The following is a 243793-nucleotide window of genomic DNA, read 5'->3' as shown; positions in this document are numbered from 1 at the left end:
AAATAGATCCAGGAAAATACAGACCTATCAGCCTGACCTCAATACTTGGGAAGATTCTGGAAAATATAATCAAACAACAAATCAGGGAACACCTTGATGCAAACAAAGTCATCACTAAAAGCCAATGTGGGTTTGTCAAAAACAGATCATGCCAGACAAATCTTATTACATTCTTTGACCAAGTGACAAATTAGTGGACCAGAGGAATGCTGTGGATATAATTTACTTGGACTTCAGTAAGGCATTTGATAAAGTTGATCACAACCTACTACTTGATAAGATAGGAAAATGTGGGTTAGACAGCATCACCACCAGATGGATTCATAGCTGGCTGACATGCCGTACTCAGTGTGTGGTCCTCAATGGAACTGCATCTACATGCAAGGAAGTGTGTAGTGGGGTGCCCCAGGGCTCTGTTCTGGGCCCAGTGCTCTTCAACATCTTCATCAACGATTTGGATGAGGGGATAGATGGGGAACTTATCAAATTTGCAGATGACACCAAGCTGGCAAGAATAGCCAATACTCCAGAAGATAGGATTAAGATACAGGAGGATCTGGACAGACTTGAACACTGGGTGCTATCTAACAAAATGAAATTCAATGGTGAAAAAAGTAAGCTTCTACATTTAGGCAGGAAAAACCAAATGCACAGGTATGGTATAGGTGGTACCTTGCTCAAAACTGTGAGAGGGATCTCAGAGTCCTAGTGGACAATCACTTAAATATGAGCCAGCAGGGTGCTGCAGCTGCCAAAAAAGCCAACACAGTTCTAGGCTGCATTAACAGAGGGATAGAATCAAGATCACTTGAAGTACTAATACCACTTTACAATGCCTTGGTAAGGCCACACCTGGAATACTGCATCCAGTTTTGGTCACCACGATGTAAAAAAAGATGTTGAAACTCTAGAAAGAGTACAGAGAAGAGCAACAATGATGATTAGGGGACTGGAGGCAAAAACCTATAGGGAACGGTTGCTGGAATTGGGTATGTGTAGTTTAACGAAGAAAAGGGTGAGGCGTGACATGATAGCAGTGTTCCAATATCTCAGGGGCTGCCACAAAGAAGAGGGAGTCAAGCTATTCTCCAGAGCACCTGAGGGCAAGACAAGAAGCAATGGATGGAAACTAGTCAAGGAGAGAAGCAACCTAGAACTGAGGAGAAACTTCCTGACAATTAGAACAACCAGTGGAACAACCTGCCTCCAGAAGTAGTGAATGCTCCAACACTGGAGGTTTTTAAGAAGAGACTGGACAGCCATTTGTCTTAAATTGTATAGGGTTTTTCTGTCTGAGCAGGGGGTGGAACTAGATGACCTCCAAGGTCCCTTCCAAATTATTATTATTATTATTATTATTATTATTATTATTATTATTATTATTATTATTTTAATATATTTGAACTACATCTCAACATAAATGCAATCAGGTCATTTCTAAAATATTAATTCTTGTTAAAAGATGTAATCTAAAGATATATTAAAAATTTGGAGATTTCTTTAGCCCCCCTTTTTAATTGATTAAATAAAATGTACAAGCAAATATATATAGTCCATACACACACAAAGGATTTTGAGGAAAAAATTTAAAAGGCAGAACAAAACAAATCTTTAAAAAGGGGATTTTAGTAATTCTCATCTCCCTCTTTCTCCCCAACACCTTTTTTTCCTAGCCACTAATTGCTACTTAGAGATTTATATTTTTTTTAGTTTGGATATTATTACTCATTTCTGTCTGGATCATTTTTGTTGTGTAGTGAGTTCTTTGGAGGCAGTAAGCGAGACGAGAGGTTGCAAACAGGATCATTGCTTTATTGAGGCAAACAGGAACAGAACTGAATCAGAGGCTTCTGCACAGCTACTTATATGGTTGGCCACTAGGCGGTGGCCAATAGGTTTAAAGGAACCCATTCCCGCCCTAAATCATCCAATGATCTTCTTGGAGACAAGGAGTCTGGCTTCGTCAGTGACCGTTACACAGACACACCAATTGAGCAACCTTAAGCAGCATTCAAACAGACATGTGAAACAGCTCAAGTAAAATCCCAATACATTACAATTTTCATTTTCATTATTATTAAAACAATTTTTTTCTCCTCAAAAATATATTCTAAGTATCTTGACTAGCCCTGCTATGTGATGAGTTTTATATATAAGGGAACCAAAACAGTCCGTTTTCAAAAGTAAGATAAATCCAGAATTCATTCATTTTGGAAAACAAAAATAAAATACCCTGAAAAGACAATGGTGCAGTTTTTCAATAAGTTATATAAGAATAATTACATATAATTTATATGTAATAAATACCCAATCAAGAACATAAAAACATATGAAATTTCTTTATACTAAATGAGAACATTGGTCTATCATGGGTCCAAAATTATTGTGGTTAATTTAACCATGCTTATCCAAGTTTAAATTAACTGTGTTTTATTTGATTTGATTTTCTGGATTTGCACAATAAGCTGAACTATAAACTTTCACATTGGCTAGATATGCATGATACCTGATACTAAAATGTACTTGGCTAGTTGGTTTGTGATTTTGTATCCTCTGTGAATATAGAAACTGGCTGGCAATGCTTGTCCTGAGTTTGAGGCCTGACCTAACCTGAGACCTTTCGTAACAAAAAGCATATGCCTTCCCTATACCTCATGCAATCAGTTTTTCACAATGCTTTCTAAATATCTTACACATTTTCCACCCAGCTTGAACTCATAACCATCAACAGCAAAACACGCAGTTGTATCAGGCCTACAAGCTAGCGATACATTTCACTGAACTGAACCACAAATCTCATCATTCTCAGCAGTTGTCATTAAGTCAGCCAGAGGATTTTGCACTGGAGAGGCTGGGTTATCAATCTGGGACTGTTTTAGCAGGGCTTCATTTTGCCTTGAATAAGTGGTGATTTTGCTATTTGTGCTGCACTAATTGCCTCCTAGGTTACCAGTACTTTGGTAAAGATAAGCATTAGATTACACATCAGTTCATAAACAATTATCTGGGAAATGTTAATAGGGCCCAGTGTGGTAGAAGTGATTAAACAGAGCAAGTATTAGATGGTATTTTGTGTGAAAACAACTACCTCTGGTGCTTATAGTAGGAACTGCAAAAAAAACTGTAATGGCATAATAGCTGTTTCACCACAAAGGAGAAATTGATTATGGTTTTTGCTGTCTAGGAAGAAGACACAGTCTTCAGTGGATTAATTTCTAATAGATATCATGTGGTTTCAGATTAGATCTAAGGCTACTGGTGTTAAATGAAGCAGAAGAATTCTACAAATGTCACTGAATTTATAATAAATAGCTAAACAAAGCTGTACTAACAAATCAGATATAAAATGTGACATTTATAAAATTTACATCAATTCCATGCTCAATTAAAAAAGCCCAAAATCAAGATCTTTGTTGTGTAGCTTCTGCTTGATGCATCTGTAATTGATTCCACAATCAAATTGCTCTTATTGTTGGATTTTTTTAGTTGTTTTAGTAACAGACTGATTGTCAATGCTGCTAACATCGGATATTTTTGCATTGACAACAGATGGAAATGTAGCCATTTTTCCCTTTCGCTTTTAGAGTTAGATGATGCTGGGAGGGAGGGATGCAAATGAGAGTCCAGCTAGACATAACAACACTAAACTTAGCGTGAGAATCAAGGTTACTGAACTCAGAGCTGATAAAGAATTGGTGGGATGGAGAGCTGGAGAGGAAGCCCGCACTTCAAGTTAATTGGGGAATGTGATTTATGACTGTTAATTTGAGGAGGGAATTGTGCTTTGATAGTATGTGCGCCGGGGAGGGGGATTCATTTTTTGGCTTTGATTATGTAAGTGCCGATATTATGCTACTCGAATAAAAGATCCTTTAAAGTAAACAATGCCTCAAAGTTCTTTTGAAGAGTTTCATCTGTTGGAACCATGACACTGATCTGGTATCAGGCTGTTTGCTTATGACTACCTGAGAACTGGCCCTGAAACCATCTCCCCATGCAAATGCCTCATGGAAGAGTACTTCGTTTTCACCATCCCTCAAAAAGCTGCTGATGCCTGCAATAATCTGTGAAAGTAGTCCTGGTACAGTCCTTGGTTAAGTTTTTGATCTGATCATACATAGCGAGTCATAGCATAGAAAACTGTAAAAAAATAATAACTTCCTACAAATTGATGTGAATGTTTGGGAACATCAAGCTCTCACAGTTGAATGTTACAGAGTTACTGCATTGAGGCAAACTGCAGGCAGAGTCTGCGACAAAAGAGCCTGATTAATTTTCTGCTAGAAATTACCATCTGTGTATCTAGTGTTGTTTCCAAAATAGATCTTTCAAATTCCTCATCCTTGATCTGCCAAGAAAATAATTTATTGGCCTTTTCACCTCGTTCATATACAAGCGCACTTGAGTGTAGCAAATGCTTACAGATCTGATTCTCAGACAATTTGTTACATTCCACCCAGAAACCATTTTATAAATTATCAGATATTAGAGAAGATTTTACACTAGGGCAAATAAGTTAAGTGTTTCACTCTTAGCAAAATGTTATCAATTCCTGGGCTGTCTCTTTTCTATTCCCATTTCCTCTTCATTACTAGCCAGCAGTACATTTCTCCAGTTTACTGCAGAGAGCCATAGCGGCTGCTCTAAATTCACAATGGAGCATTGTGATTGTATGTTTCAGATAGTTGATGAGATTAATTTTACCACACAGGCACATCTGGTGATCAGCCAACTTCCCTTGAGGATGACATTATTCCACAGATTGTTGATGAGTGACATCACCTAGCAGTCATAATGTTTATACTCCATTAATTATAATATTTAGGTTATTATTGCTTGCAGTTGTTATCACCTCCCAAATGCGCTGAACATTTTTTTAGACCTCATTGCTCTTAGTTCATCAAATTTGCTTGTGAATAAAGTGATATTCCTCACATTAAACCACAAGTTCATCTGAGCTTGCATCTTTCTTTTCAAATCATGCCCAGAACATTGCTTCTGAAAAGTTGATGGAAAATATGGTAGTTGATTAAATGGTTATAAGTTGTAAATGGACTCCTTTGTTATTTATGATGCTGCACATTTTTTACCCATTCGGTTACCATCAGCAGAACAGCTCTTTTAGGGGAACATTCTGAGGTTCTTACATTTCAGAGGAATAGTTTGCGAGAATGCTTATAAAATCTTATGGCTTACTTCTATGGATATTTATTGAGTACAGAAGTGATCTGTGATAATCTCATTCTCTATCAACATATTTAGAAGTATGGTTGACTTTGATGATATTTACTTCCAAATGTCAGTGGAAGAGTGTGACTCTAGATTTGGGAAAATATCTTTTTGTTTGTCCTCAATAGGGGAGGAAGGGTTGAAGAGAAAATTTAACATCCAATGGATTTGCCTCTATAGTTTGATACTCATACATCTCCTTCCATTGTTTTTAAAATTATCTTTTATTAAGCATTTCTGAACTATCATAATCATGCAGTACACTGCTTTATGAAATAAAGATAAAAAGGGAGTAAGAATCAACATTAAATAAAATTTAGCATCATGAAGGAGCACATCTTCCTGAGTGTTAGGAGACTGAGCAGAAACACGAATGTCTAAGTTCCTACAAATGTTGCTGAGAGAAAATCAACTTTTAATATAAACATCTTTCAGTATTATATGACAGAGTACATGAAACAAAGGTGTACTTTGTCATTTGTAATTAATAAGTTGTTAACAGAGTGAACATGACTGCAGACTTGTTTTCTTGGTACACCTATATTATAAAGGCTACATTTAGCTTCTCACTATGGTGGGAAGTGAGATGGCAGAGCTCAAAATAATATTTTAACAAATACACTTTAAATGGGCTTCGTTTTTATGGCCGCATTTCTAACTGTGATTCAGATGAAGCTATCTCTTCCTTCTAATTGTGACAATAAGATGATGCCTTTTATTTTTGGTTATGTAATTTGACATAGTATATCCCAGGATTCACTCCTCTGACCCCTACCTGTTTAATATCTATATAAGCCTTTTGGTAGAAATTGTCTGGCAGTTTGAGGTGAGATATCATTGACAAGCCGATGATGTTGTATAGCTCCTTCTTAGGCCAAAAGTGACAAGTGGCAGAAATCCTGAATTATCTGTCTGTGGTTGGATGGGAGAAAGAGGCTCAGATTCCACCCAAGTGAGACTAGCTATTTATTCAGACACCTATTCATTCATTCATATTCATTTATTTGTTCATTCATTCATTTGACTTATATAGCCACAACTAAGCATGGCTCACAAGATAATAAAACAGCAAAAACAAATAAACTGCAAACAAACAAAATAAAAACTCAGGCAACCTTTCTCCATGTATCAATATACTATTTTACTAGGTTATGGTCTCAATGCATCCCAATGTTTGTGGGGGAAAAAATAAACTCTTTGGGGTCTTCCAGAATTCAAGAAATATGGGGGTCTGGGATTTCTGGGGGAAGGGTGTTCACAGGACAGGGGCAGCTACAGATAAGGTACACTTCCTAAGTCCTGTTAGATGACAGCTGGTGATGACCTATAAAGCCCTAAATGGCATGGGCCCGGATTATCTGAGGGAGCACCTGCTGCCAGCGTCAATTTCCCATCGTCCTGTGCGCTCCCACAGGGAGGTCCTCCTCAGGGTACCGCCAGTCAAGGATTGCCGGCGGGTGATCCCCAGGGGGAGGGCGTTCTCTGTGGGCGTGCCTACCCTATGGAATCAACTGCCAACGGAACTTCGGACTGCCCCCGACCTTCGTTTGTTTTGCCGGGACCTAAAAACCTGGCTCTTTGAGCTATCTGGCCTGGACTGAGGGGTTTTAATGATTTTAAATTATGATGTTGACTTTTTGGGGATATACTTAATTTAATTTTATTTTAATTTTATATTGTATTGTTTTTAAATTCTGCCCTGTAAACCGCCCTGAGTCCTTCGGGAATAGGGCGGTATATAAACCGAATTAATAATAATAATGAGAAGGGATCTGAAGTGCACTCACCCTTGAAGGACCTTGAAGAATAGGCAGGTAGATAACCTAAGGAAGAGGTGCTCCTGTACGTTACCTGGTCCTGTGCCATTTAGGGTTTCAGAGAGAATAACCAACACCTTGACTCCCCCGCCCGCAAAAAACCCCTAAAAAACAAAAACTGTTTTCAAAAGATACCTCTGCTTTTGCTGCTGTTGTAAAGATAGTTTTCTTTTCTTTTTTCTTGTCCACTCCCATCCTTGTAGGTAGAAACAGATTAGAAACTAATTTTTGTTTTATATTTAGAGCTGGGTGAGAGGAACCACCATTTTAACTGTGAATTTTAAGTAAAACCTGCCCATTATTGACAAATGTCTTCAGTATATAAACATCATTATGAAACAGTTTTTGAACAACAGATATCCTGATTGTCACATTTTACCTAATTTTTAAATTGTCTTCACACTCCATTATAAACAGTTCTAGAGAACGTAAAAACTTGTAAACTGTTTAATAACATTTGTGCTATCTTACTAAAGGTATCATCGGATAGTTAAGTTTTTTGCCTTTCTAATGTAATTTTGTAGTTCATAACATCAACCACAAGAGGACACCAAACAAGTATGCAGTAAGTGGAACTAATACTATACAATACATTGTCCTCTTAATACAGTAAAAATAAGAAATCCAGGAAAGATTAAAATAAATAAGATTTGCAAGTTGTGACTTCAGCAGCTCACATACAGTACAATTTCATAAAAATTTTTTTAAAAAAAATCCATGTAAAAATAATAATGTAAAATCAGCTAAAACTTAGTTTACAAGTTCCTGCTTCATTTGGGAATCCTCTCTCCAAGTGCATTGCTTGGCTTCAGTTGCTCTGTTCCATGCTACATGTACAGCACCTCCAGGCTATAAACACACAACACAAACACAGCCACTCTGTGCCTGACAAATCTGCCAGGCACATTTATCCAAGAGCCTTTTTTAAAAAAAATCCATTTATATCCCGCCCTTCTCCGAAGACTCAGGGCGGCTTACAAGCTTAGCAGTAGCAGTAGCCTTCATTCTATGTATATGCCTGCTTATTAGGGCTTTCACACACACCCCCAAGCGGCATTATTACAAAGTCAGCTTAATTGCCCCCAACAATCTGGGTCCTCATTTTACCTACCTCGGAAGGATGGAAGGCTGAGTCAACCTTGAGCCTGGTGGGATGCAAACCTGCACTAATTGATATCTATGTGATGTGCAGTTGCAAACAGTGAAATGTTAACCACACAGCACAGTTGCAATCATAGGAGCTTATCCTACCATACAACCACCACCTTATTTTTCAGTGAGTTCCAAAAAGAATATTGAGCATTTCCCAGAGAAAAAGCGGGCTGTTTTTGCTCTCTGCTGAGGACTGTTTTGGGATGATAAAATTCACAATTATGCACGTACAAAGCGATCACTGGGAAAGAGGCTTATCCCTCTCCTAGGTATTCTGTACCATAAGTTCCTAATCTAGCAGCAAGAAAAAGAAAAAAAGAAACAGCTTTATATCTCTTCCTTTCAGTGATCCTATTCTAATTTGCTGGATCTTGACTGCGAATGGTTGCAGAAACCGATCTTAAAGTAGGTTCTTGGAAAGGGGAAATCTCATCCCCCTGACACTACATTAACTATGCATTCAGTTGAGTACAATTATTACTGTAATGAATTAGACATACTCTTTGCTGAAGCTGCTCTCTATAATTACTTAAATTATTATTTTTTTTAAAAAGCACGACAATTGCTGCTTCTGGCTAAAAAGATACCCGACTGTTACTCTTCTGGAAATGTTTCCTTTTGCTGTATATGGTTTTGAAAAATAAAAGGAGATATGATTGACAGCACCAGCCATTTTCACACCCATTTATTCATGGAAGATGGGAAGCAAGCTGTCCATATTAGACATTCACTCCTGGTCAAACTATTTGGATTTCCATTTTCACGTCCCTGGGAAAAATGTCGCATGAAATAAAAGTAGTGTTCTCTTATCATTGAATTGGGGACCACACAGTGCAAGCCTTCTGAAGAGTCTATATGTATCTTGCAACATCACATAGAATGAATTATGTTTAGGAAACAAACAAAAGTTATCTTCTTTATTTACTATCTACTAATTCAATATAATATTTACTAATTCATATAATAATTATATGACTCTCCATCTTGCAATAATGACTTTGGTGGCTAGCAAATTACAAACTAAAAAGCATAAAAAAACCCAACTGAGGATATTGATCAACAATAAATTAACACTTTGCGGGTTCAATTAAGCTCTCGAATTTCCATGCTGGGGAAAATATTGAGTGTTTTAAAGCTTTTAAAAAACCAGCAAGATCATATCCAAGCTAATCTTGGGAGAACATGAGGTTCCAGAGGATCAGTGCTATGGACAGAAAAGGCCTACTTCTTGGATCCTGCCAGGTGACACTCTTGGGTACAGAAGATAGAGAGCATGTCCTTCCAGTTGGACCTAATGGGACAGACCGAGGCTTAGCTCGTCACGTCCAGAGGGGACATGAGTTGGGTTCCATATGCAGGTCCTAAATAATGATCTGCTCCTATAGCAAAGGAAATAAATATCTCTTTTTTACTTTAGTTTCCACACTTTGACAAGGTCAGCTCTGGACAATGTGAAGGGAAAAGATTAGTACAGAAACAGGGCCAGGCAGATAAATAGAAAGGAATGGCCTGCCTGAAACTCCTCATTTTCTTGCTATTGGCTTGGAGGATCTAAACATAACATGGCATTTTCACTAGCTTGATTTTCAATGGGAAATCTCCAAGATGCCTAGTCAAATCTAGGTTTGTTATAAACTTCCTTGGGCCCATGCACTCAGTTTAACAATGCCCTCACACCTCTAGGTCACTCAGAGTACTTTGATGCTTGCTAGAAGGATAATTTGTGTGTCATAGGAGGCTGAGTTACAACAACAGCTGGGGAGTTTACCTTTGCTATTGAATCATACATTTGGGGGTTGCAACCATTTGGGTCAAACAAAATGCTAAACTATAATGTAGTTTTGCCAAGAATACTATAAGCATTTATCCTTTGTGATTTGTAAACTATGGTTAACAGATCAACCTGTTTTTATGTGAATCCAGCCAATTTGTTAACAAAGATTAAACAAGCTTATAAAGACTATCTATAACATGTGAAATAGATGTCCCATACCCAGCTATAAAAATAAAAAACTATTTTTAACATTTGATTTTAAAGTCTTTAACTTAACACATATTCAAGAGAATATGGATGAAGATCAGGAAAAATCCTTTCTATGTTGAAATCAATACACGAAACCATTCTTTCAGCTTGTGACAAAATAAGATGCAACGTAAAGGAACAAGATGCCAGCTTAGATATACAAGCCCAGAACTTGACTACAACCAAAGAACTAACAATGCAGAAAATAACAGGAGAAGTGGAACAACTAAATACTAAGAGGATCCAACTGACCAACAGATCCAGCCAATGGAAAAATCAGAAAAGGGAGTGACAACATTGAAACTGGAAAAGACTTTTTACATAAATCAGAAGAAATTTGAGGAAAAGGAAGAAGAACAGACTGAATGGAAGATAAGCCTATCAGGACAATTGTGGAAATTAAAGTAATAGGGAGGCAATCTAATGAATGCAAATGGGCTAGTTCTTCCAAAAAAACTCTAACCAAATGGTCTTTCTTATTTCAAATATAATAATAGAGGGAGAATTCTTTGAGGATTCAAAAGTATTGACATGGAAGGTTAGTTGGCAAAGGAAGAAAGCCAGAATAAGGCTGAAAGAAATAATAATAATAATAATAATAATAATAATAATAATAATAATAATAAGAAGAAGAAGAAGTTGGAGGGGACCTTGGAGGTCATCTAGTCCAACCCCCTGCTAAGGCAGGAAACCCTATTTATTAGATTTATTAGAGGGGATTTCATATTACTGATTAGAGGGTTGAATATAGTGGAAAATAGATAATTTTTAGAAAATTTAGATAATTTTTAGAAAATAAAGTAACACTATAAATGAATAGGTAAGATGTGTAATAAGACTAATAGACTTTTGGTTTAATATGGTGGAAAATAGATAACTTTTAGAAAATAAAATAAGATTATATGCAAATAGATGTATATTTAGATTAGATTTTGTTATGAAAAGGGAAAAAGGTAGAAGTTGAGACAAGGGAAACTTTGGTCACCTAAAGCTTGGAAATTATAAATACCAAATGTTAATTTGAATTTTGGTGGGAAACTAAAGCTTGGGAAAAAAGCAGTAATAGGACATTGACTGTATATAAGCATTGAATGTAAACACAATTAAGATATGTATAAGGTAAAAATTATTGATAAATGTAACAAAGATGGTTTTATTTAGTTGATAATAAAAACTATATTAGCCTAATATGAGATAGTAGATATTAAGGGAAAAAGATATTTCTTATCTGATGTTGTAACTTGAGATTTGTGCTAAAGATTTATGTACGTTTTTGAATTATTGATTACCCAGTCACCACATTGCTTTTTAAATGTTTAATTGTAAAATTAGAAAACTAATACAATATTATAAAAAAAAATTGGGGCACTTTAAAATGGCATATATTTATGATGGTTGTAGTGTTCCAAGGTCACATGATCACCAGTTGTGACCTCCCAGTCTGTTTCCAATAAGCAAAGTCAACTAGAAAAATTGGACCACTTGATTCATTTAACTGCAGTGATTCAGTTAACAATCACTGCAAAAAAGTCATAAAATCTGGCACGACTCACTTATTCCACTTAGCAATGGAAATCATTTCTTATTTTTCTCCATCACTTGCTTGCCTTCCCATCTGTGCCCCCAAGCATTAAATGACAAGTGATATATTTTTGTTGGGAAGTCAGGAATTCCATATGTGAATTACTCAAAGATTCTTAGGTGGCTATTAATTACGTCCCATCTTAGTACAGAGATATTGCTTTTCTATTGCTAGCGTTGTATTTGCAGTGCATACTCATGATCATGGTCACCAAGTGAAACTTTTGCTTTGGCACAACATACTAAACCAGAGGTCTTCAAACTTGGCCCTTTTATGACTTGTGGACTTCAACTCCCAGAATTCCTCAGCCAGCCATGCTGGCTGAGGAATTCTGGGAGTTGAAGTCCACAAGTCATAAAAGGGCCAAGTTTGAAGACCTCTGTACTAAACTATCAATTAACCACACGGTCTGAATTGGAATAGGAAGCTAAAATGTAATTGGTCAGTTGTTTGGCTGCGTCGTGCAAAAATTGCTTAACTTGTCACGCCCTCATTAAGTTCAAAGACTGACCGAACTCTGAAGGTGGGAATCGGAGCACATTCCTCCATACCTAGCAACCTCTAAAAGACTAGCGTAGCTCTCTTTTGTATACGTGGCAAGCGAGTATCTGAAAGCCAGCGAGCGTCTCGTGACCGGGACAAGGCGGAGGAGAGGCTCCACGGCGGAGATGTCCTCGTGACGAGGGGCGTGTCTTCCGGGAAGCGCGGAGACCGGGAGAAGCTTTGTGTTCCCTTGGCAACGACGGCGCTAGGCCGCTCTCCCCCCAAAAGTCTGTCGGGCCACCGGTCCCCGCCCCTCTCGGCGATCACGTGACACGGCTCTGGCTGCCGTTGGCCGACAGCTTCCGGGAAGAGCCGGATCGCCAAGGAGCTGCGGGAGGGCGGGCTAAACGGGCTCCAGGTGGGCGCTTTTCAAGCCGTCGCGGTGGGGAAAAGGTACGGTGGGGGATGATGTTGACCAACAACGTCGGTTACAACGAGCAGGCCGGGGATGCTCAAGCTGAAGCGGCCCAGGAGGCGGCGCCCACCACAGCCTCCACCGCTTCTCCGGCGGCCTTCGGGCTCTTCAGCAGCGATGGCAAGAAGTAAGTATAAAGGGCGGCCGCGGCGGCGGAGGTGAGGAGTCTTGGTAGCGGTCTAGAGGCTGGGGCGGGCTGTCCTCCTCGCAGCCTTCTCCGCCGCTGGCGACGGGGAGTGCAGGCGCCGCGTTCTCTGAAAAGAGGAGAAGCGGAATAAGCGCTGCTCGCTCTTCCCTCTTCGCCACTTTTCAGCGGGCTGATGAGCTTTCTGCCAGACCAGGGGTCGGCAACCTCGGCTCTTTTATGACTCGTGGACTTCAACTCCCAGAATTCCTGAGCCAGCATAGCTGGCTCAGGAATTCTGGGAGTTGAAGTCCACGAGTCATAAAAGAGCCGAGGTTGCCGACCCCTGGTATAGTCACATCAACCTAAAACATTTAATCTTATTATATTCTTTTTTTTTTCCTAAAGTAACTACATGAATCAGTAAATACAACAAAGTACCTCTTCCTTTTTCTTCAGTGTTGCTTCTAATTCTTGTATTGTCTGATTTAATTCTGTTTTATGAGTTTGGACCGCATTTGCCTGACTACTCACACACTCCAGCTCAGTCACCTGTAAAAATAATACATATAACAATAATTCAGTCATTAGAAGACTATATGAAAAAAAATTCTTCCTTCTGAAATATCTAGATCAAAGCATCAATGCCTACTGGATAAAGAGAGGAGGGAAATTACTGAGCATAGGCTGGCTCAGGAATTCTGGGAGTTGAAGTCCACGAGTCATAAAAGAGCCGAGGTTGCCTACCCCTGGTCTAGTCACATCAACCTAAAACATTTAATCTTATTATATTCTTATTTTTTTCCCTAAAGTAACTACATGAATCAGTAAATACAACAAAGTACCTCTTCCTTTTTCTTCAGTGTTGCTTCTAATTCTTGTATTGTCTGATTTAATTCTGTTTTATGAGTTTGGACCGCATTTGCCTGACTACTCACACACTCCAGCTCAGTCACCTGTAAAAATAATACATATAACAATAATTCAGTCATTAGAAGACTATATGAAAAAAAATTCTTCCTTCTGAAATATCTAGATCAAAGCATCAATGCCTACTGGATAAAGAGAGGAGGGAAATTACTGAGCATAGGCTGGCTCAGGAATTCTGGGAGTTGAAGTCCACGAGTCATAAAAGAGCCGAGGTTGCCGACCCCTGGTATAGTCACATCAACCTAAAACATTTAATCTTATTATATTCTTATTTTTTCCCTAAAGTAACTACATGAATCAGTAAATACAACAAAGTACCTCTTCCTTTTTCTTCAGTGTTGCTTCTAATTCTTGTATTGTCTGATTTAATTCTGTTTTATGAGTTTGGACCGCATTTGCCTGACTACTCACACACTCCAGCTCAGTCACCTGTAAAAATAATACATATAACAATAATTCAGTAATTAGAAGACTATATGAAAAAAATTCTTCCTTCTGAAATATCTAGATCAAAGCATCAATGCCTACTGGATAAAGAGAGGAGGGAAATTACTGAGCATAGCTGGCTCAGGAATTCTGGGAGTTGAAGTCCACGAGTCATAAAAGAGCCGAGGTTGCCGACCCCTGTGCCAGACGGTCTTCTGCGCGCTTCCACTTTCTCCAAAATGGAAGTTTCTCTGTGACTCCCATCTGATAGGTCGCTAAGCGGAAAAGTGCCAGACGTTGGGTGACACTTCACTTGAATTTAGTAATAGTTTTCTCTCGTGTTTTGTGCTTCGTTAACCCAACACACCTCTACCGGTGATTATTTTTTTTTTTTAACTTGTCTTGAATGTTTGAATAGGAGGAAAAGTTGATTATGAATGATCTTGCCCTGCTAACAGGGAAATAGTTTTTTTTTTCAGTAAATGCGGCTCGATCGTCCACATGATCCTGAATTGAATGAGCTGTCCACGTGCTTCTTTATTTTTCTGCCCCATTTAAAAGGAGGCTTTTTAAAAAAGTTCAGAGAGAAATAGACTAAGCTAGTTGCTTAACGTCACTTTTCATTGATTTGATAGTCATAAAGTTAGTAAGATTTTCTTTAAAAATGCATGTGCATTTTGGAGAATTTGAAAGATTTACAATCAGAAAAATGGACTTTTTGAACTTTTTATTACAGTACTGATCCTCCCGTCTGGCATATGCTAATATGTTTTATTTTTAGCATTTCAGTTTTGACACAGGCATATAGTGTTCTCTTGTTTTTTACTTATTTAAAGGGGTGAAATTCTTTTCTTACAAATAATCATCGTATGAAGATTTCATTGTTGTTGTTGTTAGTTGCAAAGTCATGTCCGACCCATCGCAACCCTATGGACAACGTTCCTCCAGGCCTTCCTGTCCTCTACCATCTTCTGGAGTCCATTTAAGCTCACGCCTACTGCTTCAGTGACTCCATCCAGCCACCTCATTCTCTGTCGTCCCCTTCTTCTCTTAACCCTCAACCTTTCCCATCATTAGGCTCTTCTCCAGTGAGTCCTTACTTCTCATTAGGTGGCCAAAGTATTTGAGTTTCAAGAAGATTTCATTATATTCTCTCTATTATATAGTTCTCATCCTCTCTTCTAAAGACTATAGTTTATTAAAATCTGATCTCTGGTAATTCTGCTCTTAACTTTGCAGAGTTGTAGAGTAGTTTCCCAAAGTAACCCTAAAATGGATTTTGTTGTGTTGATTACCTTACATACAGTTTTAATATTGCTTACATACATATGTTTGGGTAATTTGTAATCTCAATTTATTGAAAAATTTATTTAATTATTTTTAGTATAAAGGTTTTAGTTGTGACAGTGAATTAAACCATAACATTTAGTTCATAATCTGGTATATATCAGATATTTTCATAATTAATGTAAAATATACTACTTTAAGATAGGGTGTATTTCATAGCCTTCCCTATAAATGGACTTGTTTTTTTATGATCAACTCAGTGGTTTCCAGTTTGATTCTATGCATGATTCTTAGGGTTAAAAAAAGCCTTTTTATTATAATAAGGTATTTATCAGCATGCACAGTTAAATGTTGAAAATTACCAACTTTTAGCTCTAATATTTGTTTAATATGCTATTCTTTGCCCAAATTTATTCTATTATTCAATGAAACATCTTTTGTAATAATCTATTATATCAGTTTATGGAAAGAATTTTATATGTACACAAACTGTGTATGTGTACAGTATTAAAATCTATAAATAATATATTCTGTACTACTTCATCTTCTATATCCCTCTTCTATCCAAAGCAGAGGTATGTTGTGGTATAGCGTAGAAGCATGGATGTTATATATTTTCTACTGAATATGAAGAGTACTACTTATGTGATATATTGGTTTTTTTCCTCAGACCAACGTTGGTTAGTTACTTTGGCAGAACTAGGAGGAATGGAATGGAGAAGTGAATAGAATAAATTAGAAGAGAAGAATAGAGCTGGAACTGACCTTGGAGGTCTTCCAGTCCAGCCCCCTGTTCAAGCAGGAGAACCTATACCATCTCAGACAAGTAACTGTCTGGCCTATTTTTAAAAATCTCCAGTGATGGAGCAAGCTATTCCGCTGGTTAATTGTCCTCACTGTCAGGAGGTTTCTCCTTAATTCCAGGTTGCTTCTCTCTTTGATCAGTTTCCAACCATTGTTTCTTCTCCATCATCTGGTGTGCTTCTTAATGATTTTTGTTTCTTTTATTTTAAATTACTTTAAATTGTAGCCATGGGAGATTGGTTTGAAAATGACATAAAAATGATTTTAACCATTTCCTTCTTCATATCTTGATGAAGATCACTTTTCACAAGCAGATGTTTTTATCATTAGAAAAGCTCTCATGCAATACCAAACTAACATCTGATTTTATATTTAATTTGACAGTCTAAATGTTTTTTTACTTTCTTCGATAAGATGAGAAGATGAGAAGAATTATAAGTAAATTGATGGCTCGGTGAATGAAGTAGAGTTGGAGGATTATCAGCTACAAGTGCCAAAATGACAGTTTTGACTGGCAAATCTCTCAGGAAGCATTTCCATGCAGAGTTAGAATTAATTCAATGTATAATTTATATTGACAGTTTTATTTAAGTTGCTTTTAACTATCAAATAGAACTTTATAGCATTCTTTAAATTGTGCTATTAATATGCAGTTGTGTTCTTTTATTCCCTTCTTAATATCAAGCATAATTTATTATTACAATTTGGTGTGTTCTAGAAAGTACAGTTATATAAAAGCATCTGCTTTGTAGTTTTTGAGTTTATAGAATCAACATGAAACATCAGTGCATGCCAGTGACTTTTAATTATAATGAATTCAGAATAATGTATTTTTTGCTGATTGAGACTATGCATTAGAAAATTGAGGTAGAAAATATTACATAAATAAATAATTTTGAATGATGAAGATTCAATCTTATATTTATTTATTGGTGGTGCAAATTGATAAATTACTGAGGATTATTATCAACTTTCGTGTAACAAAAGCTGAAGTAGAAAGATGAGTGTTCAGTTCTAATAAGAGGCTGCTGCAGGTATAAAATTACCTTCGACTCATTTATTTCCTACTGCAAATCATAAGATTTCAAAGAATTCCCCAAAAATGATACACTATATAGCATGCATTTTATTTATATTGCTATTTATATTATTGTAAGATTATACCACATTCATCCGTATATCAATCATTCAGTGTTTTTTTGTTGTTTTTTTAATAAAAAATACAGTATTATCTATAGTTCTCTAGGTGTCTAAGAGAAACTAGATTTTTCTGAAGGTCTCATTCTCAAGGTTTTCCATCTAAAGGTTACAATTATGTTGTATCAAAAAAATTTTGACAGTTATTTCACTATTATAATAAATGCTGTATACTGAGTTTTCTAGTTGGATCTTGATTGTACATTTTTCATATTTTTTGATAAATTGAACTATTTTTACATAATATGAGTCTTATAGCCTTTTCAAGACATTGCCTATTCTAGCTTGTTAATTTCTTTGTTAATTTGGGTTTCAGCTGAATATTATTCAGATCAATTTTAGATTATAGTATAATGTTAAGTCAGTCAAAAACTTGTAATACTGTAGTAGTATTCTAAAATGTGACTCTTATTTTGGGTAATTGAAACATACCTTCCACTGAAGACCTGTACATTACATGGTCAGAAAGAGGGCTGAGAAAATACGTATAGACCCCTCACATCCTGGACATAAACAGTTTCAACTCCTCCCCTTGTGATGCTGCTACAGGGCACTGCATGCCAAAACAGTTAGACACTGTTTTTTCCCTTGTGCCATCACTCTGCTGAACACCTAATTCTCATAGTACATTTACCAATATGGTATGGCTGTATTATTACAGTATTATCCCTCTCATCTTTTCTATTACCTTCTTTTATTGGTATCATTATGATTATTATTACTCTGTTGTTTTGCATGTAAACTGGCAACTTCTTCACCGAAGACAAATTCCTTGTCTATGTAATCACACTTCATCAAATAAAGTGACCTGTCTTTCCCTACCCTACCCTAGCCTACTCCACTCCACTCCACTCCACTCCACTCTAGTCTGTTCTCCACTCCACTCCACTCCTTAATTCTTTTACTTCCCTGAAGACTAAAATGTATTGAGCATCCTTTGATGAAACTATTAGTCTACAGAGTTGTGTTTGTTGCATTGCAGTGTTCTTTAGATAACACAAGATTCAAACTATATGCACCTGAAGTCAAATCTAGAAATTCCAGTAATATATTCAAAAGGTGAGAAATCAAGGTCATTGTTCACTTGTCATAATAATGTTGATAATTTGGAGTTTCTGAAAATATTTGAACTAAAGGAAAATTTTGTGCAGGTTAGGGTGACAGTCTAGGAAGTTTTTGTTTTTGTGCTGATTAGTGACAAATATATATTTTTTACATAATTGCTAAGGATGGCCATCTGAATAATATTAAACTTGCCTAATATACTAATTACCCAAATGGAAGGTTTCCCCCCCACCCCGAATAATAATTATAAATTGAGACGGGATCTTGTTACATTAAGAAAATGTGATCATAGAAGCAGGTGTTGAAAGTGTGGAGGTTGATTTTTATTATAAGTAATAAAAATCAGTGGCTACAAGGAGATAGGAAAGGAAGAGGAGCAACAATTATTGCATTACTGAGAATTTCAGACAATGGTGAAGATTCTTAAAATTCAGGATGTTCAGTTCACTTCTGAGGACAGAGGAGGCCCTAGCACAGGGACCATCTCTACAAGTGAAAGACAGCAAGAGTGGGATAGATATAGCATGCTCATTCCTACTCCCCTTTGAATGCAAGTAGACAGGCCTAGAATTCCTGAACATACAGTATTTACCTGGGATTAAGAGTCACTGAACTCAGTACAACTAATTACAGAGTAAGTAAGCATGGGTTATGTTTCTCTGCCTACTATAAACTCTTGCTGAGCTGTCATCACTGTCTTTCTCCTTTTGTCTTCTAATATCCTTTCTTCCTTCTGGTTTTTCTTTTCCTTTTATCCCTTCTGAAAGAAAGGAGGGAGTGATGGTGTAAGAATGTGTGTGTGTGTGTGTGTGTGTGTGTGTGTGAGAGAGAGAGAGAGAGAGAGACAGACAGACAGACAGAGAATGGTTTCTGTGAGTGAATGCAGACAATCCATTTTAGAAATCGATGCCTTATTTTACAGATAATTAATTTTAATCAGTTTTTCAGTTAATAATGCTTTGGCTTGGCCACGCCCTTTTATTGAAAGTTGTTTTGGCCAATGTATTTATACACACATATACTTTCCTTTTTACAACCCTGTAAATCCCTTAATTTGGAGTAGACTAAGAGCAACTGAATGGACCTGAGCCTTTACTAGCCAGTGCCCTTCCTGACAGCATGTGGAGTTCGAGCAGGTATTTTTTTCTTTCTGCCCTGGGAGAGAAAAATCTGTCACTACCTAGGATTGAACTTTCAACCTTCTGAATGGGAAGCAAGCATGCTGCTATAAATGTATACAAAATGTCCTGGGCTAGCTTCTTCTGAATTTCACTACTTAAGTGGAAAAACTGAAGAACTTGGCAATGCACAAAATTTCAGTTTGTTTATATTTTTTCTGATTTTTAAAATTATTTTTGGAAGATTTGTGTGGAATTCAGGGTATCTGTCTTTTGCATAAATAATGGTGTTTCTGAATTTCTTTCCAGCTGAGTTCATATCTTCATTTCCATGACTTCATGGATTGGCTTATGAAGTTTAGGATGTTCATCTACCTTCTCAGTCTAGTCTATATCTCTAGAGTTCCCTGCTACTCTTCCATTGTGGTTTAATCCTACAAAACTCTTCTTCCAAGCCCTGATAAGGAGAGGCAAGTACTGCTGTCTACTGAGATGTTGGATAAATGTAGCATTGGATTTGTGACTGACATCCATTCATTATTAATGAATTTATGAGACATAATATTTCCTTGGAGAAATTAATTGTCTATCTGAGGAAATTTTTGTGGATTTTTTTTACCTCACATGACTGAATATTTGATTCATACAATCTATTAGTTTTTTAAAAACTTATAATGCTTGTACACTGTAACGCATGTTTAAAAGAGGAATTGAGAGTTTTGTGTAGTTGTTAAGGTGCTGGCCTAGAAAGCAGTGACTGTGAGTTCTAAGTCTCTCTTATAAAGGCTATAGTTATTATTTTGTTAATATATTGCAATATACATATCATGCACCAGTAAATTCAGAGCAGCAACAAACTTAGTTAAAATAGTTTTTGACATTTTAGGGCTTCAGAGCCCCCTCTTGTACTAGAAATAGAATACTGATTTTGAAGGAGATCAGTCTGGGATAAAAATATTCTACTTTCCAATCATCTGTTTTATTGAGATGAAGACATTTTATTTTGATCAGAGTTTAAAGTAAACAATTTACTTAGATTTATGTTGGACTTCTAACAAGTATTTTAATTGACGGAATCTACCCAGCCATGTCAAGAACACAATTACCGTAGTTTTATTAATAAATAATAAGGCTTGTTCATTTGGCAGAATTGTATGATAAGAGTGCTTCAGAACTATATGCTCAGAAATAAAAGTTGAGATGTCTTGCTGTAATGAGAAGTTTTTTCCAGTAGCTTTGGTGATTCCCTAAATCTGATAAAATGAGAGAGCCAGGTCAGTCTAAGTGTAGGGGTCAGCAACTTTAAACACTCAAAGAGCCATTTAGACCAGTTTCCCACAGAAAAGAAAACACTGGGAGCCACAAAACTCTGCTCATTCCCCCCCTTGCATGGAGCGCCCTGCTGCTTCTGCCTCCCCTGATGCGTTCCCCTGCTGCTTCCTCCCTGCATGGAGCACCCCACCGCCACTGCTTCCACCCACCCACCCTGATGGAGTGCTCCACCACTGCTGCTGCTTCCCCTTCTGCACGGAGCACTCCACTGCTTTCCCCAGTGATGGAGTTTGGGAAAGGGTGGAAGGGTGTAGCCCAGGTGTGGCCCAGCAGCAGCAGCAAAGCTCATCCTCCCCACTCAAGAGGCCACCTGTGACTCCTCAGCTCCGTCCAAGTTGAAGAAAGCGGAGGCGCAGCAGTGGGATTGTTCTCAATAAGGCAGATGCACACGAGCAAGCAGTGCACCTGCAGCTGGTGTCAACTTCCCTCCGTCCAGTGCGCTCCCACAGAGAGGGCCTCCTCAGGGTGCCGCTGATGAAAGAATGCCGATTGGTGACCCCCAGGGGGAGAGTGTTCTCTGTGGGCGCGCCAGACCTTTGGAACCGTTTACCGGTTGAGCTCCGGATGGCCCCCGACCTTCGCTCCTTCCGGCGCGATCTCAAAACATTCTTTTTTGAACAAGCTGGCCTGGTCTGACGGGATGGGGTTGGGTTTTTAAAACTAGTTTTAACTTTAATATGTATTGATTTTATGGGCATGATGTTTAATGGCTTTTTAATTTTTGTATTCGATTTTTATTGTGTATTGCCCTGTTCACCGCCCTGAGTCCTTCGGGAGAAGGGCGGTATAGAAATCAAATTATTAAATTATTAAATTAAATTATTGTTTGAGAGCAATCCCGCTGCTGCATCTATTGCCCGATCTACTTCTCACCTGGCCGGCTGGCTGGCTGGCAGGCACAAAGCCTCACCGCTCTTGTCGCCCTCCCCACTCAAGCGGCCACCAGCAGCTTGGGTGCCTCTGCTCCATCCGAGTTGAAGAAAACGGAGGCACAGCAGCGGGATTGCTCTCAAGGCAGGCACACACGAGCCAGCAGCGCACCTGGCTCTTATGGTTTGAGGACCTATGATGATTTCAAATTAGAGGAAAGTTAATATGGGAAAAGATAATCTTTACAGTGGGAACTACCAAGTGTGACAAGGAAGAATTGAAAACTATTGTAATACATCCAGGATTTGTGTTTATCTGGGCTATTTTTCAACAACTAGATAGTAGTTTTGACACTGCATTCTTCAGTAGCTGATTTTATGTACTGTTTTGAAGTGCAGCCCCATATAGAGTGTATCACGCTTATCTGTTCAGTAAACTATTAATATAGTATTTAGTCAAATGTCAAAATTTGGAGACAGGAGAAGATACAAGATAAAATTTCCTTTGAGATGAACTGACTCATGGTGACTTCATGGGAACGTCTTTGCTGTTTTTTGATATGATACAGAAGTGGTTTGTTATTGCCTTTTTCTGCTACATTTTTGCTTAAGTGTAAGCTATCATGATGATGTTTTCTAATTATCTCCCACCCAAGTTTTAACCAGAACTCACCTTGTTTTAACCAGAACTCACCTTGTTTAGTTTCTTGAGCTAAACCAGGCTAGTGCTTACTTACATATATAAGCACAGTATGTTCCATTTAGCAAAAGAATAATAAAATTCAGCCATATGCATCTTTAGAATAGATTCTTCCTAAGCACAGTATGTTTACAAATTTGCAGGGTTATTTTTAGCTGAGAAATGTAGTTGGTATTGATCTTTCTTTGGTTTTACAAAGGACTTCTTCATGGAAAATTCATTGAATATATATTGATTTTATATAATGTTCTTGATTTTTCTGTATAGAAGAATATAGCCAATTAACTGTTTATATAAAGCATTTATTTAATTCTGGAATGATTTAATGTTGAATCAGCACATTCCATTCAAAAGGCTTCAAAAGATTGGAATTAAATGGGTGAAAGCAGAAAACTCCAGCTTTATTTAATATTTAGATTTCATGCATATATTGCTTCATTGGCATGCCTACAGTCTAGGCCCATCTGTTAGAGTGGCACTGTGCCTGCTGCTACAGAGTTATGCCAGTTTCATTAAATATTTGAGCCAGGAAAGATGAATGATTTGGATGAAGTATTCTATAAAATAAGTCCAAAATGAGTTTTGAGTTATTAAATCCACATAGTGTTATCTGATGCTCTGTCTGTAACATAATAATAAGTATCATAAAATCAGCAAAAAAATTCTTGGTTGTGATCTAACAGGTGGCATGAGAATGAAGTATGTGGCTGAGACAAGCTTGTAGTAGAATAAAATAGAATAAAGCCTAGGGCAAGAGTAACAGATCCGTGGTAGTCTAAATGTTGCTGAATTTCCCAGTTTCTATTACTTCTAAATGTCAGACAATTAAGGTTGTCAAAAGTCTTGAATGCTACAAGCAGTGCTTTTTTTGTAAAAGAAAAAGGTGCCGGAACTCACACATGTCATACAACCTGCCTTGCCTACCGTACAAGGTTCCATCCAAAAAAGGTGCCGGAACTCCATGCTGAGCGTTCTATGAGAAAAAAAGTCCTGGCTACAAGTTATATATTTTTGTCTTGTAAGAATTTATATACTCTTTATTACCTCCACTGTTCTTTCAATATTCAATATAACATGTACACAGATGTTATACACAGTTTATGTTGTAGAAACTCAACCTACATCTAAAATTGATTTGTATATTGCCCTGTATAAATGCAGCCAATGTATGAAAGCTTAGACAGAGAGCTAGCATAGGCTAATAGTTAGGATGTAGCAGATAATTTTGATTTGATTCTAACATTATTCATAACTGTTATAAAAGTGTAAGAGCATATGACAAAGCCTTGGTAGATTGTGCCAGGGCCCATCTTAACCCAGAATAATATCACTTAGATTATCCTACTAGTTATTTCTCTAGTATTCACAAAATAGAGATGTAATGTCTTTCCACAGCAGATATTTTTGAGGCACATTTTCTCTTAAAGTGCAAGTAACTGTGTCTCAAGAATAATAGTGCTAGGTTGACCTGTCTTCCATGAATTAATCCAACTCCCCTTTAAGACACCCATTTGAGTCTTAGGGTAGTGAATTCTACAAATTATGTGTTTGTAGGGAGAAGTACTTTTTTGGGGGGTTGGGGGGGAAATGTCTGTTTTAAATTTTCTTCCAGCAGCTTCATTGGCCAAACTGTGTCCTAATGTTTGAGTCAAGAGAAGAATATCTACTTTTTTATGTCTGATTTTGTATACTTTCTCTAAATTGCCTTTTTCCTAAGACTTTAGGCTTTAAGCCCTAAGGTTCTTGCTTTTTTCATAGAGGACATTTTGAGCTTCCTTATCAGTTTGTCTGCACTTTTTCCCCAGTTCAATTGTATCTATTTCAAATGTTGTGAATTTCATCTTGAGAGTACCAGTTTCAAACTGTACATGATTTTCCAGATACTAATGTACCATAGATTTCTAGAGTTACGGAGCCACATCTACATTTCATTTACTGATTCTTGAGAATAAGTGATATACCGTACTAATAAAAAGCCTATTAGCCTATTAGCACATAAAAGCAGTATGTATAGAAATAATTTTTAAGAGATTACTTTTACTTGAGACATCATCCAATATAAGTTTCCCCTTTATTTGTGTTAGGTTTTAAAAAACAGTATTTCTAGATTAGATAAATATTTGCAAAGCTATTAGAATGAAAAATGGGCAGTTTGCCATTAACAACTTGGTGGCAATGAACCATTTATATGGCTCTGTTATGAATATCAAGCATAGCCTTATTATACTGTATTCCAAAATTAAACCTGTACAAAATCTTAGTGAAATATTTGTTGATTGTATTAATTTCATTCAGTATTATTTAAACCGTTCTATAGTTCTACTAATACACTTAGCTACATTTTTGTAGTATTTTAAAAAATCCTTAGCTTTTAGAATTTATTGAATAATTTGAACATTTGAAAATTAAGTTATTAGTAACATGTTTATGTTAAGTCCAAATGTTTCTTTTAAATCATACAAGTATTGGAATAGGAGATACCATTGTGCTTCAAAAATCAGGTGCTTCATCTCTCATACCCATCATTATACTTAGAAATGGATGAAAAACAGAGAAATTCTGCCATTGGAATATTGTCTGAATTCCAGAAATACATTATAGAAGTACAGTTTCAAGCACACCTCCAATGCGATCTCTAAATAGACTGGAATTTTTTTTCAACTATTAAAAAAATCTTTACAAACTTTGGACCTATTTTTTCCTTTCAAGCACTAATGATCATAAGAAAAAATAACAAAGTAGGTTTGTATATTAACTTGTATTTCTAATCTAAATGTCATTGGTTACTTATGATTAACTCTCAATTTGTTAACTGGCTGAGTGATTGTTAATAAGGTATTATAATAATATTTGCTGGAGAAGACTCCTGCGAGTTCCTTGGACTGCAAGGCGATCAAACCGGTCAGTCCTAGAGGAGATCAACCCTGACTGCTCTTTAGAAGGCCAGATCCTGAAGCTAAAACTCAAATACTTTGGCCACCTAATGAGAAGGAAGGACTCACTTGAGAAGAGCCTAATGCTGGGAAAGATTGAGGGCAATAGAAGAAGGGGACGACAGAGAATGAGGTGGCTGGATGGAGTCACTGAAGCTGTAGGCGTGAGCCTAGATGGACTCCAGAAGATGGTAGAGGACAGGAAGGCCTGGAGGAACATTGTCCATAGGGTCGCGATGGGTCGGACACGACTTCGCAACTAACAACAACAACAAATAATATTTCCTCTGAATGGCATAGTAACTGTATCATATCATTTTGGGGAATTTTACACTGAACTTTGCAGTTAAGTGGGTGGAGTTTAAAGTTTTATGGCAGGACTTCCAGGTCCTTGCTTCTTTGTTCTACATCTCTTCACGAAAGCATGCAAGGATGCTTCTTCGCTCCGAAACAACATGGGGTTGTCAGGATGGAAAGATGTGCCATGGTTGGATGTTCTTATCAGCAAAAGTAAGTCTGCCCAGGATGCCTGACCAATAAAAGTCTGTTTAACACCATTCTGCAGAGTTTATGCTATTTGGATCATTAATTATAAAGCATTTTGATTTGCGTTCCATGATAGCGCGCTCTAGTGCTTACAAGCAAGTCCCAAAATTACGAATGTTGCAGCACCACGGCAGTCGTTCGCCCTTACGAGTGACCACAGAGGCTCTGCAACATTCACCCTGGTTATTCCCTCCCCACCCCCACCCTGGATCTCCCTAGGCACCAGGCCTTCAATACTCACCCTGTGAAGATCAAAATCCTTCACTTTCTTGGCTGCTGTAGGCCTTCGGTGCATCTGCAGAGAATGGAGGCCTAAAGTACCGTAACTCAAGATTATGTTGGATCAATGAGGTGAGATCTCACACTATTGATCTCATGTGATCTCATGGTTCTTTAGGCCTCTGTTCTCTGCAACAGAGAATGGAACAGAAGCCGGGGATGCTTCCATGTGACTCCGGAGGATGGATCAGCCATGAAAGCATGCCCCTAGCCTCAGATCCGGGTGGCAGCAGCCTGGAGAAGGCCTCCGGTGCTCAGATCAGGCTGCCGGAGGGCTGCAGAAGCATCCCTCAGCCTCAGATCCTGGCGGGAGCAGCCTGGAGGCCTCTGGCACCCAGATCAGGCTTCCAGAAGGCAGTGGAAGTATCCCCCGGCCTCAGATCTGGGCAACAGCAGGAACTGCGGCAGAGAGGAGATGGATCTTTTCAAGGTGAGTCCGGCATGGCAGGAAGGCAGGGGGAAGCATGAGGTATCTTAGTGGGTCAGGGAGGCCTTGGCCTGTTACATCACTAGGCCCTCCATGGCCTTCCCCACCCTGAGATACCTCATGTTCACTTAATGAGCCACATGCGTCTTAACGAGCAAGGGAGTGTTCTCGTTTGAGGTACGAGATTCACTCCCATAAGTTTTTGAGTTACGAGTGGAATGGGCAGGCTCCATTGCACTTGTGACTCAAGGACTACCTGTATAACCTTTGTGAAAGGTGACCATCATTCTGTTTAAAACCTAGAAAAACTCAAAAAAATGTCCACTTCGCATGGCAGCCTATTCCCCTGGCTTGACAGTTCATGCAGTTAGGAATTTCATGTCTAGCCTAAACCTACTTTCTTGCAATTTTAACTACATTGACCTTTTCTAGTCCTCTGAGGCAACACATCTTCTTGTGTGCAAAAAGTTTTTTGATATTCAAATTATTATCATATCTTCCTGTAATTGTCTTTTTTGTAGAATCAAGGATCTCCAGGTCCTTTAACAATTCCTTATAGGACTTGAATTCCAGATCCCTCACCATGTTCATAGGTGTCCTTTGTCACCGTCCTGTTTGAACTGTGATATATAGAACTGGAAATAGTATTCTAAGTAATTTCTGACCAGAAGAGAATAGAATGGGACAATTGTTTCTTATATTTGATTCTATGCTTTTGCTGTTGTATCCCAAGGTAGCACTTGCATCAAACTGCTGGCTCATGTTTAATGGAACTTGTTTCAAGATGTCCACTTTTAATGTTTGTCTTTTACAAGATACTAATTTATCTTTTGTATCTTCCCATGATTGTATTTGGGCTGCTGTCAATTGTCTCATAGCAACAGCTTTATTATTCTTATTTATTTACTTTATTTAATTTTTTTGTAGACACCCACTCCCATTAACTTTGAGTGTTTTATAAATAATTATAGTTGTAGTCCTACAAATTATTAGGCCTATAATTAATATGTGGCAAATAGATATTCAATAGATCCAACTTTTATATTACTTTTATTTATCTAATGAATATACATTTTCATTCATTTGCGAATAAAACTGTATTCATACAAAAAAAAAGATAAGAACCAGGAAAATCAGGAGATTCATGCAGTTTAAATGAGTAGAAAGATTTATTGCAAGCTTAAGCTTTCTATAAAAATCTGACCTACTAACAGTCAAGGGAACTGAGTGGGAATAAGATGCACTGGATTTAGATCTCTTGTGGGTGCACAGGGACTTATGACTTATGATGCATTTGACCCCTTCCTCAGTCTCAGCCTATAATAAGGCACTTAAAACCAGATATTTTATTCATTTATTGTATCAAATTTATATGGCTATCTATCTCACAGATATGATTCTGAGTATACAGTAAAAACAAAACAAAAACATCTTAAAATAACCATAAGAAGCCAAGAAACATGCCTATATCAGCGGAGAATTTAAAAACGCATGCATAATAAAGCCATCTTGTGGGCTCTCTGTTCCAAAGTGTTCCTCAGGGCTAATCTTGAGTTGGAGGGGAAATAATGCACTAAAAGGCAAGAGATGCAGCAGAAATTTCTGGTTTCTGTCAGATGTTGCTTCTTAGCAGATAGAACCCATAATATGGCAATCTTGCCTGCCATGATGGGATGGGTATGTAATGTATTTGGGAAGAAGCAGTCCTGAAAATTTCTTGGCTGCAAGACATGTAGTGCTTTAAAGATCAAAACCAGTATCTTGAATTAAACCTGGAAACAAACTGGCAACTAAAGCAGTTTGCAGAGCAGAGGTGTAAGATGTGCCACTTTATGGGCACCTGTCACTGTGCTATTTTACACCAGTTGAAGCTTCTGAATACTCTTCAAGGAGAACCCCATGTAGAGCAGATTTAGTTAATGCAGATTTTTTCAAATGTAATGTGGCAAAAGTGAAGAAAACTTTTACCAATAAGTGGTACCGTTCAGACGTTTTGACAACTTTAAATGCCCTTTATCTGGCATAGCTGTATTTTTCTTGTTTCACTTAAATGGCATGTTCTTGACTTGGATTAGTCAAAGCTTAGCTGATAACTGATAGTATTTTTCCCCAGCTTTGTTTTACATGTTTTTCCCCAGAAATCCCAATTTCAGTTTCCCTAATTAATGTTCTACAGTAATTTATTTATTTATTTATTTGTTTGTTTTTATAAACCGCCCTTCTCCCGAGGGACTCGGGGCGGTGTACAGAGGAAGGAAGGTATACAGATTGAACAATAAAAAAACAATAAAAAAACAATAGTAAAAACAAACTGAGACCCCAATTAAAGCTATCATGCCAGGCCGGACTGCTGGAACAGGAAAGTTTTTAAGTCGCGTCGGAAGGTGCGGAGGTCGGGGGCCATCCGGATTTCGGTTGGTAAGCTGTTCCAGAGGGCTGGCGCACCCACTGAGAATGCCCTCCCCCTGGGGGCCACCAGCCGACATTCCTTGAGCGGTGGCACCCTGAGGAGGCCCTCTCTGTGGGAGCGCACAGGACGGTGGGGTGCTGACATTGGCAGAAGGTGCTCCCGTAGGTAGTCCGGACCCATGCCATGTAGGGCTTTGTATGTCATTGTTAGCACCTTGAACTTCACACGGAAGGCAACCGGAAGTCAGTGCAGCGCACGGAGGAGAGGTGTGATATGGGAGTATCGGGAGGCTCCCAAGAGTGTCCGTGCCGCTGCACTTTGCAATGTAAGTAATGTAAGTTGGGCAACTCTGAGACGTTATAATGAGCCCCTTGACTTGTGTTCCACCTTTCCTTCAAAAACTCAAGATAGCTTACATAGCAAGCTCTTTTAATTTTGTCCGAAGTGCAACAAGTTTGTGAAATAGTCTGAGCTAAGAAGGAATGTCTGAGTCAAAACCATATAGTGCTTTTCCATGACTGAAGGTAGAGTAGGCTCCAGGTTTCCTCATTCTTAGTACAACAACTTAATCCTTGTGCATGGCCTTGGGGACTGGAGGGGGGGAGCAGAATAATGAAACAAGTATCACAAATCCATCCCTTCTGTATATGCATCTTGAAGTCACATTCATGTATGTGAGGGGTAATATTTCATTTTGATCAAACTGTTGGATTCTGGGGATATCTCCTCTTCATTGCTTATGAATGAACTTTGTAGAAAATTAAACCAGAAGTATATTTCAGAATGTATTTATATTTATATTACACAGATTGTACACATGTATGTCTTCCCTGGAAAATGTTAACTTTAATGAATAAAAGAGTTTTGGCAAAGCTATTTGGGCAAATGTAGCACCTTCTCTGGTAAGGCTTTCAGAAGAATCTGGCTGATATCAGAGGAATATTTTATTTACCGATAGATATCAAGTACATCCATTTCAAATTTTAGCTCATATTTTTTCCAGCCATGTTGGAGTGTACAGTGTACATTGGTCTTATCTGCTCGAGTTTGTTTTACTATAGATAATATGTATTTTAGATCAGGGGTCCCCAACCCTTGGTCTGTGGTACCGGGCCGTGGCATGTCAGCAAGTTGGCTGCAGAAACAAGCAAAACCCCATCCGTGGGATGCAGGCAGCACACAAACCATACACTCTCCGGTCTGTGGAAAAAGCTTTCTCCACAGAACCAGTCCCTGGTGCCCAAAAAGTTGGGGACCTCTGTTTTAGATTGTTCTCTCATTGGAACAATGTTAGCTGACTCAGAATTTAGCAGCCAAGACTGACCGGAATCAGGAAAGTAAATCATGCTATTTGCAGTTCATGTCTTCAACAATATTTATCAAGCTCAATTACAGATTCTTTTCTGATTACAGTATGTAAATGTTTTAGGCCCCTTAATAATTTAAGAAAGTTAATATGAATCTGCCTAGAAAAGGAGCTCTGTTTCCTTGAAGGCCTTTCTTCAGAGATCTCTGTTGCTTAATATACCAGGTAAATTCTGGAATGAGTCCTTTGTAGTGTGGTATCCAAAGTTTATGAAAACTGCCATAGAAGGATATGTCAGTGTAAGTGCTTTATTTTTGTAAATTTTTGAGGTGGGGGCATGCTGCTTTTCACTGTTGATTGTTGTTTTATTGATATATACACCTTTGTAAATTTCTACATTATTGGATTGTTAGGTAGAGATTTCCTAAATAATGTGAAATGAATTTGCTAATGTAATTAATGTTTGATATAGCAATACCAAATTACACCACAAGATGTCACTCAAATAGCTATAGTATAGTATGATAGCAGAAAATTAAATTTGAGTCTTGTAATTATATAGCTTCTGAATAGGTTTTGCACATGCTCATATTGCATCATATTTTGAAGCAAAGTTCATTTAGAATGATAAAAACTGGTTCATTTACTGTAGGAAGCATTGCTATAACTAATAAATTATTTTTACAGAAAAATATAATTTTACTACATTAATAGAGTTCCCTGTACAGTATGTGTACACATGAATTCTTTTATGTTGAGGGCCATGATTTATTAGCTTTTCTGAATTATTGTGAAGGAATATAGACCTGGCCTTAGAATAAGCGAACTGTTAAAAGGAGATTTTTTGGAAAAGGTTGCTCAGTCCTGAGAAAAAGAAAATTAGGAGAAATTCCAAATAGCCTTCCTGTGATTTTGTTTAGTATAAGAAGGGCAAAGTGAAGCTCTTATGGGCTTTAAGATTCTGTCCTTGCACTGTACAATAATTCAGAGCATCCCTGCTATGCCTGTTCCTTGCCTCCATTGAAAGGCTGACAATCACATAGTTGATATCATAGCAACTACCATTGAGAGATCCATTAGAAAGGGCTGATAGCATCTCTTATCTCACTAATTTGAAGTGCAACTTTCTCTTTGTTACATTCCCTATGGCTTTTAAAATATGAGTTTTGCTTATAGAGTACCTTAAATTTCAGGTCACCAGTAAGGTCTTTGACCTCATTTCTGTCTTTTTAATAATGTATATACTGTACATATCTGCCCCCACCAGGTAAACCAGACCAGAAAATCATCTCCACAAGAAGGGTAACACTATTTTTTTGAGAATGGTTATAATAACAGAATCTTTCAAGCGTGATTGTGCTACATCAGGGGTTCCCAACCATGGGTGCTCGCATGTATCTCTGTCAAGGTTATCTTCCTTACTTTCTATAATAAGCAAAGTTTTTGAAATTAATTTGATGCAAAGATAAAGGCAATCCTTTAGATAACAAGATGTCAATCATCTAGCGATACAAAGATCAATTGAATTAAAATCTGAATCACATTTCTCAGCAATAAACATATGTCATATTAATGATGTGTACTCCCAGACGTTTTGCCCCATCCAAATTGTATTTTTTTGATTAATGATAGAAGTTTATCTGTGTAAAATATGTTACAATAGTCTGTCAAGATTGTTGCTAAATATAGGTAGAAAAACTAGGACATTGTTTCTAGGTAAGTCTGTTGCAATGCTGAGCTGAAAAGTAGTTCTAACTATTGGAATTTATGCTTCCACTGATAATGATAGTCCAGGAGGGTGCCAAACTATAAAAATAAACTTTTAGGAGGAATGAACTTTCTTCTAGCATCAATTACAAAACTTTATTCAGACTGAATGGTTCCCAATCTATAGTGTCTCCATCTTTCTGGATTACGTTTCATCTTTATCCATCCAAAAATAACTTCCAGGCCCTAATCCAAGAGTTCCACAATCTTTGTTATTTGAAAGTTAAAAATGAGCAGGGGAGAATGGAGAATTATTTGTAGATTCATTATTTTCTGTTCCATTCTTCCTGCATTAACAAAGGGCAATATGTCTGCATAAACAATCATTTTATTTGGTAATTTACTTTGTATCTAAATGCTATCTATAGGGAGTAACTTTAATAATGTTAAACAATTGTGCAGCTTGGGTGAAGGAGGAAAGAAAAAATATCTTGTTAATTATCTAATTCTCTGTTTTATTAATTGTATAGAATGGATTGGAATAGGATAATTAACTGAAGCTATTTCACTAAAAGTCTTAGTTGATGAAGCCTATTCGTTTCATACTATTAAAGTGCCCTGGTTCTGGTTTCTGAATTCTTTAGCTTTGTATTTTACTACTTCATGTCAGTACCACCTTTTAATTAACATTTCTCTAGAATACAAAATACATTATATTCCTATTAATTTCATATTAAGGTAACTTTTAACTTTCTTTGGGATGTATGCTTCATGTTCCCAAATGATTTTTATTGAAAAATTAGAATAAGGTAACAATAGAATAAGAATGATTTTCATGTTTTGCTGTGTCATGCTGTTTGTTGAAGTTGGCAAGTAAGATATGTTTCTGTGAGGAAATGATCGTTGATAGAGTATGCATTTCCTTAAAGTGAAGGGAGTTGGTATCCTGTTATTTCATAATCATGCTACAGTCTTGATCAGTAGCTTTCACTACAAGTATGCTTCTTTCTTTTTGCTAAATTTGGAGGCCTGGAACAAGTACTCTTTGTTAGATAAATTCAGTGGGGTTGCTTGCAGGATTACATTTATTCTTGAAAAGGCAGAGATGCTCAACGTTACTCTAAAATCGGAGCCTACTGAGGAAGAAAATAGTATTACTAGCTTTTCTGTTGAATCATATGAAGAAAATCTTTCTTTGTAAGTATTTCATTAAGTTAACTTCATTTTTTCCTTTGTTTTGATGACTTTTATTTCACTTCAGATTCTAACTGAATGCAGTACGGTAGCATTCCTGATGCAGGCTGCAAAGAGCAATGGAGTGTGACTCAGATTCACTGCTATTTCTGCTGTGCTTTAACAAAATCTCATTCTTGCCAAGTATTTGAACATGAACATTGACTGCACTTATTGTGGTTGAATACATTTGCTGCACCTTGGGGTGGGAGGAAGATGAGAGAAATAGTTGTTTTATCTTACGGCAGCACATTTATGGAGGAAATCTGTTGCACTGGTGACATGTAGGTGGGTTGGGCTCACAAAACATTTTAAGTTGTTCTTAAAAGGAAAAAAAAGAAAAAAAATACTATCTTAGTGCAGACTAGGCAGACAATTTGTCCTATGAAAAACTTTTTATACTGGAAGGCTGTGGCATAATTTTCTATTTCCCCTTTTACAAACTGAAAGACCTCATGGCCAAGTATCTCCTTCTAAGGGATTCCTAGTAATTATTATAGATGACCACCAATCAAACTGGTAATCTCCAGTTCAGGGTTTTTCAAAGTGATCTGTATCAACCTCCAAGTACCAATGGGACTATCCAAAGTTATTATGTTATTATTTGTAATACTGTTAGCTAAAATAGTATTTATTGCATTATTTTTCATATAATAAATAATAAATTTAAATTGGAAATAAAAGCACAACTTTTCTTTCTACTTATAGTCTCAGAAAATATCAGTGAGAAACATCATATTTTATTTATTTATTCAATTTCTGTAACAGCCCATTTCAGTCAATGACTGGGCAGCTTATAATTAAAAAAAATTACAGTTGAAAAATTTTAAAACAATAAACAACAATAAAAATCCAAAATAAATATACATAGTATTTAATGGGATATATGTAAGAAGAATAAACTTTGTTCGACATTGGAAGTAAGGCCCAATTCCAACAATACCTGATTGGAAACTTAAACTTGGAAAATACATAGCAATGACAACACTAACAGTATATCTACATAATAAAAGTTTAAAAGAAATTGAAACTTAAGAAAGAATGGTTCCCATACATACAACATCACTTAGTAATGTAAACATAATCACTTAGAGTCTGGTTTCATAGGGGGCCTAAATGCCTGTAGATATTGCAAATTAGCAGATGTATTGCTGGGATTTTCTCTGTATACGAGGCTTAGTATCCTCCCCATGCGTGACTGTGGGATCCCATGTCAAACTGTAGATCACACTATGATCAGCTGTAAGCTGAGGGCGTATATCAGTCCAGTATCTGATTTTTTTTAATATAACCGATGCTGTGCTTCAGTGGTTAGATAGCCTAGACATTGGATTTGAATGTATTTTTAACATTTACTGTATTAATATGTGTGTGCTTTACTAAAAATGTTAATACGTGTTGCTAGTCTATGCATGATATGCTATATGCTAAATACATAAATAAGCAAGCAAACAAGCAGATATATAAAATGGAGAGGTCACAAACCCAATAATTATTTTTATCTTCTTGTTTCTTTGTACTTTTTGGTATTTTAATTCTTGCTAAATTTGTCTGTAAAATTCAGAGAGGCCCGGTCATATAACACCCCAGATTTAACAATTGAGAAAAAAGTCTGGATGGTGGACATTGCAATATATGGATACAGCAGAATAAATAAGAAATAACTGAGAAAAAATAATAAGACAGAAATAAAAATAGAAATAGAATGGCTGTGGCAAAAGAAAGCAAAGATAGTACCAATAGTATCGTAATAAGGCATCTTGGGTGCAATCCCAAAACAACTGGAACACCCCTTGAACACTTTTGGCATTGACAAAATTACCATCAGTTATTTGCAAAGGCAACTTTACTCAGAACAGCTTGCATCCTGCAACAATATGTTTAATATTATTAAACAACAGTGTCTGCCTATCTCAGATCCTTGGGAAAGACTTGATAGACAAAAATATAAATTCCAGTCTAAACATCTGTATGACTGAGACCAATCATAATAATACTACTTTCCCACAATATGCTCTTGGTTTTAGCACAGTAGATTGCAGAGATGATTTGTACTTCCTGTTTCATTATAGGAAGACTACTTTTTCTTGTTTCTCTAACCACTTTGGTTGTATAGTACAGAGGTCCCCAACCTTTGAGGTACCAGGTAGCAGTTCTGTGGAGACAGGTTTTTCCCGTGGACCAGAGGGTGCGTGGTTTTGTGTACTGCCTCCATCTTGCAGATGGGGCTTTGCTTGTTTGTGCCGATCCACGGTCCGGGGGTTGGGGACCCCGGTATAGAACGTGTACTGGTAAATATCTTCTAAGCATCCGATAAATCCCATGCTGTGAATTCTGAAATATCCTTTTCCATATAATACCAGTATACAAAGGTACAGTTTGTGAAACCTAGACATCAAAGCCTGTTAGCTTAGAAGGATTTAGCCCTTAGATAATACTTAATTTGCTACCTAGACATAGGGTATCATAGAGAATAGAATAGAGTAGAGTAGACTAGAATAATAACTTTATTGTCACTTTGAATGTTGTGATTCAGGGTCAGCCTGTGGGTTCGGCAGTTGGGTTGGATGATTCAGAGGAGGAGGAGGGGGGTGTTGGAGAGGTTGCTGAGGGTGTTGGAGAGCTTGCTGATGAGAGCCCTCAGCCAGGCCTCTCCCATCTGATTACAACGCAGACCCAGCTGTGTGAGCCTGACAGCGTGGATGAAGATGACCCACAGCTGGCTCTGTTCAAGGACGCCCGACGCAGGAGGCATCAGGAGTAAACAGAGGAAGGCAATGGGGCACCTCGGAAGGAGGCAGAGAGAAGCCACACCCTGAACTGTTTAAAAGGGGAATGCGTGGGAGGGCTGGTTTGCTGAAGGCAACCGTTTGAATAGCTCCTGTTTCATGGTTCATGTTTGCTCTCTTTGCTCTCTTTGCTCTGTTTTATGTTAATAAATTTGGCAGGTTTAGTTCCAGCCTCTTGCCTTCTTGTAAAGGGGTTGTCCCTGCCTTTTCTGCAGGGCCGGTAGCAGGCTGGCACAGAACAAATGTACACTAATCAGCATACATTAAAATGAAATTTTGTTGCATTCGGCTCTCAAAGGGTCACCACCTCTGATATATATGACATAAATATGACAAATAAATAAATAATGGAAATAAAAGAAGGAGCATTATCCTTAACTGAGCAAAGCAGCTTCCTTTTCTCCATCTTTCTGAGATGTAGCTCCTCTAGTCTTAAACTCTTCCACTTGTACACATTCAAAAATAACTATTAATTTAATAAGCATATTCCTGGAAGACTTAGATTTGTATTAGATGCAATGCCCTTAAGTATCTATCACTGTTCTGAATTCCATGCAGAAAAGTATTTTTAAGAATAGAAAACTACTTTTTATCTTCTATATTATTGAGGAAATTTTCTTGTTTGTATGTTCTGGATTTTATGGATGTCAGAAAGTACAAATTAAGTTCAAATGCAGATTTAAAGGAAATTGGCCTTTTGACAAAATATTTGCTACTCTAAATCAGGGTTGTGGCCTATTTGGGACCGGGCCGTGCAACCTGTGGGCTGGAGTGCATGCAGCTTAACTTGAGTGAGTGGCAGGCACGCAGCTCCACTTGTTCAAGATGAGCTGCACATGCATGCATGTGTGTGTTGGCCCATGGCTCATGCAGGTCAAGCTGCATGCACGCCAGCCTGCTGCTCATATGCAGCCCAGTTTTCCTTTCCCCCAGGGGGCCACCAAGCCACAAAGGTTGGGGACCACTGCTTTAAATGTAATAGTAAATATGAACTAATTTGAGCTAGTCCTTTAGAATGCTGCATCTCCCTAAATATCCAGAAGCCTAAAAGGAAGCTATTTTTTGTAACATAAACTTTATTTAAAATGGATTTTTTCCAGTTTGTGATGGGAATTATTTGCCAAAATGGGAAAATATAAAATCTTTGTTTCTAACATGTTCCAAGTTTTTTTGATGTGTTTTTTTTAAACTCTCATTTTTAGATAGAAATTATTTTAGCCAGTCTCATAGTTGACATACTCACTAATGAATGGGTTGTGGGAAGAGAGTGTAGTGTGACCATGTTCATTACAGATGAACAGACCTGTCCAGTTTGATTTTGTTCAGTTCCTTACTTCTCCAAGTTAAATTAATTCAGTCTTATATTTATATATATATATATATATATATATATATATATATATATATATATATATATATATATATATATATATATATTTGTGATTAAAAATGTAGGAAAAGTTTGATCTTGTGCAGTGGCTCTCAATCATTTCTTCACCATGGACCCCCTTTAAATTCCTTTTGTCCCCAAGACTTAACTGAAGATTTAAATCCTAACATTTCTTCAAGCCTTCACGGACCCACTGTGTCTTTGGTATTGAATTTATATTTCCATATTTTGTAAACAAAAAATACAAAATAATAGTATATTTATAGCAGAGGTCTTCAAACTTGGCCCTTTTATGACTGGCTGAGGAATTATGGGAGTTGAAGTCCACAAATCATAAAAGGGCCAAGTTTGAAGACCCCTGATTTATAGTATTCTGTGTTTGGCTTTATTAGTCTGATAAGATAGCTGAACATATAAGCTTTTCCCTCATATACTATTATATTCATCCTTCAAAATTCATTTTGATATATATATTGTGCTTTATATATTTGATTTGTTCTAATAGGGAGATGCTTAATATCTCCCCCAAATGGAATTTGCAACAGGTTTTCTTTAGGTAAGTTTCTGCATTGCTGAATCTTGACATTGTGTTGCATGTCAAATCCCTTTTTTGTTTTTATAATTAATAACTTCACAGTCAGGTTGTGATGCTAATAATCTTACATATTCATTTTCTCTTTTATAGAAATGAAGATCTTAAGCAGATGTTGGAAAGCAGCAAAGATTCTGCTAAATTGGAGGCTATGAAAAGGATTGTTGGAGTATGTTCAGCTTTTATTATGTGTATAATGCAGTTTGCATCTTTTTGAATTTGAACATCCATACAAATAATTTAATAAATTTACATGTCCCTTGATTCCCAGGAACTCTGGGTGATTTACAAATGGTTTAAAACAGGGTTGTCAAACTTGCCGGCCCGTGGGCCAGATGCATCATGCAGAAGCCGTGCCCACCCCATTGCCAGCAATGGCAAAATCGTCCCAAGACATCACATTTTTATATTTTATTTTATTAATATTTCTATACCGCCCTTCTCCCGAAGGACTCAGGGCGGTTCACAGGGCAAGAATAAAATACAAAGTTACAAATATTAAAAGGAGATTAAATAGTTGCCCGTTAAAACAATTAATATACTACATTTATAAAAACCCCAAAAATACAGGAATAAAAATACAAGAATAAAAACCCCACCAATCCCCCATCAGGCCAGGCCGGCTTGTGCAAACAAAAACGTCTTCAGGTCGCGGCGAAAGGAGCGAAGATCGGGCGCCATCTGGAGCTCTACCGGTAACTGATTCCATAGTTCCGGAGCGCCCACAGAGAAGGATCTCCCCCTGGGGGCCACCAATCGACATTCTCTGATCGGTGGCACCCTGAGGAGACCCTCTCTGTGGGAACGCACAGGGCGCAGGGAGGTTGATGACGTTGCAAGTTTGACATGTCTGGTTTAAAACATAAAAACGAAAACAAGAGACCAAAAATAAAGAGTAAGATGGCAAAACCAAAGAGAACAAAGGAAAACAACTCACCCGGGTCAATGACTGAGTGAAGAACCAGGTCTTCAGAGGCCATTTGAAATAACAGCAAGATGGGTTCTGTTGGAATTTTTTTTGGGGGGGTACCTCATTATAGAGGACAGCGGTTGCTATAGAGAACGCTTGCTTCCAAGATCCCAATAGATAGTGTAGTTTAATTGACGGCACTCAGGAGCATGCCAATTTTACAGCACCAGATCAGCTTGGTATTTTTTTATCAGTTTTCCCTACTTTATTGTTTTGAAGAACTTTCTAAGAGAGTGTCAAGAGAATTGAAAATGAGTTCAGTCAATGTGATTCTAAACTAATCTAAATGAAAAGAGCTTTTCTGTTCACAGGAGTCCATATATGGATCCAAACTGGACTGTTGTATATTTTGTTAAATGTGATCTGAAGGATCATAAATATATAGGTTACTTTTCCTCTGTCTTGGCATTCTCCTCTAGATGCTGGTTAGGAAATTGTGGCAAGTGGTTTGTTTTTTTTTGCATCCTTATTTTTCCATTCAGACTTCCTATGGTTTACAGTGTCTGAAGTTCAAGTCCACATGTTGTTTATGCCAACATTTGGAAAAGCTGATGTATATTTTGAGTAAAAATACATGACCAGAGCTCAGAAACAAATAAACAGATTTACACACAGTTTGCAAAACCTGAGTGCTAAGATGGATTAAAAATGTTTTTTTAAAAAAATTATAATATACATAAGTCGGTACATGTTGATTATACAACATTGTGCAAAACACAGAAAAGAAACAATTAGCTGAAGAAAATAAGTCATGAGATAAGAAAATAAAAAAGGACATACTTAAAATCTAATTAATGCCAACATTATTCTCAAGTCATTTTGATACCCTTTTATCCTTGAAAACCATCCTTATTTCCACCATATCTGTACACCAATTCATGCATTCCCTTTGTCCTTTAAAATTCTTACCTCTTTCTAACATTCTCCTTAATCCTTCCAACCACAATTTTTTAAATACTTTCCATTTCTTTAGACCTGTTAGTTGTATTTCGTGTATTAGTTCTGTGAGTCAGTCCTTATTTCATTCTCTCTCTATGACCAAGCTTAATGATCATTCACCTCTATATTCAGTTTATGTTTATTCAGCATCCAACTCTTTTTTTTAATATAAAGGAGAACATTCTAGTGAGGTTAAGGATTTTTTTTAAAAATATTCAATTTTTATTGAAATTACAGTGATCATGATTTTTATTTATTTTTCAAGTTCATCTCACATGAACTGATTCTGGGCAACATTATGAGACCAAATAGATTTTAAAAAGATTCCAAATATATTCTTTTATAGTATGCTATAGTTATTGCTATTTAAATAATGTATTACTTTAAAAAGTAATATTAAATATTGCCATTTTATTATACTATAAGTATTACTGAGATATTTGTGGAGTCTGGTAACAGTTTGGCTTTTCTTAAATCAGAATTTCCAGCAAAATTGGTATTCTAGATTATTTTGAACTGACCCTTGAACAAATTAAAGTAACTTACCTATTTACCTGTTTTAAATTAATTGAAATTTCTTTGAAAAATTGTGTAATTCATTATTTCTTTTAAGACATTATGTTATCAAAAGAGAAACTTCAGAGTTGAAGGAACGGTTGAAAATTGAAATATACTGTTAGTATATATGTATTAAATTATTGTCTGTATTTTAAAGTAGCATGTTATATTAAAGGATTTTTTTTCTTTTTCTTTTAAGATGATTGCCAGAGGAAAAAATGCATCTGAGTTGTTTCCTGCGGTAGTGAAGAATGTAGCAAATAAAAGTATTGAGGTGCGGTAACAAAACACTTGTTCTTTTACTTCCAAGAGCATCTTTTAAAATTTCTAAGTCTTTTTAATCAGAGGTAATTACAGATAGTCCTCGACTTACGACCACAATTGAGCCCAAAATTTTGGTTGCTAAGCAAGACACTTGTTAAATGAATTTTCCCCATTTTATGACCTTTCTTGCCACAGTTGTTAAGTGAATCACTGCAGTTGTTAAGTTAGTGACACGGTTATTAAGTGAATCTGGCTTCCCCATTGACTTTGCTTGTCAGAAGGTCACAAAGGGGATCACATGACCCTGTGACACAGCAATTGTCATAAATGTGAGTCAGTTGCCAAGTGTCCAAATTTTTATCGTGTGACTATGGGGATGCTGCAATTGTTATAAAGTGTGAAGAACGATCATAAGTCACTTTTTTCAGTGCCACTGTAACTTCAAACAGTCACTAAGCAAATTGTAAGTCAAGGACTACCTGTACAGTAATTATTATAATGTTCCAGTGAAATAGGTGTAGAAAAAGTAATGAATCTTCTATGATATGAGCATGTGATATTCTTAAATCATGGTAAGGCCTTTTTTATAGGTCATAATAGGTCTAGTTATTCCTGTCTGTTGACCTTGTTCAGTGTATTTACTGGGGATGACTTTACTTTTAATAGTAATTCCTGTCATTTGTTGCCTTTGCTAAACTGTAAATGTTAAGGGTAGCTCTGTCCTTATTAATATTTGGCATGATTCTGTACATATTTATTGTTTGGCAAAGCATCTGTCCCTATTAATATACTTTGGTACAAATATTTCTGCCCCCAACAGGTTACCTCTGACTAGGTTAGTTCTGACCATCACTGATGAAATAATGATAAGTTAATTCTTGAACCAGAAGCCTGAGTCCTTCCATGAGGATTGGGGCAAATGCAGTGCAGCAATTTGTGTATGTGCATGCCTACGCACACCTTTTTTTTAGTGTTGACTCTTGGCAACTGCCTGTACAAGTCCCTGAGGTTTTCTTGGCAAAATTACAAAGTGGTTTGCTTTACCTCCTTCTTAAGGCTGAGAGAGAATGACTGGCCAAACTGGCCCAACTGGTTTCATGTCTAACATTGAGACTAGGACATTTGGTCTCCCAGTTTCTAGTCTGATGCCTTAACCACCACACTAAACTGGCTCTCATAATACCGTAATTACTTATACGTATATTTGTCACAATAGAAGCAGAAGGCTTAAACTGAATGCATAAATTAATGATTTATATGTTTTTATGCTTTATCTGGTATCTGTTTTTCTCATATTTTGTTAGTTTGCATTTTTTTTCTCATATTCTACAGTAATTGAAACATTTCAAATAAAAGCTCTGAAATATGTTGATACATTTCCCAATGTAGTAACAAGAGCAACAGCAGCAGCAACCACAATAATAAAGTTGGAAGGGACCTTGGAGGTCATCTAGTCCAACCCCTTGCTCAGGCAGGAAACCCTATACCATTTCAGACAAATGGCTGTCCAGTCTCTTATTAAAAACTTCCAGTGTTGGAGCATTCACAGCTTCTGGAGGCAGGTTGTTCCACTGGTTAATTGTTCTAACTGTCAGGAAGTTTCTCCTTAGCTCTAGGTTGCTTCTCTTTTTGGTTAGTTTCCATCCGTTGCTTCTTGTCCTGCCCTCAGGTGCTCTGGAGAATAGCTTGACTCCCTCTTCTTTGTGGCAGCCCCTGAGATATTGGAACACTGCTATCATGTCAACCCTCGTCCTTCTCTTCATTAAACTAGACATACCCAATTCCAGCAACCGCTCCTTATATGTTTTAGCCTCCAGTCCCCTGATCATCTTTATTCCTCTTCTCTGTACTCTGTACTCTTTCTAGAGTCTCAACATATTTTTTACATTGTGATGACCAAAACTGGATGAGTATTCCAAGTGTGGCCTTACCAAGGCATTGTAAAGTGGTATTAACACTTCAGGTGATCTTGATTCTATCCCTCTGTTAATGCAGCCTAGAACTGTGTTGGCTTTTTTGGCAGCTGCAGCACCCTGCTGGCTCATATTTAAGTGATTGCCCACTAGGACTCCAAGATCCCTTTCATAGTTGCTACTATTGAGCAAGATACCACCTATACTATATCTGTGCATTTGGGTTTTCTTGCCTAAATGTAGAACCTTACTTTTTTCACCATTGAATTTCATTTTGTTAGATAGTGCCCAATTTCAAGTCTGTCAAGATCCTTCTGTATCTTAAGCCTATCTTCTGGAGTGTTGACTATTCCTGCCAGCTTGGTGTCATCTGCAAATTTGATGAGTTCCCCATCTATCCCCTCATCCAAATAGTTGTTGAAGTGCAGTGGGCCCAGAACAGAGCCCTGGGGCACCCTACTACACACTTCCCTCCATGTAGATGCAGTTCCATTGAGGACCACACATTGAGTGTGGTCGGTCAGCCAGCTACGAATCCATCTGGTGGTGATGCTGTCTAACCCACATTTTTCTATCTTATCAAGGAATACGTTGTGGTCTACTTTATCAAATGTCTTACTGAGTCCAAGTAAATTATATCCACAGCATTCCTCTGGTCCACTAATTTTGTCACCTGGTCAAAGAAAGCAATAAGATTTGTCTGGCATGATCTGTTTTTGACAAACCCATGTTGGCTTTTATAAATGACTTTGTTTACCTCTAGGTGTTTGCTGATTCATTGTTTGATTATCTTTTCCAGAATCTTCCCAGGTATCGAGGTCAGGCTGATAGGTCTGTAGTTTCCTAGATCCATTTTTTCCCCTTTTTTGAAGATGGGAACTACATCAGCTCTTTTCCACTCCTCTGGTAATTCCCCAGTGCTCCAGGATCTTTGAAAGATATCATTCAGTGGTTCTGAGATCACATCTGCCAGTTCCTTCAGAACCTTGGGATAGTCCATCTGATCTTGGTGATTTGAACTCATCTAGGGTGGACAAGTGCTCACTTACCATTTTCTTGCCTGTCTTAACTTGTGTTTCTACTCTGTTTTTATGATATTGTTTTTGATAGGTTGGACTATATTTCTTTTGTATTCTCAAACTTTTTTTTAATAAAAATGCTTGTTGCTGTATCAGACTTAAAAGCAGGTTCATGGAGAAACTATATCTATTACTCTTAATAGCACACTTGGATTTTCTTTACTGTCAAGGTAGAGGATAAAGGGAACAGTCATAATTGGAGGAAAATATAGAGACTAGATTATGTCTATGAAGCATTAAGTAAAAGCATTATCCTGAGAGGTGAATTGATTTGTCATTGCTATTTTAGGCAGAATTACTTATTCCAAGGGCTCTGAATATAGATTATTAAGACCTCTGCGTTTGCTTAGATTGTATAATAATATCCTTTCTCTAATTACTTTTTTCTTTCAGCTGCTTTTATAGCAAGGCATTACAATACGTTAGGAGGATACAACTTTTTTTTGGAAACCAAGGATGTTTGCTGTTATGAATAGGTTATTAATTGTTATGCTTGATTTAATGTACAATGTTTAAATGTAAAGGGATGATCTCATTAAATAGGGCTAGTAAAATCATTCATATATATATTTTAAAAAATATTTTTCTGCACATCAGTGGGAACTTTTGTGCAAACTGTTTAGACTTCATGGGAGTTCTACACTAAACTATAACTTGTACATTTTGTTTTACTTGGTACTCTATCTAAACCATTTCTTTCTCCACCATTCTTTTTTCTCTAATTTGGATTCTTCATAGAATTACAGAATTGGACAGAGCCATTGAGGCTGCTCCAAGGAGGAATCCAAATTTTAGATCACATCCAGTGAAAGGAAGCCCATCAGTTCTCTTAGTAATTGGTTTTTGAACTATTACTTTTCAGAAACTTTTCCTAACATTCAACTGTAATCTAATGTTATGTAAAATTAAATCTATTACTCCATGTCATGCCTTAAAGCAGGGGTCCCCAACCCCCAGGCCGTGGACCAGTACTGGTCTGCGGCATGCCAGCAACCAGTCCACACAAACAAGCAAAGCCCCATTCGCAAGATGCAGGCAGCACAAAAAACCATACACTCTCCGGTCCGTGGAAAAACCTCTCTCCATGGAACCGGTCCCTGGTGCCCAAAAGGGTGGGGACCTCTGTTTTAATGGATGATATAAAGATATCTTGTCCTTCTCTTATTGCTGCACAGTATTTGGATTTTTGAAGATTATCATATCCTCACTTAGCTCAGTTTATTCATTCTTCATAGTACATAATGTTTGCATGTATCCTTCTTAAATTAATTAATTATATCTAATAATTAAAATGAAGTCTGTTGTATGAGGGCGATCATTTCTCATCACTAAAATAATATCTCCCATCACCTTGAACTCCTTTTCTTATTAACATCTCAGCCAGATAGTTCTCCTTATCTTTGTTCTGAATTTATTCATGTTTACTTTATTGAACTCCAAGATACTGTATGCTTCCAAGCCGCTATTAGCTGCTCTAAACTCCAGTGATCAAGTTATCAGATCTTTAACACTTTTCTAACGGGATTTGGAGCCTGATTAGTTGGACGATCTCTTTTGGATCCAGACACAGTGATTGATCTGTATTGACCTTCTCCTTTGGATCCACAGACTTTGGTAGTTGATCTCTGTCCAATCCTTCCTTAATATATCAAGAGAGTATTCATGTTATAATGCTTTTATGGTTACTACTCTTAAATGTGTTCTTATAATGTAGGAATGGGTATTTTCTGACCAGGGGCTATATAATCACATTTGTTTTTCTTAGTATCCTTTGCCTCAAGTCATCCTGAGTTTACTTTCCCAATTACCTTTTCTACAATTCTGGAAAATTTCTGTAGTTTTCCTTGGTGATATATGCCTCTTTCCAAAAAATTTACAGGTATATTTTTTTCTATTCAGATCTTTACTAAGAATTTTGTGTCATCATGTTTGCTTCTTCTGCAATCCTTGCTATTCGTCTGCACTGTGTATACTTCAACATGTCCTTTTCAGGAACTCCACTGATAATGAATTCCTTTTCCCATTGCATTCTCCTGTGGAATTCCATTTATCATTTCTAACTCTGATTTCATGATACATGCTCAACTATGTTCCTGAATGAAGGTGAATATACGTGTCCCAGGATAATATTGCAGGATCCCAACTGGGACCAGAGGTTTTGTCTTCTGAGCTTTCGGACTCATTCTCAGGGAACTTCTCTCTAGCTAGATGGTCCCAGTGACCAACCCAGATTGGATCCTGCAACTACATTCAGCTTTAGTTTTCTGGAAGAATCATGCATTGTAGAGTTTGTGTTCCAACAGATGTCAGATTAATTAAAGTCATGCAGGCAAGTAAAGTGGAGTGCTTTGGGCATGGTGGGGGGTTAGTTCACTACAGTTTCCTAAAGCTCACATGCCTTCATGGTTTTATTTTCCATGAAAAATCAATGGAAGCACTTTCAGTGGGATGATTTGATAGGAGGTGCAGAAAAGTAGTTCAGGGCCCACAGGTGGCCAGTGGGTTATGGATTTATGATCCCTAGCTTAAATCAACCTTACAATATGAGCTACTTTAAAACCAATGGGAAATACTGCATGGAGCTACTTGCAGCTAGCTCTCTCTTTCTCTCTCTCTCTCTCTCTCTATCTTCATTAAGAGGAATGTAGTCTGTTGTACTTTATTGTATATCATATTATTGACAATGTACTAGGTATTATGAGATTGGCTTCTAGTAATAGGACTAGGAATTTATGAGGTAAGAGATGTAGCGGGTTTTTTATACAGACTGCATATCCAAAGATAATCCTTCATAATCTTTATAACATGATATCAAATTTACCTGAAAGGTGTCATTATAGGTTTTTATTAGAACAATTCTTTAGAATTGTTAATGTTTAGAAACTCAAGCATTGAATGAAGTAGCTCTTTTTAAGAATATGGGATTATGAACAACAAATTATTTCAGACAAATATTATAGATATATTTTAATAAACCATTTAATGTTATTAGTAACATCTAAATTGAATAATGAAAAAACAATAATTCACTAAGGTGAGAATATTTCATGTTAAAATAACCATATGGTTCGAAAGCATGTAAAAATGCAAGTAGAAAAATAGGGACCACTCCGGTGGGAAGGTAACAGCGTTCCGTGCGCCTTTGGCATCTAGTCATGCCGGCCACATGACCACGGAGACGTCCTCAGACAAGCGCTGGCTCTTCGGCTTTGAAACGAAGATGAGCACCGGCCCCTAGAGTCGGAAACGACTAGCACGCATGTGCGGGGGAACCTTTACCTTTACCTTTTATGGTTCTTCCTAAGAGACAATTATTTCCTCTTTGACTGCCAACCAGCTTCCTTTATATCTGTACTGGGAAATTTGAGCCAGCCAACATGTAAGCTTAATATCCCAAATAAAAGTCCTCCAATATATTCATATTTCATTTTAGGGAGGAGTTAATGTACCCTCACATCAGCATTAGTTAAACTAATTCTGATCCAGCGCAGAAATGTTTGCCTATGTTTTGAAAGATACTAAAGCAAAGTTTTATTGCCTGCTACAAACCCTGTATCACATCTTGCTTATAATAATTAATGGAATATGTTAATGTGTTAGCATGGTATTAACATGATTTGTGAAACTACATATTATGTACTAAGCACAACATACTGTACAACTGTGTTGTGAACACAGAGCTAGCAATAATCTCTTTATATATATAGATATTTTATTGGTTTTTAACTATAATAATCTCCAGTGCCTGGTGTAGAGCGTGTTGTTTTGGTTTATATTTTAACAAGAAAAAAAAGATAGTAATAATTAACAGTCAATAATGATTAAATTTGATAATTTCATAATTAATATATGCTAATAATACATTTCTTTGATCTTCCCTTCTTCCATTTGTATTTTCCTTCTTCAACATTAGCCAAAATATAATTCTTAATATTTTCAATATATAAATGTTTAGGTATAGGCATTTTTTATATTTATACAAATAATAATAATTATATATATAAAACATTTTTTCAGCTTATATTATTCTCATAACCATCATCTCATTAGTTCAGCATACATCCTATTTTTATAATTTTTGTTCGCTTAGATTCCCTTATATTCAATCCAATTCTTATCAGTCATAATTTCTTCATATTAGTCATCTCAATGTCTAAATTTTCCCATTTAGGTACATCATCCTAATATTTTATGTCATGCTTTATAAAAATACTTTTTATCTGTCTTACAGTATCTAGATATAACATCCTTTTTAATCAGTTTATATTTTACTTATATATTAATAAAAGTTACATCAACCTAATATTTTAACATTTAATATATTATAAAACATACTATATTACTTAAATCCCATTATCCTTCTTGTTATACAGCCCCTGTATGTTCGAAATTCTCTGTTCTTTTAGCCATATTCAAACAAACGTTTATTCATGTAATAGTCTAACTGGTAGGGCGAGTCAAATCTCTTGTATCTGTCTCTGATCTTCTTTTGCCAAGTAATTTTCCAAGTAATCCGCTTACCCAACAGTTCCTGTATTTTTACAAATGTTGGGAATACAAAAGATGAAGTAAGTAAGATAAATTCTTTCTGTCCCCCAAACTTTAATAGTTCTCCTAATAATTCCATTTTTCTTGTTGTATCAGAACATTGTAGATTTTTTCCTGTTTGTGTCAAATTGTAATTCTTTTTCTTTGTTATTTCATCAATTTCCTCATTCTCTTCTAGTTTGTAATCTGCTGTCTGATTTGTTTGTTCCTTTGTTGTTATTTCCTGGGTATTTTTTAATTGTAGATTTAGATTGGAAATATGCTTATTTAAACCCTCAAAGTTGTTTCGAATTTTGTCGTGGTTTGAATCTATTGTCATTTATATTTGTCCTAACATTACATACATTTGCTCCGGGAAACTATTTATCTTGCCTTGAAGTATTGCTTCTGGAGGCCCTTGATTTTCTAGGCTAAGTCCTTCAGGAGAAAATATTGAATGTGTCATCCTGTAATTTTTTGATACGTATGTGATATCCATGTTGTCTCCCCCATTCAAATAATCTTTCATCAATGTTTTAATTCAAAACTCGATTTATCAGTCAGTCAAAATTACAAATTCAGTATATTAAGCCACTTTAAATCCTTCCTGCAAATTCTCTACAACAACAACAAAAACCCCAAGGTTTTCCCCCCTCCATAAACAGTTCTTAAGTTTAAGCAACAGACAAGGTGTTTTTGTTTTGTTTTGTTTCAAACACATTTAATGTTATAGCTGGCTCTTCCTTTGTTCCCAGCTGTCTTCAAGGTTATTTGCAATTCAAAGGAACAACTTTTTCTTTGTTTCTGGGCATTCTGCCAATTTCGGAGTCCTTATTGTTAGTGTTCTATTCTCTGATTCTCCACTAGATGCCAGCAGTTATTTCTTTTTTCAGTTTTTCTTTCAATCAAAAAGTTATTTTTGTTATATCTTTTTATAATTCCATCAGAAATTTTTTAGGATGTAATCTTGACAGTTTTTTAATTCCTAGATTTGTCCAGACTGAAATATTTTAAATCAAATTTTAGTATATCTCTTTTCACTTTTTATGTTAATTAGCCACTTCTGTCTAAGGGAATGGGGATATAGTCCCCTCCCTTCACTTCTGGAGGTTTTCTTGCTTTGGAGATCTTTTCAAGGATTTAAATAATAGATAGAAAAAGAAGATCAGTACTCTCACCAATTCCAAGCATGCTGTTCACTGATGTTTAGGTTCGTGCTGTGGGATTTTGGCTGCAAGCATCTTGGGCTAGACGTTGATCTCACTCTAGCCCTTCTCCTCTTGGGTTCGGAGGGCTTTCCCTGGATCAAACGAAGCAATTTCTGTTGCTTTGTGATTGACGGGGCACCCCTCCTTCACGGTCACCTCTCCGGGGCAACTTCGGACCCATCTAGGGTCTCCCAAGCAGGAAGAAACTAGCCGTGGGGAGCGGAGGACCACTCTTGCACGGCCATGCACTTCAGAGGCAAAAACTGGAAGCCACTGAGCCAGCAATAATCTCTTTCATGCTGGGTTATAGAAGTTAATGCTAAGATCACTTCCGTCTGAAGTTAGACTACAAAAATACATTTTTATTTATTTATTTAGTAGACTTATTTGCCACCCATCTCACCTCTCAGCAACTCTGGACAGCTTAAAATATTTAGTTTAAGCAAACAATATAACTTTGTGAAAGAAACCAGGTTGTATTATGAACAATTTCAGATACACATTGCTGGACTGTATACATTCCAACAACATATGAATGGAATATTGAGATATGTTTCCTCTTCTGCATGTTACTTTTGAATTCTCAGGGTAGTTTGGTTTTCTGTAGATTTTAATAGGCATTAAGGTACATAAATAAGAGATCTAATCCTGCAGTAGTGCTTGAAACCTATGAGGTAAGTGTATTGTAACAGTTAAAATTAACATCCCATATCTGTCATACATTTACAATTATTTGTTGTAAGAATACTTTAAAATTTATTTCTACCTAGCTGTTCTTCTTATGTTTAATCCTTTATGTTATTTTATCATTCTCTGGATTTCTGGAAATTAAAAGTTTGCTAGTATTGATGTAGGCTTCTTTATTCATTTCATGCTATTTAGTCAACTTTTAAATAAGAGTCAGGATTTTTGTTATTTACTTTTATATATAATTTTAAATAAAAATATTGGGAAATATTTCATAATTCCTTTTTCAGTTTTTTTAAAAAACCTGAAAGGTAAAGAAAAGTACTTGAAAAGGGAGAAAAGGAGAAAATGTGTTTTTGTCATTGGGTTTTCTCCCCCCCCCCAACCATCACATTTCTAGAAAAAGATCCAGTTACAGACCATGTGGTGGGACAAGGATTTCAAAGCTAGTCAAGGACATTTAGTTTAATCAAATTAATTTTTACAAACTGCGAATTGCCCTGCACTTAATTTTAGGCTTCACATTAAAAGATGCAGAAAGTGACCTCGAAATATAATTGGTGATTTAGAGCAGAAATAACAAAAGGTTTAGTCAATAACTCATGAAGTTTGATATACTTGTATTGATAAACTAATTAAACAGATCTGCCTGTGTTGCTCAACGCTAATGTGGCTCTGTTATTATTAGTTTTAAAGGGAGGAGTGCTGTAACATTGAATGAAAGTAAATGATGAAAGAACGGTGCAGTCACGAAACTGAAGTTCTCCTGCCTCTGATCTCCAAGTGGTTTCAAGGAACGGAGGCTTTCTCTGCACACCTGCAGTCATTCACTATACAGGCCTCTTGTTGTCAGTGTTGATTGCTGCTTGTTCATAGTAGAACAACAAATAATTTAAAGCCTTGTAACCTTCTGTGATTTAATATGTTGCTTTTTGGCAGAACAGGCAGAAAAATATTTCTTCAGGTAGTGACAATAATTATAGCACAACTGTACTTAGAAGTTTTTTTTACAGTTTTTTTTTTACAACTCCTTATGGTCTATTTAAAATTGAAAATATTTTTTTGTTCATTTAAACCTATATGGGCTTTGTTTAGAAGTTAACTAAACTGTAAAGTTTGTAAACAGTAGAATTTCAGTGATTTACCTGTTTAGAAACCCTGATTATAAAATGGAAGCGTATCATGATGCAGGGAATCTAGAATGTCCATAATGCAACAATCTTAATCATATGATGGTACTAAATTTTAATATGTCCAAATGAACTGTTTTTGTTTTTCAGATTAAAAAACTTGTATATGTCTATTTGTTGCGTTATGCAGAAGAGCAGCAGGATCTGGCACTCCTGTCAATTAGCACCTTTCAGCGTGCTCTGAAAGTGAGTAAAATTAAATTAAAAGTAATTTTTTTTAATAAAGTGTACTATTTTTATTTCTGAGTTAATCTGCTTTATTGCTTATATAAAGTGCCATTTCAAAAGTTGAAAGTGGTTAAATCCAATTTTACAGGTGTTTTCTATTTATATAACTGAAGTTTACTTCTCTTTCAGCCTCTTGCAGGCATCTCAGATCTGCTCGGTAGCATTTTCTCATTCCTCTAGAGAAAGTTACAGACTTGTACTTAGGGTTAACAGGGAAGAAAAATTCGTTCAATGGTTTTTTAATGGCAGTCACCATGGTTGGCTCCAATCTGATTGGATGTAATAGATTGTCCTCCACAGATATCAAGCCTGGTGTTTCTCTAATTGAGTTAAAAACTTGAAGGTTTGGGAATACAATATTTATAGAAAACTGGAATGAAGTAACGTTGTTTTAACCAAATTCCTGGTAACAACTTTAGAGTGTTGGAGCCTTATACTCTCTTTGATGTTAACTACTGAAATAAATTGTAGTAGTACACATGTTATATGTTATATAACTGCTCCTGCTTAAACACTATTCTATTTGGACTGTGTCAGACATGTGTGGAATTCTAAAAGGAATGTAAAGACGTTGATAGAGGAATAAAATGCAATGACATTTTTCAGACATTTTATATATAGCAGGTGTGTGAAAGGCAGTTGCACAGTCTTGGGGAAAGGTACTGCTGTTTATAGGAATTGCAGATTTAAAAATAGCTGTAGAAATCTGTCAGGTTATTTTTAATTGTTATGGTGTATTTTCTGGACTTAATAGCCTGTATATTCATCTGTAATGCAGATTGTGGCGACATCTCACAGAATTATTTTATTTATTTATCAGCTATCTGTGCCTGTCCATACTTAAAAGGTGGATTATAGGCTTTCTGACAGATAAAAAGCAGCGGGTGAAGCTAGGTAAAGTCACATTGAATACCCAAACGATTAGCATAACTGCCACCCCTCTGGGCTGTGTGCTCTTTCCATTATTCTTTTCTCTCAGTACCAATGAGTGCATCTATAAGGATCCATCTGTTAAAGTACTGAAGTTTGCAGATGATGCAACAGTCATTGGTCTCATTCAAGACAGTGATGAGTCTGCATATAGTATATTCGGGAGGCTGAACAACTGACCCTGTAGTGGAGCCGGAACAATCTGGAGCTGAATACGCTTAAAACTGTAGAAATAAGGGTGGTTTTTAGAAGGAGCCATCCTATTCTACCATTTCTTACTGTAACAACAGTAGAGTCCTTCAGGTTTTTGGGTTCCAGGATTTGAAATAGATATCTAACATTAGAACCAACATTAAAAAGGCACAACAAAGAATGTTGTTTCTGCATCAACTCAGAAAGTTTGGACTGCCCCTGGAGATGTTGCTACAGTTCTACAGAGGAATTGAGTCTGTTGTATCCACCTTAGTATTAATTGTTTAATGGAGAATTTAAAAGTTCAAACAAGTTTTGATAGTTTCGTAACTAATAAATATAGTGGCTGGACTAGATTATTCTTTTGTAGAACTGTGTCAAAAAAAATAAGGATAAAAAAGTTGGAAAAAACAAAAATAAATATGCCTTTAATATGTGGCATTTATTTGAAGATTATTTGTATTTTATTTTTATTTTAGGATCATAATCAGTTGATCCGTGCAAGTGCTTTGCGAGTGCTATCAAGTATCAGAGTGCCAATTATTGTTCCAATTATGATGCTTGCTATCAAAGAAGCATCAGCTGATTTATCACCTTATGTGAGAAAAAATGCTGCCCATGCAATTCAGAAACTTTACAGGTAAGTTTTCTCTAACCATTAATGTAAGAAATGTTTTTAATATACATATAGCATAATGAAGTTTAATAAAATTTATAAGAACCATCTGCTAATGGAGATAAAAATCAACAAAATTATTTTGATTGTTGTCTGTTTCAACATAGATGGAAAACAGGATATGATTTGTATATGACAAGTTCAATTTTACTGAGCAGCTGATAAGGTTCTGATAAAATTTCTTTAATTTTTTCTTTTTCATTGTCCAATAGACATACAGTATATCCATATTATAACTCAGAATGAAATCCATCACACTTGTTTCTTTTTGTCCACTTAGAATATACATTTAGCCCAAACCGGATCAATATTTGCTGACATTTTTTATCTTAAATTTCTAGTCTTGATCCAGAACAAAAAGAAATGTTAATCGAAGTAATAGAGAAGCTTTTGAAAGACAAAAGCACAGTAAGTAATAAAAATTAGCAACTTTATAATGGAATTAGAATTGTGATATTTTTATCTATGTTAAGCAATTTTAAACATAAATCTCATCAGGATGTACATTTAAATGTAGCCACTGATGCAGTAATAAAGGTGGGACAAAATTCTAATAAAATAAAAAAAATTAATGCTACAGTGAACTTTATTGTGAAAAAGATTGACATTGTGAGCAGATATGCTGGTTGCTGGTATCTCAATAATTTATTCTCATTTCCCACTGTGTTCTAGAAAGTCTGAAGCAAAGAAATGAAACTTAAAAATTAAATGTATGCAATATGAATTAGTGAATATCTAAATCCCTTCCCCAATACCACTTCAGTTATTATTTATTTATTTATGTATGTATGTGTGTTTATATTTATTTACATCCTGCCTTTGAATACACACAGAATCCTATTGACTTACAATATCTTTATAAAAGCCATAAAGCTAACAAAATAAAATAACCATACTGTTATAAACCCTGTCTGAATGACTGAATCCTAAACACATTACAGACTGAAGGCTCTGAAGAAGAGATCTGTCCAAAATTGCTTAGAGGTCATTTTTAACCTATCTTTTTTAGATTATAGTGGATATTATCAGTTATGTAATTCCTTTATTAAGGCTTTATAGATTATATTCAGCAGCATGGTTTCAGGAAGTAGCTAGGATAGATCAGTCGTTAATAGCCTTCAATGATACCCTCTTCCTTGGAAAATTCTCATAATTATACTTTAATTATGAAGGCATGATTATCACTGGCAGATATCATCAGAATAAAAATTATTTAGTTCTTTTTTAACTAAGGTTAAAGTAATACTGGCTTTTAGATGTATATTGCATTCCATTACAAATTGATTAGTTGTTATTTTATCCGTTTTAAACCATTTTGTATCTCTTAGATGTCCTGAGACAGTATATAGGAAAAAATCATAAAGAGCATTCTAGGCATACCGTATTTACTTTTGGAATCCTATACATTTTGTAGGAAGAATATTTAATCTTTAGAAACAAAAATGGAAGTGAGTATAGAAACATAGTCTCATAATTTACAGTACAGGTAGTCCTGGACTTACAACCATTCATTTAATGACTATTCAAAGTTACAGTGGTGCTGAAAAAAGTGACTTATGAGTAGTTCTCACATTTGTGACTATTACTGCATCCCCACAGTCACATGATCAGACTTTGGGTGCTTGGCTACCAGCATGTATTTACAATGGTTGCAGACTCCTGGGGTTCTGGTATTGCCATTTGTAAGCTTCCTAGGGAACATCTGACAAGCAAAGTCAATGCAGGAAGCCAGATTCACTTAAAGACTGCATGATTCACTTAACTGTAGTGATTTGCTTAACAGCTGTGGCAAAAAAGTTTGTAAAATGAGGCATAGCTCCTTAACTGGATTAGCAAAAGAAATTTTGGGCACAATTGTGGTTGTGTGTAGAGGTCTACCTGTATGTCATAGTGGATATAGCCTCCAATAGAAGAAACAATATGTTGTTCAGGGTTGAACTGTGGAGTCCTTGGTGCTTTTAGAGTTTGGCTCCTTTCTTGCAGATATTTTGTTACCTAGTTAGCTAACATCATCAGTGCTCTGACAATGTGATGATATTACCTAGTCAGGTAAGAAAACTTCTGCAAACAATCAAGCTCAGACAGCCACAGATACAGCTTCCTTGATGCTTATTGGCCTTTATGGGTCTGCAGCTGTGGATTTAAATATATATTTAGTTTAAAATAAAGTGTCTATCCATGTACCCTCTGAAGACTAAATAGGATTATCTGTAGCAGCTTACTCCTGGGAAGTCTAATAATTTTCAGGTCAAACATGTTTACTTTATTACTATTACTGTTAATAGTTTTTTTTTTAATTAAAATTACTGATGTATTCTAAGGTACACTATAGTTTTTGGGAAAATAGAGCAAAGTCTGATGTATTCCTTAACATTTTTAACAAATATGCAAGAGATAATGTGTAAAATGTAATGCTTTGATTACAGATATATGAATAATCTAGTGTCTTCTAAAGATACTGATTCAATATTTGTAAAAGATTTACGTGGATGGCGGAATGTAATACCTGAATTTCTGCAGATACTATATTATGATAGATCTATTATCCAGCTATTAGAAGATAAATGACTGATCTTTACCAGCCTCCATGCTTTCAGAAAATTGAAATAAGAAGAGGAATATAATTTGAGCTATATGATTAGGGTAGGTGGAATGGCCATTAATTTAAAAGAAGGAAATGTTGGCAGTGTAGGCCAACTTGCCCCATAGTATCAATCAAGCCTTGATATACTTCTTGTGATGACCCAGCACTCTCAGGTTTTTGCAGCATTAATTAGAATTCATGACAAAATAGATGCAAGGAAACATTTTGTACCCTTCATAATTTTATAGAAAATTTATTGTTATTAGAGAACCATTTGCTTAGTGTGATTTTTTTCATTACCAGCTTGTCAACTAGCATAGATAATCTGGAGAAAATATGAACTCCATAGATTGGGTGTCACTTTTGTTGATGGTTCATGTAGTTTACCTTGGAGCGCAGATAATGGCTGAAGTTCATAGCAACAGCACAGAAAAACATGGCAACCAGTGAAAGACAAATGAACCATGTATATTGCTTTAATATATAAAAAGCCCTTAATGGGAAACTGTATTTGAATTTGATGAGCTCATTGCTAGTTTCGTAGGAATGATTTATATTTTCCCATTTAGTAAAGCTAATTTTTAATTTTACTCTTGCTTGTCAATGATATCTTTATAAACTTTTTTATTAATATTTTAAGAGGATAATTTCAAATTAAATATTATTTTTATGGCATACTGAGCAATCTCCTGTACAAATTTGTAGAAATCTGTCCAGAATGATGTCCCATTGTGTTCATCTTTGTAGGTTTATTTAATAGCTTCCTTGAAAATACTATACTTTATATTTTAATTATGAATTTAAAAGTTTATGTTTAATACAGTAAACATCTTGTCAATTTCTTGAGCAATTTTATAGAATTTATATTTTCAACAAAGAAATAAGTGCTTAAGAAGTGTCACTTATAAGGAATAAGATTTAAAAAGTATTGATTATCTTTGATACTGTGTGTGAAAACAATGAAAGAATGCAATCCTTTGTATTTAAGATTTGTTATTTTATGTAAAATGTTTAATTTATCTTTATATCTGGTACTATTCCTAATAGTAGCATTACTGATAAAGCCAGTCAAGATAAGAAATATTAAGAACATTTGGGAAAGAAACAAAAAAGGTAGAATAAATTTTAAAAAATGAAATCTCCCCTTTACAAATGATGTGATAGAAAATAAATGTAAGTATACTGCATTTTCTTTAGTTCTTTACAAATAATCAACTCTGTTTTTCATGGAATCAGTTCTATACATGCTGGGACTAGCAGGTTCCAGTATAGAGCAAGGCTGAAGACAATAAATGCAACGTCACGTTTACAGTTATTGGTAATTTATACAATCCTCACAGGATTTGGAACTTGTTTAGCATAATAGCAGAACTATATTCTGAGCTGTTTTCTTTCAGTTGTAATAATAGGTGCATATTAATAAAGCTGATGTCAATGAAAAATAGGGAAAACCTGTAACATGAATATCATTGTATTTAATATTTTTTCTGAAAGTACCATTTCAGTAAATTGTATTTCTATTTAATTGCTTATTTTAAATCATTGGGGAAATTTTAGAGGTTGAAATGCGGATTCCTAGTTCTCTGCTACAATGTGACATTAATTTGCAGCTAGAAACCTTCACATGCATGCTTAACTGCATATATATCAGTTGTTTCATATAGAAGCCTTGTCAGGTTATCTATTTTGCATAACATGTTGTTTGAAACAAAACAAAATTCAATTACAGCAGTTAAGGAAAAGATAATAGGTAATGCACAGTGACAAGTCATTATGTTATATTCTAACTAACAGTTAATAGAGGCAGGACATGGTATTTGCAATTGTTTTTGATTTTTAAATATTATGGAACATTGAAAGGTTCCTTGCAAATAATTAGTACAGCAAAAAATAAAAAATAAATAAAAGAACAAATGAGTGGTTTACATAGCACAAAGTGGGTATGCTGCAAATTATTTGGGAAGGTGCTCTCTAGGCTCAGCTTTACATTTATTGATTGTCCTGATAAACTACTGTATAGATAAAAAAAATTCAAATAGGTGCAAGCTAGACTGAGAAGGAAACAGCAACTTTGATTCCTCTTCTGTGACTTCTGTGTGCTTCTGAACTGGCCAGGGAAAAGGGGCTTTTTCAGAACTACCCTAGTAGTAAGACTAGCTTATAACAAAGGGATTAGTCTTGTTTATAAGTTGGATGTGAAAGGGTCTAACACTTAAACAAATACTTGCATCTTAGCGTAGTAGGGGATTTTGTTTTAGTGACTGATCTAGTATTTTTACTTCGCAATTATTTTATGTTGGTTATTGACTGAAATGAAGAAGTGTTCATTCTGGTGACTAATGTGTATGGTTGCTCCAACCTTTACCTTATGCCTTTGATTTTTCCTTTCCTAGCAAAAATATTTCACATTTTTTCCCCAAAATTTTATTTTGCTAATTTCTGCCCATTTTTCTAGATTGTCAAAGTCCTCTTGATTGATTGATATGCCCTTTAAGTGTTTGCTATTCCCTCATCTTTATGCAGAGTGCAAATGTGATAGTGATATGTGATGGTCATATTTCCTGACCTATAGTTTTGACTACATTAGACAGCTCTAGAATAGAACCCTGTGGTTCACCATTTGAAACTTTCTTTTATCTTAGCATAGAACCATTAACATTTCATACAATTGTTTAATCAGCTCTCTAGCCATCTAAGGGTGACATAATGTACCTCACTTTTTGTTGTCTTCCCTACTAAAATATCATCAGAAACGTCATTGAATGAAGTACCACATTTTCTATGCCAATTAAATGGGTCACCCTATTAAAAAAGAATTAGGTTGACTTGCTATAATTTAGATTTGATAAATCTCTACTGGTCAAGTTTGAGAGTTTTGTAATGTTAGCAACTCTTCATTGAAAAACAAAAGCTTCAGCAGATAAGATACTTGAAGTTATAAGTAACTATAGTAATAAAAAGCAGGTTTTTAAAAAGTTACGATTTGCGTCTCAAAATTTTGTTATTTGAATTTGAAACCTAGCAAAAATTAAGGCAGACTTCTACATGCCAACAGTTATTTGGAAGAACTATAGAAACTGATAAATGTTGGAATCATGTAATACGATGATGATGATGATGATGATGATGATGTTGGAAGGGACCTTGGAGGTCTTCTAGTCCAACCCTCCCCCTACATTACTTTCTACTGTAATCTGTGTAGAGGTGAAGAATCTAGCTTTAGCACCTTTTTGGTCTTGACGGTTTCCAAAGCCTCTGGTTTTGTTGCACTTTCTGGAAAAAAATCCAATTTTTAAGCATGGGTAATACCAAAGGTACAAAATGTAATTCTGCAATTATATGTGAGCTGAGAGCTAGTCTAACCTCTTCAGTATCATTTTCTCTCCTGCTTCTTGATAATTCACTTATCCCTTACTGCCTGTCATGTTTAAATTTAGAATAAGGTTCTTAGTCAAAGTTACTGACCCTTTATGTGTTTAAATTATTTTTCTCTAGCTTGTGGCAGGGAGTGTTGTGATGGCATTTGAAGAAGTATGTCCTGACAGAATAGATCTGATTCACAAGAACTACCGAAAGCTCTGTAATCTACTAATTGATGTAGAAGAATGGGGACAGGTTGTTATTATTCACATGCTGACTCGGTATGCACGAACACAGTTTGTGAGCCCTTGCAAAGAGGTAAGTCATTTAAAAACTTTCTTGAATAGCTCTGTGTTGTTAAAAGCAGGATTTCAAATATATTTTCAGTTCTGGGCACTAATAATTTATATCAAAGTAGTAATGTGTATACACACACACGTACAGAGTGTGTGTATATTTGTGTGTGTGCGTATAGATTATACACACATATACTACACACACACACACACACACACGTGATAAAAGAACGGTCAGAGTCTTTGCAAACATGTTGCATCCTTTGCCTGCAGGAATGGGACAACTTGCCACAGCCAGCTTGCTGCAGCTAACTTGCCATGGCCAACTCACCGCAGTCAACTCACCATGGCCAGCTCGCCATGGGACAACTCGCCACAGGACAACTCACTGCAGACAATTTAACAATCCTATTTAATTATTTAAAATAAATAAAATATTTTAATTTTTGTCATTCACATTTCATTCTGTCCCTCCTTTTGCACCCTTTCTTTAATGATTCTATTCTAACATTTCTTTAATATTAATGTAACTTTTGCCCTGTGGCCAACTGGCTGTGGCAAGTTAACCTTGGTGAATTGTCCTATAGACCCTTTATTGCATGTTGCTTTGCTTGTGGTCCCAGTGGAAGTGCTGTTTGCAATTCCAAAGCTAAATATCTCTGTATAGCAACAGTACATGAATTTTTGCTTTCAGTAACTGGTATGCCCCCTTTGGGCAACAATAATTGCATCTAGTAGTAGTCCTTATTTAGCCTCAGGCAGTGTTAGCTTTCAGTTACAACTATGATGAAAAAATAATCTTACAATCAATGCCTGTGTATATACTTTCTCAGAGATCAATGTCTACAATCTTCTCAGTGGCTCTCTCTCAGTCATGTTTGCCATTACAGTCAGTATTTATGTCTTGTACCTCTACATTTCTTCCCTTCCACAAGACCCTAAACAAGCATTCTCTTTGGGAAATGCTTTCCTCCCCAATGCAGTGTATCTGTAAAGGTTTTCAGCTCTGTGACCTTAATTACTTGATTAGAACACTTGGCTGACTGAAATTGATAAGACCTAATCAATTTCACAATAAAGTCTTGTGCCTCCTAGGTACTCTAGGTAAACAGCTGGCTCTAGCACATTCCTTTCTCTGTGTATTCTCCATTGTGTATCTGTTTATTCTCTTGTAATCCCTTCCTCCCCAATGTATGTAAATACAAACATTAATTTCCTCTTTAGTAATTATCCCAGGGCTGAGGTAAACATTCCAAGGATGAGGTGTGCCTGCCATTTGGATTCACACGAGATTCTCAGTCATCCAGGTCATGGTTGTCCCCAAATGTGCTTTTTCAAGTGCCAACTGGACTTTTTTGTTTTTGTTTGAAGACATTTTGCTTCTCATCCAAGTAGCTTCTTCAGGTCTGACTGGATGGGGGGGAATGGAAGGATTTATATTCGTTACAGACAGCTGGTCATTTGCATTCTTTTAGAGAGTCATTGAGGTCACTTGAAGATTTATCTGTGTCCTCAATGTCACCTGAGTAGTGCAAATGTGTGTGGAGCCTTCTTGGAACTGCTGAAAGGACTGTGTTATAGACTGAAGATAGATGATGTTGTATCCCTCCCCCTCTGTTGAGAGAAGGCTGTTTGCTTTTGACATTGATGGCCTCTTTGACCACTCTTTCAAACCAGTGGTCCTCTCTGTCCAAAATGTGGACTTTGCTGTCTTCAAAAGAGTGGCCTTTGTTTTTTAAATGCAGATGGGCTGCTGAATCTTGTCCTGATGGGTTTGTTCTCCTATGTTGTGCCATGTGTTTAAACAACCCATCAAAACAAGATTCAGCAGTCCATCTGTGTTTAAAAGACAAAGGCCACTCTTTTTGTTAATGTACTCTTGCTGGGTTCACACCCATTCTATACTTCTCCCTTTTAGTTTTTATCCTGATGCAGAACTTGTCATGCCTCCCTATTAAAATTCCATCCTGTTCATTACTACTCAGGCCTGTCTCTGGCTTTTAAACTCTTCTCTCTCTGCTGTAACTTATTAGCCACCCCTCCTAGCTTTGTGTCATATTCTGACTTGATAAGTGACCCTCAACTTACTCATGCAAGTCATTGATTAAAATGCTGAGCAGCACAAGGCCCTGAACAAAGCTTTCTGGCACTCCACTTAAAACTTCCATTTAGGAAATTGAAATGGAGCCATTAACAAGCCCCCTTTGATGTGGTTATTCAGCTAGTTCTGAGTTTATTTAACAATGATATTGCCTGGCCCATAGTTCATTTTTATATCTTTTCATAAAGCATATTATAATGAGAGAGTTTGTCTAAAACTTTGTTGATGTCCAGTTGTTGTTGTTAGCTGCGAAGTCGTGTCCGACCCATCGCGACCCTATGGACAATGTTCCTCCAGGCCTTCCTGTCCTCTACCATCTTCTGGAGTCCATTTAAGCTCACGCCTACAGCTTCAGTGACTCCATCCAGCCACCTCATTCTCTGTCGTCCCCTTCTTCTATTGCCCTCGATCTTTCCCAGCATTAGGCTCTTCTCCAGTGAGTCCTTCCTTCTCATTAGGTGGCCAAAGTATTTGAGTTTTAGCTTCAGGATCTGGCCTTCTAAAGAGCAGTCAGGGTTTATCTCCTCTAGGACTGACCGGTTTGATCGCCTTGCAGTCCAAGGGACTCGCAGGAGTCTTCTCCAGCACCATAGTTCAAAGGCCTCAATTCTTTGGCGCTCAGCCTTTCTTATGGTCCAACTTTCACTGCCATACATTGCAACTGGGAAGACCATAGCCTTGACTATACGCACTTTTGTTGACAGGGTGATGTCTCTGCTTTTTAGTGTGCTGTCTAGATTTGCCATGGCTTTCCTCCCCAGGAGCAAGCGTCTTTTAATTTCTTGGCTACAGTCCCCATCTGCAGTGATCTTGGAGCCCAGGAAAATAAAATCTGTCACTACCTGTCAGTACTATATAATTAAATCACTCTCCTGATCTATCAAACTAATAACTGTATATCTGCAGTGAGCCATGCAACTCCTACTGTCATCTGTATATCCAGATGTTTAAAGCATACAGTTTAATAATCTGAGGACCTTGCCTATTATAAATGTCAAACAGATAAATCTATAGTTTGTTCTCTTTTTTGTAGATGGAGATAATATTTGTTATTCTCCAGTTTTCATGGATTTTTCCCATGCATTTGACAAGGTAGACCACAACCTACTCCTTGGTAAGCTAGGAAAAGGTGGAATAGACAACATCACCACCAGATGGATCTGTAGCTGGCTAACAAACCGTACTCAACAAGTAGTCCTCAATGGCATTACATCCACATGGAGAGAAGTAGGCAGTGGGGTACCACAAGGTTCCATCTTAGGCCCAGTACTCTTCAGTATCTTCATAAATGACTTAGGTGAGGGAATTGAAGGGAAATTCATCAAATTTGCAGGTGACACCAAACTGACAGATGTATCCACCACCCCAGAAGACAAACTCAGGATCCAAAAAGATCTTGACAACCTTGAACAATGGGCCCTATCAAACAAAATGAGTTTCAGTGTGGAGAAAAACAGTGTCTTACATTTAGGCAGGAAAAACCAAAGGTCATATACAGATTGGGTGAGGCCTGGCTTAAAAACAGTAACTGTGAGAGAGACCTTGGAGTCCTAGTGGACAATCACTTGACTATGAGCCAGCAGCGTGCAGCAGCAACCAAAAAAGCTAATACAATCCTGGGTTGTATAAAACAGAGGCATAGAATTAAGATCATGCGAAGTATTATTATCGCTTTATAAAACCCTAGTAAGACCACACTTGGAATACTGCAACCAATTTTTGGTCACCATATCACAAAAAAGATGTTGAGAGTGGAAAAAATTCATAGAAGAGCTACTAAGATGATCAAAGTCCTGGAGACTAAAACATACGAAGAACAGCTACGGGACTTGGGTTTGGCGAGTCTAAAGAAAAGAAGAAATAAGGGAGACATGATAACAGTGTTCCACAAGGCAGAGGGGTCAGGTTGTTCACCAGAGGGAAGGACAAGAAACAATGGTTGGAAACTGATCAAGGAGAGAAGCAATCTGGAATTTCAGGCGAAACTTCCTGGCAGTGAGGACAATCAGCCAGTGGAACACCTTGCCTCCAGAAATCATGGGCGTTCTGTCACTGGAGATTTTCAAGAGGAGACTGGACATTCACCTGTCTGAGATGGTATAGGTTCTCCTGCTTGAGCAGGGGGCTGGACTAGAAGACCTTCAAGGTCCCTTCCAGCTCTATTCTATTCTATTCTAAATTCTAGTCAAGGATTACAATCACATTTTATAATTGCTTCAGACCGGTATCCAGATTTGTTTTTTCTCAGTTCTTCCTCCTTTGTATATCACAAATTCAAAGATAACAGAATCACTTTCCCCAAGGTACCAGTCTCCTTCATTTTTTTAAGCTATTCTCCTTGATCTTTTTTCCATCTTCTGATAAATGAAGTTATCAGTAAGAGAGGACAAGAATTTGTTGGACCTCTGGCTCTTGGCTGAGTTAGATTCCCAATAGATGTCAGGATAATTGAGATCTCCTATTGCAGGCCTCTTTGAAAGTCTGGCCATCTGATGCAGAAAATCTTCATTCATGTCTTTTGTGTGCCAACGCAGTTTATTAAAAAAATGTAATAGTATCACTTTTGTTTTCTCTCTTCTTTTATTCTTACACAGGTACTTTCAAATTTCCATGTTCTAATTCTTGAATTTATGCTCAAGTATATAGCTTTTATATACACAGTTGCAATCTTTTCTTTTAGATTTTCTAACTTTTTAAAATTTGTAATTTTCTAGTGCATCTAGATCATCCTAGTAATTTCAATAGTGTTTCTCATATTTGTCTTCATTAGTTAGAATTTCTAGTTCTCTTCTAATTCTAATCCTGTTGATATGAGCCAGTATTAGATTTTAATGACTATTGGAAACTAAACTTTTTTAATTTCCATAATTTTTAAGGGTACAGGTACATTTGAATTTTTGCTTCCACATTTATGGAAAGATATTTCAGGTTTTTAAATATGAAATATCAGTAGCTGGTCATTCATAGATGTATTATCAGAGCATCACTCAATTTGTAGTCTTTTAGCTAAACTATTGTTTGCCTCAGTTGGGACCAGCTAGTACAGACCTAATGCAATATACTGTGTCTTAGAATGACAAGAAAAAGTCATTATAAATAAATGATTTCCTATTCTTGTAAATACAGTGAGGGAAAAATTATTTGATCGCCTGCTGATTTTGTATGTTTGCCCACTGACAAAGAAATGATCAGTCTATAATTTTAATGATAAGTTTATTTTAACAGTGAGAGACAGAATAACAACAAACAAATCCAGAAACACATTTCAAAAAAGTTATAAATTGATTTGGATTTTAATGAGTGAAATAAGCATTTGATCCCTTATCAATCAGCAAGATTTCTGGCTCCCAGGTTTCTTTTATATAGGTAATGAGCTGAGATTAGGAGCACTCGCTTAAAGGGAGTGCTCCTAATTTCAGCTTGTTACCTGTATAAAAGACACCTGTCTACAGAAACAATCGGATTCCAAATGCTCCACCATGACCAAGACCAAAGAGCTGTCCCGAGGATGTCAGGGACATGATTGTAGACCTACACAAAGCTGAAATGGGCTACAAGACTATCGCTAAGCAGCTTGTTGAGAAGGTGAAAATAGTTGGTGTAATTATTCACAAATGGAAGAAACACAAGATAACTGTCAATCTCCCTCGGTCTGGGGTTCCATGCAAGATCTCACCTCGTGAAGTTTCAATGATCATGAGAATGGTGAATCAGCCCAGAACTACACGGGAGGATCTTGTCAGTGATCTCAAGGCAGCTGGGACCATAGTCACCAAGAAAACAATTGGTAACACACTACTCTGTGAAGGACTGAAATCCTGCAGTGCCCTCAAGGTCTCCTTGCTCAAGAAGCCACATGTTCAGGCCTGTCTGAAGTTTGCCAATGAACATCTGAATGATTCAGAGGAGAACTGGGTGAAAGCGTTGTGAACAGATGAGACCAAAATTGAGCTCTTTGAAATCAACTCAACTCACCATGTTTGGAGGAAGAGGAATGCTGCCTATGACCCCAAGAACACCATCCCCACCATCAAACATGGAGGTGGAAACATTATGTTTTGGAGGTGTTTTTCTGCTAAGGAGACAGGACAACTTCACTGCATCAAAGGAACAATGGATGGGACAATGTACCATTAAATCTTGGGTGAGAACCTCCTTCCCTCAGCCAGGGCATTGAAAATGGGTCGTGGATGGGTATTCTAGCATGGCAATGACCCAAAACACATGGGCAAGCCAACAAAGAGTGGCTCAAAAAGAAGCACATTAAGCTTGGGAAGGATTCCATGGATGAGAGTCCTAAAGGGGAAAACAACTCAAGAAGCTTGGGAAATTTTGAAAAGTGAGATTATAAAAGCCCAGTCTAGCACAATACCAACAAAGAAGAAATATGACAGCTCTCAAAAGAAACCAGCATAGCTGTATAAAGAACTCTCTGATAAATTGAAAGACAAAAAGGACAAGTATAAAAAGTGGAAAGAAAGGCACATTACTAAGGCAGAATATCAGCTAATAGCCCAAGCCTGCAAAGATGAAGTGAGGAAAGCTAAGGCTCAAAATGAACTAAGGCTTGCAACAAAAGTAAAAAATAACAAAAAAAGCTTCTCAACATGTAAAAAACAAGAAAAAGGTTAAGGAAATGATTGGTCCATTAGTGGGAGAAAGTGGCAAGAATGACAAGCAATGGGGAGAAAGCAGAACTATTCAATTCATTTTTTTGTATCAGTCCTTACACAAAGGGGAAAAAACAGTCCAACCTATCAAAAACAGTACCGTAAAAAGCAGATTAGAAACATAAGTTAAGATAGGCAAGAAAATGGTAAGTGAGCACCTGTCTACCTAGATGAGTTCAAATCACCAGGACCAGATGAACTACACCCCAAGGTTCTGAAGAAACTGGCAAATGTGATCTCAGAACCACTGAAGTATATCTTTCAAAGATCCTGGAACACTGGGAAACTACCAGAAGACTGGAAAAGAGCTGATGTAGTTGCCATCTTCAAAAAAAGGGGGAAAAATGGATCCAGGAAACTACAGACCTATCAGCCTGACCTCAATACCTGGGAAGTTTCTGGAAAAGATAATCAAGCAATGAATCAGCGAACACCTAGAGGCAAACAAAGTCATTACCAAAAGCCAACATGGGTTTGTCAAAAACAGATCATGCCAGACAAATCTTATTGCATTCTTTGATCAGGTGACAAAATTAGTTGACCAGAGGAATGCTGTGGATATAATTGGAAAGTAACCAAAGAGAGAAGCAACCTAGAATTAAGGAGAAATTTTCTGACAGAACAGTTAATCACTGGAACAACCTACCTCCAGAAGCTGTGAACGCTCCAACACTGGAAGTTTTTAAGAAGAGACTGGACAGCTGTTTGTCTGAAATGGTATAGGATTTCCTGCCTGAGCAGGGGGTTGGACTAGATGACCTCCAAGATCCCTTCCAACATTATTATTATTATTATTATTATTATTATTATTATTATTATTATTATTATTATTATTATTATATCCTGGAGTGCCTTAGCCAGTCTCCAGACCTTAATCCCATAGAAAATCTGTGGAGGGAGATGAAGGTTTGAGCTGCCAAACATCAGCCTCGAAACCTTAATGACTTGGAGAGGATCCTGAGATGTGTGCATACCTGGTGGCCAACAAGAAACATCTGACCTCTGTGATTTCCAACAAGGATTTTGCCACCAAGCACTAAGTCATGTTTTATGAAGGGGTCAAATACTTATGTTACTCATTAAAATGCAAATCAATTTATAACTTTTTTGAAATGCATTTTTCTGCATTTGTTTGTTGTTATTTTATCTCCCACTATTAAAATAAACCTACCATTAAAATTATAGACTGATCATTTCTTTGTCAGTGAGGAAACGTACAAAGTCAGCAGGGGATCAAATAATTTTTTCCTTCACTGTATATATAAAAAATAATATTCACTGCTTGACTCTATACTGACTCTTGATGACCCGCAATAAAACCAAACCTGTAGAAAGTAAGAGATAAATAGGATTATAAAGAAAAATAAAGAACAAGATGGTAAGACTGACCAACAACACCCATACATACAAACATATCTGATAGGGGTCCCAACCAAGTCTTTAAGGCTTTTTAGAATGGCACTGGGAAAGGGGGAAAAGAAGCTATCCACCCATGTGGATACTGCTGCCTAAATCAAATAAATAAGCAGATTTCTCATTTAGTTGCTAAAATAGCAAAAGGAAATCTCTGAAACCTAACAATCAGCAGGTCCCCATTTTTTTCTTCTAGTGCTTTTTTGAGTAAGCATATAACAAGCTTCTTATGTAGTAAAACAGATTTTTAATTTAGCTTATCTGCATTATTATAGATCAGTATTTAGTCTGTTTCTATGTAAATGTATTATTTGAGGAACAATTAAATGTTGACAAAATATATTGCAGTCATATCAATTGTACTGCATTTTCCATAATTTTTCTAACTGACATCTTTGATAAATAGTGGTTGCCAAGTCAAAATCGATTATACAGTGCACTAGGAATTCATGGTGCTGTCAGGGAGAAGACCGATTGACTTTAAATTTACATATTAATGAGAAGATTTGTTAAGGGGGTACTTGACTATAGAAAATAACAGCATATTTATAGGGCATGACATTTTATAAAAAAAGCTGATGCAGGAAAATGGAAATTAAACCTTTCAGATTAATACATTCAAGAATGTTAAAATGCATATTTGCATATTTATTTCCTGAATTTACCTTCCTTTTCAACAGATTTCCTCATCTTCTTTCCCAAGTTAAATGTGTATCTCCCTGTATATTAATAATTTTGAACTACTTTGCTTGAACTGCTAAAGAGATCTAACAAATAAGGGGGGAAAAATCCAATGCGTTTCTTAATTTTGTTAAATGTCCTTTAATTTTTACTGTGACAAGATAATGAATATTATTTTGACATTAGAATCTTTGATGGTATAGAAATTTTCTTAAAAATAATAAATGGGTGCCTTTTTGTCCTCTAAAATGAAAATTGTTTAATATAAGTAAATTTGTTGATACAGCTTTTTATTCAACATTAAAGAATAAATATACTGTAAAGATTACTTACAAGATTGTTTGCTGAAATGAAATTAAATTTGTAGGCAGACTGCTTACTCTGTTTTGAGGCTAAATCCTTGCCTCTGAAATAGCTTGTAACTTTCTTATAAGCTACCATATCACCATGCAGAAATACTTCCAAGATTCATGGAAAAAGGTGGTTACTGTGGAAATAAAAATAAGAGGTAATGTTTTCTTAAAGCTCATCTGTAAGCTCTCTTAATATTCCCTCTGGCTACAGTAACCTCACAGTCTTCCAGGTTATATTGACTTAGTCTAGATCAAGGAAATGTTTGAGATATATTTCCTCAGATGCATGAGTTGTACTCTAGATTTTCCTATTTCATTTGGTTTCACCCCAAAGTGGAACACATTCCACTTGGAACTGCTGTACAGATTTGTTAAGATCTTCTGATCTTGTCTAGCACCTTCAAATGAGTAATGAAAAATTGTGAAAATAACTAAAGCAAGATGAGCAGCCTTAATTCATAACATCTTCAGTGTCCCTCAGAGGTTTGATTGCAATTGAGGAGATTTCCGATTGACAACCCACTAACCAGAAAAAGGACCTTGGGATCATTCAAGATAGGTCAGTGAGGATATTGACTCAGCATGTGGCAGCTATAAAGCAAATTTCATGATCATGATCATTAGGAAAGGATTGAAAATTAGAATATGATATGTCCACATCTGAAATAATTGTTTATAGTTGTGATCACAGATTACAGATGGAAATGATGAAAGACTTAATTAACTGGGATACACAAGCCTACAGAGATTGGTAGATAAATATGCAAGTTTATTTTTTGTAATGCCATATAGCTACAAATAAACAGAACATTTTTTTTTCTTATTTAAGAAATTTTCATCTTGAAACATGTTCTAATTATAATGTTTAAAAGAACAAATTGACATAGATGGTATGTGATAAAAGTTCATATTTACTATATTACTTAATTGGTATACTATATTATTTAATTGGTATTTTCATGCTATATCTCCTAATTAGAGTTCTGTGCTTTGATTTGGGGACATAATACGCATTTATAGATATACCAAGTATTCGATATTTTTCCGATTAAATGTCAAAGATCCAATGAACAAATTGATCCTTTTTTCTTTTAAATAGAAAAAATACCTTGATATATTTAAACTGTGACTTGAAATCACTATGTTGGAAAATTTAGAAGGTATACCATATTTATAATTTGGATGTTGCTTAAACATAAAAAGTAAAATAATGAGTGTTATTTCCCTTTATAGGATGGTGCTCTGGAAGAATACAGTGAAAAGAATTTCTATGAATCCGATGAGCAGCAGGATAAAGATCCAAAAGTGAACAAGCTCTATACTATGGATCCAGACCACAGATTATTGATAAGAAATACAAAGCCTTTATTACAAAGCCGGAATGCTGCTGTATGGCTATTTTAATTCATTGAATATTTTTTTTCATTTAACCAAATGGTTGGATTTAGAGTTAAGCATGTGTATCAGGGTTGGTAGAAGTTGTCTTCGCTTTGCTTTTTTCTCAGTGGCTCTCTTGAACTTCTAACAATGCCGTGTCTGCTGTAACTTTTCCTTGAATAAGAGGTTTTTTCTTTAAAATCCATTTGGATTGAGATTTTATTTTAAATGATAAATATGGTACATTTCTTTTCATGTTTCTTGGATTGGCATTGAATGTCCATCTAGTGCAGCAATAGTGGTCGTCATATACTTCCTTTTGAGGAATTGACATCTTTCAAGTGTATTAGGAGCTATAAAATATTGCATCATCGTTAGCTGTACAAACATTTTTGTTAGAGTGAAACAATAGTTTATTGCTTAAAGTCTTTTTTTAGAAAGGAAATGTTATAGATATTTAAACCACATAATCTTCGGATTTATCTCATCCATATAATGGCAACTAATTTGTTTACTGGAACATGAAGATTCTTATTTTAAATTTCAGTATGTAGTATCCAAAGAGAGAATATCTCAAAGATCTTATTTGTGTATCATTGGCCCTCAACGTATGACCACAGTTGGATCTTGGTTGTTCAGTGAAACGGTTGTTAAACAAGACATCATGTGATTGCCCATTCGATTCCTTCACTCAACAACCACAATCCAGCCACTCCCGGTTCTTGTTGTTAAGTGATTAGGTGGATCTTAAATGGATGGAGTCCCAAGTAAGGAACACCGGGTGTTTCAGAGGTAGGGGAGATCCTGGGAAGCTCCGCTTGGGAGCTTAAAATCCAAAATCCAAGCAGGATTTTCATCCACTGAGTAAAAAGATACTTGTGCGCAGCCTGCTCCAGGTCTCCTATACACTTACCTACCCACCTGAGGCACCCCATGCTCCTTACCTTACCATGCTGCCTGATTGCTGTTTGCTTGGATTTCATCTTCCTCTCCCTCAGGGGGCTGGCTAAAGAGCTGTTTGCTGAAGTAATTAAGCTCCTCTCCACGCACAGAAGAAAACTTCTTTGGCATGGTGCAGAAACGGACCTGAAATCCTTCAGCTTCCCTTGGGAGGCAGCTCTTTCAGCCAAACCCCTGAGACGAGAGGCAATTCTTTCCTGCTGGCTTCCCCATTGACTTTTCGGGAAGTCAACATTGTTGTTATTAGATACAAAGTCATGTCTGACCCATCACGACCCTATGGACAACGTTCCTCCAGGCCTTCCTGTCCTCTACCATCTTCTGGAGTCCATTTAAACTCACGCCTACAGCTTCAGTGACTCCATCCAGCCACCTCATTCTCTGTCGTCCCCTTCTTCTATTGCCCTCAATCTTTCACAGCATTAGGCTCTTCTCCAGTGAGTCCTTCCTTCTCATTAGGTGGCCAAAGTATTTGAGTTTCCGCTTCAGGATCTGGCCTTCTAAAGAGCAGTCAGGGTTGATAGCCTTGCAGTCCAAGGGACTCGCAGGAATCTTCTCCAGCACCATAGTTCAAAGGCCTCAATTCTTTGGTGTTCAGCCTTTTTTATGGTCCAGCTTTCACTGTCATACATTGCAACTGGGAAGACCATAGCCTTGACTATACGCACTTTTGTTGACAGGGTGATGTCTCTGCTTTTTAGTGTGCTGTCTAGATTTGCCATGGCTTTCCTTCCCAGGAGCAAGCGTCTTTTAATTTCTTGGCTACAGTCCCCATCTGCAGTGATCTTGGAGCCCAGGAACATAAAATCTGTCACTACCTCCATTTCTTCCCCATCTATTTGCCAGGAATTGAGAGGGCCGGATGCCATGATCTTGGTTTTCTTAATGCTAAGTTTCAACCCAACTTTTGCACTCTCCTTCTTCACCCGCAACAAGAGGCTCTTTAGTTCTTCTTCACTTTCTGCCATTAGATGCTATCATCTGCATATCTTAGGTTGTTGATATTTCTTCCGGCAATCTTAATTCCAACTTTTGATTCATCTAGCCCTGCCTTTCTCATGATGTGCTCTGCATATAAGTTAAATAGGCAAGGTGACAGTATACAGCCTTGCCGGACTCCTTTCCCAATTTTGAACCAATCAGTGGTTCCGTGTCCAGTTCTCACTGTTGCTTCTTGGCCCGCATATAGGTTTCTCAAGAGACAAATAAGATGGTCTGGTACGCCCATCTCTTTAAGAACTTGCCAGAGTTTGTTATGATCCACACAATCAAAGGCTTTAGCATAGTCAATGAAGCAGAAGTAGATGTTTTTCTGCAACCTCTCTAGCTTTCTCCATGATCCAGCGTATGTTGGCAATTTGATCTCTAGTTCCCTGCCTCTTCGAAATCTTGCCTGTACTTCTGGTAGTTCTCGATCCACATACTGCTGGAGTCTAGCTTGTAGGATTTTAAGCATAACTTTACTAGCATGTGAAATGAGTGCAATGGTGCGATAGTTTGAACATTCTTTGGCACTGCCTTTCTTTGGAATTGGAATGTAAACTGATCTTTTCCAATCCTGTGGCCACTGTTGAGTTTTCCAAATTTGCTGGCAAATTGAGTGTAGCACTTTTACTGCATCGTCTTTTAAGATTTTGAATAGCTCAGCTGGAATACTGTCACCTCCACTAGCTTTGTTGTTGCTCAGCTTTTCTAAGGCCCACTTCACTTCACATTCTAGGATGTCTGGCTCGAGGTCAGTGACCACCTCATTGTGATTATCAGGGACATTAAGCTCATTCTTGTATAGTTCTTCTGTGTAATTTTGCCACCTCTTCTTAATCTCTTCTGCCTCTGTTAGGTCCCTGCCATTTTGGTCCTTTATCATTCCCATTTTTGCATTAAACGTTCCCTTCATCTCTCCAATTTTCTTGAAAAGATCTCTGGTCCTCCCTATTCTATTGTTTTCTTCTATTTCTTTGCACTGTTCATTTAAGAAGGCATTCTTATCTCTTCTAGCTATTCTCTGGAATTCTGCATTCAGTTGGGTCTATCTTTTTCTCCCTTGCCTTTTGCTTCCCTCCTTTCCTCAGCTATTTGCAAAGCTTTGCTTTCTTGCATTTCTTTTTCTTTGGGATGGTTTTGGTTGCTACCTGTTGTACAATGTTGCGAACCTCTGTCCATAGTTCTTCAGGCACTCTGTCTATCAGATCTAATTCCTTAAATCTGTCACCTCTACTGTATATTCAACAGGGATATGATTTAATTGATACCTGAGTGGCCTAGTGCTTTTCCCTACTTTCTTCAGTTTAAGCCTAAAGTTTGCAATGAGAAGCTCATGGTCTGAGCCACAGTCAGCTCCTGGTCTTGTTTTTACTGACTGTATAGAGCTTCTCCATCTTTGGCTGCAGAGCATATAGTCAATCTGATTTCTGTGTTGACCATCTGGTGATGTCCATGTGTAGAGCCGTCTCTTGGGTTGTTGGAAAAGTGTGTTTGCTATGACCATCGTATTCTCTTGACAAAATTGTATCAGCCTGTGCCCTGCTTCATTTTGTACTCTTAAGGCCAAACTTACCTGTTATTGCAGTTATCTTTTGGCTTCCTACTTTAGCATTCCAATCCCCCATGATGATAAGGACATCATTTTTTGGTGTTAGTTCTATAAGGTGCTATAGGGCTTCATAGAACCGGTCAATTTCATCCTCTTCAGCACTGGTGGTTGGGGCATAGACTTGGACTACTGTGATATTGAATGGTTTGCCTTGGATTCGAACTGAGATCATTCTGTCATTTTGAGGATTGTATCCCAGTATTGCTTTTCCTATTCTTTTATTTACTATGAAGGCTACTCCATTTCTTCTGAGGGATTCTTGCCCACAGTAGTATACCTGATGGTCATCTGAATTAAATTCATCCATTCCTGTCCATTTTAGTTCGCTGATACCTAAGATGTCAATGTTCAGTCTTGTCATCTCTTTTTTGACCACATCCAGCTTTCCTTGATTCATGGATCTTACATTCCAGGTTCCTATGGGGAAAACATCTTTACAGCATTGGACTTTCCTTACACCACCAGACACATCCACAGCTGAGCGTCCTTTCGGCTTTGGCCCAGTCGCTTCATTCTTTTTGGCGCTACTAGTACTAGCCCTCTGCTCTTCCCCAAAGCATATTGGACGCCTTCCGACCTGAGGGGCTCATCTTCCAGCGTCATATCGTTTTGCCTTTTGGTACTGTCCATAGGGTTTTCATGGCAAAGATACTGGAGTGGGTTGCCATTTCCTTCTCCAGTGGATCACATTTTGTCAGAACTCTCTGCTATGACTTTTCCGTTTTGGGTGGCCCTGCACGGCATAGGTCATAGCTTCATTGAATTACGCAAGCCACTTCACCACGACAAGGCAGTAATCCATGAAGGGGAAGTCAACATAGCAAATTGCAAATGATGATCATATGTACATAGGGCACTTGGAAACCGATTGTAAATGCAAACAGATTGCCGCACACTGAGATCAGTGAACATGAGGGTGGTTGTGCAATGTTTGCGAAGACCAGAAGTGCTTTGTGGGCTGTAAAGCACCCTTGCGAACACATAATTCCAGAGCGTCAGATATTAAGGATACTCATTTCCCCGTGGGCTTTCATTAACTGATGTGTTGCAAACTTTGCTTTGAAAATGCAAGTAGTCCCTGAGGAAAGATTATTTCTCCTGCAAAATACTGGAATTATGTAAATAAAATAAGCATTTGGAGATAATTTTTCTTATCAGAAAATATAATCTGAATAATTCAAGTGCTAGTTATTATCTGTAAAGTCTTTAATAGTACCTGAGACTGGTTATTTTCAGGATTTCCTTCTGGATGTTTTTGCACATCCAACATGGTCCAACAACTTGGGCGTGCTTCAGGTCTCTGTGAAACAATGCCATTTGATGGTACCCAGGAGGTATCTGTTGTAATTTAATTTATTAATTTTAATTTATTAATATTTCTATACCGCCCTTCTCCCGAGGGACTCAGGGCGGTGTACAGGGCAAGAATAAAACATGAAGTTACAAAAATTAAAAAGTTATTAAATATATGCCCATAGAAAAGCAATAAATACATTAATAAAACCCCCGATAAAATAGTAATAAAAACCCCAGCAATCCCACCCTCAGGCCAGGCCGGCTTGTTCGAACAGGTATGTTTTCAGATCGCGGCGAAAGGAGCGAAGATCCGGCGCCGTCCGGAGCTCAACCGGTAGCTGGTTCCATAGCTCCGGGGCGCCCACAGAGAAAGATCTCCCCCTGGGGGCCACCAATCTACATTCTCTGACCGGTGGCACCCTGAGGAGTCCCTCTCTGTGGGAACGAACAGGGCGAAGGGAAGTTGACGCCGGCAGCAGGTGTTCCCTAAGGTACTCCGGCCCCCTGCCATGTAGGGCTTTAAATACCATAACTAGTACCTTGAATCTCACCCGGAAGACAACTGGCAGCCAATGCAGCTCACGGAGCAGAGGTGTGACATGGGAGTATCGGGAAACTCCCAACACAACTCTTGCGGCTGCATTCTGCGCCAGTTGGAGCTTCCGGGTGGTCCTCAAGGGCAGCCCCATGTAGAGAGCGTTGCAGTAGTCTAGTCGTGAGGTCACGAGCGCGTGAGTGACCGTGCATAGATCATCCCGGCTTAGATAGGGCCGCAACTGGCGCACCAGGCGAACCTGGGCGAAAGCCCCCCTAGTCACAGCTCCTATATGGTCTTCCAGGGTGAGCCGTGAATCTAGGAGGACTCCCAAGTAATGCCTATAGAACAGCATATCCCCCAAGACTCAGTCCCAATCCTGTTGGTCCTGAAATCTCTTCCCCCAGGCATTGGGTCTCAGTGTTGGATGAGCCCATTTCTGTAACAATTGAGGTTACGATTGTGACCAGCCTCAGCTGTGGTTTTTTTTAGTTCTCTTGTTATTTTCTGTATTTTTGTTTCAATCTTATGTAAGCCAGGCACAGTTGTAGTTGGAGAGTTAGATGCCAAAGATTAATTAATCTAACAAATACAGCATAGTTTTAAAAGAAAAATAATAAATGTTCTTTTAAGTTACCAAGGGAATTAACATATTCTATAGATGAATCTGATCACTAGCAAATAATGGCTATTTTTTACAGGTGGTAATGGCAGTTGCACAGCTTTATTGGCATGTGGCCCCCTACTCTGAAGCTGGTATAGTTGCTAAGTCCCTAGTACGTTTACTACGGAGTAACAGGTAAATCAAATTTATTTATTTTTATTAGCTGGCATTGATCATCCCAGCTGTGGAGTATATATAATTTTGAAATGTTAGACCAGATTTGCAGTAGCTATCAGTTATAAGGAGATAAGTAAACATACATTTGAGTACTAATATTTTCTGAATAAACAATTTAACTAAACTTAGAGGAACTAATATAGATAATAATATAATAGCATCATATTAATTATAAATTTTCTTGAGTCCCACCAATTGTTGTAACTATATATCTAAGTCACATGAAACAAAACTTAGCTATACTATTTTTGGCTTAGCATGATCTAGAAAGGTATTCATTAGAATTATATGCAGTAGTTTCTTTAGTGGGATTCATTTATACATTCTACCAGAGGAGTCTCCAATCCCCGGGCTGCGACCCCTACCAGGCCTTGAACCTTTCGGAACCGTGCCATGGAATTAGCGGGCAAGCAAGGACGTGTGCTCCATTTGCATAAGCAGGGTGCATATGTCTGCCACTCGCAAAATGGAACTGTGCATGCACATTTTCCTGATGCTTACGCAGAACCATCCCTCCTTCCCACCCCCTGTTGGTCTGCAAAGCCAAAAATGTTGGGGAACTCTGTTCTACCATACCAAAAAAAAACACCCCAATATTGCAATTTCCTTATGTGGAATAAAATATAATAATGGGCCACAAGATTTCTCTAAATTCTTCAACTACTACTAAATGTTATTTCTTGTCAACCCTTATATTTTCCACATAACTGGTGCATATTAAAATGAAGTCAAATAAGATAATCTCCTTTAAATTTAATTTCAGAATCTAGGTTTAATCAGGGATTTCACATACAAGTTCAGTAGTCTCTTGTAATATTTGCAGTAATATTGAATAGAATTACTCTTCTATCAATGGAATAAGATTTTAGACATTTCAGTATGGCTTTCATTTTCTAATAAAATTACTGTTAATTGTGGATATAGCTAAGCCCCTGCATGTCTACGTACACTTCTGATGATGTTCATAAGTTACTATGTAAATTATATTTGTCAAATTCAGTTGTATAAAATATATATGTAAGTAACTTACTAATCTTTCTATGTAAAAGCATAGTCATGTCATTTTATATTCAGTTTATTTTTAATTACATAGTTCTCATGGAGAAATAATTAAGCAAGACACTAATCATGTTCCATTCACTTTTAGGGAAGTACAGTATATTGTTCTCCAGAATATAGCAACAATGTCGATCCAGCGCAAGGTTTGACATATTGGCTTTATACATTCAAAATACTTCATTTTGATCTTCATATTTGTTGACATTGATTTCTTATTCTATTTTATTTTCCCATCCAGGGGCTATTTGAGCCTTACTTGAAGAGTTTCTATGTTAGGTCAACTGATCCAACTATGATCAAGACATTAAAGGTATGCTTGTTTTAAGTATAATTCATGTCTTTGATGTACTGCTTTGCTTTGCTAATATTGAGACAAAAAGACACAAATTGTCAAGATTTATTCTTTCCAAAACAATGGCACTGAATGAGAATATGAAAGTGATACTGCTCAAATTTTGTTTCAGAATAGATCTTGTTTATTTATTGAAGCACTTCATTTGAGCAAAGCATATTTAAGTTGAGAACCTTTATTGTAGTACTGTTTATAGATAATAAAATGACTTTAATTGAGCTATTATATTTAATGCATTTAAACACTGTACTGAATAGGAAGTTAAGAATGATGGTATGACAGGAGGAGAAGGAAAGTACATTCTGTCTAGGTCTTGGAAGTAAATACTGGATAAAAACAAGAATGTACATGTGTTACTAATTCATTGTACATTTCCATATCAAAAACAAAACAAAAACAAACAACTCAGCACATAATGGAAATGTTGAGAAACTCCTCTCTAAATTATACATAAAATATTTTTGAGCTTTCAGATTGTAAATATAAAAATTGATCAATTTTGACTCCTATTTATTGGCTAATCAAAAGTATGGTCATCAGAGTGTTCTTCCCAGAGAGATAAGGCCTTGTTTTTAATGTATACAGCATCTCTATCCAAAAACGTAAAAGTTGAAGTTGGAACAGAGTATTTGTCAGTGCAGAAAAATGGTTAAATAGGATTGGATTCTGACCAAGGCCTAAACTGTGATAAAAATAGGAAACAGTCCGGATTGGTGAAATGGATGAGGAAATTTTGAATTCTAGTTCCCCGGTGGTAGTGATATGAGAATTAACTGAGATGATCAGACTCTAAATATAAGATTGAAAAGTTCTGCTAAAATGCTGAAGTGGAGATTACTGAAATATACTTGTTATGGCTGAGTTTTTGTGGCTTGTACATTTCTGTACCCATCCCCACTATTAGCAAAAGTAACATAAATAATTTTAAATGTGTGTTAATTGCCTGCTGATGATCTCTTCCAAGTGGGTTCTGGCTGACATCAGTCTATTTATGCAAATCTTTCTTAGTACCAAGTGCTTGGAGGTATGGGTAGTTTATCTAGCTCTTTAAATATTTCCCAGCCAAGTCTCAGGGCAGCATATACTTATTCAAGTGACAAATATCACAAGGTCAATAACTAAGAGTTTACTTGATCAAAAGATGGAAGAGGTATCCTACTTCTAATAACCTGATGACCAGAATGGGTGGATGAAACAGATGAGTCACTAGGAAGTATTAAACAGTATTAAACTTCATCACTTGAAGTTTTCCCCTCAAGATAGTGGAGAAACGGGAGAGTTGAATAGAGATCTATTTGTACTCAAGATCAATTTGTAAGATCTTCACAAATGAAAGGTTTCTAAATTATGTAAATCTAGAAGGAAAGAGACACCGTAATTTTGTTGCTTTGATGCTACTAAATCCAGTTTTCTCAAAGGTGTTTTTTCACGAGGCAACTGGACTTTTTATTTGAAGACGTTTTGCTTCTCATCCAAAAAGCTTCTTCAGTTCTGTTAACTCAGCTTAACATTTGTTTACATTTTTTTCAGTAGGTAGATACATGGTCAAAGCACTGGGTCTCAGCCACCTTTTATTTTATTGAATGTTGATAATAATTCTGAAAGACCCAGAAATATTTTTATAAATAAATTTTATTGTAACTATGATTTATGATTTATGACCTATTACTTGCTGTTTATATATTACACTGTGAACTTATGCACTGGAGACAAATTCCTTGTGTGACCAATCATACTTGGCCAATAAAGAATTCTATTCTATTCTAAATTAGGAAGCTTCCATGACTGAAATAAAAGCTTCAGTGATTATCACCTAGCATGAGTTCAGCACGATGTCATGGTTCTGACAGATGAAACTCTTCAAAGAACTTCAAGGCATTGTTTACCTTAAAGAATATTTGAGTACCATAGCATCGGATGTTTTTGCTTTGACATAGGAGTTCCTTGCATAGATAGAAATTATATTGTTTTGTGGAAAAAATATTTTATTAACAGGTTACAAAGCTGGAGCTTATATCTTCCCATTTTTAATTTGACAAAACTAACTTATATTTACAGTTTTCAGTGGTTTATTAAAAATATAAAGTAATTGTGTATCTGTATTCCCTTAATATTTTACCTTGTTTTCTAGCTTGAAATTTTAACTAATCTAGCAAATGAAGCCAATATATCAACTCTTCTCAGAGAATTTCAGGTTTGTGCATTATTTATATTTTTATTCATGCTATTATATCTGATGTTCAGTTTTAAATTAATTTCATATCCTTCTGCCCTTGCAAATTTACTTAATACTCCCATGTTGTAGGTAAGGAAGATTGTGATATGTTAAAGCATTTGGAGTACCAATGGTAGTTGTTAGCGGCCATATATGGAAAGGCACCTGTAATTTGTGTGCCTTCAAAGTATTTTTTTAAAATCTGGCTTTCCTTAGGCTATGCTAATTTAATAGATTGAAATGTTTCTGAAACAACATATGAACCAAGCTATTTTTCTGCTCAGATTAATACTTGTTACTGAGTTTCTCTGTATTATTATTGTTCATGAAAATAAACTGATTCCTTTTGATATAGTTTGGATAACTACAGCTAGCACATCCTCTATCCCCACAACTGTTACTACGCACCAAAGCTAGTTTCCGAGCTATGGCTTTCTTAAACTGATGAGATAATGAAATTCTTGTTTTCTTCAGACCTATGTGAAAAGCCAAGATAAGCAATTTGCTGCAGCTACAATCCAGGCAATAGGCAGATGTGCAACCAACATCTCAGAAGTGACTGATACGTGCCTAAATGGCTTGGTGTGTTTGCTGTCCAATAGGGATGGTAAGTTATTCTATTTTGTCTTCTGAATGAATGAAAACTTTTATTTTCTAGTAACATTCTATAGTAGAACCTTATTAGAGGACTACATAGAAATGTCATTTCCCTTAAACAACTGAGTGTAGGACAAATAGCAGCACTGCATCTATTTGAGGATCTTCAAAACGATTTTTTTTTTGCAAAGATGTATTAATATCAAAAAGGCTATACTCCAGTCTTTCATATAGAATATAAATTCATTTTTCTCCATTGCATTAAAGTAGGGTGCTATAAGCAATGTGTTTTTTTGGTGTGTTATTAAAGAAGCATATCAAACTGTTTAAACTAGCCATTAATAAATATGCACAGTTCAATTTTTTTTCTTTTTTAATACATAGATCAGAAAAAAATAGAGATATGTAATATATTTATAGTTTCATTGGGTGTCCAATGATGGTTTTCTATGGAATTATACCACGTTGACCGTTAGAATATAATCTGTTCTGTTGCCGAGGTACTTTATTTTGCTATTCCCTATATTACAAACATAAGTGTGTGTTTCAAAATATAATTTCATATTTGCATTATTTTATAGTTATATAAGTTACAGATTCTAACAATGTCTTATGAATAGCAATCTTTGCTGAGTCAAAAAGTCTCAGGAAGGGGGAGATTTGTAGAGTAAAATTAATAGACAGAAATAATTATGTCATCTGCTGCTCTCTTCCTAAAATTCCATTGCATAAATGTACTTAGAGTCCAGGATGAATCTTTCCCATGTGGGAATGTTGTTATAGAAGAAAAATGAAGGGTGTGCTTAAGTATCTTTCCCATCTCTTCACATTATTTAATGTATTTGTTTACTTATATACCAACCTACTTACATGATTTTTGCTCTGTACTGGTCTCACAATTTTATTATTTATTTAATTTTTGCATACCTTCCTCCAATTGATTTTGGTATAAAGTACAAATAAAGAAAAAAAGCATATAACCTAGTCCAATCCATGCCATTTCACTTCATTCCATGAAAGAGGTGCATTGATGACTTGACAGGAAGAGCAGAGTCACTTTGGCTAATGTGTTCCTTAATGTAATACCTTGTCTTAAAGGACTTTATTGGTAAATATCTGGCAATTTGAATTTGGGTCAAAGCCAACTGACAACCAACTAAATAATTAAAAAATCAATGTTATTCTGTGGTAGTTAGGTCCATTTACCAGCAGCCTAGCTTCTGCAGTTATGCCAGTTGTAGCTGTAGTAGTTACCCTAATTCAGCCATGTGACAAGAGCAGGAGTTTCTGTTTCCTGGACTAGATTGTCCAAGAACTAACATACCAATGATGTTGGGCAAATACCTCCCTGGCCAGAGCTTTCAGCTACTGTTGAGGTAGGAGCTTTAACTTGAAGAGGACCCACAAGTTCCAGACTATTCCATCGATGGACTACGACCCATCAACAGCAACAACTGGGATATTCCTTTTAGTTATTCAAACGTCAGCTGGTTTCTTTTGTGTGTCTAGTGCAATATCTTTTTCTGTGTCCTTCTTGTAGCCTGTTTAAATCCATATTCAAACCAAACATATCCAATTCCTCAGGATCATAATCTCAAAACTATCCAGGCTGATATTGCTCCACTCATCTTGCCTTATTTTGTGGAACTAGAATCCAGTCTTGTCTAAAAGCAAAAAGCTTTATTTATAACGATATGACTGATCATTGTAATAGACTTATTGTTCTGTAGAAGTGCAGGATGTCCACTACTAAGCTGAATATTAGAGGATATTCTATTTTGTCACAACATATTTTGGAAATAAACATCAATTTTCTAATTATTTGACTGTGATGCATACCTTTTAAAAACTTATTTTATTCTTTTATTTTACCAGAAATAGTAGTAGCTGAAAGTATAGTAGTAATTAAGAAACTGCTGCAAACACAACCAGCACACCATGGTGAAATAATTAAACGCATGGCCAGGCTCCTTGACAGTATAACTGTAAGTACTGAGTCTTTATATGATTATACCATTGATGTTTAGAATTTTGTAACCAAAATTTCTCTGAATTTCATTTGTTCAAGATAATTATCCAACAAATTATTATTTGTTGAATTCATCTGTGTATTCCATGTACCTTCTATATTAAATGGAAAAATCGGTATATATATATATTAACATATACGCAAGCACACACATACACACATTCAATATATGGAAGATCAAGATCTTATACTGTATTTTTCAAACTACATTTCTTAATAATTTGAAATACAAAAAATATACATAGGGATTGTATTATTTATTTATTTATTTATTTATTTATTAGTTTTTATAAACCGCCCTTCTCCCGAGGGACTCGGGGCGGTGTACAGAGGAAGGTATACAGATGAACAATAAAAAGTAATAAAAACAATAGTGAAAACAAACTGGGACCCCAATTAACGCTATCATGCCAGGCCGGACTGCTGGAACAGGAAAGTTTTTAAGTCGCGACGGAAGGTACGGAGGTCGGGGGCCATCCGGATTTCGGTTGGTAAACTGTTCCAGAGGGCCGGCGCACCCACTGAGAATGCCCTCCCCCTGGGGGCCACCAGCCGACATTCCTTGAGCGGTGGCACCCTGAGGAGGCCCTCTCTGTGGGAGCGCACAGGACGGTGGGGTGCTGACATCGGCAGAAGGTGCTCCCGTAGGTAGTCCGGACCCATGCCATGTAGGGCTTTGTATGTCATTGTTAGCACCTTGAACTTCACTCGGAAGGCAACCGGAAGCCAGTGCAGCGCACGGAGGAGAGGTGTGATATGGGAGTATCGGGAGGCTCCCAAGAGTGTCCGTGCCGCCGCACTTTGCACCAGCTGAAGCTTCCGAGTGGATCTCAAGGGCAGCCCCATGTAGAGAGCGTTACAATAGTCTAGGCGAGAGGTCACAAGGGCATGGGTGACTGTACGTAAGGAATCCAGGTCTAGATAAGGCCGTAGTTGGCGAACTAGTCGAACCCGGGAGAAGGCCCCCTTGGTCACAGCTCCTATGTGGTCTTCTAGGGAGAGCTGCGAGTCTAGGAGGACACCCAGGTTGCGGGCCCTATCAACAGGGGGTAGTAACATGTCCCCGATGTTAAGCAATGGGACATTCTGAATATCCTGGTTTGCCGGAACGTACAGCCATTCAGTCTTGTCCAGGTTCAGTTGAAGCCTGTTCCTCCCCATCCATTCCCGGACCGCTTTCAGGCAGCGGGACATCACGTCTAGGGCATCACTGATATTGTTTGGAGTTGAGATAAAAAGCTGGGTGTCATCAGCATACTGATGGAACCCTACTCCAAAACTGCGAATGATCTCACCCAGCGGTTTCATGTAGATGTTGAACAGGAGAGGCGAGAGGACCGACCCCTGAGGGACTCCGCAAGCGAGAGGCCTCGGGGTCGACCTCTGTCCCCCTGTCAGCACCGACTGCGAGCGACCCTGGAGAAAGGAGGAGAACCAACGCAGAACCGTGCCTCCCACTCCCAGTCCCCTGAGGCGTCGCAGCAAGATACCATGGTCGATGGTATCGAAAGCCGCCGAGAGGTCTAATAAGACTAGGACAGAGGAATAGCCCCTGTCCCGGGCTCTCCAGAGATCATTCATCAGAGCGACCAATGCCGTCTCCGTGCTGTAGCCCGGCCTGAAACCCGATTGGTACGGGTCTAGATATTAATATTTTTCTAAACAAAACATATGTTTTAATATTTATGATGCCATCCATCTGTAAATTTATGAATGGTTCAAAAGTTTTAACCTGCAAATTAAGTGTTATTAATATTGCACAATATCTGTATTAATATTTATTTCCTAGTGCTTCAAATTTGGTTTGGAAAAAGTGCTTGGAATACAACTAACACTATCTGCATCTCATTTCAGCCACATGTATGTTTCTAGGATCAGATACAGAAACCATATCATCCTAAAGGTTATTTATTTATTTATTTATTTATTTAGTTACATTTATATACCGCCCTTTCCCTGAGGACTCAGGGCGGTTTACAGGGAATTAAAATCCAACATACAAAAGTTAAAACCGAATTAAAAAATATTAAATTGACCCTGTACACAATTAAAACCCCAATTAAAAATTTCTCCTCAGCCTGGGCCCGAGAGCTCAAAGAGCCAGGTCTTCAGGCCCCTGCGGAATGATCGGAGGTCGGGGGCAGTTCTCAGCTCCACCGGCAGCTGGTTCCAGAGGGCAGGCGCTCCCACTGAGAAGGCCCTATCCCTGGGCGTCACCCGCCGGCAATCTCTCACCGGCGGAACCCTGAGCAGACCCTCCCTGTGGGAGCGCACTGGGCGAAGGGCATTTGATGCCGGCAGCAGGTGTTCCCTCAAATAACCCGGACCCAGGCCATGTAGGGCTTTATAGGTAATAACCAGCACCTTGAATTTCACCCGGAGGGCAACCGGAAGCCAATGCAGCTCGCGGAGTAGAGGTGTTACATGGGAGTATCGGGAGACCCCCATTACAACTCGCGCGGCCGCATTCTGCACCAGTTGAAGCCTCCGTGTGGTCTTCAAGGGCAGCCCCATGTAGAGAGCGTTACAGTAGTCCAAGCGGGAGGTCACAAGCGCATGAGTAACTGTGCGTAGGGCGTCTCGGTCCAGATAGGGACGCAACTGGCGCACCAGGCGAACCTGTGCAAAAGCCCCCCTGGTCACGGCTCCTATATGGTCTTCAAAATTGAGCCGTGCATCCAGGAGGACGCCCAGGTTGCGAGCCCTATCAACGGGGGGTAACACCTCACCCCCCATCATTAAAGGTGGAATAACTTGGTTAACCCGAGATGCCGATATGCACAGCCACTCAATCTTGGCGGGATTGAGACGAAGCCTGTTTCTCCCCATCCAGACCTGAACCGCCTCCAGGCACCGGGACATCACGGAGAGGGCATCACTGGGTTGGTTTGGGGTGGAAAGAAAAAGTTGGGTATCATCAGCGTACTGGTGATACCCCACCCCAAAACCACGAATGATCTCGCCCAGCGGCTTCATATAGATGTTGAACAGGAGGGGCGAGTGAACCGACCCCTGAGGAACTCCACAAATGAGAGACCTCGGGGCGGATCTCTGCCCTCCTGTCAACACCGACTGCGAGCGGCCCTGGAGGTAGGAGGAGAACCACCGTAAAACGGTGCCTCCCACTCCCAGCCCCCTGAGACGCCGCAGCAAGATACCATGGTCGATGGTATCGAACGGCGCTGAGAGATCTAACAGGACCAGGACAGAGGAGCAACCCCTGTCCCTGGCTCTCCAGAGATCATTCACCAGCGCGACCAATGCCGTCTCCGTGCTGTGTCCGGGCCTGAAGCCCGATTGGTACGGGTCCAGATAATCAGTTTCTTCCAGGAACAGAGGGAGCTGGTGCGCCACCACACTCTCAACAACCTTCGCCAGAAAGCGAAGGTTGGAGACTGGACGATAGTTGTTTAAAACAGCCGGGTCCAAAGCAGGCTTCTTGAGAAGGGGCCTCACCACCGCCTCCTTCAAGGCGGCAGGAAAGACACCCTCCTTCAAAGAAGCAGTTATTACTGCATGGAACCAGCCTCGTGTTCCCTCCCAAGCCGCATAAGCTAGCCAGGAGGGGCACGGATCCAACAAACAGGTGGTAGTGCTCAGTCTCCCCATGATCCTGTCCACATCATCAGGGGAAACAGGGTCGAACTCAGTCCAGATAACGTGCTCAAGACCGCCTGATTCCTCCACATTAGACTCTGCCCAGTCAGAGTCCAAGCCGGTCCGGATCCAAGCGATTTTGTCCGCCAGATGATGACTAAACTCCTCGGCTCGTCCCTGCAAGGGATCCTCTCTCACCTCCTGGTTAAGGAGGGAGCGAGTCACCCTAAACAGGGCGGCCGGGCGATTATCTGCGGACGCGATAAGGGCGGCAAAGTAGTTAGACTTCGCCGTCCTTATCGCCGCAAGATAAGACCTTATAAAGGTTCTTAACTGCAATCGGTCGGATTCGGATCGGCTGGATCTCCAACCGCTCTCTAGACCTCGTCTCCGCCGCTTCATCTCCCGGAGCTCCACAGAGAACCATGGGGCCCAACGGGATCTGCGTCGGGTCAGAGGTCGCATGGGTACAACACAGTCGAGTGCCCTGGTGGCTGCCGTTTCCCAGGCCTCCACCAGGGCATCGACTGGGCTGTGGGTAAGGGTGATAGGTATAGGCCCAAGCGCCCTCTGGAACCGATCTGGGTCCATTAGGCGCCTGGGGCGGAACCACCTGGTCGGCTCCGCCGCCCAGTGGCGGGGGATGGCATGACGGAAAACTAGCCTCAGGAGGTAATGGTCTGACCATGACAGAGGGGTGATGACTGGAGAACCCCCTCCCAGATCATCCAGCCACTGTCCAGACAGAAACACCAGGTCAAGAGTGTGAACCCCCTCATGAGTCGGGGGAGCACCTGCAGCCGGCGTCAACTTCCCTCCGCCCAGTACGCTCCCACAGAGAGGGCCTCCTCAGGGTGCCACCGGTCAAAGAATGCCGACTGGTGGCCCCCAGGGGGAGAGCGTTCTCTGTGGGTGCACCGGACTTATGGAACCATCTTCCGGTAGAGCTCCGGATGGCGCCCGACCTCCGCTCCTTCCGGCGCGACCTTAAAACCCATCTCTTTAAGGAAGCGGGCCTGGCCTGATGGGATGGGGTGGGTTTGTTATTATGACTTTAATTTTAAATTTGTACTATTTGTACTATGGGCATTGTTTAATCATGTTTTAATAATTTTAACTTTTGTATTTGTCTTTTACGTATTGCCCTGTTAACCGCCCTGAGTCTCTTGAGAGAAGGGCGGTATATAAATTAATTAAATAAATAAATAAATAACCTGGGTCAGGCCCATGGCTGTCATGGAAACCATGAACTCCCGAGCTAACTCCGACGACCCTCCCAGTGATGGCAGGTTGAAGTCACCCAGGACTACGAGCCTGGGGAACTCCACCGCCAACCCTGAGAGGGTGTCGAGCAGCTCGGGCAGGGCTGTTGCCACACAGCTGGGCGCCAGGTATGTAAGCAACAAGCCCAACTGAACCCGAGGACCACACCTCAAGAGGAGGGTCTCACTCCCGGCCATCTGGACAATGGTGGCCTCCCGGGGACACAATGTCTCCCGAATAACCACTGCCACCCCACCACCCCTGCCCTGAGCCCGTGGCTGGTGCAGCACCCGGAAACCCGGCGGGCATAACTCGGTGAGAGGCACCCCTCCCTCCGAGCCCAGCCAAGTTTCCGTGATGCACGCTAGATCCGCACATTCCTCCTCGATCCGATCACGGATGAGGGGAGCTTTATTAACTACGGATCTAGCGTTAAAATAGACCAGCCTGAGCTCAGGGGCCTGATCACCCTCATCCCCGGGTAAGAGGGTGCTAACCGGAGGGTCGGAGCGCGCCACCGCTCGAAGATAGCGGGGGCGCGATCCCAGATGTTGATATGACCCTCCTCGCAAACACCTGCTGCCATACCCTATCGCCGTGGGGATTCGATACCCCACCCCCACATTCCCAGCGCCAGCAGCCACCTCCCCCAACCCCGTCCCACCAGGACCTCTAACAGGACCAGACTGAGTGCCGGTTACAAGTTCCCTCCCCATCTCCCCCTCCCTCCCCCTCCCTAACCTCCTAAAATAACCGGCTAAAAATCTGATCAGGGGCCTCTTAGCGCGTCTTAACTCGAGGCCCCTATCCAAGCCCAACCACCTCTCGGAGTCCCAAAGCTTGGGCCCGTCATTAAGGGGAGTATGAAAACAGGCGACAGGTCGCGCCCATGAGGCAGGAACCGCCCTAAGGTTCATCCAGTATGATTTTTTTCCCCATGTCAGGAAATACTTATAGAAGAAAAATTGTGGGTGTACTTAAATATTCTTGATGACATGACAGGAAGAGCATCACTTTGGCTAATGGATTCCTAATGTAATACCATGATGCAGTTGCTTTAATAAATTGCTTATAAGTGTTGTATTTGTATGCTTGCATATTCTGTAGCCCTTTTTCCACATCAAATTCAAAACATTGCACATTTTTTAAATCTATCTTTTATCTTACCTACATAAATAACAACACTAAATTTCCTGTATTAGCGTGTATGGTCTTAACTTCTACCACATTTTGCCCTTTGGGTTATTACTGTTTTGAAGTAGAATTGCAAACATCTTCTTGGTCTGTTTCCCTTAGCTCATCTGAAATGATTTGTTAACAACAAGGGACAAGCAAGGCTCAGTATGTTCTATATCTGATCAGTTTATTCCTTACATTACTGGTTTAGTAGTGCATGGAGATTAAATGAATAGTAATGCTTTCATTTGCATAACTTTAGTTTACATAGATATACTTTAATAAACAAAACAGGAAAATAATCCTTGAAACCAGTTCTTTTGTTATCCATATCAACATAATCACCAACATTCACTATACACTTTTGCCAGAAATGGACGAACTTCTTACAGCTGTCACAAAAGAATCCCACGTATTTCTTCTTCCATAAAGGCATTTCCATTTCTTCATCAAAGATTCAATTCAAGGAAAAGGTGCAAGCCACATGATACCAAGACTGGACCTTCTAGTGTATCAGTACTGAAATTTGTTGGCAATTTATAACATTAAAGTCATTACTTTTCATTCAACTCTTACATATGTATATATGTATGTGCAGTATTTTTAATACACAAATAATGATAGTATATTGTATGTAGTCCTTAATATATGTTATGTCTGAACTATATTATATATGTATATACAAACATATGGTAATTCTTTTCTGAGGAATTTGTATATTCTTTTCTGAAGAATTTAGATTTGAAAAGAAATCACTAGTTGATGGGACAAAATATGCTTTGATTTAATTTAATTTAATTTAATAATTTAATTTGTATACCGCCCTTCTCCCGAAGGACTCAGGGCGGTGAACAGGGCAATACATAATAAAAAACAGGATACAAAAATTAAAAAGTGATTAAACAAGTATGCCCGTAGTAATTAATACATATTAAAAGTTAAAACTAATTATAAAAAAACCCAACCCCATCCCATCAGACCAGGCCAGCTTGTTCAAAAAAGAAGGTTTTGAGATCGCGCCGGAAGGAGCGAAGGTCGGGGGCCATCCGGAGCTCAACCGGTAAGTGGTTCCATAGGTCTGGCGCGCCCACAGAGAACGCTCTCTCCCTGGGGGCCACCAATCGGCATTCTTTGATCGGAGGCACCCTGAGGAGGCCCTCTCTGTGGGAGCGCACTGGACGGAGGGAAGTTGACGCCGGCCGCAGGTGTTGCCGTAGGTAATCCGGACCCATGCCATGTAGGGCTTTGTAAGTCATCACTAACACCTTGAACCTCACCCGGAGAGCAACTGGTAGCCAATGCAGCTCGCGGAGCAAAGGTGTAACATGGGAGTATCGGGGAAACCCCCAAGACAACTCGCGTGGCTGCATTCTGCACCAGTTGAAGTCTCCGGGTGGACCTCAAGGGCAGCCCCATGTAGAGAGCATTATAGTAGTCTAGATGAGAAATCACGAGCGCATGAGTGACTGTACGCAAGGCATCCCAGTCTAGATAGGGCCGCAACTGGTGCACCAGGCGAACCTGGGCAAAGGCCCCCCTAGTCACAGCTCCAATATGCTCTTCCAAAGAGAGCTGTGAATCTAGAAGGACCCCCAAGTTGCGAGCCCTATCTACGGGGGGTAATAGCTCACCCCCCATGGCCAGAGATGGAATAATCGGAATTTCCCGGGATGCCGGCACGAACAGCCACTCAGTCTTGTCAGGGTTGAGTCGAAGCCTGTTCCTCCCCATCCAGACCCGGACCGCCTCCAGGCAGCAGGACATCACGTCGAGGGCATCACTGGGGTGGTTTGGGGTCGAAATAAAAAGCTGGGTATCATCAGCATATTGATGATACCCATCTCCAAAACCACAAATGATCTCACCCAGCGGCTTCATGTAGATGTTGAACAGGAGAGGCGAGAGAACCGATCCCTGAGGAACTCCACAAATGAGAGGTCTCAGGGTCGATCTCTGCCCCTATATTTCTCCCATGAGATACAATTTTATCACACTAAGGTTTAAGTGGATAGGTTTATTTTAGTATAAACTTAACTCATAGTTACACCTGTCCATAAAAGTTTTGCTTCAGGCAAATTAGCATTTGCTTTGTATTGATTACATTAGTAATTTATTGTAGCACAGTTGTATTCAGATTTATCTTGAAAAATCTTATCAAAGCAAACAAGATGACTAAATATCATGCTTTATAAGTATAAGAATTGTTCTTAAAACTCTCAGGTTGTAATATGAAGGATAGCAAAATTCTAATATACTCCCCTACTCAAACGTAGCTGTTTTTATTTGAAAGTCTGTGTCATCACCATAATTTCTCATAAATTATGTGAAGGGGAGTATATTAGAATTTTTAGATGCTTTATGTGATAAATATTTTATCTTTTTTATTCCTGGTTTAGAACGTAATTTCCTTCATTGGTAAAGCCATTGTATACAATCCACAGGATTGAAAAATACCCGTAACTATTTGCCTATGCAGTTTACTATATAAAATAACAGACAGTATATTTTATAATCTTGCTTGATCTAAAGAATAATACAAAACGGAAATGTGTACTGAATGTATTATTTTCTCTATTCTTACATATTCAGGGTCATTACATATAATTCAAGAAATGCCAGGCAATGGATCAGTTAACTTTGTACCTTTATAACTCTGTGTAAATTATTTAAGGATAATAGTCAAGGGAAGCAATATTGCATCCTAACCCTTAAGATTAGATGGATAGATTAATTCTATTTGAGCGTTGCAGAGGAGAGTTCTGGCCAAAGGATGCTTCTGCTCACAGATACGAGCAACAGATTTCTTCTTCTTTTTTCTTCTTGATATTCTTACTGTTTTCTCCTCCTCTCCCCCCGCCCCCAGTTTTATTGTTCCCATTGGGGCTATTTAGCCAACATTTAATGAAAATTATACATACAATAGAACATATTTTCATACAATAGAACATATTCATTGTTGTATATTCATATAAATGTAATATACACAGGGAGCCTTTATGTCTTTTAACAGCTGGAGCTGTTTAATAATAATATGAGCTATTTCTTCTAACATTTAAATCGTTGTGCAAATGTAGTTCTTGAACTAATCTGTCTTAATATTTATATTATTCCTGCATTCTTATGTAGAAGTAAATTTGGCTCTGCAGGTGACTATTCCTTTTATACTTTAAAAATTAATGTACCATTCAATTACTATTTAGCCAAACTTAAATGATACTTTGGGAGTAAGGTCTTAATGCAATGTAACCTTTGGAACATTAGAAATAATCCCATTCTCACTGTGTACTAATGACATCAGTCTTGCCATATTTAATTTGGTAAATGGACTCAAGCATTTAAAACTTCCCTTGTCTAACAATTCCACAGTCCATCTTTTTAGTCTGTCACTTTCTGTATCTTTAGTTTTATTTATGGATGTTTTATCCATATGACAATAAAATACAAATATAAAAGAAATGTATACAGCTACAGAGTTATGATGACAAATGACAGTGGCAGCTTTCTAGAAAGACAAACTATGGTATTCCTGATCAAATAAGAGAATTTTCCTGACAGAGCTTTTGAGCACAAAGTAGCAGAGATTTAATGACTATGAACATAAGTGTTATTATGATGACTTTCAAGATGGGTGGGACAGAATTCAATTTCCAGACCTTCTTGGGACACATGGCTTACACATTTCTGGCACATTTTGCTTCACACCCAAAATTCAAAAGCATGGTCTCAAATTGAATACACCAAAAGAGATTCTCATTTCTACTTCTTTAGATAGGTGTTTTAAAAAGGGTGCCATACTAATATTACATCAAAATCTACCACATTTGAACTTTTTAAAAGAAAAGAAAAATTTAAAAGAAAAATAATATTCTATAGCACTATCATAAAATTTATGATAGTGACCCATCACAAAACCCACTGACTATATGAAGCCCTTATAAACAGAAGAACACTGATATCCCCTAAACTCTGCCGACGATGTTACCTAGTCTGGTAACAAAATGTTCAGAAACCAACCCACAAGCTCGGAGAACAAACCTTCACTCATAAAATTTATCTTTTACAACCCATTTTCTTATAGTAAAGTTGTGTATTGCCAAATAATCTTGCTTGTAACAGCTATTTCTCGTCATATGGACAGTAAAAAAAGGAACTTGGTAACCATTTTAGTTCTTTCGGGGTCCATATCTGTGGTTACACAAGTTATGTGCCATAATTTCCTAATCACCAGCAACATGGGGACAGATACTACTAAAAGATTGCTGCTTTGAAAATCTGTTTTCCAGGATGGATGAGGGAAACACATTTAAATAAGCTTTGGTGAAAGAAATTATAAGTTTGGCAAAAGTAAGTGAATATAGATAATGGATCTTTATTATTCAAGGGAAAATAAATGTCAATTTTGAAGGGAGAGCAGATTCTTTGAGCCTGAGATCATAGATTCTGGAGCTTAATGTCAAAGAGACATCAGAAAAGGTTTACTGTGTGTAACTTACTGGATTACAGGTATTAGCCTAATACTTAAAAGGTTACTAAGTACTGTTATACTGCTATTAAAATGATAGCCCATCATTTTTATATAATCAAAATGGCTGTATTCAGCTAATTTTATATAAGTATGACACTTCAGCTATACGATATGTTGCTTTTTGTTGATTGGCCAAGGGCTAAAATAAATATTCACTTGTATGCTCCCTATATCTACTTATTATGAAGGTTAGGATTATTGCAGGGGTTGGCAGTGTCAAAGTAGATGTAGTTACTTGAAAATAACAGTGTCTTGTATTTCTCAAATAGTTACAGGGCTTTTTCCTTTTGCACATATTCAATATAAGCGGATTGCAACATCCTGTTTAATAACAGAGCTCCCCATTGCTCACAAGCTCTAATTCTTACATTTAGCTGTGAATTACCTAAAAATCTTTGGCTTGTATTTTGGCAAATCTTTCACAGTAAAATATAACTGCTTCAATACCTGTATTCTTAAAAGGACTATTTAATCTAGTAAAACCTATGACATGTTCTACAATGTCCAGTAATGTCAAATTAGACAATATACCTAACAGTATTATGTATGTATATGGTAGTGGTGAATCAAGGGAATTCATAAAAGTAAGCTTGATTCTTGTTACGTAACTAGTTTTCTGCTCCATAACTTTTTACTAGTGAAAGTTATTGAATCACTTTGCTTGAGAATAGCATGTTAGCTTTGATTTAAAGTGGCATTTGCTGACCACAGTTAAACAAATTTTACCCATTCTTTTTTTTTTTTTTGGTAAATCATATTAGGAATATTTTCAGAGTTGGTATCCCTGTGGATAGGGCAGGATATTGAGAAAAATGAGATTAGTGAACCGGAACAGGAGATGAGTTATGGCTTCTTTTTGTTTTTGCTATACATTTGAATGTATTAATGAGTAACAGCCAGGATTCAAAGACTACAAGAAAATTATTATTTTCTTTGTTTGTTCAAGAAATGTTATCCTCATGGCAAGGGAGGAGTTTATATAGAAAATTTAAAAAGAAACCTTTTCCTGATATATATTTCAAGTATTTTTCATGGCTGAAGTTAATAAGTCACATCATGCATATGAACAAGGCTGCAAGGATTGTATTTTCATGTGTATATGATCATAACAATTATCACTTGCCCTTCGATATTGGAAATTTGGCACTTAAGTTTTTGGGGCTACAAGTAGTATTCATTGAATTAAATTCTGAGGCCTGTTCTAGCTTGACTGGTCATTTTTTCATCATTTATTTATGGCAGTGTAAAAACCATCAACATTCATAGCTAGAACAACGAAGGAGGCAAAAAGATGATAAACTGCATGATTAAACAAGCTGTCAAGTAAATAAGCATCTGAATGCTTTTGTGAATTTTCAAGCAAAAGTAGAAGCCCCCTGTGCGTGCCCCCCTCCCCCCCCTTCAGCATGGTTGTCAGGAAGATTTCATGGGACACCTTATTTGCATTGACTTTGCTTTTGTGAATTCAGGGAGATAGAAACTCTTGCCCATATCCTCATAAAGTGTCCTTTTTATGATGCCTCAAGACATGGTTTTGATCTCCACAGTAGATAAAGGCAGAATATACAAGAAATTGAACGGATTCTACTTTATTGTAAGGTTGCATTAACAGAATCTTGCCAACTGGAATCACAGATGTCCTGCCTCCACTTTTACTTATTTGATCCATTGGGGAGGGCCTTTCCTAAGGTTCTTTATCTGTTTCTTGTCTGATTGTTTCCTAGGCAGCATGTTCTCCTTTCTTTCCCCAAGGTCATTCATACATTCCATTACACAATATGACAAACTTTGCCTAGAACGGGTCAGCCCATTCTGGAGCTCTGGAGATTTTTGAAAAGTAAAGTAAGGAGGAACCTGCCCCACTTTACATCGAGGAGGACTGTGTGGAGAGAGTTTCCTCCTTTAAATTTCTGGGAGTCTACCTCTGTGAAGATCTGACCTGGAAAGTTAACACAACCTAGGTGGCTAGAAAGGCCAAACAGAGGCTTCACTTTCTTAGGGTCTTGCGGAAGAACAGGGTAGAACAATGGCTAATGACCCTCTTTTACCGGTCTACTATAGAGAGCGTCCTCTCGTATGGTATTGTGGTTTGGTATGCTGGTCTGACAGCCGCGGAAAGGAAAGTATTACAGAGGGTAGTGAGCACAGCACAAGACATTGTGGGCTGTTCCCTGACACCACTGGATGACATCGCCAGGGCTCGTTGCCTTGGAAGAGTGAGGAAGATTCTCAGGGATGACTCACACCCTGGACGGTATCTCTTTACTCTCCTACCATCCGGTAGGAGATATAGGAATATAGCCAGCTGTACCAACAGGCTGAAAAATAGCTTTTATCCGTGGGCTGTTAGGCTTTTAAATGGGACATAATCTCTGTGAATTTATGCAGAATTGACTTGGGAGGCCGGTGTATGGTGTAGTTGGTTCACATGGTGTGGTAGGATGGAGGTTTTGTTGTCACTGTGTATTAGCTACCACCACGGCCTTCATGGCCCAATCCCTGAAGCTGCTTATTTAAACCAGCCAGTCAGCTTTAAGCAGGAGGCTGATCTGGCGCTGCCCAGGCTGGGCCCAAGTGAAGCCTGCAGGGATGCTGGTTTCATGACAGAAAAGCTGAAGTCTTTTATTCAGATGCTGGTGAAGCTATTTTCCTTAGGTCTCATGTTCTTACTTCTTCATTAGCATCTGAGTAAAAGACCTCAACTTTTCTGCCATGTGGGTCAGCCCTGGGTCAGCCCGTTCTGGAGCTCTGGAGATTTTTGAAAAGTAAATAAACAATGGGAAATGGGGTGGGGAGGGCAAGTGGAATCCGGGAGGCTAGCAAAGCAGGCCCAGCGCCTGTGGAGACCTGGCAGGGCAGGATGGAGGGGGGGAATAGGGGGCATGTTGCATTGTCTCTACGGTTGGTCGTAAGGGCGAATGACTGCTGTGGTGCTGCAACGTACGTAACCTTGGGACCAGTTCCTAAATATTTTCGGGCTGGGGTTTATAATATTGAACAGTCGCTAACTGAACTTTCGTAACTCTAGGAATACCTGTACTAAGACATCAGTGTCTCAAGAGTTGGAATATAGAGATCTGTATTAGCCCATAGCATCTTCAGGGTTCTCAGATGTTTTATAAATCCATACTTAAGGTTTTAGTTGAAACCAAGGACAAAAAAGAAAGCTGTCCCATTTTCTGGATAAGTAGCCCAATATGGCTAAAAGACTTGATACTGCTAGGTAAGTTGTTTTATTGCCAACAAAAAAAAGCCATACATCAGCATATAGAAAATCACATAGCTGACATTGGAGAAGGAATATGGCAGTTAACAAAACATAAATTAAGCTAGGAAAGGAAGAAAGTATTACAAAGAAACTTAAAGTGACTCTGCTTAACTGCCTTAACTGTTTCTCATAAGAGGTGATTTTATAACTCTTTGGTCTGACCAGCACTAGTCCTTATCTTAACACCTTCATCCCTTACACAAAGTGTCTTTCATCTTTCTTCATCCAGAGTCTAGAACTAGAGATACAAGTCCCCAACCTTTTGGGCATCAGGAACTGGTTTCATGGTGAGAGGTTTTTCCATGGACTGGAGGGGGCATGGTTTCGTGTGCTGCCTGCATCCCACAGATAGGGCTTTGCTTGTTTGCACAGTCCAGTTTCTGACATGCCATGGACTGATGCTGGTGCATGGATCGGGGATTGGGGACTTCGATATAAGCCATCTATATTTTGGCTTAGCTTAGCCTAATACGTCATCTGTTATTGAGAAGGTTGTATTGATAGCAAAAGACTTGCTATAAGGTTCCTTTATTTTGGTTTATAGTCCCCAAAATCATTATGGTTGAGAGGGTTCCTGTGATTTCTCTCAAATATAAGGAAAAATCTAGAGGGATTTTTTTTTCAGGGGGCTGAACTATCAGCTAAGCTACAGCAAGTACAACAGCAACTCTTTTTCATCTACAAAAGAAAACCTAAATAATAGGCTTCATCAAAATGGAACAAGGTTCACTTATTTGCTGTGCTGGCTGCGGCCGGCGTCAACTTCCCTCCGTCCAGTGCGCTCCCACAGAGAGGGCCTCCTCAGGGTGCCTTCGATCAAAGAATGTCGATTGGTGGCCCCCAGGGGGAGAGCGTTCTCTGTGGGCGCGCCAGACCTATGGAACCGCTTGCCGGTTGAGCTCCGGACGGCCCCCGACCTTCGCTCCTTCTGGCGCGATCTAAAAACGTATTTATTTGAGCAGTCTGACCTGGTCTGATGGGTTAGGGTTGAGATTTTAATACATCTTAACTATTGTTTTAACCTTGGGCATTTATTTAATTCGCTTTTAACTTTTGTATCCTGTTTTTGTATTTATTGCCCTGTACACCGCCCTGAGTCCTTCAGGAGAAGGGCGGTATAAAAATTTAATTAATAAATAAATACATAAATAAATACATAAATAAATAAATAAATAAATAAATATTGACAAATAATAGATTTTTTTTCAAAGTAGGAAAACAAAGTATTCTCTATCTTGCCCTCTTTCTCTTACAAACAGTTAGATAGGTATCAGAACCAAAATTGGACAACTCACCCTAGCCAACTCACCATGGGTCAAATCCCCATGGGATAGTTCAATGCAGGATAACTCAAGAGAGGGCAAGCAAATTGCAGTGGACCTTGTCTTGCTTTAGATTTGAACCTTCTCAAGTTAGACATCTTCAAGGCTGGAGTCCCAGCAGCCTGTTGATCAATTGGCACTGAATTGTCCTGTGGCGAGTTGAAAGCAGCATGGTCCTCAGTGTTCCTTTTCATGGGGTATTATAAGCTTAATTTACAAGCATCTACTGTGGCTTTCCTGGAACAAGTCCAAAACATACAAAGGGCATTAAGATTGGGTTATGTGCAGATGGCAGTATTTAAATGAGTATACTATTTAAATTGACTTGATCCAAATGGTTAAGAATACAATGAAAATAGGGAGTTCTTTGCTTAACTTTGCTCCTTTTTAAAATTAATTTTTCCCCACTCCCATCACTTTAAGAAACACTGGAAATGTACATTGCCAGAAGCCAATGAAATTATCGCAAAACATTTTCTGATCCATCATTTAAAGAAAGTTGTTTTAATGTGGGTATCGGAACTATTTTCTTCTAAAGTGGTATAGAAGCCTGCTTTAAGATAAATGACTAATCTCACCAGCAATTTCAATTACTTAATCTCTAACTGCTTGGAAAGCTCCTTAGGAAAAAGAATCACAGCTGGCTGTAAATAATCATTTGGTAAACTCAAAAGGTTAAAATATGTAGACAGTGTCTGTTAAGTTATCTTAAGTTGTTACTAGTGTATGATTAGAGAAGCAATTTCAAAAAGGCATTTAATAAGGTTATAAATTGTTATTTTAATTGATTTATTGCCTAAGGTTCCTGTTGCAAGAGCCAGCATTCTTTGGCTTACCGGAGAATACTGTGAACGAGTTCCAAAAATAGCCCCTGATGTTCTAAGAAAAATGGCCAAGAGCTTCACTGTGGAAGATGATCTTGTAAAACTGCAAATTTTAAATCTTGGCGCAAAATTGTATTTAACCAACTCAAAACAGGTAAGATTAAAATACCATTGATGTTTGAAATCACAAACATAACTACTGTATGTAAATAGTTCATTAAATTTGACTGAATAGAACATTGAATGAATGGAACAGCCATTCATAAAAGTAGAATGTTATGTTTTTCTTTTGGACTTTGGAAATCAAAAAATTAAAGTCCACAGTCACCACTTTAATATTCAGAAGCATATAACCAAAAGCAAAAATCTTGCTTTGTATTTAGCCCTATCTTGATAAGTGTATTTCAAAACTGAAATCCATGAGTTTAAAACTGAATCTTTCCTGAGACAAATTTCTGCAAATGTCTCAAAGCATTGGATAAATTTCTATTTAAGTGCCAAATAACCAAAATCCTTTCAGGTGTGGGTTTTGATGATGGTTCACATCTAATACTGTGGTTTAGAAGGTTGGAATGAACAATAGTCAGAGGACCCAGTATATCCTCAAGGTCTTAAGAGGGAACAAACAACAGTCAAGAGGATCCAGCACATCCTCAATGACTCAAGAGGGAACAATTTTTTTTTACTTCTTTTGGACAGGTTTTCAGAAAGGAAGACATCAGTAAAAAGAGTAATTTGCACTGGTTTTTGGCATGTTCTGACAGAGTTTCATGTATGCATATACAGTGAGGATATTGACAAAGTTCGAACCCTGGTTAGGCAGGGAGCCATACATATTGCCAATTTATACCTTAGTGGAAGAATGCATGATACTTAGTGCAGAAGTGCTTGGCACCACCTCTGTTTTTCTGGATATTCCATTGCTGACACATAATTATAGGAGAAGCCTCTCACAAATTTTTCTAAGGGCACTTTTCAAATAAAAAAAAATCACACAATTTCTGTTGAAGCACAGATTATTTATGACAGTACCAGAGATAGCTAAAAGACCGTTCCTGTATCTAGATGTATGCAAACTAGTATATACAGTTGGTAGAATATAATTGGATATAATAGTATTTTATGTGATATTAAGGTCAGATACAACTTCTCTGAGGTGATGGGAGTGGAGTTACAAAAACAGTGGTCCATTGAATGAACAAATAAGGCATTCTATGACTGACTCTTCAACTGTTCTTGGTTCCCAAAATCTTTGCTTAGTTCGTAATATCTTCTCCCAGCTTTATCAGCATTCCTTAGCCTTCTAAACGTTTTTATGACTGAACTGACAGAAATTATTATTTCTCAAGCCCTTTGGAAGGTAATTAGACAGGGGGATGTTTCTTCTTTATTTCATTTGTCCTAACTAGCACCATATTTTCCCTTGTGCAGGATAGGGACATTTACAGGGAGATAATTTCTTAATTATTTCCAAGATCTTTCTATTTCCTCTGTTTGGTTGGGCGGCCTATAGCATACACCTATGGCAATATCATTTTTCCTCCCTTTTATATTGACCCAAATGCATTCAAGACTGTTTTCATCATTGTTGTGCTCTATTTAGAGCACAACAGAAATTGTGCTATTCAGAAATTTAAAAATGGCTCCCAGTTCAGTCTGACATCAGTGGAACTGGCAGTCAGAGCAGACGTCGTAGACTTGATTGTTGGTATTCCAGTACTAAGAAGCATTGAAATTACAAATAATATGAATGTTAAATATTAGGATTCCTTAACAGCTAACAGCTAAAGAATATCCCCATTGGTCTCTTTTTATATTATTTGGTTGTTAAAACCAATCACTTAACTGGGGAAATTATTATCTATTATATTTGTTTAAGTGTACTGCTTAAAATGTAACATTTCAGGAATAATTACAGAGTACCAAAACAATAAATAAATACATTATATGAAAGTTATCCATTCATATAAATGTGCTTTCCTAATTTCTTTTTTGAGAAATAATACATTTATTCATCAGAATATAATTCTGTGTCATGCAGAGGTGTGACTGTTGAAAAGATGTACAGATCAGGTAATGTACATAGCTTATCACAAGCAGAATAAATATAATACTTTCTATATTTTGTGTTTAAATGATGTAGTATTTTTATATTGTTATATTGTATTTTGTAGATATCTGCCAAACCAAAAATACAATTTATGCAAACTATTTGTGCATTTCCAATTGTTTTATTATGCAAAAATTAAAGAGTATTCATTGAATAATTTTAGTAATTAATATTTCTACATGAAATTAAAGAATCTGGTTGTGCTGTAAAAAGTTGAAGTAATATAATTTGCTTTTACGTATATAAATGACCAATATTACACGAGGCTTTAAGCTGTGAGAGGAAAAATGGAAGAAGTCTTTTATCCTGGTTTTTAGAGGGCATCAGCAGCTTGCTTTTATGAAAAAGTAACAGCTAAATGCACTGCAAATAATTTGCAGTAATCCAGTTCAGTGATTCATGTGTCTGCTTTAATGGGTCATAATTCAGAGTAAAGTAACTGAGTGCAGTCAGAGTGCAGAGATGGCTTGTGCCAGGGACAGTATCTCTTCATAAAACACACCTCAGCAGAAGCAGTTTGCCAGCCTCCTAATACCCTCTGATGTTTTGATGTCCTGCATATTTTTCCGATTAAGTTTTGAGTGCCATGTTTTTAGTTGTATTTCCACATTCATTATTCTCACGTAGGCCCTTCAGCGGGTTTGCCATATATGATTATTTTTTTAATGATGCCTTTCTTTCCACTTCAGCAGTTTAATAATCTAGCACATGGCTGCTTCTCAGTACTCAGCATTCACCTCCCCTACGCAGAAGAGGACATGTGCTTTGGCTTCAAAATTCCATTTACTGCTTTTGAAATGCATATTCCCTACGGAACAACATTTGTTTGACATAACCATTCATTTTTATTACCTTTTTAAATATGTTTATCCAGAGTTATCAATAATCATAAATAACTTGTATTTTCTTCTTGTCCTGTTTTTCACAGACAAAATTGCTTACCCAGTACATATTAAACCTCGGCAAGTATGATCAAAGCTACGACATCAGAGACCGAACAAGATTTATTAGGCAGCTTATTGTTCCAAATGACAAGAGTGGAGCTTTAAACAAATATGCCAAAAAAATATTCCTGGTACAAAAGCCTGCCCCACTACTTGAGTCACCTTTTAAAGGTATGCCAGCTACATTTTCTATCTAATGTTAGATAGAGACATGCATCTGTTTTATCTATTTCTATATATTTAAATAACCAAGTGGTGAGCTTAAAAAATAGCATATAAACAATATAATTTCAGCTTTCAGTATTTAAGAAAGCTGTCAGAATTGTACATTGTTTGCTAGTGTGAAATGTAACTAAAAAACAGAAATCAGATATGATTTATATGTTTGTTTTCATATATGGTATACGTTTCTGGAAAAAAAATCATAATTGTGTTAAGTGCAATCTGTTTAGAAAATATTTTTAGTAGCTTAAGATATCTAACTTCACTTTGGAGAGTATTCATTATACTTCTGATTGAGCAACATGAAACTAGAGTCCCATATTCATTTTTTTGGTGTATTAGGATTACTGATGTTATTCTTTTAAATTGTTGCATAGAGAAGGACGCCATGTGGTACTTTCTCCATTGCTATCTAACTAATCCTAAAAATCAGATTTGTAATTAGTAATTTTGTTATGTTCATTATCTGCTTTCTACATTTTCACATACTTTGCTATATTAATCCTACTTTAAGTCCTGAAAGCAGCACTCCTTCTGAAAAACACTTAACATTCTGGATGTGTTTGTGCCAAGACATGTATATGGTTTATTTAACTGTGCTGTCATTCTTAATATTCACAGTAAAGTAATTTTTAGAGAAGCTACATTTCAGATCAACACCTTTAAATACACTGACTGATTAGCTTTTTTATTGACCATTATGGGGGAGATTATTGTAATCTATGGACTGGAATCAGTTTTTTGACCTATGAAGAGCTTCTTGTTTATATTTATTCCATGACATTTGAAGTAATGTAATACCAATTACCTTTAGTCCTGATTAAGATTGCTCTTTATGATACAGAGCTTATCTGTATATTTTTCATCTTTCCTTCCCCACCCTCAAATAGATAGGGAGCACTTCCAACTTGGTACTTTGTCTTATAGTCTGAACATGAAAGCCTCTGGCTATATGGAATTGTCTAATTGGCCAGAAATTGCACCTGACCCGTCAGTGAGAAATGTAGAAGAAGTTGGATTGGTATGTTGACTTTTCAAAATGACATTTTATACTTTTGGAAACAAGGAACTTTAAATCTATCTATATTTTTTTCAGCTTTCAAGTGTATTTTAATAAACATAATTATTTGGAACAGAAGCCTTATTTTGTAATTATTTTGAAATTCTTTGCATTATTCTGCTGATGTTCAGTATGTTCTGTTTCATATCTTACATTTTTTTTCAACTTCACTTGCTCATGGTTAATTACTCCAACCAATTCAGCTTTCTCAATTTGATTGGTAAAGTGGTTTCAGATTAATAAACCATAATGGCTATTCCTAGATAATTGCAACTGTTTCTGATAAATGTCATTCACTGTACATCCTAAAAAGTTGTGTTTGGTGTCTTCCCTCAGTTCATCAAAACAAAACAAAACAAAACTGATTCTGGGAGTAGGAATGTAGAAAAGAATATATTATCATTACTGCCATTGTTATTGTTGTTTTAATATTATCAAATCCAAAATAGTATTTTGTTCACTTCTCTCTCTCTCTCTCTCTCTCTCTCTCTCTCTCTCTCTCTCTCTCTCTCTCTCTCTCTCTGTGTGTGTGTGTGTGTGTGTGTGTGTGTGTGTATGTATGTATGTATGTATGTACATGTACCAGGATCAAAAAGAGAGTTGTAAAATGTGGATAAGTAAATATTTCTACTTCAGTTGTATAAACCTGTCCATTTATATAAACAGTCAAAAGAACAGACTTATCTACAAGGAAAGGCAATAAAAGAAACCACTGAAAAATTTTATCCTGAGTCTGACGAAGAAGAGGAGGAAGAGGACACTAATGAGGAAAGTGACGATTCTTCTAGCAGTAGTGAGAGTGGTATGTTCTCCTGCAGGCTCTGCCTCAGTCTACTCCCAGATTTTGTCCTACTCATTTCTTCTCTCCAAGGGCACTTTCTTTCTCCTCCTTTCCAATTTCTTCTTCTGCATACAATTCATTTTCTCATTACTTTACTAGATACTGATGCCATTTCTTTCTTACCTTTGCCATTGTATAGAGCTTCATAGAAGCCTTCTAGTAGATGAAGCTGCCAATTAAAGCAGCAGCTTAAATCTTTTAAAAAACAAAAATGTGCCATTGCAGCTATATATTGTGGGGGAACAGAACAAGGGAAGGAAAGGGCCTTTTTAAGAAAAAGAAGGGGGTAGGCTTGGTGATGTTGAGCTTTGAACCTACACCCAGTACTCTAACATTAGCAATACCACTGCATATCATCCAGTTATATTACAGGGGAATGATTCAGTTTATAGGTAATAGTAGTAGTTGTATCAACTGGTATAATAGGCAGTAAGACTCCTTTAAAACAGAAAAAGAAAAACTAACCAAAGCCAATAGCAATTATGAAATCAAAGCTCTGAATTTTGAAGATTAATCTCTGAATCTGTAGCCTGATATACATAGACAGTAAAAAAGGATAAGTTGTCAGGGTACATATTTATTTCAATATTTCTTACTTTCAGAATACTATTTACATAATAAGATATGTTTTAGATACTAATTATTGCTAATGTGCTATGTCTACTTGCCTCAATAATAAAATATTTGTTATTTCAATTTGTATTGCCAGTCAGAGTCATGAATTTAAGACAGAGATAAATTGAAATAATGGTTTGTTACTAATATGTCCAAATGCTTTCATTTTCTTTTTCTCACATCTTCATTCCAATTATATCTACAATGTTATATCTGCACTGGGTCCTCCCATCTAATATTTTCATTTAATGGAATTATTGAAATACAAGTGTGTAAATATAGGCACACATGTATAAATATAGAAAGGACACATTTTTCAAATCCTGTGGGGCTAGTCCTCTGAACACTGGGAAACAAGAGAAAAATTGCCAAAGATTATTAAGGATAATGACTAGAAAAGCAGTGGACTGAAACTGGAAAGCGTACCTTCAAGTTAAATATTAGAAACACTTTCCAGCCGATTAGAAACTGAATAACTTGTTTAAATTTCTGATTAAATTGTCATCACTGGATATGTATGCAAGAATAGATTAAATACTTAAGTTCTGAAGATGACATTAGAGCAGGAAAGTAAGGATAGAGGACATGTAGGTCATGTCTGATTTCATTCCTTTCCCGCCATCCTGCAAACATGGCCAAAAACTAAGCATAGATTTTAAAAATACAGTGTTTAAAAGCTATGAAAGCAACATTTTGATGTCATTGTTTGTGATAAGATTGCATAAGAATGCTTAAACATAATTGGAAGGCAGTATTGGAAGCTACTCACCTGAATTGTTCATGCATCCAACTAGAAAATGAATCTGGTTCTGAGGAAGGAAAGGAAGAAGAGCAAGGAGATACCAGCATGGAAAGTAGCTCAAGTTCTTCTACTGAAGATAAGAATGATAGGAAACCAAAGGCTGAAAGAGGAATTACAAGGAAAAGAACAACAGTTTCAGAAAGGTATCTGTGTACTAGTTTATAATACTAAATCACAATGTTGAAATTAACCCAGCTTTTTATATTTCGCTACCCTGATAGTGACATTCACTTTGGAAAAAAAATATTACCCATTTCTGCAATTTCAGATGATATAGTTACATGTAAGTTGAGCAAATCTTTTTTTTTAAAAAAATCTTTTGTTGTATATTTAGATGAGCAGTCTATATTAACATAACCTTGGGAGGCTGTACAGTTAGCCTGTCACTTTGTGAAACACCTAGTTACCTTATATAGTAATTTTGTGAAGGATAAAATTAAACTGTTCTATATCTTGCCATTAGGTAACTAAGGCAATTGATTTTTCCCTAAATAATGTTATATTAAAAGGATTATGGTTCAGATATTGGAGGCAAGGGCTGTGAAGGGAAACGGTCAGAAGCTGCTTAAGGGAAAGGTCTTTTAAAGATTGCCTGTTACTAATAGAGTTAATGTGTATTAAAATGCCATTAAGAATTTAAGTAATTGGGGCTAATACCTTGGATTGTCTGAATCTGTTTCTTCCACTTCTGTCAGCAAGTGGCCTCGGTGGACATGATGGCCCTTTTACTCTGTAGCCTGCCGCCAATGCATTGATGAGTTTGCAGCTCAACTCAGTCGTGGCTGACAGAGCTGATTGTGGCTCAGTATGCACTGTGCTCCTTTTATTACAGACAGTAATTAAAGCAGCTCGCCCTGCCACTTCCATAACAAACACAGCATAATGCCCTAATTATGACTTTATTAATTTAAGTCAGGATTTAATGATTTTAAAAGTGATTTATATTGTTTTTCCTGTTCAGAACAAATGAAATCTGTAGGTTAAATTAATACAGGCTTTTCATCATTGCAAAGTTAAAAAGCTAGTTACCAGTAAAAAATTTTCATTAGATTAACACGTGAAACTCTTAAACGGTAAGATAAATAAAGATTTGCCTGTAAAAAAAACTACGGTAAGTAATAAAATAAGATTGTCCTGAAAAATCATAGCTTCAAATTAGAAATTGGATTTTTGTTAAAAGTATTTCATTTCACTAAATGAATACTGAGGTTTTGATGAATCATATTTGGAATTAAAACTATCTCATGAAGGCAGAGGTAGAGAACAGAAAGGTATGGAAATATTGCTCAAATAGAATATTGATAGATAGAATATTGCGGTTTTATTTTTTTGAAAAATTTACTGGTTGCATGTTAATATTTTCATAAGTGGATATTATAATGTAATAGTGTATAATTAGTATTGCCATCATTCTTTCTTGTGCTGTTTTTTGTGTTTTTGTATTGATTTTTCTTCTTGAATGCTTTTATCAAGATTAAACCTTTTTACATTAATGGTTATGATCAGGGACACCCATTGTCATTGGGTGATGGGCTACATACAAATGTAATATTTAAAATGTATTAATAATATACATATTTTATGTAAATTTATTGGAGATACAATAAATAAAATTAAAAATATCAAGTTAAAAGTGTAACTTTAATAACTTATGGTTTATTATTATGGTTCATCATATAATATTATATATTTTCTCCAAAATCTTATCTGAAATACATATATATTTATGATTATGACCATATTTAGCTTTTGTCTAGTAATCAAATATATTGTATGATACAATTAATGTACTGAAATGTAGTAAGCATTACGTATGTGATTTAGATCCATTTATTTCAAATATACAGTATATATTTTTTATTAAATTCATTGCCACTCATCTCATTGTTATAGCAATTCTGGGCAGCTTGTAGAATAATAAACATTTAAAAAGATAACAGAAATATATAATATATACATCCAAATTATATACAATTTATATATTTTGATTGTATATATGATTTGGACCCATGTATTTTATTTAATTTCTGAAATGCCTTATGAGTGTCTTGTGTGCCAGAATTATTTCTCCATACCAAATCTATGATACTCATAGTTTGTGAGGATGTTTGAATTAGGCAAATTGTGATTACTCCTAGTTTCAGCTTGCATGAAAATTGGAACAGGATGCTCACTTTATGTAGTTTTTGCAAATTATAAGTGCAGTATGCCAGAATACAAAAAGAATATAGAGATATGTGGTACTTGGGCAAACACATGAGGCAAGAATACCTCCTTATACCTGAGTTGTGTTTTGAGCATGCTGTTTGTAGCAAGCGATGCTTATTATAAATATTTATAATTGTAATATTATGGATATTATAATTGGTACTATCAATTGTTAACAATTAATTGAGCATAATATTAATTATTATATAATATTTTACATTATGTGTACACTAATATACAATTTCTGGGAAATGCTGCTGAAAATAATTTCTGTCAAGGCTACATAATGTTTTACATATAATTGTTTTAATTCTGTATTTTATATTAGAGATTCTAAAAGTACCGAAAAAAATAAAATGAATTCTCAGAAAGAGTGGTGTTCTCCCAAATCAGAATCTGGCTCAGCTGAGGAAAGTTCTTCAGATTATACCTCAGAAAGTGATTCTGAGAATAATTTAGATCCTCTGCCTCCTAAGGTATGTCTTGAATATATTGTTTAGATACATATCTTGGAATTATATTGTCAATTGTTTCTGTAAGTGTATGTAAGATGTCTTAAAAATGTGTGTCATCTCTTTTGTCTGGATTGGAACTCCTTTGCAAAAGCATTATTTTAAAGTTAATGAAAATAAACAGATGATTTTTTTTTAAGGCGGCTGTTGGTTGCTAATAACCAACCATTGTAGAATGATCTAATGGGACGTGTCTATTTTATTATGTATGTTGTATATACATATCATGTATGTTATAAAGCACAAAAATATAAACACAATTAAGATTGAAAGATTTTTTTTACATTTGTATTATTGGTTATGATCAGTCAGGTTGCTATTGATGCACATTATTCTAAGGGACTTAGTTTGTCATACATCATTTATAAATTTCAAAAATAAATAAAATAAAACTGAAAATTCAGTTGAAAGGTACACTATAAATTGCCCCTGCATCATAGTTTTAAACACTTAATTACTATTGCTTACTCTCATCAGTATGAATATGCTCTGGGCAGTCTATTAAAGTCACTTTATGTTCATAGCAATATGTTAAATAATAGCATTAGTTATATAGGATATAGTATGCTTGCATACTACCCTGAGAAGCTCATTTTCAACCCATGAATACTTTTGACTGAAAACATTAAGGTTAAAGGTATGAAAATTCCAGAGTATCTGCAAATTTTGTTGCACATTTTCTGATTTTTTTCCATAAAACAATCTGGGTATTTAATTTCAAACATATGGAACCTGCAAGAATCTCTTGCTGATTTCAATGCCATCAAACCTTAGTATGGGTTGACTCCTCAGTTTGTCTTCTCATCTTACTGGAGAATACATAGAAAAAGGCAATCAGGGTAATCATTGCCTTCAGAAGCAAGACAAAATGTGCAGATATCTGCTGAATATAAATATATAGAAGAAAAGTACAGACTACAGTTAAAGTTTATTACTTTATAATATACTGAAGTGTATGGTACATGCATATATCAGTGGACCAAAAAATCATAGTTGTTGTCTTAGAAGGTTGTGGCAGCCTTAATTGCTGTCAAATGACAAGCGCTGCAATCATGCTTATAAAAGCTCATCTGTGGCTGACTCTGAAATACTGAAGGTTGTATTTTATGACCAGTTAAAAATAAGACATCTGCCGTCATGGTTGGCAAGAACAAATATTATAAAGGCACCTTGCAGTCTGACTCAAAAGTTTTATTTCTGTACTACAGAATGTTATCAAACATTTTTTCCCCAAATTACTGATTCTACAGTGAGAGATAATCAGTATAAACGATATGGCAATCCACCGATAATTATATCTAATAGGTAATCATACAGAACTGCCAAACTGTTGCTTGATCAAACAAGTATTGACTGCTGTGGCTGGCCATAGCTTTCCAAAGTGTCTGATCAGTAGCTGTCCCAATCTTGCATTCTGAGGTATTCTAAAATCTCATGATAATGAGATTTCATGTTTCATGAAAAAAGGTATATTCCATTTTGCAACAGTTTCACGCTTTTGTTCCTTGATGTGAAAGTGAGAGTTATCACTATAAATAGATGAAGAAATATATTTTCTCTTCAGTTAGACATTAGCTTGTCCATTTACTGTATAAAGAACAGGTAGGAGTAAAGCAAATTGCACATACTGTATAGGTTTGTATGGCACCTGAAAAGCTATGCTGTATACTAGTGGTGAGGAATCTGTGCTTGCCTAAGGAGAAATACAGAGGTGTGAAGGTACACGAAGGCCATCAGCAAAACATGAATTTGATCCAGGAAAACAAGGAAGCATGAGAAAGAATAAAGTAAAATTGCTCTGCCCTGACTCTTTGGTATAACAGGGAGTGAAGGAGAAATGCTATTCAGCTTCCAAGAATCTGTTATTATATACTATATCAATTATTAGAATGCTTGTATTTATGGAGTCTTGTTCCCTTACCTGCTCTACTTTGAAGGGCTGATCTTATACCCTTTCCAATTTAGTCTTCATTGGCTAGGTTTTTTTTCAAGGAGCAGTTCATCAGTATTGCAAATAAATAGTCTGAATAGCAAATCTCAAACACTGTATATTAATTTTGTATTAAATTTACTGCTACATCTTCCTCTTTTATTTCTCTTTTTTTCTCTTGATTCTTCTTATCCTTTCATGTAATAGTTTGTTATGCCTTCCTTTTTCTATTTTCCTATAGCTGTAGCTGCCCTTCATGTTCTCCCCCTTATTGAGAAATGAATCTAAAAAACAAGCACATTTAATTTCTAATTTCACTATACCTTATTGATTTTTTCCCTTCCCTTCATGAAAGTGAAAACTGCTGGAGAGGTCTAAATTCTAGTATATATTTGATTGGATATTCAGGTCTCCACTATAAAAAAAAATGCCACAGAAGGCAGTAAATAAACGGGTCTGTCTTTATAACTAAGGACTTAGTGGTGGAGAAAGAATGAGATAGTAAAATATAGGTTTTGGAGCATAGGTTCACATATATCAAAGACAAACATCATTTTTGAAACTGGGAGCACTGAGGAACATCAGAGGCAACATCGTAAAGAGACTTCCTTAGGGCATAATCATTCACAGCTTTGACTTTTCACCTTTACAATTGATTTCCATCATATCCAATTTTTTTCTTATGCCCAAAGAGCTATATAATAGAACTGGAGAAGAGAATGGCATGGCCGATTTGGCAGTAGAGGCAACAACAGAGAGGAGTTGGAACATCTTGTAGAGAAGACTTGAGCATATTGTTTGTTCTACATTTTATGTCCTTGTTACTATTGTAATATGCCATGATTAGCAAGCTGATAAAAAGATGGGGTAAAAAGCCAATAAAGAAATTAGTTATAGTGATGGTTTTATATTAAGGAAAGCAATAATTACAGCAGTAATGCTCTTTACTTTTACCTGTTCTTTATAAATGGACAAGCTAATGCCTAACTGAAGAGAAAATATATCACTTCATCTATTTATAGTGATTATCACTTTCACATCAAGGGACATTTTTAAAAAGTTCCTTAAGGTGAACTGGAAAAGCTTGATTTATATAATTCAATGAAACACTTTGCTTATTTATGTTTCTCCCTTTTTTCCCCCTCATTCATTCCTTAAGCTCCTCTAAATGACAAGTAAAGAGTACATAAGAAACCCATAACTGAACCCTGTTCAGGGCTTCAGTAAACATGGTTACATTACAAACTTATATCTTATCCCACTGTGTCTGAATGAAAGAGGCTTAACTACTTCCTGGTAGTTCATTTTTCTGTGGTCCTTTGCTTCGCCTGATCTTGGTCAGCTCATCTGCATATTTTGAAGATATTTGGGCTACTTCTAATATGGTTCCTCCTTTCCAGGCAATTCATCCTGATAATCTGGTTGCTATCAGGCTTCCCAAATCCTACAGGTGATGTCAGCAATGGGAAAGCTTTAATTGGCTCATTGGTGATCACTAGTATTAGCACATGTGGAGGAAAAATATATGTTGCTTCTTTTAGTTTCTATTTTCTCACACCACCCTAATTCAGGGTTTCTATGTGGAAAATACTCCCTGCATGAGGAAAAAGTACCCTATGGACTAATCATAAAACTGCTTGCAAAAAATATTTCAAAAGTTGTTGCTTGTTTAAACCCAAAATACATTCAGTATTGGTTTACTGAATGTTTGGTCTGTGCAAACAGACTGGCTGAAATCTGCAGTGGCATTAGCATGCATTCCCATATGCTTTTTTTTTCCTGAGAGTGATTCACAACTTAATATGACTTAATGTAAATAATATTGAGATTTTAGAAACTTGCGAATGTTGGAATCTATATCAAAATATCTATACCAAATGTGCTTTTTATCATGTGAATATGAAAATTATTTTCTGGAAATAAAAAAATAGAATTCCTTGTTATAAATGCAGTTTGGAACACCATCTACTTAGAGAGAATAGTGATTGCAAGGAAACTGTGGACTAAAGCTCTTATTTTTTAAAAAAATCATGATTGTTAACTCCCAGTGTTCATCTTTTTTATAAATATACAAGTACAGTACATTTTTAAAATACATTTTAGAGCAAAATACAACTATTTTTAAAACACATTTTAAAGAGGATAGGTATTATGGAATTCTTTGTGGATGCATAATGAAATGAATTTGAGGTGGACATATTTGTCTATTTAGAGGATGGCATTATTTGTAATATAGTTGTAATAGTTACAAAAGAGAAGTTAATTTTCCCCTGATAATTATAGTACACTGCCTTTAGTTTGGTGCTGTAAAAATATAACTTTTAAATTAGCTGTTTATATAAAGATAAAATCCTTTAAAAGTATTTGGGGAAAAAATTAAAACACAGAAATGTATAATCACATACTTTTAAAACAGAATTTCAGATTTAAATATAATGCATGGGTAAATAAGAGTCTCTGCATTACTGTTGGCCTCCTATACACTGGTATAGTCAGTGAACTGTTAAAAATCTGGTTCACTGTTTAAAAAAAAATATAAAAACAAATTGTCTTTCTGCCTGATCTCTTTTCAACTGCTAACACAATGGAAACAGTAGGTGATCAGTCAGTGCATTTGGTTTGTCAATGGTGGTTTTGTATAAATATTGGAAGGATAAGAAGCAGAATGCGCACTGAAAAATATGATTTCATCTGCCTCTTCTCTACAGTTCCATGCCTCATGCTGTGGTGTGAAATTCTCATTTTACACACTTTGCAGGCGGAGCACATGAATTATGCATTGAGCAAGAGAAATCTCCTGCTTCAGCTCCTATATGCATTTACCCAGGTTCTGTCTCTATTATCAAGATGAATTGAAAATAGAGAAATGTTTGATGGGATATGGCTTAACTTCTTTGTTTAGCATTCAGCTATGGACTGCATTCTCTTCTCTAAGGGGGAAACATGTTTATTTTATATGTCTATTTGGATTGTAATTTTAAAGAGAGATCAGAGATATTAGTGTTCTAAGTTCAATTTCACTTAAACTTCTTGTAAATGGAGAACGTCAGCATTGGTAAGTGAGTTGGGTTTAATTTTTTTTTAAAATTTTAAAAATAATGAATAAGCTTAGCAAATTTAGAATGCCGTAGCCACCGTTTCTATTTGTAAAAATAAAATAAGAGTTGGGAAGAATTGGAGAGTCAGTAATAGATTATAAAGCATTTTGTACATTCAGCTACCTGCTAGCTCATTTTAAAGCACAGATCAAAAGTCTGCAGAAGAGCTAACTCAGCTCCAGATGGGAGCTTTAGGGGCTTTATGGTGCTACTGGACAAGGATATAGCCCCAAATGAGCAGACCCATCCATTGGTATTCTGTCCCTTTCTCCCCCACTCCTACCAGAGTCATACACTTTTTAAGTGGCAGGTTTGTCTGACTGGGGAAAAAAGACTTTATTTATTTATTTATTTTATTTTAATTCCATTTATATCCCACCCTTCTCCAAAGACTCAGGGCGGCTTACAAGCTTAGCAGTAGCCTTCATTCTATGTATATGCCTGCTTATTAGGGCTTTCACACACACCCCAAGCGGCATTATTACAAAGTCAGTTTCCAGCTTTCCTGGAAACCTGGTTGGTTGGTCATATTGAGGGCTTCCTGGTTCAAAATGGGGCACAGACTTTCCTCATTTCTTCATTCCTCATTCCACCAGCCTTTAGGCTGACGGTGAAGTACTTCAGCCTTTTTTCCACTTTGGCTTGGCAGTTCTTGAAATGCTGCTGAGGCCTTTCTATCTTTGCTTTCTAAGTCAGAGCAGAGAGCAACATGTGAGAAAAGTCTTCTGTCTTTGAATTCAACCTTTTCCTATAGCCTGAATCCAAAGATACCTTGCACAAGCAGAAAACCACATTCATTTGCCACTCTATTCCAATTTTCCCGTTCCATTCCCATCCTTCCTAAAAGTCAAAGCTCTCAGTGATGCAGATAGGCTGTAAATGGAGGAATGAATGCAAGCTTGTATTTCCTGGAACCAACTAGTATATGAACTTTCTTGCCATTAGAATTTGGATTGCCTTCCTACCAGTGTTCCTTTTGTTTTAAGGAGATTTTTTTTGTTCATTTTTCTTCATTTTAGATTTTGCTACAACCAATTTGCTGTAGAATATTAATGTTTATTCCTGCTTGTAATATTTTTGTGTTTTGATAATTTATTGTATTTTAAGTTATACTGGCATCAAAAAAGTGACACATATATTGGAAAAGAAATAAACTAAAATGTAAATAAAAATATTCTCAGTATGTATGATACAGTGCATATATAGGTAGTCCTCGATTTATAACCACTTAAGCCCAAAATTTGAGGCCAAAATTTCCATTGCTAAGAAAGGGAGTTGTTCAGTGAGTTTTGCCCCATATTATGACATTTTATGAGTTATTAAGCGAATCACTGTAGTTGTTAAGTGAATCATGTGGTTGTTAAGTGAACCTGGTTTCCCCCATTGACTTTGCTTGTCGGAAGCTGTTTAGGAAGGTTACAAATGGTGATCATACCACCCTGGGACAATACAACTGTCATAAATGCATTGTCAGTTGCCAAATTTTGACCATGGGATTGCTGCAATAGTCATACATGTGAAAACTGGTTTATTTCCTAATTGCCCTCTTACTTTTTATGTGAAGATGATACTTTTTTAATTGAGAGCACAAATTATTTCCAGCAAATATTAGATTGTGTGATGGATAAGGAAAAGGAAAATGGATCTGATGAAACACCAAGCTTGTTTTGTTTTGAGGTAGTGAATAATTACTAAAAAAATTAGAAAAGTAGACACATTGTAGCCTTTCATAGAATATTTACTGAAGATGGAGTACGGGTAGTCCTCAACTTATGACAGATCAGTTAAAATGGTTTGAAGTCATGACAGACTTTCCCAGACTTACTTACAACCAAGTTTCGTTGCACTGGTTCACCTTTTTCAGTTGTTGCTGTGTCCTGCTATCATATGTCTATGATTTTATTTATTTATTTATTTATTTATTTATTTATTTATTTATTTATTTATTGATGGGATTTATATCCCGCCCTATCTCCCGAAGGACTCAGGGCGGCTAACAACAAAACATACAATAAGTACAGAAATCAAGATAAAAATAAAATTGAAATCATCTGTGCAATAAATTAAAATTAAAGAATTAAAAATAAATTAAAAATTCTAAATATAAATTAATTAAAATGCCTGTCAGTCCAGGTCAGCCTGGTGGAACAGGAGTGTTTTGAGGCCACGGCGAAAGGATTGGAGGTTTTGGGCCATCCGAAGCTCGGGGGAGCTGATTCCATAGGGCTGGCGCTCCCACAGAGAAGGCCCTCCCCCTGGGGGTCACCAGCCGACATTGCCTAGCTGACGGTACCCTGAGGAGGCCTTCTCTGTGTGAGCGTACTGGACGATGGGAATTTGTTCCCGGCAGCAGATGGTCCTGCAAGTATCCCGGACCTAAGCCATGTAGGGCTTTAAAGGTAAGTACCAGCACCTTAAATCTCACCCGGAGGGCAACTGGTAGCCAATGCAGCTCACGCAGGAGGGGTGTAATATGGGAGTATCGGGGTGCTCCCATCACAACCCGTGCAGCTGCATTCTGCACCAGCTGAAGCCTCCGGGTGGACTTCAAGGGCAGCCCCATGTAGAGAGCATTACAGTAATCAATACAGGAGGTGACGAGTGCGTGGGTGACTGTACGTAGGGCATCTCGGTCCAAAAAGGGGCGCAATTGGTATATAAGACGAATCTGTGCAAATGCCCCCCTAGCCACGACTCCAATATGATCTTCAAAACTGAGTCGTGCGATTTACAGTATTGTGAGGGTTTTTTGTTTTTTTTGCCTGTTTCTGGTGTTCTGGTTTCTGGCAAAAATACCCATTTGGAAAAATGGAAGTAAGGTATGATCCTGAAGTAGGATCATAAACACATATATAGTTTCACTTAGCTGTTAAGTTGCTAGTCCCAGCTGTGGTCCCTCAATGAGGATTTTATATGTATGCTACTTTTTCTTCATGCCTTTAATTTCTTTGGCTATTTCTTTCTCCTTTTCTATGTTCTGCTTAATCCAAAAAATAAAGAAATAAGTTTGTGCATGTGCTTTTAATTAAATGTTATATTAGCTGGTTTCCAGAATATATGTTAGCAGAACATTTTTATTGTGTATTCAGTTTTATGAACTCAATCATAATTAATTACAGCTTTCATGTTTCAGAGTAGACCAAAAGCAAACAAACCTAAGATTAATTCTAGGTCTGCTCCATGATTCCCACATCCGAACTAATTGTATAACTTAAAGTATAATTAAGTCTCTTTGCTTTTTCTGAAATTTAGTTAAACTTGAGTGATTATTTTTCTCAAAGTGATCTTATACCACAGGGTTTACCAGATGTTATCTTGGTTAGCAGCCAGGGTTATTTAATTTTAATATTTGTAGTAGCTAGCCTCCTGCGCATGCAGTAGAGAGAACTTTTTCATTGATTTATATGGCCACCCACTTCACACAGTAATTCAGAGTGGCATATGTGGTTAAAACAACACATTGCCATCTAAGCCACAGTACCCAAAGTTTAATGATAGACCCAGTTTATAAAAATAGCAATGCCAAGAGAATTCTCTTGGCCCAAACACCTGGAGAACGAAACACTAGGTCTTCAGTGTGTGATGAATGTCTAACAGGGTCAGGGCCAACCAGATTTCTGGAGAGATACTGTTCCACAGGAAAGGCACTGCCACAGAGAAGGAAAGACTCCTGCATCCAACAAGATGACATTGGTTAATGGAAGGGACTCAGAGCATGCCCTGCCTGCTAGATTTGGTGGGGTAAGCAGAAATGATGGGAGAATCATTTCCACATTCTCCTAGAATTACGAGTCTTTCCACTTAAATTTGCAATGTACAGACAACTGGACAAGATCTTGAGATACATGGGTTTGAGCATGCAAATCATTCCTGGTTGCCAGCAAAGTGCTGGTGATTATATTTACTGAATTCTCTAGATTTAATTGATATATAAATATACTGTTGGTGGTTTGGGATTTCTTTTACAATACTTAGCAGCAGTGGTGGGATTCAAATATGTGAACAACCAGTTCTCTGTGTGTATGCTGCTTCCGGAAGTCCATTCTGGGCCTGGGCAACAAAAAATTAGTACCGGTTCTATCAAAGTGGTGTGAACTGGCTGAATCCCACCATTGCTTAGCAGTTGTACCCTAGATAGAGACAGCAATGGATTTTGTCTGCCATCTCAAAAGAAGCGGGGTGAACCCTGGAGGAAACATGCTTCATATTCCTGATATATTGTATATTGTATTGTAACACTTCAAATAAGTTACAACTTTGCTAAATAATCTGTGCCAGAATTTGTGGCAAGCTATGACAAGGCATCTCATTTTCACATGAGAAGAATACCCTTATGATATATTACAGTGTAACCTAAGGGATAATTGATTCATTTTTTAAATATGTCTGCTCTACCTTTTTTATAGATATCGCTCTCCTTCCCAAAGGAGACTAAGATATTGGTTATGTATGCTGTAGCAAGTAGTGAATTCTGTACGGGTTTTGAGGATAATGTTTCAGAGTAAAAATAAAAATTCCTGATTGTTTTTTCACTCTAAAACATTGTTGTCAAAAATTGATCTTTTTTCCGCCCTCTTTTTGTATGTTGATAGGCTAATTTATGTTTAAGTCCTTTCTTTTCTGGATTTTTAGGTCTTTTACTATTTTATTCAGTAAAGATAAAAATTGTAAAATTTAATGTGATTCCTGCTGCCTTTATGGATGCATCCATTTTTTTGGGAAGCAATACAGATATAGTTTTTTACTGCCTTCTTCTGCGTTGTTTGTTTGGTTTGAATATTTGATTAATGAAATCTCAATTCTGTGGCTTATAGAGTCCAGCAAAAATAAAATTTTATTCCTCCTGGCTTTAGCTCTCATTTGATTTAGTCACATATTCAAATAGTGAAGCACCAGACTGGCCATCGATAATCTGGAACTCTCCAAATTTTAATCCACTGTATTTGAAATGTTATGAATTGAGAAATGTGACTTTAACTTTAGAGAAGGAAAACCAAACTGAATGCTAAATAAACAAGCTCGGGGTTGTAGGGAAGAAAAGACTGTGATACCGGAAATAGAAAATGCAGTGTTTTATAAACTAGACCAAAATCATCATAAATTATTTTTAGAACACAACAAAAAGCTTATAGTACAACAATGTGATTAATGCAGAACACTAATCCAATCCTGTAAAAAAACACCTTACGTTATGGTGTAATACTACTCAGTGAAAATATTGTATTGTGCTATTGTTTCAGGCAAATAATATTATGGTGTTGAAGGAATTGCAGCACTTATGAATTCTTACTCTGTGAAGCTTGTTAAGATAGAGGGCATAGAGTTACTTTATTTTTTATAAAACGATAAGAAATGTTTTTACACAGTGATAAAAAGCATCAAACATTCATATGCTTTTTGCAGAAGGAAGAACGTTTGCGAGGGAAGGAAACTACTAAACAAGATGTGTCACTCTTAGATTTGGATGACTGTAAGTACTTGAGATATTTGCCTTTGATTGTGATATTTACATATATCTGGCCATACCATTTAAATTGCTTGAATTCATTTTTGGAAAACAAGATACCGTTAATAGTCTTGTACAGATATGTTAACATATCTGTATGTTCAAACTGAGTGCTTTTGTTAAGTTATGCAATGTAATAATTAATTTCAGAAACCCTGTATAATATATTCAAATCTCTAATTATTCTGTCTAAAAAAGTTAATGTTAATGTAAATTATCTTGTTTTTATTCCATATCAGATAAATTTATTTCTGTAATAATAATATACTATATTAGACTAAGTATATCTTTATAATTCAGTAACATTTTAAGTGAGAATATAGATAACATTTATAATCTTATTCAGAAATATATTTTAAATGATAAATTCCTGTAATGATGCTAGGAAAAATGTAGCCTCAATTATAAATAAAACAATAGCAAAAAAGCATTAAACTTGGAGATGAGATTTCTCTTAGCTTTACATTCCTGAAATCTGCAGCTCCATCTTTCACAATATGAAACTTGAAGAGGATAACTGGGGAAAGAAGGAATTGGTATATATTGAATCCACTTCTGCTAGTATAATTATGCTCAGTGGATTCTCCTACCAGCAAAATTGGAATCCAGGATTTCTGTTTGCAATATCATATAATTTCAAAATACACTGATCTGTGAAGTATTGCAAAGTACAAAAACCTAAAACTTTAAAAATGATCAGTCAGCCTGTCTCTCTCTCTCTCTCTCTCTCTCTCTCTCTCTCTCTCTCTCTCCATACAAAACATTTCCATAGTTTATTTTCAGCTCTGTACATCTATTATAAAGCATTATCAGCACACATTTTATTACAAATTTACACATGTGCAATAGACAAATGTATGTGGATTTTCAGACATAAAAGTTGCACCATTAGAAAAAAGAATGAAAATTATACAGTTGGAAGAGAGGGCATTGAGACTAATGCCCTGTTCAATGTTGGGTTTCAGCTTAAATCATCCCTGGCAGGTGGTTGTTCAGTCTCTATTTGAACATATCAGCTGAGGGGAGCCTGCCACCTCTCTAGATAATTTGTTTCACTGTGGAAGTTACTTCCTAACATTCAATTAGAATTCACCTTCCTGAAATGTAAAACCAAATAAAACTGTCCATATGTAATGCCATTATATGACACAACTTTACTTGGAATACTGTGCACAGTTCTGTTAACAATACCTTGGAAAGCATAGTGAAGAGCTGGAAATGATGCAGAAAATGGCCCTCAAAATGATTAGAGCATAGAATGTCCCCTTTGCAATGAAAAATACATCATTTGAGGTCTTTTAGCTTAAAGCAGAAGTAGATAAGAGGTGATGCGATAGAAATTTGTCAAATCATATATAGCATAAAAATATATAATTTTTCTCAGAATGTTATAACATGGGTGTATAGTTACTGAAGTTAAATGTGGTAAAATCAGAGTAATAAAGAATTTATTTTGCAGAGCAGCAAATTTATCAGATGTGGTGATGTCCTTTAGATGATTTTAAAAGGAGACAAATGACTGGAACAGAGAAGTGTTAGTGCTATCAGTCTTGATGGCTATAAATCACAGACTGCAAATCTTAAGTACAACTTTGTAGGAAGGAACAGTGTTATTTTGAGATTGTGCTTTCAGGACTCTGTGACATAGAACACTGGGCTGGATGGGTGAAGTGATATGGGAGAACCCTTATTTTCTTATGTTGCCATAGAATCATAGTCTTAGTCATATGGTTTTGGGGTGGGGTATCATCAGTATGCTGATGATACCCAACGTTTTATTTCCACCCCAAATCAACCCAGTGATGCCCTCGCCGTGATGTCCCGGTGCAAGGAGGCGATGAGGGTCTGGATGGGGAGGAACAGGCTTCGTCTTAATCCCGACAAGACCGAGTGTGCTGTACATACCGGCATCTCGGGTTACCCAGTCTATTCCATCTTTAACTATGGGGGGTGAGGTGTTACCCCCCGTAGATAGGGCTCACAACTTGGGTGTCCTCCTTGATTCACAGCTCAGTTTAGAAGATCATATAGGAGCTGTGACCAGGGGGGCTTTTGCCCAGGTTCGCCTGGTGCGCCAGTTGCGGCCCTACTTGGACCGAGATGCCCTATGCACAGTCACTCATGCGCTCGTGACCTCTTGGATAGACTACTGCAATGCTCTTTACATGGGGCTGCCCTTGAGGACCACTTGGAGGCTCCAACTGGTGCAGAATGCGGCCGCACGAGTGGTGATGGGGGTCTCCCGATACTCCCATATAACACCTCTGCTCCGCGAGCTGCATTGGCTTCCAGTTGCCCTCCGGGTGAGATTCTAGGTGCTGGTGATGACCTATAAAGCCCTAAATGGCATGGGTCCAGATTATTTACGGGAGCACCTTCTGCCGGCCGTTAACTTCCCATCGTCCTGTGCGCTCCCACACAGAGGGCCTCCTCAGGGTGCCGTCGGCCAGGGAATGCCGACTGGCGGCCCCCAGGGGTAGAGCATTATCTGTGGGCGCGCCTGCCCTCTGGAACCAGCTCCCTGTTGAGCTCTGGATGACTCCCGACCTTCGCTCCTTTTGCCGAGACCTGAAAACTTGGTTATTTGAGCTTGCCGGCCTGGACTGAGGGATTGGAATTTTAAATTTTTAGAATGTGATTTACTTGTTGGGGCTAATTTAATTTAATTTATTTTTAACTTTGTATATTGTGTTTTAACTGCCCTGTACACCGCCCCGAGTCCTTCGGGAGAAGGGTGGTATATAAATCCAATAAAATAATTAAATATGATTTATTTATTTATTTATATATTCATATACGTATTCGATTTTAATTATTTTTCTTAATCATTTTATTTTCAGTCAGTCCTCCACCAGTTCTTACTACCTTTTGCAAACCACCAATTCTCTCTCCCATCTTAGCAGCAGACCTAGAAGGTTTAAGTTTATCAAGTTCTTCAGTCATTGATGTAAGTAATTATGAACTGATTTATTTTTATGCTTTTAAGTATGTTTGCCTCTTCAACAATTTATTATTTGGAGCGTTCCTTTTCTCTTTAATATATTTGAAAGTGGAAAGTGGTGACAGCAACAGGTTTTGAGTGAGTTTAAAAAGCTCATGTTTATATAATCATACAAGATAATTTTATAAATTAGTATTACAGTTTTTTTAACCAAAACCATTTTCTGGAACATTATGCCATTTTTTTCTATCAGGATTTGTATCAAGTTTTACAAGGAGTTCCTATCTAACAAAGAGCTCACATTTTAATCTGACTTATCAGAATTTTGCCATATAGTTATTAAGAGAATATTGCATGTTAATAATAAGAAGCCCGAAGAGTGTTAGAAAAACAATAGTGATTGTCTAAGGCAGGGGTAGGCAACCTTGGCTCTTATATGACTCGTGGACTTCAACTCCCAGAATTCCTGAGCCAGCCTGGATGGCTCAGGAATTCTGGAAGTTGAAGTCCACGAGTCATAAAAGAGCCAAGGTTGCCTACCCCTGGTCTAAGGTATAAACCATTCTCAGCACATTATGCTCCAAAACTTTGTTCTGGGTGTTTGACAGCAACAACAGTAAATTCCTTAGTTGCCACATTGGTCTATTGAACTGAGTGCCTTTCTCTTGTGTTTTATTAAGAAACATAGTGGGATTTAGTGCGTATAGTCAAGGCTATGGTCTTCCCAGTTGCAATGTATGGCAGTGAAAGTTGGACCATAAGAAAGGCTGAGCGCCAAAGAATTGAGGCCTTTGAACTATGGTGCTGGAGAAGACTCCTGCGAGTCCCTTGGACTGCAAGGCGATCAAACCGGTCAGTCCTAGAGGAGATCAACCCTGACTGCTCTTTAGAAGGCCAGATCCTGAAGCTAAAACTCAAATACTTTGGCCACCTAATGAGAAGGAAGGACTCACTGGAGAAGAGCCTAATGCTGGGAAAGATCGAGGGCAATAGAAGAAGGGGACGACAGAGAATGAGGTGGCTGGATGGAGTCACTGAAGCAGTAGGCGTGAGCTTAAATGGACTCCAGAAGATGGTAGAGGACAGGAAGGCCTGGAGGAATGTTGTCCATAGGGTCGCGATGGGTCGGACACGACTTCGCAGCTAACAACAACAAATAGTGGGATTTAATTCTGCTATATGGTATATTAAAATTGCTAGGTCGTATATACACATTGAGGAAATTTTTCACTGTAATAATAACATAATAATAAAGTTGGAAGGGAGCTTGGAGGTCATCTAGTCCAACCCCTGCTCAGGCAGGAAACCCTATACCATTTCAGACAAATGGCTGTCCAGTCTCTTCTTAAAAACTTCCAGTGTTGGAGCATTCACCGCAGGTTGTTCCACTGACTAATTGTTCTAACTGTCAGGAAATTTCTCCTTAGTTCTAGGTTACTTCTCTCTTTGGTTAGTTTCCATCCATTGCTTCTTGTCCTGCCCTCAGGTGCTTTGGAGAATAGCTTGACTCCGTCTTCTTAGTGAAACAATAAAAGTAACATTACAGTGATATGTGGCTTTCATCTAACCTAAAATTTAAAATTCAAAGTTTAAAGTTTTAGTACTGTCAGTACTAAACCAGCCTGCAAGTGGAACATAATTGTTACATTGATTTTTAAAAAGGTCATTTGTATGGATGCTACAAGTATGATATTATGAAAAAAACAAGGCCATAGAGAATGCTTTTATTTAGATCAACAGAATTTGTAAAATATCACTCCAGGCTTTCAAGATTCAAGAAAGCAAAATTAGAAAAATTGGTTGGGCTGTCTGTGGTTGGATGAAATGGATGCTCTAGCATTAGTTCCAATAGGTCTATATACTGCCCTTCATGTCTGTAGAATCCTGGCATAGACTAGCTAAATTTATTATTATCCATGTTTCATGAACAGCAATATTATCCACATTGATCAACAGACTACAAATCCATAAAGGTAGTACTTAATTGGACCTACTTTAAATTTTCCATGTAGACTGGTACAGGGACTACTTCAATATAATATTTCACATTTTTTCTTTCTTTCTTCTCTTTCCACATCCAAATTGCCTGATTGCCTTTTTGACATTCAAGCTGCCAGTTGTTTTGTACAACTTCAGTTGGCCAAATAGAAATATTGCCTCCATGGATTTTATATTGATCTCATTTAACTCTGACCTGTATGGGAATTGACTATTTATAACAAAGTAGTTTTACTCCTATAAAACTACTTTATCCTATAAGTACAGTTTACTGGTATGTCACTATTCGTTGCTGTTTACATTATATGTGATAAAGACTATAAAATGCATGAAATCTAGTGAATATAAAACACAAAAAGTATGAAATAGAGCAGACGTGTCAAACTCGCAACGTCACGTGACGTCGCACAATGTATCAGGACAGTTTTGCCATTGCTGGCAATGGAGTGGGTGTGGCTTCCGGATGATGCATCCAGCCCGTGGGCCGGGAGTTTGACACCCCTGAAATAGAGGATAAAAGATCTAATGCTGGGACCTTTTTAGTGCACTTAGAAGAGATGCCCATCCTGTGCAACCAATAGGAGTTAATTCAGAATGCTTTTATATGTTTCTCATTTTTCTTTTTGTTAACATTAATCATAAAAGATTAATCCTTCTAACATTTGCCTTGTTTTGCAAAAAGGATGCTGGGTTCAAGTATTTTGGGAAAAATCAATAGAGAGAAATTATAACAATTATAGAGTCATATTTGATTAGGAAAAGATCATTAAATTAATCTAATCCAATACTTAGTGCAGAACTCTTACATCAGCACTGAGAACTCACCATTTTTTAAGGCAAAAGTTGGATGATATGGCTGAGGCTTGAAGAATCTTTTCAGGTGTGGCTTTCAGATGAAGTAAGGTACTGCCATTTGAAGGAGGAACCTGAGAAGTGTTAGTGCATCATGGAACTCTTAGGATATGTGTTAGCCTTATCACAGGGAAAAACCTGAAATAGGAAATGTTTGGTTTTTAAATTAAACACAGTCTTTTAAAGGGCACTCTTTCAGACATGACACTTTCCCTAGAAATACTTCCATTTGAGAAGAAAATGTTTGAATGGATATAGGAACCATTTGCACTTTGACCATGTTAAGAAACTAAGACACAATGTTCTGAATGTCAAATAGTATCAAAAATCAACTATGCTTATTCTATGTAAGATTGAAAGATTCCTGGTGAAAGCATGTCATCCTATCAAGTTATAACTGCCTAACACAATGGCTGAAATCAAATAAAGGCACTGAATATGCATTGGCTTGGTTGATTCTGACTTATTTGATCAAGAATGGGTGCTGATTTTGCTTAGTTCTAACAACAAAAAATAAACTAGGAAATAAGCATCCACTCTTATTGTTAAATTCAAAGCAGGATCCCTGAGTTATTTCTTTCTTCATCTAGAACCATAAGTCAGAGTTTCTTCTTGGCTTAGAATATTCAACCTGTCTGTCTATCTACCTTTATCAAAGCTGAATACTTTTATCTTTAACAATACTTTTCTTAATATACCTGATTTAAAAAGATAAATGCAAAAAAATTAGTTTGCCTTATTTCTTTCCTTCATTACTTTAATTTTCTTATTATCCAGCAGTTCTCTTAAGTGCTTCCTATTTCGGATGTATGTAGAAAATTTGTTAGGCTTGGTCTTAATTTTATTAGCAGCCTGCAGCTGAAAAATTTTCTTGCATTTGTTTCATGCTGATTTGTATTCTTGTTTGTTCACTTGTTTGGTCACAATTCTTAACGAATCTTCCTTACCTTTTATCTTCATGAATTAGTTGGTGATATCTTGGACGGACTGACTGACTTATTCATTCATTTGTTAAATTTATTTGCCATCTATCTCGTGGTTCAAGGCAATTCTGAGCAGTTAGACTTGCAATATCAATTTTTACTATGAACACTGAAGTTGACCATCTGTTATTTGGATATTGGTATATCTGATCCTCTATTTTTCTTTTCACTTTTTTATAAGCAAACTCTTAATTTTTAAAGATTTTCTTCAGTTCTTTGTCTATTAATATTTCAGTATCCTCTTTTCATAAATTACAACATATGATAGATAGTAGCAACTCAATAGTAGCAACTGTGAGAGGGATCTTGGAGTCCTAGTGGGCAATCACTTAAATATGAGCCAGCAGGGTGCTGCAGCTGCCAAAAAAGCCAACACAGTGTTAGGCTACATTAACAGAGGGATAGAATCAAGATCACCTGAAGTGTTAATACCAATTTACAATGCCTTGGTATGGCCACACTTGGAATACTGCTTCCAGTTTTGGTCACCACAATGTAAAAAAGATGTTGAGACTCTAGAAAGAGTACAGAGAAGAGGAACAAGATGATCGGGACTGGAGCCTAAAACATATAAGGAACAGTTGATGAAATTGGGTATGTCTAGTCTAATGAAGAGAAGGACGAGGGGGGACATGATAGCAGTGTTCCAATATCTCAGGTGCTGCCACAAAGAAGAGGGAGTCAAGTTATTCTCCAAAGCACCTGAGGGCAGGACAAGAAGCAATGGTTGGAAACTAATCAAAAAGAGAAGCAACCTAGAACTAAGGAGAAATTTCCTGACAGTTAGAACAAATTAATCAGTGGAACAACCTGCCTCCAGAAGTTTGAATCCTCCAACGGTGCAAGTTTTTAAGAAGAGACTGGACAGCCACTTGTCTGAAATTGTATAGGGTTTCCTGCCTGAGCAGGGGGTTGGACTAGATGACCTCCAAAATCCCTTCCTATCATCATCATCATCATCATCATCATCATCATCATTATTGTTGTTGTTATTATAGAAATATGAAAAGCACCTAAAACAGATGAAATATTAAAATAACTAAAATGTTTTAAGCAGCTAATTTAAAGAGTCATATCTTAGTTTTGATTTTATAATTTCTATTTAACATTTTGTCCTTATAGAATGCATCAGCTTTAAAAACAAACAAAGCAAGGTTGGAAATCAATTTTAAATCAAAAAGGATAATGCTCCACAATTTGGAGCAAGGCCAAATTGCTCTATGTCAGGGAAATAGAACTCTTTGAATAATGATGCCCCCAAAGATCTTCTGCAGATCTTAATAACCAGACCGGTTCTTGAAGCACTCCTTTAGATAGTTAGGCTCTTATCTGGTTTTGCTAATGATTTTAATATTAATATAGCACCTTGATTTGAATACAAAATGCATATCTTCTCAGTCACAGCAGTATGATCTTGATATGATAGAGAAATTTTGTGGTACACTTTGCATCATCAAAAATTGTGTAAGTATGGCCTTATATAGAACACATTTAAATAGCCAGGTAGATCATGAGGAAAAATATGATTTAGGGAAGATATCAGCTGTGATTATTATCTTTACTTGTATTTCTTTGAAATACAAGGAAAATAAAAAGTGATTCCAAATTACAGATTTGGCCACAATTAAATGTTTCTATGTTAGGTTTCTTTAATAATTTCCTATGTAATCTAATAGAACTAAGGTTGTTGTCAATATTTGACTCATTGCTTCAATCAAACATTAACTTCTAGCACTTCATAGAATTATCTCCAGGACTGCCTCCTGGATTGATTCCATGACTAGATTTTAATACAGTCAGTAAACATAGTGTGAAATCTGTTCCTCAATTTTGTGATTACAGTCTTATGATTTTCTTTCTTTGGGAAACTAAAAGTAGATCAACTTTCCTATCCAGTTTGAGTTGACATGCATTTCAGTTTAAGTTAACATCTATTTGAAATTAGGATACAATTCTGTGCTTTCTTCAACAAAGTTGATCAATTTTGATTTGTGCTCATAAAGACTAATCTTTTTGAAATTATATTCTTTTGAATTAAGGCAAGAAATTATTCTTCTAATACAGGGTCCCCAAATGCTGGGCTGAAGCCTGTTCAAAACCGGGTCACAGGAGAGAGGGGCAAGCATGCGTGTGTGAAGCACCACTTGCATGAGCTGTGGCTTGGACGCTTGTGCGCAAAACTCCATTTGTGCAAATGGAGCTTCAAGCACAAGTACCCCTCCACTCATGTGACTGAAGCTTTGCTCTCTAGTGCTTGCCGCTTACACGAGTGGAGCTTTGTGTGTGAGCGCAAGCACCCTCCTTTGTGCCCAAAGCTCCATTTGTGTGACTGGCGGGCGCAGTTGCCGGCCACTCACACAAATGGAGCTGTGTGCGCATGCAACTACCACTCACACGCGTCCCCCTACCCCGCACTGGGCCAGGCCACCAAGCTGGAAAGGTTGGGGACTGCTGTTCTAATACTTTAGGTAATGTTGCTCATTGAAAATCGTCAGTACAAAATGTAGAATCAAGAGCAAATCTATATGGTATATTTCATTAGATTTGGTTTGCTATCCAAAGCAACTACCACTCACAATATGGAAACAGATCCTTATATATAAACCTTCTATTGAATATGGCTTAACTTTCATAACAAGGAGAATTACTTGCAGTTGTTAGAATCATATAAACCCTTTGTCAGGTGGAGTGATTTCTCTTCAAGTGAATTATAGATTCAAGTTATAAACTATTGTGTTTTGTTACAATACCTTTCCAATTTTTGTATCCTTTAAAATTAAAAAGGCCCAACTTAATTAACATAAAGTTATTAATAGAATTAAGATTGCTTATACTAACAAAGTTATTAATAGAATTAAGATTGCTTATATTTGAACCTTATTCTGACAACATCAGAAATTTTAAGTGTTACATATGGAAATATATTTACTGAAGTATGGTTGTTCTCAATATATTTCTATTTAAAGTTTATACGTATCAGAAAACATAAATCTATATGAAATTAGGATAGTAGTGCTACCTTATTCTTCCAGATAATTCACTTATCTATAGTCACATATAAGTCATAGCAAATTTAAGTACAAGACTGCTTTCAAATATTTTTGATATAAAATGTAAAAAATGCAGTTTTCATCATTGTTTTATCCTTGTTGATATTTTCTTTGGAAAATGAAGATCCAACATTTTTGTCAATAGGAGTAGTCTCTTTAAAATTTCAATCACATCTTTCTAAGGTAACATTTACGTCCTCACATCTTTAGCATCTATCAGACATGACATGGGACATATTCATTGACCCTAAAAATTTTCATCAGAATCATGCACTGAAAGGGGGCAGCCCCAGTCAGACAAGAGGCTCATTTCAATTTTAACAGCAGTAATTAAAGGTTAATTCACTGAGTCAGGATTAACGAGGAAAGTACAAATGATAGGCAAGCAGCTGCCTTTATAATACAATATTAGAACAATACAATTACAATCAGAATTAGAAAAAATCAACTTCCTGAAAGGTTCTGTAATGAATGAACTGCATTTCTCTGCTGTTAATTGTGCTACTTAAAGATGAAGATGATACAACAATAATTTTATTGTGATATTTCTTGATCAGCTGTGTTTAACAAGATAGTTCTCTAAATTCAGCAATCAGCTGATACTTTGAGAATCACTGACAGCAGTTAAAAAAAAACAATGATTGCCATTAAACCAAGAAGGTTGGTTAAAACAGAATAGTCAAACCTAACACACAAACCCAACACAGTATTTATTCTTATTAATGGGTTAGCTTTTGAAACATACTTGATATGATGTTAATAAATATAGGGATTAGAAGATTCTTGCAACTGTTTTTCTTTTCATGATAGTAATACTTTATTGTGATAAAGGGATGTAAAATAGCTGGCTATTGTAAGACCTGTTTTTGTGTGAGTATGGTTTACCTTGTGTACCTGGCCTGTACATAACAAAGTTTAAAGAATAGGGAAATCTTATGTTCAAGCAGTAATTATCTATGATATATTTTTCAATTCATTTTGAAGTAACTTGGAAAATATTTTCAATAGATGTATACCGTATCTTTTTAAATGATCTATTTCCTGCTGACATCTTAACATTGACGAAATTTTATTTTGTCAGATGTCATAGGATTCAGAACAGTTAAAAACTTTTGTTCTTAACATTTGCAAAGAAAATAATAGAAAACTGTCTCTTAAAGCAAGTTTTGATCAAACAAATTGACTGGTGTGTAATCAGTTGTTTAATACACTTGTATGCTAGGATACGTAGGAGTATTGATGCTTAAAATATAGTAATTCAATGGCATCATCCCAAGAAAGATAGAGCACTTTTGAAAATTATCCAGCCCGTGATACCAAAAACATTTGAAGTCAATATTGCTATTGTTATGGAAATGGTTTGCTTTATAAAATTAATACTTTTTCTAAGCAGGCAACAGCTGGTAAACATGTCTCATATATTCTGTAACTTACAAAAACATGAGGGTTTTCTTTGATATTTAGATAAACCCAAGCATTGTTTGGCTCAAAAACTGGCTCAAATGCTGTTCTTTACAATATTTTGACATTAAAAGCTTGGAGAAAAGGTATTTAAGTAGCTTTTGGTGCAGGCAGTTGATAACTTTTCATTCATAATTAGCTCATAGAGAACCGAGAGACATTGCAGGGAAATTGAACTGTCAGTGGGTAGAAACAAGCATTTGACCTCATCACATTGAGTGGGGCCCATCATAATTTGTTCATTTGGTGCCCATCAGCCCAGCCTCATCTCTCATACGGCACCTTGCTGACCTTCCCTCTCCAATTCCACTCAGTTCAGCTTTAATTATGACTCTGCAGACCTGAAGAAATATTGCAGCTTGCTCTCAAAAACCCTGAACTGCCACTCACCAAAAGATTGGTTTTTAACAGGTAATAAATGCCCAGAGGAAATGGTGCTGTGTCCCACACAGAACATACCAGCTCCTGTGGAGATTTTCTGGCCTCTCAAGTATCCTATTGCCTGGTGGATTTTAAAAGAAAATAAAAAGAACATAGTAGTGAATTTAGTAATAAATGTATTAAGTAAGCTTTTTATATACGAAGGAAAAAACCTAGAGTTAATAATTGTATAAAAAGTGATTCTAGTAAATAAACATTAACTACTTGTTAATAATAGAAGTTTTAATTGGCTTAATCAGCAGGTAATCAATTGCTCTTCCATTCACAGGTTAAAAGTCATCTCCCCCCCACTCCTGGTTTAATAGGTTTTCTAGGTTAAAGGCATTTAGGTCATAAACACATGCTAGCTTCTTTTCATTACAAATTTGGTGAAAAAGGAATGTAGGTGCAGCTTTCAATTTTGTATTCATATGTAGGACATTACTGGGGGGAAAAACTACTGTTCATTGTCTTAATCAGCTGTGGATTTCTCTTTGCTGAAATTTGAACTAGTTTATCCACTTTTTGAATGCAGAATTCCAGAGAATAGCTAGAAGAGATAAGAATGCCTTCTTAAATGAACAGTGCAAAGAAATAGAAGAAAACAATAGAATAGGGAGGACCAGAGATCTTTTCAAGAAAATTGGAGAAATGAAGGGAACGTTTAATGCAAAAATGGGCATGATAAAGGACCAAAATGGCAGGGACCTAACAGAGGCAGAAGAGATTAAGAAGAGGTGGCAAAATTACACAGAAGAACTATACAAGAATGAGCTTAACGTCCCTGATAATCACAATGAGGTGGTCACTGACCTCGAGCCAGACATCCTAGAATGTGAAGTGAAGTGGGCCTTAGAAAAGCTGAGCAACAACAAAGCTAGTGGAGGTGACAGTATTCCAGCTGAGCTATTCAAAATCTTAAAAGACAATGCAGTAAAAGTGCTACACTCAATTTGCCAGCAAATTTGGAAAACTCAACAGTGGCCACAGGATTGGAAAAGATCAGTTTACATTCCAATTCCTAAGAAAGGCAGTGCCAAAGAATGTTCAAACTATCGCACCATTGCACTCATTTCTCATGCTAGTAAAGTCATGCTTAAAATTCTACAAGCTAGACTTCAGCAGTATGTGGATCGAGAACTACCAGAAGTGCAGGCAGGATTTCGAAGAGGCAGAGGAACTAGAGATCAAATTGCCAACATACGCTGGATCATGGAGAAAGCTAGGGAGTTCCAGAAAAACATCTACTTCTGCTTCATTGACTATGCTAAAGCCTTTGATTGTGTGGATCATAACAAACTGTGGCAAGTTCTTAAAGAGATGGGAGTACCAGACCATCTTATTGGTCTCTTGAGAAACCTATATGCGGGTCAAGAAGCAACAGTGAGAACTGGACACGGAACCACTGATTGGTTCAAAATTGGGAAAGGAGTCCGGCAAGGCTGTATACTGTCGCCCTGCCTATTTAACTTATATGCAGAGCACATCATGAGAAAGGCAGGGCTAGATGAATCAAAAGTTGGAATTAAGATTGCCGGAAGAAATATCAACAACCTAAGATACGCAGATGATACCACTCTAATGGCAGAAAGTGAAGAAGAACTAAAGAGCCTCTTGTTGCAGGTGAAGAAGGAGAGTGCAAAACTTGGGTTGAAACTTAACATTAAGAAAACCAAGATCATGGCATCTGGCCCTCTCAATTCCTGGCAAATAGATGGGGAAGAAATGGAGGTAGTGACAGATTTTATTTTCCTGGGCTCCAAGATCACTGCAGATGGGGACTGTAGCCAAGAAATTAAAAGACGCTTGCTCCTGGGGAGGAAAGCCATGGCAAATCTAGACAGCACACTAAAAAGCAGAGACATCACCCTGTCAACAAAAGTGCGTATAGTCAAGGCTATGGTCTTTCCAGTTGCAATGTATGGTAGTGAAAGTTGGACCATAAGAAAGGCTGAGCGCCAAAGAATTGAGGCCTTTGAACTGTGGTGCTGGAGAAGACTCCTGCGAGTCCCTTGGACTGCAAGGCGATCAAACCGGTCGGTCCTAGAGGAGATCAATCCTGACTGCTCTTTAGAAGGCCAGATCCTGAAGCTAAAACTCAAGTACTTTGGCCACCTAATGAGAAGGAAGGACTCCCTGGAGAAGAGCCTAATGCTGGGGAAGATCGAGGGCAATAGAAGAAGGGGACGACAGAGAATGAGGTGGCTGGATGGAGTCACTGAAGCAGTAGGCGTGAGCTTAAATGGACTCCAGAAGATGGTAGAGGACAGGAAGGCCTGGAGGAATGTTGTCCATAGGGTCGCGATGGGTCGGACACGACTTCGCAGCTAACAACAACAACATCCACTTTTTTCCTAATGGGATATAGAACAGAAGAATTATTGGTAGTTTGGATTCCCACATTGAGGAAATATATTAAATGGCTTCTTCACTAGAAGAACAACAAATCTTTTATTCAGAAAGACCCTGATAGTTTTCTATGCAATCCAATTAAATATAATGAATTCAAATAATTATTGATAACCTAAAAATAATATTGCATACTTTAAATTTATTACCTGGGGATTTTAAGAAATAGAAAAAGAGTCCACGCAGTAATTATCTCAAATTAACACCTTTTGTAGATAAAGTATTTTGTTGATCTAATAAGCAGGCATTGCATTATTCAATGTTAAATAATTTTGATAAGGCTACATTTCGCCTACTAGTACTAGTTCTTCCAAGGCAGTTTGTGCAGTAACCCATGAAAATGGAGGTTCAATAATGTATGATTGAAAAGTTTGAAAACCCAATTTAGGTTCTAAAAACTTATAACGGAAGTCTTGAAGGCAAATAGAAGTATTCAAAACTGCAGTGTATCCTTGTAGTGAATGTGAAACTGTCAGCAGGATTTTCAGGTCATTTGACAAAAAGGATACAGGTGCAGTAGTTAGCAGTGAAGGTGACTGCTAGTTTCATCAATCACTTTGCCTTTCTTTAAGTTGATACATAATGGACCCCTTCAATCAGCTTCCTTGTTCTTTGTCACTTGTTTAGAAAAAGAAAAAAAAAGTGAAAAGGCTGGGCTTTAAAGTCAAGGCTACAAAATGAATTGTTTCTTATTTACAAAAGGAAAGGAGATGTCAGAGTGAGCAGAAGCTCTTCATAAAATGTTGAGTTTGTCAGTAGAGATAATATGCAGCTTGAAGCTTTTTCCCCTGTAGACCTTTATGGTGCTTGTAAAAGCAAAGAATTCAAACAAAAATGTGAAATTAAAATAATGGTCAGTGGCAAAGTACAAACTTAATTCAAGGAAATGTATTCATAAGTATAGGCCTATATTTACTAGAGTCAGAATTGGTAATACCAGTGGCACCAGATAGATTGCATTTATAATTAAGTCCTGGTCTTTTTGAATAATATTTACCTTTGTTGTTGTTAGCTGCAAAGTCGTGTCCGACCCATCGCAACCCCATGGACAATGTTCCTCCAGGCCTTCCTGTCTTCTACCTAATATACCACTAATAATTTCACATACAAAATATTGCATAATCTTTCCCTGCAACAAACCAGATGCACTGATTTAAATATCTCCCTCTGGATATACAAAATTGTGCTCTGAATTGAGTGTTTGTCTGTAGTTCCTATGTCATAGTACAGCATATTACCTCTAAACTATGTAAGTTGCTCTTGGAACATATCACTGCCTGTATAAAAGGGTTTTTTTTGTTGTTGCCACTGTTTGTTGACTATCAGATTCATGGATCCAACTGAATTTTAGGAGTTTGAGAAATGGGTTAAAGTCTTTTCTTTAATAAGCTGGCAAGGAAGAAAAGTTAACAGGTTGCAAAGCACCATTCTCTTCTGTCACTTACAAAAATCTCTGGGGCTGTATAAAATTCATAGGCACTGGTATAAACATGCTAACTTGCTGCAATCCAATGCTACATTTAAGATGTGACCATCTTGGGTGATAGAAGGTGTCCTATAAAAATATGAAACTCAGGTTTGCTTTGGGTAAGTTATGATTAATATGTAAAGGATATGATGTTTTTATGAGGAATTCCAAATGTCCCTCATCTAAATGTATATCTCAAAATATGTTGGAATTTTTATCAGTGTGTGAGCTCTATAATAGCTTCATAGATTTAGATAAGTCTTGCTGTGAATTTTTCAGTACCGGAATGGGTAGATGACAGATTACAAAATATTTCAAAATATTTCTCATTCCTCGATCATCAGGCAAATAGGTACCTCCCTGTCTATTAAAAGGCTGTAGCAAGAGAAATAAGAAGTTCCTAGTAAACCTAATGTAGATGAGGAGCTGAAGTAAAAGTATCAGCTATCAAGATTTCTATAATGTCATCTCTTTTCTCTTTTAAATAAAGGAGAGGGTTTGTGAGAATCTTGTTTTTCATTGCCAAGAGCATGACATCTTTTTGCTACAGTTTTTAAGATCAAATTGATAAATGAAAGTTGGATCTAGGCCTAATCATACTTAAGAATGATTAATTTAAGTAATATTGACTTTACTGGGCCTAATGATTAAATCATGGATCCCACACAATTAACCAATCATAATAATTACATCTGCACTAATTCTTTTTTCCACCATGCTCTTTAAATGATGCCTGAAAGTGGCTTATTTTTTGCTACACTGTAATCACCAGCTTAGTGATTGCTTACAAAAATAATAATAAATAATGGGATGTTAGGTTAACAGTTATATTGGAGATGTATTCCTTTGAAATCAATATATGAATATGGAGTTTTTTACCCAATGGATTATTTTAACCCAGGTGAAAGTCTAATATTTATTTGAAACTTTTTGCATACTGCTTCAGATTTTTCTAAAAAATATATTGATATTAAAGCATGAGCACGAACATATGGGATATATGGGAAGAGAAGTTTCTTCAAGCACTGTGATCCCAAGCAGAGAAGGACTTTAGAAATTGAAAGCAACACTTTGAGTGAAGTTAATAAATAAATTGTATGTTGTATCCATATTATCCAATTCCAATCAGTAATGTTACCACAGTATTTTGTGCAAGGTGAAGTTTCAGCATGTGGATACTGTATAACGTCTGTGCACATACACACATGAGACACAATGATGCTTAAATATTTCACTTGGTACTCTTTATCTAGTATTAGGACTTGTGTGGAGAACAGATAATACTTTAAGTTGTATTTATGCAGAAATACTGAAAATTCAAAACGGTTCACAAACCTTTAAGAATTACAGTACTGAATTCAAGAGAGAGAAAGAGGGAATGATATATGACAAAGAGTCACTGCAGCATGGGCTACTGTAGTGAAACCAATTCATTCACATGTCATATCAGCTGAAATAATAATGGGTGCCTCTTGTACTTCTAAGTTCAGAAATGGATCTAAAAAAACCCCCAAGCCACTAGATCCTTTAAAGGGCATTCACCTTTATAAGAAATTTTAGACAATTTCTTTGGTGACAAATACGAACTACGACTAATGAATACACTAAAATTTTTATATTCTTTTTATGTTTCTCTGATATCGTACTGATCATTTCTAGCATGCTGATCTAAATAATGATTAAATCATTTCAATTTCAGCTTATTAGGACAATATATATATAAGCAGACCACTCAAAGGACCTTAAACTCTGAATCATTTACAGGTGTGCCATTGGCTTTGTGTAGCATTTTGAGAGATTCGCTAAGGGCCACAAAAGGGATGGTGATGGCCTATAGTATACTTTTTGTTACTGAATAGCGTTAACCTACTCTGTTAGGACAACAGAGTTGGATTGGAATTTCATCAGAATGCTGATTATACTCAGGATTTCTATATGTTAATACATAAATCATAGTAATAGGGGTAGTTCATCATGAACCAGGAAGTCCCTCATATAGTCAAGACCCAAGCAGTTTCTAGTTTGAAATGTTTGAAATTATAATAACAGCACTATGTATTGTGAGCAGAAAAGAGCTGTGAGCCGTTGTAGAACTTCCAGTGTTGGAGTGACATGAACACGATGCCAGCAAGAGTAAACAGTCTAGATAACACATTTAACCAGTTCAAACTCTCAACACTTCTAAAAGGAGTTGTATATAGATGGCATTGCAACATTCTAAATGCATTACAGTAATGGCCAGAGCATAAGGGACTATTTCATATTGATGTAAGAACAGCAAATAGTTACACACAAAATCAAGTTGTGGAAACAACTATTGAGTTCTGAAGATTGGTAGTATAGTTTCAAGGAACACCCTCCTAAGTGTGTAGTGTAACCACTTCAAAAGCCAATTGAATCTAAATTCTTAAAACAGATGTCCTACTGACCAGCATTACTTCAGTTTGGTCTAAAAAACACTCTTGGCTGGTTTATTCTTACCCAAGAATTTGAATCCAAGCATATTCAAGATCATCCATCTTTTTTGGGGGGAGTTTGGTGATATTAAACAATAACTTAATTGCAATTAATATATTGGAGAGAGTCAGATAACACTTTCTTACAGTTTCATATATTCAATATGGGTATGATAAAACCATATGAAAAGCTATAACCTGTACTTAAAACAAAACTTTCTGGGCATGACTCAACAGAACAAATTTGCAATTCAATAATATTTTCATTTGGAAAAGTAGTAATTTTAATTAAAATGCATATTCAAAGTACTGAGAGAAAATGAATTAAGTCTCTGAATGCACAAGTAATAATGAATACTTTGTGACCTAGAGAGAGAAATGTAATTTTTTAAGCTTCAATTTTTACATCAGTTCAATACTTTATACATAGCAATCTATATAGGGAAATAAATGTCTCTCAACTTCTGATCTGCCAAGCCCAATGGAGTGGATGGCATGTATATATGCTTGCTAGCATTATGTTTTTGCAGTCCCAGAGAGGACAGCAAGAGATAATTTAACTGGTGCTTAGTGGGTTTCCCCTAGGTGGAAGGTAGAACATGTGGTTCCAGGTTGTACAATGTGGTCCTTTTTTATTTCAGGTGTTTTACTTTTGGAATCCTTAACTCTTGTGCAGAAAGACACAATGTTTTAAGCTAGTAGTACTGTGTCAGTTTCTGTCTCTGTGCTTGTAATGCTAATACAAACTCTAGGCCTGTTTGATTCTGAAACTTTAAAATATTTTCTGAATTTTGTCATAAAGATAAGTGATCTGGAATGATTTTGTAAATTTATAAGATTGGGGAAAGTTTTGGAATGCTTTTATATATATAGCTAGGTCACAGAAAGCTATAATACAATTCAGCTCCAAAACTAATTTGCAAGATGACTTTTTTCATTGCAGCACATTAATTTGCCCTCACTTGACTTCTGGATTGCATATTTTTGCAAAACTATCTCAGAGTTTAGCACTTTTAATTGTACATGTTCTTTTTGTTTTTAATCTATATTTCAGTCATCTTAAGCAGTGGCGTTAAACATTTTATGATTTTAATCTTAAATCTACCCCTAAAAATCAGACATGCCATATCATAAAATAACTATTAGTGATTAGTTTGTATCATATAAATCTAACTTGAGTTGATAATATGGTCCATTACCAGCTAACTGCACAGAATATTTTTCATTTTACACTCTTCAGTTGCTTTTTAGTGAAGTGTTGAAAATATGAAGCTTTTTCCTTTCTAAAATTGTATGCTGTCTGTCTGTTATTAGTGAAATAACAGCTCTTATAAATGTTTCAGTAAGCACTAAGTAGACAGTTATGTGCACTCTCATTCCACGCTTATTTGCTTACTGTAATAAACTGATAAAATATGTGTGGCTTGTCTCTATATCTACAGACACATAGATTTTCTTTAATATGTCTACTGAATTGATTAGTTATTTTCCCAAAACATACAAAAGTATATAGGCAATTTTCTTAACCGTATGTCAGTGGGATTTGTTGTTGGTTATCATAGTATAACTAAATGCATGTTAATGCATTAAGTCCTGTATTTGTCTATTTGAACCAGTCCTAAAAGAAATAGTTCCATCCATTGTCAGTTGAAAATTGTCTTGAGTACCATAATTCATGCTAAAGTACTATACAGCTTAGATAATCAGAGACGCAGGAAACAGCACCAGACAAGCAAGAGCAATCAAAGAAAAACAATACCCCCATATCCACATAGGATTGGTAGGAAAAGCTGCTATATATAATCAACCACTAGATCTCATTTTCCTATGCCAGAGTATTGATGATGTAACTTAGTGTACTAATGAAATGTCTGCAAGAAAAACCAAGCCCAGAGAACTAGAATCTCAATATTTTTGGAATTACTTTCCATTATTTTCCCTTTGCAATATACCAAGCCTGCACACTGGGATGTTTTAGCTGCTTCATGAAAACTCATTTTTAAGGTTTATTTTTCCACTGCACTTATTAGTATTTTTAATCAATTTAATATAACCATTTCACTGCAATTCTAAATCACATTAGGCTTTGTACAAATAAGAAGCACTCTACAAACACTTTAACAAAATATTTATTTAGTCAAATAACATATTCATTACCCTATGCTATACTGATAACCACAATTGAGCCCAAAATTTCTGTTGCTAAGCAAGACAGTAGTTAAGTGAGTTTTGTCCCATTTTACGACCACAGCTGTTAAGTTAACCACTACAGTTGTTAAGGAAGTAACACAGTTTTAAGTGAATCTGGCTTCCCTATTGATATTGCTTGTCAGAAAGCCTCAGCAAGCAAAGTCAATGGGGAAGCCAGTGACTCTCTGACATTTATTTTCTTGTTGTTTTATTTATTAATTAATCAAATTTATATAGCTGTCTATCTCACCAAAGGTGACTGAGTGCTGCACAACAAGCGGATAAAATCACATATAAAAGCAACCATATAAAAGATATAAAAAACACTTTAACAGCTATACATTATAAAAAAACAGAGCTACAAACCCTAGGCAAAGAGAGGATAAGAATAACCAGATCAGCAATGGAGCCATCTTTCCTGGGAAGCCCCTAGGACAGACGTGTCAAACACAAGGCCCGGGGGCCAGATCCGGCCCGCGAAGTGGTTTCATGCGGCCCGCGAAGCCATCCTGGAAACAGTGAGGGAACGGCCCCCACTGCCTTGGCCCTGGCCCAGAGACCCTCCTTCTGCCAGAGACCCTCAGATCTGTCCCACTCCTGCCCAGGCCCCCATAGGCACCCTTGATGCGAACGATGTAGAGCTGGCCACGCCCACCCAGTAGGCCATATGCACTCTAGCCATGCCCACCCAGTAGGCCACGCCCACCCAAGCCACACCCACCCGGCCCCCTGAGGGCAACCGCAATGCTGATGCGGCCCTCAATGAAATTGAGTTTGACACCCCTGCCCTAGGATAACATAGCCAGGTCTTTAAGGTCTTCCAAAATGTCAAAAGGAATGGTTTTCCATTGTGATTTTAAAATGGCTTTGATAATTTACTGCTTCTTATTAAAAATATCAGAGATATTTCAACTGAGAATAATATTCAGTCTGATCAAGTAAAACAGAATTTCATGAAATGCTAGCTGCACTTGTCTGATGGGGCCAAGCAACCTATAGAGCTATCCTTGTCCCTTTACATCGACCCATTCCATCCAATCAGGCAGGGAAGGGTATGTTGCAGACCCTGACAGTTAAAGAACTCCAACTGGCATGGTCTAGGAAGAGAGCCTTCTCTGCCATTGCCCCCACTCTGTAGAATATTTTCTCCTCAGGGGTGAGGCAAAGCCCCCCCCCAAGCATTCCAAAAAGTAGTTAAAACATGGTTCTGCGGCCTTGTGTGGGAAGTGCAGAGGAACAGATAGCCATGGGGTTGGCTGGTGGCCAGAGGGCATATTTGATTGTTCACAATTATTTAGTAGTCTATAATTACAAATTTGTTTTTCATATATAACAGGTCAGTGCACCTTTCTTTGTGCCAATGAAATCTCATGAACTCCTTCACCGAATGAGTGGAAAAGGATTAGCAGCCAATTATCACTTCTCAAGACATCCATGCATTTACAGTGATCAGATGGTATCTGTACAGGTGACGCTGACTAACACCACAGACCAAAAGATAGAGAATATCCACTTAAGTGAAAAGAAGCTGCCAGCTGGCATGAGAATGCATGTATTTAATTCAATAGGTAATTGAATTCTTAAAACTCTCTCGACATCATTGTATAAATTAAAAAGTACTGATTTGGATGGTTTTTAAAAATCACAATTGTATTTATCAACTTAGTTCAATTCTTAATTAGCATTTTATATTTACTGAATGTTTTATGATGCAAGACATGATTATATTTGCAATGCCATTGAAATATTTTGTAATCTGACCTGATTTATAAGTTTTCTAAACAGTTTCTTTTCTGAGCAGGCATGATTAAGATGTAAGCTTGTAGTACATTTTTAGAAAGTAGTTTCATATAAAATAGCACATCACTGCAAAGTAAATAGCATAAGCTATTTACAGGGGGCCTTATACAAAATTTGTGGTATGACATCATGATGCAAATTCTATTTTTTACGTACAGAATATTATGAGACAAATATAAAAGGGTAGAGTTAGCCTTTAGCACATGTTTTGTCATTTGGGGGTTCTCGTTAGGAACAGACGCGTGCACCAAATAGCAGTGATAAAATGCTCTGGATTATACCCTCAAACATAGCGGAGTCCTGCAGTTATAATAGAACTTTTCCTACTTCATCCCCATCTCTCCTCTCCTCCCCACCTAGTAAGGTATTAAATACTATTTTCTTGCTATCTGTTGTTTAAAATATTTTTAAAACCATGTGACAATTTTCCCATCTCTCTCTGTAGTTTCCTTTTCCATATTCCATATTTCTATATTTCATTTTTTAAAATTGAGCAGTTAATTAATTTCTATGGTTATAAAAACATTAATGATGCCGTAATAGTATCTCTGATATATATCATAGAGATACAGGCTTGCAAAATTATAAATGTATCTTCCTTTAGCTTCTCAGGGTGTTGACAGATGGTTTATTCAAATTGTAATTTTCCTTGACAAATAAACATCATTTTAAATCTCAAAAGCTAAATCAGGCAAAAGTAAAATAAAGATAGCTTCTATACATTGACATTATTTGAGTATTTGCTCATATTTCTTGCTGATAACTTACTTTAGCAGACACATAGAGATATATAAATATAGATAGGATTAGATATTGATAGGATGGTTTTTCTGAAACTTATTCAATGCTTAGTGAAATGTTCACAACATTGTGTTTATTAGAATCCCTTGAACCTGGGAAATCTATTACCGTTCCAGTAGGAATTGACTTCTGTGATTCTACACAGGCTGCAAGTTTCCAGTTATGGTAAGTTATTCTATAATGGCATTTCAAAAACAAATTACTTATATGCAGCGTAAATGAATAACATTGATATCCTATGCTAATGTATTATCTTTCAGGTTGATCAGTATATTCAATTTTGAGGTGCAAAAGTTCTTTCTACCTTTATTTTTTTTAAAAAAATAGCATAGTCATATGATGTTTATTAATTTGATTATGTTTATGTCCTGCCTTTATTGGTTTTATAAATAACTCAATGCAGTGAACATACCTAATACTCCTTCCTCTTCCTATTTTACCCACAACTACAACCCTGCATGGTAGGTTGGGCTGAGAGAGACTGGCCCAAAGTCATCCAGCTGGCATTAATCCATAAGGCAGGACTAAAATATACAAATAACATTTTCAGAGCCATTCTTTCAAGTGCAATCTACTATTTTTATGCAGTAATCATTGTTAGATGTACCAAGTACCAAGTCTTTCTGGAGAAGAATAAGAAGAACCTCTACAGTGAGTTGCTGAGCTTCACAAAGCTTTATAATTTTAGGTAGTAAATTAAGCTAACTCAGCCAGATGTTACATACTTGGGGGAATTATTTATTGAGAGCTTGTGAGAAAAAACTGCAAGTACAGGTAGCACTGGATCTATGACCATAACAGAGCTCATAAGTCCTAATGGTTATAAATAAGGCCATTCATGTGATTTTATGGCCAATTTTACGACCTTTTTTTGAGGCAGTTGTTAAGCGAGCACCACCTGAAGCAAACCAATGGTTCACCATGGGCTGATATTGCAAGATCCAGAAGCAAATGAGGGTTCTCAGTAAAACTGTCATGTAACTATGGGGAATGGCTGTTGGAACTTCAGAACCAGGTCATAAGTGGGATACCCTCAGAGAAGTCCATTGTAACTTTGAATGACTAAGAAGCCTAAGTTGAGGACTACCTGTACAAGATTAAAGGAGAATCTTATGTATTACCTGAAAGTTGGAAATCAGAAAATGTAAGAATATGTGGAATGTTTTTTACAGAGGACAGGAAAGTAAATGTGGGCAAAGTTTAATTACAGAGTAACAGAATAATAGGGTTGGAAGGGACCATGGAGGTCATCTGGTCCAACCCCCTGCTCGGGCAGGAAACCCTATAACCATTTCAGACAAATAGTTGTCCAATCTCTTCTTAAAAACTTCCAATGTTGGAGCACCCACAACTTCTGGAGGCAAGTTGTTCCACTGATTAATTGTTCTCACTGTCAGGAAATTTCTCCTTAGTTCTAGGTTGATTAGTTTCCACCCATTGCTTCTTGTCTTGCCTTCAGGTGCTTTGGATAATAGGTTGATTCCCTCTTCTTCATGGGAACCCCTTAGATGTTGAAACACTGCTATCATATCACCCTTAGTCCTTCTTTTCATTAAATTAGGCATACTCAATTCCAGCAACCATTCTTTATATGTTTTAGCTCCAGTCCCCTAATCATCTTGTTGCTCTTCTCTGCACTTTTTCTAGAGTCTCAACATCCTTTTTACATTGTGGCAACCAAAACTGGATGCATTATTCCAAGTGCGGTCTTACCAAGGCATTATAGTGTGGCATTAACACTAAACGTGATCTCTACATGAGTTTCATTATCTCATTCCATCACTTTTAGTTCTGAATCCTTCCATTCCCTTGCTGTTGGAACTACCCTGTTCCATCAATGGACAAAATATTCTCATGTGAAGAAGCATCTGAGCCATAATGAATCATCATTATCATCATTAATCATAGCAATTTCTGCCAACATACATATTAGAGTCATCCATACTGCTCTTGTATTAACTACATCCAACAATGCTGGATTCCTCTACACTTATCTTGGATAAAGCCATTGGCAATTAATTAACCCATTTAGTCAACTCCATCCTATACTATTACAGTCTTATGTAGAGAGCTTAAGAAGGCATTCCCTTTTTAGAATAAAGGAGAACAAATATATAATTTCCTCAATTGTCAAACTATTGCACAGATGGCTTACCAAACTGTTCTCTTTCAATCTTTTATCGCCCATTCTCTTCAAATTTTCAGGAATCTCCATTTTCTTAGCATTGTTCTAAGTATTGTTCACAGACCAGATCAAGAATAATATTTATGTCATATCACATCATTTCACTTAATGACCATTCTTGGAGCTGGAAATGAGATGGACTTTGGGCTTTATTGCTTATATTATTATTCCCTTTGAATGGATAGCACTAGTTATTATCTTGAGACATCCTTGGTGCATCACTCACATGATTTCCACTCAGGATCACATTCAACACATTAACTTACTTTGACACAACCACATTTGATTATGACCTGCAGTTCTATTTACCATTATTGCCCTTCCAACATTGATTCTAGTAAGATTACCTATCATGTCTTCATGTTAACTGTGCCACTATAGCAGCCACTAGTCCTGTTTTTGAAATGAATGTGCAATGCTTGCCTGCTCAGGTTTCAAGGAGTCCTTAGTGATAGTGAGTTTCTCTTTCAAAGATGGAAGGCTATGTACATAAACTATGTTTTAACAGCTTTTTTTGTATGGCTCTTAAGCTTAGTTATAGCAGTTCATCGCAGATTTCAAATTGTACATATGGATATCTGGTCCACAGTATCTCACCTGTGCTTTCTAACCCTAAAACAGCCTCTGTGTCTATAATTACTAGACTAGAAAATATAAAGTACTATAGAAGTCATGTTATTCTTTTTCTGTCATTTATTGCCAAAAATCATAGTAATAGAAATCACTTAAAGCAAGATTCAGTCTCTGAATCAAGTGACTTCCTGTGGACTGAAAGTTTGAATCAATGGGCAAATGCTATTCATCTCCCTTTCCTTTAAAAATATGAAACTTCAGTCTTGTATGACCTGTCATTAGCAGTTACTATTGCTTGTTTTATTCATCTATTAGATGAGAAAAGGGAAATTTAAATTTCCTAGTCCAAGCCACAGCTTGTCCAAACAACAGATAAAACATGTGGTAAAGCAGCATTTTTCTAGGGCAATCACTGCCATGTATTGAATGAATGAATAAATGAATGAATGAAAATCTGCTCTTCGTCTTAGGAAACATAACCCAGTGTAAATTATATGCTCTTTGTTGTCAGTGGGATACTTAGTGTGAAAATAGGTGGTCAGTTTTATGTTATCATTTATTTATCCTTTCTTTTAGTCTTTCCACAGCCCTAAGGATATTTACCAATGTATTGCCATTGACTATCTGTTGGGAATCCATATATGCATGTATCAGGATAATTTTTTCCTCCTAGAACCATGTGACAGTTGTTTTGTGACTTTGAGATCACTCTCTCCCATCTTACATTCCCTAAAGGTCTTCATCAACTTGGCAAGTTGCTGCCTTGCTTGTTCTGTTCTGTCTTTTCAGAGAAGACTGTCTTGATTTTATCTCCGAAGGGCTTTCCTCCCAACCAGCCAGCTGTCACCTTATTTTTCTTAGTTAATCAATCCAGACTCAGTGTCATTCTTCTATTATGATAAGCCAGAAATTATTGGTGCCAGCTTACTCAGGACTTTGGCAGAATTTTCCAGATATTCAACTTAAATGGCTTGACTAGACTCTTTAGATACCTAGCTAGTTTTGTGCCTAAAGTAGGACTAGCCATAGTGCCTTAACCACTTCACCAGACTGGTACTCATTAGGGGAAATAGGAAAAAATTAAAGTGCTTCAGAAGGAAGAACAGTTGAGTCACAGATAACTGTAAACCCTGCTCTTACTGAAAAAGAATGGCCTAGGTTATGACAATTGTATTTTAGATAGATGTTCTTTTCCTACACCTGAAATTGTTTTACCAAGATCCAGAAATCAACAGTGCAAATGGGGAGAATTGAAGGGAGGACATCTCTACAATCTTAGTTTGGAAAGGTAATCTTTTAATATTTTTATTTTCTATAACTACCAGAACTGCTATACAGAGGATGTTATTGAAGATATTTATTTATTTATTAAATTTATATGCTGCCCATCTCACTAACAAGTGACTCTGGGTGGCTTGCACACATCATAAAAACAGAAGTAGTAACATTAAAATATTAAATATAAACCCAAATTAAATATGTTACAAACCAGGATACTATAGGTTAGAGGTGAGATGCTCTTTCTAGTCCACTAACAACCTCCAACATGGAACACCCCCATTGGGTCCCCAGGCCCATTGGCAGACCCAGTTTTAAGGTTCTTATGGAAGGCCAAGAGGGTAAAGGCAGATGTCACCTCTAGGGCAATGATGGGTGGGAGCCATGAACCCCACCAGCTGGAATAGTTTGACTGACAGAGTCCGCAGCATGCCCCTTGTGCTAGAACAAGTGGAGTGGACCAATCCTATTGGAGTGAGACAGTTCCTTGGGTAAATTGTTGAAGGCATCCATTTCTTTTTCAAACTAGGATCCTTTTCCCAACTAGACATGCCTGCCAGGCTTCATTTAGTGCAGTGTGTCAAACTCAATTCCACTGAGGTCCGCATCAGCATTATGATTGCCGTCAAAGGGCCAGTAGCCTGTAAGACTATGACAACTCACAGTAGCCAGGTGGGCGTGGCTGGGTAGGCATGGCTGGGTGGTCACAGCCAGGTTGCCATGACTGGGTGGGCATGGCTGGCTCAACACCACTCACTGGGCGTGGCTGACTCGGGACGGCCTGGTCTAGATGAAACAAGTGACACTGGCTAACTCAACATGGGGACAATTCAGTGCCCCACAAGCTCCTCACCTCCCCAAACTGCTGACAGCCAAGCATATGCACCACACGCGCACGCACACACATACAGACCACATTCCAAATTTGGGGACTTTCATCCACAGAGGAAGGAGAGGGCCTTCTCCCCAAGCCCAGGCATGATTGGCAGTTTGCAAGCTCATGTGGATAAAAGTCTCCAAGCTTAGAATGGTTTGTGTGCATGTGCATGTCCACAGCACACCAAAGGAGACATTCTTCTTCCAATCACAGACATCCCAGCAAAGCAGGAGGTGCAGGACGACACAGCTGATTGTGGAAGCATGGAGGAGAAAATTTGCAAGAAGCAGTTTCCTCCCAGTACTTTTGCCTTGACTTCTTATTGCTTTCTCATTCCCATCTCCTTCCTTCCTTCCTCCCACCCTCCCCCCTTCCCTGCCTCCTCATTTGCCCTTCCTTCCTTCCTCCCTCCCTCCCTCCCCCCTCTTTCCTTCCCTGCCTCCCACCTGTCACACCCAGGACAGGACGAGGAGAGGGGGAGAGGGTAGCAGTGCTTTCCGGTGGCCATGGGTTTCCTATGTGGGGACAGATGGAAGATGGGACGGGGGCCGGCCTGTGAAAGGGAAGTGTTCACAGGCTGCTGGACCAGTAGGCAAGGCTGGGCTGGCAAGTAGGCCATAGAGGCGGTGGCAAGTGTGGCACTGCTACTGGAGCTATGCACGCTGCTCTACTTCATGGTGGCCACTTTCGTGGCGGTCTTGCAGGGCAAGACAGCGCTCATCACATAGCTGCGCACCAGCCCCCTTACTCTTGCTGCCTCCTGTGTGCATGCCTAGCTGGGCTGGGATGTGTCGGGGCCGAGGCTGTCTCCAGGGTGGCCCCATGGGCCAATTCTAAACATATTGCAGGCCAGATCTGGCCTCTGAGCCTTGAGTTTGACATGTCTGATTTAGTGCATAAAGGTATTAATACTGACTGAAAAAGGAAATTAACTCCTACAAATAATATAAGCTAGAATTCTATTACAGATGTATCCCACACCTTGTTTCGTTTTTTGTTTAACAGATTTATATATTTATTCCCATCAAATAGTAGTATATTGAAATGATATTGAAATAAAAATAAGTAGCAGTTAGGCTATGCTATATTGCTGCTGAATTCAAAGTAGCAATGTAGAAATCAACTAGCTAAGGAATTATAGTTGTCAGTGCAAAAGAACGTAGATTATATAATTTTATATCCTTACATTGAAATGTAATCCAGATTTTCCATTTTCTTTGGGACTGGAAAAGCACCACAGTGCAATACAACATTTTGTAAGATTCTTGCAGATTATAAAAGAGTATTTAAAAGTTTACCTTTTTCCTGTGTCTCATATAACAATATTCAGTGTTAGTGCTGAGTTACTATAAAGGTCACTATGCCATGGGTATATATTATACTGATCTCATGTTAAATAATATAATGCTTTAAATTTTTAATTTTTACAGACTGTTTGCATTTCAAATGCCTCTTTCTCTATATAGTAATAATTCAGTTTCAGAATTAAAGCCCTGAAAGCTTCAGAATTCTCTGCAGTGATGAATATAAGCAATGTAGCATAACACATTGATTTTATGCATATCATCATCTTTATGTTTTGGGAGGTCTGCTGTATTAGTGATATATAAAAACTGATTACCTTCACCAACATTGCCTAGTAATTGTTTATTATTTTCCTATTAGACAAACAAGAAAGATCAATATTCCTCAACACTGGTCTGTGAGTAACATCACTGTAAATAAATTTGCTTCAGACACCAGTGGTGTTTTCATTTTAATGATTTGAGCAATGTGAACCCAATGACACAACTCAAACTAAGCTTAGAGTTTAGAGTTGGAGGGGTTTAAAAACAACAAAAAATGGTTTTCTCCTATTTTAACACATTTGGAGCGGGTACCTTCAAGTTATTGTTGACTTATGGCAACTACCTGAACTAGTCCCTGAAGTTTTCTTGGCAAGATTTTAGAAGTGGTTTGCCATTGCCTGCTTCGTTAGGGCTGAGAGGATATGACTGGCCCAAGAGCACCCAGCTAGCTTTATTTTTAAAGTGGGACTAGAACTCAGGGCCTTGCAGTTTCCAATCCAATGCCTTAACCACTACACCAAACTACACCATAATACCAAGAATCTTATCAGATGCAATGAACATGAGCCTGGCTAGTATTCAGAAATACTGCAAGTTAATTTCCTACTACTTATAGACAAGAATCTACTAGCAGCCAAGGTAAATTGTGTGAGCTGCATTGGCTACCGGTTGCCCTCCGGGTGAAATTTAAGGTGCTGGTACTTACCTTTAAAGCCCTACATGGCTTAGGCCCGGGATACTTGCAGGACCATCTGCTGCCGGGAACGAATTCCCATCGCCCAGTACGCTCACACAGAGAAGGCCTCCTCAGGGTACCGTCAGCTAGGCAATGTCGGCTGGCGACCCCCAAGGGGAGGGCCTTCTCTGTGGGAGCGCCAGTCCTATGGAATCAGCTCCCCCCTGAACTTTGGATGGCCCAAAATCTCCAGTCCTTTCGCCGCAGCCTCAAAACACTCCTTTTCCACCTGGCTGACCTGGACTGACAGGCATTTTAATTATATTTACAATTTTTAATTTATTTTTAATTTTAATTTATTGCACAGATGATTTTAATTTTATTTTTATCTTAATTTCTGTACTTATTATATGTTTTGTTGTTAGCCGCCCTGAGTCCTTCGGGAGATAGGGCGGGATATAAATCCCATAAATAAATAAATAAATAAATAAACAAACAAACAAACAAACAAACAAACAAATAAATAAATAAATAAATAAATTGGTGCTAGTTAAAAGTAAATGAAATTCCCAGAGGGCTGAAGATAGGTCTCTTGTGGGAATATAGTGACTCCAAACTGATGACGCATTTTGACCCTGCCCTCAGGCTCAGCCTGGCTATCTCCTATAGAACCTGGTGTCATTAGTTTTGTTTTTCAAGTCAAATGTGAATTAAGTAGAAGTATAGAAGTAGCAGTATAGTTTAGCTTAATAAAAAGGGAATGGGATGTAACAGTTTTTGCTATAGAAATATTTTACATGTTTCTTCTCCGCTTCTTCATTGAGGTATATTCTTCCTAAGCGGGGCAGGAACCTAGCAATAAAAGCAGGAAGAAAGATCAGCAAAATAGATTCTCTGTATGCCCAGGAAAAGGGACTGGAAAATGACTAATACCCAAGTACTAAATTTATATGACTAGAAGAGTTTAAATCTTCTCAGAGCTTACTTCCCCCAAACTCAGTTTGATGAGACAATTGCAGCTGCTATTCCATTTCTGTAATGAAATGTGTGAATGACTTTGGTGGACAAGGAAAAGAGAGGGTGCCTAGGAAACAATCAGACAAGAGAAGAGAGAGTCCCAAGGGCTTAAACGATCAGAGAAAGAAACTTAGGAAGGATCCACCCTAATTGATCAGATGATAAAGTGGCGGTGTGAGGTTTGTACCTTCAGATTTGCGAGATTCTGTTAATGTAGTCTTACAGTAATGTGCAATTAGCTCATTGTTTTGTGTCTGGTTTACTAAGGAGGGTTGACGATTTCATCCATTCTAGGGACTCAGCATCAGGTATCTTCTTGTCATCTTTCTCTACGAGAAAGGAGAATAGGTTGCTCAGCATATTTAATGGTGAAGTGCAGAAGTCGCCCTTTTACGCAAAATCATTGCAGAAGTTTTTGCTGGACTAAAGGGAAATAAGCAGCAAACTACCTGTTTCTCCTAGCCATTCAGACCTGAACTCGTGGCCAAAAGTTGTATGTTGTGGTGTTCTCTGCAGCCTGCAGTTCTATTGGCAGCTCTCTGTCCTGGTGTATTACAAAGGTAAAAGGTCTTTATGATGACTAGAAATTGTTTCCATTTCCCAAAACCACTTACATTGTATATCATAGGTAATAGATTTTTCTCTTACACTTTCTAAACAGGGCATATGTTTTATCTACACTGGTCTTTCGAATGACTTTACATTTGTTTGGAATATTTTATATCCACATTTCAAGGACCAAATATATGTGGCATTCGTTTATAGTTAAGGGAAGATTCACGGCATAAAACAATTCTGATGATAATTATTTCCTTATATTGTTCGAAAAGGGAGAACTTTGTCTTACATCAAATGTAATTGATCCTGAAGCAGTGTAATCACAATTACTCACTTTCTTAATTAGCCTGCCCAAAATCAGAAAATGGAAACCGATCGGCAGTGTTTAAATCAATAGCTTTGTAGTAAGGCTTGGGTGGGGAGGGAGATAATGGTAATGGGTAGATCAATTGGTTTAGATGCCATTCATTGACTGTGTGTTTTGCATCACAAAATCTACACTTTTAAACTAACCAATATATTGGAGCTAGTAATTCAGCAAAAAACAAGCTGTATAAAAAAAGTAAAAATTACTAATAAGACATTTAGAATTATTAAGGGGTTCCTTCTATAAATTATGATAAAAGAGGGAAAACCTAACAAAGAAATAAAAATGTTTGAAAGTGTTCTTTGATAAATGCTATTTTATTAGGCTATGTTTTGAAGAAAAATTACCGTAGTTTCTCTTTAATTAAAGAATCTTAAAAGTTACAACTCATGCTTTACAAGAGTTAGGAAGTTGTTTATATTGCATATTCATAATAGTACTGGTTTTCTTAAAATACTTCATATTTTATTTACTTTTCACCAGTTGAAGTTTTGGATAATCAGATGAATAAAAATGTTACAATATAAAATAATGTAATTAATATTTTTGGATTAAATTATGATCAATCACTATTTCAGTCTGTGTGAAATCATGTGATAAATTCCTTTTCTTTTTATATTACAGTTGAACGCAGCATTACATAACCACTGTATTTCCCCAAGCTTTATTAGCTTCATGAATAGTATATAACAATTTGCTCTGTTAATTTCTCACTGATAAGTGAATCTTAATGTATACTTTGTAAAAACCAACATACTGTATAGAGCATATTCACATTCATTTATAAAGATCAGTATATTCAGTTAGATAATAAAAATTCCAGGATCCAGGTAGTTGGGATCTCCAAACCTCTTGTCAAACAAAATGTTAAATAATGCAAGGGAGGGTTTTATAATTTGAAAAATTGCATTCTTTGCTATATTCCACTGCCTTGCACCTGAATTTAAACCCTTGGGGTAAGCTATACAGCACTTAATAATATGCTAAATTTTGGGAAATCACAACATTTTTGCCATAGACAAAGGATCCTTATGTTTCTTTTTTTTAAAAATTGTTAACTCTTCTAGGGAGGTAAGTTAACTATTTAATGTAGATTTAGTTTCTTTAATATGTGGTGCGGGTTTTTAGAATTGTTACTTTCAAAGCCTCAATGAACATATTAATAAGTTTTTTATTTTATCTGCTATTTATCTGCTAAATAAAAGAAGCATCACTTATATATTTATCATTATATTTACTTATTTAGTAATCAATATCATTTCATATTTATAAGGTCAAAAGTCTATCCAGATCAATAACAAATATTTGTGGTTAATTTAAATACCTTGGATATTAATCAAATTGATTTTTACATTAGGAATTATTGTACTAATATTTGTAAAGATAATAAAAGGGACTTTCCATTGATTATGGACTAATTTAGTTTAGTTTAGTTTTAGTTTTATTTAATTTGTATACCGCCCTTCTCCTTGGTAGGGACTCAGGGCGGTTCACAGGGCATATATAAAAAAAGACAATACAAAAATTAAAAAAAAGATTAAACCCATGCCCAGTTAAAAACAGTGATACAAATCTAAAACAATTAAAACCCATAATCCCCCGTCAGGCCAGACCAGCTATTTCAAATAGGTGGGTCTTCAGGCCACGACGGAAAGTTCGGAGGTCTGATGCCATCCGGAGCTCCACCGGCAGTTGGTTCCATAATGCCGGAGCGCCCACAGAGAAGGCCCTCCCCCTGGGGGCCACCAGTCGGCATTCCCTGATTGGCGGCACCCTGAGGAGGCCCTCTCTGTGGGAACGCACAGGGCGGAGGGGAGTTGATGCCGGCAGCAGGTGGTCCCTGAGGTATCCCGGACCCATGCCATGTAAGGACTTAAAGATCGTTACCAAAACCTTGAACCTCACCCGAAAGACAACTGGTAACCAATGCAGCTCGCGGAGCAAAGGTGTAACATGGGAGTACCGGGAAACTCCCAAGACAACTCTCGCGGCCGCATTCTGTACCAGTTGGAGCCTCCGAGTGGTCTTCAAGGGAAGCCCCATGTAGAGAGCATTACAGTAGTCAAGGCGAGAGGTCACGAGCGCATGAGTGACCATACACAGGGCATCCCGGTTCAGATAGGGCCGCAACTGGCGCACCAGGCGAACCTGGGCGAAAGCCCCCCTAGTCACGGCCACTATATGATCTTCCAGGGTAAGCCGTGAATCTAGGAGGACTCCCAATTTACTATTAGCATTCTGCAGTAAAATAATATTTTCATGCATTTCTAATACTCAAAAAGCATCCTAGTCTATCTGACAAGCATGTTATTATTTTAAATTGTCCAGCTTTATTGTTAGCCCTGGCTGACATGGGAAAGAAAGTAAGTTGGGTTAGAACTGGACTACTTCTTGGATGGAGACTGCCAGACAATTCTAAAGTTCTAGGTTTAGATCAAGATTTTTTTTTTTAGGGTTTCTGGTTCGCGCGTGCAGCACTTCCGGACGCGCAGGAACAGTCCGCTTCCGGCCATCCGTTTCTTTCTTTTTTGGAGGACCCTGAAAAGGGTCAAAAATCACCCTGGAGGGGTGATTACCGAGAGAAGGACTTCCCTGCAATCGCAGAAGGGTGGCAGCCCTCCGCTTTAATCCAGGACAATCTCCTTTGGCCTGAAGAAGAAGAGACCGGCCATAAAGATGGCTGGTCGCTAAGCCGCTCCCTGCCGAAAACAAAGAATAGAAAGTTTTTACATTGCATTTTATATGTTATTGATGACATCTTGTGGCGAAACGTGGTACAGCAACTAAATTTCTTTTTTCTGTTGTGAGAGCTGACTGAATAACAGAGCTGTCCTTGGCATTATTCTTAAAGATAAGTGTGGGAACACCTCACACTGAAAACAACTCTTTTGGAGGTGGATAATCCTTGATTCTTATTAAATTAGCCTCCGTGGAAGACTTAGCTGCAAACAATAACGAAATGGATGAATATATCCCACCACTTGACTATAAACTGATACTGGACACGATTTTGGCAATGACAGAGTAAATTAAAGCCAAACTTTAAGAAAAATCTGACAACTCAAAGCCACCAAATCAAATTCTGACTTTAAATGAGGAAAAGATAATCCAAAACCAAATAGAAGAAGTGGAAACTAACACTAAAATAGGAGATTTCAAAGAACAACAAAAGCAACCTATAGAAAACCTTAAAGTCCAAACTTTAATGGCAACTACAAAACTTACAACTCAAAAAGCAACAGCACCTGAAGAAAGGAATACTAAGAGTGAATACACTAAGGGCCTTCAAATACATTATATTGAGAATTCAACTAATCAAAGGACAACCATAATACCAGCTACTACTTTCTACCTAACCCAGATAGAATTGGAAGAACAAAAAGACTTGACTGATCTAATGACAACTACATTACATCAATCATCAAAAACTGAACTATCAAAGCAAAACTACAATGGCTACAAAGGGGACATTTTCCTTGCAAAATTGACATTTGGATACATTCCCTGGATTCAAATAAGGGCTATAGGAAGAAAGGAAGATACATTTGAGAATTTAAAGATGCCAAGAGGGAAGCCTGATTGGCACAAAAGGAAGGCAAGAGTTAGATTTAAAAAACTGAACTTATTTTTGTTTTGGGATTCCTAAAGATAGAGTATAAAAATACCTTTCAATGGATTAAGGGAAATCTCTAAAAAATATAACTGATTTTACATTTAGCTTTTAGATCTGTAAGGGAAAACAAACGTAAGCTTTTAGAATATAATTTTGAACTATATTATAGAAATAGGAATGATATATCAAAAGATAGTATTTTAACAATTGATGTACGGTTAAGATGACTTATAGAATATATTAGTTGTTACTTTTGAACTATATTATAGAGTCTAGAATTTTATATATAAAAGACATATATAAAATAATTGTTGAATGGCTAAGATAAAAAATATACTTCTAATAATTGGTGATTTGTTAAGATGAAAACTAGACTTTAATGGTAAAACATAAGAATGTTTTGTAACGAACAATGTAAGTTTTGTAGACGAGAATTATTCTTTATTGAAATAGGGAATTGTGGGTTACCCAAAAATTAAACTTTCTTTTGTATACTATAGGCTATTTTAGAATATTTTATTGTAATTAGATAAAATTTAAAAACAAGATATTGATATGTATTAGTGAAAATATATTGAAATTTTTTTTAATTGACTAGGTACAACTAGAAGTGTATTAACTTGACTATTTTGACTACATGATAACCAAGGGAATCAGAGAGGAAATCCTTGTTGATGTAACCAGAACTATTTACAACTTGTTATTTGTTATTTTGACTACCCAACCACCATATTGCTTCACAAATACATGTATATATAAATATTAAAAAAATCAATAAAACTTGTATAAAAAAAGATTTTTTAAAAAAAAGGCAGAAGAAAGCAAATCAGTTTCTTATACTTGTCATGATGCTATATGAACACTTCCATACAATCACCAGTGCAGCTTGAACGAGTCTTCATTTTTTATTATTATTGGAGACCACTATATTTGCAGAATTAGTGTTACTGTGTTTGATTTATATTTTATCTTGCTTCTCAGGTGTGCTTTTTTCATCCTGAGCGCTAAATTGTTAATGTTTTCTGATTCAACCATGTGGACCCTTAATTTTATAAACACATGCCTGAATTTCCAGGTTCCCAGGCACATAAACCATGAAACAGAGAAAGTCATGAACTGTCTTTACAATTAACAGTTTTAACATTTGAAGTATTTATTGGTCCATTTTGTGAGATTAACGAAAATATTTCCTTTGCTCTCTCTCTCATGTGTATTGTAGACTGTTTTGTTTGTTTCTCCACTCTTCTCATAGTGCCTCCTCACTCTTATTTTCACCTTATATTTTTCTTTTAATTATTTAACAAGTGAAGCTGTACAGTGACTTAATCTACAGGCATGGGGTCGTTGTGAGGAACCTTAAGATGCACCTGATTTTTTTTCTTCAAGTTCAGAGAGAGTCTCTGAATCTAATCTAAGAAGGAAAAATGTAATACAGTACCTGATTGTTCTACTTGTATTTGAATTTTCTGAAGGACCTTTTAGAAATATCCATATTAGATAGGGAAAGCAAGGAAGATTGAAAAACATAGCATGGGAAAATTAGTGTGGTATTGAATCCTCAGGATCCAAACATTTTCTACTACACCTTTGGTTTATATTCCATTGTTAGCAATACAGAGGGAAATTGATTTTAAAAATTACTAGGAAAAGTAACCAAACTTCATTTCCATCTTGCCATTTTGTCATTAGTACACTGCTGGATTCATAACATTTTTCTGCCTTGCCTTGTGTTTTGAATACAATTTACCATTACAGGAGACAGTTGTACTTTTTGGACTGCTTTTAAACCCTATATTTTAACTTTGTTCTGTAGTAGCTAAAAAAAGGAACCTTATGCCAAAGGATTATTAAAGTGATGAGTAATAAAACCTAAACAAATTAGGTAAACCAGTGTCTATGAAGATTCTCAGTCATCCAGGCCATGGTTGTCCCAGAGGTGCTTTTTCAAAAGGCAACTGGATTTTCTTTGTTTTTTCTCAAAGATGTTTTGCTTCTCATCCAAGAAGCATCCTCAGTTCTGACTAAATGCTGGGGATGTTTCTTGGATGAGAAACTAATAAACTTCTTTGACAAAAAATAAAATATACATGCCTTTTGAAAAAGCACCTTTGGGACTACCTAACCAGTGATAAAAAGAAAATGAACATAATAAATAAAAACTATGCTGACAATTAAAATGAGCTTTTCTCTTTCTTCTCCTCTGTATTCTGGTAAGAGTAAACTTATTTTTAGTTGCGGAAAACAATCAGTTTATATTTTCTTTTTTAAAAAATGTGTCTCACTTGTTGATTTTTCCCTCCCCACAGTACAAAGGATGATCAGTTCAGTGTTAATATTCAGCCTCCAGTTGGAGAGTTACTTTTACCAGTAACTATGACAGAAAAGGACTTCAGGAAAGAAAGAGGTGAGAAATAAATTTAAAATTATATAAATAAATTATCTCACTGTAAAATATTGTAAGCATCCCAGACATCTCCAGTTCTAGTGTTTCACATGGCATATTTCCAGTAATCAGCTATGAGATTATATAGCCCTGTCATCAAAAACTTCATAATGCCTGAAGTGTCTTCTTGGACAAGCATTTCTCCTTTTCCCTCTTTCTACCATGTGGTGATTTCACTGCAAATACAAAAAAATGGTATTAAGGCAGACCTCTTCATTATGCCTAAAATATAAAGACCTCTTTTGTATTAAAAAAAATGTTCCTCTGAATTGAGCTCTGCTTCTGACAAAATGTCCATACAGCTTTCTCTTGTGCAGAAATAATTTCTCACTGGAATGTTTTTCAGTTTCTCTGTCTACCCTAAAAGCACTAGTATTTTCTGGTAGTTCTCCATCCAAATATTAACCAGACTTCACCCTGCTTAGTTTCCATTGGCAAACATGGTCAGACAGGTTCTATCAGCTGTTCCATATTTCATATGCTTCTTTAAATGGCTTATTTGAGGTTATACGCTCAAATATTCAATTATTCCAGTTTAGTATATCGCATTACCCCCCAAAAAAACAAAAATGTGTGTTTTTATTAAAGAAGCAAAGTACATCAGAATAATACTGTACATGTTTTTCCTTCTTGCATTCAGTGGTTTGAAATAATAACTCAGCAGTTATTTCAGTTAGATCAAGGTGTCAAACTCTATTTCATCGAGGGCCGCATCAGCATTGCGGTTGCCCTCGGGGGGCTAGGTTGGTGTGGCCAAGGTGGGTGTGGCCTATTGGGTGGGCATGGCTGGAGTGCGTGTGGCCTACTGGGTGGGCATGGCCAGCTCTACATCATTCCCGTCAAGGGTGCCTATGGGGGCCTAGGAAGGAGTGGGACAGATCTGAGGGTCTCTAGCAGAAGGAGATGGGGCCAGGGCAAGTGCCAAGGCATGGTCCACTGGAGGAGCCTCACTGTTCCTCTCAGGCCATGCGGTGGGGGGGCTGGATGGTGGGGCGGAGGTCAAATGCCCAGCCTAGCCCTCAAACACCCATGGCACTAAGCCCAGCCCCACTTCCCCAAGGGGGCGCCCAGCTGCACTTACCTCCTCAAGGCTGCTGCTGCTGTGCTTGCTCTCCTTAGCCAGGTTGCTCATGATGGGTACGAGGCAAAGTCAAGAGGGAGGCCCACTCCCTCTCCATGTGAGGAGACCTGGCTTTGTATCCAAAGCTTCCTTAGCAATAGGAAGCATAGGCCAAGAGGAGGGGACAAGGGGATGGTGAAAAAGCAGCAGGGAAGGACTAAGGCAGGACTTCCCTTAGACCCTCCCTCCCTCTCCTTCCTTCCTTCCTTCCTTCCTTCCTTCCTTCCTTCCTTCCTTCTTTCCTTCCTTCTTTCCTTCCTTCCTTCCTTCCTTCGAGTGGTGGGAAAATATTTGAGATGAGGGAGGGAGAAAAACAGGCAAGAAACGCAGCTGGGAAAGTGTCATCCTTCGTGAGGAATGAAGAAATGCACCATCGCCTGGAAGTGGCCAGCACATGGCCCTTGCCTACTTCACATATCCAGCTTGGTGGGCTCTGGGGGAGGGGATGCTATGAACAGCATGAGTCGATGTTACCTGTGCAATGCTGCCCAGCCCCCAGCCTGCCCAGTTTTGTCAGGCAGCGGGGTGCTCTCCTCACTGTGCTAAGAGACTGAGCCGGGTAGCATGAATCTGAAGAGAAGCGCAATGCTGCCCGGCCCCTAGCCTGCACAAAGTAGGCAGGGACATGTGCTGGCCCAGATGATGGTGCATTTCTTCATTCCTCACAAACAGTGATACCTCCCCAGCGCGTGCCCAGGAGGCAGGGCCAATACGGCAGGGGCCGGTCCCTCGCTGTTTCCAGACGGCCTTGTGGAGCTAAGATTGAATACGTTTCAGCATAGATGGCCACCACGAAATTGTACATTGGCTCCCAGCTGGCCTGGGCTGGGGCCAAGGCAGCGGGGGCCATTTCCTCACTGTTTCCAGGATGGCTTCGTGGGCCACATGAAACCACTTCACGGGCCGGATCCGCCCCCCCGTGCCTTGTGTTTGACATGTCTGAGTTAGATTATTTTCATGCAGTTGACATCTGATATTAAAAAGAAGGCCATTAATTTCTTTTTTCAATTTGTTGATAACTATTAATTTTCTTACTTCTTGCTGGCCTAAAGCCTACTTTACATGAGCCCAGTAACCAAGGTGAGTGAGCCTTTGAATTTTCTCATATTTTTTGTGAACAATTTCCTTTATAGTCTCAAATAGCTTTCCAGCAGTGTAGTTTTAAGCAAAATGGAATATTGTACTCTGTCCCTCTCCCATTCTTATTGTGTGCTTGCTTGCCTGGTGTTTGATTGAGTTTTCTATGCTTAAATGTGACTGAGAGCTTTTTCCCCCCATGGCTGGCCATTCAGAACCAAGAGTGCATAGAAAAAGTGCACTTTGAGAATAGCTGTGGCCCTCTATGGAGTTGTTGCCAAAATTCCTTTTTCTTCTGCCATTTTACTTCTGATGTTGTTGATTATTTGTCTGAATACATCTGGCAGTTGTTTGCTATGTTTAATAGAGCAGAAAGGCTACTCTGAATAAGCTATTTGAAAATTTGTTTATATGAAGTATTTGTAAATCCATGGAAGCCTCTTGACATTTCAGTATGACTCTTTCCGTCTTCCTGAATTCATTCTTTGATGTAGGACTGGTGCTGTGAAATTTACGTCTAGTTTAAAAAAAGTGAGGGTTAAAAGTTAAATGTTTCAGCTATTTGATAAAATTCATAATAATAAAAGTCTTCATTCTTAGCTTTATTTGTTTTATAAATAAGATTAAGAAGCTATTGAGAAAGTATAGAAAAGGGAATTCTTAAGCGGGGCTATTAAATCAGATTGTATCCAGATTTGGCTGATGCAGACAGACCTGGAAAGGCAGACTTCCTGCAGCTGAAATCCCCCAAATATTGTATAATATCAGGGATGCCTTCTAAATGAGTATGTTCATATTATGATGCAGGAAACATAAAATCAAATAGAGGTATCTTGCTCAAGGGTTTTCTGCTCATAGGTTTCCCCAGGGGGAAGGAAGCCTTCCATGAATAGAAGGACATCCCAGCTTCTCATACCAAAGACATCCCATTTAGCATTTCTCTCCAACCTTTGTGCAGCATTTCAAGGAATTGTAGAGGCTTACATGGAAAGGAAGACATATAAAATATGCAGTCTACTTCTAGCTCTCTGATAAGTTCCCATAGCACACTATCACATAAAATGATATGATGGGTTTCTGTTTAGTTTGTTGCTGCAACAAGCTAGCCCATTGTGCTGTATTCAATAAACTGTAATTAAATAAGCAATGGCTTAATGTGATATACAAACTCAACCACTACTAATAGTGAAATCCAGTATATATTGCATCTACTTAAAAATAATCCCTATTCCTATCAATAGCATCTGATTAAATTTGCATGTATTTGCAGTATAACTCTCAGATACGATTCTCCTAATTTCTCATAGTCTTTTATAGTAAAAGGCCTTCCAAGAATAATAATGAAATCAATATAGAGTGATTTTAAAGTTTTTCTTTCTTTCTTTTTTGAAGGTCTTCATTTCATAGTTATTCATTTCTAAAATATGTTTTGAAATAACAAGATTTCTTAAAATAATAATAACTTTTGGAATTATTTTTACAACAAAATAAACAAAAATATTTGCAGTATAAGGTGTATGATGAATGCTGATATTCCTGCTTAAGATTTTTAAGCAGCCCGAAAAGGTGGCAAGGGGTATTGGTGCACATGCTGTACTTGATTGGCGTTTTTGTGCTACCCCTTCCCTTCTAACATAGTTTGAAGCAGCAGCTAAAATTTGTCTGATTTTGCTCTCCATAATCATTTTAAATTATGTCTGCCCTTTAGCTTATGCTTCCAATTTCCAATATTGAGCAGTATTTATTGATGCAAATCATTTAATAATTCCAGTGCTAATTCTTTCTGTAATATGGTAGGCTACCACGCTTCACAGAGGTGCTGTTTTCCTTAAATACCCAGAATTATTTAGGAAGAAGCCAAAGGTTCTAATCTCTGTCAATGATTGTAATATTATGTTAGCATTTTTTATAATGTCAAAGTTACTAAAAATCCTACAACCTTTGTGTTTCCAGCATTATGCTACAATTTAATTTGCTTGATTGTTCATTAGGAATGCCTTTATTATACATAGTTATAATGAGATACAAGATCTGCAGATATTTTATTTTTGAAATCTTAATTCTTTTCAGCTACAGTTTCTTTTTTGGATTTTTAAAACTTTCTATTGTGGTCCAAGTGCAGGCAATAGATTTCATTTATATATATATTAAGGCTGTGTATCTTTAAAAAGAGAAAAGAAAATCCACAAAATTTATGCTTGATTTTTATCAAGATTTATGCTTACAACATTTTCTGTCTCTCTAACAAGCAAAGTGCTAATTCTTTAAATGGTCAGGCATTCCCTATTTTCTGGCCTTTAACTACCACAAGCAATCATATTTGATGCCCCTTAATTAGAGCACCTTTTTTCTTTTCAGGTTCTTTTCCACCTCAGCAATCGAGACAATACATTTGCTTACCATGCTAAGTGTTCTTTTGCATGTAAATTAATCTTGATTCAGTTTACACTGTCATGCTGAGTGGTACAAATTGCCTATAACAATAAAACAGCATGAGTTAAAAATAAAGGGGGTGGTGGTAGTGGTAAGGCAGATTGAATGTGTGCCTTACTTGATAGGATGTTACTTTGCTTTATGCCAATACATTAGTCAATGATAATGAATCTTCTGTTCTGAAAAGCATGGTTTAGTTGATTTTTTTAAATTTTACTTCAATGGAGCAGTACCTTGTCTTTACAGAACAAGTTAGAGAAACCATTAATGACAAGAGTGTTAAGGTTAAATATGAAGCAATGCATTCACTTCTCTGAGTGCTATCCATCTTTCCATTTACAGGAGCTTGACAAAAGTACTGGCTTTATACAATATTTCCCTTAATTACATGGTACGGAAAACAGGCTTTTAACATAAACATAGTTGCATTCATTTATTCAGCATTTGCTCTTCAATAGAGCTTAATGGAGAAGGTTTAAATCCTTAATGAGTACACACATCTCTCAACAATGTTATCTCAGTCCTCTGCTTTTGCTTAAAAGCAGCCTCAGAAGGCTTCTGTATTTTTTCAAAGCATTTTGCTAATGCCAAATTTTAAATATCTGCAACAGAACATATAGTTCTAACTAAATTTTCTGTTTTTAAAAAAGCTGGATAATGTTAATATTTTCTTGAGTGAAACATTTGGCTTAAAAGGAAAAAAACCCTCTTTGATATTAAAGCAAATTAAACATGTTAAATACTCCTAAATGTATTTTTCTTCTAGCACTAACCTTTATTGTTTTCTGTCTATCATTTAGCCGTGCCTGAATGGACTTTGAGATGGGACTTGAATGTGCTTGTTCTTTCCTTATGATCCCAGTGAGCAGAGAGAGATGTGTCTCAGTTCTGTCTGCAGTAAAAGTCTATGACACATTAGCTATTACTGGCAAGAGTTTTCACAAATCAGTAGTGAGGTTTCATGTGATACACTTGAGACAGAGAGTCTCTTTATTTTGTTTCTTGCACTGGCTTCAAATCCAGTGTCTTGTCCTTTACATGTACACTTTTTAAGTAGACATTTAAGGGAAGTATTCAGAATAATGCATTCATTCTTTTGGTGTAATTGAAAGAGCTAAATGTTGTTCAAGCTTTGTAGAGGTGGAAAACTTAGCTATTTTGTCAGTTGCCACTCAATATCTTATTGTCAGCTGCAGAGAAATTATCAAAAAAGTACTTTACTTCATGCAATTGAAATTTGAATAACAGGAATAATTGGTTGTGTTTTGTGTACTGTATTCTTAAAAATTATAGCAAAATCCCCTTAAAAAGAAGAGTTAAACTTTTAATAAAAACCTAGTGCATTCTCAGGTGCTGTACATTGTCTTTAATATTAATTGCATTAATACTCAGCTTTCACTGTTTCAGGAAGGCTGACTGGTATGAATGAAGTATCCGCTACAATCTCTGTGGCACCACAGAATACTACCCGTCTTATGATACAGCAGAAGGTAACAAGCATAGCAAACCTTGGTGGAGTTCCTTGTGGTGAAGATAATGTGCACAGGTAATTTCTGTGTAAATCTGTAAAGTTTAATATAGAAATTTTATATATCAATAGACAGCTACTTAATGTTTCATTCAAAGTCAGGTTTGGTCTCTAGCACACTTAAATGATATTGATTTATTACTTGTGAATGCCCATTTTTAATTATAGCAATAATATCTTTTAGCAATATCCCAATTAACTCCAGCAATCTATTTATAAATAACATTCCACATGTGTGTGAATATATATAAAAATCTGAGGGAATGGTACGTAAATTGTCTGTACTTCCAGTTTAACCACTACACTATAAGACATATTCCTAAACAGTTATAACACTTAGGAGTAAGATGTGGAAAATGGCAAAAAAGTCACACTCATATTGGGAATTTGTACCACTGTGTCATTTCTAATAGATTTGTGGTATTTGCTTAATTTTCCCTTAATGATAACTATTATTTCAGAATTACTAAATAATTGTTATCTGCTCCTATCATATTTGGCTCCTATTTTTAAACTTCTTAATGACACTTTTTATGTTTATGAGGGACTTTCTGTATCCTTATGAATGCATTACTGGATAAAATAAGAAATCAGTACTCATCAATGTACAGAAAAACAGGATTAAAAGAAAATATTGCACAGGCCGTGCAAATTAACTGCCTTTGTTAAATTTAATAAATACAGTTCATATCGCTACAGGATTAAATAACAAAGCTATAGAGTGCATCAGCTATTTTCTTTATATAATTAGGTATTAATAGAAAAAAGGTTATCATTTTCTAAACTTTAGAAATATATAGGTTTTCAGAATGATAGTCTGTTGTAATAACTTAAGTAAATTTGCTGTAGCAAAAACTGTTCTTTATTACAAACCAGCCCATCAGATTATTAAGCATTAACCTGAATTTCAAGCAGATATATTACTGTTGCAACTCAAGATGAAAACTGATTAAGTATAAAAGATTTGTTAGTCTTTTGGTGCTACCAAATTATTTGTTTTTACATTCTAAAGGTTTTACTAAATAATTGAATAGAAAAATAGAAAGTTATGTAACTCTGGAAATAATGTTAAAGCTGAGCTGGAATGAAGAATGGATGAGTATGACATTGGAAGGCATAGAAAATATTTGATAGTGACAGGGAAGTCAAGAAGAAGCAAGGGCATCTTAGGAAAGAAAATATAGAAGAAACAAATGCTTAAGGGGAAGCCAACTGTAATAAGTGAGACCTTGAAAAATAAGCTGAAACAAGGGAAGAGTACTGAGTAATTTAGGATCTGTGACAAAAATATTCTCATGAAGGTGTAAGAAAAAAGGATGAAGAAAAGCTAACTACAGGGTGTGAGAAGTTTGTTAAACAGATTCTTGCCTTAAGTAGAAATATTCATTACAATTGATTGAGCATTGTTGGAAGATTTCTTTGAGAATGGGTGTATTTTTTTAAAATAATGAGTTGTATTCTAACATCTAACATTAGCATTACACAGTTTGAAATTCATTTCTGGACTGAAAAAACAGCATGTGATACAGCCTTTAAAAGGGAAACACTATAATTTTACCAACATCGAATATGAACCTTATCTTAATGTTCATATTTTAAGGTAAATGTTTAATAATCATCATCATAATTACATCCTGCAACAATATCATTAACACCATCAAACAATATCTGTCTATCCCAGGTCCTTGGGAAGGACTCGATACATGGCTAAAATGCCAAATCCAGTCTAAACATCAGGCCAACTGTGTGACAAACCATAATAATAATAACAAAAGAAGACACTGGTGTGCTATTAACTGACAATAGTATTTACTTGGCCAAATTCTAAGTAGTTATACTGAAAGACAGAGGCCCCCAACCTTTTGGGCACCAAGGACCGGTTCCATGGAAAATAGTTTTTCCGTGGACCAGAGGGTGCGTGGTTGTGTGCTGCCTGCGTCTTGCCGATGGGTCTTTGCTTGTTTGTGCGGCCTGGTTGCTGATATGCTGTGGCCCGATACTGGTCCACGGACCAGAGGTTGGGGACCCCTGCTATAGGAAACTTCCAGCCTTCATCAGTAAGCTGAAATTATATGTCTTTTCTAGTGCTATTTTAATAGAATTAGCTGAACATTATTTACATGTGATTTACATGTAAATTTACACTAAAATTTACATTTTATTTTATTGTATTTGAAAAGCTGTAAAATTCATTGTGCATACATTTTCTGAACTTTCAAACTTATGGCACATACCAAATTTCGAACAATAAATACCTATGCTTGCTAACTTCTCAATATAACAAACAGCTCCCATTTTAGAGAATTAGACAGAAACATTTTTTCACTTTTCAATAATACGAATGAATTAAAACTCAATTTCTATTTTAAAGCATTCAATAATCACTTTAAAAACTATACTTGGTTTTATTATCAAGTTTGACAAATTGTGCAGTTGAATGCAAAATAAAGCTTCTAAAATAAGATTCTTTTCTTGTCCTTGTGTTTGTGATGAAAAATGGAGCATTATGAAAGAAAAAAATATTGCAATGGTCTATTTATGTATGAGTTGAGCATTTTACTAATATTTTCAACCTTTGCTTTTGCTGAACTCCTTCCCCATAAAAATGATTGCTTTTATCTTAATCAAATATGCAAATATGTTGTTATGTCATATTATATTATTATAAACATTAATTATACTATACTATACTGTACTGTATTAATATTAGCATAGCATGGCATGGCATAACATAGCATAGCAGGCTTGGTTCTCATTTGCTGTATCATCCTATCAATGCATTCAGTGGTCAAGGAATCACTACAATAGTTCTTTTGATTTTCACCATAATGTTATAGGGAAATACAATTATGAATATATGTAGTCCTTAACTTACAACCATAACTGAGCCCAAAATTTCCATTGCTAAGCAAGACAGTTGTTAAGTAACATTTTCCCCATGTTATGACCTTTTTTGTCACCGTTGTTAAGTGAATCACGGTAGTTGTATATATAAAATTTCTTCACCTCGCTCAAACAGCTCCGTTTTAGTGATCACTGTGAATGAGTGATGTGCCTGTGTATCTGGCTCCTGCTTCTCTGTTCTCTCCCAAATAAACAAATAGTTTCACCTGTGAGACTTCTGAACTGAGAAATCATATTATGATTCATTATATGCTTTGCAAAACATGGTTCATACACCATGAACAACGGTAGGTTTATTTTAACAGTGAAAGACAGAATAACAACAAAAAATCCAGAAAAACGCATTTCAAGAAAGTTATAAATTGATTTGCATTTTAATGAGTGACATACATATTTGACCTCTTCACAAAACATGACTTAATACAGGGGTCTTCAAACTTGGCCCTTTTATGACAAGTCCCACTCCTCTTTGCAGATCCTCTCCAGGTTTCGAGGCTGACATTTGGCAGCTCAAACCTTCAGCTCCCTCCACAGATTTTCTATGGGATTAAGGTCTGGAGACTGGCTAGGCCACTCCAGGACCTTAATGTGCTTCTTCTTGAGCCACTTCTTTGTTGCCTTGGCTGTGTGTTGGAGTACCCATCCACGACCCATTTTCAATGCCCTGGCTGAGGGAAGGAGGTTCTCACCCAAGATTTGACATTACATGGCCCTGTCCATCGTCCCTTTGATGCGGTGAAGTTGTCCTGTCCCCTTAGCAGAAAAACAACCCCAAGAATAAAGTTTCCACCTCCATGTTTGACGGTGGGGATGGTATTTTTGGGGTCATAGGCAGCATCTCACCTCTTCCTCCAAACACGGCGAGTTGAGTTGATGCCAAAGAGCTCGATTTTGGTCTCATCTGACCACAACACTTTCACCCAATTCTCCTCGGAATCATTCAGATGTTCATTGGCAAACTTCAGGGCCTGTACATGTGCTTTCTTGAGCAGGGGGACCTTGCAGGTGCTGCAGAATTTCAGTCCTTCACAGTGTAGTGTGTTATCAATTGTTTTCTTGGTGGCTATGGTCCCAGCTGCCTTGAGATCATTGACAAGCTCCTCCCATGTAGTTCTGGGCTGATTCCTCACCATTCTCATGATCATTGAAACTCCACAAGGTGAGATCTTGCATGGAGCTGCAGTCTGAGGGAGATTGACAGTTAATTTGTGTTTCTTCCATTTACGAATAATCACATCAACTATTGTCATCTTCTCACCAAGCTGCTTGGCAATAGTCTTGTAGCCCATTCCAGTCTTGTGTAGGTCGACAATCTTGTCCCTGACATCCTTGGATAGGTATTTGGTCTTGGCCATGATGAAGAGTTTGGAATCTGATTGATTGCTTTTGTGGACAGGTGTCTTATATAGGTAACAAGCACTTTAAGAGAGTGCTCCTAATATCAGTTTGTTACCCTATAAAAGACACCTGGGAGCCAGAAATCTTGCTGATTGATAGGGGATCAAATATTTATTTCATTCATTAAAATGGAAATCAATGTATAACTTTTTTGAAATGCATTTTTCTGGATTTTTTTGTTATTGTGTCTCTCACTTAAAATAAACCATTAAAATTATAGACTGATAATTTCTTTACTATGCGTTTAGTATAGTATTTGTTTGCACCAATAGGAGGGCAAATGTACAAAATCAGCAGGGGATCAAATAATTTTTCCCCTCACTGTAGAGTTATAAGGAATACAACTAGCCAGCTGTCTGGTTCAGACAACACAGTAAGTAACATTTGGTTTCTTTTTACTATTGTGGATTTCAGGAAGAACCAATTGGAAATGAACAAACTGTGTGTCTAGTTTGCCATCCGCACTGTATGCAGATAAATTTTCCCATAGGCTACTAAATTCATGTTAGCACTTTGATACCCTTTTATAGCTTACGGCTTATGATTATACAGATAATCAAACAGAAGACATGTACAGAGTTTTTCCACTTCGATTGAGACATTTCTAAGGCCTGATGAGAATGAGAAGATACAATCGGCCTTTTGTGACACCAGTAGTCCTTGGGTTACAACCATAATGGAGCCTGCCTATTATGCTTGGGCAGCCATAATGCTTGTCTGCCTCAGGCCTTACAAGGGATCCATGAGACATTCATGCTTTTTTCCCCACTCATCCAAGTTCCTGCAAGCCTTGGGCCTGCTTCCCTCCCCCATCCCCATCAGGTCCCTGCAGGCTTTCAGTTTGTTTTCTAAACCAGGCCAGCTGACAAGGCTACTGGTGCAGCTCACAAGCTTTAGGCTTGCTTCCCCCCCCCCCGCCCCCAAAGCCATTCAGCTACCCAGGACTTAAAGGACTTGGTCTAAGGCCTAGCTACACCTAACTTACCTGTTTTTTGCAGCTTCTGAGAGATGCACCCAGCCGATGAGAGGCTCAGGTTTCCTACAGAGAAAACCTCATAGCAGCCATGTGTTATTCAGCAAGCAGCTGCTATTTTCTCAATCCTTTTGAAGCCTCCATTTTTAAGGAAACTCAATAACAGAATCTTGAAAGTCTGGCTGACTTTCCCTTTTTTCTCCCTCTCATATCCAAGAGAATCAAGGTGGGCCAGCCTTGAGTTTCTTTCTCATTCACTCTTGTGTTTCAGGGCTAAGCAGATGTTTTTGTAATATAACATCTTTCAGTGTAATTCTTTTTGGAAGTTCTCTATATATTTTTGCAACTTTTTTTTACAGTTTTTGGGCAGGATGAGGAAATCCTCTCTTACTGTTCTGAATTTTATGCATGCTTATTGAGAATATTGTGCTTACTATGAAAACAAATGTATACAGACACACATTTTATTTTTAAAAATACATTTAAATATTCCTCCTATTGGTGCAAACAAATACTATACTAAACATATTCTTTATGGCAACATTTTAATTTATATATTAGATTAAATCAAAGAATGTTGGAATGTATATTATTGCACAGTATATATAGAATAGAATACATTATTGGCCAAGTGTGATTAGACACACAAGGAATTTGTTTCCTGTGCATAAACTCTCACTGTACATGCAAAACAGCAAAGTAATAATCATAATAATGATACCAATAAGAGAAGGTAGTAGAACAGATGAGAAGGTAATGCAGCTATACTACATGGGTAAATATACTTAGATGATAGTACTATGGGAATTAGGTGTTCAGCAAAATGATGGCATAAGGGAAAATATATTTTTGTTTATTTTATAATTTCACTACAATTGTATCTGTTATAGTTAAAATTCACTTTTTATTAACTGGAAAAATATATGATTTTCAGCTATCACCATGGAAGAAAAATAGTTTTATTGTGCAATAAACATTTGTCAGGTTGTAGCTTTTAATATTTGAACTGTGATTCCATGGATAATCTTCACTGGGTTAGACTTCTCTGTGAACTGTGTCATGACTTTGTTGCCACTTCTAATGCATACAGCTGTATTTTCCCTTATCATCTTGATTTGTTGTCAGCTGCAAAGCTGGCAATTCTCACCCACATCTCCAGAATATAAACAAGTTAATAATCACATCCTTGTGATATCTGACTTGTTTACCATACAATACAGTATTCCATTGTGAAAAATGACCTTTTACGGTGCTTTCTGTTTTGTAATGTGCTCTTTAAGAGAACTTTTGTTATCCTAGGACAGTTTATATTTATTCAGGTACTTTTGTTGTGGAATTTTGTCAAAAGCTTTGTGGAAGTGAAAGTAAATAACCTTGCCACAGTAACCCCAATTACATACATAGTAGAAAAGTTTCATCTTCTAATACAGGGATTCTCAAATTTTGCCATATAAAATGATATATGAATTTGCTTATATCTGCCTCTCCCAACAGTCCCCCCAATAAAACTAAGGATTTAATTGGGATTTGGCAAGAAAAGCTAGATGTAGCTTTTATTATGCTTTCTTGACAGCATACTTTCCATAGTATTGCTAGATTGCATTTTTAAAATGTTTTTTTCTTTCGCTTACCATAATTCTTATTTAAGACATTTTAACAAAATCTTGAAAATGAAAGTAATAAAGAATAATATTTAAAAAACAAAATAGTAAAGGAAAGGGAAAGAAAAGAAAATGATTTGTAAAATCTTCATTAACCTTAATATTATACCATAGAAAACCATGCCATCCAAGTTTCAAATTGTGCGCTTCTAATTCTAAAATTCTTTTATTTCTCAACAAAACTCACTCTTTCATCCCAACTAAGCTGCAAAATACAGTTTCAAATCAGGCGGTCCCTATTGTCTTTGTTCCTTTGAAATCATTTTCTGTTTTCAAACACCAGAAATTTGACTTAGTCTACAAAGCCTGAATAACTTTATAAAAAATGAACCCTCACCTCCCCTGTTGTATCTGACACAGGTATTGTGACTCCACACTTTGAGATCTCCTGCTCTGGAATGATAACAAATGTCCGGATTCTACAATCCATGGCAGCAGGAGAATGAAAAGCTAGAACAACACAGGCTTAAGAGTTTACCAAACAGGTACACTTGCTTGCAGAGGCATGCAAACAAATCATCTAATTCCTGTGTGCATTCTGAAATGGAATCATCTAGCAACATTTCAGTTTCTTTATTAAATTTAGAGATTTTCCAACTCAGACAACTCTGGGCTGCTTATATTTTGAAAAGTAAGAAAAATATAATAATAAAGAAAAAATAAATGTCCATCTAGAAAAAAGCATTCAGTATACTAATGAACACTCATGGCATCTTCAACTACTACCAAAATTTTTATTTTATTTAATTTCCACTTAGATGGCTTGAACTTTTGTTTCAGTTGTTTTGCTGCATACAACATGGAAGTTTTGGGTGTTCACTAAATATGCTTGTCTCAGGCAACAACATTTACAATTTTTACATTAAATATGCTCAATTTTGATATTTTAAGAAATTATTGTACATTGGTTGTCTCTGCAGTTCAGTTGCAGCTTATTGCTGAAGCTTGTTTCATATGTTAGGGACAAGTACTAGTAGGTATTGTAAGGTATCAGGAATGAATGAATGAATAAAAAAATAAATCTAGAAATGGGTACCTTTCGATTCATGTAACTTACCAAAAATAATTAAATCATTTATATCTTTTCTCTAATTCAGTATAAAGCTAGAGTGATGTTGCCTTATACTATCAGTAGTAAGGTTGGTAATATTATCTTGTGGAATATATAATTACTATACTGGAAATTATTACAATTTAATAAAGGTAATTAATATCTGTCACCAATAAAGATAATGTCATTTTTGAACATTTTTCTTTTAATGAAAATATTTTTTATTAAAATTCCAATTGATTTCCAGTGTACATTTAAGACTATTATTTTAAATTATATCCCATATGGATGATTGAGAAGTAAAAAATAGTCATAAGTAGTGCTTCATGTCTGTCATTTAACAGCATGAAAGTTGCATATTCATTGCAGTCATATAGATTTAAAATATGTGTAAATTTGTGTGTATGCTGGGCCAGTTCATAATTCTAATTATAGCCATTTGGTATTTGTGTTGTATGAACTCTTAACCATAATTTCATGGGAAGCAGACATGAAATAAATATGCTTTTGGAGAAATGATACTACCAAAATTACCAATTACTTTTTTCTACCTGCAAGAAATTACATCTTATTAAATCATCAATTATATAGTTAGAATGCTACTACTTCTTGATGGCAAAGCATTGTTATAATATGAAACTTTGTTTATGAGCAATGCAATCACATTCATAATCAGCTGATAATGCACATCACTATGTTTCCATTATTTTCTGAAAAAATTGAATTGGAAAATTTCCTGGAAATCCTTCTTATGCAAATTAGGCTTATCTGCACAAAACATTTCATGTAAGAACACTTTCTTTTCTGTCCACAATGAACAAAACAATCCTCTTAAAATACTTAGAATATTATATGATTTTTAGTTTTTTTAAATTTGTATAATATATTATTCCTGATAAACATTCATAATTTTTTGTGTTGTTTTTATAGTAAATATAAGTACTATACATATTTTTTCTCACATACTCGCTAGAGATAACCACTTGGGGGGAAATGATTAAACTCTCCAACTAGCAAGCTTGGCTAATACTATATTTGAAATAGCATCTCTTATTGTTAGTAATGAACAGTGTGAAACATACAATTTCCTATATAAAAATTAAGCACTAGAAAATTTTCTGCCTTATATCGTTGAGTGCGGATAAAGTCTAAAGATGATAATGGGCCAATTCAGTATTTTTGAAGATTCACAGTTTTGTGAGTAATAGGAATAATTGCACACAGCATAGGGAATAATTGCAAACTCTTGTTCTGTGACATGTTTGTGATGCTTATGAAGTTATGAAGAGTCTCAGAATTCTAAGTGTGCAGCTGCTACTGACCAACATCCATTTGCGGATGTCCCCAATTGGCATAAAAGAGATTACATTTTACAATCCAGAGAATTGTTTGTTTTAGCAACCACTAGTTGACTATTCTAGAATTTAAATAATGCTTTGAAAACCAAATCTTCCAGCCTCTAGTGTATTAATGACTAATTTTAGCCATTAAATTCACATCCCTGGGCTTGATCAAAAATGTAAATTTTAGTTTTAAAATTGTTGAAGATTTTGCACAACAAAATGTATTCACAAAACAATTTTTCATTATGACACTCAGCTTCACACTTAATATGATATCAGTTTTTCTTACTGTATTTATATATATTTGACTTTCAATGTCAATATTGATTTTCAAACACTTTTCCCTAGGCAATTAATAACCATCCAGTTTAAAACTCATAGCCTTCCATTCCTCCAGGATATGGTTGTCGTTAGTCCTTAAAAAATACTCTGAATGTCTTTCCAATGTAAAAATAAAGGCACTGAAGTATATACGTATGTATCCATATAAATGAACCTATCCCCAATCCTGTCAATAGAGAAATTAATGATTATTCTAAAGTGATGGAATATTTTTCCTGAGTTTCAGAGGTGGGCTTAGGTTATGGAATGTGAGAGGCTTTATGCCTAGGTATTGAATTTAACTGATTTATTTATTATGTGCTATCAAGTCATTATCAACTCTTAGCAACCACACAGATATACAGTATCTTCTCCAAGATTTGACCTATTGTCAGGTCTGCAATGGTGCATACAACACCACTGTAATTGACTCCATCTGCCTTGATACTGGCCATTGTCATCTTCTTTTCTTTTAGCTTTACCAGCTGTTCTAAAACAGCTAGTTCTTATTATTGTGAGTCCAAAATATGACAGTTTGAGCTTAGCTAGCTACAATATTTAGGAGTTTTTCCCCATCACCAAAATACAAAGGTGTCAATATTCTTTCTACCATGTTTCAAAGGGCAATTTTTGCTTCCATAAACACTCATAGGTTAAAAACCATTGCTTGCAGAATTTTGATATTTTAGGTATGGACATGTTACAGCATCTCAATATGTTTTCCAAGGCCTTCATTTCTACCTTACTGAGTTTGGGTTAGTGGCATATAGATTTGGTTAAAAAGTATTAGTACCCCTCCATTCCCAACCCCCAGTTCCAATTTGCTGTGAAATGAGTTCAGATATGCAAGTAAATGACATCTATCATTCCTTTTTCCATAGTCCATAGAAAAGGCACTTAGCTTTGGAAGTATGGCTTAACATGTTTTTTTTTGCAAATAATAAAACAAAATTGTTCCTCACTTTTTTCTAAGACCAGCTTGAATATTTGGCATCTCCCTTTTCATATAAGACTCTAATCTACACTGGATGATTATTTTGTCAGCATAAAATTGGATCCTGTTAAGTCTCTCTTCTATGCTACTTTGGTATCTGTGTGTAGTCATTTCTAATCTATTGTCTACTGTATTCTTCCCAATTTGCTGTCACTGTTTGGTTCTTCTGTTACTTGCCATATTTATTTAAATATTCCATCAAATCCTGTAGTCTTCTGACTGATTAATGATCGAGTGCTTATTTAACTTCGTCTTGCAAGTAGTACATGTCCTTATTAATAGGAATATGTTTTAATGTTGGATTTAATATTAAATTATCTTAATTTAATATATTCCTATTTGTGTGCAAAGATTATCTCTGCAGAATTTTACTATTTATGAGTCATGTGGAACCAAAATTCCATTTTAAAAAATAGTGTATTAGTTTTAAGCTTGCCTGTGGGCTATTTGGATTTTTTGATGAATCAAGATAGGTAAGGCAACTATCCTGATTGGTGTCCACTAGAGAGCAGCACTGCTTTTATATCTGAAATTAGGAAGTGCAAAATAAGTGGATCCCTTTTTTTTCTATGTTATTGTCAACTGATTCTCTAAGCAGAGCATATTTGCAAGCCGGTTTATGTTTAAACTACTATGGATTATTTGTGTAAAATTAACCTTTCTGTCTGAGAGCTCAATTTTACAATTTGATTATTACAGCTGCTTCTCAATAATGGGAACTAGACAATGGTACTGTTTATAATTTCCTTTTTTAACACAGAAATACTGAATTTTGCAGGAAAACCAATTCTTTTTCAAAGTACAAAATGTCATAATAACCTAAGAAACATACTAAATGCCAGAATAACTATTAAATGTTGATACAAATCAAATTGAGGTTTTTTGTGGTGTTTTTCAATATTAAATAACTGCAAATGCCATTCTGTTTCCCAAGCTATAATACTTATGGCTTGGCTTGAGATTTGAATTGTGGTAACTACATTATGAGAAAAATAAAATGAAACAAAACAATACAATTGCAACCATACTTTTCTACACATAACTATGAAACTTCCAATATAAAAAAGTGGGGGAGAGGGGGTTGAGGAGAGGCTGGTTTGCCTGCCTGCCTGCCTTTTGTGACTTTATTTTGTTTGAAGCACAGCTGGAGAAAAAAAATGCTGGGTATGTACAGTATATTAATTTGTAGAAACTAATTGTTCTATAAATTCTATTTCACCATGTAGTTACTTTCTAAGTGACTTTTCTTTATTACTTACAGCTCTCTTTATGTTACTGATAAGAACAAGAAAATTTTTTTTATTACTTTGGACTGATTTATGCTAAGTTTATGGTTTACAGCAGTTACAAGATTGTAGATTCTTTTCATGTGTGCTCAAAGATTACCCTCGTATTTCGGATTGGAAGATTAATTCATTGTACAATTTGATTATTCATTTGTCAACTTTGGGCTAATTATTTTTATACAGCTAGGGCTGGGCCTTTGGTGATCGTCTTTCTTACTAATAGGATTCTGTCTGCTTCAGCAGGCAATAAATGAAAGCTATATGTAGAGAGTAGGAAAAAAGTTTTAGCATATTGTAACAGCTTCTGGTTAATTTGAAATGAGGAAGAAATTGAACTTGTAGCATGTAGTTGAAAAGCGTTGCAAATATTTTGTGGCCAGTAGTTAAATAAGTGAATAAACAATTAAAATCTTTTTAAAATAAAAGGAACAATGTAGTAGCCTTCTGATCCTGAAAATTGTGATTTCTAGACCAACTTATAAATCTTTATCTTCATTTTAAGAGTGAAGAAGAGATTGGGAATAGGACTAGTTAAAAAAAATCAGCAGTTTTTTCCTTTAGAATTTAAAATCAGGAATGTTTTTCGTAATTAGAAATTATTTTATTGCTTCCTTTGAAGGACGAGGGTAACCATACATAATCTGAAGGGCTTTTTTTCTTTATGAAGGTTACCAGGCATATTTCTCTTAGGTGTAGATCTATTTTTCAAAATGAATATACATTAAAATGATCAACCTTTAATTTCGAAACTTATGATTTATGACCATTCATTTAATGGCTGTTCAAAATTACAGTGGTGCTGAAAGGAGTGAGTTATGACTGGTCCTCACACTTAATGACTGGGGCAGCAGTCATGTGATCAGAATTCAAGCACATAGCAACTGGCATGTATTTACAATAGCTGAAGCATCCTGGGGTCGTATGATCACCTTTACAGCCTTCCCAGAGGGCTTCCAAAAGACAAAATGTTCGGCATCTTAAGTTATTTATAAAAATATAAAGGAAGGTGTGTGTGTGTGTGTGTGTGTGTGTGTGTGTGTGTGTGTGTGTGTGTGGCAAAAGAGAAAGAGCCAATGGTGAAAGCCGAATTTGCTTAACAACTCCATGATTCATTTAATTACCATGGTGATTCGCTTAACAAGTAAAAAAAGGTCATAAAAACAGGCAAAACTCGCTTAATGACTGCATTGCTTAGCAATGGAAATTCCAGTCCTAATTGTGGTTATAAATGAAAGACTACCTGTACTCTTCAAAAACAACATCATCCCCATCCGCTTTATAAGCTTTGGTTGTTGTACATACATATAGATATTTGGTAAGTGAAGATAAAAACAAAAAAAGCTGCTTTTCATAATCCCTGTCAGATTTGTATAATTAATGGGAGTATCCAAAGGAGTGTTTTTTAATTATATAATTTAATAATTTCAAGTGTTTGACTTGAACATATATAAGTTGCATATCCTTCCCTTATAAGAAAAATGTGTACAAATGTAATAATAATAACAAATGTATATAGAGGTTATGGAAGCTGCAGAGCAACTTGGTGAGGTTATAGATGAGAAGTGTCTATGTATAGATGCCTTGGGTATATGAGGCTGTATATTGGTCTCCTAAGTAGACTACTTCCATCATTTTAGAACCATTGTGTTCTCCAGTAACTAGTTTTTCAACATGTTTGTGTATGTTTTTTTTAACTTACACAAGTGTTTTTGAATGTTGTCTGGGTGTTATTTTACTAAAGTAATGTTTACTTCCCACAACCCATAATATTTGTGAACCCCTTGCTTACCCTTTTAAATAGATTTGTCCTTAACAGTAAAATGCTGTGTGAGACACTACTAGTCATCTGACTTGCATAAGTGCTTCCAATATTATCTTGTCTTAGATATACGATAATATCAGCATTAATCTCTGCCACATGAGAAGTTAATACTTTTTTGAAGATGGACGGTACGGATTTCTTACTATTAGAACAAAATCTTTTTCCAAGAGATTCAGAGCTATTTATTTCAAAGAGTTTTTCTCTTAACTAATTACTGAAGTGACACGAAAAGCACCCGACAAGAATTGACCCCATTGTGCCTTTGGGCTATGTTTGCTTTTATAATAACATTGACTTTACATCGCTTGCAGTTTAGACTAGAACAAGAGTAAAATGAACCTTGAGGCTATGAAAAACCTTGAGAGCCCCCCCCCCCCCCAGTTCTGGTGCTTTTATTATGTGAAATCAGGCATAATCGGCTTCTATAGTCCCAAGATACAAATGATAAAGAAATAGATTAATAAGAGTATTGTTTACTTAATTATCACCCTTTCCAAATTGATGGGAGAAACATAGATTTTAACATTTTGCTGAAAGAAAAAGAAAAGACTAAATGGCACTGTTGGCATTGCTTTGATAGGAATGTTTTTTTCTTCTTAGATGCGGAAGAGTGAAAATAGTATATTTAATCTAAATAAAATAAATACATTGACCTATGAAGAGTGCAGTTAGGAAGGGCTTATATTTTCCTAAATTAGTATAATGTGTTATAAGATTTTGATGCTGATATACTTAATATTTTAAAAAAGAAATTACTTTTCATTTAAAGAGAATCTGCTTCCTGCTGAAGAGGCTAATATTTTAATTAAGTCTAGAGTGAAGCTTTTTGAGTATCTGCTGATAAACTCCCACTTTTATGTTGATGGTAATTAAACAGATCCCTAAGGAGCCCAGGAGGCGCTGCGCAAGGCCCATGCTAATTGTCAGACATGAGACACTGACCAGTTGGTTTGCTCTTGAATAGCTGATGGCGTGCTGTCAGCACAGCAGTTTTATTTTTATGTATTGTGAGCTGTTGTCAGGGCTAACTGGGTCCTATTGTGGCTGAAGATGTTGCGCAAATTGAGGCAGATGGCTCTGATTCAGACACGTGTCATTCAGAAAGGGGAGAGGGAATTGGCCCTGCAAAGTGGGGTCACTGTGGGTCGCAGACCTGCTCCATACTTGTTAGTGTTTTCAAAAGCCCATGTGCAGCAACTTTGTTGTGCCTTGGGTTCTCCCTGTTTTTTTCAAGCAGAGAAGAGGGGGGTAGTTTGCTTTGTGAACATTGAAAAGTAGCCTCTTGCCATGTCTTTCTATCCTGTCTCTTGGGTCTGGCTGTGCATGTAGAATGAATTAACAGGATTGACAGAAGTTCATTGTGCCTAAAATGGCTTTTCAATCAGTTGCAGTGCTTAAAAGAGTAGTTTTGCTTTTAATTCCATGTAATGAGTAGGTTTTTCATGTTTTGGAATTTAGTAATAGAGGATTATAGCTCATGATTCCTTTTATTGGCCAAAGCCATTAGAAATCTACTTAATGTTCCAATATGTAAAACTGAAAAGATTTGTTAATTTGGAAAGTTCAAATCTTTGAGGGGGCTTAAGAGTGTATGTTGTAGAGACCCTTCTTTTATTGATTACCATGTGTATTATATTAATAAGACTTTGACTGCTGAATGAATACAGTTAACCTTCAGATCAGTTATGTTCCCTGTAAAGCTGTTTTAGGCCAAATTTAAACTGAACTATTAGGTTTTAAGAATTTTTAGTTTTTTATGCAAATTATATAGATACAATTATACAAAATTATATTATTTTCATATTGCATTGTGCAGTGTTAATGGTTTGGCTTTTTGTAAAGCTTTGTATTCTATGGGAGTCTTGTGAAGTTTCACCCCTTTAATTACTGAAACAAACCCTGCATTTTATGTTAGTTTTATAGGGAACCACTCACCAGTTTTGTTTTTAATCTGTTAGGTTTGCGGCTAAAACTGTGCACAGTGGGTCACTTGTGCTTGTCACAGTGGAGCTGGAAGAAGGATCCACAGCACAGCTCTTCATCAACACGGAGAAGACGGTGATTGGCTCTATTCTTTTGCGAGAGCTGAAGCCTGTCCTGTCCCAGGGGTAACCAGCTTACATCTGGACTTCAGAATCTGGCACACCACAACAGTGCCTGGCATCCACTACGGCTGCCTTTCATTTACAATAATAGCCTTTCCATCTGGCGGTGGGGGAAGAATACACTCTTGACATTCTTGTCTCCTGTTTTAGAATGCTACAGTGTATATCTATCACACAAACAAGCATTTTGCTCCACTTCCCCTTGCTTTCCAACCAAATACGCATGCTACTCTCCTTTAAATTTTAAATGTTACTTACACATTTTTCCTTTAGCCTGATTTTCCCTTCACTCTGCTAGTTTTATTATGATTTTTCTATTTTCTGTGAAGACAGGGAAAAAAGTGATAAAGTGACTTAGAAAAATTAGTAGAAAAAAATCAGCTTAATTAGAACAATTAAATAATGTTTGTGGAAATCACTGAAATGATCCATCATGAGATAAGTTTTTGATATGGAATTTGGGGGCGGGGGGGGGTATCATTTGAAAGGAATAACATTTTTAGTGTTTGTTGTCCAGTGGTTAAGGCAGTATTAATCATTTATTTGTATCTGCTTACTGTAGGTGGCATAACTCCTAAACATTGAGATTATAATAAAGTAGCATTATGATAAATGAGTTTTTCTTTTCTTTTTTTGAGAATTGGATAACACCCCCAACTGATTTGTATGTGTGTCCTATAGATTTAAACACTACTAGTTTGTTGTGTTACTAAAATAGCACTAGACTACAGATACTTCATACAAAAAGAGCTGCAGTGCTCAAAAGTTGGTGCAGTTACTTCACAGTCTGCCTTCGCAGTTTTCTGGCCATGAAATCCATCACTGCATTGGGTATCCCAGCAAAACTACTTTTTGTGCTTGTACTTGCACCCTCAGAAGTTTTGGGAGGACCACAAAGTAGTCACATTAAACTTTTAAGAAACCTTCAGAAACCTACCAAAGAAGGAATACCCTGCAGTCAATATGTAGGCTCTAATAGTTTTTTTTTTCAAAGTTGCTAACATTCCTTGTGAAAGAATAGTCCTATAGTTGTAGCATATGAATAAAAAATTAATAAATTCTATTTCTGAAATCCAACAGTATTAGATTTCCAAAAAAATTTCATTTGTTCAATTTTGGATACGTAGATTTTTACTGATTCTCTACATGCACCTTTTTAATGTATTCCTATCTAACCAGTGTCACTTTTTTGACAGAATGTTCTGCTACAAAAAAGCTGGGGGGAAAACAGCTAGGAAGAAAAAAAGGGGGACAGAAATTTTGTGCATTCGCCACTGTCCCACTTCCACCCCAACTCTGTAGGGTGTTACAAAAGGTCTTGGAACTTATCTAGAAAATTTTATGGTGGCTGCAATAGAGATAGGATTGTGATATATGAGAACAGTGCATTGATAATAGTATTAACATTATGGACTTCAATTATTAACATGATAATACATATAAAACTGATGCAATCTAAATCTAAGTATGTTTTTCTTGAGCGGATCATCAGTAAAGAGCTATTTTAGCTTCTTATCTTCATATAGCTTGAGGCGGCTAATATTTTTTTTCTGTTGGCTGTGTTACTATTTAAAATATGAGGGAAATTTATTAGGTTTCTGTAGAAATCAGAATCACAGAAGTTTTAAAAACCCCAGTAATTTCCAATTAAAATGCATTCTTACTTATCGGCTGTACTCTGCAATCTAGAAACTCAGTAACATAGTCTCATGGTATTTCTGTACTATGGATGCATAACATGACACATACCCATCATTGATATACCTCACATATAAGAAAAGACTACAGGCGATTCACTGATCTACTGCATTCTTGGCAGTGTCATTGGCTAAGGCCCAATTTTATATTTTGCTCCCATTTGAAAATTATTGCTTTAGAGTTAGGTTATATGATGCTTCTGTAACATGACAATGCCTCAAATGCTATTTGATCTTATATAATGCTTCACTGAGGTTTAATATAAAATAATTTATGTTTTGGTTCCAGCTAATATTCTAAAATTACATAAAGATAGACATCATCTCATAAATGCATCCAATTCTCACTACAATTTTTCAGCCTATTTGGTAAAAATGTACAATGCAATAAATGGAATAGTACCTATTCTCTCCCTATGCTGAGACAATCTTATTTATTACTAGACGACCCATGACCCTTTGTGTCATCCTTTCAGAGATATTTCCTTACTTAAACAGAGAAACAGAATGCAGGCAGATTGCTATTATTTGCTATTATTTAGGTTCTAAAATTAAGAAGAAAATATTTTATTAAGATGCATAGGAAGACAAATATAAAAGCTTTTTGTTTAGACACTTTTGATGACATTTATGTTTGATCTGCCATTTCTTAAAAGTATTTTAACATTTTCACTTATTTTTCCTTGGCTTAAAGTGGCATAGAGCTGACCATGTGGGAATAGTGGTTTCTCCAGATTCTTATGGAATTCTTCCATAATCATCCACATTATATTGCAAAGTCTTGGAAAATCCAAGTTCCTCATTAAAATGATGGGAGATCCTATCTGGAATTCCAGTTTGTGTGTTGGCAATCTACAGTTCAGTTGAATAAAGGAATTCTGTAGGGAAATGAGTAGTGTTATCTTCTTTAATGATAGCATTGAAGGAAGAATATTCTTTCATCATTCCAGGGAAGTATCTAACACATAAACTGTGTTTCATATTTTCATTATTCATCATTTTGATTTTTCTGAATTTTGTCTTCAACATCCCTCTCTCAATTGTATGCTTCCCTTCAATTAAAAATTGATAAAGCTTTTCCATAAATATGATTTTTGATGCCTGTATTCTACACATTAGCAACATTTCTCCTTTTCACAATTGGTGGAAGCTGATGGAAATTTCCACAGCAAATGGTTAAGATTCTCCCAAAGGCCTCATTTTTCATATATCATGAAGAGACCACAGCTACAGCTTCAAAGCTCACTCTTCTAATAATGGGACTTTCATCCCAGACAATTAAGCATTCCATGTCAAACCAAATTTGCAGGATTGGATGGGGGTGGGTGTTTGGTTTTTTGTTTATGTTACATAGAGCACTTTCACTCTGAAGGGTATATTGAATCTGCCTACCACCAGACATCAATGTTGCTGCAATACCGGATAATGCTACAGCAATAGCAACATTTCCAGCAAGGATCAAACTGATAACAAATGAATTTCCCATTTCTCATGGTGCATCAATGAAAATTATTGAAAAAAGATTGCAAGTACTTACACACAGTCAGATACTGCTTTTTGTTCATTATTCAATAGGGCTCATTGTCTACTAAAATTCCTGCTATTTGTCTCCGTTGTAGTGCAGTTTGTACAATAATTCCTTATTGCCACCATTTTGATTAATTGTACTGTTCATTGGTTTTGGCAAATTATATTCTTTAAATGTTTTTCCAAATTTCTTGAGTTTTTCCAAATTTCTAGAGCTTTTTCAAAAAATACAGAAAAGACTCTTTGTGATGTCTCCTATTAATCTTGATATTAAGAGTATTTCTTGAATTTTTCTTAAAAATACAGAAACAACTTCATGATGTCTCCTATTGATCTTGATATTAAGAGCATTGATATTTGTCCTCACATTGCATTCTTGAGCTGGTTCCATAATTGTCACGGATTGTTGATTTCAGTATTTGTTAGCAAGACAATAGTTTCTCTTCATGGAGAAATACTATACACTCAACCCAGAATTTTAGCTTCAACAATTCAACAATGAAGAACTTCTGCATTCTTTTCACAATCTTCATTCTAATGAATCATGTTTTCAAAGATCCATGAATTCTGTTAAAGTGGTTCATGCCATATCATTCAGTTACACAGCAGCATTATCTTGAAAGTATAAAGAATGCTGTTGTGGAAGGTGCATTTGAAGACAAAGAACAGCTGGTTCCTTTCAATAATTTGAAATCCAAGTATTGATGCTACAGCTTCAGAGGGCCCAATATATCTGTCAACTACTGCGTGATTTTGTCTTCTCTGTTCAATGCAAAAATTGCCTGATCACTCCCTTTTATGGTATACTTGATGATGTTTTTGATGGATTTGACACATGGGCCTATTTTTATACTGAGATGACAATTGAACACCTTCAATAATTATGCATTATAGTCCTACTTGATGTTCCTCATTTCTGAAGACCAGCTCATATGGATGGGATATCAATCTTTGCCACATCTTGTAGCTAATCGAACAGGTCTGGGTACCTCTTACTGCATGTATCATTTTTCCAACACTGAGATTCTGGCCATGGTTCATGAGCTTCAATACCAACTTATGCAGCTCTGGATCTTCATTTGGGTTTAGTATTTCAGCTTGTACAAATGTATTATGATCTTGTGGTCCAGGCCTTTGTTTATGCATATTGAAGTGGTTGCTTCTTTAAGAGCCATGTGATAAATCAATTTCTTGTTGCTGGGTGGGGGGAAGTGAGGGATTACAACACTGGCTAGGAAATTGTCACATAACATTGAAAATGAAGATCACATGACTGCACCAGCAGCCCAGCAGCATGGCTGCAGCCTGTAGCAATGAAGCAGCCATAACTTCTCCAGATTTCATTTTCTTATGTTGTTGTATGTTCCAGTTTTGGACAGATGTAGTATGTTAGCCAGTTTGAGTTTCCTTGGTTCAAAAATTGTTGCCCTATGAAGACACTGTTTTGCCAGGTAAAAGTCATGACGCAGTTTTACTAGAATATAGAAAATAATGTTTATGTACTGCTGATGCAATATAGGGTGGACAATGTCCATTGCTATCTCTTAAGTTGGTTAACAGACATGTAGCAATGGAAGGAAGAGAAAGAAGTGACAATTTGGCTTTTTTAATTATAATTTTGACTTAAATGGTTCAATCTCATTTTGATTTTAGCTAGTAAACATCCCTTTATTCAGTTCATATCAATAAGGAAAATATGGGAATATTGCACTGCAACAACCTTTATTCGAAGGATTTTAGCTCTCAGTTTTACATGAGGAAACTAAACAACTTTGATACAAGAATGTCCTTCAAGACTTAATATCTGGTAGAATATAGGTACAGTACATCTAACTATCATGTAGGTAGTTACCGAACCCAAGTGTAAATGCCTCAGTTAAACTAGCAGAATGATGACTGAGCAGTATCCTAATTTTAATCATTTCTAGGTATGCCTCATAGAAAGCAGGAGAGACCATATGGAAGTTACATATTGTCAATGTATTTGTTGTGATTCAGGGTCAGCCTGTGGGTTCGGCAGTTGGGTCGGACGATTCAGAGGAGGAGGAGGGGGGTGTTGGAGAGCCTGCAGAGGACAGCCCTGAGGCTTCGCAGAGCCCTCAGCCAGGCCCCTCTCATCTGGTCACTACGCAGACCCAGCTGTGTGAGCCTGACAGCGTGGATAAAGATGACCCACAGCTGGCCCTGTTCAAGGACGCCCGACGCAGGAGGCAGTCAATCAGGAGTAAACAGAGGAAGGCAATGGGGCACCTTGGAAGGAGGCAGAGAGAAGCCACACCTTGAACTGTTTAAAAGGGGAATGTGTGGGAGGGCTGGTTTGCTGAAGGCAACCGTTTGAATAGCTCCTGTTTCATGGTTTGTGTTTTGGTTTTGTTCTGTTTGCTCTGTTTTGTGTCAATAAATTTGGCAGGCTTAGTTCCAGCCTCTTGCCTTTTTGTAAAGGGGTTGTCCCTGCCTTTTCTGCAGGCCAGTAGTAGGCTGGTACAGAACAGTATTAGAAATTAAGTCACAACATTAAAGTTTCAAAAATCCAAATGTCTATGTTTGAAAGCAAATTTCTGATTTTTTTAGGAGATTTCTAGCTTTTCTCTGTTCGATGTTAAAATCTCAGTGTAAGTACAGTATACTTAAATAGGAATGGGCAAAATGGTTCTTAGACTGCTGCAGTGAAGCCCATTTGAAATTTGACTGCAAATCACTGACAGGGTCATCTTATGCTGTTTTCTAATAGAAAACCAAAGAAATAAAAGATGGCTCTTATAATCCTAGCATTCCTTAAACTGACACAAAAACCACCAGACCGCCTTTTAACTCTTGAGATTGTGACCACCAAAAATAATAATAAAAAGGGTGTGGATCCTGAATATAGAAAAATTATTGTCTGTGGTCTAAGGCAGGGCTTTTCAACCTTTTCACCCATTGTACCACTTTTAGGATATGGCAACATCTGAGTACCACCAGTCACATAGCAAGGTGTCAAAAACTTGATGACAAAAAAAAAAGGAAAAAAGTGATGAAGTACAGGTAGTCCTCAATTTACAACAGTTTGCTTAGAGACTGTTTGAAGTTACAATGGGACTGAAAAAAGTGCCCCCCAAGCTACAGCCAAGCAAAACACCTGCCTGCCCGCCTGGCGGCGCTTTTCCTCCTGTCCAAGGTTTTTATTGTGAGCATTTCTGTTGAAGATTGGCAGCGGGAGTGGGATGGGGGGGGGTGTTTGGTTTATATTCCCCCCATCTGCTGGGTGGTTGCAGAAGGTTTTGGTCACTTCACATGACCCTGGGACACTGTGACTGTCATAAATATGAATCAGTTGCAAAGCATCTGAATATAAATCACAAGACACGAGATGCTGCAACATTCCAGCTGATCAGTGCTTCTGCTGGGCTCAGCAGAAGCGCCAGGATCAGTGCTGAGCTCCAGCTGGAGCCTGGTGCTGATCCTGGAGCTTCCGCTGACCCTGGCGTTTCTGCTGAGCCCTGACAGCCCTGCAGCTCCAGCTATCTCTCACTCAGGCTTGTGCGGTGCTACCACTGGTTCAGCTCATTCCCCTCCCCTGCTACCACTTTTCTAGGATTGTCGCGTACCACCTGCTAGGTGCCAATGTACCACAGGTGGTACCCGTACCACTGGTTGAAAAGCCATGGTCTAAGACATTTAAATTAGAATAATGTTTTACAATGCAAGATTTGCTGGAGATAGAAAACTAAATTCCATGACCAGCAAAACTGGAAGCCTTTATTTTCTAGGAGAAACTAGCTAATAGTCCAAACAAGTAATTTTTTTTCAATATGTGAAGCAGTAAAACCAACTCCATGAAGTTCATTTGTCCTGAAGGCTACAAAATACTAGAAGTAGAAACCATCTCTGAAATTTGTTCCTACAAAAATGCTATGAATCCTTGCTAACAATCCTCTGACTATATGCATCAGCAGAGAAACAGATTTTCCTCTAACTTAAACTTTACTGAATCAATTATTTTGTTAGTGTGTATGTGTGTGTACATACATATTCATAGGGCAACAATTTTTGAACAATTTGAGTTTGCAATAACAGGAGTAGAGAAAAAAATCTGGCCAGTGTAGGGTAATCTAAATGTATACATGATAAAGCAAATTAGAAATCAGGGTCCAGCACATATCAAACGGATATATCTTGCATTGATAGAAATTGACTCAGAAACAGAGCTTGTTAAAGATTGTATGATTAAATGGGCCCAAAATATCCAAGAAGTTATTACAATGGACACGTGGGAAAGGATTTGGGTGAGGAACGTAAAATTCACACAAGCTCAAAATCTAAGAATTTTTATAAAATGTTTTACAGATGGCATTTAGATCCTAAAAAGATTGCAAGTATGTATCCGAATTATCAGCCTAAATGTTGGAGGTGCGGTGACGAAGACGCAACATATTTTCACATATGGTGGACTTGTAAAAAGGTTAAGGCTTTTTGGATAAAAATCTGGTGGAATATGCAGAAGATTTTTAAGCAAAGGATAAAGTTTTGTCCGCAACTTTTTTTGTTGGGAATAATTACAGATGCTAAAGTTGTGGACACTAAGTTGATGTTGAATTTAATTACGGCAGCAAGACTCTTAATAGGTCAGTATTGGAAGAAGGAGGAACTGCCGACTATAGAAGAATGGACTTTAAAGGTTTCTGACCTGGCAGAGATGGCAAAGATATCGGCCTATTTGAAAGATCATTCGCAAGAACGCTATATTATGGAGTGGAGAAAATGGATTGAGTATATCCAGAACAAATATGGGACTAAGAAGTTTCATGTAGCATTTGAATAAGTCTTCCTTTCTTTTTTTTCTGTTTTTTTTATATATTTTATATTAATAGTGTTTGTAGTTATCCTATATGAGCTAGAGAGTGATAGATTTTAGAGTTTATGGTTGTTAGCATATGGTTGTTTATGATTTTTTTTTTGTTTTTTATACCTTGTACTTAGCTCTGGGAAGTCGGGGGTGGGGGGGTGGGGAGGGGGGGAGGGGTAAGGAGGGAGGGACAGGGGAGGGGTAGGGGGGACTGTCAAAGATAAAATGTATGATAAAACTTTTCAATAAATGTATACATAATGCTTCATGTGAGTAATTTACTTGAGCATGATAATAATTTTCAGCTGCTGACTTTATGCACATTGTTATCAGCAAGCATTGCTTACAGAAAGGGATGGTTTAGGTCAGAGACTGGAAATGGTGCTCTAGTTCTTACTGGACTCCCCATAATTTGTGTCGATTGACTGTGTTAGCTAAGCTAATGGGCTGCAGAGTCCAAGAACTGTAGAATGATTCCCCCTTTTTGAAATATTATTTTCGCTATTATCAAGCTTCTCTAGTTAAAAAGATTTCAAATATTCAATTCTACCTGTCTAAATATAAATTGATATAGGTAAGCCTTTTTTCATCATGGCACTGTTAACCTTCTGTAAATGCACCTGTTTATTTTCACATATCGTTCATATCTATGCTTGGTAATAAAGTATTGTTTATAAACTAGATTAACATTTGTGATTCACCAATTATTTTTAAAGTAAATTTTATATTATTTTTCAATACTGTCATTAAATTGTAACATCAAAACAAATGCATTGGGAGATTATTACTGGTCTATTTCATTTAGACGTATTTTATTTTATAATAAGTATGTTCATGTTTCTTGTATGGTTTTTTATTTTCTAGACTAGAGTGAATAACCCATGTGTTTCTCTCTGTTTGCATTTTATTTCTATGCTTTCTAAACACAGTCTATGCATTTGTGAGAATTATTTTTCCCCTCTTGTTTCTCTGAGGATATATTCCTTTAAAACCTACAAAGGCATCTCAGGGGCTATAGGATCATGCAGGATTTTTCTATGTTCAATGCTAGAGGGTGAAATATAGTGTAATCTGTGAGATTGTTACACTTTCGATGTGGATCTAAGGGAGGGTTGGGGCTGTGGAACTGCTGAATTCAAAGCCTTTCCAGTTACCATGCCCTTCATGAGAAAAGTGGGTATTTAATTAATAATTTAATTAATTAATTAGTTCATATGGGAACATGTACACTGCTTAATGGATATTCATGGAGAACAGTCCCTTTCATCAGATACAGGGAGTGTTACCTTGTTTGGTAACCAATATTTATGCTGTAAAGTCCACAAGATTATTTGTTGCTTTTACTGCTACAAACAGATACAACTCATCCTTTAAAAATGGCTAAAATTGAATTTCATCATACATTTTCTGTTTATAGCCTATATGTATTCCTGATAAATTGCATAACTTTTCTCCTGTGCTGTTTGCCAAGTTGCTATCGGAATAAAGGTTTATTTAAAATCTTTCTTGATTAGATAGTTTCACAAATAAACACATTTTTCCATAGTGTCACAAATAAACAATTTTTCCATAGTTTCACAAATAAACAAATTTTTCAAAATAAAGAATGCTTCATACTCCACACAACATACTCCATTTTGATTTTTGATGGAATCAATTCTATTTTTTTCATCCATTTTTTAAAAAAATACATCTCTGATACATTATTTCTTGATAAATTGCAACTAGAACATGATTTGAGTTCTTGAATTCTTTTTTTTTCGAGCAGCTTCATTGTTTTCTCTCTTGTGTGTTTATTTTTAATAATCTCTGAAGATATAATGGATCTGGGATGATGTTGATTGTTTTTCAGATTGCTACTGTTGTACTGTATAATTCATGCTCTTTACCATTTATTCTTAGAATATATAAGCTTCTGTTGTCCATGTTATCATCAGGTGTGAGATGGATCATTCCAACATTCCCTGCTAGAAGTAAGGATGGTTCTGGTTGAGTTTGACAAATTTTGGGCAGAGTTTGACTAGAAGCTCAATCAAAACTCAATATTACCCAGATATGCCTATGGTATTCTTTACAAGCAAGAATCCTTAATTAAAGAATAGTTTGCTATCCAAAATGCTGTTGTGTATATCATGTTAGCTAGCAGATACATGAACTGAATATTTTTTCTGACAATGAATTATTTAAACTAATAACCTAGTTTATCCAACTTTAATCTGCCCATTACTATTTAATGAATTGTTCAAAATCTGTATTCTAAAATACATACCTCTTTCAAGGTTATAGACGTTCTTGAAAAAGATTAGCTAGGATTCCTTTTAGAACTTTTATAGCTAGGATTCCTTTTAGAACTTTTATAGACAATGGCAATTGTGACTGGAATTCATATGATTTCACACGATCAAGCTGCTTAGTGACAGAAATTCTGGAATTTCTGATTGCCTCTGTTAAGCAAATCACTGCTAATTATTAAGGGAAGACCTTATGTGGTCACTATTTGTGACTTGCCAGATTCCCCATTGATGTTGGTTGTTGCTGACAAAGGAGGTTTCAAATGGGCACACAACATGGAATGCTGTGATGTAATTGCAAGCTGGGCACCAAGTTCCCCCGCCCCCTATTGTGATCATGTGACTCTAAAGATGTTGCAGTGACTAGAATGCTGAGGATGGTTGTTAGTCTCCTCATTCAGTGCTGTTGCAAGTTTGAGAGGTCATTAACTGAGGACTACCTGTATTTTTGCGTGGGCAATTAATTTAAACAGTATTTCCTACACATTGCCCATCAACTGTGAAGTTTGGCTAGAAACTGCAGCTTCAGGATGCAGGTGTGGATTAGTATAATAAGCCCATCTGAAGTGACCTAAGATTCTTTTTGCTGAAGTGGTTGAGACCTCTGGAGGCACCATAATCTGTACTGCTGAAGTGAAGAGGCCACTTGGTCTACTTTCACCAAGCTACTTTCACCAACTTTCACCAAGGGTCTGGATGGGGAGGAACAGACTTCAACTCAACCCTGACAAGACTGAGTGGCTGTGCATTCCGGCATCCCGGGACATTCAAAATGTTCCATCTCTTTCTATGGGGGGTGAGCTCTTACCCCCCGTGGATAGGGCTCGCAACTTGGGAGTCCTCCTAGATTCACGGCTTACGCTGGAAGATCATATAGTGGCCGTGACTAGGGGGGCTTTCGCCCAGGTTCGCCTGGTGCGCCAGTTGCGGCCCTATCTGAACCGGGATGCCCTGTGTACGGTCACTCATGCGCTCGTGACCTCTCGCCTTGACTACTGTAATGCTCTCTACATGGGGCTTCCCTTGAAGACCACTCGGAGGCTCCAACTGGTACAGAATGCGGCCGCGAGAGTTGTCTTGGGAGTTTCCCGGTACTCCCATGTTACACCTTTGCTCCGCGAGCTGCATTGGTTACCAGTTGTCTTTCGGGTGAGGTTCAAGGTGTTGGTTACGATCTTTAAGGCCCTACATGGCATGGGTCCGGGATACCTCAGGGACCACCTGCTGCCGGCATCGACTCCCCTCCGCCCTGTGCGTTCCCACAGAGGGCCTCCTCAGGGTGCCGCCAGTCAGGGAATGTCGACTGGTGGCCCCCAGGGGGAGGGCCTTCTCTGTGGGTGCTCCGGCATTATGGAATCAACTGCCGGTGGAGCTCCGGATGGCACCAGACCTCCGAACTTTCCGTCGGGGCCTGAAGACCCACCTGTTCGAATTAGCTGGTCTGGCCTGATGGGGGATTATGGGTTTTTAATTGTTTTTTAAATTTGTATTACTGTTTTTAATTGGGCATGGGTTTAATCCTTTTTTTAATTTTTGTATTGTCTTTCTTTTTATATATGCCCTGTGAACCGCCCTGAGTCCCTACCAAGGAGAAGGGCGGTATATAAATCAAATAAACTATAAACTATAAACTATAAACTATTTATTTATTTATTTATTTATTTAGTTACATTTATATACCGCCCTATTCCCTGAGGACTCAGGGCGGTTTACAGGGAATTAAAAAATCCACCATACAAAAGTTAAAAAACCAAATTAAAAAATATTAAATTGACCCTGTATACTTAAAACCCCAGTTAAAAATTTCTCCTCAGACTGGGCCTGAGAGCTCAAAGAGCCAGGTCTTCAGGCCCCGGCGGAATGATCGGAGGTCGGGGGCAGTCCTCAGCTCCACCGGCAGCTGGTTCCAGAGGGCAGGCGCTCCCACTGAGAAGGCCCTATCCCTGGGTGTCACCCGCCGGCAATCTCTCACCGGCGGCACCCTGAGCAGACCCTCCCTGTGGGAGCGCACTGGGCGAAGGGCGTTTGATGCCGGCAGCAGGTGTTCCCTCAAATAGCCCGGACCCAGGCCATGTAGGGCTTTATAGGTAATAACCAGCACCTTGAATTTCACCCGGAGGGCAACCGGAAGCCAATGCAGCTCGCGGAGTAGAGGTGTTACATGGGAGTATCGGGAGACCCCCATTACAACTCGCGCGGCCGCATTCTGCACCAGTTGAAGCCTCCGAGTGGTCTTCAAGGGCAGCCCCATGTAGAGAGCGTTACAGTAGTCCAAACGGGAGGTAACAAGCGCATGAGTAACTGTGCGTAGGGCGTCTCGGTCCAGATAGGGACGCAACTGGCGCACCAGGCGAACCTGTGCAAAAGCCCCCCTGGTCACGGCTCCTATGTGGTCTTCAAAATTGAGCCGTGAGTCCAGGAGGACGCCCAGGTTGCGAGCCCTATCAACGGGGGGTAACACCTCACCCCCCATTGTTAGAGGTGGAATAAGTTGGTTAACCCGAGATGCCGATATGCACAGCCATCTTCAACTGTTTAGGACTGCTGCTACTGAAGATAGGTCCTCTCGATCTTCTTTCCAGAACTGTCAAAAGTACTTCTAAGTTTAGCAGTTTCAGGATTACCTATTAGAAGCTGGCCATCTTTAGTGTATACTGAAATGTACACTGAAAATCTTTCACATTTGGAGTTTGGTTTCTTGGACTCAAAATTGTGCTATTATGTAATAGTTTGATATAATAGAGTTAGAGTTTTATTTCAGTGTTAAATGGCCGTCATAGGATTTTTCCCTTTTGATGTTTAATTGTCATTATTCTACAATTTTAAATTTTTTAACCCAAATTTAATTTTTAATTTTAATATTAATTTTTATGTTTTTATTTGTTGGTTATATTATATTTTACACCACCCAGAGCCATGCTGTCAGGAAGATGGGTGGTTTAGAAATATGAAATATAAATAAATGTAAATAAAAAGAGTTGATCTTGACAGTTGTGATTTAAGTCCCATAAAGTGATTTTTGCCAACTATTGCTTACTTTTCTTAAAAGTAGCCATTAATTTGTTGCAGTCCTGGTATGTGCATGTAAGTATGTTATTTTGGTTTGTTTCTTTTGTTTGGAAAAAGTTATCAGCTGAACTTCAAGTAATTGAAAGTAATTTCTGATTTCTGCAGTCTGGCGTAATTACCTAAAAAGGTGATTTGGTGATTAGGATTCTAGAGCGAATTGTGTTCTTCAGGTTCTTGCAACGTTCCTGCATCAGGGGACTCACTTTTAGTGCCGTGCAGCTGCTGAAGCTGATTTACAGTGCTGTGGCTGTGGCTGGTCATAAATAAATCCTCTTATATAGTTGTTATGAACACCTGTTAGATCATCTGTCAGCAAAGCAATGTTCACATTTATCACGGTGCGATAGTTATTTTACTTCAATCCATTTCCAACTGACTCTGCCTCCATCACTGGATTACTATTACCACACCATAATCACTCGTTTCCACTCCATGTTACAACTTGCAGATAAAAGATTTCACTACTTGGCCAAATTTCATAAATAAAGAAGCAGTTCAGTGCAGTAAAAGTTTATTTTTGTCATCATTTGTCACCCCATTATTCTATAAATCAAATGGAATAGCAGTATTGCTAGCTCAGGCGTTGCTGTCAGCTCTATGTGTGGAAATGGTCCGTTTCTTCTTTTTAGATGAGATGACATGTCTTTCAGACTTAACCGGCTTATGGCTTTGTTTCACCTATTTTATTTTATTGCCCCTTCAGAAATTCCTTGGGGATGCAGGAAATAAAACAGAATTGAAAAACACGGTAAAGCATCCACCCTTGCTATGGTATGTCCATTTCCCATCTTCACCATTGTTCATTTACAAATTTGGTCACAAATATAGTAGCTCCAGATATAAAGCAACTCCTGGGTTTTAACAACAGAATCCTAGGTTCCCGTATAAAAAGCCTGGTCTAGTTTCTATTTGTTGAAATGTATTTTGCTTAAATTTTATTTATTTCTAGAGTTCTATAACTATATGAAATGGTCTTCTACTTTCTCTCACACAATGTCATAATCATGATGAAAGGAGAATTCTGCCATTTCTTTTGTGAGAACCATGCTGTATATATTATAAAAAATTTAACTCTAAATCATACCAATTTGTTATATTGTAGTCATTTCAGGCTAGAAAGAGAGAATGTATAAGAGTGCTATAAACTGGAATCCAGGGTGGATCATGAAGAGAATAATTTCTCTTTGGCTTAAAGAAGAAAAAAGGAAAATAAATAATAAAAGAAGGGGCTAATAGAAAAAAGGTTTATAGATGATATTACACTTACAAGTTGGTTCTAATTCAAGTTACATTCTTCATAGTTATGTACTCATAAATTCAATAAAGTGCTTTAGTATTACTATAAAAATGACAGGAGGGAGTTTTATGTTGTAAATTTTGTTACTCTTCCTGCTTTATGTAAGAATTCTATGCCCATTATGTCATTAATTTTTTTTCAGTCTGAAGGACTCAGTCTATTATTTATCTCTGGCACAGGGTAAGGCATATGGAACAAATTGTATACTTATGCATGAGGCAGCTATCAACACTGAATTCTGTTTGGAAAATAAATGGTCTATTTCATCACAGAATTCTAGAAGGTAATGATTGGAAGGACCTTGGACAGCATCTTGTCCAGTGTTTTTGAACATTGATACCTTTAAGAACTTCAACTCCCAGAATTTCCCAGCTAGTCCAACTGCCTGTTCCATGCAGAAATCCACTAATAAAGCCCTCTAACCTCTGTTCAAGGATTTCCACTAAGGAGAGCTCACCATCTCTCAAGGCAGTCTTAGTATTAAAAATGTGTTATGTAAGCAAATTGATTTCAACACCTTTTAGGCCATGCCCTAGACCGGGGGTGTCAAACTGGCCACATGTGTCATGCCAAAACTGTGCCCACCCCATTGCCAGCAATGGCAAAAAAAGTTGTGATATGTCGTGACACCCCTGCCCTAGACTCTGAAATAAGAAACATTTTTTTGGCTATACTGTATATTAGGCAAAAAAAAATCCAATTAAAGAGAAAATTGCCCTTTCTCCCCTTTCCTTTTAGAGGAGAAAGAATATCAGAAATCAGTACATTTCCTTGATTAAATTCATCATTGAGATTATCAGTTTATTCTTGTGACTAAAGGAAATCCATTGCAATAACTTGGACTCAAACAAACAAAAATCCATAGTGATCTGGTAACAGAAAAATCTTGCAAAGGGGGTTATATTGACAGTAGAGCCAGGGACCCTCTAAGGAAGAGAGGGCTCCTACAGCATTGGCTTTTGCCTAGAGCTTCCTTGCTTTTTCTACAAATTACCCAAGGGGGAAAACGCTGCGGCTAATTCTCTGGCCAGCCTGCATCTGGCCTTAACATAAAGGATTAATGGTTGTCCATCCATCCAACACTCTGGCATTTGCTATTATAGGGCACCCAGACAGAAATGAGGCTGTGACTTCAGAGCTGCACCCTGGGTGACAACTTGATTTTCTGCTTTCACCCTCAACAGCAGCCGCCCAACATGATGGGGCTGTTAATTTGTGCATTTCATGGTGTCTGTCGAGGGAGGGTTACAGGAGAAGGGAATGGAGCATGTCCCAGCCTCAGAAGCACCTGTCTGCATTGATGGCACCAAGCACTTCTTATTAGCGTGCAGGTCTCTAAATGCAGCCCTAGGATGACAGCCTGGCATTCCCGGCACCCACACTGTGTGACAGGAGCCGGCAGCCGGTCCCATTGTTTGCCCTTGATGAGCATGTCATTAATGGAAATGGAAGAAAGTGAGGGCCACATCAGTATTCAAATAGCCTCCTTCTCTCTGCCATTCATCTCTCCAGGCTGGGATGGACAGCTGCAAATTTCCTTCTGTGACACCATTTGCACATGTTTTGCAGATTGATCCCTTCTATGCAAAATTCACTGTGCCCAGTTCTCCTTCTCCCCAAACACAGAGAAAATATTGAAAAGAGAAAGAGAAAGGGAAGGAAGGAAGGAAGGAAGGAAGGAAGGAAGGAAGGAAGGAAGGAAGGAAGGAAGGAAGGAAGGAAGGAAGGAAAGAAGGAAGGAAGGAAGGAAGGAAGGAAGGAAGGAAGGAAGGAAGGAAGGAAGGAAGGAAGGCATATTCTCTCTTTCACTATGGTGAATTATTCTGGTTTAATTGGAGAACAGCTTGTGCAGCCAGGAGAATTAACAACGTAATTGCATCAGATTTTCTGATTTGCTTTGTTTGTTCATTCATTCAGGGACAACCCATTCATTCCCATCTTCAGTATATCTAAATAAACTCCACAGGATGTTCAGGAATATACTCTGTGATTACTTTTGCACCAATAGTTTCTACTGGTGTTCCCTTCCCAGGAACGATGGTTGGGAGTATATTTTTACTCAAAATAAACTGTGAACTGAATACAGATAGTCCTTTGACTTACAACCAAAATTGGGATCAGAATTTCCATTGCTAGGGGTCATGCCCAATTTTATGATCATTTTTGCCATTGTTAAATGAATCATGCAGCTGTTAAGTAAATCCGGCTTCCTCCATTGAATTTGCTTACCAGAACTGGCTGGGAAGGTTGGAAACAGCAATCACAGGACCCTAGGATACTGCAACTGTCCTAAATATATTTTGGTTGTCAAGTGCCCAAATTTTGATTGTGTGACTGTGGAGATGCTGTGATGGTCATAAGTGCAAGGACAGATTGTAAGTCACTGTTTTCAGTTCCATTGTAACTTGGAACTGTCCCTAAATGACTGGCTATAAGCTGAGGACTTACCTGTAAGACAATACATCTCTCATTTGGTCTGAAAATGAGAGAGGACCAACCCAGATTGGATCCTGTAACACTATACATTGCCCAGAAATCTAGACTTGGCTCCAGTAATTTCTTGAACAAAATAATACATTTGAACTTTGTTCATCTTCCAGAGTCACTTGAGATGGATGGCCATATAAATTTCATTAATAAATAAATAATATTTTCTGGAAATATTTTTCACTAGGGTAAAGCTGCAGCTGTAGAGGAATTAAGGTAAGAACAATTAGGTGTTCCTCTCTGAGAAAGGTAGAGAGAAGGGGGAAATGCCTTCATTTTTATACAATGCATTTTTAATCATAAGAATTATGATTAAACCATTATCAAATTGAATCAAATTGAATCAACTCAATTTGTTGGAACTAATTGATAATTCAAATCAACCTGAGGGTTGATTTAGACTCCCTAGCTGAATTTTTCACTGCCTGTATTAAATCTTTGTGGCTCCAGCCAACAGTGAGCTGTACACCTTGTCTTTTGTGCAATGGTTTCTGAACAATATGAAATTATCTACGAAGTGAAATGTCAGCACCAATACTATTACAGGTCCACATCTTTTCCTAACCCACTCAAATTTTACCCATCAGTCCACTGTCTTTGTGCCTTCGGTTTTCTGAAAGACAATAAAAAGCAGCAGGGAACTAGGAAGAATTGTTGTGGACCTTTGTGTAGGACTACTTTTGAAGGAAATGGGAAAGTGGTGGGTAGAATCTATTCATCCTGACTTCTTTGTTCGTATTGTTTAAGGTTTGTTTTGCATGATCTTTCATTCCTCTATTAATTAATGGTGGAAACAGATATAAGAAGAAAAATGGCCACTGTAAGCAGTGCATTAATTTATTTTTAACAAATAGGAAATGTCTCATCGGGGAAACAGCAAAAAGAAGTATCTCTTCATTTTTTTTAATTCCTATTCTTAGGCTGCTTGTGTTGTTGCATCCCTTCTTCTATTTAGAGCTTCCACAATCAATTTACTATGACATTAAACAAAAATATTGTGGAGAAAGGAAAGGGCGAGAGGTACTTTTGAGAAACTGTTCAGTTTGAATCATCAGGAAGTAGAGAGCAAAACAGTAGGAACAAATTCCAGTCTAATTGATGTTATTTAAAGTCAGCTACAGCCAAAGAGCAGAAAAAGGTACTCAACTCTGTGTTGAGCATTTGTGGACTGTGCTAAATGGAAAGAGGTGAAATCAGCTCTTCCGAAGGCCCAGGACATTATGGGTAAATAAAAATAATTAGCCGCTGAAACAAAACTAGGTCAGTTGTGTAAAGTGCTTTGCTGAGATTCCAAGAATGGCTGTTCTAATGAGATTTCACATTATGTCCCTTTTTTTCTGCAAAAGATGGTCTTCCCTTATTATTAAAACTATTTTTTTTTAAAAAAAGCTTTATAATGTACATCATTTACGTTTAATGTTTTCTTCTCAAGCACCTCCATTTCACTAAGTGCATGTAATATTAGTAAATTGCAATAATTCACCTCCTGGCCTACATGATGACATCAGAGAGTAGAAAAGAGAACAGCAACACATTATGAAGCACCTGCCAATGTGCTTTCCAAGTCAAGGTGGTCACCCTGAGCAAATGGGATGATACAAAGGTGCACTGGGAGGGTTTGTTTTCTTTCCAATGGCAGCAGTTCCTTTCTCCTCATTCACCATTCTTCCCATTATACAGGGTGTATCTTTTACATTCATTTTACATTCAGAAAAGTAATTTGATTTAATAAAGCACTTTTCCCCATATCTTTAAAATGTTAACTGCGCTTTTTACTTTAAAAACAGGTTTGTAAAAGTGGAGTATTATTATTGTACCTAGACAACTCAAGACCATAGCTTAAACTGTTTTTGTGTCTTAGACACACACAAACATACAAACAGATTTGGCAGAGTCTGCAGAAACCTCTCTTTGGTGGAAGAACCTGACTTCCATCATTGCATGATTAGAGATGCTGTTTATGGTCATTGGAGACTGAGGAGGCCAGCATCACTTTATTTCTTCTCCACTAGACTTCAGTGAGTAGAAAGGGGATAGGTTTAGGGTCTGAATATATTCTGACAAGTTTAAGATAGGAAGCCTGACAGATTCTAATCATGAGTATTAGGGCAGGGCCCTCTGAGGCTCTCAAACATACAGCACTTTATCTCCCCACTATCTCCCTCCCTTCCTTCCCACTGTTTTTTTAAAATCTTTTCTCCCCTCTATTCTTCTTCTCTTGCCAAACCATGGTACTCATCTTTTAGGTTTCCTTTCCTTTCATTCTTAAACAAGTGTGGTAAATGGCCAGTGCACTCTCTCTACTTTATTTCAGTGTTCCTGAAATGATCATACCTTCTTCAGAGGATTTCTAAGAAATGGGTGGGAAACAGGACAGCATCTCTATGGTTTTCTTTTCTTTGTTTGCTTTTTTAAAAGATGTGCAATGAATTAAAAGGCCATAGGAGGGCCTTTGTGTGGGTCCAGAGCTGCATGCTACCAGCAATTCTACTTTGGAACTGCAAAGTTGGTCTTGCGATCCCTAAAGCAGATCTTTAGTTATAAGGTACTGCTAGATTTTGCACAGGACCCTTTTATGAGGGATATGCTAAAAGCTTTTAAATTGTATTCATATGTCACACCAATCATATTGCGGTATGTTGGTGTTGGCTTAGCGTACAGTAAGAACCCAGCCACTATTGGTTATGATTAATGTTACATACCTCAGTATATTATGTGAACCCAACCAATTATGGTTTAGTTAATAAATCATGGTTAAGCATAAGACACGGGAAGCCAGTGAATAACTATTAAGTCATCCTATCCCGTATGCTTGTTGAAATCTTCAAGACCGCCAAAAGCTTGGTGAAGGTTTTTTCCCCCCTAGAATAATATTGATTTGTCCTCAAGGCTTTTATTTCCAGATCACATTGATATGTTTTTCCAAACACTGCATTCCTTCTCATCTTCTGTTTAATTTGTTTAATCCAGAAGATCATCACTAGTCACATCATTGAAATAACATGTAATTTAGGTCTATGTTGCCAATTTCCATTTGAAAATTAATTCCATATTTAAGACTTGGTGGACCAGATACTAGAATAGGATAGGACAGGACAGAACAGGACAGAATACTTTATTTGGTCAAATGTGATTAGCCACTCAAAGAATTTGTCTCTGGTGCAGAAGCTCTCAGTGTACATGGAAAGCAACAAAATAATGATAATCATAATAATAGTACCAATAAGAGGGAGTAGTAAGAAGTATAATAAGAAGGATAAATAATAACACTATAGCCATACTACTTGGGTAAATACACATAGACATTAGACCAGAGCTCCCCAAACCTTTTGGGCACCAGGGACCGGTTCCATGGAGAGAGGTTTTTCCATGGACTGGAGGGGGCGTGGTTTTGTATGCTGCCTGCATCCCATGGATGGGGCTTTGCTTGTCTGTGCATACCCGTTGCTGGCATGCCGCAGCCCAATACCAAGACCGGGGGTTGGGGACCCCTGCATTAGACAACAATGTGATAATTAGGTGTTCAACAGAGTGATGGCTTGCAGGGAAAAAACTGTCCCTGTGTCTGACAGTTTTGGGCTGCAATGCCCTGTAGTGCCATCCTGAAGGGAGGGGCTGAAACAGTTTATCTCCAGGATGTGAGGTGGTCTGCAGATAGCTTCTCAGCCCTCCTTCTAGCCTGCGCAATATACAGGTCTTCTAGAGAAGGCAATAATATTTGATATTATCAGTGCTGAGCAAACTGACCATGGGAAGAGTGGCTAAGGAGCTATGTGGAGTAAGGGTGAGAAACTGTTTCACATGGGCCAGCCAAGGTAGTTTAATATTCCATATAAAGATGTTCGATATGACACCATTCAATCCCAAAAGTGGAGTAGATTTATGATTCAACAAAAGAAAATATCATAAATTCTGTATGGGAATCTTTTGAATATAAAGGACAATTTGCCAAGCAGCATGGGATGAGTGGGAAATTACAGTAATGCCTCTCCTAGGACTCCCAGGTACAGTATTATGTAACTTTTGTAATAAGTGGGAGGCAAGACAGACCTTGGTACCATCTCTATCCTAAAAAAAAAAAGCAAGTACAGATCTTGGGAGAAAGGATGTGCTGTCCAAGGTCTAGCAGTTTATTTTCCTGAATCTCTTCCCATTTTCATTTTTGCTGCAAAAATGAATACACACACACACATCTATGAGATTCTTATTTGCCTGGGCCATAAATGAAATGAAGACTCTATTACTCAAAAGCAATGAGGAGATGCATTGTTTTTCTGCATCCACCATTTATTTCATACAGCTCCAAGCAGAAACTCCTGTTTAAATTTCTCTCTTCTGTCAAACTGAGCATATTCTGAGGACTGTCATAATTTTAAGGCCGTTGCAGTGGCTAAACAATGAGCTCAGATGAACAGCTGACAAAATTTGCTTCCCTTTAAGGTACTGTGTTCTAACAGACTGACAAAATGACAGGTGTGGGGGGGAAGCATTTGTTTTATGTTCTGGAATGGTAATGGCAAAGGCATAGGGAACACTACAGTTTTCTACAATTTGAAATAAATTCAGAGCTCTTCCAAAGGATTGCATAGAATAATCTTGATTTTTCTTCCACGGGCTATGTAGAAAGATTCCAAGATGTGGGCTGTTCATTCTAGATCACAGAAACTGCACTTAATCATTGACTGTCATACAATGAGGGGCCTTTCAAAAGGTGGTGGGTAGCCCCAGATAAAAACAAATTTTCATTTCATTTATATTTAATTACATCCACATATAATTCATATTATTCTCCAGTCATGCATTTAATAATTTCCCCTTTTGTCACATTATATATTACAATTTATTAACAACAAATGTGGGCATGGTCTCATTGGCTAGGACTTTTGTTGAACTTCACCTGGCCTGGAATCCTTGTGAGTTTGTACATCTCCAGAAATACAAGGGTAAGATATGAATAATGCTTTATTTCCATCAGCCAGGATATCTGTAACATTTAATGTTTGCATAGCATCTTCTGAATGGTCCATATGAATAGGGTTATGGGATATCTAAAGACACACACTACAAGAAGTCCTTGACTTACAACGGGTCATTTACCAGGCCCAGAATGGGTTGTTTATGGACTGTAAAGTACTTCTGGATATTCTAAAATGTGCCATCACCATTACCACAGCCACCACCAACACTCGCAATCATGTGACCATGCTTAGCAACCAGCTAATATTTACATTTTGTTGTAGCATCCTGCTGTCAAATCACCACCATTTGTGTCAATTTTTTTGTTTGCTGGTTTCGTTGCAAGAAAAAGAATCACAGTGATTTGCTTAATGACAGTTGCAAAAAAATGCAAAATTGGATCTGGTCACATGAAGCCCCAACTTACAGTCATAACAATTTGCAACCAGAAATTCTGTTCCAATTGTGGTGACAACTGAAGAACTACCTGTATACTGTTTTAATTTCTTGGCATCTGGGACAAAAGTTCCAGTAAAAAATTGCAAAAAAAGCCTACAACAAAATAGGCCTACTTTATATGAAATAACTTTCCTGCATCAAAAGACTGTTTTTTCTTTTTTTTTTTATTAAAAAGTTTTATAAAATACAATTTTCCTTTAAAAAAAAACCCCCCTTCCCCCTCCCTCCTCCCCTCCCTACCTCCCCCCTATCTCCCCCCCTCCCCCTCCCCCTCCTCCCTCCCCTACCTCCCCCCCTCCACTTCCCCTCCTCCCCCCTCCCCCCCCCCGACTTCCCAGAGCAAAATACAAGGTATATATCTAAAAGGCAATCATAAACAATCATATACTAACAATTATAAACTCTAAAATCCATCACTCTCTAGCTTGTATATAATAAACCAATCCTTAATAATACTAAATATATATAAAAAACTAAAATAAAAAAAACTAGCATCATTCCCATCTATGTTCTTCCACAATTCACTATTACCTTAACGTATTCTCATTTGCACATTAATAAATAGTTCTTACACAAATTAACCCACATTAACCCACAAAACTTTCTTCCTCTTCCTCTGTAGTAAGTTGTCCATTAATTCCAAATTAAAAAAAAAAAAAAGTTTTGGGATGCTTTTTTAAAAAAACACAACTACCACTTAACTATAAATATTTTGTGGAAGTTCCATAGATTTCTACTGGTCTTATTTTTTTTTCCTTTTTAAGCGTTTTAAGGCAGCACGCGTCACCCTCTGTTCTCTAAGATCATACAAAAGAGTTGCAGCTTGAACTCCTCCTGTACCCTTCTCGTCTATCTGTGCGTCTTCATCCTCTTGATGTTCTCCTTCTCCAGATCCCTCTGCAGCTTCCAGAAGTGTTGATGGGGTTACTTCCAAGACATTATTATAAAAATCATGCGCTTGCTTCACATTACTCAAACAGTATCTTTTGCCATCATACATGAAGCTCAACCCAACTGGGATCTCCCATCTGAACCTTATATCTCTTTGCTTGAGCTCTTGCACAAGAAATATAAAATCCTTCCTTCTCTTTAAAATCTTTGGAGGAATTTCTTTTAAAACCAAAACTTGTTGACCAGCAATCACAACTTTGGTATCGTAGGCAGCTTGTATAACTTCATCTCTAATTTCCCTTTTTACAAAATAAACCACCACATCTCTAGGCAACTTTCTCTGTTTAGCAATCCACGAATTCACACGGAACACTTTGTCCATACCTTGTTTTAATTCAGATGCTGGATGGTTCAATACTCCCTCAAAAGCCTCAGAAACCAGCTGTTTTAAATCTTCCTTAATATTCTCTTTTAGGCCTCTAATTCTCACAGCAAACTGCATCTGGTAAAATTGGGCCAAGCTCTGTTCACTGTCAATTTTGTCTTTTAAATCTTCAATTTCCAATACTTTTGCTTCTAATAAGGCATTCTTTTGAATCAAGTCTTGCACTTGATCATCCAGCACCTCCACACATTTAGCAACTTTTTGCACTGAGGACAAAATGTCTACCTTCATTTCTCTAAGTTTCTGTTCCATCCTTTCTTCCATTCTCTGCTCCAATTTCTCCAATTTCTCCTCCATCTGTAGAAATTTAACACCCATTGACTCCAAAATTAACTGGGTATGTTTTTCAAGATCCTTCGATGTCAGTACATCAGGAGAATGCAACGCCTGCAGCAATGATTGTTGTTGCACCGGAGAATTTCCAGCACTCCGAAAAGTTCTAGGGGGAGGTTTCGCCGCCATCTTTTACTTACAATTGTGACGCACTTTCACTTTAAGTTTTAAGCAAAGTCCATCAAGCTTGAGAGTAAAATAAAATCTTCTTCATCTCTTCATCTTTCCCTCTTGTACTGCTCTGCCTGCTCTTTCCCTTTCATAGTCTCTCCTTCAAGCAGGGATGGTCGCAGACGCCTGGCTCTGCTCCATAAAGTCCGGAGCAGAGACGCTGGTCAGCTGGGAGCAGCCCAGGCTACGGGGGAGTTCAATCCTTCGGCCGCCCAAGCTACAAGCTCAGGCGGCCCCGGCGAACTCAACCCCCACCTGGGGGCTCACCCCCTCCTCTTCTCCCGAGGAGGGGGCTTCAGATTCGCCCGAACAGCTGATCGGCGCTGTTTCGGGCGAAAAAACACCAGCTGAGCCGCGGGCAGCCCGGGAAGGCTCCCTCCGTCGCCGCGGAGCCACCGGAAGTCCCAAAAGACTGTTTTTTCATTTGCAATATTTTCCCAACAAACCTTTATTTTCTAGAACATATGCTAGTAATAATATAGAATCAATAACAACGTGCTTTTCAAATTCACCATAGAAATCTATGTGATCTGCCTACCACAGTGATCATAGATTTGAAAGGGCTGTATTGAAGCTGATTGCTGGAATCAAGAAATAAATTAAATAACATAAATCTAGGCTGTCAAGTCTGTCAACATATGAGGGAAAGAAAGAAGCAGACAATTTACAAGGTGACAATACACAAAGGTTTGAATGACTACTGCTGAGAAAAAAGTCCAAAATAAAATTTAAAAACCAAGACACACAAAAGGCCAGACAATATTTAAGGCTGTGCTTACTGAGTAGGAGACATGAAGACAAAAAGGAGGACATGTCCTCCTTTTGTCAAACCTCTACTAACCCTACACAGGGATTAACTTGTCATTGTCTTAAGCGCTCTTACAATGGCTAAGAGTTGAAAGATTGCCAATGATATTTATACGGTGGCTCAGTGGGTTAGGACGCTGAGCTTGTCGATCAGAAGGTCGGCAGTTTGGCGGGTCACATCCCGAGTGCTGCGTAACAGAGTGAGTGCCTGTTACTCGTCCCAGCTTCTGCCAACCTAGCAGTTTGAAAGCATATAAAAATGCAAGTAGAAAAATAGGGACCACTACGGTGGGAAGGTAACAGCATTCCGTGCGCCTTTGGCATCTCGTCATGCTGGCCACATGACCACGGAGACGTCCTCAGACAAGCACTGGCTCTTCGGCTTTGAAACGGAGATGAGCACTGGCCCCTAGAGTTGGAAACAACTAGCACGCATGTGCGGGGGAAACTTTACCTTTACTATACTGACACATGTTAAAAAAGAATTGTTTCAAGCAGGAAAAGTAGTGTTAAAATGCTAAGAGAATGCTATTTCAGTACAGCAAAAATTTACAAAAACCCAAGAAGGTATTGAATTATCAGTAGTTATAATGGTCTGTGGCACATCAAATTGCTGCTTGATGTTTGAACATTTATAAAACAGTTCTGTCCCTGTTGTTCCATTCTTTCCTTCTTTCTCTCTCTTACCTAAACAGTTGTATGTTTACCCATCTACATCAGTGTGAAAGGCACTCAGTGGCACATGTATTGATGATGATACCTAGTTGGCTAATGCAATGTTTGCAACCTGACAACCAAGTTATATAGTATTTATCAAACAGGAGCTGATTCCATGAATCTGATGACATAGATTACAATTCACAAATCTTGCAATAAACAATGTGTTTCAATTTATGTGCATTTTTAAATAAAATTATCATGTGGATAGTGCTCAAAATATAAATTTGTCAACATTTGTTTAAAAGTAGCACTATAAAATATTGAACACTTCTGTAGTGCTATAGTTCCCCAGATTTTGGTATATTAAAATCTTACCATCAGGTATTTATAATTTTGCTCAGTTCATAAATGTGGTATCCTGATATTCAAGGTTCAACTGACAATATATAATAATTTTAATGTAATTTATCAGTTGAAATCTGAAGCATAATTCAGGATGCATATATCAGCATTATTCAAATTCACATAATTTGTTCTGCATGTGTGCACTCAGCCCTGGTTTTCTTTAATGCAGATTTTCTTTATGCACAGACTGGTGGAAAAAACTGGTATCCAAGTTAATGTAGTTCTAGAGAGAAATCAGCAAAATATTAGTATAAAAAGCTGCTTGAAACATTGGTTAACACAGAGGGATAAAGTGTTTTTTGTCAGCTTGATGGGAGTACAGCAGTAACTTAATTTTTGGCCCATCTCTTTATTAAGTATTTTTTATTAATTGTGTTGTTACACTAGTCTATACATGTATCTTGGATGTTGATTGCTTGACATAGTTAGATGGGGGAGGGTCTAAAGTAATATTACTACAATGTAAAGAAATAGCTTTTATGACAGTAAGGATGATCTTTGAATTTCATTCCTCAACTGAGCAAGGCATACTAGAGAAAGAGATTATTATGAGGTGGACACATCCCCAGGATGTTATGAGGCACCAAACCCAGTTAAACTATTTCAAGACAGCCATGTTCTCTGGAGTTGTTTTATTACTATTGTAAAAACTCTTTGTATGGTGAAAAATGCATTTTTATGCTAGAAGAAGACAAAAAGGGCAGTTTATACTGTTGAGTGGTCGTTTCAGTCTGAGTTTTGTACCCACAGAGAATGTAAAAGAGCGAATGGGGTGGCCACTTTAATAGGCTTCTTAGGATTCTAAAGGAGTAGATTAATTTCTTTGAAATTCATAGTTGGAACATTCTGCCATTATCTGGTACTTTTCAGTTATCAAAGTGCTTTATAAAACTGAAAAGGTCCTATTACATTTATTAAACAGGCAACTTTGAAGTGTGTCTCTCCCAAAGCCATCAAATCTACAGAGTATTAGCTGCTCTTGACTGTACTTTGTGCTTGTTAAATCCGCAACTGTAGCCTCACCATCAGTAAAACCCAAACTGAATCATACACATAAAATACTTCCTCAATAGAATTTAATGTTTTATTTTTGTTGTTAGCATATTGTAGCTTAAGTTTGTAAGTTTATACCCTGTATTCAGCTCTGGGAAGTCGGGGAGGGGGGAGGGAAGGGGAGGGGAGGGTTGGGGGGAGGGGAGGGGGAGGAGTGAGTTTTTTTCTATTTAAAAAATGTACTGTAAAACTTTTCAATAAAATAATAATAATAATAATAAAATACTTTCTCAAATGTTACATTTTGTGGTATGTTGTACCTTGAATTTTAGATCTATTTCAGAAGATATCAACACTTTCTGATGTGACTGGGTAACAAATATTTTCCTCATCACCACCCCAAATTACAATGATGAAAAGTGTTAGGATATCACTGAGCTGTGCTGCAATTTGTTGTAGCTATTTTTTTAAAAAAATGTTCACATCTACTGTAATTTAATGCTGAAATCTAAACAAGAATGTAAGAAATTTCATGGAAGTTGACATGGAGAATATACCTATCAAACAACATAAGCTGGAATTGGTATCAATATTTAGGGAGCACATGAAAATAATCTGTTTGGTAGGCAAACTCTGTTCTGCTTCCAGATGGACGCAACCCACTAATTCCCAAACAATCTATGAAAAAATATGGAGTATTTCAAAATGGATTGGGGGTGGTTCGCAAAATGGTTAAGCTGTTTGTGCAGTCGAAGTGTTGTATCAACACTCCACAAATCAGATAGCTAATTGATTGATCAACCACCTTTCACATTTTATAATAAACCTTTACTTTGAAAAATAGATGATGTATTTTAGCAGCTGAGTGGACATACTCTGTTTAGTATATGAAGTTGAAATGTAGCCATGATGTTACATTTTCTGACTGCTAAGAAAGAAAAGCTTAAAAAGGAAGCAGAGTATTCCCATATCCTCACTTCACTAGTAACCAACTTGCCTATAAAGCCATCAGAATGATGCCAAAATGTTACACTTGAATAATTATGCATTTGGAAGCGGAGATAAGGTCAAAGTATTTTTCATATAAATTAAATGGTATTGTCATCTGTTTCAGTGCATTTGGTAGTTTGTTTCCTTCGTGTAATGGTTTCTTCTGGAGGTTACAGAGTCATTTTTAGATGTCCCCCTTTTTGGTGTTACATTCCCACCCCCTCGGGAAGCTGGGCTCAGGAGTCCTATCCATGATGGGATAGAATATTATAGTGTGGTTTGTGCACCAGCATCCTTAATATTTCCTTCCTTTCAGAAGCAAATAGACCATACCCTTATCTGAATGCTAATTTCCTAGTTAAAGCCCTCCCTTGCTGACAAGGGACTGAAAGAGTTTTAAATCACAGATGTAGAGTATCAAATGCAATAATGCTCTTGCAATAGTGCATTGAAGCCTCAATTAATTAACCCTTGGGCTAAGTAGGCAGGTACACGTTGGTGGCCACAGGCGGTGGATGGATGAGATTTAAATGTGTATCTCATTTCCCCAGCACGGAACATGCCGTTTGGTTGAGAAAGGAGTCATTTTGCACACTCGCCTCATTTACTCTCAGTTTTAATCCCTTTAATTCCACCTGAGATCCAGGCAAGAAAAGAGGACAAAGCGAGGTGTAAAGGCTACAGAGCTGGTCTTTGTTTACATACTGTTTCCCTGGGGGACCTCCCCCTCCTTCTCCCCTATAACAGAGCCATGGCTTCTGGCCTTTTTATTGGACCTCAAGCCCCAAAGCTCTTACCATGAGTAAATACAATACAAAAGGGAAAGTTACTCTTGTTGGTTCTAAGAGTAAAAAAAAACAAAACATACAAACCTAAATTTTCTTTTACACTGATACTTTTATTAAAGCAACTCAAAGACAGTCAAATGTTTTTGGGTTCCCCACAGCTCCTCATTCAATAAGATGGATTGCAAAACAGGGGGGAAAAGAGGGAAAGACCTGGAGCCTGTTTTCAGGGTGGGATGTGGATAAGATTACAGAGATTTGAAGGAGCCTGTCCAGAGGTTGGGAGAGGGCTGTTGCAGGACTTCCTACTGGGCCAAAGCAGGATTTTTCAATCTTTGCAACTTTAAGTTACATAGACTTTAACTCCCAGAATTGCCAAGTTTAAAAAATGCTGCATTAAGTGATGAAAACATACAAAATCAGCTACACCAGGCCAAGAAGTTCCCATACTTTCCCAAATCCTTTGAATTATAGGTAAATAATAAAATGGGTGCTAAAGGGTCCTACCTTAGCTGTCCTGCAGAAATCTGGATAACCACTGGATAGCAGCATAAAGTGTTATTTTTTTGCTGTCATTTTGTCACCCTCTGGATTTCTAAAAGCTAGTGCTGATCAGTTTCCCAAGCCCTGCTTTTATTGAAAATGTGGGGTTGAGGAAGAGAAAATGTCTGGGTCCAACACTGTGTTAAGACACTATATATCTATAATTTATTGATCAAATTGCAGAAAGTTGAATTAATCCTACAAGTTCAACCAAAACCAAGCTACCATGTTGCTTATGTTTATATGACACAATGGGACAATCATATTTTAGCCTAGGGTAGGGGTAGGCAACCTTGGCTCTTTTATGACTCGTGGACTTCAACTCCCAGAATTCCTGAGGCGGCTGGCTCAGGAATTCTGGGAGTTGAAGTCCACGAGTCATAAAAGAGCCAAGGTTGCCTACCCCTGGCCTAGGGTGTGTCATATTAACCAAGTTTATATGGGTAGTTTCTAGTTCATTGAGTTGTGTAAACTGACTTAGCTAAGCTGCCATAGGAAGCACATACAAATTCCAATATTCAGTACAAAACTATATTTGGAGTATCCATGATGGGTATGTGTATCAAAAAAGTGCTAATAGTAGCCACAATTGCACAACTGCATCATCCTGCCTGGCCACACATAACAGCAGACGGGGCTTTGATCACACTGATGAACTGCCTGTATTGATGCCCTGGACAGCATATCAAACTTGTTGTTGCTGCCTATTCAATCTTTTGATAAGGTAATTCAAACAGCAAAATACTTTTGGTTTCTCAGCATCAAGCAGAACTAATTGTACTGCATACCATTGTGAATTAGATCTTCCTTCTCCCCCCATTTAGTTTATTAGGAGGGAAAACCACTTGTCTTTAGAATGCTCCAATAGCATTTGTTTTTTCAGAAATCAAGATTCAGCTCAGCATTAAGCTGTGTGAGTGTTGTATTGACATAGGTTTAACATATAAGTACTCTATTTTATTTTTAATGGTACTTCCACATGATTTTCTTATTTTCTTCTTTGGCCCTCTTGAGCCGCTTCTGGTCTTCAATATGATTCTTTAAACTGGGCCTTGCTTTGCTTTATGAACTTCAGACCATTCAACTAATAAACCTTCAGCAGTATAAAAACTGCCAAAATCATTTTGGATCACTAGCCCTGCTTTCTCCATCCATCTTTGCTATCTATTCTATTTTGGTTACCATATTTTCTGAACTTCCATTACAGTTCTTCTCCTAGAGTTATGCTGGATGTTTTTAAGACTTCCTCCTGGATGACAGGTCCATCTCAGTTTCTCTCAATTTCTTGATATCAGCAAAGCCAGCAGAACTCTTCCTCCCTCCCTACACCCCATTTATTTGGACTCAGATATAGAAGTCTGGATAGATGATGAGATAGTAGGGTGATATGAAGACCATAGAGGCACTGCATGAATTAAGCATGGATGAGGTAAGAACCCAACTGTTATAAATTAGAGGGACACCGCTTTGTGAACCCAATCTATATACAATATGCAAATCAAGCCATGCGTTACATAAACTATAAATTTGGCTTTAATAAGTTGTATAAAGTTACCCAATGGTGATTTAATAAAACTATGATAAAAAAACCATGACTTAGTGCAATGTGTGAAATACATATAGGATCGTTGGGGTTGGTATCAAAGGTCCCAAAATTATTTTGGCCAGTAGAACTAGTTTTGTCACAGCTACTATAAACAACATTAGAGAATTCTATAGGCAAATCAATTGGACCCTGAAATTATTTACTTTTAAAAAATGCACCCAAAATAAAGTAACTCTTTCAGGATGGTAAGTTGTGTGTGATATGAACACTGAACTGGTTCAAGTGTAAGCATGGCAATTGAGACTCATGAATTTAGAAATACTATGTACATATAATGGAAGAATCTTTGAGAATGTCAAGCATTCATAATTTGCACATTATTTTTAGTCCATAGTGCAGCATTTCTCAGCTTCAGCAACTTTAAGATGTGTGGATTTCAACTCCCAAAATTCCCCAGCCAGTATGAAGTCCTTAAGCACCTTAAAGTTACTGAGTTTCAGAAACACTGCCCTAATGTACAGGTGGTTCTTGATTTACACTATTTTTAATGACTGTTTAAAGTTACAATGGTGCTGAAAAAAGTGACTTATGACCAGTCCTTACAGTTACATCCATTGCAATGTGACCACAGCACCTGATTAAAATTCAGGCACTGGGCAACTGGCAAGTGAAATTCAAGGTGCTAGTGATGACATACAAAGCCCTACATGGCATGGGTCCGGATTACCTATGGGAGCACCTACTGCCAGCGTCAACACCCCTCCATCCTGTGCGCTCCCACAGAGAGGGCCTCCTCAGGGTGCCACCGGTCAGAGAATGCCGACTGGTGGCGCCCAGGGGGAGAGCATTCTCAGTGGGTGCGCCAACCCTTTGGAACTGCTTGCCTGCCGAAATCCGGATGGCCCCCGACCTTCGCACCTTCCGACATGACTTAAAAACCTACCTATTCCAGCAAGCCGGCCTGGCCTGATAGATTTTGGGGTTTCATTTGTTTTACTGTTGTTTTTACTGTATACTTACCTTGCTCTGTACACCGCCCTGAGTCCTTCGGGAGAAGGGCGGTATATAAAAACAAACAAACAAATAAATAAATAAATATATTTTGAGTAGTTGCAGTGTCCTGGGGTCATGTGATTGCCATTTGCAATTTCCCCAGAGGGCTTCCAACAAGCAAAGTGAATGGGAGAAGCTGGATTCCCTTAACAAGCATAGCAGAAAAGATTGTAAAATTGGATGTGGCTCACTTAACAACTGCATCACTTAGTGATGGAAGTTGTGATCCCAATTGTGGTCATAAATCAAGGACTATTTCTATACTGTAAATCACATGGTCTTGCCCTAAAATTTAAGAAGCTATCATATGCCCAGTTCAAGTCAGTAATCCATCAATTATCTAAATTTCAGACAAGAACATTTCACAGCTCTCTCAGGAATTAGGATTTGTGCACACACAGAAATGCTTTATCTATAAACAATGACCTTTCTTCACAAAATCTACAGTATATTGTTTAAGCCCTACATTTTAGAGTAGGCTACCAAGTGAATTTTTATCAAGGATTTTTAAAGGAGATCAATGTGTGACTTTCATTTGTTAAATATGTATGTTTTCTGTCCATTTTATTTTCATTCCCACTCATAATTTGATCCATTATAAAGACTGAAAAATTGTGCATTGTCTTCTGATTGGTAACAGCTGAAAGTTTTCCATGGGGGAACACCAACAGCTGCTTCATTTCCTATAACAGTGTTTCTCAACCTTGGCAGTTTGAAGATATGTGGACTTCAGCTTCAACACAGCTGGCTGGGGAATTCTGGGAGTTGAAGTCCACATATCCTCAAACTGCCAAGGCTGAGAAACACTGTCCTACATTTTAATACAAAAAGCTTGAAAGCTGGCTCCTTGGATGATGATGTAAAAATGAGACAAAATAATGATAATTCTGCAAATCTGCACATTTCTCTTTTCATTTCCTCTTCATTACTTGAGCCTCTTTTCTGAAGGAAACCCTGACACTGATATTTGAACAAGAATGATAGTGTTGAGGGGTATAATTGGGCTGTGCAAAGTTTTTGATTAGAAGCTTTGCTTCAGAGCAATTCAATCAAATAACCCTTTCAAACTCAATCTTTGAACTGAATACCTGAATTCATGTAACGCCTTAAATTGAACTGGATACCTTTAAATGGATATTGCAATTCAATGGACTTTTAGTTATCTAAACAAACATTTTTTAAAAAAAAAAATCAAACTGACAATGTGGATTGAATGTACTTGTCTCACTAAATTAATTTATTTAATTAGATTATGGGTAACACGCATCTTCCTAGTAGTCCAGTCACACCTTATTTTCAATGCTACTCTATTGCTACTGCCCCCAATATAGCACTCATGGGTATCAATGTATACGGAAACACATGCCTTGTCTGTCAGGCCAAGATGCATGTAGCTCAGTGCTCTTTTAAAAGTGTTGCATTCGCTGAGAAAACAAAAGAAATGGTTAAGCCACAGAGGAATATCCTGGGGATCAGGAGAAATATATTAGGAAACAAAATGAAATGAGACATCGGGTAAATGAATAATACTGACTTACCATGACATGAGTAGCCAAGGCTGCATGGTAGCCATTTTGTGAGTGTTCCCATAACATGGTCTCAAAATTCCAAATGTTTCCCAGAATCCAAAAAAAAAAAATCATAAACTTGACCTGCTTTATGGAGCCTGAAGATGTGTGTATGTCTTTCTCTCCATTTGGCAGAGCCCTACCAATGGCAAGGGTATAATGAACTTCACTAGGCAAGTTGGGTTTTCTTACTGCACTGCATAATGGAGTTACACACATTTGTTGAAATAAGGTTGAAACCCGTTTTGCTCTAGCCGGTAGACTGTAAGAAAGAACATTTGGGGGATTTAATCAGGACTAGCAAAGGGTTTTAGAAGACAAATTGGTTTAATTTTGCTGTGAACCTAGGTTTGCTTTTTGCATATGCAAGTAAGCATAATACTGCAAGGTAACCTGTCTCCAGATCATTGCCTTCCAAAAGAAAAGTGACTTTATAAAAATAGGCATTAAGCTATTTTAAATGATTTTGTTTTCATTTCACATCATTTCAATACATTGTTTTTATTATCTATAATTTGAGCCACACAACAGATCAGCAGACGTATAAACTGACACGGTGTAGCTTCATTTACATGTGAATTAAAAGCTACCTAAGGAACTCCCCCAACCAAGCCATGCAAAGTTTACACAATGAAAAAAATATATACATCCCTTGAAAGCCAACAAACTTTCCTTTCACTAATGACATTACCTAGGGCATTCATGTAATGTTTGCAACCCCAAAACCTAGCTCTAAGAATACAACATGCTAATCCTGACTTACTCTGAGCCACTTCTGTATCATACTAAGCCATGATTTTCTAGCCAAGCTAAAGTGGCTGATTTCACATATATCATTGTATCAGAAATCATGGTTTACAAACTGCAATAGCTTGATCCACACATTAGACCAGGCCAAGGTCAAGCAAACACGATTATTGGCTTATGCACACCAGTTTGGGTATTTGCAGGTAGTTCTGATGAAAAGTCATCAGAAAAGATGACATTCTACTTGATTTTTATATACATCATTTTGCTTAAAAAGAATAGGTGAAGCTTTGATCACACCATCACCACTACCATCTTGATTTTTTTTACTATACCCTGCAGACAGCCTGATCCCTCAAGTCTAGGATGCTCTGCTGCCAGTTAGAGACCATTTGAGGCAATTGGGTCATTATAACTTCAAATCTTAATATAGTACAAAAAGTCCTAATTGAGTAGTGGAAGCTATATATTAAAAGTTATTTATCTATCCTCAAAATAAACATGGAACAAATGATATTGCTTCTGTCCAAATCGACTTTTGCTTTGCCAAACCTCTTTCAGTGCCTCTAATGTTTGGCAAGGAATAGACCACTAAAAATGAAATTCTGTCATTTTTATTTCATAAATGGGATGAATGTTAGGAAAAGGAAGAGAAAAATATGTGGGTTAAAAACTCCAAGTATTTTTTAAAGCTATATACTTGAGTAGTAGCAATTTTCTCATCAAGGGTGTTTTTGGAAAATAATATGGGCAGATGTATTGGCGAATAAATGGATATTGTTCATTCTGTAACCGGGAAGATTTGCTTGTCCTTCTTCAGAGTGTTGCAGTCTGAATGGCATGATTGCTGACTCTTGTGATGGCCACATGATTCCCAGATGTTCAGGTGCAGCAAAGTCATCCTTCAGTCAGTGGATAGCTGGAATAAATCTCACAGTGGAGACAACTATCTCATATTTTGCCCTCTCCACCAAGCCTTCCTTGACCAGAATATATAATATCTTGGGGGAGGGGACTTATTTCAAACCATGTCCTAGGAACCACTTCCTGTGCCAAACAAATGCCAGCCTCATGGAATTAATTAATGCAAGAAAAGGAGGGAGAGGAAGAAGGAAAGAGGGAGGCTGGGTGGGTGGGCAAGCACAGAAAGGGGTGATGAGGGTGGTTGTTTGCTTCCTCATTTGATTCTGGTCTTGCTGATGGCTGGTTACCCCTCCTTCCCCACCATGGCTTGCATTGCACCATGTAACTCTCCACCTCATTTCTCTCCCTGCGATTTACCATCTGTGAGCTCGTCTTTAACCTAATAAAAATCATCTAGCTTTTGACTAACAAGAAAAGGAAACAGTGTTCATTGTGGGGTTTGGGGGAAATGGCTTCACTAATCTGCAGGATGAGAATGGAGTGATTTATAGGCGGATTTAACTAGAGGCTATGATTAGGGGGCTGGTAGTAAGTGCATTAGATGTCTAAGTGTGGCGATAGAGTAAATAGGCGTTTTATTTATCGCAGTGCCAGGGGCCTCTTAGCGGAAGAGCGCTTCTCCAAATTGAAATATAGCAGAGTTTACACTCCTGATTAGGGCTTCAAGTGCACAGCCCAAGGCTATCAGTGAGTAGAATCAACGCAAGCTGACACCTAATTGTCACTGGATTAATGTGCAAACAGGGACAGCAAAACAGCCACAACAAATAACTGGGAGTCAGAGCCATTGGTGGCAGTGTCCACTCAATGACGGAGAACGAAATTGAAGTTTATATCTCAAAATTCACTGAGATCGATGCATCAGCTGAGCTGGAAATATGGCACCAGGATGCATTTGCTAAACATTTGCATGATCCAGAATCTAGAAGAGGGCTGGTGTGAGGCATGTTAGGATTGCATGCTTGGTTAATATTCTGTATTTTTTAAAGTGTGTTTTAACTGAGAAACAGATTTATAAATCTCTTCATATGATATTTTATTAATATAATAATACAGGGTAATGGTCTCTTTATCATAGAAATCTTAGCTAAATAGGCATACGCACTAGGATGATAAGTCAGAAGTGGCCTAAAGAAACAGATTGCCAAAATGATGTCTTTACATTTCTAGGGCCATGTTTCGAAACAAGGGATCAAGCATAATCTATGTTATTGCAGGAGACCAATGAACTAGAATCTTCACCATGGCAAAGCAGGAGGCAAACTGCAGAGACATATAATGAAACATAATCCTAATATAAACCATATACGGTGTGTGTGTGTGTAATTCATATTAAGATTATATTTCATTATATAAACATCATTATGTATGCAAATATACAGACTAGGGCCTATAGATGGCAGAAGACCAGGTGCTACCGGGACTTGACCGGGAGGCCTGCAGGCAGCAATGAGGCAGCACGACAGAGGCAGCGGAGCAGCAGAGGACCCGACCGGCAGCTCCAGAGAACCTGGCTGAACTTCAAATATCCCTAAAAAAGTCACTTCAACAAACACACCACAGATAAACTTAAAAGCACCCCAGACTGCAGCCCCCCAAAAGGAAGGTGAGTGTTGGTAATAGGAGATTCCATCCTGAAAGGAACGGAATCATCCATCTGCAGACAGGACATACAACCCAAGGAGGTATGTTGTCTCCCTGGAATAAAAATCAAAGATGTGTCTGAGAACCTAACCAAAATAATAATAATAATAATAATAATAATAATAATAATAATAATAATAATAATAATGATGATGATGATGATGATGATGATGATGATGATGAAGAAGAAGAAGAAGAAGAAGAAGAAGAAGAAGAAGAAGAAGAAGAAGAAGAAGAAGAAGAAGAAGAAGAAGAAGAAGAAGAAGAAGAAGAAGAAGAAGAAGAAGAAGTTGGAAGGGACCTTGGAGGTCATCTAGTCCAACCCCCTGCTCAGGCAGGAAAACCTATACCATTTCAGACAAATGGCTGTCCAGTCTCTTCTTAAAAACCTCCAGTGTTGGAGCATTCACCACTCCTGGAGGCAGGTTGTTCCACTGGTTAATTGTTCTAACTGTCAGAAAGTTTCTCCTTAGTTCTAGGTTGCTTCTCTCCTTGACTAGTTTCCATCCATTGCTTCTTGTCCTGCTTTCAGGTGCTTTGGAGAATAGCTTGACTCCCTCTTCTTTGTGGCAGCCCCTGAGATATTGGAACACTGCTAACATGTCACCCCTCACCCTTCTCTTCATTAAACTACACATACCCAGTTCCAGCAAGCGTTCCCTATATGTTTTAGCCTCCAGTCCCCCAATCATCTTTGTTGCTCTTCTCTGTACTCTTTCTAGAGTCTCGACATCTTTTTTACATCGTGGTGACCAAAACTGGATGCAGTATTCCAGGTGTGGCCTTACCAAGGCATTGTAAAGTGGTATTAGTACTTCACGTGATCTTGATTCTATCCCTCTGTTAATGCAGCCTAGCACTGTGTTGGCTTTTTTGGCAGCTGCAGCACACTGCTGGCTCATATTTAAGTGATTGTCCACTAGGACTCCGAGATCTCTCTCACAGTTACTACTATCGAGCAAGGTACCACCTATACTATACCTGTGCATTTGATTTTTCCTGCCTAAATGTAGAACCTTACTTTTTTCACAATTGAATTTCATTTTGTTAGATAGTGCCCAGTGTTCAAGTCTGTCCAGATCCTCCTGTATCTTAAGCCTATCTTCTGGAGTATTGGCTATTCCTGCCAGCTTGGTGTCATCTGCAAATTTGATGAGTTCCCCATCTATCCCCTCATCCAAATCATTGATGAAGATGTTGAAGAGCACTGGGCCCAGAACAGAGCCCTGGAGCACCCCACTACACACTTCCTTCCATGGAAATGCAGTTCCATTGAGGACCACACGCTGAGTACGGCCTGTCAGCCAGCTACGAATCCATCTGGTAGTGAGGCTATCTAACCCACATTTTTCTATCTTATTTTATAATTAGGCCTACTGATTACTACCCTTTCCTTGTCCTCCACTTTGGGACAAATGACACAACAAAGAACCTGAGTACAATAGTGAGAGATTACAAACAACTAGGCAATAAAGTTAAGAAGCTAGGAGCACAAGTAGTGTTCTCATCTGTACTCCCAACGAAAGACCAACACCCATTGAGGAGAAAAATAATTCTATAAATAAACCATTGGCTAAAGAGTTGGTGTCTGGATCATGGACTGCATTTTCTACGCAAAGGACTCTTTAACAAACTCAGAGAGAACCTAGGAAAGATCCCATGGATGAAAATCCTAAAGGGGAAAACAACCCAAGAAGCATGGGAAACTCTGAAAAATATGATCATAAAAGCCCATATTACCACAATACCACTGAAAAAGAAAAACAAGAAATTCAAGAAGAAACCAGCAGGGCTGCACAAAGATCTCTCTGACAACTGAAAGACAAAAAAGACAAATACAAAAAAATGGAAAGAGGGGCACATAACTAAGGCCGATTATCAGCAGACAGCCGGATGCAAAGATGAAGTCAGGAGAACAAACAAAGACTCTCCTTTGCATTATTTTTAATCTCATTATGAGCTATGGCAATTGTCTCTTGTATCGATTTCAACATAGAAAGAATTTCTTTCTGAGATTCTTGTTGGTATGTCAAGCTGGGGGCTTTGAAGACAAGTATTAGGGATGGTGTTTTACCATTTAAGGCTAAGTATGGAACATCCATTTTGTTTTTGTGTGTGGCCTTTATAGTCCAAATTCTATTTAGGGATTTAAAAAGTTTCAATCAATTGTCATTTGAACTCCAAATTATCCAGCCAGCCTATCAGTCCGTTCTTAAGCCTCCCCTAAACAAATATAAGCAAAATTCAAGTTTTTCTGTCCAATGAAAAACATATCCTTTCCGGCCAGAGAGAAAGAAGCAATTAAAAGTTGTTCATCAATCTAAGGTTTATAATCCAAAGTATTCTATCATCTCAATCATCAATGCATATTTCTTCTACAGGGAAATAGCTCCATGACACAGCTCTAAAAATAAGTCAGTATTTGTATTCATATTCCAGGCAGGCCAGTTTCAAAATAGTTTATTGTCTCTGCCACACAGACAAGAAGCCCCAGAGGTTTTTTTCCCCTTTTCCCAGCTGCAGTCTTCAAAAGTGAAAGTTTCCAAGGACAACAAAAGTCTTATCTGAGTCTGGGCTTCAAGTCAAGTTTCCTTTAAGCATAATAAATTATAGTGCCATGGTTCGCCACTAGATATCGTTGATGCCATCTTCCAGCTTTTTAAATCAAACTTATATTGCAAGCTTTTCAAGTCTCTTTTCTAAAAAAAGTCTCAAAAGCACTTTTAGTCCCCAAATTTCAAAGCTTTATATCTATATTGATTCCAAATTAATCTTATAATTTTCTCTGTTTTTTCTCCAAGCATTAGTTTGCTGCTTTTCTTTTTCTGAGCTAATGGGGCAGAAGTTCCTTCTCTCATTGGGGAAGATTCTTTGCTTTGGGCATTTTTTTCCAGGAAAAAGTTTTAAAGTCATAAAGAGAGGATAAAGTCTCACCCAGTTCCATCCACATTGCTCAAAAGTTGCTCATTAGTACTTATTTTATTCAGTTGTCAGCAGCTTCTGACTGGCCACATGAATGTAGTCAGTCTTTCCCCCACCAGTTTGGATGACTTCCTTGGATCAAGCGGTAGGGCCGCCACCCCTTCATGATCAGCGAGGGGCCCCTCCTTCTTTGTCGCCTCTCTGGGGTGACTTTTAATCCTTTTTAGTGTCCCCAGCGGGGCAAAATCACACGCAGAAGATGGAGCCCCATCTTCCTGCATCTGAAAACACAGCGACGCCTAATCTAAACCTACAAATTCAGAAAATGACTAAAAAGAAGGAACTAGTAATCCAGAAAATAGAAGGAAAATTAGAGGAAGCTAATCCAAAGATGGAGGACCTAAAGGAAGGAATCAACAGACAGGCGAAGAATTAGAAGATGTAGTGATAATACCAGAAATGGAAAAGATATCTTACTTGTCAAGAACACACTTGGGGATAAGGAAGAAGAGCTGATCAAATGGAAGATAAAGCTGTTAGGAGAATTGTGGAAAATTGGAGAAGGAGGGAGGCTGCTTAATGAATACAAATGGGCTGAGCATTCTTCCAAAAATACTTCAATCATATTGTCTTTCTTATTCCAAACAATATAAACAAAAATAGAGGAAGAACTACTTGATTATTCAAATGCATTGACTTGGAAAGTTAGTTAACAAAGGAAGAAAGCTAGAGCAAGACTGAAGAAAATAGAGATTTTGACCCATTAGATAGGATATTATGCTATTAAATAGATGTTTGAACATGGCTAAGGGAATAGATAATTGTTAGAAATAAAAGTATTATTATAACTAGAAAGATAGGATCTGCAACTAGAATACTATATTTTGGTATAAGAAGAGAAATATGAAAATGCCAAGCAGGTCTGAATAAGGGAAGCTTTTGGGTAAAGATAAAGGTTCCCCCACACATGCGTGCTAGTCGTTTCCAACTCTAGGGGCCGGTGCTCATCTCCATTTCAAAGCCGAAGAGCCAGCGTTTGTCCGAGGACATCTCCGTGGTCATGTGGCTGGCATGACTAGATGCCAAAGGTGCACGGAACACTGTTACCTTCCCACCATAGTGGTCCCTATTTTTCTACTTGCATTTTTACGTGCTTTCAAACTGCTAGGTTGGCAGAAGCTGGGACGAGTAACAGGCGCTCACTCTGTTACGCGGCACTCGGGATTCAACCTGCCAAAGTGCCGACCTTTTGATCGACAAGCTCAGCGTCCTAACCCACTGAGCCACTGTGTCCCTAACTTTTGGTTACCCAAATATAATTTATTATGAGAAAACTATAAGTGATACATACACTTTGAACATTGATGGGAAATCAAAAAAATTTTAAAAGCAGAAAAAACAGGATATTGATTGAATAAATGGATTTTAAGTGCAAATGCAATTGAAATATGTTTTGGTTAGAAAAGATATTTTAAACTGATACTATTGATATTATGTATAATATTAGAAAAATGTGATAAAGATGTTGATATTCAATTGTATATGTATTAACAGCAATAAGAATTGTATTTGCCTAGTGTGGAAAAATGTTTACCACCAGAAGAAGAGAGGAAGCACTGGATGGTGTAGTATTGGATCTAGATTGAGGAAGTTAATATGTACCACTGAATTACTAATGGACCCAGACAACACATTGTTTGTTAAGTACTTATGATTGTAAAACTAGAAAATTAATAAAATATTTACTAAAAAAAAGAATGAACAAAGGCAACAGACATCATGGATAATAAAAAAAAGTTTTTTCCCAACATATTAACTGTTATGTATGCAGGCACCTGCATAGCAACAGCCACCAGGGGGCGTTGGCCTGAACGGTTTTGGTGGAAAACCCAGTTTTGGCGGGAAACCTAGGGCCAACCCTATTGGCTGTCCGCTTACCTGGCTAGGTATTTAAGGAGGCCAGGTAACCCTCATTCCTCAGTACGCTACCCCCCCCAATAAAGACCTGAACACGTACTCCGGCTGGTGTCTCTTCCTTGCGTCGGACCCACTACACAACAGTGGCGACGAAGGTGGGATCGCTGCCGACAAGGAGCTGAAGTCACTGGGGGAACGCTCCGTGAGCTGAAGGGAAAAGGCATTTTTCCTTCCTTCTTCCCCCCACGACCGCCAGCTGACCGGACCACGCCAGTCATCACATCCACGACTCGAGACCCGAACCAGCACCGCGATGGCAAGAGCCGGACAACCCTGCGAATTCGACACCCGCTCACGCCGAACTGTACATGCGGTTCAATCAGATCTCGGAGGATGGCGCGAAGGCGGCAGCCCTGCTCTGCATCGGGGGACCTGCACTCCTGGAGATCGCCGCGAACCTGTTTGCCCCAGAGGCCATCAACACCGTCGCGTACCGGGACCTCGTGGCCAGGCTCAACACCAATGTCTGGCCCCGGCACTCCAAAGGGGCCGCGAGGTTGCAGTTTGAAAAAAAAGACCAGCGCCTCGACGAGTCCGGTGCCGAATTCCTCGCCGCCCTACGAGAAGCCGCCGTCGCCTGCAAGTTTTCGAACTTGGAGGAGTGGCTGCAGGACCAGCTGATTTGCGGCCTATGAGACAGGCGGCTGCAAGAGCGCCTGTTCGAGAGAGAGGAGGTTTCACTCCAGGAAGCCGAGGACGCCATCCTGGCCCACGAAGCAGCCTGCGGGGCCGTCCAAGCAGTCCAGGAGACCCGGACCGGCAGCCAGGTGGCCAGCATCCACCGGCAGGTCGCCACAGCCAAGGACGACCAGAGCATTGACCTCCTTCAGCGGAAGTCGACCCCCGACCAGCAAGGCAGACGCCCAGACAAGCCCAGGCTCCCTAGCAACGCCACCAACCCTCAGAAGTGCGCAGGGTGTGGTGGAAACCACGTGCGCAGCCTCTGTAAGTTCCAGGCAGCCACGTGTTGGGCCTGCAAGAAAACAGGCCACATAGCCGCGGTCTGTCGTAGCCGCTGCCCCCGAGAGGAGATCCACGAGCTGCAACCGGAGGAATCGCTGTTCGAAGGTGTTCTTGAAGGCGAATTGGCACGCCACCTCCGCACCCTTCCATCCATCAACCAACGGGCAAGCTGAACGGATGGTAAGGACGACCAAAGACGCACTCCGGCACATCATTAGCGGGGACTGGCATCAAAGACTGGCGAAATTCCTACTCACCCAACACACTACACCATGCGTTGCTACCGGAAAGAGCCCAGCAGAACTTCGATGGGGACAGCGTCTCATCATCAAGCTGGACCGTTTACACCTGGACCGAGTAGCAGCTGAGACGGATAGGCCACCATCATTGCCATCATCATCATCATCACCATCACCACCAGCACACATGGTTCTCAACGTGGGGAACCTGGTCTGGGCAAGGAACTACGGGGCAGGGCATCCATGGGTTCCGGGGACAGTGGTTGAGAAAACTGGACCCCTCTCTTACATCGTGGGGTTGGAGGGGGACAGACACATAAGGCGACACATCGACCAGCTCAGAGGAAGGGTCCCTGAGTGCACCACACATACCCAACAGGAAAGCCACACCCCAGGAGAGGTCAGCCAAACCGGAAACAACACAGAACAGGAACCAGAGGAGGGCCTCCTGAACCCAGCTCTGCTCAACCCAGCACAGAGGCCTCAAGAACCGGCTGTCCAAGCCCAGGGCCAAGCCACGCCCAGATGGTCCACCTGGCCCCACAGGACACCTGCCTACTTGGCGGACTATGTGTGCAAGTGACCACCACACAGTTGCCGTACATTTGACACACAGTGTATATAGTTATGTAGTTAGTTGCAAATTGTTTATCGTTGTTATGTGGTTCTTCTCTAAGGGGGGAGGGGTGTTACGTATGCAGGCACCTGCATAGCAACAGCCACCAGGGGGCGTTGGCCTAAACGGTTTTGGCGGGAAACCCAGTTTTGGCGGGAAACCTAGGGCCAACCCCATTGGCTGTCCGCTTACCTGGCTAGGTATTTAAGGAGGCCAGGTAACCCTCATTCTTCAGTACGCTACCCCCCCAATAAAGAGCTGAACACATACTCCGGCTGGCGTCTCTTCCTTGCGTCGGACCCACTACACAACATTAACAACAAGAAAAAAGTCAAGGAAACTGTCGGTCCACTAAAGAGAGAAGGAAATAACAGGCAACAGGGAGAAAGCAGAGCTGCTTAACTCATACTTTGCATCAGTCTTCACACAAAAAGAAACTATAGCCCAACATAAAAAAAAACACTGCAAAAGACAAATTAGAAACAAAAATTAAAATAAGCAAGAAAATGGTAAGAGAACACTTATCCGACCTTGACGAATATAAATCACCAGGTAAGAGAACACTTATCCGACCTTGACGAATATAAATCACCAGGGCCTGACAGATTAAATCCCAGAGTTCTGAAGGAGCTGGCAGATGTTATCTCAGAACCATTGCACCACATCATTCAAAAATCCTGGAGCACCAGGGAAGTACCTCAGGATTGGAAAAGGGATGATGTGGTTCCCATCTTCAAGAAAGAGAAAAAAAACAGACCCAGGAAACTATAAACCCATGGTGGTGAACCCATGGCATGCGTGCCACACGTGGCATGCAGAGCCCTCTCTGTGGGCATGTGTGCCGTCGCCCCAGTCCTAGGCCTTCAGTCCCATCCATGAGCAACCTGCATCAATACCCGCACAGGGTAAGGTTGCCGTGCCCGCCCCGGCCTCCCCAAGTGCTTTTTTACTAACCTGCCTTTCAGCTGCATTCCATTTCTCCATTCTCTTCTCAGCCTTCGCCATGTGTTTGCGGGTACAAAACAAAAGTTCCATCAGACTTTCTAACTTTTAACGAGATCTCAAGAAGTTAGAAAGTCTGATGGTATTTTTTTTTACCCATAGTCCCACAAATACGCGGTGAAGGCTAAGAAGCAAATGGAGAAAGGGAATGCAGCTGAAAGGCAAGTTAGTAAAAAAACGCTTGGGGGAGGCGAGGGCATCTGGGCGGGGGTGGGCACAACAACCTTACCCTGCATGGTGGCGGGAGGATGGGGCGCGTGCCCTTCCCATGCCAGGCCAGCCCCTGTAGAGCTGGGGCAGCCGTGCTGGGCAGTGGTGGAGAGGGTGTTGAGATGGGAGCCGGCAGGCCAACTAAAGCAGCAGCCTCAGAAGGCTAAGTCAACCTTGAGCTGATCAGAATCAAACTCCTGGCAGTGAGCAGAGTCAGCCTATAATACTCTCTCTCTCTCTCTCTCTCTCTCTCTCTCTCTCTCTCTCTCTCTCTCTCTCTCTCTCTCTCTCTCTCTCTCTCTCTCTCTCTGTGTGTGTGTGTGTGTGTGTGTGTGTGTGTGTGTGTGTACGTATATGCATTCTGTGTATTTGTAAACATAATGATACATAATGCTTAGGTATACGTTCAAAAGTAATGCTACACCAAGCAATATAAATATCTCGGAGTAGACAGATCTACAGTCCTATGCAAATAAGAGCCCTTAAATGTCTGCAAATGCATAACATAAGTAAATGTCTATTATTGCAACTACATGTATAATAATGGGTGTGTAAACTTATATTTAGGATATCATTCAATTTATTTTTCTGCTTTATGCTTCACAACTCAGAGTATTAAGGCAGATTTATAAGGGGAATGAGTTTTACTCTAGGATCTTGCAACTTCTCCCTGCTCCCAGAGTCATTGCCATAAAATTTTATCACCCTATTTATGAATCAAATCATTCCAACAACAACAGATTCAATCTGGCCACCACCTGTTCTTTTTTGGACTATAGTAAGCCATTTGGGCAGCTAGGTTTGGCTCTTCCATTCAGAAACGGGCTTGTTGCTTGCATATTCCAAGATCTTTCTGAGCATTCCTAGGAAACACTTTAAAGACACAAAATGGATCTGGAAGACAAGAACACTTCAGTCTTTTAATCCTTCATTTTCTGTTAAATGGGAGAAACTGATGTGCATCTCATGGAACAAACAGAATGGTAATAACGTGTCTTGAAACAAATGAAGGAATAGATTACTAGGCAAGGATCCCATACGTTCCATCATTTGTCTTGTACAATTAGTCATTTAAGGAAAAAAAGTCACAAATATATGGTTTACATTTCTACATGCATTTCTAAAGTTCTTAAGTTTTATTGACCATGAAAGTTGGTCTTTCCTTGTGGTAAGAACCCATGAAGCTGTAGAGCTGGCAAGTAGCTCAGTAGTGAAAAATCTTATGATTTACTGTTGACATTTGCATTTTTTTTCCACTATAAATTCCTTTTTATTATTATTTCAGGTCCTTTAGCTGAAAAACTCATGATTCCCTTTAAGCTCCATTTGATTGTCAATTATACTATTCCCTCCAAAGCTTCAGACATGACTTTTCATACAAATATTACTTTTCTTCTGCAATATGAAGCAACTCGGCACAGATTGTTCCACAGACATTCTCAAATCTCTTGTTTTTATAGTACTGATACCTAAGCATCACAATTTCTTACAATCCTAAGCATGTTTTTCTTAGCGTAATTTGTCCTGCTCAAGGAAAGGCCGTATTTACCATCAGGCACAATGGTATAGTTTCTTGGGATCATGGACCAAAAATGGCCAGGAAATGAGTTTTACCCACATCTTTCCCAGTCTGCGTAAAAGCATCTGGGATTATGAAGCAGAAATGCCCTCCTCGGTGTTTTCTCTGTTTAGCAGAAGTAACATGCTCTTCAAAAATTGTGGCCAATCTGCCTTGAATAGCAGCTTTCCTCAAAGACAGAGGGTTTTGCACAAAGCATTTCATTTTGTCAAAGTGAAGTAATGGTGCTGGTCTGCTTTCTTCTAGATGAGTGATGTAGATATGAGTTGTGAGTAGATGTTCTAAAAGAATCTTTGGGCATTGAAGAAGTCAGTATTTGACGTTTGCTTTTTGTTGGCTGTGAAGAACCTAGCTAATCTTGGACAATCTTGAAAAAACTAAGTAGGATCAGCCCAGTTTAGTATTTGGAAATATCAGAGCTATAGGCTATACCAGGATATTGAAAAACATCCTGGAAAAGGATAGTATCAAACTATCTTCATATTGTTGCCAAGAAAACTGCATGAATATCTCCAAGAGATTTCTAGATATCAAGTTCAATGTGAGGGAGGCTTTATCTTTTACCTCCACGTCTTCTGCATATATTCTGCAAATTTTTCAGCAATTCCCTCCTATGTCCCATAGCAACAACTAAATTATTTTAGAGGTCATCCTAAGTGAAGCCACCTTCTGACAAATATTTAATCTGATCTCAACAGCTAATAAACCTCATGACATCATAATTAAAGTATTGTAAAAGAATTTATTTGGTGATTTTTTTTTGCCACTGACCCCATTCTGTCACTTTTGAATTTCTATCAAACACCTGCTATGTCCATATTATGCATTGTCCCTATTAAAATATTCTCTGTTCCTTTGTTGATATAAGCACATATACGGTACATGAATTTGTGGATGTATGCATGATCCATGGATAGTATAAAAAAGTTGTTACAAAGCACTCTAGCACAACCCTAATAATGAGCACTTCTAAAAAAACTAGTCATATTACCTGAAAGCTAGTAAACCTTCATTATTCACAACTCAATAGCAAACTATAGGAGTAATTGTGGGTCAGTTGTTACTTGAAGCAAAGATGCTGCAAAAGTTTCTAACACATCTGTTTGGTCTCTAATTCATTTGCTGCCAGAAAATCGCAGAACATAGTATGCAGTAGGGAAATCCCAGTTCATTTTACTAACAATATGCTTGATGAATCCAATGTATTTTTAATCCAAGTGTGAAACTCTAAGGACAGTCAAGGTGCTGAGTAGAGCATGAAAATCTAAATGAATATTCTACCAGGATAACAGTACTTAAACAGCCAAAGTCTCACCCCAGGCAATAAGCCTTCTGCAAAATTCATAATCTATATGTAGTCATAGTAAAAATTGTGATTTCATGGAGAAAGTAATTCACAAGTCATAATTAGTGCAGTTCCCTGTAGGTGACCAACCCTTCAATGTATCTCTTTGGTGGGGGGTGGTTATAACAGATGTACATAAAAATGATTGCATGTTCCCATATATTAACACATGAGTTATTCATAAAATGGTATTTCAGCAACAGCTTAACTACTTTTCAGTCAGATCAGAAAGGAGCAAACCAGTGGCAGGATTCAGCTGGTTCGCACCACTTTGGCAGAACTGGTAGCTAATTTTTTGTTGCCCAGGCCCAGAATGAACTTCTGGAAGTGGCATCCACACAAAGAACCAGTTGTTCACATATTTGAATCCCTCCACTGGAGCAAACTAATTCTTTGGCTTGAAATTCTCAATTAGCCAACACTTTCCAGTTGTATATGTATCTTGATGATATAGCATTTACTAACAGAATGGAATTTTCCCCTCCTATATCTTCCCCCCCCCCTTCCCTTGGAGAACTGGTGAACCTCTTTAAATTGAAGTATTAGAAGATGGCTTGAAGAACAAGGGGATGATTAAAGTTGATTGAAGACTATTTGGGAGTAAAAGCTTTGTAGTTGTAATACTCATACAAAATGCTCGACTGGTTTAAACTTTTGGGTGCAAATATGTCGATAGCACACTGAAGCCATTAACAATTTGATGATATGTTGGTTTTTGGCTAATACTAATACAGAATGAATAGAGATATGTCTGCCCACCCCATGCATTATTTAGTGAAATAATGTGAAGAATACGTAGTCAGACATTACTTGAAATTCCTCAGATTCATTAACAAGGTCAAAATCAATATTATTTTACTATCTAGAATCATTTTTAGCAGAACATTGAAAAAAACCATAGTCAAAGTAGACTTAATATAATCATTTTCTTTTCATTGTTCTTTATGGGAAAATAATTTGGCCCAAAATTTAGTGGTCCCCTCAGGGAAGCAATATCTTTTAACAGGAGGTCTGAAGGACAGGTTTTACTGTACTTTAATAGACTTATAGATTAATATAAATCTTAATGTTCATAATCTTAAATATCAATTTCCTCAATATCCAGTCTATGTATGCATCTACAGTATTTATAATGTGTGTTTCAATACTTGTTAAGATTTGATTTTACTGAACTTACTGATAGACTGCAAGGATGGTCTCATGACCCAGTTTCTCCCTTAAGAAAATAATCAAGAAGTCAAATTTAAAGCTGGTTCTGACTTGAAGTCTAATTTGTACCTGTAATCTATATAGTCTTAGAATAGCTTGTTGAACTGAATGTCAAGGTTCTGACAGATGAACTCTTTAAAGAACTTCGAGGCATTGTTTACCTTAAAGAGTCTTTATTCGAGTAGCATAACACCAGCACGTACATGGTCGAAGCCGAAATCTGAATTCCTCTCCCCTAAGCACATAGAATCAAAGCACAGTTCCCTCCTCTAATTAACAGTCATAAATCACATTCTCCAATTAGTTTGAAAGGCAGACCTTTCTTCCAGTTCTCCAACCCATCTCTCATCATCTCTTGTTTCAAACAGCCTTGAAAAATGCTCTATTGCTATGTTATTATGTCTTAACTAATCCCCATACACATTCTTCCTCCCCTCAGCATCATCTAATTCTAACTCTAAAAGTAACACACAGGTTAAAGAGAAAATGGCTGCGTCTTCATATATTGTCAAAGCAAGAACGTCTGATGTTAGCAGCATTGACACTGAACTTTGATCATACTGAATGGTAATATTATTACTGATAATGTATTTTATTTTGTAAGAACATTATTACTATTTTTATTACTGTTGAAAAAATACTTTACCTCTTATATACAGTCAAGTAAAGATAAAATCTCCTTTGGATCAAAATGGACTTTCATGGACACAGCCCTCAGGTTTTCTTGGCAGAAACCAATTTATTCTCAACACTGGACCTCTGTATCTCTGTATGTAAATGAGAATGGCCCACTATCAGTATTATGTGTGAATAATAAGGAATAAGGAAGGGATAATGAGAATATTCCTTTTCCAGTATCTCAGACAGGGAAAGAGAAAGAAAGAAAGAAAGAAAGAAAGAAAGAAAGAAAGAAAGAGAGAGAGAGGGGGGGAGGGAGGGAGGGAGGGAGGAAGGAAGGAAGGAAGGAAGGAAGGGAGGGAGGGAGGGAGGAAGGAAGGAAGGAAGGAAGGAAGGGAAGGAAGAGAAACACAGTTCAAGTCTTTCGCGGATTAATATAACATTATTGACTATATGTCAAATAAAATTGCTATTGTGCAATATTAATGTGCACAGAGGCATAGGTTTAAAAAAGCAGATCATACGAAACAAATATTTCATTCTTTGATAAAGTGACTAAATTAGTAGACCAGCAAATACAGTGGAGATAGTATACTTGGATTTCAGTAATGTATTTGACAAAGTAGACCACAACCTACTTCTTGGTAAGCTAAAAAAATGTAGGATGGACAGCATCATCACTAGATGGATTTGTAACTGGCTGACAAATTGCACTCAATGTGTGGTCCTCAATGGACCTATATCTACATGGAAGGAAGAAAGCAGTGGGGTGTCTCAAGATTCTGTTTTGTGCATAGTAATTTCAACATCTTCATAAATGATTTAAATGAGAGAATAGAAGGGAAACTCATCAAATTTGCAGATGATACTAAACTGGCAGGAATAACCAATGTTCCAGAAGATAGATTCAAGATCCAGATGGACCTCAACAGACTTGAACACTGAGCCCTCTCTAACAAGTTTTACACTTAGGCAAGAAAAATAAAATGTAGTGGCACAGATTAGGTGAAACCTGGCTCAATAGAAGTAACTATGAGAGGGATCTTAGAGTCCTAATGAACAATTACTTAAATATGAGGCAGCAGTGTGTGGCAGCAGCTGAAAAAGCCAACACAATCCTTGGTTGCATTAACAGAGGCATCAACATCACATGAAATATTACTACCACTTTATAAGGCCTTAGTAAGACCACACTTAGAATACTGCATCTAGTTTTGGTCACCATTTTATAAAAAAAGATGTAGAGACTTTTGAAAACATGTGGAAAAGAGCAACAAAAGTAATTGTGGAACTGGAGGCTAAAACATATGAAGAATGGTTGAGTCTAGTAAAAAGAAAGACTAGGAGTGACATAAAAAAGAGGGGGTTAACCTATTTTCAAAAGCACCAAAAGGCAAGACAAGAAACAATGGATGGAAACTAATCAAAGAGAGAAGCCACCTTGAACTAAGGAGAAATTTCCTAACAGTGAGAACAATTAATCAGTGGAATTGCTTGCCTTCAGAAGTTGTGAGTGCTCCATCACTGGAAGCTTTTAAGAAGAGACTTGACAGCCACTTGACTGCAATGGTATAGGGTTTCCTGTTTGAGGAGGGGATTGGACTAGAAGACCTCCAAGGTCCCTTCTAACTCTATTATTCTGTTACATGTTCTTTCCTATGATGCCCTAACACATCTTTTTATCTTTGGTGACCAACTTTCCCTACTCTATCATGTTTCTAAAATATATTTTAGGATCCATGCTGTTCATCACCAGATAACTGGTTCAGTTCCCTTTTTCTAGAGGCACATGATTCCACCCTTTCTTCATTTATCATGGACCACAAAGGAACTGTAAAACTTCTATTTGGATCACCCTGGCAAAAATATTAGTGGTTTTTCACTGCAGAGACTGGTACACATTGCTGAATCTTGTAGAACTTTATTTTATATATAAGTAACTTAGTTACCAGCCAATTTTTTTAAAAAAAATCTGTAACATCACAGCATCAGAAATTGTATTTCCTTTGGGTATACCATACAATGAGCGTCTCAGCATTTGCGGAGCAGCAGAGGTAGAGGACCTGGCTCACATCCTATTTGACTGTTGTCTGTATAAGAGGGTGAGAGACAGGTATCTTGGTCTATATACCAAACGAATGACCCATTGGGATCCCCATATCAAAATAACTTACCTTATGTCCAGTCAGAACTTGAAAATAACATTTAACGTAGCACAGTATTTAAACAAAATGATCCGGTTAAGATCTGCATATGTGGGACTGATTGGGGTAGATTGCAAGGGCGACTCCGAAATATAATGTTATCATATTTTATCTATATCTTAAATTATTGTACATTATTACAATTTCGTTTTAGATTGTATTTTATTACTATTTCATCTTAAATTGTATTTTATTTTAATTCCATTTTAAATTGTATTTTATCAAATTCCATTTTAAATTGTATTTTATCAAATTCCATTTTAAATTGTATTTTATCAAATTCCATTTTGGATTGCTTTTATCAAGTTTTGGTGATGGTTTGTTGCTGGAACTTTGCACTTTGATATGGCCCAAGGGCTAATCAATAAAGTTGTTGTTGTTGTTGTATTTTCTCTGGGTGGATGCCTTGTAGCATCCTTCCCCTCCCAATGCATTGGTGGCTGAACAATAGTATACTTGAGAAGGTATTATTGCATCCTTTCTTAATTAAAAGGCAATTATTTGTGCCGTGAATATAAGTGAGTGGAGCTTTTAAAATAGTGAGTTTTTTTAAATACATGTTTGCTTTTCAGTATATAATTTTGGTTACTACTTAAGTAAGAAAATCTATCAGTTTTGCTCATCATTCTTTCCCTGCCTGTGAAATAAAATCAGCCTTCTTAAATGCTGAGGACCATTTGTAGAACTTCAAATTGGAGCTGGCCATCTGGAATAATGGACCAAGTTGGCTGCCTTCCACCAGAGAGAATTATTCAAAGTCATCACAGGCAGTGGTCACCTGGGAACAGAGGAAGATAGTCATTCTTTCATATTTGTATGGGGTATTAGTGAAGATTTATTAAAACACTTGTCTTGTTCTGAATTGACAGTTGTGGTTATTAATAGTGTTAGTTTTATTTGAGGAAGAATCTCCTTGCTGCATTTCAAACTGGTTTATCATGTTATATAAAACAACATCTCTACAGTAGCACAATAGAAATAAAAATGCCAATAAAAACTCATATGTATAAAGTAAATTGACTATATTGTTAATATTCTTATGAATATAAGACTAACCCATTTGCTGTATAGGGAGAGATATATTCTATATAAGTAACTTGTTTCAGCATTTTATACAGTTTATTAAGCTGTAAATTTACTTATCTGAGATCATTCTAATTAAAAACAGAACACAGAAGTGTCTGAGGGAGACAGCCAATTCAGAAATGTAATCAATCAATCAATCAATAGCAGCATTAAGAATAAAAGGGCAACAATTTGTTTCAACTTTATATATTTATAAGGGTGCTCTGATTCCTTTGTCTCACAAATATGTATATGTGTGTATGTGTGTGTGTGCGCGTGTATTGCTTTGTAAAGTCATAATCATAATAGTAAAGTTGGAAGGGAACTTGGAGGTCATCTAGTCCAACCCCCTGCTCAGGCAGGAAACCCTATACCATTTCATACAAATGGCTGTCCAGACAAGTGTATACACTTGTTCACACAAGTGTATTATCATGAGTTTAATGACTCACATCAAAATGTTAAAGCAGCTGCATCCTTTGGAAGATAAACATAGCTGCTTCAAAGGCTCCTCCAGTCCAGGCAAGCACAGGAAACGACCTATGCATGGGACAAAATATAAAAAGGTAACTCATTAGATTTGGCAACCATCTTATCTGAAGTGTTTCTTGACTTTTAGGTGACTTGTCATGTGAAACATGTGAAACCAAGAAAAAAACAACTGTATTATTACACGGAGTTAAAACTAAACACGGGGAATCCTCAGTTAACAATGGCAGTTGGGATCAGAATTTCCATCATTCCATGTAGTTTATGTCATGTGATTTTGCTACTTAGCAATAGAAAAATGTTGCTCTTCTGGTTGCCATTGTTAAGCAATTCACCATGGGTCACTAGGTGGGGATGTCACATGGACAGCATTTGCAATCTCCTGCTGGCTTCCTCATTGACTTTGCTTTTAGAAAGCCCTCAAAGAAGGTTGCAGATGGTGATGACATGACCACAAGATTTTTAGATGGCTGGAACTTTGACGACTAGTCATAAATATGACCCATTCAATGCATTAAACTCAAACAGCAGCTGAACATGTGGTATATAGGTAATATGATTATCTCCAATTTTATGAAATAATTATCCCACTATATCATAGTCATATTTGATAACTTTTGGAAACCTGTTGGAACTGAACCTGAATATAGCTTCAGTTCATCTCAGAGGATATTCAATTTTATAGTCTTCAGTGTAATGCACGAGTTTCAGTAATACTCTGGAGAAAGCATTCTGCTTCTCCTATTTATTGTGAAAATATATTTCTAATGCAGTTCACTTTTATAATTCCTTCAAGTCTTGCTGTACCACCTCATCATGGTGAGATGTTGCTGGAATAGATAAGGGAAGAGCTAACAAGAGTGTAACTCAAGAGTATATAATCCCACCCAAGGCATGAGGTTCATCCCAGATGCCCGGCTAAACTAAACAGGCACCTTTACTGGACAGATGCAATATAGGAAGTTATTAAAGGTAGATGATCAGTTTATTGACAATGACAAAGGCATCAACATACCACACCAGAGAAGGCAATGGTAAACTACCACAGTATTTTACCAAGAATACAACATGGATAGAAAATATAAAATGATTGACAAAAATTATTTATGGAGCTATCCTTGAACGACCTACAAAAAGGCTGGTACATGAACATACATTTTTCTGTCAGCAACAGAGTAGCTAACGGGGTATCCAACATTGTTGCCAAGGGTAGAGTCCTCGACCTTCTGATGATTCCAGGCAGGAAGTTCTGCCAGAGGACACCAGTTAGAGTCAACTGGTTCTTCCACCTGCTTTGCCTGTATTTTCTTTACAGACATGCCCCAAGCTCCTTGTTATGGAAAAAACCTATGTGGTTAAATGTTATTCCATCACTTTTGATGATGTAAAAGCAAGAGCATAGTATCTTCAAGCTAGTACTCTTTGACTCCTGCAGCCAACTCGGTGGGAAAAGGAGAGACCATCTACTTTCTCCAGTTGCTTGCCTTGATCTACACAAGAGAAGAGAAAATTCTGAACCTTCTCAAGCCAGTCACTTTGCTGAATCTGTAGACTGGCTCTAGAAAATAGAAGGTCCTGATCTCCTGTTCACTGTCTCCTGCTTTCACTTTTCACTCCCCATCTAAAACAGAGCCAAAGGGAAAGCTTTCTTCTGCTGAAGGCAGAGCTACCATTGAGGAAGAGGAGTGAAGTCTCCAGCTCCTTCCAGACTACTGGCATCATCATCCTTATTTATTCATCTCCTCCCCTTTCCTTAAAACATTAGGTGTGGGTCCTCTCACCATAGTGTTGCCAATGCTGATGTTTTGTTTCTATTTCAAAAATACAAAATCCTTGAAGAGTCCTCTTTGTCAAATACACCACAAGCAGAATTTGTGTTTTATGTTTGTGCATTTCTCCTTCAAGCCTACTATCCTTTTGTTTGGTGTATAATCGTTTCCATTTCCATAAGGAAGTATCGAATATTAACAACAACAACAGCAGGAACAACAACAACAAAAGATTAAAAACTTTGGTGTTGATCAGGCAGGCTTTCATTAATGGCCTCTCTTTCTAACTTGCCTATTAGTTACACTAACTTCCTTCAATCATAGAAGTAAACTGTTTTCTTTGTAAGCAACTTTAACATGGAAATGAGTTGCTACATTTTACTATTTTGATTGGGATCTAAGATCCGTAACTTCAGGTAATAAGAAGTGCTGCCCCTAAGATTCTGCTCCAAAGTTTACACAGCTTACAAAAATAGATTATTTCCAAGACCCCAAATATAATAGGAAAAGACCTTCTGTTTTGGGCAGTTGGATCTATGCAATTACCTTTCTCTGCACAATTTCTTTCAAATTCCAATTGTGCAGTTATGCATGTTTTAGAGATATTCCTTTTGAAAGGTTAACAAATGAGAAACTAAACCAACCATATAAATAACAGCTAAAAGAACAGTTTCCAAAATATGTTGCTATCGTGCCATTTCCAATTTGATATTCAGACAGATAAAGTTAAAGGCCACCAAAAAGGGGTGGATGAAATAATTCTGCTTTTTTATTACTAATTCATATATGGAATCTCTTAAATATTGCTAATGAAGCCTATTATCCTACGCTAGCAGCCCTATAGCGCATCCTTCCAAGGCTGGTTCAGTTACATTTCAATGTCTGGCAATTTACCCTAGGCTCCTATTAAGTGAATTATCACGGCTACTAAATCATCTCTACAGGGGGTTTTCTCTAATCCCATCAAGATACTTACACTCCCTTTCTTCCCTCCTAGCAGCATAATGAATTATTATTTCATGGGGAGCTGTTAAAGAGGCCCCGTTGGTGGAGTTTAATGTTCAGTGTTCAGCACTGGCAAGGGGGTGGCGAGTGGCTCTGTTAAGAAAAAGCTGTGGTAGATCCTTCAGCCTGAGGCGACCAAGTCTCCCAAGAGGGAACAAAGGCCAGCAGCTCAGTCTCCCTCTTTCCCCCCCTCCCACTGCCCACAGACCTCCCCTTAGACTGAAGTGGATTGTTTTCCCCTTGGCCAAGGAAAGAAAGCTGTTGACACCCCACCCCCACCCCCCCCACACACAAACACCCTTCTGTTCCCTGTCCCTGCCCTCTGGCTACCCTCTCTGGCAAGAAAGCCAAGGAGAAGAGGAATATAAATGTTTTCCTTAACTAGAGGAAGCATAGCACTCACAAACCACTTGCGGAATCCATTAAGCTAATTTATTAAATACAATTTGCCTTGTGTGGCTGAGCTGAGCAATGATAAAAAAACATAAATAAAGGAGGAAAACAGCAGCTCACAGCCATAGACGGTCTATTTGGGCATTGCTGTCCCTCAAAATCAGGTCTGTTTTCCTAGTTATCTTCAAGATGGAATTGGCATTGGGGGCAGATAATGAATGAGAATTTTTGTTATGTGTGTCTAGGAACACATGTATGGATCCAAAACATGCTTCTTTTTTGGATAATGTTTGAGTTATATATTCCAACCTATGTTTTACGTAAGTGTTCATAAAGGCTTTAATTATGGATTGATAGCTACAGGTTGGGTGAAGACACTTATAGAGAAAGAAAAACCATTGCATATTATAAATTAAGGCAGCCTGGTATGTTTAATGCTTTAAGTAGGTTAGACATGAATAGAACAAGTTTTCATTTCCTGAATTAAAAATAAAGGTTAGGAGTTTTCATTTATGTCAGAACAAAGTACAGGGACATAGACACAAACTGTTCTCCTAATGAAATGTGCTCACAAATATTTTCTTCAATCTGCACAAGTGAAAATTTAAAATAATAATAATAAAGATAAACATTTAATTATCATACCTCTTGAAGACCTGCAGCTACAGCTTTTGTTACGCTACATAAAATATACAAAAACGTAAAAGGAATGAGCATTAACCTAGAATTTAAGTAGAAGAAAGGATATATTTTGGAATAAAAACACAAGCAACAGAGCAATCTTCGTTAGAGCATTTTTGTAACAGAGCACTACAACAGAACAAAATGCACCACTGTCAGATTGACAAAGCAGAAATAAGGAAAGAATATACTGTATTCACTTCCTGTTGTTTTTGAGTTTTGGCAGGGGTGAGCGTGTGGAGGGGAAAGACCCATTTTGATTGCAAGGAATAAATTTAAGTCAGTTTAAAAACTTGTTTAAAGCTACACAGTGTTGTGGGTAGGATACTGTTCTGTACCAGCCTGCTACTGGCCCTGCAGAAAAGGCAGGGACAACCCCTTTACAAACGGCAAGAGGCTGGAATTAAGCCTGCCAAATTTATTAACATAAAACAGAGCAAACAAGACACCAACCATGAAACAGGAGCTATGAAACAGGAACTAATCAAGTGGTTGCCTTCAGCAAACCAGCCCTCCCACGCATTCCCCTTTTATACAGTTCAGGGCGTGGCTTCTCTCTGCCTCCTTCCGAGGTGCCCCATTGCCTTCCTCTGTTTACTCCTGATTGACTGCCTCCTGCGTCGGGCGTCCTTGAACAGGGCCAGCTGTGGGTCATCTTCATCCACGCTGTCAGGCTCACACAGCTGGGTCTGCGTCGTGACCAGGTGGGAGGGGCCTGGCTGAGGGCTCTCATCAGCAAGCTCTTCAACACCCCCCTCCTCCTCTGAGTCGTCCGACCCAACTGCCGAACCCACAGGCTGACCCTGAATCACAACAGATACAATGCCTTCTATCTTGCTACCGTGCAACCTTTCTAAACAAATAAATAAAATCTCAGCTCAGTTTCCCAGAGTTCTTGTGGTAACTAAGAAACTAGCTTTGACTTAGGAGGTGTTTAAAGATAACAGGTAGTCCTGGATTTACAATGTTTCGTTTAGTGACCACTCAAAGTTACAACAGCACTGAAAAAAGTGACTCATGGCCATTTTTCATACTTATGACCATTGCAGCATCCTCATGGTCACGCGATTGAAATTCAAATGCTTGGTAACTGGCTCATATTTATAACTGTTGCAGTGTCCCGGGGTCATGTGATCCCCTTTTGCAACTTTCCAAAAAGTAAAGTCAATGGGGAAGCCAGACTCACTTTACAACCATGTTACTAACATAAGAACTGCAGTGATTCGCTTAACAACTGTAGCAATAAAGAACGTAAAGTGGGGCAAAATTCACTTAACAACTGACTTATTTAGCAATAGAAATTTTGAGCTCAGTTGTGGTTGTAAGTCAAGGACAACATGCATTTTCCTAAGTACATAACCTGGTTTCTCTCTCCAAGTCTAGAACTATCTGCCTAAATTCTAAATTTTCCTGGGGGCCTGGAACTTTATTCTGAACAGCATAATATTTCAAACTAAATGTAAATAATTTCTTAAAACAATACTAAATATTGAATATTTGTCCAGAGTATTTCAATGCAGCCCATTGTGTCAGAACCAGACAGAACAACTTTTTAAAGGAGATTATATCTTTCTCAAATTGATTAAAAATAACCTTGATTGTACTTTGTGTAACTTGTCCTAACAGGGAATAGCATTTAGGCATGTATTCATGTTTGTAAGTTAAACAGCATTAAAATTGTATCTCACTATATGGTATCTTGTTTTGTTTTCATGTGTCACCATTTTTAAAAATCTGTACCTATCCTAAATTCACAAGAATTAAAAGTGGCATAGTCCTCTCCCACCAGATATCTAAAAGGATCTGCCACCATGTATGTGATTACAAATTTATTGTCAAGCAATAACATCCATACATTGGAAACTTGACATTTATATTCCATCACAAGATAAAGAATAAGGAATGCCCTTCACTCCCTGCTTATGAGGTTTAAAAAGTGGAGAAAGATTCTGTGGAATCTCTGAAAGGAAAAAAATATCAGGTACAAAATAATGAAAGGATATGTAAGCATTATTTTCATGTCAGCAGTGTTCCAAAAAGAGCTTTACTGCAATTAAAAAATTAAAAAAAAAACAGGAACAACTGTGAGGAGTACCAGGATATATTGCACAGATATTTCTGGTTGCTGTGCCTGCTTGAGGATTCTCTTGCTTATCATCCATAATCTTGCATTCTGGACAGTAGATGAACATCCGTTGTGTTTTTATGCTACAGTTGTTTTAAGCACTGTTCTTTTATTGTTGCCAACTAAGGTTTTATTGTTGATTTATTAAGTCTGTGATATATAATAAATCACCCCAGAAATTATTCATTGGTAGGGCTAAGTACTACAAATAAAATAAATCTTCCCTTATAATTATTGAAGATCTGGGAGTTCCATTTTCTATTCAATTATATCTTATCAAAAGCACGAGGACAGAAATTGTCCTCATTATGGACTAATGTATTTTGTATCACAAATATCCCAAGTGAAGAATAGCTAAAATAGAAAGATTAAAATTAGAATTTACCATATTTTATTAATTATTCTATAACTGTGTAGTACTATTTTCTTTTAAATTTGATGCAGTATTAATTAAGATGTATTGTTTTCCGCTTAACAGGCTATGATTCATATTCTAACATATCAAAAGGGCACCAAGTTATGGTGTAGATGTCTGGATTATGACTGAGATTTGATTTTGAATTTGGAAGATAGTTGGAGAAGTTCTCTAAACTTGTCCAAGTTGCCAATTTTGAAAAACACTGGGTTATATTGGAAGCACCTATTGGAAGCACCTATAATAAACCATCAGCTTCTTGCCCTTACTTAGGGCTTGTACAAAAACATCTGCATAATGATTCATTGAATCCTCAGATCATGTTCAATTTTTATAAACAAAGGCTTAAAGCAGGTTTTTGTGTTAGTCTACCTTTTACATTTTACAACTTATTGGTCCAAGCAGTTTCTAATTATAGCTTTCACCTAGAATAGACAATAATAGACAAGTTCATACCTTGCTATATGCAGATGATGGCTATTCTTTCATTCTTAACTTAAGACTTATTCCTGGCATTTCTTCCAGGGAATCCCAGAGATTTCTTCTTACTATCCTCAAAAAGACCTCATTATAAATGTTTTCAAGGCCAACATTATATTTTCTTTCAAGTGTTTAATTAAATATGGTTGGAAGATTAGTGGATGTAAAATAGAATGTTCAGTGTTCAGATGTATTGGTCTCATCTTCTAGACTTCAAGATATTAGATTACATGCGGTCCTCCCAGAGGTGTGTGACTTAAGATAATAACAACAACAACAACAACAACTGGAGCACCACTTGAACACCATTGGCATTGACAAATTCACCATTAGTCAATTGCAAAAAGTGGCCTTACTAGGATCCTGTAATAATCCTGTGATGATATCTGTATTACCATCAAGCATCCACATCTGCCCATCCCAGGTCCTTGGTAAGCTCTCGATAGGTAGGCAAAAATGCCAAATCCAGTCTGAACATCTGGCTGACTGTGCAAATAATAATAATAATAATAATAATAATAATAATAATAATAATAATAATAATAATAATAATAATAATAATAATGTTGGAAGGAATCTTCTAGTCCAACCCCCTGATCAGGCAGGAAACCCTATACCATTTCAGACAAATGGTTATCCAGACTCTTCTTAAGATCTTCCAGAGTTGGAGCATTCATAGCTTCTGGAGGCAGGTTGTTCCACTGATTAATTGTTCTAACTGTCAGGAAATTTCTCCTTAGTTCTTGAATGCTTCTCTCTTTGGTTAGTTTCCATCTGTTGCTTCTTGTCTTGCCTTCAGGTCCTTTGGATAATAGCTTGATTCCCTCTTCTTTGTGTCAACCGCTAAGATATTGGAACACTGCTATCATGTCCCACCTCGTCCTTCTCTTCATTAAACTAGACATGCCCAATTCCAGCAACCGCTCTTTATATGTTTTAGCCTCCAGTCCCCTGATCATCTTTGTTGCTCTTCCCTGTACTCTTTCTAGAGTATCAACATCTTTTTTACATCGTGGTGACCAGGGCTTTTTTTTCTCGTAGAACTCTCAGAACGGAGTTCTGGCACCTTTTTTGTATGGAACCTTGTAGGGTAGGCAAGGCAGGTTGTATGACATGTGTGAGTTCCGGCACCTTTGTCTTTTACAAAAAAAGCACTAGTGGTGACCAAAACTGGATGCAGTATTCCAAGTGTGGCCTTACCAAGGCATTGTAAAGTGGTATTAATACTTCACGTGATCTTGATTCTATCCCTCTGTTACCTCCTTTTGAGGGCTATCTTTTGGGTCTCTTGCTGTGCATGCCACTCTTTGATTAAAAGTCTTAGTTCAGTAAAAGTATGATTTTTTTAATAGATATTATCACCTACTTATTTAAGCTAACCTTATTCCTTGAAGATTTAGTTCCACTGATACCATGAAATAATTTGCACTCAACTTGAAAGATTACCATGGAGCCAAAATGGCAAAATATTGGTCTGTTGATAATATTCTGCCTTCTTTGGGTTTTATCCAAACTAAAAAAGTTTGGATAAACAATAGCAAACAATAGATATTCTTGTGAAAGAGAGATAATTCTAGGTTTTCCTCCTTTTGTCCCAACAAAAATGAATTAAAAAAATTATAAAATCTTCTTAATGCCTTTAGCTTAAGAGAGTTTAACACATTGCCTTCAGAATTGTTAAAAGAGAACAGTGTATTCACTTTATGAAAAGACTATATCATTCAAGAGTTGTTGAAACTGTAGGTCAGACATGTCAAACACAAGGCCCGGGGGCCGGATCCAGCCCGCGAAGTGGTTTCATGTGGCCTGCGAAGCCATCCTGGAAACAGTGAGGGAACGGCCCCCACTGCCTTGGCCCTGGCCCAGAGACCCACCTTCCGCCAGAGACCCTCAGATCTGTCTCACTCCTGCCCAGGCCCCCATAGGCACCCTTGATGCGAACAATGTAGAGCTGGCCACACCCACCCAGCAGGCCACGCCCACCCAGGCCACACCCACCCAGGCCACGCCCATCCAGGCCCCCAAGGGCAACCGCAATGCTGATGCGGCCCTCAATGAAATTGAGTTTGACACCCCTGCTGTAGGTCATCTGTTGTTGTACTGCTGATTTTATGATGAAATTTATCACTTGTACTGAACTCCACCTCTAAATCAGTTCCCCTAAATAGCAGACAGGTTCAATTCTACTGGCACACCATATGATGATGTCTCTTCTTTAAAGTTGCCAAATTCTGTTTCAGAGTTTGTATATTTAGGAAACAGATAGTGAAACAAGCAATTATTACTTAACCTGACTAGAAACATGAGAATGCAATTCAAAATTCTGTTTAAATTTTGACATCTTATATTACTCTATTTTAAAACTGAACATGTTCTTCTTTTACACCTTTGCAAAATAGTGTTATCACGTTGTGATTGCCTTTAAGTAATTTTTTGCACTCTAATATTTGCATTTTATTGCTTTATTTTAATTTCTTCTCCTAATTTAAACAGAAATTAAAAAATATATTTCCACTCCCATTTTGTTACATGTCTGTATGCGTTTCTGTTCAGTGAATGTAATAAATATATTTTATCTTGGGACACGTATATTTGCCTTCATTCATAAATATGTTTTATTTTTTAAAAAACAAATCAGTTACAAAGGGAGCCATCTCATGTACCATTTTTACTTGAAATTCCCTTCTTTTCCTTATTATAGGCAAGACATTTTGATTTCCATGTGTTCTGTTTAAAAGGTAATGTGGAAGAGAAGGGTACTCGATCCAGTCATTTCAGTATTGTAATATTTCACTATTACATCTTTTAACTGTTGCATTGTTTTTCTATTACTTTATTTTAATGCCACACCAAAAATAGTAAGCAGGATATTTTGGTGTTTCGGTGTAATATGTTCAGCTCTTTACAGAGATAATAGCAAAATAATGGCATATTAAGCTGATTGGATGAGGAGGGGCATTTCAGTTTGAAATGACCAATAAGTACAGTTTTGATTTTATTCATGAGGCATCATTCTTTTTCACCTCTGACATAAGAGGTAGAGAATAATAATAGATTTACAGACTTTGCAGATGTTATTGGATGCTATTGGCTTATGAGGGAAAACACTACGTTAGCATTAATACAAGTAAGGGTGATTTAAGTATGGAAAAAGTAGAAGAAAAGGAGCTCCAAGGCATTTTAATACAATGGTTAGGCACATGTGGAGAAAGGCCCTTAGAGTATTACAGAGATAATCTCTTTTTTCTATTTAACTAGGGAAAAAGAAAGAGTATCTCAGTAGTAAGGCTCAGTGAGAGCTACACATAGGTTTATTTTTCTGCTTAACTTACTGTTTTCTGAGTATCCTGTTTGTTGAACTCTAGAAGCCATGACAACAATGGAAAGGGAAGTGATGCTTCATCTTCTATCCAAACTTTTTTGCAATTTACTATTCTGCTTTGAACTTCATCAGCAATCTACACACGTTTTCTCACAAATACAGGATAGAGAAAATACCGTTCTAATATATCACAGTGTACATTACCATATATGAAGTCAGACATGAAAACTTCCTTGATTCCCCCATTCTTAAACCTTTTGGTGTACCTTAACAATCTAATATCCTTGAATTAAAAATAATAATTGAGAACTATTGCAAGATAAACACTGCATTTTGTCCAAGAATCCTCTCTTGAAAAAAATTGATTTTTTTTAAAAAAAATATTGATAGCATTGATTATAATGGAGCTCCTAAGTGGATATGCTTAGAGATCCTCTAACATTATAACATATGGGGAAATGATGACATTGGATGCATACTTGAAAAGACTATCTTATTAGTGGGGCTGCAAAGTAATATTGTCTCTTTTTCTTTATATAAAATAGTCCTATTTCCAGTTTCATCACTGGCTTGTTAAGTAATTTGCGAAAAGCTAACAAAGTCTGGCTACATCCTCATAGTGACTGTTTAAACCCATTACTTTTTCTTTTAATCAAATCGCTGTTGTGTCAAAATATACCATTCTTGCCATGAATCTCGCTGGCTTGTTACAGTTCACTGGTTGACCTTGAAAATGTTTGCTCTCCTAAGCTGCTTCTCTCCGGCCTCCAGCTAAATTGTTCAAGACCAGGACTGATCATTTTTCTATACATAGAGAATGCTGATTAACATAAGCAAAACAGTTACCATAACAGCAACAAAGAAACACTCAACATTTTTAAAAGAATACCCTTGAGAATTCATTGCATGTATCCTATTAGATCTACTATGAACATTACTAAACTCAGTATTTATATCCAAATGTTGAGATCTATTCCTAGAGGAACAAATACAAATGCTAAAAAAAACAAACCTTCCTACCATCCTTATGTAAGTGATGAAATCCTATTTTTTTCCTTTTTAATGCTACTATGAAATATCAAAATCCATTGCTAACCAAGAAAGGGCAATGTAGTAGTGTTTGAAGACACATCCACTTACTAATATAAGGCATTTACACAGGATCGTAAATGGAAAGTTAAGTGCCAGAGGCTATTTTCATAGTTTAATATATTAAGTAAATAAAAATGTATCTAAGATGTGGCCACACAATTAGTTTTGAGTTATTTATCTGGAGTTTATATGGTTTAGAAAAACTCCATCTTCTTGGCTGATGCTGTCCTAATGCATTT

The 243793-nt window shown here is 37.4% G+C and overlaps 1 protein-coding gene across 3 annotated transcripts; it reads left to right on the top strand.

Annotated features, from left to right (window-relative positions):
• Positions 1-12635: 12635 nt before the first annotated feature.
• AP3B1 (adaptor related protein complex 3 subunit beta 1) lies at positions 12636-180217 on the top strand. 3 transcript variants are annotated; one of them, XR_014491277.1, is made up of 28 exons: positions 12636-12888; positions 38319-38394; positions 40892-40966; positions 51651-51746; positions 53390-53550; positions 53928-53994; positions 59666-59848; positions 70278-70433; positions 76507-76604; positions 77794-77848; positions 77944-78015; positions 80189-80251; positions 80747-80879; positions 82745-82854; positions 98851-99027; positions 101912-102098; positions 103040-103170; positions 103876-104011; positions 105460-105610; positions 108004-108151; positions 118619-118685; positions 121562-121668; positions 140286-140517; positions 141631-141715; positions 156569-156666; positions 162743-162881; positions 170160-170284; positions 178575-178616. XR_014491277.1 is itself a non-coding variant. In XM_083353111.1 (27 exons), exons 1-27 carry the CDS (start codon positions 12752-12754, stop codon positions 178726-178728), a joined length of 3294 nt encoding a protein of 1097 aa, XP_083209237.1. In that variant the 5' UTR covers positions 12636-12751; the 3' UTR covers positions 178729-180217. The 3 variants fall into 3 exon arrangements, 2 of the variants coding, with proteins under 2 accessions (XP_083209237.1, XP_083209238.1); XM_083353111.1 differs by lacking the exon at positions 170160-170284 and having other exon boundaries at positions 178575-180217; XM_083353112.1 differs by lacking the exons at positions 12636-12888; positions 170160-170284 and adding an exon at positions 33213-33418 and having other exon boundaries at positions 178575-180217.
• Positions 180218-243793: the final 63576 nt, after the last annotated feature.

Source organism: Vipera ursinii (genome assembly GCF_947247035.1).
Source record: "Vipera ursinii genome assembly, chromosome: 2".
Lineage (NCBI taxonomy): Eukaryota > Metazoa > Chordata > Lepidosauria > Squamata > Viperidae > Vipera > Vipera ursinii.
The sequence above is the reverse complement of the archived record's forward strand: the minus strand, read 5'-3'. Positions and strand labels throughout refer to the sequence as shown.

Excerpts from the sequence above, each read along its gene's own strand:
- AP3B1 (XM_083353111.1), top strand. The coding sequence starts at position 12,752 with ATGATGTTGACCAACAACGTCGGTTACAACGAGCAGGCCGGGGATGCT. Across the intron at positions 59,849-70,277 it reads TTGTGAGCCCTTGCAAAGAG|GATGGTGCTCTGGAAGAATA; the intron begins GTAAGTCATTTA and ends TTCCCTTTATAG. Across the intron at positions 76,605-77,793 it reads CGTTTACTACGGAGTAACAG|GGAAGTACAGTATATTGTTC; the intron begins GTAAATCAAATT and ends ATTCACTTTTAG.